The sequence below is a fragment of the Phalacrocorax aristotelis genome, chromosome 3, assembly GCF_949628215.1.
Source record: "Phalacrocorax aristotelis chromosome 3, bGulAri2.1, whole genome shotgun sequence".
NCBI classification, from domain to species: Eukaryota; Metazoa; Chordata; class Aves; order Suliformes; family Phalacrocoracidae; genus Phalacrocorax; species Phalacrocorax aristotelis.
In genome coordinates, this window is record NC_134278.1 from 103,609,795 (window position 1) to 103,898,152 (window position 288,358).

Sequence of the window (288,358 nt, forward strand, 5' to 3'; positions counted from 1 at the left end):
AGACATGCACCACTACTTTTCCTGCCTTTTATTTTCTTGAGAAAAGATATAAATTGTGGCCAAAGGGAAGACGAGCTCTTTTTTTGAGGCTCCCTGCTATAGTTTTCAACAGAACACAGATCCGCACAAAAATTTGCTCTGCTCCCCACCTTCCTCTTTTCTGACAGGTTCCTCTTCAGTTCCCTAAATAAAGGTGTAGATTATTTGGGAGCCAATAGTGCTATTTTGTATTTTGGAAAAAATCAACATAATCATTTTCTTTGACACACAAAAATACAGATTGTATCTGTCTTAGAGTCCATCACTGAGTAACAAATACAAGCAGGCTTCATTATCAGAAGGGTCATCACTAGGATCACAAGGATGAATAGATTATTTTCAGGTTCTAACTCCAGTTGATGACATAGAAACAACTTTTCACTTTCCGTAACGTTGTTCAGGGATACTTTTTAAAGTCAGCTCTGTCAAAAATAAAGAAGTGTAAGAATATCCAATTTTCCAAACACTTTGAGCAACCCATCTAAAGCTTGATGACAGAGACCTATAAAACATATACCTCCTACCTCTGACCTTCCAGGAGTGGTTCAAAGGAAGTGGTAGCAAACAGCTTCTGAATAGCCCCAGTAAACCAAGGGAGCTGGTTGGGATAGGCCCACAGCTGGGATCCTGTCCAGGGTTAACCCCCACTGCTCTTCTGAGTCACTTCTCAGCTGGCAATTTATTTCCCCCTTCAGCTTGGTGCCCCATCTCTGTCCCACTTCCAAAGCGGATGTACCTTCTGCACTAAGTTGCTTGGGAGCCACATATAATGCCAGGATCTTACATTGCTCTCTTCTGAATTAAACTATTGCACTGTCTCTTGCACAAGCTGTGTCTGGCAGATAGGTTTCTAATGCCTATTGAAATATGGGGCTATGCTATCTACACTGTTCTATGTATTTTAGAGCACAAATTTACTTCCATCTGTATTTTAGAGTACAAAATCATCTGTACAGAGGTTGAGAAGAACTGAAGAGATACGTATATGAAGCAACTAAGTAGTGAATGGTCCCCATAGTCCTATTTTGTCGGTGCACTGGTGTCCTCTGAATGACATTTCAGGCTATATCTTTTCATTTTGCTTTTCAGTTACTTGTAAGTGCTCTTAAAACCAGGCATGTTCAGATTTGGAGTAAGGCAAATAGTCTGAAAGCACTGTCATTTTCTACTCAGGAACCTGTTGGACATTACCAGGAGAACATTTCTGTGATTTTTAACCTGTCTTGCAAAGCCATTTTTTCTAGTTATAAAAATTTGACTACTTTTAAAGTCCTTTCACCCTTTTTAATTACTTTCTCTTGTCAGAGAAGATGACTCAGTTGCTTCTAGGATTATTCACTTACAAATACTGCGTAGAAAGTGCCAAGACCTATCCCGCTAGTCCTTGCTTCTAACTTCTAGATAGCAACAAAATACTTAATATTTTAATTGATTTGCTAATTCTGTGTGACAACCTGAGTAACAGATGTATCAGGTGAATGTGTTCTTGCTGTGAAGAGCCAGTTTGTCAACATATTTTGAGAAAACAGCATGTCCAGATTCCTTTTATCAGTGTAAAAACTGGGGCAGCCTACTAGTTTTCAAGCTCAGCAGAAGGTTAGTAGTGACTTGTTCAAGGTGAATCTTCTCTCACCTATCACTTTAGCCTTTGTGACCTGAGAATTACGTTACTGAGAAAACATTACCTATATTCTAAACTACAAGTAATCTGGAATTTATGACTAGTTTAGATCAAACTGATATTATTCAGATCAATCTATCTTTATGTACACATAATGAGGAGCAAACCTGAGTCTTTAAAATTGCAGTTGTTTATATGAGCTTTTCATATTTATAGAATTTGAGATTCCTCAGAAAGACGAACTCTCAAGAATCATTGGTGCAGACACTCATTTTCTTCCTAAATGGACATGAAAACACAGGCTGCAGGAGTTTGAGAAAAATATATGAAAAGCAAAATTATAACCCTTAGTAAACATTCACAAGACTGAAACACAAGTTTCGGTTTTTCTAATTTCTTAAATTGTCAGAATAACTTTTTTACAATTTTTTGTTAAGAAAATCAGCTTTGAAAAAACTACCCTGAGTTTCTTTTCCAATTCTTTATATGTTATTAAAAGAAGCTATGATGAAAGAACACACTTTTCCAGCTTGAACACCTTCTGCTAGAGCGGCTTTGAAAATGTTTTGCATCTGAACTCCTTTACAATTTTGTCTGTATCAGTCAGATGTGTGAAGTGTGGAAGCAAAGACCAGTGAGAGGTGAGCGTGTCCTATCAAGATCTACTGATATTTGGAGCAATCTTTATTGAAGAAAAGCCAGACAAGTGGAAGAATATGATAGGAGATAGAAACAAAGATAGCTGAAAGAGCCAGATTTTACACACATCCCTCTGGGGGATCCCAGAAGATAATGTTGAGGGAGAGGTTTGCAAAAATTTCAGTACTCTGTGAACTCAAATAAATTGTGAGTTTACAAACCCTCACACATGCCTGCCCCTACTCATAGCGTCTAAAAACCTGCCACAAAAAGGCTACATTTGCACAATATGTGCCTTGTTGCCTTCTTCAGGACGAATGAGTAAACCTGCCAGAAACCTTTGCAGCCAGTGGAGGTCCTCTCCCAGTCCAGATGCAGTGAACTACCAGGTTTTTACTGAGCAGCAAATCACCTAGCACGTGTTAGCCCTAACAAAGCTATGAATTTCTATGTGCATGAATGTGGAACTATTGTGGCACTGTGAAGTTCCCAGCTGGCCATTAATATATATTTTTTTTCTCTTTTATCCCGAAAGAGATATAAATGAGATAAATACTGATGCAGCAAAAGCACCTTGTCCTTTTAGCTACACTTATACTAGAGGAGGAATCACCCAGTCTTCTCTGTAAAAATATATTATAAAAGAAGACCTGCACTTGGAAATCTTTCAAGCATCTTAAAGATTGCTATTACACTTGTTATGACATAGGTGATTTCATCTCAATGCATAGTAGCTGTGAAGAATTAAGTAAGTAGATGGATATATTTTACAAGAAATTAAATACACAATCACCGTTTTCACATTACTAGAATATGTTGGTGATTACATGGAAATAAAAACTTCAGAGCAACAGGAGCAACTATTCTTGTTTTTTAATAAGTAACATATCCTGTTATTGTAAATGGTCAGATCTCACCATTTGATTATGCATTTGTAAAGTATAAAAAGTCATCAAAACCCTTTCCTGATTCTTGGTGTTCAGCAACAGCTGTGAGATATATGACCATGAATAGAAATGAATGAGAGCTAAATCATGTGTTAATCATTTCCAGAACTAGGTCAAACATAAGCTCTCTCTTGACGCTTACAGACCCAGCTGTCTGTCACGGTCATCCTCTTCAGCTGTCATTAGGCTACAAGTGATGAACTAACAAGTTGCAGGAGCTGAGGTACCAAGCGTCTATGTGAGACGTGGTCTCAGAATTCCTGCCTTCTAAGGGGCAACAGTGAATTTCCAGTTTATTCCTTACCACAGAGATGTGTCTTTGAGTCACCGCGCTGTAGGTTAAGAGCGATTGCTATTACCGGCTTGCATAAAGCAGGGAATGACTCATGCCCTTGCCCGGAATAGTTCTTTCTCTTCCTTTTTCCTGTTTGAAGCCTGGATAAAATGTTCCCACTACTTGCATTATATGTCACTGGCTAGATTTCATAAGGAAGATTGTTTCTGTGGTTCTTCCAGTCACTACTTGCTTTGCGTGTTTGCCCCGCTTCTTAAACTTGTTGTACGGCCTTTTCCCTTTTTAACTAACTTCTTTTTCCTTTATATATGTACAGCAGTAGCAGCACAGAAGGGTCTCTGCTCTGAATAGGGCAGATGAACCTTCTTGTGAAACCATAACAATATCTATCCTCAAAACAGCCCCCCTCCCTCCCCCTCTAAAAAAATTTGATGGGCAGAAAGCTGGACAAGTTTTTAGACATATGGGGTCTAGTGCTCTTCTGTATCTAGTTTAATACTGGAACAACTAAGTACTTCAGTTACTGATTGTATTGATTGTATATGACTTTGGAAACAGAGCCTAGCAATATGGATAGTTTAAGAAATCACCTGGACTAAGGAGGACTTAAGGATGAAATTTAAGTTTTAGAAAATACATCTATCATTAAATATATTGATATATTCTGAATAAGATTAAGATATGAACTATTCAGTCAGACCAACATTTGCAAACTGTTCATGTTTATGGCACTGTCATATGTGGGTTCAGGGGACTGGGAAGAAATCAGAAAGACCTTTCTGTGTCAAAGAAATGTTTAGGTGTTGTTTAAAAGCCACACTGACTGCTTCAGAATACTCCATTTGCTCTGTTGTCTAGAGCAAAAGATTGATGGCAAACCAGGTCTCGCTTCATCTGCAGATGGCAACACTTTGTGGTGGAGGAAACAAAGGATCTTAAGAGGGAAAGAAATCTTACAGGCATAAATTTCTTAAAGATTTGAGCTTTTTACTCCCAGTTGGTCTTTAACTAGTTTCTGTCAAGGTTTTTTTATGCCACGATTAGCATAAACTAGAGGTTTCCTATGTTGCAGGGGAAATGGAACAAGTGGGAGGAAAAAAGCAAAGATCAAGCACAGACACAAAACCAAGAGGGTGAATGATTCCTCGCAGGTACACAGGAATCTCACCTCTCTGGCACACAGCTTTGGAAAATAGGAAAAATGAAGCCAGCCAATGTCTTCTGCAATAACAAGAGCCCCATGTCAGAGGCTGTTTGGTCAGCGTCTGAAACACAGCTGACTACGCATTCTCATTCAAAGCTACTAGGCATGTGTGAGATGATTATTGCTTCAGAAACATACAGCATGGGCAGTCTGTTTCATATTGTTTACATACGATGCATATTTTCTCCTCTTGGCAGTGATTCACTGGCCCAGATTTTGGTCAAAATACCAGTGAGGAGAAACAAGAATAATCTTACTCAAGGAAGAGGAGTTACCTTACGGGCACACTAAAAGAAAGTTTAACACCTATTTTGCTTATGTATAAGTGATCACAAATCTACAGTTCTACTTCCTTTTCTTTTTCTTTCTTTCTTTCTTTCTTTCTTTCTTTCTTTCTTTCTTTCTTTCTTTCTTTCTTTCTTTCTTTCTTTCTTTCTTTCTTTCTTTCTTTCTTTCTTTCTTTCTTTCTTTCTTTCTTTCTTTCTTTCTTTCTTTCTTTCTTTCTTTCTTTCTTTCTTTCTTTCTTTGTTTTCTTTTCTTTCTTTGTTTTCTTCCTTTTCTCTTACCACTGAGTAGCTCAGACTTTTCTAAATCTGAAAAAGCGACAATAAACTGGAAGAACAATTGTCAGTAGTAAATGATATGGTGGAAGTAAATTAAGCATGTGGACGAGGAATCACCACAACACCATACTATGAACTTAAAATGAAAAAGTGAAAAGGTAACCAAACCTGGCCTCACCTTCTTCTCACAATAATACACAAGAAGCATGTATTTCTAATTTATAAGCACTGTCCCTCTTCAAAAACACTGTGAGGTAAGCCTGCACAGGCTGCAATTGTAGGTGCCCCTTATTTGTGCCATGAGCAGAGATACAGAATGTGGAAGGTCGGTTTTTTGACTCTGTTGAATATCTTAACCCAGATTAAAAACAAACTTAACATTCATTAGACAGCATAAAGTAATTAAGAGTGAGAAAGAGGAGTCAGTTTGGGATAATTCTAATCTAGTTTATATGTGTTATTAGCTGTTATAATAGTCTGAACTTGCATTTGAGGATGTGATCATGTCACACATACAATAGCACAAGTGAATGAATTGTTATATATATATATAAAACTGTTATACACGTGGAGTCTCAATGTTTTTTCCTGAAGTGCCTGAGTGATTTATCTCAACAGATTTCTGCACTTAGGAATTTCTTAACCAAAAGATTCTCAAAGGAAGCAGTTTAATGCAAACTCTCAATATGTCACATTTTGGCAGTGATTGCTTAATGCAGCAGTGCGCTAATGAATTGCTCCACTGCATCCTCTGATCATGAATATGAATCGGAGTACTATAAACTGAACTCAATGTACTGATAAGTGACTGTATCTGATTGTGCCAGCATCCAGATGATTTTCTCGTTAATGAGCTGAACTATTAAAAGGTGGAAGAATACGAAGCCAAGCCAGCTTTGCACTGTTTGAGCTTCTTTGCTGACATTTTTTCTAGGCCCACCAGAAACCTTTATCAACTAGTAAAAGGAAATTCACTTTAAAAAAAGGTTTTACAAATGCAGTTAAACCAAATAAAAGCTTCAAGGCTCACATTCCATTTCTGATTACATGGACATGACTCCTTTGTGGTTGTAGTGTTTCTGTTTTAATGTGGGGCCATCCAGATTTTAAAATTAAGGGATTATGCACACCTTCTGATTTTCAGTCTCTGCTACTCTGAGTATAGGAGCCTATGGCTGCCAATAAAAGATAGAGCTCCTCATCCTCCTAACAAAATCTGCTCTGAAGAACTAAATAGAGGCCTGCAGATTTATGAAAGGCATCTTGCAAACCCATCCTTTGGAATAACACAAAACTGTTAGAAATATTTAATTTCTATTCTTTCAGTGTCTTCTTCAATGTCACGCACTGGTATGTCAAACTCCATTATTGTTTACAAGCATCACCATCTTACTTTGAAGTTTATATATGGCCACATCTCAGCTGGACATAATGAGGCATCTAGATCAGTTGCAGGGCCCCTAAATGTTCTAGACCTCTCCTCCTATAGAAATGTGTAGCGTGGCTTATTTTGAAAAAAAAAAACCAAAAAAAGAGCTGTTTCCTGAAAGCTACAGCATCACATTTGGACCAGAAAAGTGTAGAGTAAATCGGTGGTCAACACTATTATGGCAATTCTGCCTCTAGAGGGCATTACAAGCTAAATGTTTTCTCTGGCAAGTGTTGAGAACATCTTGGATCAGCCCAGAAGACAGTTCTTAAATTACCTAAATTAAGATATTTTCTGTGTTTACAACATCAGCTATGTAGGAGTCAAACAAAATTATCGGGCAACAACAATGAAAAATCCTTAATCCCCTGAGAAACATCAGATAGTTTTGGTTAGAAAAGATGTCACCAGACATTTTCTAATATCCCTGAAACTCCTCATAATGTGAAATGTTGTGAACAACTTTCAGCACATTGCTGTTCCAATTTAATGACTCTGCCTGCATCCTTTTTATGAGTGCTGTGATCCCTAGTGGTGGTTAAACCTGGAGATCATTGGTCATTAGCATAGAGGCTTTGAATCCTCAGCACCTGGCATGTAGACCAGCCTCTTCAGCCACACAGTATGAAAAAGGCCAAGAGAAATTCTGTTCCTCTGTATATGTAGACCAAATTAGTCCTGATCACAAAGAATATTCATTTTTCTGTGGATGAAAAGCAGGGATTGTGCATGTCTTGCTGCATGCTGATGGCCATATTTTGTTATTGCAGAAAACAGCAACCAGGTCACTTTGGTACAGTTTGGCTATATATGTTTTACTATTCACATTTGTTCAACTACAATTGACTTAAAAACATTTGATGGGGCAATTAGAGTAATTGCGGTTGTTTTTCTGAAGTCTGATACACAGCTTCTTGTATTTTTCTATTTTTTTGGCATCACAGTGTTTCTTTTTGATTTTTAGATATTGCTGTGAGTAGTTCACTAAATGTCACAGTGAACTACAATTCTAAGAGGCTACACATCTTCCAGACTGATCAAGATCCGTGATTCCCTTTCAAATTTTCAGAGTGTTCCTTTCCCAGTGCCTCTATCTAGACCTGTTCTGCGTTGTTAAGACTTTGTACTGTAAGAATAGATTGTAACATCCCCTATAAACCAGAAAAACCTTCTTTAAAGTATTGGAATGTTATAAAACAACAAACTTATTAGTGAGGAAAATGTACAAGAAATAAAATATTAAAAATACATTACTGAAATATATTACAAGAAGTAATTTAATAATTAAAAGTGATATGGTAAATGTATCAATAAGAAAGATAAACAGGAGTAAAGTAAAATCACGCAATCACTTAATGTTTGCATTGATAGACTGGTTACATAATGATACTATCGAAATTCTTACTGTCTTGTTGACTATAATATTGCAGTGAATAAAAATATCAACATTTTATCTTTAACTGGCCCTACATAAAATCTCTAAGTTTCCTCTGTGCAAACATTTTGATTTTAAGAGAGCAAAACAAAACTTTCTTTGCCAGACAGGCACATTCACTCGCTCGCCACAGAGGGTTACCAAATGGGAGTGGTGGTCTATCCCAGACTCACAGCAAGTAGGTCCACCCCAAGGCTAAAATTTATCTTTTATCCCCATTGCTACATACTGCGGAGTTGCTAGCATTCACCTCCACAATATTTTTTGAATTGTTCATGATGTCCAATTCCTCTACATAATAAAAAACAAGGTGTCCTACTTGCTGAAGGTATCCCAAGACTGGGATTACCCAGTTTATTACTAGCTGTTCCTTTTAGCATTGGGGATTTTCTCTATCAATCAGTCTCATCCATATGTAGAAAAAATGTAGGGGCATGTTCTTTAGCCCATGCTTGCAAAGGTGCCTGGGCTGTGCAGCATCTGGATAGGAGTGTTTATATGCAGTTTAAGAGAGCAATAAAAATAAGAAGTCTCTACATAATGGAAGAATTGGTAAAGGTCTCACTATAATAATTATCAATGGTTTGTATAAATGTACTTCATGAGACATAAAAGGATTCTGGGATTATAGTTTGGCCACACAAAATAAGTCGGATGTTATATGCTGACAAATGTCATAAATTCTATGTGAACTCCAGTTAAAGGAAAGTATTGGTTTCTCTATGATATATAATTGGCCAAAGGACCCCGAAACTCAAACCTAGCAGGTAATATGGTTGCTAATTTATGAATTTTGTGGGTGTTAATTTATCTAATAAAATGAACAGACCTGGTTTTGTGTAAGAAGGTTTCTGGGAAGTAGTTAGATGCTTTAGAAATGAAAGGGGTTTTTTTCTTTTAAAAGGAGGAAAAGTGTGTATGTATCAAACAAAATTAAACATAGAAGTGTTAGTTTTAACCTCCATCTGTGTGCCAGAGCCTTGCCTATGGGCACTACCACCAGTGCGGGGCCAGTCTGCGTGGTAGGCTTTGCTTTGTTCTCGGGTCAGAGATACTGAAAGGAAGAAAGAGAAAGAAAGATTAATCTGATAAAGGCATTGCTGTTTCTAATCGGACTGATGGGAAATTGTGGTATGAAGTTAAAGAGGCACCACAGGGCGAATTACTGTGATGAACTACCTTAAAGCTGAAGCAATCAAATAGATAGCTCTCACATATAAAAATTACTGTGGCATCTTTATTCATCAACAGTTTTGCACAAGTGTCTCATGTTCAATCCCTTCCATGAACAACTAAAGCACTCTGATACATTTGATCAGATTAACTCTTATCAGGGAGACTCAGCCACTAAGGTGGCTGCTTCTCACTTCCCAGAGTTAATTTTTCATTGCCATGAAGAAGGATAAACTTTTCAAAGCTTGAAAATGACAAACTCCAAAAAGTAAGAACACTACAGCGTGGTGCCTGCACTCGTAATCTACTGTAATGGAATTGAAAGTGCTTTTATTCTTGTCTACGACAGCAGTAAAACTTCTTCACATAGGCTGACAGCTGAAAACCTGTAGAAGTGAAATTTGTGATGCTTAGTTCAGAAAGTATTCATACAAACAGACATCTTTTGGGGGTTGCCTCCACATTTGTAGAGGACAAAAGAATCACACAAGAAAATTCATTATTAAAAAGCCTACCATTGGGTAACTGGTTTCAATATTATAAATTGATATATTTGATTCAAATATAGTCAAATAATATGAAAAGCAAACATGGTATCCTAGAGAATTCAGCATAAAACTCCTGTAAAAATTCACTCACATAACTTTAAGAATTAATTTATGATTTGCTCTTAATAAATGCTGAAGTCTTCCCATGATGCTGATTTCTTTGAGCCTTTTGAAGTTAATACGCTCTGAAGACAATATTTTGCAGGACTGCATGCCAGTGAACACAGCAAACGAAGATCGGTTTTGTGTGATCAAATGTGTTGTTCTTTGCCAAGCATCACAGGATTATGTTCCACATACCAGTCTGCTTAACACAGGACTAGATGTAAATAACACATCTGTTGATAATGAAATTTCAGTGGATACAGAAAAACTGATCTAAAAATAAGGTGTATATGTTGTTAGAACTTTACTTTTCAACACTGATGTCATATCACCCACAGATTAGCTAAAAGGGTTTTAAGTAGTATCTTCCATGTAAATAGCCTATTCTGTCCTTCTGAAGAGATGGATCAGTATCCAAAAAGGATGTATGCTAACGCTGAACATGATAAACAGCAGTCATGAACCAGATACATTTATAGCTGTGAGAAAAAAACAACAGATGTAACTTTTAAACTTTTTTTTTCTTTGTTTAGTGTTAACCTCACTTATAAATATGTAATACATACAATGTGATTCCAAGTCATTTACTTGATTACTCTGGCTTTGTATCCTAATGGATTTACATTGAATAAAATATAGAATTTTCAGAAATCATTTTGCTAAGATACAACTTTTTTTTTTCAGCAAAACCACAAATTATTCTTTTTAATTAGTGTTGGAAACTGTATTGCTTAAAGATCAAGCAAAATCAGTTAACGCTACTTCAGACACAGTATACATCACTTTACAGCAAGAGTACTTTATGGGACACTCAGTCAACATACTGCTGCGTATTTGCTGAAGTACATTTATTGATTACTTATCAGGTGTCTTGCATTGTGTAGTTTACAGGACAATTACACTATTTGCCCAGTTCTGGAATAAGTTTTTCCGAACTTTTCGAAGAGAACAATCGATGGTAACACTGTTTGAAAGTCCTAAGGAAATAAGAGAGACAATAAAAGCGTTAAGTTTTACTTCCATGGTTTAATTTTTTTTTTAAAAGGTATTTTAGAGCTCTGTATATATTGCCTTCCAGTTAAATTTCATTATATTAATTAGAATGTAAATTATGCAGAATAACTTATATGAAACATGTATTATTATATGTACATTACTTTGAAGAAGAGCATAACAATTAAATTATGTCATTGCAAGCAAACATGTATTTCAAACCTGAAGTAACTATAGGCACTGCAAAAATTTCCTGGTACTAAACGTAGATTTTATAGTCTTCCGCAAATCATGGTATACAAAATTATATTCTCATCCTTGACAACCAAGTAAGTTAAAGACAGCAAGATATCCCTGCAATATTTTAACTTTTCTACTTTGTTTAACGTTAAAATATGGAAAATTGTAAAAAATTGAATATATATTAAATAAGTATTAGTGGCAACAAATTGATTAGGAGTTCTGGCATGAAAAAATACAAGAGGGGTGATTCTTGAAGACTTTTCCAGGAAAAGTTCTTGGTTATTACATTCAATTTTTTAAAATGGAAATGCTTAAAAAATTAAATTGAGCAAGAGAAATGTAAGTGAACCTGTGCCTTAAAAGTACAATGTTAATACAGCCAACAACAATAAAGTAAAATAAGCTAAGCATTCTAAACAGTATTTTGATTTAGATACTACTAACAAATGCTCATGGTAAATTACTAGCAAGTCCGTGGTGTTCAAGATCAAGGTCTTAAACCATTCTTAATAAAATTATTTTCTTTGGCCCTGAAATACTGGGAATAGTATCAGCAATACAAAATATTTGTTTTGCATTAAGATTGCTTCCCCTTTCTGAAAGTAACATGCCACAGATGAATTATCAGCTTTCCAGGATTTGATGGTCAATTTTTAAGAAAGAAGTTGGTCCGAACACTTCCTACTGTTTTCTATTGTCAACGTGATGCTCTGTGAAAGTGCACAGAAATGCAATGTCTTCATAAAATGTTGAGGCTGTGAGTGAATGAAAGCTAAATTTTTTACCTTTTAAATACATTTCACAACTTGAAAGGTTTGGTTTTCTCTGAAAAACAGAACAAAACCCTTTTTTTTTTTTTTTTGGAAAAAAAGACATGAAGCAGAATTTTCATTCCTTGGATAATTTAGATTTGACTACTTCACAGACCACAGTTCAGCTGAATCTCCGTATACAGAGAGAGCAACTATGACTTCTGGTAAGCTTCGTGCAAACACTGACATGACCCACCTGAGTTTCACCTGCACTGTGTGCAGTGCACTGTCAGACTGTGACCATATCATTTCTTACATCTCATACTTAAAGTTATTTGGTATGATTCCTCCAACATTCTGGTGCATAAATCTTAAAATAGCAAGGTAAACGTATACGTTCAAAATGAAACACTCCCTGTGTTGTGCCCAGGCAAGTGCTGCCCCGTTATTATCAGTTCACAAGATTTAGTTGTTAATGTTTCTCTGTGCCTTGTACCACCCAGTTTCTTACCCAACAGAAACAGCCTATTTGCATATTTTCATATTATATTTTAAGAATGGCAGAGTATCTTAATTTTTGTTGTGTCTTTGGCATCACAAGCACATTCTTACTGCAGGAAAAGTTGTCCTATATAATTATTATAATAAATACCATTATAACTCCAGCAAAACTGCAAATAGTTTCCTTCTAAAGTGAGGCTAGTTATTTTTAATTCAGTAAATTCACCAGGCTAATATTGTTCATGGGAATGAAAAAAAACCCTGCTTTTGTTGCCAAGAAAGCAAACAGATAATAGAGCTATAATTTAGGATTACGCAGTAATTCAGATCAGAATACAGTATCCTTTATTTTGAAAACTGGAAGTATATTTTTAATTTACATGCAGGACAGTTAGGTACAGTTTAACAAAAAAAGCAGTGAACTTGGGGTGAGACAGGGAAACCAGTAAAAGGTGTACACCCCCCACATCAGTAAAATCAGGAATGGTAAGTCTGAGCATTGAAGAAGTCTTCATTTGCTGGAGCAGACGGCTTTTGCTATTAGGATGCCTGGCCAAACAAAAACAATTGGCTGCCAAAATTAGCTCCTTGGGACGATTTAGGAGCCTTTGAAGTGAACAGTTTTTTGAGCTGGAACTAAGCCCAGGTCCAGCTTCAAACTCAAATCAAAATGACAAAGAGGAAATTTTCTGTGCCACACGCCCCCTCAGTGTAAGATTACTTTGGGTTGGCAGCTGTACTGTTTATCTTGTTATTTAAAGCTATTTCACTAGATACTCACAACTGAGCATTTAAACAACTGGCTCCGATTATGACGACAACAGTTATGTCTGACCACATTTAGGAAACATCACACAGTCCGATGGATAAATAGAAGTGTTGCTGGCTTTACAGATACACTAATTAAAGAAGTTTAGAATGTGTACTAGGTAAATGTTGCACAGTATGTGTATAAAATATAAATATCTTTTCAGGAAAACAACCCCAGCTATTTCTGTATTTGAAGATAAATGTTTTCATCAGGTTTCAACAGTGTGAGAACGTAAGGCCTGAAAATATCACTTGGCCTTGCAAGATCTGCCTCACAGCGCTGGAGAGGGTCTATCCCACTGCAGCATAAAGGGGAAGGAATTGGAAGCCATGTTCTCATATCTATCTAACTTGATGGTGAAATGTAGGTTCAAATCGTGCAGTGAAGCACTGCAATGCGCTGCTGGTTGATTCTGGTAGCCTGCCAGGATTATCTTGAATTTAAGCTGATTGGTACAAAGCACAGAAATTATGAAGTTACGCAGATAATCCCTCTGAATCTGCAAGAACAAAAGTTGCAAGTGGAGAAAAACAGGCTTCTTCAAAATTATTTTCACTGTCAGTCCCTCATTGTTGGTAGCTGGAATAAATTAGCTTACAAAGATGAATTCCCACATATTGGTGAGATTGACCTTACAGTTTTGCAGTCTCAGGATTGTAGGGGCATGGAGCTGAGCTTTATGGAGTTTTTCTGTAATACATTGTTAAATCATGCCATATAATTCTCAGCATGAGACCTGTAATTCTCAGGACTGAGACCTATTTTTAAATTCCCAAATGAAGTTAATATAACACTTCCTTTTTAAACTTGTCAAGCTTTGACTCCTCTCACTCTAGTAAATTGTAAGTGACTCAAGTTCAACTGACAGGGCTTAATAAGACCTATGGACCCTTTCAATATATTTGACTACTTGACTGTCATGTGCACTCATCAGTTCTAAACAATGGAGTCAAAAAAGGTGACATAAAGCCACCAAAGATTTGTCTCAATCAGCACACTGATGTAATAGATTAGACTTGCCAAATGCTCACATAGTTTATTTCTGGAATGGTATTATTAAAGCAAATTCTAAAGAGATTTTACATCTGAGTATACAGACATACATAAATATAGATCATGTACAAATAACATTGGCAAACCAACGAGACCTTGTAAACCTACATATCAGCTTGAAGTTTTTTGAAAATGTGTTCCCTCATATTCTATTGATAAATTTGCATTAACAGTGTTTCTTTCAAAATAATTTTGAGAGTACTGTACAATTTCCTGTAATATAAAAATGCACTTTGGAATGAGATAGGAATTACAATGAAGTATCTCCTTGGACATTTAATGAGATAGGAGTCGGTACCAAAGCAAGAATAGGCAAACAGCAGTAGCATATCTACTCCCAGATTTTAAGGCCAGAAAGTACCATTATGACCATTTATTCTCAGCTCCTGCATACACGCTTTGGGTAATTTCCTACAGCAAATCTATCAAGTCTGTTATAATTATGAAGCTGTTAAACACATGATAAACTTGGAACAATAAGCTTACGATAAACTTATGATACCTGATTTACAGCTTTGCATAGTCTGTCTCTGTAATTACAAAATTTCATTTTGTTGCGTAGAGATTTGGTTGCATAAATGGAGATCAAAGTTGCATTAGGTTGTATGAATGCAGGTTTCCTTCATACGTTAGAAGTAGCATGTGAAGATGTTTTGAAGATAAATTGTATAACCTCTCTAATGAAAAGCATTCTACCTATAGTGGTGATTCAGAGCACCAGGTCATCTTCTGAGCCAGTCTAACAATACTGAAGACACCGTATAATTGCATAGTGTCAACCAAGACACTATGTGCTATGCAAAAAGTAAACCAAGCCATGAAAGATTTGGATCTCAGAAAAACATTTTGGTAGTGCTGGAATTATATCTGTTGAGAAGAATCAATGGCAGAAGGAATAACTGAAAAGTGGGCACAGCTGCCTGAATCCTAATTCTATCTTCATATTCTTGAATAGTAAAAACAGGGAACAAAATTCACTTTTCTGTAGCTTGAAATCAACACAGACCCCAAGACTTTAGAGGATGCAATGAGAAATTCTGCATAAATGTCCATGCAGTAGTTACAACCTTAGCGTAAAGTAGGCCCGCTTAGCAATCTTGCTTTCCCCACAAGGCTGGGACACAGCTCATGTGCACACCTCATTTGAAAACCAGGCAGTACTGCCAAGTGCCAGTGTACGGCCATAGTCCACAGCCCCCTCTGTTTAATATTAAGTGGTCATATTTAAGTATTCCCTATGATCCTAATGCTTGTAATAGTAAAATCAGAGTTCTAAATGGAGCTGTCATAGTAAGTCTCCTGACCTATTAATAGCCACGGAGGTCTCTAACAGGGAAGCAAACCAGAAATGGCAAGCTGTTATACAAGTAAAATGTTGATCCAGCTAACTTTTATTCTTAGTAAATTTATCAATACTGGTTAACAATACTTCCAACTAGTACAGGGCCTTCTGACAAGACAAAATGAGTGTAACAACCCATTCTGTCAATACAACACAAATGTCATTTCAAGTGCTCAAAACCCACTAAGCTACCCTAAAAAAGATTGATTTATCTGCTCCAGTGTTTCTTTGGGGCAAACTTTTCTCACAACTGAAACCAATTAGTGGGCCTGGCACTTGTAGTGCAGAATGTAGGTCAGCATCAAGTAATAAAAAAGTATTGACTTTTCTCTGTCTGTAAGCAGCATGAAAGGGGTGCCATGGCCTTGTCGTATATGAAAAGAGCTCCATTAATTTCACTTATTTCAACCAGGGCTGTCAAATACTAATGCTTCTATTGCACTTTTCACACAAAGTACATTGACACCAATCCCGGCCCCAGTGAAACAAGTTTACAATATTTCAGTTAGTGGAAGGGGGAGGGACTATAATTTTTAATTCCCTGTTGTACATTTAGTCTCTTTAAGCAGCGCTGCTCATAAGACCTATGGAGAGATATGAGCTGGGACATTAATAATGGCTACACATGTCTTCCCATGGGCAACAGAACCTATTTCTTGGGCATAGCTTCAACAGCTAATTAGCCATAAAGTTCAGGACACAGTTGTTTGGCGTAACTCTGTTTTTGTGGCTGGTGGGCACAGACTGCCAATTTTGCTTTCCGCTGTGGAGAAATATCCAAAAATGAGGAATAGGTCTTTTGTGACTTAAGGCTATAAAATTGAAAAGCTAATGTGTTAAACAATTGGGTCAACTAGCCCCTTCAAATAAGAGATAATAACAAAAGCCTGGATCATGCCTTAGGGACTGGATCTTACTGTGTCAATGCAGAGGTATTGACTTCCAGGGAAAAGCATGCCTAATCGGAGTTCCCTGCGCTACAGTGGACAAGTGACCACTGTTTTGATGAAAAGGGTGGAATTACACCTCTCCCTATTCAGCTTGCCAGCGCAATGCAGAGGAGGAGAACTAGAAGCCATCATCTATCTCCTCCTTTGACTGCCTACTACTGCTGCCAATTCTAAACCCTCCAAATTTTGTTCTTTTGGGGTAAGTGCAATGAAAAAAACCCTGTGTTTCCATGAAGATTTTATGAGCTTTTCCATATTGTGAATCGACACAGCAGTGGTCAAACTGACCTAAAACATTATGATCCTGTTTCCTCTACTCTCTGCAATTTCCCTCCTGAACTGCCTGAATTTTTTTTATTTTTTTGCAAGTGAAGTTTATGGTTCTTTTTGACAAGCTTGAGGGCTCTGAGTGTGCTGCCTAACTCATTCCCTAATTACCTCCTGCAAATGCAAACACCATCAACAACAATAAAACTCTTTGATTTAAAAAGACTGGGTGACTATGGTAGAAAGCAATTTCCTACTTGCTTTAATGACTTCATAAGTGCAAGTCTTACCCTTTGAATCAACTTGCTATTAGATGTTAAAATAAAATTATATTGTATAGCCATCATAAAAGGCAACTTTATAACTTTCTGTGTTACGCTTACATCAGGCACGGTTTTTTCTCCTTGTTAGTTTTAGTCTTTTATTGACATTATCATAATGTGTTGTAAAAAAAAATCAGGAAATTATGTTCACAGTAGGAAATCTAACAGCACTATTTTAATCTCCTATCTTCCAAACAGAAAGAGAAAACATTAATTGCTATTTAATTTATGTAAAAAACATTTCATTATCATTACACTTAAATTTTCATGGAGATTTATAACTATCACTGACTCTTACACATTTCATCTTTTGGAATTATAAACGAGGAAGCCACACACAAACAGTGCTTGCTAGAAATGATGAAAGATTTCTAATCTGAAAAACCACTGATCTGATAATCACATAGGTTTGTATACTTCCTGCATGACATGTCCGGTACGGGCAGCCCAGCGGTCTGTGCTCCTCTATGGCATCCTAACATGGAAATTGTAACTCTTCCTCCCTTTCTCTAATATTCTGAGAAGGAAGTGTTCTGCTGCTAATCTGTGAAGTTTGTTTTCTTAGCTCAACAGCTAAATTGTGCTAATTTGTGCTTTGGAGATAACTGGAGATAACTGGCTAACACAAGCCAAGCTCTAAAACTTCTTGTCCTCATCTGTGCAAGGTGGGAGAGGATGTGTTCTAGCCTTGAAAAGAGCTTATTTTTGCTCCTGCATGGTTAGAAGCAGTTTGGACAAAGGAACAAAAGCGTATCCCACTGTACCCTTCCATAGCTGCACAAATTAAGCTATGACATGATAGAAAAGAATGATGTTTTTGCAAATGCAATGCAATAGTTTGAGCCATTGTACAAGGAAAGCACAAATATTTCTAAACGAATAAGATATTTTGCAATATGTGTGTTCATTAAGGATTACAAATGTTTCAACCCTTACAGTGCTTTTTAAGAGGCAAAGGCAAATTTCCTCTTGGATTTGATGGAAGTTTTGTGCAAGGAAGGACAAAGGAAAAAAAGGGAAGGATTTGGTCCAGTGAATTACTTTTTCTCATAAGTATTGCCTGGGACCTGAAACTAGCCTGTCCTTTTTGTCATGTGTAATATAACCAGAAATGAAGATTTGTGGTCCAAATTTGCATTTGTTACATTTACTTAGTACCCTGCAGTCATTTTGGTTGCCCAAGGGGAAGGAAGGGTGGAATTCCCAGCTGTACCCTCTGAGCTCATTTATTCCATTTGTTGATGATCTGCAAGCCAGACACTGTCTGGTCCTTCCTCCCAAACATATACTAGCTTTGCAATGCTTTAAAAGAAATACATTCTCTGTTATAAATAACTGTTCAGATATTTATGTCTATAAAGCTAATCTACAATAATCTGCTGAAGAAGAATAAAATCACCTATATGTAGACATTTTGACGTATTCAGAGCTAGTATCAATATTAAAGTATCGTTTGCCACACAGAAAGTTTCACTGCATGCTGTACCATACTTTAGTCAATGTTATGAAACAACATCACTCAAATTATGTTCCAAAAGTCTGTATTTGAACCAAAATTGCCAAAGATAATATTCTATTTTTTCAACTAATGTAGCTTTTTTTTAACGAGTAAATTAAATTAAGAATCCAATGCGAATTTCTCTGCGAGCTATTTCATACTTGGATACCCTTGAACTTTACTGAATCTGGGCTAGAAAACAAATGTGCAGTTGAAATAGTTCAGTAGGTATTCAGAATCCCAAGAGGTGTTTATTTGCTATCGTCATGCAAATGTCATTCTTGCAGGGTATTATAACAAAATATTTTTAAAGAGGGGACTAGATGTTCATCTTAATTTAAGATGTATAAATAACATTGTCAAGTATGAAAAGCATGAAAACTCTTTTATGAAGTTATTAAATCTGAGGTGGAACTATGCCTAACACTACATTCCTGTGTACAGAAAAATATAGAGTCTTAAAAACATCTGATGAAAAAGTAGAGGACATATTTTTGTTATAGTGCTTGTATTTTTAAACCAACCTGTTATCCTGTCCATCACACTCACTCTGCTAGCAACAGGACTGTATTAGAAAATAACGCACTTAGGAATAAGTATCTTGACTTATGTCATTTATAAGCTGCCCCTTTCATTGTCTAATCTGTTCAACCACAACATTCTCTTTCCAGCTGAAAATAAGCCAATGCCAAGTGTTGACTGCCAAGACAAACTCAGAACCACTTTTAACCTGCTGGACTAAAGCCAGAAAATGTTTAACCTGCCAAGATCAAGTTGCAACTATCTCTACCTTGCCAAAATCATGCCACTAGGATTTAAGGAGAAAAAATTCTGACTTGAAATCCTCAAGTGAAAATATTTTTTACCTTATCAGGTTAAGCTGTATCTGCTTGAAAAAATGTTCTATTTATTTAGAATCAATTAAAAAAAAAAAAGAGCATGGTGATTGCACTATATTTGGCATATGCAGCAAAAACTACTCCAGTTAGATTTCATTGGCTTTGACATTGTTCTGGATGATGCTTTCAAACCTGATGGCATTCTGTGATGAAATGACTAGACATGGTGCCTAGCTGAGCTTTAGCAAGGCTTTCAACACAATCTCCCAGAGAATCCTCTTAACCAAGTTGGTAAATTATAGTCTGGATGCACAGACTAATAGATGTAATAACTGTCTGGAGTATTGGGTTCAAAGGGTAGCAATGAATGGTTTATACTCTAACTGGAACCTGGGTACAAATGTATTTCCTCAGGTGCTATCTTGGGACCCATCTTGTTTAATATCTTCATCGGTGACCTGGAGGTGGAGGTGGAATGCACTCTCATCGAGTTCATGGACAACAGCAAACTAATGGGTGCCATTGATACACCTGAGGGCTATCATTCAGAGTGATGTAGACAGGTTAGAGGAATAGCCTGGCAGAACCTCACAAAACACATTATGGAGAAATGCACCGGGCACAGACTTATCTCAGGACCAAAGCAGGCTGGAGGCTGACAGGCTGGGTAGCAGCTCTGCAGAAGAGGACCTGGGGCTCCTGGTGGGCAACTAGCTAAACATGTCAGCGATGTGCCCTAGCAGTGATGGAAGCCGAAGAGAAAAACAGCATTCTGCTTTGTAAATCTAAGCTACCTTTAGCAGAGGTTGAAATGATCAAACAGGAAAAGGCCTTTCTTATTTTGCAGGCAGCTTACTTTGGAGATCAGCTAACACTAGAAAAACTACTCATTTCCTATCCAGTGTTCACAAATATTCACACTAATGAATAAAACTGGAACAATATCTCTTTTGCCAATACCTATTGTTATTTTTTTCTGTCTGCATTTATTAATATATGATAACATATCTTCTTTGTGTGTCATGTTTTTCTTCATTTTCCAATGGCCCTTTCTCCTGTGTAAACCCACTAGTTCTTTGATACAGTTCAGGAATAGCATAAGGAACGAGGATTATCCACTCAGGTGCCACAGATTTGTTTTGGCATTGACATGAAGCTAGTTCTGTCAAACTGCTGCTGATTAAGAAACTTCAGGGAGAGGAACAGCTGATATTTATAGCCAAACATTATTTCAGATTCAACAGTCTTCAGAAAAATGAATTGGATTACACATACACAGCACATATTTTAAAAATAGATTGTTGAACACTTCAAAAACTAAAATCATGCTGTCTTGGTTCTGATACGAATGCATGCTATATATACTAAATGTAACAAGTTGTGCAAACATATTCTGTGGTAGTACATAAGCAAAACTTTACTACATTTTTCAGCTGGACAACTTCCAAACTAAATTCTACACTCCGTTGTCCATGTTGAGGAAAGAATTTAGCCTCAAACTTTCTTTAACATCTGTTTAATGCTTATGCAGAACTTTCAATGTATAGCTGAGTACTATTATATCTCACAAATGAACAGGAACTAGGAATTTTTACAATGTTTTATATGCTAATTTATTCATTGACAGTGTAGTAGCAATATAAGCTATACTGTAAAGTTTCCCATACTTCTCAGAGGACTTTGGATTTGACCTGCAGTGTTGAAATTCTTTAAATAGCAACACATTTTGGTCTTCTTTCTGCCAAAGGCTTGGCATTTGCAAAAAACTACAAATCATGCCAAACGCTTTGAGTGATATATGTAGGACCACAATCCACTAGGAAATAAGCTAAGACCAACTCATTCATTTCATTTAGGTCCTTCAGTGGGATTTGAACCATCCAGCCCACAAACCATGTCTCATGAGATTGCAGTATACATCTAGCCCACAGTAATAATGATTCATATACATATATGTGTATATGCTTTATTACTACCTTTAGCTGGATTAAAAGCAATATATCAAATTTTATATTTCTGCTTCTTTTATTAGCTTTCTACCACTTGATCAGCTGATAGAGGCGATAATGAAATGTTTTTTTATAAACTGGAGTTTGTAAGTCCTATCCTGAGAATGTAATATTTCAAAAAATAGCCTAAGCTTTGGGGAAAAAACCAATTACAGAAACAGCATTAAAAATGCCAAGCAGTGGGCAGAAGCAATTCTGGATCAGTTTAAAAAAGTGATTGATGAAACTCTAATCTGAGCTGAAGGAACAGTTTCACGACAAGCTGTGACCATTCCACACACTTCATTAGCTGCCATAATTAGCCTGGTGTTTCAATTTGTTAGAACTGGTGGGGACAATTTTACTCAGAATGCAAACATCAAAAAACAGGGTGCCTCAGACTTCAGAAGAGGCTGATGAGAAGCTTTTCTAGTCTCTGTTAACTAAAAGATTAATTACAGCTGATGGGAGGCTGTACTCTGATTGTCACTCTGTCTATGTGCATTACTTTTAGCATTAGAAGAAAGACATGGTTGACACTACACTGCTCAATCAAGCAGCTTCGCATAAGAGTACAAAGTCTGTTAATATGCAATGTACTTATTGTTTCTCTCTTCCCCCCCCATAAGTTATACTTTAAAAGAGCAGGGTATTCAGTTGTTAATGATAAGCACTTACTACTTATGCCATCATTCCTTCATACAACTACGGTGAGAGATCCTAACACGTCTCAAAGGTACTGGCTGGGAATATTATTAGTTCCTATTATGACAGTCAAAATGTAAATTCCTACTCAAATAGTCTCATTATGGGAAACAAAATCAATGCAGTTGTGAAACAGATACTGTGGACATCACAGCCTTTGTATCTTATCCCCCTTCCTATTGATGAGACGTGCTCTGTACATCAACTCAAAGCTTGTAAGGTTATTTAAATGGAAGCGAAGTCTGAATCTGAAGTGCAAAGGTTATTCCTGAATAATTCCATGACTCTCATTCTAGAATATTAACAGAGCATAATACACCTACTCATAAATAACTCCTCATGTGGATGTGCCTTTCAGTTTCCCTACGTATTTTATGCTGAGATCAACAAAAACTATAAGAGAAGGAAGAATATAGTTTCTTATCTCTATCATGGTGGAACATCCTTTTAACATGAGTTTATAAATTGCATGTTGAAACCAGGTCTTCATCGCATTAAATGAATAAACTCTGAAATGTGTTCCAAAGTGAATATCATATCACTATTTAAAATGGAGCAAACAAGTTCAGAGTTGATTCACAATATAAATTTTAAAGCAAAAAGCAGTAGCTACTTATGTCAAACCATTAAGACAACAAGCAGTCTGTATTACTTACCATTTCTCATTCACTCCAACACAAAGTTACCTTTTACTGTGATTTTGCCTATTCAGGGAATGTAGGTTACTCTAAAATCCATTTTACTGCACTGAAGTCCTACTGCTCTAAGAATAATCTACTTTTGTTTTCTGGAGAGATCATCAAAACAACAGAAACCTGCAGCCTCTCTCAGCTTGGGCAGATACCTGGTATAACCTCTCAGAATCCATCCATAACTGCTACATGTATTAATAACACCACAAATAATATAACCTTTCAATTATAATGGGGCAGTGTGACAAAGTATGTCATTCAGGCATCATTTTAAGATGCAGTGTTCTGTAGTCCTAAGTGTATCTGCTGCACGAAGTCACCAGAACATGTGCTTCCAGTCTTAGACTTCAATTACAAACCCACTAGCAATGTGCATTTAAAGATAGAACATTCTTTCTAAATAGCATTTGTCTACATATTGATTTTATTCATTACGGGCCACAACCTTATCTGAAGCAAATTCGCCTAGCTCCATGGATATATCTCAATTATGCTAGGTGCTAAGGATCGGTTCTCATACCTGCAATCCTCAACATTTGGATGGACCATGTAATTCTTGGAGGATTGGTAAAGCCTTCTGTCACTTTCATGTCAACTCTATTTAACCAGCACAAAAAAGGTCTAGGTGAGAATTGTCAAATAGTAAGTAGCTTGCTTTTGCAGATATGTTCTATAAAGACTTTTAAGTTACTCCAAAATACAGCCTTTTTAATTCAATATTGTGACAAATTGAATTGAGTTGAAATACATTATGTTTGGCAGATATATAAACAAATCTACTTAATTCCAAGAATGCCGAACAGCCCATCCAAATCTGTCATCAAAAGGCAAGGCCAACCACTTCCCAGTTCAGTGTGAGGACTTTAAATTCCAACAAACAAAATAATGTCCAAATAATGAACACCTAAAACCAATATAAACGAACCAAATTAGGTGTAACTTCAAACTGTACTGTTCCCAGCTCAACTGATTTTTTACATTAAAAGCTCTGCCACAAGTTACTGTAACGTACTCTAAGCACATATCGAAGGAATTGGTCAAGGTACTCTATTTCTGAAGTGTTTCTGATTAAACTGTTTAAGCAATATTTACAATGGAAATTGTTTCGACAGTTAAAACAGACATGTATGTCCCTCAGAGAAATATTGGTTAAAGTTAGCTCTTACTAACAAACAAGACTTCCTTTTACACCACTAACGTACAAGTTACATTATTAAATGAGGAAGGTAGGCAAAGCAAGACATTTATCATCCAACAGACAAATGACACAGGATTGCTAGTTAGACAGTATAATAAGTACCATCTAATTTTCTCTTTCGAATCAATTTATTCTTCAAAGCCTTGGATCATCATCAAGGGACTGCATTTTCCCAATGAGAAATTACAGCACTGAAAATCAGGTTTTATAAAATATTCAACTAGTTGCCAACAAACCCTTACAAATAACCACTAGAATGGATATGATTAGAAGAGTGGTGACAGTATCTTTTCTTATGCAAATAAATGGTTTGACTCTTCTCAGGCACTGCTTTGTAGTATTCCCTCAAAATCAGACCCTGTAACTCATCAGTAACCTTCACCAGAAAGTTTTTTCCAGCCTTGCTTTTCAGCCTTCCAGTTACCCACAGATTCTTTTCTGCATTTAGTTAGAAAACGGTAGCCAGGAATGCATTTTGCATATTTTCATTTGCTTCACAGTATTTATCTTTCCTTCTAAGAAAATAATTTGAAAGATCACCAATAGTTAATAATCATTTGCATTACATATATCAAGACTAGCATTTTTCAAAAGCAGCCCCACAGTGGTGACCCTAAGCTTTTTCTCAAAAGAAACAATCTACAGTTCAAGAGATTTTCCAATGGAAGCCCTGAAAGTGATATTCGTAACAAAATGTATTGCTGTAAATATGACACAATCATTCAGTAAAGAACCTGACCTACTCTTGCTTTTTTAAATACGTTTACTTCTCAACAGCACATTATGACATTTACTACAAAATGCAAAGAATTCATAAGTAGGAGTTGCAAAAGTGACTTTAAGTCACTCTTTGTTACCCAGTTTCAGACATCACTTGCCTATTAAGCTGGTCTGTGATACTAAATTGGGCAACACCACTCTTTTTTTGTGCTACCTAACTAGGCTGCCGAATGCCTGAGCTGCAAGGAGTAATGGTGCTGTGGGAATCACCCTATGTGGAGGCAGGGAGTTACTCAAGTTGATTTTCACATGAGGATACAGCAGCGTTCTGACTCACAATGGTTGTTCTGAGAGCAGGAAATATGTGTTACAGGGTACAAAAGATAGACTTTTCATTAATAGCATCAATGTATTGTTGTAGGACCAGATCCTTGGGTTTAACTGATTTGGTTTGGTGCAGGACTCAGGACTGGAAGAAAAGTGACAGCAGCCTTATCTTGGAAACAGGCAGTTGATAACTCAAACTAAGGGTCCATTTGGAGCATCTGAATAGATACATCAAGTCATGCCAGCAGTAATAATCATACAGGAGCCATGCCATTGGCCAGGGACTACTGGAGTGCAACACACTTTGGCAACAACCCTTATTATCCCTGACATGGCTCATGAGGAAACCGGTAGTGTAACAAGCAAACTCTTCAGATCATCTAATAATTCCCCTACAATAGAGTCACTTCTGGCTGCCACATTATGTCAGCTCTGTGTTGCCTAGAAAAACACATTGTAGTTGAATTGGGGAAGTCGGAATCCAATATTCAAAATACGTGCTAGCTCTTCTCATTGTACATTAGTAACTCCTGTCACAAAGCGTACTAGTAAATATGGCCTTAAAAGTTTTAAAACATGCAATAAGACCAATAGTACAGATGCACATTCATTAGCCAATATCACACTGTATTAGAAAATATTCCTGTGTGATCTTTTTTCCTAATTAAAATGAAAAGAAAACAAGCAAATCCCTTTAAAAAAAAAATTGTCACAGTCACAATCTGAGGGAGAAAATGTTTAAAGCTTCACATATACATTACACCTACCTCCAGTCCAATCACTGCAGGGATAGGAAAAATGGAATTAACACGAAATTTAAATAAATTTCAGTATAGTCAGGGATGGAAAAGCATGAATAGTGTGTCAGACAATTCTGCCACATAATGACATCATCCACTAAACACAAGATTGTTGTATGTTGTTGGTCCCACAAGGGATGAAACTAATTTTCAAACAGAACAAATCACTCCCCCTCTCTCCCGCTCTATTTTTCCCTTGTAGTAACACTATACAGAGATAAATTTGCTGTGGAACCACAGGACACAGTGGTCTTAGAATAATGTGGAACAAAATGCGTTGGCTGTGCCAGGTAGAAGAGTCACACTCACTTTCTAAGGCACTGAGATTTTCAGACCATATTAGGTTCTCCCTGTAGACCTCTTCCACATATGTGGAAATCAGAGCCCTACCTGATAACATGATTCCACTTGGGCCTTAATGTGAGCAACAATGAAAACCGTGGAGGCTATTGAACTTTCAGAGGCAGCAGACTATATAAAATAGGATTAATTCCTTGGACACACAGGGGGTTCTCTTTTTCATCATAGAAAGGTCAAACTCGGTGAAGTCATATGAGAGCAATTATGCAGTTGAGACATTCATAGAGATTTGATCCTTACAATCTTCTTTTTGGTAGAAAGCAAGTCAAAGATCAAGAACTTCTTCCATAGTCTGTATCTCTGTTATGCCAGATAGGAAATTTCTGCCAGTTCTTGGACAAAGAGCCAAATTTACACCTGTAAATCAATGAAACTCTGTACTTTGCATTATACTTATGTCATAGCATTCTTTATATAAACTCTGACTTAAAATACATACACACACTGGTGTTTGTCTGTTAAGTATGTCATAATTTAATTAAATATTTCTGCAACTTCTTTCAAACTGCGCTGAAGGCGATCACTGTCCAACAGAATCTACTGAAGCTGTTGATTCTGCCTTTATCTACACTGGCTGAATTTGAGCCTGTAATTCTCTGCCTCTGGTGACAAAGGTGGAAGCAATATAAATTATATAAGGAACAACTATTTCCTCCTCTAATGGCTACACAATGCAGTGTGAAAGTGCCAGTAGTGTTGACTACAGCCCAATTTCTACTGCTCCACCAAAAATAGAATTGCGCTGGTAGTGAATTACAAGGGCTGTTTTTCCTAGCCTAGGCAAGGCCATGACAATCAGAAATATTTGAACTTGATATTTGATTAATGCTGTCAGTACTCCATAAGTGATTTCCACACAACAACATCAAATTATTTAATTATTTCTTGTTATTAATGAAATGAAACAATTCAAAACAAACCATGAGAATGACTGTTTTGCAGGAAGCTCATAATCATCAATTCATACATGTAGAAATCTTCCTAAAATTATATCAAGCTGGCCCGTTGAACTTGAAAGGCATATTTTATCCCAATCAATGCATAAAAGTAAAATTATCCATAACTAAGGCATGTTTCTCTGCTGTACAGTTCAGCTGTAATGATCCCCACACACTGCACTTGCACATCAATTATGATAATCATAATCACGGTCGTTAAGCTGAATGTTCATTATTATCAGGATGCTGGTGACAGCAGATTCAATCATCGGGTGCAATGGGCAGGCAGTCACAGTCCCACCCAAGTTTCTGCAGACAGCGTTGTGCCACATTAAATCTATGATGTGTTCCACATCCCACTCCATTCCAAAAGCTGTAGACGGTAAAGGTCAACTTTATGTTCTGTGCAATATGCTTAGGTTCTCTAAATTAATTCTTTGCAGTACTGGGTATTTTTATGCTTTGTAGATAATAAAATTCTGTTTAGGGCCAAAATGCCTGCGCAAATAATGAAACAGCGATGCAGTTGTACTGTAATTCACCTATAATAAGGCATCAGAGGAAAGAATCTATCAGGAAGGAACATCTTAAAATGTCACTTCCTGAATTTTGAAAATAAGAAAACATTAAATGCTGTCATTAAAGTCAGTTTTCTAAAATGCATATGCAAACTAATTCCAATACCGATTAAAGGCTGTAAGCTATCATTTCTGCCTCAGTAAATACGAACATATGTGAGTGTTTTGACAACTGAAAGATTATAGTTAGTGTATTTGTTCCCTTGACTGTCTAGCTGCATTGGAACCTATCATCGTAGATGAAATTCATAGTAACGGGTAAATATTTTATATTGATACTTCTTACATAAATTCTATTAAAGGCATTCCAAAGTATTAAGTTTAATATCGTACGTCTAAAAATATGCAAGCGTTTTTATAGTCATTTACAACTAAGTTAACTAGATTAATTTTCACTAGAGGTATAGCATTTCCATTTCTTGTTTATTTTTAATGAAGAATTAGAATACAACAGTTTCTCCATTAACTCAGAAACTTCTTTGAAATGTAAACAGAATGAGATAAAATTTTTCAGATTATAACTAGATGAAAAGAACTATTAACTTTTCCTCACATAGATATGGTAATTATTATGTTTAGAGGAAGTCTATGTTAATACCCTTTCATTTTCCAGAAGAAATACAACATGGTGTCCTGGTTTCAGCTGGGATAGAGTTAATTTCCTTTGTAGTAGCTAGTATGGGGCTATGTTTTGGATTTTTGCTGGAAACAGTGGTGATAATGTGGAGATGCTTTAGTTGTTGCTAAGTAGTGCTTACACTGGTCAAGGACTTTTTCAGCTCCCCGTGCTCTGCCGGGCGCACAAGAAGCTGGGAGGGGGCACAGCCAGGACAGCTGACCCAAACTGACCAATGGGATATTCCATACCATATGACGTCATGCTCAGTATATAAAGGTGGGGGAAGAAGAAGGAAGGGGGGGACATTTGGAGTGATGGTGTTTGTCTTCCCAAATAACCATTACACATGATGGAGCCCTGCTTTCCTGGAGATGGCTGAACACCTGCCTGCCCGTGGAAAGCAGTGAATAAATTCCTTGTTTTGTTTTGCTTCCAAAGTGCGCAGCTTTTGCTTTACCTATTAAACTGTCTTTATCTCAACCCAAGAGTTGCCTCACTTTTACTCTTCTGATTCTCTCCCCCATCCCACCAGGCGGGAGTGAGCAAGAGGCTGAGTGGTGCTTGGGTGCTGACTGGGGCTAAACCACGAGACACGGCAATATTTTTCATTGTTGTTCATTTTGCTTCTTAAGTAATTATATAATTTACGTACTAATCTTTTTGTGACTTGAATTAAAATGCATACTTACAAACACATGAAAACCTCAGGAAAATACAACTAGGATATGCTCATGAACATACACAGGGAAACTTTTTTATATGAGGTTAAAAAAAAAAAGCCAGCTAATATCAAATAATACCTCTGCAGCATCACTGATTCACTGACTGCTGAACTCCTTGGAAGATCTTACACAGTAGTTTGTCTTAATGGCAATGATAAGAGAAACTTCTCTAGTATAATACTATCAGAAGGTGAATATACATCATGGCTGGGTTATGTTCGGGTTGTAAAAGAAGTTGCATCCACAAAAATATCACCTTATGGGAAACTCAAAGGATGGTTGTATTTAGCAGGCAAAGTGTTAAGCAAAAAACTGATTTCTGTTTGGTAATATTTTGACACGTGCCCCTTAGTCTTGTGATTCATGAGAACAGGATAATTTTGTTCATAGCACTGATACATACAAAGTTTTAATACAGTTTAGAAATAAGAAAGTGAGAGAGAGTTCTTTCAAATTTAACAGTTATGAAAGTATGACCTCACACCCGCCTATAGGACCTTTTCCATTAAAATATGGTGAGGAGGTGGAGCTGGGGAGGTGTGTGGGGGAGTTGGGTTCTGATAATAATGACCCATTAAAGCAGCAGGTAGGTCATAAACAGCTCTTTTCTCCTTTTATCTCTGTGTTTGGGTAAGCAGCTCCTAACTGAAGCTTCATATTGATTTAGAATTGGGGTTGGAAGGCTGTATGACATGTTGGGTTAATGTATACAGCTATTCACCTCGAGAGATATAGGTTGAAATCTTTCCAAGATCACAAGTAAAGTGAGTTTAGTTGTTTCAGCTAAGCCCATAGTTTATATGATATTATATATGTGTGATATGATAAACAATGTAAATATCTTTACGTTGTTTGATATCATCATCTGAGCCTGATCAAGAACTGCAAAGGACTGGAAAGGAAGAGTCTTTACAGGACAAGATAAGTACCACCAGTAAGACTTTTAGATCTTTTTTATACGTTATAATTATGCTATGGGACTTCAGCCAGTCATATCCTCCACTCATTGCTTTTGAAAGACAAATTCAGATCTTTTTGTTTGAATGTTGATCTTTGTACCTTTATTTGCAATGAAATTTCATTAATGCATGTTAAAATACCAAGATTTTAGTGTAAGCTCATTTTTAAACCTCAAAGTTTTGAGAAAGAGTTATTTTTTAAAAATATTACTTCTCAAGCTAAGATTCCTTGAAACATGTTTTAAATTTACAAAGGTTATGTTGCTTTCAGGAAAATAAGTAATCATATCTTATAAACTCCCAGAATTGTTTAGGTTGGAAGACACCTCTTGAGATCATCTAGTCCAACCCACTACTCAGCTAGAGCAGGTTGCCCAGGACCATGTCTGGTTGGGTTTGTAATATCTCCAAGGATGCAGGCTCCACATCTCTTTGGGCAACCTGTGCCAGTGCTCTGTCACCTCTCATGTTCAGACTGAATTTCATGCATTTCAGTTTGTGTCCACTGCCTTTTGTCCTGTCACTGGACACTACCGAGTCTGAGAGGAGTCTGGCTCCCTCTTCTTCATTCCCTCCTCTCAGGTGCTTATACATATTCATAACATCTCCCCAGAGCCTTCTCTTCTCCAGACTGAAGAGTTCCAGCTCTCTCAGCCTCTCTCCTATAAAAGATGCTCCAGTCCTTAACTGTTTTTGTGGCTCTGTGCTGCACTCTCTACAAAGTCCATTATCTTTCTTGTACTGGGAAATTTTAATGTGATTATGATAGAAGTACACAAACTCTTGTTAGAACATGTTCTGAGGAAAATTATCTCTTGTAGCACTACAAAACCAGAAATTTGAGATGATCCTGGCAAAGCAGGCAGTTTAATGAGATTATCTTAAAATAAAAACAGCTATTCACTAATTTTTAGAATTTTCCAAAGAATGTAAGCAGTAAAATATTTTGGTTTTAAACAGGTTTTGCCTTAATTTTCTGAAGGTTTATCTTAATGTGCAAGAGTAAATATGCAACCTCTCTTAAATCAGAAAAGGCAATACAGATAGAACAAAACTCTGCAAAACTTATATAACCAAAGCTGTAAAGCTGTACTTAATCAGGCTTTAAAGTCCTTATCTTGTAGGTTGGACAGGTGTTGAATTTCCTCAAATTGAACTTACTGGAAAGACAGTTGAGGACCTGACATATCACATCAGCTCTAACAGTGTGATTTAATAACATGCTAGAAAGATTCACATTGGATTCCATGATCCCTAGATCTGGTCCAAATTCACTTAGTTCTAACACAATAACAGCCTAAAAAAGTAAACCATTCTTTAATTCTTGCAGTTACTTACCTTGTCTGCTACCCACTTCTTAGGCTGTACTTCTCGGAAGTGTTTAATTCCGTAAGTTTCTTGGCCATATTTGCCTGACCTATGAATTGATGGGTCATACTTCTCATTTTTGTGATATGAAGAAAATGGCAGAAATCTGAAATTCCAGAATATTTAAAAATCAGTTATGCTGTACTCTAAAAGCCACAGGATTGGTGTAAATCATAGATACCAACACAACAGGAGGTGACATGAACACATGTTCCTGCTATTTTCCCACACCTTCTTAATGTTCCCCCTCAGTATTGTGAGAAGATTACTGCAATTTCTCCTATAGCTGCTTTTAAATTAGGTTTGGAGCAAATAGATATAGTGTTTCAACAGGATAAAATGAAGACTTTCTGTATGAAGATATTACTTGGTTCACTTGCATTACTAGATTATTACTTTGGCTGGATCTGCGCTACCAACTGGTGTGATGTGAAGAATAAGCAGGGTTCAGTTTACTGGGATCTGCATGTTGACACCTCAGGTGTTAGCAGGCAGTGTAGCCTGTGCCAGCTGTCTGTGGCAGGCACGCACCATGCACAAGTATAGAGCTCACTTCTGAAGAACTTGGAGGCACTTTACAAGTCACATAGGCCCCCAACACATAACCTCAACCTGATCACTCCATCAGGATGGAAATATTTCAAGCATGCCAGCAATATAAGCATAAACCAAGGCAAACTTGCACCATAAAGAATCTTCCCTGTACCTTAAACTAGGTATGCATCCTTCGATATCCATTAATCAAAGCTAAATAAACCATATTCTCATTTCGCAGAATACAAAGTTATACAAATAGTACTCTTGACTTTCACGTATTGGCAGACCACAAAGCAAATAATTTATTTCTTCTGATTTTACGGATTGTGTGCTTTACTCTCAAGTTATAATTACATCCTCATTAGCAATCTTTTGCAGCCTGATTCTTTCACTTTTGGTCATACTGATGGTGGACTCCATGCTTACATACTCCCTCACACTGAACAGTGAAGCCCCAGCTGTCTGCTTTGGGCATGGAAGAGGTTTTCGGATGGATGTCCCTAACTCTCATGGACAGCTACAGGTTTTTTGGGTAGGTTCCACAGCAAACTGTATGGAGGAAGGTGAAAAATATCTTGTATAGAAAGGATCTGCAAGAGACTCTACAAAGATGTCTTAGTTTCATCTGTTTCAGTTTGCAAGGGAGACATGAGAGCAAACAAGTAGATTTAATATAAAGTAAAACCTTGTGAATTAAGCTTATCATTGCTGGTATTCTGAAAAGGCAACATGCATTTTTTTTATTCTACAAGTGCAATAAAGATTATTATACAGTAAAATTAGAAATATAAGCTTCAGAAGTTTAAAACATCACTTCAGCTACCATGAAAACAGGTGTGGTTAATTAAAACCTATTCCTAGATGAAAGCTTTTCAGAATCCAGAGCCCCTATAAGAGTTAGACAGTCAAACAAGTTTTTTTTTGTAAAGATGGGGATTAAAATACCTCTCTCTGTCTCTCAGCTGATATACAATGGGAAAATTATTTATTTGGACTAACTGAACTGATCCATCAGCAACTGTTTGAGTGTTTGTTTTCTTAAATTACATTTTTTTCCACTTCATAAAAAGAAACTATTTTAGAATCTTGCCAGCTATATCAATTTATCTATCAAGTACCACAAACAAATGTCATGTAAAGTTAGTGAAAGAAAAACACTGAGTTAGCAGACTTTTAAATTATACAAAGCTATAGTAGCATGTGTATACTCATGGGAAAGGACACTCTCACATAAGACAGATTATGGTACTTGTAATGCTAATTTGCACATGGGATGGACATCACACACACACAAAAATTAATGTGGCCCCAGTGTCCCAGAGAATACATTGAAGGTGCTGTGAGCCGGCTGCTCCACTTGCAGTTTTTATCACTTCTGAATTGCATTTTAATAGTACATTTTTCTTTTGTTCAGACATGAAAGAAAATTGGCTTTCTCAGGGGATTGGATAGCTGAGAAGACAAGGCTAGCAGTTTAGGGATTTGCCCATATATGCATAGAATTTAGTTGAGCCATAGCATTCATAATTTAATATGAATACTATGTCTGTAAAATTTATACACCAAAAGGCAAAAAAAATCTTGAGGAAAGTAGAAGATAAAGTAAATGATTATAGTTCTCCCTATAAAATTTCCTACATACAGGTTTTGATTTTACTGTGGATCAGCTCATCTTTGTCTTTTTGGCAAACAAATACTCAGAGTAATCTATGTCCTACCATGATTCCAAACAACAACAACAAAAAACAACGTATACTGTAACACTTTAAGACACAACTAACAGTATGTTCTACATGTAGTTTAGCACAAAGGTGGTCTTCTGCGTTCTGCTGCATAACTCCTATAAGAACATTAACTGGAGTATGTGCCATACAGCCTGCAATGTATGTCTATAGTTGAATAAAACAATATTAAAGTAACACTGAATTCTTGAGGAAGAACATTGAAAAATAAAAAATATTGAAATGAAAGAACATTAAAAATATGACAGGGTATAATGGTGTAAAGTAGAAACTTTCTTTTTTTCCTCTGTCTATAGTTCTGCCAGGTGGACAGATCCTTATTGAGATAATGATCTAACTACAAGAATCATATGCTTACAAATTCAATGTCTGTTTAAAGAAAGAATTTTCATTACTCTATGTGAATAAGTAATTAAAAAGAACATTAAAACAATTTTTTGTGTTAAGTAGGGTAACCAATTTAATGGGAGTCATACAAAAGCCATTATACCCCCACAACCAATAATCATAGTAAAAAGCAATAGCACTACAAAACACTGTAGTAATGGCATTGTGTTCTATAGCTTTCTATATACACCTGACACAGCTTTTCCCCAAATTAATGACAGTATGTGCTCTGAATGTGACAGAAGAGAGTGATGGAAGGAGAGGAAAATTAAATTCGGAGAATGGTATGATGCCATTCTCAACTGCACAAGTTTAGACCTCAATAGTTTTTTTCCACAAAAGCTGACTCACAGGATTCTAACATCTGTGTTTCAGCTTTTCCTTGTGATTTAAGTGTAAATTCAGAAATTCTTAAAGGTTTTCAGTAAATATGACATAGACAGAAGTAGTAGGATCAAGGAAGAATTAAATTCCATATTGATCTTATATTGTGCCATAAAACATACTTAGTATAAGATGAGCCTTTCCAAAAGTTGATGATTTAATGGGAGGTGAACTTTCCCTACAGAAATAAATTTAAAAATGAATTTTTTCGTTTCATTTCACCCACCACAAAAGACAGAATGAGAGATATGCCAAAGAATACATTCAAGACAGGGACAAAGAGTTGGAACAAAAAATCAGAAACTATCTCAGGTTCTACAAATAGCAGTATTACACATACACAACCTTAGGGAGTACTGGGACCAAAGCTGGCAGTGTCACTGGTAATGAAGGCCAGCTGCACTGTTGCCAGGACCGTGCTATGTTGAACCTAATTAGCGTAAAAAGACCTAGAAGCCTTGACTTCATAGCCAGTCCTGGACCTGACAGCTGCTAGTGGCATGTATTTGAATTTCAGGAGATACTCTAGATATTTGCTGTTAACAAAAATAAAAATTGCTTTCTCTTTTCCTTCAACTCATCCCGTCCTGTACCTCCCTGCTACTTAGTTTCATGTCTCTAATCCTTCTTTTACCCGCATTTTTACTCCCTCATGACCTTTCTTCCTGCATCTCCTCATCCACCATTTCTTCCTTCCATTCTCTCTTTTACTGTGAAATCTCTCACTGTTGTGACAGGAGAAGGAAGAAGCCTTTTAGATACTGAAGACTTTCCAGCTGGATCAACCAAGATGATAGAAGCAGCAGTAGGCACTGGTGTTTATGGCACTGTGAGAGGCTAGAGAAGCAGCACAAAACAAGAAGACTCATCAGGTCCATCATTTACTGCTGGGTGGCAGCATCCCAGTGCTTTATGGTACCTACTAACAGGACACAGTTCAGAGGCATTCACTTCTTCTTGAATTTAAATGGCAGCAAAAATCCAGAGTGGTCCTTTAGCATGTTCTCTGGATCTGCCCGAGAGACAAAATCCCAGTAGTCTAGCAGTGCAAGCATGTAATCCTGATACCAGAAATGCTTCAAACTTTACCCAGGCTTCTGAGAAAGAACTGGCAGTAGATCTACTGCCAGATTGCCGTATATGCTACACTACCAGACACATAAGAAATACTAAAACTAGAGAACTAAAAGGAATATTCTGCTTACATGTTTTTTCAGACTTTCATCATATTTCTATGTACTGTACATTTTTGAAATTTAGTAAAAATACTGCCAAAATCTTAACTCTAGATGTGTGATAGTGTTGTTCAATTTTTATCTAAAGTGGTTCTATGCAATAGCAATTCAATTCTTTGTTGTCTTGATCGAATTTAAATAAAACAATTTTATCTCACTTTGAAGAAAACCATGACCTATAAGTTCCAAACAAACTATGCTTCTCTGTCAGGAAGCTGTAAATCTTTAATGTTTTTTATTTTTCTTTAAATAAAACAGGAAATTAATTTTAAGCTTTCAAATTTGGGTTATACCTGAAGTAATTTCTTCATAAAATCCAAAAGTGTCTATCTTATCACTCAGGGAACAAAGGAAGAAGCACAGTGGTTTTCCATAGCAAAACAACTACAGCAGGGGAGCCATTATTTAGTTCATAATGAGTGCGTATTAAAACCAAAGTGTTATTTATAAAAATAAAGACAGACTGTTTTACCTAACATATCTAGTCAGATTACCTTTAGTGCAGTATTTTCATCCATAAGAAAGTTATTTCGGGTGCTTTATTACACATTGCCTACAGTAATATACTAAATACATACTTTTTCAATCAATTATCAATCACTTTTATCCTAACATTGGTAAATCTAAGAATCACCTGGCTGTTTTTGTTTAACCCCTGTCTGGGATAATGTAAAGTGGCAAAGAAAAGCATAGTCTAGTTCTTGTAGGAAATAAAAGAGATCTCTTCTGCAGCAAATTCCGGAACTTCTTAATTATACACAGACTTATTATCTGCATCCCCAGTGTTATAAAGTACCAGAACTTCATTAGAAAAATTAAGATGGAAAAATGAAGGCGCTACTTTGTAAATTTCCAGTGGAAATTAGCTGGAAGAAGCAGAGGAATACTGGATCAAAAGAGGGTAATCATGCTTAACTGTGCCCTAGAGCACCCGCATGTATAATACGATTTGCACAGTAACTACCTCTCCTATTACTGCTTGTTTGGAGTATTCTGTGTTAATGGGGTTAGCTAATTTAGTATTTTAACTTAAAAAGACTCTGCTGATTAATAAATGTTGCACACTGTGCTAGTAATTAAAATAAATGGAAGAGTTACAAATAGAAGTTGAATTGTTAAGAAAACATTATCTGAAAATATATGATAATCCCTGTTTATCATAATACAATAACAGTCCAGAAAATATGCAAATTGCTGAAGTTGCAAAGCATATGAACAACTAAGTATAATTTGAAAAAAGTTTTCAGATGTGTTTTATTTGTATGACACTGAATGTAGCAGCCATTTCCACTGCAGCTAAGTCAGAAATAGAAGAAAAGATCTTATAAATGTAGAATTTATAAGATTTTAAAAAAATATTAAATCTTATCAAAGTGACTTGCTTTTTAAATTTTATTACCATTAATACCAGGCAGCTCATAACACTGATGATCTCCAAGTATAGAGCTTATTTAGATCATTCACTTCTCTGTAAGTGTACCTTTCGTGGGCATCACTGTGTAGCATGGAAGCACCTAAGCTGGTTCTAAAGGAAAGCATTTTCTTGCTGAGAATAAGGCCACGAGGAGCTTGGTGCTGCAACGATCGCACAGCATGTCAGAGGCAGGGTGCTCAAACATTGCACTTTGCTGCACACGAGAGAACCAGTGCGTTCAGGACTAGCTTGGCTGCCTCCAGTACAGCACTGAGCACGGACGTAGCCAGAAGCTGAGGTGACTAGCCTGATGTCACACTAGAAGACTACAATAAATCAGGAAGCCTCAACCTTACACTACTGCTGGTATATCCCTATTCTATCACCACATTGCAACTCATTCTGATCTATGTTGATTTTATAAAGATGTTTAATAGTGTACTTTGAAGCATGAGGCCTATTACATGAGACAGATTTCAGTGAAGTTAATGAAAGTAATTTACATTTTTTCGCTGGAAAATTAGGCCGGCATGCAGCTGCATGCAACTGAGTAAAGAACTTTTCATGCTTAGTGATCTAAATCTGCTGGATCCAGCAGTTGGTGTCTCAAACTAGACACTAGTTTATTAAGTGGCCATCCCAAAGGAGTCCAATTGTCATTCCTATCCAAGTGGAGGGGAAAACACTTCATTTGTATGAAAAATAGCACAATAAGGCAATAACAGCTTCAGTTACACGAGAAAAAGGATTCCTTATTAGGCTATTACCCAGTTGCTCCTTCATTACAAAATAGGAAAATCCAGCAGTTTCTTTAAGTAAGCACATTCTCTCTGGCTTTCATTTGTACTGCTTCCACCCGCCTCAAACTCTCCCATAGCTTTTTCAATTATTTCTGCATTTTATAAGAAGCAAAAACTTTCTCAGAGCTTGAAACACTTAGAAAAAACGTATTACCACTTTAAAGAACCCTGATTATCAGAGGTGAGTGGGAATTCTGAGTGTTGTTGGAAATTGCAGGTATGCACCGACAATTTTTCTATCTTAAGAGATATCACACAATACTCACTCTGGAAATATACAGATCAAGGATTAAGTTTGCAGATTTATGCAAACACAAACTTTCTTAACAAATGCCACACACTTCCACTGTTCATTCCCTCCTTATTTTCTAAAACAGAAGAATAATCAGCATAGGAAGCACTACCAGGAAAAAATACAGTCCCACAGTACACAATTACATAGAAAGAGACAGAAATTTGTCAATTCATAATAGACAGTGCTGAGAAAAAACTACTGTAGAACCTAAGTAACCCTTTGCTGACTCCTCCCTGGAGACTGGCATCCCACACAGCAGCTGCAGCATTACTACTGAGCGTTAGTCCTGATGATGACCTGCAACTCTGTCATCACCTTTTTTTTCAAGGTTACAGATGTGACCCTTGCATGGTTGGTTGAATATGAAGCACAAACGGAATGATTACTGCCTGAAAATGTATAATACGCTATGCATTTAGCGTGCGTGAAGCTGAGAATCATTGGTGTTAGGACATTGCCTCTGTGCATTAAGGATGGCACTAAATGCTTCTTTACCCATAAGGTAAATAGAGAACCCTGATCAATTAATATCTGTCCAAGCTCGAGACTTCAAATTTAAACTATACAGACCAAAGCTTCACAATTCGCTCACTGAAGAGAGCCAGTGAAATATTTATTACCAGATCTGACCTTCTGAAACTGTTGACACAGTGATGCCTGGGGAAAAACCCCATCAAATAAAGACTGGGCAATATAGTCATGCTTATAATGAAAGATATCATCCATCCTCACCAGGAATGCATCCGTCAAAACTTATTCAGTAAAAAGAACACTTTAAATGAGAGGTAGAACATTAATCATGACCTAGTATTGTTTGGGGTTTTTTTTTTTTACATTTCACTGGAGGAAGCTAGAAATAAAAGTTAAAACCAAAACCAGGCCCAAAGTTAAGCTGAGGTGTGAAAGTTAAGCTGCTTCCTCCTTACCCCAATATATGAAAGAATACAGAGAGGAATAGAAAACTGAAGTTCGTTTTTACTTGTAACTTAACTCAGTTATGGTTTTGGTACAAAAGGAATGGAAAGTACTATATCTGATTTTGGGACCAAATATAAAAAACTAACATTGCCTAAAAGTGGAAAAGTAGCCAAACTAATAGATTCTTTTTTTTTCAAAACTGTTTTTGAGTAGAATTTCCATTTAAAGTCACTGCTAATATTAAATCAGGGAAAATGTGAGGAAAATGATCCAATAATAAAAACATAAAAGCCAAACCATGCAAATGTAATTGATTCTAGCATTCTTAAGCCCCAGTCCTGAAGCTGATAAGTGGCAACATGGAGCTGATAGAAGAGCTTGAAACAGATCAAAGATAGCAAAGGATTGTGTCCCAGTGAATCAGTGGATCACAGGCTGCTCATGAGGAAAAGTGATTCTTTTCTGTCCTGAATTCCGCTATTGAAGTGCCAAAGGATTGCCAAGAGCAGTGAATTCAGGGGATAAGTTGAGAAAACATCAGTTTTTTCTAGTTAACTACAAAGCCAGAGCAGGTGACTTAACAGGCTTTTATTATAATTGGACAAAAGAGTTCCATTATGATAAGAAAAGGTTTGGAAATATTTTGGCAATAGCCTTAAATCTTTTGGGACAGAAGCCTTAAATGTTTTGGGATGGATTATGTCTGTATTTGGGATTGTGTGGAAAAGAACTGGCCTGTCTGACACTACTACAGATGCTACGGCTTAGGAAACCAAACTGCTTCAAAGACGATTACACTTTTTGCATCATGTTCTAACAGGTGCAACATATGCTCCCTTCACTTCCAGGTGAGCTTTGGTAGTCTACTGGGAGAGAAAGCAAGTCTTATTGGCATGCAACACCATTTTTCCTCCCATAGTCTGTAAGCTCCCTGAATATGAAGACTGAAACTATTTTTTCTTTAGCAAGGTGCATGTGGCAAAACAGAATTTGCATTTGTTTTCTTATTTCCTGTTAAACCCCTCTGTTGCATCACATATTATTATTATTATTATTACAAGTTCTCCTACAGATTCATAGATATGGATGGCATGTGTCACACAATTACAAGATAGGTTCTCTGCCCTGAACAGTTTATAATCTAAGGACACAGAATTTAGAAGTATGTACATAGAATCTTTGCTAGTAAGCTGTCAGGTTTGACATTTCATTTTGTCAGGCATGAAAGGTTTCTGAAAGCAACGGAATAAAGAAAACATTCTCACAACAATACAAGAAAAAACAAAGAACTTACTCATTGTCATGTATACGGTTTCTCCATTCCTCCCTTTTCATTTCCTCTCTGGCCTTCTCTAGTGGTGAATTGATTGATGCTGCCACTCGCAAGGTTGGTTCCAAAGGCTTGTAGCGCTGCCGCAATACTTCAGCAGTATCGCGGAAAGGCCCCTGAAAGGTAGAGGATAATGTAAGTGTTTTATTGTGGAGTTACAGTTCTTTTCTTTCCTTCTTTTATTCATGACACATCACTGATGAAAGAGGACATAGAATGTCTGGGAAGTGTAGCAAGACTTTTCTTCCAAAATAATTAAAGCAGTTTATTTTGATAGAGAGTTACAGATAACACAAAGATTGGTAACACACTCTAAAGCTCCAAAGAGAGAATGAGAAATGTGCACGCAAGATTTATTTTACTAATAAATATTTATTATTTTAAAACAATACATTGTTAGAACTGATTAGGAAAACTTAGGTTTTCCTTAGAAAAAATATTGGTGAAATAAAACCTGATATGCAAGTATTAACTGTATCTAGATTCTGCTTAAGCAGAAAGCTTGTAATTTCCTTTTATAGGATAAATAATGTTTTACCTTAAAGAACAAGCTTTTTAAAATTTAACTGTAAAGTTATCTGGAAGGGAACTTAATAAATTACTTAAGATATAATTCTTCTAATACAATTCAAACTAATGACTTCATTTTTGCGTTTTTGAAAAGTCTAATTCTACATTAATTTATCGTTCTCAAAAAGAAAGCTCATCATTCTTTCACAAGTCTCTCTATATACATGTATAGATCTTTCTTCTAGAGTATATTCTTTAATAACTGATTATATCAGCATCTATTAGTTAACAATGCAAATAAATAACAGCAGGAGTCTGTGCAAACTGACATACTTTATGTCTTGCTTTTAGTACTAACCAGTAAAAACTTACCTGGAGTATAATTTGTGCCATATTACACTCAGGACAGCTTAGTGGCAAGTCTGGATTTAGAAGTGTTGCTAATTAATTTTTATTTTATTTTCATCATTGTTGATCCTGCAATGAACTAGTGAAACCTTCTGAAACCATGAACAGACAAAGAATCCTAATCACAGCCTTTATTCTTAAAGATATTCTTCTTTAAATAGGTTATCGCTAACAAGTCACAGCTGGAGTTACTGCAAGCACTGAGTGAAGACTGTGGGGCTAATAAAAAGAAATGATTCACGCCTCATTTATGTTCACTTATGTTTTACATTAATAGAAACCAATAATAGGAACCAGTTACCATAAAAGTCATGGACCGTAAATAACACAAATGGCAAATAAGTATCATCTAGTACTTTTCACAGCTGGACAGGAGGATTGCTATATTTGAAAGTAGTTAATGGATTTTTACTGGAACTTTACTTTTTAAAGGCACAGAACCATGATTTGGAGATCTTTTTAAAGGTCCTAGTAAGCAAGTGAGAGTAGTATTTACACTTCTTGCAGGTGTTTTGTTGCTTCTACTTTCTAAGTCTGCATAAATAAAATACATTCATTTAATATGACCTCAGTAAGTCTTTAAAAACAGAATGAAAAGTGTTAACACTTGTAAGAGAATAATCAATACTAGAAGAGGTCATTAGAATTAGTAAGCAATGGTCTAGTAATATACAATCAGGTGACCAAGTTATAAAAAAAGTTTAAAAGTCAATAAAAAATTAATACTCTGTATTGCAATATGTTTGCATGAAGTGGATATGGAGCAAAGAAGAAATGTACTACTGTCAAATAATATCAAGATAAATACATTTGCTTTTAGAAAATAGTCTTTCAGAATATTGTATTTTTTCTTCATTGTAAAATATTGACTCACATTCCATCAGTGTAAGAGTCAAATCAGGTATCCAACGGATTTTTTTCCATCTGTAATTTCCAAGACCTTCTAACTCTTTCTCAATCCATAGTTCAAATGAAATTAATAGAGACCAACTACTAATGGAAGGAGGGGAGAAAGACTGTAACTAAACAAAGGTTTCTCAAACAAGGCTGTGTCATCTGTCACTAATGAAAGTGGGATACGTATGTTAGAATGTTACGATAGTTCTAAACATTCCCTGCCGATTTTTCCATTCCTCTGAATCATGTATTTGAAGACACTTACCTAACAATAGGGACCTAAGGAATATATCTAAGATGATAAGACCTCTAAAAAATCCGTTTACCTATGCCCATTTTACAAGTTTAATTTTAACTTTTGTGGAATCTTGTGGTAGAATGGTGCTTACAAATGTTTTCAAATTGGCAGTGCCTGCAAGCATTTCAGGCATCCAGATTCAAAAAGGGGATCTTCCTGGGGAGGTCAGGCTAGGAAAGTAAGGGAGGGAGTCAACCAACCATTTTCACCCAGAATGCAACTCACAAAACTCTGTGTTCTATCTTCAGAATTTGTACTGAGTAGCACAAATCTCGCTACCGACTGGTCTGCCAGATAAAGGTTAGCATATCGGCGTTCTTAGTATTTTACCATAAAATCAGAAACTCATTTAAGAATTATGATCTACATTAAATCGCATGTTCTTCACCATGCCCATTCCAGGAAAGCTAACAGCATGCAAAAAAATCCCCTAAAAATGGCAACATGCTTTCTGTTATTAATGCCTTTTAATGAACAGATGACTAATTTTAGTATTATCTGTGTTTCCATCAAACTGCAATTCTAGTAAACTCAGTAATATAAATGATAGATCTGACTGATGTATAAGCATCATTAACACTTTTCTTTTAAATACACTATCTTATACACACAGAGCTTACCTATAAAATGCTAAATACCCATTTCCCTAAGCGAAAGCTGATAGATCAGCTGATTAATTAAAAATTAGCTGAGCTATTTTTTTTCTTTTAAACTTATTTAATTGACATTCTCATATAAAATATCCAACCCTATGGGCAATACAAATACAAATATGGGCAATACAAATTTCAGATACCTGAAAGAACAGTGAAGTAACAAGTGACTCACATGGGGCCTGATAGATGTTAGAAAAAAGAAGCTTGGTGCCAAAAAGTGTTGCCGCAGAGAACTAGGACACAAGTATATCTAGTAATTAAATTCCTTATTGTCACACCGGACAACTTTCAGGATGATGCGTTCTGATGGGTTTTCATTTCCTACTGTTTCATCAGCTCAAACCAGTGTCCTTTTCTTAGGCATACAACCCTAAATTGTCAAAGTGTTGTGCAGGGATTTAGCCGTGTGACTCCCATTAACATCAATAAGAGTCGCGCAGTTAAATCCACGCTCTGTGCTTTGAAAATTTACCCCACAGCGTACATCCCAGGGTGCTGAAAGGATTAAAGTATTATATAGTAAATTCCCTCTTTGAGGTGCAGAAAATAAACAGAACTCTTCTGGTTTGTTCCAAAAGGCTATCTGTGCACGACTGCTGTGCATGCGTCTGAACTTAGAAAGGTCTATAAAATACTAGAAATCCAAAGAGAAGCTTGTAAGATACTTTGTATTCAGTCAAGCAGTTTTGCAAGAGCAACTTAACAATGGAAAACCTCTGAGGTCCCTCTTTATTTAAAAGTATGACTCCTAAACCATGTCCCCCAGGCAAAATCTTCCCCTCTATCCTGAGAGACTGTGCATTTAGTCACATCACACTGAAGGACCATCATAGCCCCTTTGGGCCCAGAAGGTAAAGCTATAATGTCATGTTTATCTCAACTCCAAACTTCCTGATCACCCAAACTGTTTGTTGGCCCGCACTTTGTCTCAATTCTAATGAGTCAATGAGTTCATTCAATGAGGAAGCTCAAGCAGTCAAGGTAGGGAGAACAGAAGCAGTGAAGGACAAAGGTGGAGAATTGCCCTGAAGTTGGTGCTTACTGTTATAAGCAGCGTGGTTCTCTGTGTGGCTCACCTCTCCTTCTCCAGAGGTATTCTGGCAGGCCTGCATCTTCTCCTCATGCTCTAACCAAATTGCCTCTGCCTTCATGTCCCACCACTGATACAGACTCGTCCTGCTATGGACAAGTCAGTCATTACAGAAAGACGAGAAAAGCCTCTTCTGCGTGGGTTAGCCCATATGCCCACAGCTGGCCCTACTGAAGAGCAATGTGAATGCAATCAATAAACTACTGGTGAATTGTGGCAGATGGCATGCATACACATTGTTTGAACCCAGCAGTAGTTCAAACTTAAGACTGTTCAGATCTCCTCTACCAAGGGCTGTAATAATATAGTGAAAATAACCATATTGACTCAGAGGAGTAAAATACCAATAAAGATATATTATACTTTGTTTATTGCTCACTACTGTTATTTAATTTCTGTAGCTAAATGACAGCTTCAGTGACAGTTACTGGGAAGGACGCTTTAGAAGCATTTGCTTTCTAAGCAAACTACAGAAGAGAAAATTTAAATATAGGACAGAGTACAAAAGAAAAAAAAGCATAAGATGTTCTGAAGACGTGGTCATTCGAAATCAAGCCAGCACTGAAAGTGTATGTGTGAGGTCAGTAGAAGGCTCAGTAGATTGGGTGAACTGAAAAATTCTTCAGAATAGAGGGAAAGACAGAATACTTCTAACCCAAAAGTACCTGTATCAGGCATATACTGGCAAAAGCTACATGACATTGTACTGTCATCAAGTGAGGAACATAAAGGTCTCAAAAGTCTATCTGTGGTGTACCTTGGGCATATTCCCAGCAGGTTTTGATAATAAGGTGGCAAAGGCTGTTTTGCCATCTTGTGGGATGTTCATTCTGATGCATTAACTTAGAGATCTCCATTACCTTATAGAAGAGGAAAAAAAAGCTATCAGCAACATATGTTGATGTCAACTGAAATTAAAATTGAGACCATGACAGTTAAGAATGGGAGCTGGGTAACTTGGCCGTGATGCAGAACAAAATGTAGAAGTTTTTGTAATTAAAGCTGACACACAGCTAGTGGACACAAAAGAACAGGAACTATTCTATACTGAGGGGATGTATCTTGGCCTTCATATGGAAAACAATTGCAAAAAGAGGAAAAAGTTATCACAACTGGTTAATTTGTCCTATAACCTTTCATTTCTCCTATTCTTTTTACTGATTTAAAATTGGAAATTAAAAATTCTACCGCTAATGAATCATAATATTGATATTCAATTATGTCAGGCCTTCCCTTTCAAATACCAGAATTGACATTTTTTCTCCCAAAACCAAAAGTAAACACTTCTCTGTTTTTACATACCACCTAGGTTTCTTTTTCTCTGAGACAAATCTGTTCCAAAGACTTTATATCCTGAATGCAAGCACCAGATCTATATATAAAAAATAAATCCACTAAAGGGATTTTTGGACTTGATGATCCAACTCAACATAGTCTATGATGATCTATTATAAAAGATATGAACAAAAGCTGCCTCAGACACAGAAAAATGTTACCTGAGGCTTCTGTCTGCCAATAGGTGGCAGAGGCTGTTCTGTGGAGAAAGTCGGAGGCCTTGTACAAGTTGGCCAGTCATAGAGCTCACAGGCAAAGGGATTCTTAATTTGCTGCCGTCTGTGGCTCAATGGCTTTGACTTCTGTAGGAGCAGTTCCATTGGATCCGGGGATTTTCTGAATGGTGAATTGTAGATGCCTGCAATCTGAGCAGAAGATGAGGTTATCTTTGACTTTAACTAACTTAGAATTCATTCTTGTACTTATTCTATAAATCAAACGAATTTAAAAAACCTAGATAATAAACAGTTCTACACAAAGTTTCTGACAACTACTGACACGGGATAGATCTATAGTTTAAATACATCTCTGGGCATTGTATTACAGGTACAAAAGGGGCTAAATAAGACAATGTAATGTATAATCTGGGTTTCAGCCCTTCAGATGAGGGCAATTTTCATTTTATGGAAGGAAGAGCTTCCTGTATCTGAAACCCATGTTTTCTTTCAGTAACGTTCAATCTTTCAACTTCCACAGCAGTAGTCAAAGAAATGTGACAGTTTTCCCTTAAAAAATAATTAAAAGTGTACAAATTTGCATCTAGTTTTAAGGGCAAACTGTTATAGTTGTTTAGAAATTTAAAGTTTAATTTAAATTCCAATTTAAATTCCTATACTTGATAGGAACAGAAAGATATTATTCATTATTTCCAAACACATACTTAAAGAATAAAATAAATGCTTGTGCAAGGGATGACATAACTCTTGTCCCTTTAAACTCTGTGTTAGCTAACTTACAATGTGCAGTAAAACAGTGGCAACTGCAGCATCTTTAAAGGTAAAACTGAGTGATTAATTAAGGGGAAATAAAAAAAAAAAAATGGAATATGAAAAATACCAAAAAGCAGTAATGGCTTTTTTCCAACAAAATGTTCACAATAAATGCCTTTAGCTATTCAAATGTATTTAATATGTTTTAATATGAAAAACTAAAACAAAAAAAAAAACAGAATAAAAATTTCTGAACTGTAAATGAAACGGAAAGATTCATTCCTCACTGAATTTGAAACATGGTTTTTTCAGGATACATCATTAATTGCATCACTAGTGTGATCTAATGTAACAATTATTAATATAAAGCATACATTTCAAATTCTGAACTAGTTACCTATGTCATTAACAATCTCTGAATATCTGGCAGGTCTAAATTATGTGACAGACTGTTCCCAAATAATTCCTATATAGGGATTCTATCAGCTGTATATAAACATTTCTCAAATACACATATGTCAGTTTACCACATTAATTATGAGCCGTTAAACATTAGATTTCCCATACCATATTGCACAAAGCCATTAAATATCTTATAAAACAGATGATATATGCTTAAAATACACCTGGCAAAAATTAATTTAAAGATACTGTATTGCTTTAAGGTTGATTATATTTTTTACAACAGTATACTCAGAGTATTCTTAAGACTTTCAAAGTAGATTTGCTTAGTTAAAATATATTGTCTTTTGCTTTTATCATCATTTCAACTGGTAAGAAGTATTGAATAAAAATGGTAGGGTAAGAAATCAGTTTCATGATGTGGAAAAAGGTAAGGAAAAGGGTAAATGTTTAAAAACTTGCATTTCTCCTTTGTAACACTACTGAGAACCCATGAGAAAACTAAGTAGAGCATCAGCCTCCCCATAAAGTATTAATCTCTTGGGGCTGAGAGGATTGAATACTTCCCAATTAGCTCTAATGCATTTTTCATTAACAATCCCTACTGGGAAATTCCAATTTCTTGTGTCAAAACAGTTAAATAAAGCCAGTATAAAACTTACTGTTTAATTGACAAAAATATTCAGAGGTGGTAGCTTATTCAAAATATTTTGGGGCCATTCAAATTTTTATGGGCTATATTCTTCAACCCCGTAAGTGATCTGTCCCTAATGACAATTTATTTTGGCCCTCTGTTGTACGTTCCCCCCTTAGTGCAAACCCTATAAACTATTCCACTACACTACCAGTCTAAATGTGTAATGGCAAAGCAGACATGAATAGAGATAAGTGGTAGAAACATATGTATGCCAAACAACTACTGGTTTTTCCTTCAGCTCTTCAGGATGCCAAACTAAAATGGCAGGGATCCATGCTTCAAACAGCAGGCAAGCAGAATCACTGCAGTGAATAAGAAATCGCAGGTCCATCTGTATGATCCGTAAAATGCAGCTGCATCTAAAAAGTTCGGTTCTACAAGACTGGCTCTTACTCACGTAAACGTCTCATAAAGTTACAGATTCTCCTAAAACTGTTACTATTTTTGGAGCATTTCAGACATTGCCCTATTGCAATTTTCATATCAGCCCAGTACATTTTTCCTTGCAAACATTCAGTGACCTCTAAGTGCTACACGAACATAAGTTCCATATGTTGTCTCAGGCTTTATTGCACTGTTCCACAGTTACTGAATGCATTTACACTATATACTTGTTGCACAAGTTCTCTCAAATATAAAGTGCCACAGTCAAGGTCTTCCCTATAAATTACATTCCATTAGTCCTACCATGGCCATTGGACGTGCCTACCTTCTGATCAATTAATCCTTGCCTTCACTCTGCTGATAAAAGTAAAATACAAACATGGTTGCCTGTGACTACCTTCTTTTCACATTTCACTAAACTGCTCATTGTATTGTTACTTTATCCTTCCACCCATTCCTACACCATCTATGCTCAGCTGTTGTATCCTACCTAACATGGAGACTGTGCATTCTAGCCATGCCGTGTGTCTGCAGAGGTCCGTAGCTAGTGGAAGAGATACTGCTTTCTCACAGTACATCTATGAAGCACATATTTTATAGAAAACCATAATGTCACTGAAAATGTGAACGTTTTCCAGAAGAAAAGCATCTCCACAGGTGTCACCGAGAATCAGGGTGATCTGGAATGAACCGCTATGGCGTAGTAACGACTCTGAAGTTGGCAGGCATGGATGTGTTGATCAGCAGCAAATCTTGATCAAGGCTGCATCTGCCCAAAATTTACACCCCTTTTTAAGCCTTTTCTTAAAATAAGAAATTTTTTTTTAAAAAAAGCTGAAAAGCAAATTGTGTACAAAATTTTAAAAACAAGAAATTTAATCATTTCAATCTACATAGCACAGGTTTGGTTTTTTGGGGGGGGGTTTTGTTTCCTCAGAGTGGAAAAATAACCTTAAATAATCTTAAATAATTTAAACTTTTTACTTCTGAAGAATTAGAGGCCAAAATAGCTTCAAAATCATGAGCTGTCTGGGCTCTAAGAAATGGCGCTGCTTCTGTTAGTCATACTTACAGCAAGTAATAGCTCCATGAGTATAATGGCTTTCTGAAACTGCATTTTGCAATACTCACTGAGATACTATGTATATTCTACTCGACATTTCTTTGATTAAATGTTTGGCAGTAGTAAAACCTAGAGTTCATAAAGGGTTCAAACACTGTGAAATGCTGCTGAATATCTCAAGGTGCACAAATAGGATTGGCTGTTAGCCCTTTTAATGACACCAAAATTAGCCATAGTAGATGTGGGAATCCATTGGTTCAGTGTCTTTTGATGTATTATTGCGGAAAAGGTGTCTTAACAAAGAGAGATCTTTTGTTGTTCCTTTTTTACATACTATCAAGTTAAACACATACAGATAGTGTACCAACTATGAAAATGGATTTGGAGTTTTAGTGAAGTCAGTTCAACACTTCAAAAGTTGTTGTTTCTTCTACAGTAAAAACCATTTGATCTGGGTCAAAATTGATTATGAAATGCGTTTTTAAGTAATAACTTTTCAAGCAATCCTTGCTAATAACTTTACATTTTAATTATATATGTTCAAGTATTCAACCATACAGATAGCAAAGCATTCAGCAGAGTTACTATCTAGATAGATAAAATTAATACTGATTTACTCTAAATTTCCCCAAGGTTTGTGGTAAGGTTTTAGGCCTAGATTTAAAATGGGCAAAGTTTGGTGGGAGAGACAAGGGGACGAGTTTGATTCTACTTTCCAGTTGAGACCAATCGCTGGCAAAATTGCTTCTCTTCACTTTTAAATATCTCTGCAAATCAGAACCTTATTTTTGTAATTTTTTGCACATGTGCTGTGCACTGATGGATGCCCTATTCACTCTATCCTCTGCAGGGAGTTGGCAGCCTGCAGAAATCTAAGAATCTGGAAGATCAAAGCCTTTGGTACTTAATAAATTTGCATATCTTCCTGAGACCAGTACAATGTGTTAAAAGCATTACTTCATCTTCTCCCTCCTTTAATACTGTATTCTCGCAACTACAAAACCATTGTAGTTAATACTGCTTTTTCAGTCCTAGAAAAGCACCTGTCTTGAGATATTACCTTATACTTTGAATCCAATATTTCCACCACCTTTAGTCCAAAATAAAATATGCTACCCTGCAAAATATGATAGGTTACAAAAAGTACTTCTTGTCTGCAGGGGGAATGACGCATTCTTCTGTACCTGTGTTCTTCACGACTAAGAAGTGCCTCTGTCAAAGCCAGCTTTCTGGGACTTCATTTCCAGGAACAATTTTCTAAAGTGACAAACACTATGGGGAAATCTGTGCTAACTGTTAAAAAACCTACAACTGAGTTATTTGCAGTACTGTCATGCTAACTTTCACCTCAATAAGACCAAAGAAATCTCAGGAGAGGACTCTGCTAATAGCTTCTTACTGACCTCCTTGCATCAGGCCCTTCTGGTGAATGGTGGCCCAGTGGTGAATATGGCAAATGAGGTGTGAAAGCACAGATATTTTCTTTTTTAAGACTATGGTTCTGACTCGTCAGGGAAAATAAAAAAAAAAAAAAAAGAGAGAAATTAGTTATACAATAGATATATTTTTCCCCTAGAATTCTCTGCCTCAGACCTTCCATCATGGAAACCCAAGCATGACCTGGAATATTAATTGTGTCAGGTCAAGCATACTGGCAAATGTACCATTTGTTACCCAGTCATCCTTAGCATTACATTAATATTTTGAATCATTTTGCATTTCTAACACTCTATCATTTAGTTTCCTCCCAATCATTTTCTTATCTTTCTAATTAATGATGGCATATAAAAAGGAGAAAAATATAATAAGAAAACAAATATTAATTTAATGAACATTAGCAAAGAAAATATTTGCTGGTTTTCTTTATATTCTGTACTGCTTTCACTTCTAATTCTGTATTTAGTCTGTGCTGTAGAATATCCATTTTTGTCTTTTCCTGTTTATCATTTCTGTATGGAAAGAAAGACTTAACTGTTTTTTCCCAGAACACAACAAACAAATTATTAAGGACCTTCCCTTAAAAGCTGAACTATGAAGGAAGGGAGCAGCAAAAGAAATAGGAAGAAGGAAAAAAGAAAGGAAAGAAAAAGGTGCAGGTAGAAAGAGAAAGACAAGGCTGAGTTGGTTATGCTGGATAGTTCTTCAGAAAAGATCGGTGATCCCAAGTGGTATAATAAAATACGAACAGTTTTAGATGCTGCAATTTTTATTTATGAATGAATGGTTTTGTATTCTTCGTTCTTATTTCTTGGCTGAGCTTTTAAAATCTACATATAAAATTCCAAACAAAATATGCCCTAACAGATACAGTGTAGCTATTGCACTGCAAATAATTACACACAGGCAAAGTTAAAAATTGATGAAGTTGAGCTGAAGATAAAATATAAGGATGAAGTCAATAGAAAGTGCATCCTCACATCTATAAAATATTCTTACTGTAATTTAATTATAACAAAGGTGTGATCTGTTTTAATCACGTTACCATGTCAACTCTGAAGTCTGAAATAATCAATATATTGTAAATATAAATGTTTCTTTTAACAGTCATTTAATCTTTACAAAAATAGCTTTGAGGGAGGAAGCCTTTGCAAGTGATTGTCACAGTAAGAACCTAAATAAAGTCCTACTTTCTCACTCTGGTCCTTTAATAATGAGTTAAACAAGAAGGAAATGACTTCAACAAAATAGGGATTTAACTTGAAAATCCGTTTTTGCTCCGTTGTAATCTGTAAAAACTCTAAGCAAGCTGAGAGGAGAGGTAAGAGATCTTTAAAAGCCATAAAAGTAAAAGCATGAAGGAGAGCTGTGAATGAAATATTTGCTAGAGATGGGATTGCTGAATCAACACTGACCAGTGCACTTCATCATAATTATCAGGACATACTACTGCCAGGGGATTTATAAAAATCCCACTCAGCAAATAATTGCCCTGCTGTTAGGAGATAGTCGGAGTGTTAACACACTGTCACAGTCCAGCGTTTAGTAAGATATTCAACATTCAATTACTCTTGCTGAGAACTAAAAGGAAACATGATCGTTTCTCAGCTACTGCAGTTATGCTTCCACATGAATTCCAGTGAATAATCTTGTTAATCCCCAGATATACTTTCTCTAGGAGGTAAAAGAAATACCTTTCTTAAAACATTAATGACTCACAAGGAAAAAAATCCATGTTTGTATGATGCTACAACCATGTCTGTAAAATAAAAGGAATTTAAAACTTGTAAATAACTAGTTTATTGCAGCCTGTCAGAATATTCCGTATGTAGTGATAATAAAAGGACAGGATTTTTAATATGAAATTTACTGGGGAAAGAACCATCTATAAAAATTCTACAAATACTGCTCTAGCAACAAATATAATAAAACTATGTCCATGAACTCAAATTTAAAACATAAAAATATTTAAGCCACATTAGAATGCATTCTACTAGGAATAATCTGTTCTTTTTTTAACTAATATGAACATATTTTTATATTAACAATTAAGAAATTTGGTGTAAACTTTATTCAGATATTGGAAAAATACCATAGTGTGGTTCAACATTCCAATTTGAGATAAAATTTCCTTGCCATGGCTGACAGCAGGAAAAACGTCACCCAGTTTATAAATATAGGTTCAGTTTTCAGTGAGCTAATGCTACTCCTTAGGCCTGATACTGTAATCCTTATAAAAATATACTCTCAGGAGTTTAATCTAAATTAGAATTGGAGGACCTAGCCTGTTATTGTATCTAAGGTATTTTAGCTTTGTTTGAGATACTGCTTTTATGCAGAGACTGAAGAATTCATAAATGAGTGATGAGTAGCGTATATTCTTTCAAGTGGGATTAATTACCTGTCTTCTGCTTAATATATATTCTGTTTAAACAGAGTAATAGAAGCATTAATTATTGCTGTTCTGTCTTCAGATTTTAAAGCTTGTTTCAGTCCTTTTCATCTGTGAAATATTTGCTTGATATCAAAATAATAGTGTGATCATGTTTTAAATGTACATTTATGAGTAAAGCAGGTTGCAATTGTATGGACTATACAATGAGGTGTTAAGGAAATGTTCAAGTCCAGTATCCTGGCCACAGACCATAAAATCAACCTCTAAACCTGCACAGGTGCTAAGTTCAATTGCAGAAAAAAAAACTGTAGTTGAGTCTCCAAAGAGGTACGAACTGCTTGGGTATTTAGGCAACAAGAGAAAAGAGAAACAAACTCTTAGTTTAATGCATGGATGATTGTGGCACAATATCCAAAACAGAGCAACCCAGCAAATGCAGAGACAACCCAAAAATGTATCCACCTTTCATTGATTCTCTCTCTGAGGCTTACACTGTCAAATCTAATTCTTATGCAGGCTCTTGATGGCTTGACTAGATCAGGGATAATAACTTGAATGAGTGAGTGATGGCACGGGAAACAATACTTTTATGATAAAGTAACAAAACAGAGACAGAGCATTCAAAGTTCTCTTACTGACTTCTCATTTGACTCTAGCTGATTTCAAAACAAGCAGAAAAACACATTTTAACTTCCTTAATTACTTTGTGTTAAAAATAGGAATAGGAAATCCCATTACTGCTATCAATTTTTCTTTAAGAACTGCAGGGGTGAGTATGGGATCATGTAGAAATTCTAGGAAGCTCTGAAAATCAACCTGTTTCTATAACCACCCAGTATAAATGGGAATTGAAGAGCTTAGTCTGAAGAATAATCTCTGAAGGTGATTTTATTCTTCCATGTCTCAATAACTGCATGTGAAAATATAAATACTATTTCCTTACGTCACAGGGTTGTTTGGAGGCTAAAATTATTTATGTTTGTGAGAAGTTTTCAGAGCCTTAAAACATTTATTTAAATATGTGAGAATATTTACATATTTATAATTAAAATGTCATCTACTGTCAATGTCAAAATGGAAAATATTAGCTTTGTAAGAAAAAAATCAACTCAAAATTCACTCCTTTTCTCACTGGATTGAGAAAAATCCTTGTAATTATACCATTTAGTATCTCTGAATTTGTAACACAAGGAGGTACCTACAATAATATATCAGAAGACAGGAGAAGCTCTTCTTAACAGAAAAGACATGGAAACCATACAGAAACTTTCATTGTTAATCAAATAATTACTAAATACAGAATTCATTCACTTCTCCAAGTAAACATATATGCAGTTAAAAAATGTAACATTTCATTGCTTTTCATTGTTCCTTATGTCTGTTGCATTGTGCTTACATGTGAATCTTCCCTCGTGGGCATATATTCAGACAGATTTATTCAACAATTTGCTGTAGTAAAACTATAGGATTAGACAATGACTAAAAATTTGAGAAGTGGCAGTATGTTTAACAAAGCAGTCTTCAATGAGACCAAGAAAAAATTAGGGGAAGGTTTAATGAATGGTCATAGTATTGTATAGACGAAAGAATGAAGGAGAGGGAACAGAGCCATGTTAGTCAGATTAGTAAGGGTAGCCAGAAATCAGTAGAAAAGGATGATGTAATAAGAAGAAATAAAAAGATGAAGATTTTATTAAAAGATTATTGAAATAGAAACACTGGAAGCAAAGAAAACATGTAAAATAAAGGTAAAGAAAACAATAGATGGGGAAGATAAACAGTTTTCCTCATGTCCATTGCAGGACAGACACAATTCCCAAATTAACAGTATATATTAGATACTAAACAAAAGCATAGAATATTGAATGAACTGTGCAAGTTGATGAAAGAACTTTACCATTATAATATTCAGTTGCCTAAGAGCTGAAAAACAAAAGAAGTGGTGTGTACATCACTCATCTTGAAGACTCATTAAAGCAAGGATACCATCAGTGCCACTTCTTAATCAACAGGAGAGGTTTGCTGTTGAGAAATGTACAGCATTTTATCTTCATGAATTCTCCCATGCCATTTCTAACCTCCTTCTTCTTATGCACTTATCTCTTATTTAGCATGTACTTCTCCTGATATAATAGTTTCAAAACTTACTTGAGCAAGACCATACATCACATCAAACTTGTATAAACACCACATGGACTACTAGTCATCAACCAAATTTACCCCAGTAACAATTTCAGCAATGTCAGTGGAGTTCCACTCTCTGCAAGTGTGTGAATGTCGCTCTCTGTGTGAGCTATTTAGTTGATATTTGCACTACATTGTAATTTCCTTGCAACATAGATTCTTTCTTAAATGTGTGTACCACATCATACACAAAGCCAACATTCAATATATAACTCTTACCAGTTTTCTGACCCTGCAGCAATCCAACCCTTTTGCCACCCCAAATGACAGTAATACACAAAATGTGGTCATGTTTTTCTAAGATCTCAGCATGTACACTTTTGATAGATCACACAGCTTGTCCTTTAAACTCTGCCATTAATCCTACCCACAGGAGTTGAGAAGAATTTTGTTGTCTAGAAAAAACTCCACACAAATAGAGATTATGCAATTCAGATACCGAAAAAGATGGTTTAAGGACCAGGACCTTCTAGCTAGTGGATTTTTAAATGACTAATGCTAGATGCAGAGATGCTAAATGTTGTAATACATGGTAGATACAGAGATGCCACTGTGATATAATAACATATGTTTAGTATGTGTGACATGGCTGGTAACAAGCTATTTGGAAGAAGGTCTGAGAAATACTGCCATGTCTACATGGATATACCTTTAAACAACCGAGCTTGTAGAGGATCAATCACAAAACAGTACTCAAAATTTACATCCTGTTGTGTGTTAAGCTCTTTCTAATGACAGATGATTTTTCAGTGAAAACTCTTTCTCATTTCTTTGCACAGTTATCTGGTTATCAAACAAACTGAAATTATTTTATAAGCAGCCTTTAGGAAAAATAGAGTTTGCAATACTGTCACAGAACATGCTTTAAATTATTAAATTTGTTCTATATTTAAGTTCATTCACTCACTATCTTTAAAAAATAGGGTATGATATCTTGTTTTCTGGGAAGTGTGTCAAAGGGACAAATTGTTGATTTCTGTTGGAAGCGTTTTCACTTACCACTTGTGCTAGAATGAGACTTATAAGAAGAGTGAATGGGAGAGAAGTATTTTTGACTGACACTGGGGAGAAATACATCTGAAATGGTGCATAGCCATCTATTTCTTATAGGAGGTGGGTTATGGTGTCAGCAGATATCACTTCCCCATCCTCTTCACACTGCTCCCTAACCTACGGAGTTACCCTTTTCTGGGCATGAAGATCACCACGCTTGCCATTTTAGTTTTGGCTTTGATTGTACTCGACTTTTCTATGGAGACAACCACCCCTTCTTAGAGAAAAAGAAAGGCTGATTAAAAAGGATATAGGCAAAACTGGAAAATCTATGGAGGTTGTAAGCTTTGTAACTAAATGATTTTGGCAGAGTATGCACCAGATAGATTCTGGATGTATACGTGGACTTCCAGTACTTGTCACCTTTTTCATCACCATGATACTGTGTTACGTAGCAGAATGATAGTCCCGACTGTTCCCAAGATGAGTAATCTCAAAGGGTAAGAGCTGGACTCAAATTCTAAGAGAACTAAAGAATTTTGATTTTGTGTGTGTGCAAATCACTTAAAGGTCATTTTTGGAATTCAGACCTAGTGGAACTAACCTTCTAGACATAAACATTTTTATTTGTTCAAGTACAACATCTTCCTGAATCACAAATAACTCAGTTTCTGGCTGCTTTCGGTTTACTGTACTTTGTCCTTCTTTTTGACAGAAACATTAAGCAACATTAACTGAGATTCCTTTCAAGTGAACTGAGATTGTGTGTATAGTGCCCCATGAGGCACAAGAGTTGAATGATTTTCCTGTGAATAGACTGATACATCTGGCTTCCAATGTGGAAGTGAATACATGAAGAAGTCTTGCTGATCAAACGTACCAGTCACAAGTATTGTAGGAAGGATTTCATGTAAATTGAGAATCCTTTGGAAATAATATTTTATAAAAACAGTACACTGTAGCATGAAGTGCTTTATATACTAATGCTATTTAAATGTAGCTGCAAGCCTGCCTGAGAGCTAGGAAAGCTCATTGTCTCATCTTTAATTTAAATGGGATTTTTTATGGTACAAGCTTTGGAAAGTACTCAGAAATACCTGACTTCTTGGCAGAGAAGTGATGAGGGGATATTAAACACCCATGGATGGGTGGGGATGTTCAGTGATTGGGGCACCTATATTAAAAAAAAATAACCATTTTAGTTCATCTTCAGGAAGAATTAGTACTTATAATGAATGATAATTTCATCCCCTGAATGTTTTAGAGACAGGATAATAAAATTACAACAGTACAGAGGGAGGAAATAAAATGCAAAAGGTAAGAGCTAATTCATTCTTCATGCTAGCTCAGTCCTTGGCCTTTCCTGAACAGACACTGCCAATAGTAACAAATTACGTATAATCATTTTGTGATGTGGACTGTTCACTCGGGACTAAGCTCAAATGACCAAACTTGCAGCCTTGTCTCTTAAACTGTGGATCTGAAGATCAAAGGCCAAAGCTCTATCCACTGAGTCCTCACCTTTATAAGAATAAAACTGCCAGGTGTTCAGAGAGAGAGTGGGTGTCAAACAGTGTCATTTTAAACCAATTGTTTTTCAAGTTCTTACAGGACAGCACATTAGGTTAGGAGCATATTAATCAGTCGTGCCTTCTGAATATTCATTAGACTGCTCCAGGAAGGATTTTGGGGTTTTTTTTTTTCTTCCTCACTTCGAACATTTACGGCAGCTGTAAGTGGAGTAACTTCAATAGAATTAACTCCCGGTTTCCAGTAGTGTAAAAAGGAATCACACACAGTCAGTGTAATGTTCGTGAATTACCATCTCTGTTGACAGGAAAAATGTAATTAAAAAATACCTTAGCATTGAACAGAATTTGAATTTAAAATATTTTACTCTATGAACTGACAAACATGAAATAATGACTGATACAAAAGTGATATAAATTTAAGTTCTACAATAACTACAAAAAATCAAAATGAAACAGGTCTGAAAAACAGAAGCTGAAAAGTTACCTTGGGGCATGTTTTTGCTACCTTTATACACAAAATCCCTAATCCAGAGTCCACAGAAGTTTGCTAACTGCTCCCGTTACCCTAAAGTGGAATTGCTATTGGAGTATGGGTGTTACGCAGAGAGAGTAAGAACAGAAAACCTCTGTTCTCATTGCTGAAATTAGAACTTTTCACTGGTACTCACTTAATGCTAACATTTCCTTTCTCTGCACAGAACATTATTCTTACATTTGTGGGTTTTTAAAATTGTTTTCTATAGTGCCAAGCTATTAAAGAGTTATTGTCTCACATGTTTATGTCTCCCTAGCAAGGGTTATCTCAGTCAAGATGAGTTCCATGAAAAATACTTCCTTATGTTATAGCACCAGCTATCATATCCCCACAGTAATCCTTTCCAGTGCATTAGTTCAATGGGAGTAAATATGGGCAAATACCAGCCACATGTCTAAACACATTAGCCTTGACTCAACTGAGAGACAGTGACACACTCGAGCAGGCACTGAACACCGAATGAACTACTGCAATCTAAAAAGATAACTCGTGTCTTGTTACTGGCAGTTACTAAAAGAAATGTCATAAATTTTGTAACTTTTATAACAAAAGGGACCTACTACTACACATGGGTTTTGGACTTTTCTTGCAGCTCTAAATTACCTGGGAGCTTATGAGCATTATCTGTTCACAAACTGCCAAAGGATATCAAGAGAAATCACCACCCTACTAAAGAAGCCTGGAAAGTGACAGACTGTACTGTTGCTCAGAGTTGAGCAGGCAATCCGCAGAATGTCACCAAAATGTGAGGAAAGAATAAGGCACTTTGCGGTTGCATATTCTCCTGTCATGGAATGCCAGAGACAGCATACGCTGTGAAATGAGCATGCTGCAGAACAATGCTGCAAGAAGGAGAGAACTTGGTCTTCCAAGGAAGCAGAATTTGACAGCTAGTTACAGTTGTGGGCCTAGATCCCTTATCACACTCTCTCTGTTTAGGTTATTCCTTCTCTGAGTTATGAAGAGAGGCCAGAATTGGAGCAATACAGAGGCAAAAAGCGAGCACCTTAATAATCTAAAATGGAAAGCTCTACAACAAAATACTACAAGTTCTTCAACCAACAATTGATGGAAACTGGGAGAGTATTCTTGGCACGTTATTATATTGCCCCATTGCCCCATTTTATTGCTCTTCCCTAGGCACACGCTGTTGGCCACTGTCAAAGACAGGACGCTGGGCTAGAGGAGTCTTCAGCCTGACTCAGTTAGATCTGCTAATTGATCAGGGCCCAACAGAAAGAAGATTCTGCACATAAATCAAGAGCAGGCATACACACACTGCATGATTAATTTTTCTTAACGTCTCAGTCGTTAAAGTATTCAGATAGATAGAATGGAAGATCGCACAGAAACTGGGACCAGTATTAGCTCATCTAATCTAAGCATGAATTATAATAGAGCAGGAAGTCCAGGATTGGAAACAAGGCTGGGACTCAGTCTACCAGCCAGAGCAATGATAAGCTTAAGTGATGCATGTATAACATCACAGTCTCAATAATGTTAAAGTAAGTTTTGCAATGATGTGTTAAAGCTTTTGTAGACGTACCACAAGAACTTTGGAATCTCTTGCAATAATCAACCAGTAGGTGGAGCAAACGACACAACTTATCACATGGTAAGAAGGGCATGGACTTGACTGTTGGTGTTTTTTTCATAATTATAGGAATCATGTAGGAGAAATTTCCTTCAAACAAAAGAAGGTCATGTGTGTAAGATGTTACTTGACTAGTTATTGATACTACTGGCATAGTATCATAAATGTCATAACCATGATATTTTAAAGCTCATGCTTTATTTCTCCAGATATTATTTGGCAACTAACTTTATTTAAATCAAATAAAAATTAACTTTCTTTTTTCAAGCCCACTCTTATGCCTAGATATATGTTTACATTTGTGTTGTATGGATATTACTGGTACTACAGGAAAAAAATATGTAGCTGTTTTTTAGAAAAGCAAAAAACTTTTGAAGTTGTCAGGATGCATAACATTGTGCTTTCACAGAAAGATGGTGAATAATTATATTATTAATATAAATTATTAAAATATATTATTCATATCAGCAAATTATCAATACTTTTGGCAATTATGGATTATGCAAATATCTTAACGAGTTTAACTTTCTTTTCTTTAAACTTCTTTGTTAAATATTAACATTCTTTTATTCAAATGAACTGCTTAGTTCTTATGTGGATTAAAATGTTTGCGTAAATGCAATGTATTTCTACAAGTAGCAATGGGAAAGAGTCATATTTGGCAAGTTTCTATGGCAAAAAACAGTCAAGTGTTTCCAAAAAAAATATAGGAAAATTGTAAAGTATAGTATAATACTATACTTTTTTTATCATCCAGTGATTTCCCTGACCACCAGTTTCATAGCAATGGTACTCAATACACACACCTTCACCCCCAAAAGGTGGGGAACTGCAGACAGAACAACTTAAAAGTAGGTACCTATACTAAAAGTAGTATTGTGATCAATGGAGCAGAGTCTGGATGGAAGCCTGCCACTAGTGGTGTTACCCAGGAGTCTGTGCTGGGTCCAGTCCTCTTCAACATATTCGTCAATGACCTGGATGATGGGATAGAGTGTAACCTCAGCAAGTTCACTGATGATACCGACCTGGGAGGAGCGGCTGATACACCAGAAGGCTGTGCTGCCATTCGGTGAGACTTGGACAGGCTGGAGACCTGGGCCAAGGGGAACCTGATGAAATTCAACAAGAGCAAGTGCAAGGTCCTGCACCTGGGAAGGAACAACCCCACGCACCAGTACGAGCTGGGGGCTGAACTACTGGAAGGCGGCTCTGTTGAGAAGGACCTGGGAGTGCTGGTGGACAACAAGCTAACCATGAGCCAACAATGTGCCCTTGTGGCCAAGAAGGCCAACAGCATCCTGGGATGCATTAAAAGGAGTGTGGCCAGCAGATCAAGAGAGATTATCCTCCACCTCTACTCTGCCCTGGTGAGACCACATCTGGAGTACTGTGTCCAGTTTTGGGCCCCCCAGTTTAAGAAGGCTGTGGAACTGCTTGAGCAAGTCCAGCAGAGAGCTATCAAGATGATCAGGGGACAGGAGCATCTCCCTTATGAGGAAAGGCTGAAAGACCTGGGTTTGTTCAGCCTGGAGAAGAGAGGACTGAGGGGGCATTTCTCAATATGTATAAATATCTAAAGGGTGGGTGTCCGGATGATGGGACTAGGCTCTTTTCAATAGTGCCCAATGACAGGACAAGGGGCAATGGGCTCAAGCTGGAACACAGGAGGTTCCACCTCAATATGAGAAAAAACTTCTTTCCTGTGAGGGTGCCAGAGCAGTGGAACAGGCTGCCCAGGGAGGCTGTGGAGTCTCATTCCCTGGAGACATTCAAAACCCGCCTGGATGCGTCCCTGTGCCCCCTGCTCTAGGTGTCCCTGCTCAAGCAGGGGGGTTGGACAAGATGATTTCCGGAGGTCCCTTCCAACCTCTACCATTCTGTGATTCTGTGATTCTGTAAACCTATACAACATTTTGCAGACAGATCAAACTCCTTGTTCCTCATTTTAAAGCATGCACACACTTATTCTGCCCTTATTTTGAGCTGACCGGAAGCTGTGTAACTGCATTAATTCTTGAGCTAATATACTGTGGCTTTCAACAGGGCTAATCAGTTTGGGTTCAATCCCATGTTATAGCTCCAGATTGGCTTGGCAAGAAATCAAAGCAAGCTCACGTCTGTCTACATAAGACTATGTGTATATACCTGGTATGAGTAACAACAAATAATGCATACTAATGCAGAGTTTGATATCCATTTCTTTCACTTTTTTTTCTTTATAAAGGTAATGGTTTATGGAAGAAATAAATGCTTGAATAGCAAGTTTATTCATGAAGAAGACAAAACACGTTGACTTCATCATAGGCCATGCTATTATATACATACTAGGCACCTCTGTAGATTCATGACACCAGCATTCTTGAGTTTTAGATTTTGAAATGTAAAATAATGCTAGCAATTAGGAATGCACACAACCTTTCATATATATATATATATATATATATATATATGAAATCTGTAGAATAAGAAGTGCAAATTCTGCAACCAATAAAGGATTCATAGACTTCAAGACCAGAAAGGATCACTGTATCATCTGCTACATTGTGCAATGCTGGAATGTTTGATCATCTGCCTGTTTAACCTGTAACACGCTTCTGAGATGGGTTTCTAGGCTTCAGCTTGTAGGGAGTGGAAAATGGAAGTTGTCACGCATTTCTTTACTAAAATTGAGGAGCAGAAACTCCTTAATTCCTTTTGGTCAATAAGTAAACACCCTTTTCTCATTCTGTAGTAAAACAAAAAGATTCAGAACTATAGGATCTATTTGAAACAATTATTGCAAATACGGATTTTGTAATGCTGTCCAGATAACCTGCCTGAACATCTGCAGCCTTGATGCATGAAGTGGGTGAGCTCCGTCATTGCACCTTACTATGCATGGCAGCAAGGGGAGGATATTGTAGCAAACTTTAACAGATCATCTCTACAACTCATTGGGCTTTAGTTAATACATGACTCTACAGTAAGTCCAGCTCATCAACTTCCTGTTTTCATTTGCTATGTCCCCTGCTTACAAATTATGTTTTTTCCTTAACTCACTGAAAAGTGTTGACTTTTGCTGCTTGGTTCTACTGAGATGTGAATGGACCTTGCTCAGTAATCCAATTAACTATCCTTCGAAGACAGCAAGACGTAACTCTAGTCAGGTCAGAAGACCAGGCATATAGAGAATAAAATGTTAGGCACAGAGCATCAAACTAGTAAATTCTGCACTGAAATAAATTGCCCTGTATCTTAGCAAGATATCAAATTCTATAATTATATGCAATTGTGGAATCAAACTTTGATTGCAATAAGTAGTTTACTTCATATATATCTTTATTGGTTTTCAGGTTGTCTGCAGGTATTGCATTGATTTACACTCATTCACATTTCAAAATACTACACGCAAAAGAAGATGGTTCTTGGAGCACAGTTCTGTGATAAAAGGAAAAATTCTGTGAGCTCTGAGTACCAGTATTCACAAACCATCTCAGCAAGCAAAACCAAGCATATTTTTGTTCTGCAAAACACTGCTAGCTAAATTCTAATTCTGTAAAATTAGAAACCCAAATTCATCAGAAGATGATAGTTACTGCTGCCCTCTACCAGGTGGATGGCTGAAATAAGGCACTAGCCATTCCTTAAAAATGTGTTACAGTCTGCTAAGCCAGTATCAACAGAAGTGAACTAAGTTTACTAAAATCTTTTCAGACCACAGGTCACTCAATGTCTCTAACCAGACAATTTTTGTACTCCAGGTAAACATATTATTGTTTATGCATTTGTTCATATAAATTGTTCTGTTCAGAACAAGAATTCCCAATTTTCTACAGTTTACAACAATATAAAACCACTGTACAGATTATTCTTACTATTCTAGATCTACATCTGGACAAATCAATTATTGTGACCTAAATTCAGTTAACTAGTTCCCCACTCTAAAACCACTCAGAAAACTTTTAATGCTATTTTTTACTAATATTTTACCTTGCTATGTTTTGGCAAATAAAATTACTCAAATTTGATTTACAAATTGAGTTTTTGTAACTGATATACAGTAAACTAAACTCTATTTCTATTAATTGGATAGATCACAAATGATTCCCAAACGGACGGAAAGATTAAATATTCTGTCACTAAGTGTCATGCTATTTTTCCTGTGTCCTTTAGGATTAACAGTTCTTACACACAGATTATAATTAACAACCTATGAAAAGCAAGCACTTAGTTCATACTAGCATACCCTGATTGCATGTTAATTCCTTATTCATATGAAGAACAACCAGTCACCAAACACCTATGGACACAAAATCTTTTTTGGTTTTTGGGGGTATTTGTTTGTTCATTTGTTTTTTACAAAAGTTCACAAAAGGGGACTAAAAAAGGCAAACCCACAAGCTTTACCAACCATATGAATTTTGTATAAGATATATCTACTGCCATATTCACCTGTCTGTAAAGCAGCTTACATAAGAAAGCTTGAAAAAATATACCACTTTTATCAATACAAAACAAATTAATCAGTAAATATTTAAAATTTATGAGACATTTCTCTGTGAAAACAATCACACTAAATAAGCTGATTCAGGCAGTTCTAGGAAAAGCTTTAGCTGAAAACCTGCATTTACAATCTATCCTAAAAACAAGCAGAACACAGCACCAATCCAAGCATTAGCTCAATTAAAAAAAAAGGAAAAAAAATTAAATCTCTTCTCAGCTTAATAACTTGTTAGTTCTTGACAAGTGCAACAACACAACAATAAGCCAGTCAAAATGAGTTTTTAAAGCGAGGTTATGCCCTTCGTGTTGTGTTATCACAGTGGCAGATCAAACTGCTGACTTGGACTCTTTCTGCCAGCAGTGCTGATGCTGCCTCTATGAAGCTGCTGTCACAGAATAGTCATGGTACCTGCTCTTGCCTATAGAAAAGCACTAAATTGAACTCGAAGTAGTGTCTTTGTGATATCTTTTCAACAAGTCATGTCCCATTCAGCCTGCTAGTTTATCTCTGTCAGGCTGGGGGCCCAAGTGGTTTGCATGAGCTGTCAGGGACAGGTATACCAACCTGTTCAGTGCTAAGAAGGTAATGCATCTTTCGGGCTTGGTATTTCTTTTCCTTTTCTTTCTTTTCTAGGTATTTCTTTTTCTCTTCATTTTTCTTCATTTCTGCATACTCTTGGAGTTCCTTCCTGGAATAAAATGATTCTGCTAATTATATTACAACAATAAAAGACGTGCTCATGTTTTATTTTACTTTAACCCTTTTATAGCTTCAGAGTGTTCTGCTATTATGTATTAGCAGTACACTGACACCACTGGAATGCACAATTACAGTTCATTCAGTGCCACAGCAGCAGGATTCTACATGGTTATATCTGTGAAGAAATAGGACTCAAATGATAAAAGCTATGAACCGTATATTAGTTCATACTGCTTACTCCTTTGAAGATATGTCAACCTACATATTTTTATAGCTTGATAAAATAGCATTCATACATGTCTTTTTTTTTCTGTCTTTAAGAGTCATTTTAGTTTTAATTTCTCTAAGCAGAAGTTGTTATAATTTAGTGATTTTCCTTGAAATGGTTTCAAAGTAAAAGTTGTTCACTTATGTTTCAGCTAGTGCCTTGCAACACCTCCTTCTGATCTGCAAACAGGGGAGACCTCACAGAATATGAGACGATAGTAGGCACAGGAGAAGAGTTGACATTCACTCTCAGATCCTTGAGCCTTTTGTAAAGTTGAGAATGTAGGCATAGAGAAGAAATGGATGTAAACCTTTTATGTGTGCAATGTCCTTAGGAGGAGTTTCCATAGCATTAGGCTTCTTGCACAGGTCACTTTCTAGTCTGGTCTGATAGAAATGGTACAGGCCACCAAAAGAAACAGGGATGCAAGTGCCTCATGAGACACTGCATCACAGAGGTTTGCAAACACATCGTGTCATCTAAATGGGTGTGTCTCTATTCAATACATCATAGAAAATTCTTCCATTGTAGAAGAAATAAGGAACTGTATCTTACACAAGCTCTCAAAGAATGGAGAAAACTCATGGTTTTAACTGAACTTTTAGAGGAAAATTTTAACGAAAAATTGGGGTAGATTTCCCTCTCAATGGCTTTTTTCATAAAGCCAGGCTTGTCATAAATTATGCAAACAGTGGAGTGAATTAATGTTCTATAAGAAATGAAATTCTGTGCTATTGTGCACAGTGCACGTGTATGGAATTTTTTTGACCCAGTTAAAAAAGGTTAGTTTGATTAACATTTCTTATTTTTGTTACTAAGAAATGGGTAGTTCAAATTAACCTGTGTGCCAAAGACACCAAGCATATTCAGTCAAGCATTTAGATTGTTTAAAAGTTAATTAAGTGAGTAAATTCTAGTCTTTATTTTTTAAGCATGTATGTATATGATAAAATACAAAGCAAAAAAAAATATACTATTCACATCTCTGGATAATTCAAATATTCCAGCAAAACAAATTATTTAGAGAGATCCACATTAATAGTCTCAGTTGTTTCAATGAGTATGAAATAAGACACTCTAGGACAAGGGTCATATCCTGTCAAAATATGCACATGAATAAGTTTGCTGATATGAATAATCCCATGGGAAAGTCATATTGCTCCTGAAAGTGTTTTTAAGATTGTGACACAGACTTATTCTTAATATTTTAATTATCATGGTGTTAAATTAGTTCATCAAAATATGTGAACGAGCAATAATTTCTTTATAAATATGAACACTGTGAAATTACAATCTCAAATCCAAGTTGCAGTGTAGAACTTTTATTTGTTTCATGCTACCTTTCAAGTTTTTATCAACTAAAATAAGTAAAATACTAAGTAATTAAACAAGGTTTATTTCAAATGTAAAAGAAAAAAAATAGAATTAAAAAGAAATAAATTAAGTACCAGAAAAGATGTATAGGTCTCTTTCAATCTCTGGAAATATTTTTTGTTGCAGTTTACTGTTAAAGGCTGCTAATACAATATTTCATACAAGGTTACTTATGAAGCACACTGACGTTTAAAAATCACCATGCTATGCTTTTGCAGCAGTGTAATTTTTTTCCAACATAAGATTAAATTGCAAAATAAATGAATTACTTAGAGTGGCATGGCCCCCATTTTGCCACCCTTCTCTTGAAAATTGCTTATTAATATGAAAAAAGAAGTTGGAAAATAGCCTGTTTTACTTTATGTATAGCGTTTCGGGGCCTCAAAGCCTGCAGAGCCGGACTAGCTGCACATTTTAGATTGTGTTGGCAAACGGGGACGATGACCTTTCTGACCTGCATCTCAAGGCTATTATTAATCGCTAAGTAACCTGGTAAAGCCAAACAAATTTGTTTCCATTGAAAGGATCTCTATCTGTGTCTGAGAATTTGTGCTGTACCAAACAAACCTCATTAACTGTGTCCATTTTTGACAAAGAACTAGGAGTTGGAGAGATTGGCGACCTTTCTTTGTCCTTAAGGTAAAGATTTCAGAGTCACTGTATGTAGGTACATAAGCATTTTTACTTGGAAACTCTGTTCTGTATCATTCAATCATAAACAAATGAATAAATAGACAATGAATCAACTTTGTTCTTTTATTTTATGCCACTTTACCTTCAATATCAGACTGTATGATCCATGTTTTACATATTTAATACCATTTCTTGTTCCTTTTTGATTACAAAATCCTTTATTCAGCTTCAGTACTGCTATCAGTAACTAATGAAATGTCTGTCAACATATCACTACAGTTTATTCATGTTCTTATATACTCAAGTACTTCTTCCCGAGAGTGGATATGAAAGCTTTGTTATTTAGAACACAACTGGTGATGAAACCCCCCAAATAATGATAACAATATAAATTTGTATTACAGATATAATGATAATGGGATGCAAAATGTTTCCCATTGTCATTAATCTGAATTTAACAGATTATTTTGAATGAGTGATTAATAATCATTATTTGCTGAAATTAAATGAAGTCTAAAATACTTGTTGAAGTTCAATGGAATTCGTGATCTTTTTAGACAGTACTACCGTCCACATTATCATGATCCTTCGTGATTATCACATGCCCTCATTAATCCTGCACCATAATCCTTTTAAAAGTTTGAGGGTTTTTAAGAAGTTACAAATAATTTTCAACATACTTTTGCAGCCTGTACGTTTTGTCAGTTGTTCTAAAATATTTCTATCATGCATTATACTGCTCTGTACAGTTGTACAGAACATGGAGACAATTCTGTCTCAGGGATAATAGATGCCAAGATGATTCTCTCCTGAGAGGCAGTACAAAATAAGGGGTATGTAGTAGTGCAAACATTGCTTGACTGGAAAGCATAGATGTTTTGGCATAAATATAGATTTATTCTAAAGCTATTTGAACCTGAAACTTTCATCTCTTTTACCATACTTTCAAAAATTTGAATAGGAGCAACAAAAGCAGAGAATCTAAAAGTAGTTGGATATGAATATATTATTTCACACACAAGCAGATTAATACTAACATGTTATGCATTTTGCAGGGGGGTTGACTGTTAGCATACAGAAAAATGTGTATAAGCATAAGTGATACTAAAGACATAGACTTCCAAATAGAGTTAGGTTTCCAGATAGCTTACACATAAATGTGTTTATTGAAAAGTTTCATGATCATGACCTTCTACATGTACGCCTTCCCAGAGAAAATAAATGCAAATTCCATTAAAGTCAATTGAAAATTCATTGAAATTAAATGATCTTTGGATTAAACCCCTACACTTACTGTCAGCCTCTTCTTTGTTCACACAGATCTTAGGTTCCTTGAGCAACAGTAAGCAATCTTTTCTTGGGACTATATGATATTATGAATACTAGCTCTGATGCATGATACTCTGTGGGCTCTGGACCAAATTTGCTTAAGGATGAACTTTTCATGGTTCAGTGTGAAGTGGGAGAATTGAATGTGGGCAAATTGTTTGGTCTGCATTTTTAAAGCTTCACCAAATCTGGGGGGAGAAAGAGAGTCCTGTAAGTGCAAAACATGGTTAGGTTAATTAATAATCTTGTTCTATTTTTATAAATTATCTGTCTGTTGCATGCCTCATAGCTGGAATAGTACTGCTTATTAAGCTGTTATAACTGAAAAAACAGGTAATATTTTTAGCACATAATCTTATAATTATCTTAAAGCATATCTCAGTATATTAACAGCATCTCCTGTATCTTCCTGCAAACCTGGCTTCCCATATAAGTTTAGTCCAATCAGAGTTTCTCCCATACAGATTTTTATGAAATATCTTTGTAGAGGAAATACATGTAAGTTTTGACAACTGTGGTGTCTTATCATGATCTGAAAGTTGTTCAACAAATCAGAAGAATTATCAGTGTTTATTGGCAAAAGTCTAGGATGCATTCTTTTGTTAAAAAAATGAATATACTGGGTAACACAAAGTGTGTTTTCCTTGTCATAGGGAACATTTTGTGTAATTTAAAATAGTCATAGCATTATCAATGTATGTGCTCAAAGCCCACCATTAAAAATGATTTTGTGTAACAAATCGGTGAAGTAGCTATTGATTTGTTAATGATAAAATTATTTGGTTTATATAGTTTGAAAATAAAACATTTTAATTTGACAAGGTAACTTATTGTTATTCTGATACTTCATTATGCAGTAGGCAGTGGTGTTGGTTCCAGCTATGAGATGCAAATTCGGTTGACAGTGCTCCTGCTGTCTGTATAAAGGTTAAAAATACACATATAATATTGTTCCTGGCACTTTTGGAAAGGTCTTCAAGTGATGATTTCAGCAATATACAGATATTCATAATTCTGCATAGAACTGCATCATTTTACAAATTCACACTGACCTACATTTATTGAACTTTATCAAACTATTGCATTCTGTTTGCATTTTCCCTGGCATTCTGTGGTCCTTTGACCGGATAACCATAAAATTATAATATTAGCTAAAGTAAAGGGCATCTGAGAAAATCAATAATTAGTATAGCTGCCTAGAGTACCCAGAAAGAGTATGAAGTTATTGTGATTTTAAACAGTTCAGAACCCAAATCATAAAATTCCTGCAACATAGGCAGTAGGCAACCTTAGCATAAAAGGAGATAACCTAAATCGATTTTACCTTCCTGACTATATATCATCCTCCCTGCTCAAGTAGAGAATATGGAAGTGAAAATTAAATTAGCAGGACAATACTTTTGGTACACCACTGCATGCCACTTGATTTCACATTACATTGGTCTAGGTGAGAATGGAATATAACCTGCCATGATAATATCATTTGACTTAATCTATTGTATTTGGGAAAAAATGAAATATATGTATAGACTAGCCTAGGATGTAAAAATAGTTTAGAGAGCTCTGTACTTTAAAGGCAAAGTTTTGACAGAACACACATACTGCATACTTACGTTAGCTATTTACCATCAGGCAGCTTGATCATCCTCAACATTTTTCTGATTTTTTTAATTAACCTGATCAGATTTGCTGAGCAGAATAGAGCAACTCTGCAACCCCCTTTCTCCTCTCTACCGTGATGTATACACCTGTGTGTATCCTGACAGAATCCCTTGACCAAAATATTTGACCTCAAGTTGCAGTGAAACAGATGCTCAAAGAGGCAGTCAATTATTAGTGGGATGAGGTATCTCACTGCCTAGAAGACCTACCACAAATGGGTGTCCAAAATTCCTACTAATTTTAAATATGAACATTTACATCAATCTATTTGACAACTTGATCGTGACACTCTCTTCAAAATTTGGAGGAATGATACTGCTCTGTCATTGCAGTGCAGTGAACAGGAAGCTAATATGACTCCTTAGGATGAAAAAATTAAAATAAATAAAGCTAATATGAAGACACGCAAAAACATCCTATAGTTTCTATTATTATGAATTTTACACAAAGAAACCCAAAACACCTTAAAATCCCATTATAATTTGTGGATAGTATAACATGCTCTGCCCATCTTTCCTTAATCACATAGTGTACACTGCCAATGGAATTAAGTGACATACCAGCTCAACTGTCAAGGTCCACAATGTGATCAATATACTATGTAGGAAATGTGATGAGCATAGCGGTGAAGGGCATACAGTGAATGAATAGCTTGTGCAGATCAGGAGATCAGGACACAGCATGTACCAGACGATAGGAAAGAACAGAATGATGTATCCTTCTTATCCTTCCAATTTCCACTGCTGCACAGTTACTCAAGAGAGTGCAACAGCTTTTCAAAATACTGATTACAGAGCCAGTTTATAACTAAGAGGTGAGTATTTTCCCTTATCCATTATGCAGAATATCTAATTAATGTTTTCATAATGACTCATACAGAATTTTTCCTCACACCTTTTAAAACCTACTTTTGGTAATATATAATCTTTTCAAATTGTTCTGTTTTCTGCAAACTTATTGCTCCAAATGTTTTTCCGTTGTGTGTATAAATCCTTACATTGAATTTACTTCATACTCATTGGCAGCACAAAATGCTGTGAAGCAAACAAAAATTCTTGTAAAAGGTCTGATTTAAATGATGATGTTTTATTAGCTTAACTACTTTAATTTTAGTGTAAAACCCACCCATTATGGATAAGCGCAACTACAACACTGAAGCTTCTGTTGGCTGAGGAACTGGATCCAGGTATACTGGTTCAACTTTACATTCAGGTCTATAACAATAAAGCTAACCATAGCAGGAAAAATGTTTCCACTCTATGCCTGTTTGCTATTGACCCCTTCATGAAGAACCAGCCTGACTGATTAGCTTAAACAGTGAAATCAGTATTTGGGGGTAAAGAATGGATCTGACCCAGAATGGATAATGGAGCTCTAACACAAAAAATTCTGATAGCAGTTTAGCAGCAGTGGTCATTTCTAGCACAGTGTCAGAGCTAAGCTGCTAAGACAGCAGTCATGTTCTTGATTTTTCCAGCAACACAAAAAAAGAGGATGTCTAACCACAGCCAAAAACCATTGAAAGTCTTCTAGTGAATGTCATATGAAAGTATCTGTTATCTTTTGGTACTGCAATTCCCAGAAGACCATATATGCTACCATCTGCACAGTAATAACTAGAGGAAAACACACTGCTATGTTTTGCTACAGTTAAGCTGTTCCCAGGACTAGAATGAACTAATTTAAGCTAACTGTTATCTCTCTGCTGCAGTGCAGGACAATGTAGACATATCTGTATTCCTTTTACTTTAATATATGGTATTTGGCAACACTTACAATATTCAACATTGTGATTTAGAAAGCAAACATGACGTTGTAACTTCTAAAGGTCATCAGCTAAGTTGATTTTCCTTCTCAGGGTATTACGAAACAATTTGACCAAGGTCTATTGCCTGAGTCACATTTTTCATTTTAATGTCATATAAAAGTCTGCATATGTTTGCCCATGAAATGGTACATTTTGTTCACATTAAACAGCTTTTACACTGGCAAGGCAGAGAGAGCTTGTATGTATTGTCCCATTACGTATGGCAGAGCAGTAATGCCAAATCTCACGACTTCATAGTGATTTTCATAGTACCCAATGGTTTTCTCAAATTCCATATTCATGGAACAGTATTACCCCTTGAGCATCTATGATGTCATTTTTAATGAAGCATAAACCATTATGAAAGACATAGCAAATGAGTATATTTTTATAGAGCAAATGCAATTATTTTGGGAGAGATCTGACACATTTTTAAATACTGCAGTGCTGTTTGTAAGTATGTGATTTCACAGCAGTGGCTAATTACTGAATTGAAATTATCAGCTAGATCCCAGTTTTCATAACTGCTAGGAAACCTCACCTCTTATTGTCCTGAAAACATTGAAGTAATCAACACAGAAAAAAATCAGGCAATGTTTAGCATGGCATGCAAGAAATTACACTCAGAATTAAAGTCTATTTTCTGAAATCTGGGGTCTACAATATAAAGCAGACTACATTTAATTATATATTTAGGCATCCAATTATTCATGCCTAAAGACTATGCTGTCTCTACCTAAGCACATAATTTTCCGATCTGAGTACTAGATCCCTTCTTGAGTAGCTAAGCACAATGCTAGATGGTGGCAAGGCCTCCTACCACCAAGTACAAACAAGTAGGCTATGAGTGCTCCATCATTTTGGGCACCATGCAGCTGAAAGATCAAATTTGTTTGTCAGATGAGGCTGTAAACATTTTGCCATCAGCTTGTTAATTGGACAAGAAAAGAATAGCCTACTTGGAGAAAAGAGTTGGAAAATGTTGCTTTTTTGAAATACTTTGCTGTGTTGATTTGGTTTGAAGGCAGTAGGAACTGTGAAGTTCACGGTAAAACACTGGAATTTAGTTTCACTGTCAAGAATAAACAACTTAATGGATTTGTTTAATTATCCCTACAAGGTGAAGAGTCTGAAGAATTTGAAAGGGGGATAATAATAAGTAAAAGTTTCACACAGTTTAAAAAATATCATGCTCCCAGCATGAAGGAACTATGGCTTTTAAAGGGGGTATTCTGAGTAGCATTCATAGAGATGAAGAAGCTCTTTTACGATACTGTGATGAAAAAGTATATAAATCGATGCATAAGCTGACAATACATCAGAAGTAAAACAAAATTTTTTTATATCTTATGCACCATAACCAAGGTCTGATGCTGACAGTATTTTAAAGGATGTTTGAAAGCCTATCCAAAATGGTCACAAAAATTATTTTAAGCAGAGAGACAACATCTTGCAATGACCTCCATTTTTATGATTAGCACAAAGAATACTAAAAGGTGCCTATATTAATATATGGTTTCTGGATATTAATGGAGTTTTCAGTCTAGTAGAGGAGGGTATAACAAGAAGCAGTGATTCAAAGATAAAATGAAACTATTTCAATGAGGAAATATGGGACATACTTTGAACACCAAAGGTAATTAACTCCTGGAGCAGAATAAAAAGGGCATTTCCTATCTTTTGATGTTCTTAAATCAAGACTAGATTGTTCAGCCAAAGCTTAATGGGCTTTTTATAGATATTGGGTTTTTTTATAGATACTGTTACAAATTTGTTTTTTATAGATACTGTTATAAATTTGTTATTGATAGATACGACACTGGTGATCTGAAGTCAGACTAGACCATCTGATTCAGAATAACATTATTTTGAGCAACACTAGAACAAAAAAAACCACACTACTTTTTGTTATCCCTCATTACTTTTCTAGACTGTAAAAACAGAAAAGAATTAGGTTTTCCATTTTCTTTTCTGAGTAAGTACGTAAGAGAACTAACTCTTCTTAGGCAACAGAAGAATCTATACTGATCTAGACAATCCAAAAACAATTAACTGAGACTAATTTTTTAATATCCCTTTTTAATTTCAGACTTTTTTTATAAACAAATTAAAGAGTGATTATGAGAGACTGTGTACTGCTTTGCTTCTCATGCAATTCTATGATACTTCATGTGATATTACAGGATATACCAATATACCAAGGAAAGGACCATAATTTTCCACCATAAAAACCATCTGAAATATCGAAGAAAGATTAATAAGCCTTCATATCCTCAGTCAAAAATCAGATCACAGACTTGCAAAATGCGATTCATAGATATAACACTTCTAATAACAAAACACAACTGTGGTGTGGCTCTTTTTAAAGGTCATCACCAAGGTAGTCTCTATTTCTCCCAGGTAAATGGGAAATGAGAAAGGCAGTCTAGCCTCAGAAGCCTTCCATAGGGTAAGGTTGTGCTAAAGAAAAGCTTACTTAGTTTGATCTTCCTTAATATTCCTATTATCTCTGAGCATTTTGTTAAATTGTGAGGTATACTACTTATTTAATAAGGAGTTATGAAGTAAGTGAGCAGCCAATGGCAGTTTTCTAGTTGCACTCGGACACAGTATCTTACATAATGACAAAAAAACCTAATGGTGTTAAATCACATGGACTGTTGTGCATTAATTGCATCTTTTGATTTTCTTCTGTTTCTTTGGAGAACTCAAAAATAAGCTACATCCCAGCATGTACTGGAAATGCAGATGTACTCACCTATGAGCTGGAATATTTGGATAGCATAGAGCAAGGTTAGTTACAAAATCATTTGTATATAAACTGCTTTTGAAAACAAAAGAAATATCTAATTTTCTAATGCAAAACATAAATTCATGCATTTCAATTTTATGCTTCATTATTAAACTCAAAATTGCACACCAAAACTAAACATCACCTTGTTTTAATGAAAAAAGAAGTGCTTTAGGTGAGTTGAGTAAATGGCACATAAAATTTGTCATACTTCTAATGACCTAAACAGCTGAAATTACTAGTTCTCCTAAAGGCACATGAAAAATATTTATATCATTTTTCATGAGTCTTTAGTCTCCAAGTGGTAAAGCTCTTCCCTGATAACCTAGTATAGCCTGTATATAGATGGCCTGTCATGTCTCTACAATTAGATAAAACCAGAACTGCTATAATTTAATCAGTTACAACCTGAAAATTATATTTTGAAAATCAAGTTTATTAATATGTAATCTTTAGGTAATCATATTTATCCTCCTAATTTACACAATATTTATGATACTCTACATGTCCTTGAAATAGGGAACAGGGACACTACACTATGAAAAAGTGGCCTAGCTGCTGGAGTTCATAAATTTTGTTCAGCTTTGGATGAGTTCAAAGAATTGCCATGTAAGAAAAGCCTTACAGAGGGAATTTATCTGATTATGGCAGTAATAATTACCCAGCTGTTTACTGCAGATAGAGAAATAATTCATGTAGGCAATAGGCCGTGGTGGCAATGACACTCCGCATTTAGTAAATATGCAAACTGTTCACTTCTAATTAACCAAGCTAGAGGATGCCCTTATTAAATGTATAAACTAAAAGTGCCTTCCTGACAAGTGATGAATTGTTACATTGCACAAACTCTTGCCACAGAATTACTGGAGTGAACTTGGGGCTTAACTTCATTAAGAGATCTTGTGGGATAGTTAAATGAGGATGGACAGCATAACAAGACCTACCTGACAGTCAATGATATGTTAGAGCTTAATGAAACTGTACCTCTTCCCCTTTTCTACTTATTTTACAGTGAAGATCCTTATTCAGATAAAATATAAGACTGTGAATTCTGTCTATATAAGACAATACAAAATGCTAAGATTAGTGAGTCTTTGTCCACCAAAAATGTTTTATGAGCTGTCAGTAATTCCATCAGACCTATCTCAAAATAAAAAAATCTATCCAGACACTACAGTGCCTTCAAAGCTCGCAAGTATAAAACTATTGTTATTCTACAATACTATGTTGTCACAACTGTTTTATTCTACCTTCACCAAAAGTAATCAGCCACCCCACAGACTATTTGGTCAAATGAGTGAATGCAAGGATCTCAAATTTCTTTCTACACTCTCAGATTAAAAATTTTCCTTTGGATACAAGTGAAATAAAGGTGAATGTTTAATCTGTTAGTCCTAATGGTGTGCATAGTGCTATGCAAAACTATGTAAGAAAATATAGCCTTTATATTTTTACAGACTAGAATCTAACCTGTTACTTATGTTACTTATGTTGTTCATGTTTACCTGAAAAACTTGATATATATTACACAGGGCTAGCTAAAAACATGGTGAGACTGCTTTTACCACTTGCTCAAGAGAGACCTGAATAGAATCAGGCACGAGGTATGTCTAGCTGAACCTGCATTGGAAATTCACCATACTGTGTAATCATAATGGTTCCTACCTTAACCTTTCTGCATTCAGGAAATACTTTCCTATGGAGTTAAAATAGGGCATTGTCCACTCTATCTATAGCCTTAGCCAGTTCGTTTCAATTTCATGATCAAACTAAAAAGACAAAAAGTCCATCTAAAGTGTCTTGTTTTGCAAAATGCATTATTAAAAGCCTATAGCTATATAAGCATATATTCTGTTAAAAGCATATATGTAAATTAAACTGTGTTAATATGTATAAAGGTAGGCAAAGAGAAGACCTAAAAATAGACTGACTTGTCAAAGAGGAGTTTTAGGTTCTGAATACATGAAGAAAGCTGGATTTATGGACAACACGTTCAAGAAGGAATAACCATCACAAAATACATGACTGTAGAGAATATTTTAACTAGATGCGAGTCTCTTTAAAATTTATTATTTTAAAGCTTTTCTCTGGTCTATCTCCCACTGAAGTTAATATGAGCATCTTAATATTGTTTAGTGGAAACTAGGTCAAATCACAGAGAAGAATCCAATCACTTATTTTTTATATCTTACTCATCCTGACAACATCAGGTTTGTAGCTATGGAAGTACTCTGGGATCCTAAGTGATTACAGTTCTAAGTTTCCTACAACATGTAGCAGTTACACCGAAAATCCTCTGGAAAAGGCATAGATGTCTCAATTTATGTGCCCTATTACTCAAAATTAATATTTAAATAAAACAAAGTGTATTTGGCACTTGTCTCTATTTCTATGGCTCCCAAAGAAAGCTGACAAGATAAGTTCACATTCAGAAAATTCTAATTACAGGTAAATAAGTTAAGAAGCAGAATGTATTTCCCCTAGAAATCTTTGAAGGCAAGGAAATGAAGATGGGTTGAAGATAAATTAGTTAATTAAACATCAAGTAAAAGACAACATTACAAAAATGAGTTTTTTATTGTTGCAAGAATTCCAAGGAGCTGTCTGAAAGGCTTTGGCACTAATTGAAAATAGACTACAGAATCAATTGCTTCTGCAGTCAATGAGGAGGAACATTTTAATTGAATTATAAGACAATATATACATTCTTCAAAACACTTTGACACTTGAGAAAATGGCCGGCACCTGGACTTATCTTTATCAGAAAGGAACAGACAGATGGAGGCTGAGCAAGTTCTCCTCATGTTACTATGACAACAGATTATTTCTTTCAAGCCCTCTTCATGGAAAATAGCAATACCTCAAAAGTTTTAAGAAGCAAAGTGCTTGCCATGTGAAAAGTAAATAGACCTCAGTAATGGTCTAGTAATCAAAAATAAGCTAGGTACTCTTACTTTTTTCAGTACTAGATGTTCAGGCATATTTGCAGAAAAGTTAAACATTGGCTTAGATCACCAGCAACATGTACAAGTACTGTATTTCACTGTTCATTAAGATTACAAAAATTAGACTGCACAAAGGATTTGTGAATATACATATTCCAAGGAAATTATTTTTACCACTTTGCATTATCTATTTCCCTGACATTTCTTGAAGACCAAAAAGCTTTAATAATGACTGTGATACTAAATCTGCTGATAGAACAGCTAGTCAAACATGGATGAAAGTCACAGTCTTCAGGGCCACTCTCAAGGCTTTTTCACTACTGAAGCCAACAACAATGGAAAGGACAATTTGGTGTCAATCCAATAAAGTGTGTGAAATTCATGATTTATAATCATAACAATGTTTACATACACTATCATGCTTGCTAAAGCTAGACTCAGGTCTTAGTTTGCTGCCTTCAGGTCAGCGTTTATTCAATAGCCAAGAAAACTAAACTACCTGCCTTGATTGCACATGAACACCAACGCCAGTCCTTTGCCATTGTTCTGTTAGTTTTCTGATACTGCCATCTTACTGAGTCCTGTGCCTCGGGAAAAGTTTAAATCGTACCATTTATCAGTAAATGGAGCACTGCACCCCAAAATCTTATCTCCAGTTGCACACCTGACATACAGCAAAGTTGCTTTACTGTATTTTAAAGGCCAGCACATGGACAATCTTAGTCAAAGAACTGCAAGTTAATCATACGGTTGGGCAACTGACATCACCCATAAATTCTTCTGATATAATGGCACCAGCATGCTAATTTATGTGAAGTGATGTCCATTTACTTATCATGGACTGGAAACTTTCACATAAAACAAAATTCTAATGCATTATATGGAGTTATAGCCTATGCTAATTGCTTTTGGCATATTTCCCCTTCTAACCATTTTGCCAGCTCTTATAGATGTTAAACGCAGCTTTAGGAATGCTTCAAAACAAGGTATTTTCCCTTAAAATTGAATACATTAACGTAAGCGAGAAGTAATGGAATTTATTTTAATGCATGCATTTATATATGCAACTACCCAACTAATCCACATGTGCTGGTATTTATTTAAATACAAATGGATGCTATAGATGAAGATTTATTACTAAAATCTGAATAGCAAAATTTTGTAAAATAAATTTTTAAGAACATATTTCCTACTTGGTTGGTTTAGAACTTCCTAAATCTGGTAGGAAAAACAGAATTCAGGACTAATGAACCCATTTCACAGTCACACTGAAGCTTAACTCCACAAATGTAAAGAGAAATCCAAGTATGTCCTTATGTAGGCAGAGTTCGGGGTTCAAATTAATTCTTTTGCTATCTGTCAAGGAATTCTTCAAATCACTTCTCAATGTAACTACTAGGGACTCTACTGGGGACACCAGCAGCCATTACACCTATTGGTTCTGCAGCAGTAGGAAGTAATAGGAATGCTGGAGGAAAACCCACCCACTCTTCAGCCAGCCTGGGAGCTAAAGCTGGCAGTTATCTTCAGTTCATACAAAAACAGTGCCTTAAGTTAGGATAAGCAGTCTGTTAAGTGAGTGCAAACTCACACATAATATGACTATCATTATTTAATTATATTTTAGGTCAATTTCTGTTAAATCAATTTCTGTTAAACTTAATTACATCCCTCTATGGCTTTAAACTGGGGCAGCTTCTATTAAGTTTATTTTCTCCTGGGCTTTTCACAGTAAAGACAAATGATAAAGGTCTGGCTACTAAATGAGGGCTGCTATTAAATAAGGACGGCTTGTATTAAAGCTGAAAGGTAAAGATGTGGCTACTGGTTGAGAAAACCTCATAGTAAAGGAAGTGTCTTGTATTTTAAAAAAAAGAGGGTGAAGGAGGAGAGAGAAACAAACTTTGTTCAAGAACTTTTATACTCTTATATGAAAATAACAGAATGTCCAGTTTCATGGCAACTTCCTCTGAAGTTTGTCTTAGATACAAGTGAGGCATAATTTGATACAGGTTCCTCCTTAATGAAAGAGGAGAAAAACAAGTACAGTCCCTGGTTCTGGAGACCAAGAGGTAAAAACATATCTCAGAAGGACTTGTAATGTGATTTCAGATAGCCGTTGATAAATAAAAATTCTGTCAGTATTATTCTAGAAGACTGAGAACAATATATTTTGGTTCTGTTTAGAATTGCATCATAATTCCAGAAAGAATAGAGTTTAAACAAACTTTTGAAATTATAAACTTCTAGTGTGTACTTTGTTGGATTGTTTGTTGGGGGATTGGGGGGGGACAGGAGGAAGGGGGTTACACTGCTCTGTTCTACTGTGGTTCTGTCGCTATTTGTGGAGAACTTGGTTCTTTACTAGCACTGGCACAGCACTAATGCATATTTTCTGATTAACACTGACTATAGGTATAAGACAAATAAGAAAAAACGCATTACTTCATGTATCATGTTGTGTTGTTTTGTGGTGTTCTAGAGATGTGAAACACTCAAAGCCAGACTAATCTGAGTGCACAAGTGTGATAGTCGCTCTGTCCACCAACATGTAAATTTCCATAATACTGATGCTGGAATAAAACCCAGCCATTTCATAAATGTGCTCCTTCAATTTCAGACAATTCCTGGTGTTTTTTAAAATTAACAACTGCAAGAATTTTGTATACACAAAATGTTTATGAACAATGAGGTTATACCCTTCCACATGTGATGGGATGGCTGATGAAATATGCAGAGATTCTCGTCTCCACCTTGTTCAGTATTCCTCGTAAGAAACACAGTGGGCCACCTTGGGCCAAAGTAGTTGGCAGCAACTTAGCCCAATGACAGGAAAAATCTGTTTGGCTGAGGGCCTACACCTGATCTTCACTAAACATCTGTTAGATTTCATAAGAGAATGTTGGAGATAATATACATATTATTTTCCAAATGTAGCCCAGTAAAGAGATTACTGCAGTGATTCTTGATTGTACTTGAGAACTGATGAATTTTTACAACTGAAATGATAAGATCCATTTGACCAAATTTGCTCAAAAATTTATTTTTTAACTTTTTTTCATCTGAAAGATTAAATTTTTAACCTGAAAGACATACATTTCTGTGAACTCCAGAAGACAGAACTCAAATTAGCAGAATATCACTATATCAGTTGCCAGGTAAGAGCTCACACATACCAACTTTGATACATTTTGATGCTCCTGAAGTCATACTGCTCACCCTACTTGTTAAAGAAAAACAGCACAAAAGTATTTCTCGATTAAAATACCTCCCCAATGCATAGGCTTTATGGCTTTTAATGACCTGGAACAAATACTAGGGAATTTGATGAACATGCCAAGTACTGAGAGACAAATATTTTTGTAGTCCTCCAAACTTAGATGTACCCAGCAGAGACCTGCTGTGGGTGGGGGGAAATAAAATGCAAAGTTCCCATCAATCTGTGTTCAGTACAGCAAGAATACCACTTGCTATCTTGTTTTGTTCACACACATCAAAGGTCAATCTAACTGACATGTTATAAGCCTTGTTCCAGGTTTAGTGAGGGAATGGAGAGGAGTGATAGAACTATTCTGAACAGAGAATCAGGGCGTGTCTTTGCAGTTTATCCAGTCATACTAATTTCAGACCAGAAAAGTTACGCCTTCATTTACATTCCAAGATTTGGTCCAGTCTTCCTAGGACTCTACCTTTGCAAGAAGAGAACATATTTCAAGGATTTCAGAACAAGAAGGTACAGTTGAAGAGATGACATTTTTTAAGTCTGGTTTTGTTGACTTATGATCTAACTTTCTACATAGATTACATTTAAATGAATAGCAATGAGAGATTAGAGATAGGTGGTTATCAGTATGCTCTATTACAGGTAGCAATGTAATGCATGGGTTATAATGCTATGACAAAGAGGATGTAGCATCAGCTATAATTGTGGAAAAATAATATAAATTAACGAGCAGCATCCAAAAAAGTTGAATAATTCTTTTTTTCATACATAACTTGCATCTGCTGTTTTCTGTAACAGTCTTTTGGCTGATTTGTCTTTGCCATGTGACCTAGATGAGTCTCCCAGAAATACTTTTTCACTAGACTCCCTTATATTTCTGTGCTTCAGAAAGCAAAGATTTGTCTTAGGCTTTCTGGACAGCAAAAACTGGATGGATTTTGTCCAACATTGCTTCATTTACAATGAGAAAGTAACGATCATGGCCACACACTATTTTGCCTCTTTGTTTCTGCTGTTATCTGGAGATACAGTCATGGATCAGAACATCAAATGTGCTCGAGGGAAATAATTACCTCTGCTTTAGAGAGCTTTCAACTTGAGTACAGGGGAAGACAAGGGACAGATAGCAGAAATAGGGTAGGAACATATAGCAACAACAGTTCTAGCCAGAAACCTAATAGGTGAATTAATCTTTTCCGTAACTATGAAAGGTCTGTTTCACTATGTCACACCAATACCTTTCACAATTAATATTCATAGCATGGCTCATACATGTAACTTAGATCCAAATCCGCACTTTCAGTCATTGTCAATAATCACGTTTCAAAAAAATTATTAAAAGAAATTTTTTTTAGCTGGTATATACTGGGGGAAAAAAAATCTAGTTCAACAAACCATATTTAGGACACAATAATGTATGAGCATTGAGGATAGATGAAGAGCCAAATTTGGTTTTATTAAGCGGGTATAAACCCAGAGTACATCTAATTAATTCTGGATTCATAACAGTGTAAATGAGAACAGAATGTGGCACAACATGCACACGCTTAGGATAAAGGGAAGGACAACTGATATATATATATATATGTGTATATATAGATAGATATTTGATAATGGAGAGGTTCCTACACTCAGAGAAATAGTTTAATAAGTGCCATAAACTTTTTACAAATAAAAGAAGAGGAAATGAATGCTTTACCACATGGAATTTTTATCTTTACCTGACAATCTCATTATTTATGGAAATGGCTTCCAGATATTTCTTCAGTGCATAATAATTATGGATATATTTCCGAACATAATAGCCTCGCCATCTTTTCTGAATCTAGAGGAAATAAATATTTGCTTAGTATATTTCAAATCAAAAGTTTGTATGTATATCAAATATCTGTTGTGTTTCCAAAATAATATTGTTTCCTTAAAAGCGATATCAAGTAGAAGAGCTGGTATGTTTCAATGAAGAAAATTAGGGTGGGACACAACATTGTAGTTAAACGGTGATATGAATTGACTATTAAATGCCAACATTAAAAAAATAATATCAAGTTTTAAACCACTGTTTATATTGGGGTGTAGCATTGAAAAGAAGTGTCTGCTACTGCCAGTGGGATTGATCTATGTAAGAATGGTAAAAAACAGACAACAGAGCTGTGCCTTTTCTCAGGTACAACATGCATTCCCTACTGAGTCACCACCTCACCGATATCTTCTGCTACACTCTCACCTTTGTGCTCTGGGTATAATCTAAGCTGAATAGGAGCCCTCCCAGTAACTCATTGAATCAGGCCTTCTGGAAACATCATTTACAAATTGCAGTTCTTTCAACTCCAGTGTAAGATGATTCATGTCTATTTGTTGCACATTAATTATAATCTTCTCACAAAATCCTATTCCTCCTGCATAACAGGTAATGATTAAACTGGAAAAGGAAGACTATTTATCTGTAGCTAGTCCTAAAGATGTATTAAGAACAGAAATCAGGTAGCATCCTCCACCAGAAAGGATTCATATTTTGGCATATTTTTTAAAAAAGAGAGAAAATAAAAAGGCTTAGTCTAGCCTGACTTTCCTCAAGAAAGCAGTTTCAACAAAGCAGTTTAAACCTTCTCTGATACTTAAAAATTCTAATAATGATGTTTCTGAAATTATTACAGATTTACTGGCGATATGTTCTGTGGGAAGGGAAAGCAAGTATTAATTAGGTAAAAAATTATCAGTATTGCCATTTGGTTCACCATATTTATCCCTGTGCCATGACATGTACAGGCAGAAGATGTAACTTGCTCTGTTCAGTCATGCTGAAGGCTGCTATCACTCATTTTCTTTCCCAAAAGAGGTCAGTGTATTCTAGATCAATACACCTGAAAAATAGATTAAGGATCTTTTCCTCTGTTCTCAGTGTCTAGATCATCTTTCTTTACATTATTCCACCCCTGAACTTATCTTCCTTCCTTGCTTGTATTTTGTCTCCTTTTTTTCTCAATATATTTCTAAATTAATCTCCAAATTTCTACCTTCTAGACTGCATTATCTTCACTCCTGCTCCAGCTTCCATCTCTTTGACCTTTACAGCTTTGAAGTCTTAAGAGACATAACAGCTGAAAGGCAGAATCTATATTAAAAAAGCAAGAAGACTAAGGTTTTACAATCCAGAAGCAACTCTAAGGTAAGAAGCTACTCACCTTCACTCAGTGCAATTAAGAGAAAAACATTGTAGTTTGCCAAGAGCTCTCCTTTTCCTTTGGGTCTCTGGCTACCAGATTTTTCAAGAACTTAAATTCTTCAGTGTACCTACAGAGAAAGCTTTTCTTGTTTCCCTTTACCCCAGCATTTCTCTTTAAAGAACCAAGGTATGACTTGGTAAGTGGAGTGCAATCCATGTGTTTGTGTTGCTTTGTTGTTTTTTTCTTACCCTATCTCTTATTCCAAAGCAGCATGTAGAAAAAGGGAAAAAGTGTGTCATGTTTTGTTGTGTTTGATTCAGGAGGAAGGCAAGGGAAAAAAATCTGCCTGTTGCTCCCCACTGTCAATCAACCTCTGCATGCAGTGACTTCAGAGGCTGTACCATCAAGTCTTAGGAGTGCTCTTCAGTAACAGGAAAAATTCTCTCTATTCCATCCAGTTCCATTGCAGTCCAATTCTGTACCACTGTAACAACTGACAGAATTTATTGCAATTTTTCACCTCCTGCTGTTTCCTGAGCTGAAAACAGTAACACGCTGGAACCATTTATAAGCAGACTAACTAAGGCAGGTTGCATATTTTTATACTTTGTCTTTGGTACCACTTTGCAATCACAAAAGCCAAAACACTTTAAAGTTAAAACTTGCATTCACTCTCAACTGATGGCACCTTGTGGTACAGCTGTAATTATCTCTTTACGTGAGATTTAACAAGAGAATAAGGAAAGCTTTCAGTAATTCTTTGAGTGATGTGGCACCAAGAAAATAAAATGATGCACTAAAGCTGTTAGGAATAAGAGGATATTCACTTTTAGTGTTAGTATGCTCTTCTATTTCCCCTTAGAGCATCACCCTGTATTTTCCTCTCTTCTCAAGTAAGACTCGAACTAATTTAAAAAGTCAGTATTTTCTTTTACTAATGTGGTGTTGTTTGTTCAGGATTTTTTTTAATAAAAAGGGTTTGGACCTCTAGACATTACTATAATATGAATAAATAATAGTTATGTCAGCAGCTGAACACGGAAACAAGAAGGGTTAAGCACTAGGCGTGCTTCTTTGCACTAGATGATAGTAAATTTCATAGTCTTTGCAACTCCACTTTCTCATACACAAGCTTATTGGGTTAAAAGGGGATAGAGAAAGAGTAAAGAATGAGTATGCCTTCAGAGATCTGGGATTAAGCAAAACCCTTTGCATGTGAATAAGGATCTTAGCTTTGTTTTTCTGTTTGGCTTCAAAATTTCTCAACAAGAGCAATTTGGCTCCCATATAGCTGTGTGCTCATTAATGCAGGATTATGGTCCCTTTGAAACTCTTTCTGACAGTCTTCACCTCACAGTTATAAATGCAGAACTGGATATTTGTGGGTTAAAGGATCAAAACTCAAAATGGAAGACAAAAGACTCAAATTGTATAAAGCTATAATTGTCTCCAATAGCCTCAGTGTACCAATTAAATGCTGCATTCTACATTTATTTACACCACTTTGTTCAGAATGACCTCACTGATTTCAACTGAATGAAACATAAGTAAGAAAAACTGCATTATGCCTCAAATTATCTTATTCTAGATTTCTGTTTCCCTGACGTTGCATGTCAGAGATCACAAAACTGAAGACTAATCTTTTTGGAAAAGAACATTTTATACAATGCTTCTGATGATGTTCATATTTTCAGTGTGAAAGTTCTAAATGTTTGTTTTTGTAAGAAAGTACAACGTGTTACAACTATATTTCTTTTTAATTCCAAGGTGAATGTTCAAAAAATTCTTGGAAAAGAAGAGACAAGTGTATATGCCCTTCAAAGTAATTAGCAAGTTTCAACAGTGATTGGTACAAAACAATTATTGTCATTGATCAGCACTGAACAGATAATTTTAAACAAAGTCATTGTGTGCTCAGCAGATTACAGCTTGTTAACGGGCAAGTTCTAAATGACCTCTTAAGCTAGTCAAATCAATGATGCATATTCCTCATTAAGTAACATCAAAATGTAAGTGGTCTTATAAATAATGTTTATTTTAAGCACTAAAACAAATGGCAAAACCTTGATATATCAAAAGCCATCTGCTCATGGAAATATTTTTTTTTCATAGGACTACTTTTGTTGCTGAAAATTTATAGCAACCTTAAATCTTTTAAGAGAGGGAATCATATTCTGACCTAGTACTCAAAACTGAAATTGATTAAAACAAGTTCTCTGATTTAATTTTAAAAGGTGAAACTGATAATTCTCATTACAACTAAATGCAATCCAGGGAGACAGAGATGTAGATTGACTTCGAAACTATGAGCACGTGTACGCCCTCAATGGTACTTCAATTGCCAAAATCAAAAGTGCCTTTCTAATAAACTGAAATAAATATTTTAATATCACGAGGCAAAACTAAGTGGTTAAATAGAAAAACATACACAGTTATTGTCATATTTTCAGAACACTGAAGTATATTAATTATGAATCAAGCTCACAATGTGTGAATGCAAGGAACTGTTGGCTTAGGAAACCTAAAGTCTGACCACATATTTGTGCAGAAACTCTGTTGTCCTGGACCTTGGTTAGTTCTTCAAAAAACAGGTGGCAGCAAAAAACCCCAACATTTGGTGTTTCAGAATGGTAGCAATTGAAATCTGCTCTGCAGATATGGATGTGCAAGATTTAGACAGAGGAGAATTGGATTCTGACATTTGCAACTAAATAAAGACCTGTTCTATTGTTTCCTACTGATTCAAATTTCCATTAAAGAAAAGGACACGACTGAAAAGATAGTACTTTGAAGATTTATATCACCTAATGATTCAACATTATATTTCCATTACAAATGAATGGGAACACATTCAATTTCTTTTAAAAATGAAAGACCAAACGCAAAACTCCATTTCACTAGAATACATAATTACCTCTGAAATTTGGTCTTCAAAGGCCTTCTAAAAGCACACAGCCAACTTTTAAGAGCTGGCTTGCATCTTGTGTTTCCTCACTGATTTCAGCCACATGAGTACACAACATTAATCCACTATGGAATACTTTCAACCTAGCTAGCTAAGGAATAAACTAAAACAAACAAACAAACAAACAAACAAGTGCATTTCTGAGGAATTATGTTGCTGTTAAACACCTTCAGCTCTCTAGCACACACCAAATGTAAGATTCTATTTTGTGCCTTTCAGAGAACCAGCACCAAGTCAAAAACCTGATGGGAACACGTCTTGAGTCTGAGTTATTCTGGATCCAGAAAGGCCACAAAATTAAAATTGGGAATATTCCTACTTTACAGGAGTTTCCTTGGGTTGCTCTCCATCCCCAGCACATTCCTACATTTGGTAGAATTCAAAAGGTAAGATGTCTTGCCAAAAAAGATATAGACCTTTATTTAAAGTAAAGCAGATTTATTCCACGAAATAACAGAATTAAGTAAGATGAAAAGATTTTATCCCAAGAATTATCTCATGTCCTTCCTCTGTTTGTTTTACATATTTGTTCAAGTGCAGTTCCAAATTTCAGGAAAAAATGCTAATTTCTAGTTAAATATATTTTGCCATTTCCCCCATAACAAACTTCATTTGCTGTATATTTATTGAAGTTCAGAGGCTGTTTATACTCTCTTAATCTAGCAAAACTCACTCATAATATCATCAGTGAGATCAGTGCAGTTCCACCTCTATGTTTAGGCAATTAAATTGTCCTGTACTCTCTGAGTAACCCTTTTGAGATTCAATGTATAAAATGTCATGTACTAACAAAAAAAAAAAAAAAAAAAAAATAGCACAGCCACATCAACAAACATAAAAGTTCTACACTTTGTCAGAACTGGAAATATATGACTACATTTGTAGTACTACTTGCAGATAGAACGTTTGGGGTTTTATCAGTATTGTATATAGTAAGGTACAATGAACATTTAAATGGGGCAAGACACAAGCAGATGCCTTAAATTCAGCTACAGTTTTCAAATACAACCCAGACTACAGAGTGTAACTTTAATTTTTAACTATGTACTATTTCCTGCTGTTGCCATCAGCATATCAATCAAGTGTATATTATTCTGGTTTGCTCATTTTATCAAAAGCAAATTCGGAGCACAATTGACTTTTCATTTGTTTAACAAGTGAAGAAATATTTACCCTGACAGCCATTTCATTGTAGAAATTCATCTTCATAATAAAATATGCTGTCTGTGAATCAAGGAAAAAAAAGATGGCATATATTTCAGTTACACAAAGACAGTGCTCCTATTTTTACATATAAAAGATAAGAATCTTTATACATAATACATAATAAGAGTTCTAGACTTAGAGAGAATAAAATCAAACTTTGTATTGAAGAGATAGGCTTCCTAATACATAATGCAGGCTTAACCAGAAAAATCTATGGTAGTCAAACTAGGAGCTAATGGAGATATATGATCATAAAATGCTCTCCGCTGAGTTTGATAATCAATGGTGCTCTACTGAGAGTAGAATAACAAAGTAGAAATATTCACAAGTGCTGGTGACACGTAGTATTGTATGATTTATTCACTGGGGTTCTTTTAGCCAAAACTCACAGAAACATAAAAGGAATTCATATTTCAAGACGTCTGGTTTAATGAAAAATTCAAAGAAATGCTGTCTTCAGTCGAAATCGTTCAAGGATACGGACGCAGTGATGGAGCAAAATTGTGCCTTCCAACCATCTGTACTAAATGTTATGTACTTAGCTGCCTCCCGAGTAATCCTTGGGAATTTTGTTTCATTTAATATTCATTTTAACATCATAAAATCATAAATACAATGATACCATGTTACAGTGAATCCCCTGATATAGAAAACATTTCCTGAAGTCCTGGTTTCCTTCCAATAAAGTAGAATTCCTCTCATAGTGAACGAATCCCCTATTATACTAAGCAATCACTTGGCAGCATAGGTTATTTTAATGGATACATCACTTTAAACTAAGCTTTCACATCTGTTCCGCCCTCTAATTACAAATGCAAAATGAACATAATTCACAATTGTATCATAAAAAGTAAAATATAAGTACTTTGAATGCAAGAGTATGTCCTTTATTTAGCACAACATGCAGCTTTTATGTGTTTCTCATGTTTTAGACACAAATCAAAGGCAAAAGTGCTTTCCCCTGATATAGTGATTTTCTCCCCCATGGCAAACAGGAATTCACTATAAAAGGGTTTCACTGTAATTAGTGTTATTTGAATTGCCTAGTCTGATCCAAAGCAAATTGTCTGTGGAGAGCAGCAGGACTGGATTATTTATCAACAGTCTGGGCAATTAAGAAACAGTTGGCTGCAATATGTTATTTACAAATGAACACAATGATGCTACTTCATTTTAAATTCTCTTTCTTCATTACATTAAGCAAGGCATAATTCCTGCAGTTTAATTAAGGTGCATTTTAAATGCTCGCTTTAATATCATACCAATCTACTAATAATGGAAGCAGTAGAAAAGATATTTCTTACATGAAAGAAAAATACAGGACTGCTAAATTTCAAAAAGTTTCACGTATATGTGTGGATGTATACACACAAACGTATACATACATACATTTGAGGGAATCTCTGCCCAAAGGTATCAATTAGAATAGATAGGGGACTCTGCCTCCCCTTTTGTCTCCATAAATGTTTTCTGAGTGATAGTGAGTGAAGATAGCTAATATTGGAATGAAATAACCATTGCCAAGTCTAGAGTATATATGTAAACTGTTTGATTAAATTGATACAATTTCGTTTTGCAGTTCATCTTTTCTTTCTTTGGAAGGGAATCCAGGAGTTGCTGCACCACCAAATAGATAAGTACATTTTCAATGGAAATTCCTAAGCGTAAAAATGATCATCTGATTTCTGTCGTCAATGATTAAACTAAAGAAACCCACAACTTTTTGTTTATTCTTCTCATATTTGAAGGCTGCAAGCACTTAGGTCCGAATCCACCCTACTTCACTGAAGAACCTAAACAGGAGACCTAACTTTGTTATGCTCTTTATATCATCAATACCAAAAGACAGTGGGACCACTTTCCCTCTGAGCTCAGCAAAGTACTGAAGAGCTCTGCAACTGCATCTGTGTCTACTATTTACAGAGCCAGTCAATGGCAATTAGGGTCCTAACTCGCATACCTCACTTAGGTGTGATGAATCCAGGTCTTACCCTATCACTACTTAACAAGGTCACACGCAAATAAAAGGAAATTACACATTCCTGCTTTTACTCAACATTGTTCTAAATCCCAAGTCAGCCAAATGCAGAATTGCCTCATATACTGTCTTACAACCTTATCCTTGCACCAAAAGCCAAAGCCTGTGTCACCATCTAGGTGACATTTGCAAATGGATTTGCCCTCTGTTTTCTGATTCTGATTAGAGTAATATGTACTAGTTCCGCTATTACAAGCTATGAAGAATATGTTCATCCCTATTCACAAAAGCATAGCCATCATTTAGTGCTTCAACCCAAGTGTATATTTATGTGCCTTCCTAGTAAACAAAAGATTCTTTCCTGAACTGGGGGCTCCTTGTCCAGAATACTCCTTTCTTATGCTTAAGTGCAGTTTCCTGCATTTCAGCTTGTGCCCATTGCATTGCCCTTCATCCTTTCACTGGGTGCCAATTCAATGGTGGCACTGCAAGGTTGACTCTCCGGGAAAAATTATCTTGCCACCTCACTGACATGCACCACCTCCAGTTCCGGACCATGACATCTTTGTATCTGTCTCTGATGTTAATATACAGGTCTCCCTACTAGTTCACTTTAAGTCTATGATTCCAAAATATATCTGAAACCTGTTTTCTATAAACCATGCACTACTTTCTCCTTTTCTGTTTAAAAACATGTTTGGGGATCACCCACAAATGTGATTTGATCCTGATGGGTTTTTCTTTTTCTTTAATCATTTAACACAAACTGACAAATTCAAAGGAGAACCAGAAATTTGTCTGACAGTAGATTGAGAGAAGGAACCAACACATGGTCTGAGCTGGGAACAAGCACTTTTTTTTAATATAGCAAATAGGCACTTGGGTAATTCTGGTTAGACTGGGTCTATTTAAAACAGGTTACTGAGTTGAAGCTAAATATTTAGGGTGGTGTCAAACTACACCACATAAAATATTCACTTTTTTCAACTGCATCTCCTTCCAAAGTGAGCTGAAAATATGGCCATCATGCATGCTGACTTCATATAAAAATGAAGTGTTACAAGACCATTTGCCTTAACAAGTGATTTCTTGACTTTGAGAAATATTGTAAAAAGAAAAAGTGATGTACAGTTTGATTCATGTTCTCGTGTTTGCCTGGTTTTAAACTTCATCATTTCATGCAGATCATGCAAGACATTCAGAATCCAGTACGACCAATGTAACTAAGTTTTTAAGAAAACTATAGGGCCACAGTTCTTAATCTTAGCTTGAGATTAATATTAGGAAACAAAGCTTTATACCAAAGCACCTATATTTAGGATATTGAAAGGCACATAACTTTAGTCATGCGAACACCATCAATAGTTTTTTTTCTACTTAATGTATCAAAGGAAGAGGCACTAGAGGAGTAACAAATGAAACAGTAGTAGTGATGCACATATGGACAGCCAATCTGATGAGCCTCAGCCTTTGTTATTTTCCGCATCAGTACCACTCACATTTCACAATTTTGAATATAATCATTAAAATGATTTATTGTCAAGTAATCATGGGTATTTTCTGCATATGCTTTGCCTTGTTTGCTGGCAGCAGATACCAATCCGATCATTATCAGCAGACAAATTTTAAAGTGACCATTTTTTTTTAATATACTTAAGGAACTATCACGTCAAATGTATCATTGTGTTTCATAATCAGGAGTCATTATAACACTTATTAACAAGAGTTCAATGCAAACATTAACTCATCCTTTAAATTAAAATTTATGTTAAGCTGCTGAGAAAATTTTTGTTTCTTTGTAAAATATTCCTAATTCGGCCATTGATCGAGTAAAGATAGTATAACAATGAATGTAGGGAATGAATTTGAACTTTATACTCAAGTCCACCCCAAACATATAATATTGAATATAGCAGTCTAAAGGGAGAAGAAGGTTCCTTTTTATCTGCTACTTGCATGGCTTTCAGGTTGGCTTCCAATCAGGCTGTCCTATTTCGTCCTTTCCAATCAAAGAGACAGCAAGCACAAAATGAAGCATTTGAGGGAAAAAAATGGTTTTCTACGCTGATTGCTGTGCAATTCATAAGCTTGCTGATGAGATTCTGTTTCTCTGGAGCCCTGGCTAATATTGGATAAGTACTGGTATCCTGAATTCATGGTCTGATTTAGAATGTGTGTACTAAATGTGGGCTTGCACAATTTTTGTCCTACATTATTCCACAGGCTTCAGACTTGGCAAGGACTTGTCATTTATGCCTCCTTGAAGAACAACATATGAGCTAGGCTTTATTGGTTAAAACCTTTTTCTATTTTTACTTTTATTTTCAGAAATATATTTCAACAATGGAAAGCTGAGGGGGTTTTATGATGCTAGCTATCTCGGCTTGGTTGTTTCAGGAAATCTGTGCCAATTTTAAATACTTTATCTTTAAATGTAACTGTCAGTATTTTTTAAGAAAAGAGGGCAAAAGAAGAAAGAATTAATAAAGAGATGAGGTAAAAGACCTCCAATTTCATAGATGCATGGAACAATTGAGGTTGGCAGGGACCTCTGGAGCTCCAAACCATTGCTCAAAGCAGGATCAATTAGAGCAAACTGTGCTAGGGCCTTGATCAGTTGGGTTTTGAATACCACCAAGGATGAAGACTCCACAAGCACAGCTTGCATTCTCTGTGCAACCCATTCCAGCATTTGATCACCCTCACAGTAAAAAAGTTCTTTCATATCTTTGAGTGGAATTTCCTGTATTTAAGTCTGTGCCCGCTGCCTCTCATCCTGTCCCTGGGCACCAATTCCAAATGCTGTTGCAGGCTGGCTCTCTGGGATGGATTATCTTGCCATCTCACCTACAGGGCACCACTCAGATCAGTGCAATGGACAGTAGCCATGGTGGTGGTATGTTCATTTTGCATCTTATCTGGGCACCACTGTTTTTACAGCCTTTATTTACAAAAATCAGTCTCTGAAGTGACATAATTCTGTTTAAAATAGGAAACTGATCACTATCTACAAAGAAATTAGCATTTGGCCATGGGATCGCCAAAAGATTGCTCCTTACAATTTGGGGGAATTAAAAAATGTGTAAAATGGCCACCATCAGATGTTTGTCCTGCTTAAGGCCTCTTAAAGACCCAATGACCAGATACCAAAACCTGACATGGTTCTTATTCTCATCTTGAAATACACAGAAACACATAAATCACCTTGTTTCTGAAGTGAAATTCACTGCTCTACAATGTTCTAACTGTGAAAAAATGTAGAACTTGAGGGGACTTCATGAGATGACTTCACCTAAAACATTACCTAAAGCATATCTAAGCCATCCATGATAAACATCTGTCTAACCTGCTCTTAAAAACCTGCAGCAGAGTGAGTTCCTCAACATCTTTTGGCAGTTGTGTCAACATTTCACATGAAGTTGATTTATTCCTTCCCTTTTCCCAGTGGCTGCACAGATCCTTTCTTTTCATTAAAAAAAATGTAACATACATTAACATCACCATATTTCTCTTCTTCTACAGAAGCTTTTCTAGATCAAAAAAAAAGCTTCCCTAAACTCAGGGACAATATTCAGCTGAATTCCCGCATTTTTTTTAAAAGCAGAACCCAATCTAACCATGCATCTATGTGTCCTGTATTTAAAAATTAGTGTTTTAAAAGGTAGGCTGAAAACCGTAGCCTGAAAGGATGACTCATATTTTATTACTTAAGCCAGGTAAGCTGGAAGCGATAAAACCTATAATTAGATTACTGATAGAATTGGGGGAAAACAGTCAAGATTCTAGGCACACAAGCTCTTCTACTTGAAAACATAGTTTAGTAAGAGGTATGGACTTTAGCCTGTACTATATGACTTATTATGGTTCAGGATTTTTTTGCTTTTTCTTGACTTGTCTGTTTGGACTGAAACACAATTTAACAAAACGAATTAAGAATAAATGACTAACAAGTTTAAATCTTTTGCAAAGTATTAACATAAATTGATAAATTAGTGAAGTACACTAAATATTAAAAACTTGATTGCTTTATGTTAAAGGCAAATTAGTTTCTTCTTAATCACCTAAACCTGTTAAGAGAGGCTTTAGCTTGTGTACTATCATACATTTTTGCTATCTTCAAGTCCGTCAGGGGAATTAGATTGACTGTGATCTCCTGTGTGCCTTAAGGCAAAACCTCAAATACTTCAAGGTTCATTAAGTAAGAAATTTAAACCACTAAAACATAGAACAGCAATGTATAGACACATTGGCTTATTTTATTTTCATAATTAAAAGTTCTGCCAGGAAAAAAAGCATCTTGAAAAGCTCCAATCCTGCAATTAGCGTCGTGCGGCCAGGCTTCTGCATGAGCAGATCTCACTGCTGGTTTGGGGGCTAATACTCCAGAGCTGCAAACACTTAAATACTGACTTAACTTGACCATTATGAGTAGCCTTACTGAAATTAATGGTGCTTTTCACGATAGTCAAGTTAAGTATGCGTCTGTCTCTATAAAGGATCATGTTTCAGCTTTTTAATTTCAAGACGAGTGAATTAATTACCTCATATGTATTCTATAAATAACCAAACAAAATTTTTAAAACTTCTTTTTTACCTCCACCATTTTTCTGAAGCACCTTCGACTTTGATAACCTCTCCACCACTTCTGTATAAAAATCGCCGTTTTGTTCAGGTATCTGAAATGATAGATAAAAACAAACTAATGATTATTCTGAGACTTTACAATACTACTTTATTTGTACCTAATATTAAAATGACGTATAGTGTATTATCCATACTTATTCCAAACAGATGGCTACTGCAAGCATACTTTATACATATGTATGTATGCATACATACATGTGCACACACACACACACACACTTATAAACCAATATATACATACAAACATACTTTGCTTTTGGAAAAAATGGGTTACTGCAAACTTATCTATATACTACTTCAATTATCATTACAAAAGTTTAATGAAATAGCATTACAAATGTAGTCTGCATGAGAGATGATTGTATTTTCATGGGGGGTTTTAACCAGCATATCTGACCAGTTCAGAATTTTTTCAGGGACATGCAACATTTTCACAGCTTTGCAGTTTTTAAGTATTCGACAAAACCGACAGATATCTGGAATTTTTAGACTACTTTTTCACTCTTATAAAATTATGCCTAGCTTAACTATAAGTAAATTTTTATTCTGCCCTTATTATATATACTTTATTATTTTACTAAAAATTCTATAATCTCGCATAAATTTTGCAGAAAAAAAAGTAATCATTACTTTGGGACTGCCTACAAAAAGCTATATAGGGGAGCATTCATACCACCTAACTATGGACATCAAATTTAGAAGCCATGCAGTACAGCTAGACTCACTCAGTGGAGGCAGCCTTATTCAGCAGGTAATTCAAAGGACCTAAATATGAGGGTAATTCAGAACACTGGCTATACTGAGCCTGTGCTCCTAAGTCAGACACCACATCCATCTTTGGAAAGAGGACACTGAGCAGGATTACTCTGAACAGTTGCAGAGAAAATCCTCTTCACTTAGCTGATTTAGTTCTTACATGCTTGTTACAATAACATTGTTGTTCTTACATTGGTCATTACTAAATACAAAGGTACATTTGGAAGAATATTTTCCTCCAGAATAGATTGGCAAAGATGCTGGGGCATTCACTTTCTTCTGCAGCACGCTGTTGTCACTCATGTGCTGGAAACAGAGGGGCACTAACCAATCCTCTGTCTTTGTAGAGGCTTTTGATATTGATGGCATAGCTGATATTCCTTGGAGGGCTGAGATACCATTTTTGTTTGCCTGCCAAACACTTGCATGTGATGGCAGCATCCTCTGACAACACACTTGAACCAGCCCTGTTAAAAAGATTACCATTGCTTTTTTTAACAAGTGCACATAAAGGCTGTAGCCTATTTTTTTGTGAGGGAAATACTGGCTATTAAGTGATTAATGTTATTTAACCTAATAATTCTTCAGGTTTGATCCAGTATGTCTGCATGATACAAAATTACTGGCTACAGGCAAGAGGTCAAACTAGAAGATGTAACAATCCCTATCCGTCAGAGCCTTAATTTTTATGAAGATACAGAAATTCAAGCATATGAGTTTGACCAACTGGGCTTATGATCATAAAAATGGAGAACAGTCTCCTGGGAGAAGCAACCAACCATAGTGTTTCAAAAAAATTTATATCAATGTCGATATGGCATTTTACAGAACAAAGTAATTGTACATGATCTCTTCCTTTATAAATAGAGAAAAATTATGTAAAGAAAGACTTTTTTTTTAAATGACCTTGTCAAATCCAGCAATAGAACTTAATTTTCTAGAGTAAGACTCCAGTTACCATACACTCCCTAGGCAATTTTTCTGTAATGTTCACAATAACAGAGATAAGAAAAGTCTCTGCAAACAGCATATTTGAGGGACATCTCTTTTTTTCCAATCATTCCAAGATTTCTTAAACAATACTGTGTATCTGTTCTGAAGGTGGATTATTTCCATGGTACTTATTCATCATGCCATTTTATTTTTGTGTTGTTCTGAAAATCAAAAATTATTATTTCTTACAGTGGCACAGCATATATTTAATTCTATTTAAAAGCAGAATAATGGTTTGGTTTTTGATTGGTTTCTTTTTTTTTCCAAAAAGCTCCCATTTCATTAAAATCAAGTAATACCATGAGAAATCAAGAAATATCATGAAAAAATCAAGATTGAAATACAAATTAAAATAGGCTTAATATACTACCTCAGATGGGCTCGGACCCTGCATCCTCGAAACCAGCTCTGGATTATGACAGCAGCTTTGTACTCTATTTTTATGTCTTCATATACAGATCTGAAAATATGAAGAGTAGTAATACCTGTCAGCATGGTAATTTAATACCAAAGGAGAAAAATTATTCTAAATATGTCTTACTGTTGCAGTTTGTGATCTTTTTCACCAGGGTTTTCACTCTTTAAATCTACATAGTTCAATAATAGTGCAGAATAATATAATCTACATTAGTTGCATATTATGAAGATAACAAAGAGAGAGAGTATGACAGCTTGTAGGTTGTAGATTATAAGGTCTGGGAGGGTGTACTTCTTATTCCCATACAATTCTGAATAACCATGTCAGCATGTCACGGACTTCTTCCATTGTAGGTGAAATACATGGATAATGCTTTAATGATAATTAGGCCTGAACTATAACAAAAAGCCTTTAGCTATGTTTAAAATTTTATATCTGCATGAATATTAAATAAATCAACTGTGGTCAATATTATAGTGATAAATATCAATTGAATTAATAAGAAGCATATACTAAGGGTGAGGTCTAGTTCAAATACATTTTTTTGTGACCAATAAATAAAATATTTTGTATTACCTGAACAGTGATAGCATCAATAATGGTGACAGATACACTCTTTGAATATTAGCTGATTTTACATGGTGAAAGTAGAGGATTTAGACCTTTTAGTGAGTTTCTTAAGAAGGAATTTAAAGAAGAGAAATATGAAGAAGACGACGTGACTGAAGGAAAGTGAGACACAAATGTAAGTTAAAACTACTATGAGTTAGAACAATGAAAGCAGAGGAAAGAAACTAGATGTGGAAATTTCCAAATTTTAGAAGGCCTGGAATGTCAGGATACAAAATCTTAGTGTGGCTTAAAAGGAAGTTGGGAATTGGAAACAAATGGTGTTAGTAATTTGGATAGATTCCGAAGGGATGATCATGGGAATCTTTTACATGGAATTATAGTAGTCAGTGCAACAGCTTACTGAGTCTTGACAAAACTTTTCACAACAGGAATTCAAAGATATGGATTTTGGAGAAAATGTAGAAATGAAACTGGCAGCATATTGGCATGTGCTGCAGACAGGCAAGGAGGGGAAAAAAGGAAACAAAAGATTTAGAAAATATGCTACGGTTGCAGCATTGATTAATATAGATGCTAGAGGAACTAATGAAAAAGGGTGGATACAGAGAAAGACGAAGAATTTGCTTTTAAGTTACATGAGTAGAAAGAGATCCTGGTGAGGCAACTGAAGATGCAACATAGATGCAGGTGGAGAATTGAAACTTCAAGTTGATTTTCAAGAAATATTAGCTGGTAAAGCTTTGTGTCAAACGACTTAATACAAGGAAAAGGCATGTGCACAAGTGGGAAAGAAGCACAAGTAAAAGGACCCCATCAGAAAGTCAGAACATAATTCCAAAAGACAGTCCTTGCTTGCCCTCTTTCTCTGACTGTCTATTAGGGGAATGGTCTTTGTGACAAGGCTAAAAGTCATGTAAGGAAAACCATGAATCTAAAAGAGATTAAAGAAATACATGAATCTGGAAGAGACTTTTCAGAGAGTTCAGGAAGAAATCATTACTATGGTGAGTTTCAATCCTGAGGGGTAGAACCCAGTTATGAGATCACCTCTAGATTTTACTTTTTTGTTTGTTTCAAAACGTCAACAACTGTCAAGTCTTTGAACTTAAAATTATATTTTCATTTGCATGGATTTTTCACTATCCCATTTTTATTAGGAACATATTTACCAAATAGTTTAATTGGTCACATCTGCCACAACAGAACAGTTAGGTTACTATTAGTTAGTTGTCTTAACTACTCGATATTAGGTAGTTCTCCTAACAAAGTGTTGTGTCAATATTAATTGCCTCAGTAAACACCAACAAGATTAATCTGATAAATTAGGATTATCTTTCTTATATTTCCTGAAAAACGAAACACAGAGTTACTACCAGAGACCAAGCAGCCTTAGCTCCATTCATTTTATATCATCTGGTGCATAATGTGCTCTCAAATCACATTAAGTGGGCACAAATTTTCATTGTCATCTGACATGCATCAGACCTGTCCAGTACCTGGAAACTGTGTAAGTCACACTTTTTTTACCTAAGACCACAAAATAAGTCCAAAGCAAAGATGGCATTTATGCTAGAGAGCTTCCCAGTTCCTTTCTTGTGCAGCTTCCTAGACTTCATAGGAAGCAGACACCTCCAGAATACTTCTACCTAGAAGTAAATGATTTTGATTAGACACTCAAGCTCAGCATCTGACATATCGATGTTACAGTAAATAAAATTAGGTTCTAGAATAAGTGATAAAATTGTTTAACACTTGAAATAAAAGAATGCACTAACAGATCTTTTATATTCTAGTGATTAACCTGACAGGATATTTCTCAAGGTGCAGGATTATGGCATTTTTGCATTGTGCCATCATTGGGCAAGTCCCTCCCTAGAAAGGTGCTTTCCCTAAAAATACACAGTCTGTTTAGGAGACCTCATACCTCTGACATAAAGAGAGTTCTGCATAAAGCATGGCAGGAACTTTATTAAGATCAGGTAAACCTGTCTAACCACAAGCAACAGGCAAGATACTACAGTCATCAACCTGCCGTAATTTTTAATGAAACAGGTATAGAGCCCTAAAACAGCAAATGCATTTTGAAAGATAAAGAAAGTTTTCTAATTTGGAGGTTTACGTTAAGGCACTTCAATTACTGTGTTCTTCCTGCAGCAGTAATTGCTAGCAAGAGTACTGTATTGGGTTTGCGTGGCAAGGTTTTGCTAGCGGGGGGTGCTACAGGGGTGGTTTCTGTCAGAAGCTGCTAGAAGCTTCCCCCATGTCCGATAGAGCCAGTGCCAGCCGGCTCCAAGTCAGACCCAAGTAAAGACCATGGTGAGGCAGGCTGTCCCCCTGCAGCCCATGGAGGTCCACAGTGGAACAGATATCCACTTGCAGCCTGTGGAGGACCCCACACTGGAGCCAGTGGATGCCCAAAGGAGGCTGTGACACTGTGGGAAGCCTGGCAGGACTTATAGACCCATGGAGAGAGGAGCTCATGCTGGAGCAGGTTTGCTGGCAGGAATTGTGACCCCATAGGGACCTGCAGTGGAGCAGTTTGTTCCTAAAGGACTGCACCCCATGGAAAGGACCCATGCTGCACAGTTTGTGAACTACAGCCCATAGGAAGGACTCATGTTGAAGTTCATGGAGGACTGTCTCCCACAAGAGGGACCCCAGGCTGGAGCAGGGGAAGAGTGTGAGGAGTCCTCCCCCTGAGGAGGAAGGAGTAGCAGAGACAACATGTGATGAACTGATCGCAACTCCCATTCCCCATCCCCCTCGCTGCTGGAGGGCAGGAGGCAGGGAAAATCATGAGTGAAGTTGAGCCTAGGAAGATGGGATGGGTGGGGGAAAGATGTTTTAAGATTTAGTTTTTATTTCTCATTATCCTGCTCTGATTTGATTGGCAATAAATGAAATCAATTTCCCCAAGTCTGTTTTGCCCATGACAGTAATTGGTGAGGGATCTCTCCCTGTCTTTATCTTGACCCACGAGCTTTTTGTTATACTTTTTCTCCCTTGTCCAGTTGATGGGGGGGAGTGATAGAGCTGCTTTAATGGGTACCTGGTGTCCAGCCATGGTCAACCCATCACAAGTACTTAGTTTTCACCAGTGTTGCTTTAAGTCAAGCTGCTCTGGAGGGTCTGTGTGCTCTAGGTCCACAACAGAATTCTGCTTTTAGGTCTTGATAGATAGGTCGAGAAAGAAATATTTTTATTTTGTCTTAAAGGGTGTTTGACACACATAGAACTAAATCCTTCAAGTCTTACCCTTGGAGGTATTCACAAACAGGGCAACTTATAAAAAAAAAAAAGTAAATACTTGTTAATCTATACTCTTCTGCACCTTCTGATGCTTCAGATCAACTCAGATTTTCTGGGGAATCTGGTATTTCATTGCAGAATACTGACTTTATAGAGTAGGTTACTGCTTTTTTTACAGTATCATGTATTTTTATCTGAATGCCCTCAAATTATTCGTGGATGAGTGACTGCACAGATGACACTGACTCATGTGTTCATGGCATCACAGATTTGGCTCTGTTACATTATGTAGGTAAAGCATACTTCTGAAAGGGAAATTAAAGCTGTCGTCTGACTTCAAAATACAAATGCTTCAAAAATACTTCAAAGACCACTGCATATTTGACACACTTTGGCTCAAAACTTACTTGTTACTAATTTAAATAAGGATCTACCAAAACCTCAAACTAAGATATTCTGATTTGTTTAGGATTTTACTGACAGCTGTGTTGAAGTAGTCCAAGATTTTCACCCTAAAGAACAAAGATCAGATTACTGATCAGCCCTTCAGTTGCTGAGCTGGACTGTTTAAAGCCTCTCATTTAAATTCTCAGCTGAAAATCTGAATTTCAAGAAGCTGATGGATTATAGCTTATTCTTAAAAGGGAAACAATTCATTTTTTGAAAGCTCTGCCAAAAAAACAAATCCCCAAACATCAAGCATGCTGCCCTCCAATGGATTTCCACGTCTGGCTCAGCTTGCTCTTTCTAACCTGAAAGCTGTGAAATACAAGCATAGCCTTCTGTATCTGATGCTCATTTAGTGAACTGCTGTGTGTACAACCACAACAGTACAAGCTAAAGTTCAGGGAAAGAACAGGAAAACACAACTCTATATGCAGGCGGGACCTGAATTTGGTGCAGCTTTTCGTGATGTTCGGGAGCTTTATTATTCATGCTAATAATGTTGTAATTAGATTCTAAACTAAATGATTAATTAATTAGTATAAAAAAGCCCTATCACTATGCTAAATATGCTTTTTTTAAAAAAAAATGTTTGAGCATTAGGATTACACATACAGCAGCAGCGACAATACAGTTGAATAAAAGGGTTTACAGGACAAATCTATGCAATATTAAAATAGGTCTTAAAACATTTCATTTCCTAAAATCTGATCTGGTGAAAGTTGGCCACCACCATCTTAGCAGTCAGAAAACTGGGCAGCACAAACTGTCCCATCTGGCAAAGAGAAGGGTAACAGGTGATCTGATCGATCAGCCTGCTGCTCTCAGCGTGGGATGTGTGGATCTTCAAGAAAATAAACATCTCCTTAACTTAGTAGAAAAATACAATGTCCCAGGTAATGGAAACTCAAGCCGCATAATCAAATTTAGAAACGAAGGTAAGTTTTAAATATTGCGGGTAATAAATATCAACTAGCTCAGAAGCTTGGGGGTTCTCTGTCAGTTAACTAAAAGGAAAAAAAAAAAAAAAGGTACTTTTCAACAGGATAAACTAAACGTCCACTAAAAGTTACAGATTTGAGCCACGACAACAGGAGCTCACGGCTTGCGTGCCACTCCGTGGGGTCAGTATGAGCAAGCCTCTGGGGAGAGCGGCGCCGCCGGAGAGCGGGCGGGAGCGGGGGGGAGGCAGGCTCCTGGGGCGGGACGGGGAGAGGCAGGCTCCCGGGGCGGGACGGGGAGAGGCAGGCTCCCGGGGCGGGACGGGGAGAGGCAGGCTCCCGGGGCGGGACGGGGGAAGGCAGGCGCCCGGGGAGGGACGGGGAGAGGCAGGCGCCCGGGGAGGGACGGGGAGAGGCAGGCGCCCGGGGAGGGACGGGGAGAGGCAGGCGCCCGGGGAGGGATGGGGGACCGAGCTCGCGAGGCTCAGCGCCCATCGGGAGTTTCCAGAGACTCCTTTCCCCTCAAAATAAGCAGTGGGCGGGGGATGAGCGGGACACCGACTGTTTTTAGTGCATAAACGGAACCCTTGAAGAAGCTGAGCTGCTGCCATCGGGTCTTCCTAGATCACTCTGGCAATATCTGGGGGCAGGAGGGAAGGGGAAGAGGATGCTGTCGGAAAGGGATTTAACGCTAAACCTTTATCAGCGGGAGGGCCACCATCTCGTTGCGGGGGGAGACTGGGGGCTGCCTGCCCCGCCATCCCACCCCAGCATGAGAAGGTGCGTCCCGCCACACCACCCGCACGACGCGGTTACCTGTTCCTACGGAAATACTCCTCCCGCAGCCCCGAGAGCCTCGCCTGAAGCCGGGCCAGGGCAGCCATCCTCCCTCCCCGCTTCCCGCCCTCCCGACGCCGCCACCATGGCAACGGGGCCGTACCACTCCGCTCGGGTGCGGGGTGGCCTCCCCACAGCAGCCCTGCCGGCAGGCAACGGCGAGGCACCGGCGGCAGCAGCAGCCCCATGGAGCGGGACCGGAACAGAAGCAGGGACACGGCGGAGGGCGCGGAAGGGGACGCGGCGGCCCTGCGCAGCGACCCGAAGAGAGAGGGGAAGAGACAAGATGGTCGCGCCCAGCTTCCTCCCGGTGCCGCAGCTGCTTCCGGGCTCTCATCATGGGGGACTGAGGAGCCGCGCCGGCCGCCCGCGCCCTCCCCTCCCGCCCGCGCCCGCCAGCCCCCGCCAGCCCCCCGCACCGCCGCCCCTGCCCCGGCCCTCCTTGGCACAGTCTCTGCGAAGCGGCGCCAGCCTCCCCGGGGAGCGGCCGGGGGAGGCGCCGGGTTCATGTTCCGGGTCGCTGAGCCTACCCCGACCCGAGCTCAGGCGACGAGGAAGAGCTGGTAAGCCCGGGCCCAGCAGGCGCGGCGGGCCGGGGGGCGCCGGGGCGCCCGCCCGAGGGTGGGAGGGGACACACGGCTCCGCCGCCCCCTGCCCTCTCCCGGAGGCGGTGCCGGTCTTTGGGGGAGGGGATGGGAAACACCGTCTCCGCGCCGCGTCTTGGGGTCTTGGAAGCGCGGGGGTGAGCGCTGCCCCGCCCCGGCCTGCCCTCCCCTCTGCTGCCGGCTGGGTGCGGGGAGAGATGTCGGTGCTCTTCTCTCCGAGGGGCTGGAGGCCCGGCAGATGCCACCGGCACGTCTCAACGGCTCGCCGCCTTTGTAAGCGAGCGGGGGGCTGTGGGAAGAAACTTCTCCTTGTTGCTCGAAAAAGGACAGCAGGCAAACGATAAATCAGCACTTTTGTCACAAGCTCGTTCAGTGTTTTGGTGCGTTTTTGGGTTTTTCTAATTGTGGTAGATACTCTAAGGCCTAAACCCTTTGCAGTGTGTGCTGCAGAGATAACCAGTCGGTGTGGTTGCTGCTCTGAAGCTTTTTTTGTTGTTGTTGTTGCGAACCAAGAATCAACAAGTGCAGCTGGAGCCAGCGAGCGGGGAAAGTATGGGTAGTTCTACTGCAATGTAGTGCACAGACTTACGGTTTTATGTAATTCCATATAGTAGCATTAGTGACCCCAAGGGCCATATTGTTTTTATTGTAGAACTGTGAAGAGGGGAAACTGAGTAACAGAATAGAAATAGGGAAAAGTGATTTTTGTTAAGAGCCTGTCCTAACCAACCAGTTGGGAAGCCTTTCATTTCCTTCGTGAAGTGTTAGGTATCTTGTGGTATGTTAGGTGTCAACTGATGTGTATTCACTTCTTGTTCATTTCACTTTTATTAAAGGAAGTAGAGAAGAGGTGGTGGGGTTTTGTTTGTGTGTGGTTTTCTTTTTCTTGAATGTTGATAATTTGAGGCCTTGGGGCTATGTTACGTATACAGACACCTGCTGATACAGTTCCCAGATCTGAAATAGATTTTTGTGTTTTGTTTTTCTTTGTTTTTTTTTTTTTTCTGGGGATGAGGAAGACAAGGAAGAGAAGGGCTTAGCACTTAGTTTTCTTACATGGGAAACTTCATTGCTCCTCCGCTTCTGCGGATACCACCACTTTTTTGTTCCTGTAGGTATTTTCATGGCTTCTTTACATTTTTCTAAATGAGAAAGTCTCAAAGAGGGATTTTATTTGCCCAGAATATATATCTTTGCTAGAAGAAGTTTGCTGGTATTGCTAGTCATGTGAATTTCCCTGGTGTAAATGTAACTTGGTGTAATTCAGAACGTTTCAGTGAATGAGGTATGCTCTGGTGGCAGAAGTATTTTTATTTCAGTATTAATGCTGCATATAGTAGAAACGCTGCCTAAGACATTCCAAACTTGTATCTGTACTCTGGGAAAGTTTTCATTACATACTTAACCTGTCACTTGTCTTTACATCTTACTATTTTGTGTCCACATAAAGTAATTTAGTTCCAGAGGGTTTAAAAATAGAGTTCAGCAACACAGGCTGTGGGAATGTGGCATATTCTTATGTAATTGTCATCAGACAGTAATGATTTTGCTTGTGCAAATACACTACCCAGAGGAATTCAGTACAGAGAGAATTATTGAGATCTTATCTATAGGACTGTTAGTTTAGCAGTTCTGAAGGAAGATCTATTAAAAATTTGACTACTCGTCAGTGCCATGGTCCCTATCTTATCCTTGTAAGCTATTTTAGAAGCTCTCCATTAAAGGAAACCCATTTGAGTGAAATGCAGAAAAATATTTTATGTCATCTGCTTGATGTAGAAAATCAAGAACTTGTGCTTTCTAAAAATATTAAGACTCTAAAGAAGTGAATAGACTCTGAACAGCCACAGAGTAAGTGTGTTCACTTTGGGTGGTAAAGCTCTTCTGAAGCTTAATGTTTTTCATTTATATTGTGAATACATGTGAAAATTTAGGAATCGTTTGCATTTTGTGTACTGGACACTGATTCTTTTGATAATGACTTTGGTGCTATAACGTATTACCATTGTACGATAGCTTATGTGATTCTGTACCTTGACAATTAATTAATGAAGTCATGCTTCTGAAAAGGGCAAGCATATCAGTGAATGGCAGCAGTGGGATTGCAAGAATTGCTACCTCTCATGATAAATTTCTCCAAATCTTATTTCTGGCTGACAAATTCATTTGTGTTAGCACCTTATTAAATGCAGTTCATGTCAGCATCTTTCTGACTGTATACTATTGCTCTGTACTGAACACTTTCTCACTGTTAAATATGGGTAGAGTTGATAGCATTTGTTGTTGTGCCTTCTGAGATAAACAGCGGTTGTAGGAAAGTCAGATGTTCTTATTGCAAGTTTGGCCCTAATTTTTGGGGGGATCAGTGATGTAATCAGCTAAAATTCCATCATTCCTCAAATACTAATAACTTCTTCCTGTATGCGACAAGTGTTAGGGAATTCAAAAACTTATCTAAAGAAGTTTCTCAAATACAGAGTTGGGACCTAGAATTAATGTGTAGTACATGATTGGGGGAATAAAATGTTGCTAGTAATGGTATACAAATAAACGTATGGGAGCTGAAATTTGATATAAAAAAAGAATTCATAGATATTTACAGCAAGTGTAGTAACTATGTCTTTAATTGTAGAACAATGACTTCGATAAATTTTCATTTGTTTTTAAACTCTCCCTATACTTTTGTTGTTTTGTGAAACTGATTTATAGACACACATAACTGACTGCAAAAAAGGAGAGTTGGCATACCTTGAAGATGAGAAATAGCCTGGGATTTCAGGTTTGTTCTTCCGTTTTCAGATATAGATGTGCTCCAGCGTAGTATCCTGACTTGTCTCGAGTCCTCAATTCTTGTAGCTGTTCACACTATCTTATATGAAACTCAGAATAGTTATGTTTTCTGACATTTAATTTCTGTAAGTTTCTGTTCTGACACTGTTACATTTTTGAATTTTATAATATGACAATTACATTTGTATTAAGTTTCTTTGGTCTGCATGTCAGATATACTCTGAATGTGTTGCCTGTGTGTTGGCTCTTAGTCTTTACAGGAAGCACTGGGCAGGACCCTCTGAAGTGGAGGAGTACGGGGATTCTCTGTAGCTCGATAGGCAGCTGTTATACCCTGCAGCAATGGTTGGTATGGGGTAGAGTGCGTTTTCATTGTTGTGTAGTTTTCTGTACCTGGTGTCCAGCAGACAGTGCCTAAGGACATAAATGGGTGTGGACATGCAACTGGATGCTTTGTGTCCTCCTTTTGGTGATGGCCATTTGATGACAGCGAGTTTAAATAACCTAGGCACAACGTCTGTCTCTGATGTATACCATAAGCTTCTCCATAACACAGGTTTATCAGTTATCCCCTCATCTACTGTAGTATCCTGCTAGCTATTTAGTACTTTCAACTAAGTAGTGTTGCTCTGTTTTGCTTTCCCCTTTGTGTATCCCAAGAACCATGACAGTTCTCTTTTTGTGAATCTGTTAAATCCAAATTTCAGTCACTTTCATCGATAAAGGAGAGGTCTTCAACACTTATGTTTCTAAGGCTTTGTGAAAATAACTTCTGAGGTGGAGAAATGGCTTTCAAACTTACAGTGTGAGTACAGCTGTGTTACAAGACATCAGAGAACCTGTACGGGAAAAGGTTGTAGAAAGTCAGGTTTTATAATCCTGGTGTTCAAGGAACTACTTGATTTTTTTTTTTTTCCCCTTGTGCTCTTACAAGCACTCACAAGGCAGGTTGTGAAGGCAGCAAAAATCATGGTTCTTTCAGAATTGATGAGACACAGATGCAGTGTAACTTTAGCTGCAATAAACCCTATATATATTTAACAGGAGAAGGTATAGAATTAGAAAGTAAATGTAAATGGCTGTCAGTTTAGTAAAAGATATTGCCTTTCCTTACAAGTTGTGCAACAAAATGAGCTTTCCTGTCAGTGTGTGTTTGTTAAATATTTTGTGAACAGTCAAAGCTCTACAATGTTACATGCTTTAGCAGGGTAGTGAACAGAAATGATACTTGATTTTCACTGAAAAAGCAAGTGCCTATTATTTCTGTTAGGAGTTTCAGTATGAATATTAATGCTGAACACAAGCTGCGTGAACTGTTTTGGAGTAGGTGAAAGCAGTTACACTGTTTCCTGCAACAGTACTTTTATGTGCTGCTTTGGTAAGGGTTAGAGAGGAACTGGGTCAGCCTTTGGTGAACTATGCTAGAATTGCTTCAGATAAATGTAAAGGTCAGTGTAGGCAAACTAGATTTTCTTATAGTAAAGTAGAATCTTCTCCTAGTAAAGACATTACAGTTTATTGCTAGCTGTGGGCTGTTGCTGTAACAGCATTTTTATAGCCTTATGTGAGTCATACTAAGCTATGGCTCAACTTAATATTTTATGTACCTCAATATGTTATTCTACATTCCTTATTATAACCTTTGAAATTTCTCACCTTACTGAATGCAATTGATACTAACTGGTGATGTCTTTAATATTTCTTGTAGTTATTTTTCAACCTATCTCAAATGCACACATTTTTGTTACAGTAACATCTGCAGTGATAATTAAAATTGCTTCATAGGTTTGGAATACAAGCTTGACAGCTGGCTGTGAGCAATGGACAAAGTTGCAAAACTGAGATTGATAAAAAATGCTGTAATAGCATTAACTATACTTGTTCTATCTAGTTGTTGTTGCCATTTTTTTTCTTCAATTATAGTAAGAGAAATGAGAGCTCCAATAAAATTAATCAAAAGAGATGTCTTTGGTTTTCAGGAGAAGGAGTTTCAATGTGGAACACTGGCATGTTGAATGTGCAATGTGAATAAAAAGCTGCAGTAATGCGTGTATTGTATCCTCAGTCTATTACAGAGGAGTTTCCAGTGTCCCAAATAGATCAAGTAATTCTCATAATCATCCTGAGGAAACGTGTTGTAGTAATTATAATATTAATTTGTCTGATCTGTCCAAGAAGTAATGTGATTAGGATACAATTATATTATATATGAGATCATGGCTGTAATTTTTAGGGTAAACAAGGTTGGCACCCTGTACAGATCTTAGTTCAGGAGTTGCAAGAGACCTGATACTCAGTAGAGAAGATTAATTGCAGAAGTGCATAAGATTCAAAGTTGTAGTCTGATGGAAAGTAAGTACGTTACTGCTCAGGGCCTTTTAAGAATCATGTTATCCCTTTACTTCAAAAACATTTAAGTGTGTTCCCTCTTCTTGAGTTGCAGATGGTGCCAGATCAAAAGATAAATTGACAGTATTTTGGGGGAATTCAAGGCAAGTTTAGATCAGATGTATAAATCCAAGCTGGTTATATTGTGTTTGATCTTGAAGTATTTCACAGAACTAAGGCAACTTTACCACCATACTTATGCCATTATCTGGAGTAAATTGGTATGTCCACTTTAGGAGTGACATTGATTTTAGTGATATGGTTATCCATATGGATTAGGGGTACTGAATTGGATTGAAATTAATCCTGGACTGTGGTGTAAGACATTAGTGTCCCTGTCTTTTCTTTCCCTTTTACTTTGTGCTGCAGGGCGGGTAGCAGAATGGGCTGCAAGAGAGTATATATGCTAGTTCATATTCTGGCATGTTAGCAGAAGCCTGTTTGTTTTTAAAGCTGAATGTAGGTATAAGCCTACTAGTTCAGTTTTTGGTGCACCTCTACTTCTGCCAGTTTGCTATTAATGTGAAAGCCTGTGACAGAAGGGCTGGGCAGGCAGCTGGATGGGAGTTGATGTCTCAGATTAACACAAATAATGTACTGGAATTTGAGTCTTATAGCTCCTGTATATTAGTGCAGAAGCATTAGAAAGCCCCTTAAATCTCAAGGGCATCTCACTTCTGATATGCGCATCTGCGAGGATAGCTGTCTTCATGGGTGTTTAACAATAAGGCTAAAGGGGCTAGTGCCCTCCCCATTGTGCAGTTATAGCTACTAAGAAAAGTGGGTTAATATATCTGTTTAAGCATCATGCATAGAAACCTTGTACAAATATACCTGGCCTTGCCTCTACTGGTGTCTGAAATTCCTACTGCACAAACAAAAAAACAAGCAAAAATCAGGCAACCCCCCCGCCACACCCCTCCCCCCCCAAATCCCTCCACAGTAATTGAAACTTTGAAAACTGAAAGAATGTTTTAAATCATTTGGATGCTACACATCTCTTGAAGTAAATTCTAGGTTAATTGGCTTCCACTTTCCTCTTTCGCTCTGAATTTTCAAAAAATTGTTGCTTCATTTGAATGCTTTTCCTACTGTATTGCTTCTCTTGCTTCTGAGAACTATTTTTGTGTGATTTTTGGAGGTTTTTATTCTTGTGAACCAAATGGATAAAGAAGGGTAACATTCTTCCAGAGCTGTCTCACCCCTTAGAAGATATGACGATTCTGCTCTGCTAAGGACAAAAGTAAATGTTAAGAGGGAGTAATAGGACTAGAGATTACAGCAGGGTAGAAAAGAGGTATGATAAATAAATGCTAGTGACAGTAGTTTCAGGAATTCAAAATGAGCTTGTGTTTCTACCACACTCTGTGCGTTTGGTGGTCTTGCAACTGAAATGTTTAAGACTTCTGAAAATGGTTTAAAAGGAGAATATATAATTTCTTTAGGTAAGATATTTCATTACGAGCTTGGATTTCTTCATAAACATGCTGTTCAGTTCCCCCATTAATGCTTAAAATTTGTGTACTTAATGGTTGTGACTGTCCATTCAGCCATCACTAGTAAGTACCTTTAAGATTGGAGTTTATGGTAAATCGGAGGGGGAACCTGTGCTCTATGTGTGTAGATTTTCTGTGTTTTATGTGTCCACATCTACAACTCCGCCAGTATGGGTAGAAAATCATTTATTCATTCCTCCATCAATTTATACTGGAAAACAAAGTGAAGTGTCTTGCCTTTAAACATCCTCTACATAATTTACTGATTGTCTTCCATATTTATCAGTTGGTGTAATGTAGTAAAGAGCATGAACATTATTCTCTGTGTTACCTCAATGAAAGGGGTCGTCTGATGCTTTGATGTGAGAATGATTGCTGTGTTTACAGAGAGGGTTCACAGCCTTCAGAGAAGGGTTAGAGTTCAGCAGCAATCATTTAATGTTTTCTCTTTTTTGTAATTATGTTCATGTGAATATGGGTGAACTTACCGAAGCACACTGAGTTAAAAACATGCTAAATGCTAGTGAAACTTGAGGAGGAAGGAGCAAAACTTTTAAAAGGATAAGGCCTTAATCAGACACTGTGTATGTTTAGGGATATTTTTCCTTACATGTAAGTGTGTGATTCTATAAATGTGAGTGCCTACATGTGGTGGGAAACTGCATTTAATACTCTAGAATTACCTGTAGCAGGGTATTCTCTCAACTTAATATCACTCCACTGAACCAATATTTTAAAAAAATCAAACAGATATCAGCCATCTGGAAAGACAGAATTAGTCACTGTTTGATAATATATGACTTTTTTTCAAAGAACTACTGTCTTAACTGCATTTTGGCATTTAGGTACCATCAAGACATAATTATCCTTAAAAATATTTTATCCTAATGACAACTCTTAAACAGAACTCCGTAACGTACTGTCAAGGAGGAATACTATGTATTTCCTTTCCCGTTCATATATTTAAAATGCGCTCCCTAACTGCAGTTAGAGTGAATGGTCTTTGATGTTCTGGCCATGCGGAATCCCTGAAAAACAGAAGTGTGATGAGGTGAGTTAAAACCAAACAATAATAGCAAGGTCAAAAACAACTGGGGGAAAAAACCACAGACCACTTTTCTTTCCAAGACAGAAATTTGGGAAGATACTTTTTAAAAGGAACGTATGCTTATGTGTTACAAATTGCATAGGACTGGTTGGCAAGGCTTTCTCTCTCAGCAGAAATAAAATAATCTTTATAGGATGGACATTAAGACTACCCTGACTAAAGTGAGTAAAATTAATTTGGCAGGTAAAATTGTTATCGAGTTTATGCTTAACATTTCAGATTCATATGTTGTCTTCCTCTGTGTTGTGTTTTTTCTTGAAATATATAGGCATTTCAGTAGGACTATGGAGGAGCTGGTTCACGATCTAGTCTCAGCACTGGAAGAAAGTTCAGAGCAAGCCAGAGGAGGTTTTGCTGATACTGGAGATCATTCTCGAAGTGTGTCTTGTCTTCTAAAGCGACAGGCAAGGAAAAGGAGGGGACGAAAAAGACGTTCATTTACCACCCATCATCCCTGGGAGACTGGTCACTGCTTAAGTGAGGGTTCTGATTCCAGTTTAGAAGAATCAAGCAAAGACTACAGGGAGAATCATGCTAATAAGAAAGACCACAGTGACTCTGATGACCAGTTGTTGGTTGCTAAACGTAGGCCTTCCTCAAACTTGAATAACATTAGAGGCAAAAGACCTCTGTGGCATGAACCAGATTTGGCTGTTGACAGTTTGGGAAACAGAACTTTGCGCAGGAGAAGAAAGGTAAAACGGATGGCAATAGATCTGCCATCAGAAGTCTCTAATGCACTGACAATCACTCAACAGCAGGATAACAGCAGAGATCAAGAAATGGACAATGACAATAAATCATATCAACACCAAGAGTTTGCTAAGAGCAAAGTGAAAAAAAGAAAAGTAGCTGCAGCTCGACAAGGACCGGAAATCTTAGATGAAGGAGTAGTTATAGAAAATGAAGAACTGAACCAAGCAAATAAGGACAAAATGGAGTATGAGGAGCAAAAAGGCTCAGATGAGAACATGAGTGACAGGTTATTCTTTCTCTTCCTTTTTACAGAAACTTTGGATAATATTTGCTTTTATTACTGTTGCTGGTATTGGGAGTCTTTGGATTTTTCTTTAATTCCAGAGTTAAAATGCTAGCATCAATAGCATCTGTTTTAACAACTTAGTCTTAATCTTTTTTTTTAAAGTCTACTATTTTTAATATATATGAGTTCTTAGGTTAAGGAATTCAGCATTAAATAGAGAATCATGTAGCAGAGGAGTATCGGAGAAAAGTTTATTGAAATAATACATTCTAATTGTTTCAAGATTAAGAAATGCAGAATATACAAATTATATGTTTTTTTCCTGGGTATTTCAACTGGTGACAGTTCTGAGACAAAAATTAAGGTTTTCTTCCAATTTCTAGACATTGGTGTTTTGGTTGTTATCTCTATTCATCAGAAAGGTTGTCAGTGTTTAGAGTCACCATTTAGACAGTATGTTCTTATGTGTCATGGGCATAAAAAGTCTGCAGGTTGCCAAGGATATACATCACTTATGAAATGCAAAAACCAATTTACAGTTCAGAAACACCTGAGCTTACCATTAGAAAAATGGGGGAATGATGACCCTTTGGCAGTATACCTCATCCATCCATTCCAGACAGCAGTCATACTACAATGGTAATTGTTTCCAAAGTACTGTTTTGACAACACAGTAAGGTGTAAGTCATTTTTCCACTGTACTGCAGGGCCTGGTAAGCTTGATTATGTTTATCCCACGTGTCTGGTTCTGAATGCAGGACTGTCAACAAGAAAGACTCATATTAAAATACATAATTTTGGTCAGTTGCTTGTCAGCACTAGTGTCCCTGGGTTTTTTTTGTAGGCATTTTATCTATAAGCTGTTAAGACTCTTCCTTACTGGAGAGGTAGACTTTTGATGCAGAGAATACCCAGGGGTTTTGACCAGAGCAGACAGATTGGTTACTGTAATAACAGCAGTATTGGTAAGTAACTAATTCCAGTTACTAATGTCTTAACTACTAGAGCAGAAACAGTCCTCCAGGGCAGCTGGAGCTGGAGGACTGCCTCCAGGAGGCAGTCTGAAGTTTAACTTCAGACATCTCATTTCGGCATGCAAGACAGGAGTGTGTGTTGTCAGGAAGCCTTTAGAAATGACACTGGGACTCTGTTCCCCCAAGTTCGGTACCTAAAGAGAGAGAGTTAAAAATTTCCTTAGAGCTAGGAACCATTGCATATTTTATCATCTGCCATATTCTTGTCACTTTTTTATTTATAAAAGATTTTGTTACGCTACAAGGGTAACAGTTCTCCAACTCAAAAATTCTGTAGCTAATTTCTAGATGGAGAAAGTGTGATTAATACAATAATCCTCTTGTAGACTTCCCAAACTGTGCTACTTCCAGGTCAGTCTGAATATATTTTTATTTTTTCACCAAAGAAATGTTATTGATTTAAAAACTAATCTTCCTCTTCAAAATGGTTTGTTTTCTTACACCAAATGCTATCATTTTTCAAATCGTACTTCAAATCTGTGTCTTCGGCCCCAATAAATGGCCTTTAAAACCATTCTCGTCTTCATAGTGTTTTCTGCTCAGGCACGTGGTTGAGTGGTGGTCTGTCATTCTACCAAATTTCCTACAGTGGTCATCTATACCAAAAGGCTTGGAAACCACTGAATTGGAGAACTTGCATTCCGTAATGTAATTAGAAGTCCACCATATAAGCCTCTTGGGTGCATACAGTATCTGAATATTTTGTACATGAACAATTTTAACTGGTTTTAAACTAGCTTTACTTAACTGCAATAGTGCCTCTATTGTTTGGGATCATTTAGCCAGAAGAATCAGAAACAACTACCAAACTCTGTTCCAAAGAATATGTTCTCAAAGTAAAAGCTGAGATTTTAAACGGGAACATGAGTTTTGTGAGATTGCACAAGATATGGAGAGATAACAAAGCATCTTGAGTAAGACTCAGGCTTCAGCAACACTTGTTGGAAGAAGAAAAACAGAAAGTATACAAAGCTTCTCTAACTTTTACATTTTTGTGCACGCAGTTTATTCAAAAAGGATTTTTTTTAGAAGCTCAGTTTTTAAAAACAAAAGACAATAATGTTTAATGGGAGTCAAATTGCTTGGATCTAAAACTGGTGAGACGTTTTCAGTAGATACATGAAATTAAAATAATGTACATATTTAAAGTGCACATTAAAAATGCTAAGTGACACTTCTTTTGTAGTCTTTTATCTGCGTGTGTTCAAAAACCAAACACAACAATAACCCTTTAAGTGCAGTATTCAGCTCTAGTAGTAGGGGTCTTCAAGCTCTTAAAATGTCAGCTTCTAAATAATCCTGATGATGAATTCCTGTGAGGTTGATTTTGAGCATTACAAATGAGATGTTCATGATCAGAGCCTGCCATTTGTTCATTCTCCCTTATCCTCAATGCTTAGCTTCTTGGCCAGTTTCAGCCAAATTTGCCAGTGCATGGAGTTCTGGATGATATTTAATTCCTGCAAACTTTGGTGATTGTTTGCATTTTAAGTGACTAAAGATGAGAAATCTCAATTGCCCCTTTGAAAGAGAGCAGCGGTGAAATGAAGACATTTAATAACGCCAGAGATGCGACCCACCAGCCTGCCAGTCAGTGCAAGTCAGTGGCTGCTCAGTTCTTGGAGACAGGCTTTGTTAGTGAATGAAGTTCAAGAGTCTCATATGAAACCAAGGTATGAGATGGTTTACTAGTAATAGTAACTAATAATAAAACTTATTTCTTCTTTGTTTCCACAAATGTATAAATAAAGCTGTGAAAGCATTTTGGATGGCAGAGCCATTCCTTCCAAGTTTTTGCTTGCGTATCCTGTTCTATAGGACTAAAAAGAATCTGTGGCTTTTTTCTTTTTCATGGAAGTCTTGCTGGGAGCAGAATTCTCATTCCAAAGCAAAGGAATTAGCAATATACCGTGCAAAATTATATTAAAACTGGAAATAAATTCTATCATAACAACTTTCTTGTACTTGGGTATTATGGTATTAATTCCAGAGGTTTTGAATTTATTCAGTGAAGTGACTGCCATGTAGCAATTATCTCAGCTGTAATCCCTACCCTAGTTGACTGTGGTCTGAGGAGAATGAACACTGTGGCTGCCATGGATATACCAGTGTTATGGTCTGATTTTTTTTAAAACACAAACATTATTATGTGTAATTTCAAAAATTTCAAGTGGTTGTGTTTTCATGAACTGGCTAGTCCTTCAGCAAGATTTATTGCACAATTAAAATAACATTTGAAAAAAGGAAGGGTACTGTTCTCAAAATTGGATATTTTGGTGAGGAAAGTGGCTGAAGTACTAGGGTTGAAAGGATTTCCTAACTTTCATTTTTAAAAAGTACAATTAAATAATAAATGGATAGGAAGAATCTATGCAAAGGGCATGGTTTTTCTTTAATATGTGTGATGTAAAATTGTGCACAATGACATGTAAGACAGTAAAGCCATCTATGTTGTAAGTAACGTGAGGATGGGATGCTTGCTAAAAGGAGTTACTAGGATTTGCACTGCTAGGAAGTTCAAGTTTTGGTCTCCCTGATGAAAGAGGGTTCTATTCTCATTGCATGCCTGTCATCTTTCTTCTGCTTAGGGCAGTTGTGCAAGTGCTTAAGTCTGTTCTGATTATATTATGTATAAAAGATGGTATAAGTATTGCTTATACAGTAAAAATATGGATAAGCAGAAGTATTGGCAAAGGTTAAGAAAACTTAATCTTCAAACACAGAGATCTGTGTGTGTATATATTTCTTTAAAAAAAAATCACTGCTTTCTGTCCCTGATACCATATTGTGTTTCAAATCCTCCTGAAGGAAGATACAAAAACCAAATATATGCTTATAATTAAACACAAATTGGACTAATTTTATGTAACTCATATTACCAGCTTTAAAAAAATGGAGGCTTATTTTTGTGAAAGATTAACATTTAAAAGGAAATCATTTTCCAAAGATCACTAGTTATTTAGGAACAAAAGTAAAACTAATTTATTAGTAGAGAGTAACTAAAAATATTTGAAACCAATTATCCATTTAATATTAATAAGTATAGAAAGGTAAACAGATCTCAAGTTCTTATAGCTTGTATGGAACATTGAGAGTAGCTGTAGTATTTATAACCTGTACTTGAATTTGTGTGGTGAACTGAAGAGAGTTTTTCTTTTTAAATTGTTGTATGTCTCACTGTAAGGAAAATGTGATCAAATTTTGGTGAGAATATTACTTCCTTAGCAGAGCTACTCTATTGTCAAAAAATGAAATAAATGGCTTACAAAATCCTTTTCTATGAAACTCACCAAATTGTGATCTGTGTTATTAAAAGACAATTCTGTTTTACTACTTACAGATACGTGGAATATCGTTTTTAACAATGTGTATGCAGCAAAGAACAAAATAGTTTACCTATTAATGTCTTTCAATTTAGAGAGGTGTGTGTGCATGTTGTATACACACCTTCTAATTTTAAGGCCATGATGGAAGCCACAGAAAAGTAAACTCTACCTTCCTTTTTTTGTTGATGATGTGATCATTGATCATACTTACTTTCTTCAGGGTGACCTTTATTTTGATTTAATTGGCTGCCTTTGTTATAAACTTTTTTCTTTCTTCCCAAGTAGTATGTCGTGAAACCTTAAGCTGTGTCTTTTCCAGAACACTTGCAAATGATGTTTAGAAAGGTAATTTGATTTTCAGACTTTTATATTTCATGTGCTGAAGGAAGGCTTAGGCTGCTTTTGATTGAGACTTTTCCTATTTTATTGAGCAGTGGTGTTCCAGGATCAAGCTGAATTGCACAGCATAAGAAGGAAGCAGTGAGCATTTGATGGAAGCGGATAATAAAATGCATCAATTGTGTCAGCACCTCGTTGCAGTCACATCTGGCTTACTGTCAGGGTACCATTAGATTCCCGTGGTTTTATGTGCCAAAAATAATATGCTTTGTAGTTAATGGAACTAGGATATTTGCAGTTTGATTAAAAAAAAAATCATCCTATTTTCTTTCCGATATTTGTTGGGCTTAAGTTCAATTTGAGCACAGCCTTGTCTCCTTAAAATTTTACGACTGAAAGATCAATTGTTCTTTTGATGTGTTTCTTTCTTTCTCTTATTACAGTGAATCCAGCAGTCTGAGCAGCAGCGATGCTGGTTTGTTTACCAATGATGAGGGAAGACAAGGTATTGAAACAATCTTTCCCTTCTCCACCCCTCAAACCACATCAGTTGAAATTCTGTAAGCGTTACAAGTTATTCCGTAGGTTAATTACTATATTTCAGTTGCTATTAGTATTTTAATGAGTGGAAGTATAGCTTTCTTTATGGATTTTTTTTGAAATGTTACCAGAGGGTATCCTGAATCTGTGACTTAGTCAAAAGCTGTGTTGAGAAGCAGTCTCAGTATACATAATCTTTTGAAGATGCTCAAGTTGCAAGTTTATTATATTACAAAGTTTTAATTCTTCCACTGCTCCAATTTTCAGACAGGACACACTGATCATAGCACTGCTTCTCAAGCTATTTTTTGAGGTCCCATTTTTCTTTTCTTCCAAATTGATATGGCAGAATTTTATAGTTCTTTTTCATTCAGTAGTTTGTTTGAAAAGTAGTTTCAAAGAAATTACTTCTTCAGCAGTCTAAGATTGAGATTAGAGGATGTATGCTGTTTAAAATCTCTCCCCTCTGAAAATTTTTTTCTTTAATCTAAAATGCAATGAAGATTCCAAATTTTCCTTCAGTATGCATGATGCTCTCACGTGTTCTTATGTGATAAAACTATGGAGGATGGAAGTATAACTTTTCTTTTCCTTCAGCTTTAGTGTTTATTGCCATCTTTAAGTGCAACGCATTTACCTGTATTATGCTAGCATCTTAGTGCCCAGTTTATGGACTAGGAAATCACTGGGTTTGACAGTATACAAAAATGAGGCAAAATAGTCTCTCGGGTCATTAAGACTTGCTTTTCTGTTGGTGATTTTAAGTTAATGGTAGTGGAGGCTATTTTCTTATGCATTTTGCCACAGACTGCTTGAGTGTGTGCAAGAAAACTCCTGGCCCATTCCACAGATCTAAGTTAAAGGGATGTTCTCTCTTTTTTTTTCTCTCGTGTCTAATGGTTTCTTTCTCTAATTCAGCCTCTTCTGGTTTTGGTGTTTTTTAATCTTCCATTGTAGTGTTACAGTAAGGAGATGATTTTTCAGATTTAGAACAGCAGTGTTACCCTTCTTGCTCAACAGTAACTTGTGCTTGAAGTAACTTGAAGAATTTAGGCTCTCTGAAAGTTTAGATCAATCTTTTAACTTCCAGTGAAAAGTGTTTCAGTGAGACACGAAAAAAGATTTGCTATTACTCCTATAGGACTTCCTGTTTTGACTTGCAATTTTTAAAACTTTCGTCCTCTCTATTTGTAATGTGACCTACCACAATTCATAATTACATACATTTTTGAAGTATTCCTCCAATATATATATGTATCAATATTTTTATCCTTATAGCCTGAACTAAATTATTTAAATCTTGAACAATATGGTTGAAAAAGTCTCAGTTACTTTCTGTTTATCTTATCTATTTTGTGGGAGGAGAAAAGGGGAGGGATTGGTGAACAACAGTGTTCTTTCAGTGGTGTGGTGTTACCTTTTTTAGTGTTGGTTCTTTACTGTAGAACGGTAATTCTTATTTTTCTGTCTGATGTTTGAACCTTGATTGAGTTTGATTGTAATTTTCAAGCAGGAAGCGTTAGACCTGAGATAGTATTCTGAAATATAAATAAAAAGAACAACAGTTAAACTTGAGAGGGATATTGTCAGGACAAAAGATTATTTTTTTTCAATCCCTACTTTGAACTAGCTATTTTGTGGGCATGAACAGAAGGCCGTTAGCTTCACACTGCTTCTCAGACATTCTTAGATGTGCATTAAAGCTTTGGTTTTGTGAAGCCTCTTCCATGAAAGTATTACCAGAGATCCTACCGCAAAACAAAAATTGTTTATTTTCTAGCAATACTTATTCTCCCCCACAAAGAAAATGCAAGTAATTTTCATCTTTGTACTCCTCTTATAAAGTAAGATGAGGTTATTTTATCTCTGTAAATTACTTTATAGCTGAGCTGAGACACACATAAAATTAAAAAGAGTGAAGGAGGGAGAAAATAAATCTGATTAAAGGAAAAGCCTAGGTGAGAGAAACAAAGCTGGAAGAGGACAGGATGAAAATACGTTAAGGGAAGAACTGCCTGATCTTGTTGTCCGTTTTTAAAAGCTAAACTGATTCCTGTCTTCCCAGTGTTCCTCGTCCAGGATATATGTTCAGAATATCAGCATCTTGACCTCATTTGTAGTTCAAATTTTCTGCACTTCTGACTTCAGGTTTCCGCTAAGTCAAGTGGAGAACCAGAGATTGATTAATGCTGCCTGGTGAAATACTTGGTTTAAATGATGTGCCTGCCATCATTCAGAAGTTCGGGTAGCAGAGGACAAGAGGATCCTGTTCTCCAGGGCAAGATTTGTTCATTTTGTGTCTCTGAGATTAAGAACCGAATCTCATTTATTGCAGACAAATACTTTTTATAAAACCCTAATTAATTTCAAAAGCATAGTCATCCTATGAGACAGACATTCTAGAATAGAATGTGATCTAAAGCAACAATTTCTTTGAGCAGTTGGCCAGTCAGTTAAATAGTTGGGTGTTTATTTCTGAACTTTGGAGTGCCTGACCTTGCAACTTCTAATATTTTCCAAAATTGTTTCAGAAAGGAAACAGAAATAAATTCTACTACAGTAACTGTATTCTTATGTGCACAGGCCCTCAGAAAAGTTTCAACTTCTATAATTTGATTCAAGATGTACCGGGGTAGCTGTAATTGGGGGTAGTAGTGGGTTAATTGCTAATATATTTTAAATGCTATCAATTGCTATGATAAAAGAAAACTGCTGAGACTTGAAAATCCTGTGTTCAACTTCTAATATGTGGTGTGCCATCTAACACATTTTTAAAAACCTTTATACCGTTTTCCTTTCCAGCCTGCCTCTGTTCCAGTCTCATAGCTTTTTTGTTTTGTTTTGTTCCCATGAAGTCCTCATCTGAGCCTAGCCACGCTTGTCCTCCTTTTCTAAGTTATCCAGGTGCTTAATGTTAGGTCATGTGAGAGGGCAAAAGCAGCTTTCTTGCTGTGCTCTATTCCACAATCATATTACCTTCTGGCAGAAGTAATTGGTACTCAGTGTTTTGCAGTCCCAATGTGGCAAATGTTTTTCTTCTGTGAAACATTGCATACCCTGTACAGTTAGCCAGCAAAAGCTTAAAGGTCATGGAAAATGCTCAGTGCAGGTACAGTCAGTGATGAAGATAGCTGCTAACTATTAACTGCTAACTATTAATAAACCACAAGTGAATTCTTATGGCTTGTATTTTTTTCAGAGTTTTGTATATTAGTGAATTTTGGGGTCAGGTTTCATATAGTTAGCAAAAACCCAAAATCCTATGCAAGTATCAAGCCCTTGAGTATGGAGGTGGGAGAGCCTGCCAACAAAGTGAAATATCCAAGCAGTGGCTGGAGCTTATGTTCCAGAAATCCTTGTGACTTTCCTTTTTCGTCCTACTCTTTCCTGTGTTCCTAATAGCATTCTCATAAATGGCCCTTCTGCAATTATTAACAATTAATTAATTAATGCTAAGCAATGTTATGCCCAGCGTAGAAAACTTTTGCAAGAGGAGTTTCAAAACAAAAGGTCTAATCTTACATTGCAATATATAATACCACTCTATGATAAGCCTAGCTAGTAGGATCACCTGCAGTTTCAAGGCACTTTACAGGTGCGCTTTACAAAGGCACTTTATAAGTTAAAAGGCACTTTCTAAGTTAGGTTTCCAACACAATGTTAGCAAAATTGTGTCATTATTCAAACACTAATTATTGCTGTTTTGGGGGGGGAAAAAGTCAAATTGCAAGTATATTCTTTAATGAATTTTATAGTGTGGGTATGGCAAATAAAACATTATATTCTGCATTCCTGGTTCATCTGCACCTACTAGTACACTTGGGGGAATTCGAAGTTTGACTTAAGACCTCTTAAATCATGACGTGCAGCACTTGAAATGTCCTTTAAGATCTAAGCAAGTAGGAAGGAAAATTATATTAATAAAGTGTTAAACAGTTAAAATAGGAGAAGGTCAGGGAATGTCAGAGTTCCACTGTGGATGTGGCTAAGCTTTTAAAGATAGCTGTTCATTACTTTATGATTAAATATATTTTCATTACTGTGTCCTTTATGAAGATGACCCACTGCAGATTCAGTGTATGAGAATTCCATCCTTTTGTCTTCTCTAGCAAGATACTAATTTGGACCTTGTAAAGCGTCTCAGTAGCTGCAGGTGTTGGGGTGCCGTTCTCCATATATAAAAGAAATGGAATGTGCAATGCTAAGTGTAATCACACCAGTTTTGAACTGTTATGGCTCATTAGTTTATAGTCTTTACAGGTGAAAAAGAACTAATGTTAAGTTGTTCCTTATGACCCGAATAGTTGAAATCCTAAATATTGCATGCAGATCACAATGTTAGAGGTGAACATAAAGCTGAGATCACATGATATTCTTGGTCCCATTTTTTTTAACAGCACACCTGTACAGTCCTACTCAAGAGCAGGGTGTGATATTACATGGGATGGTGGGGGTGGGAGGAGGCCTTCATGTGAAGTTTTCAAGTGTGAATCAGAGTTAGCCGCTTAAATTGAATGGCGCCCTGCTATCCCTTTTGCCCAGGTGGCTCTGTAGAGCCCAAAGAGCAAGATGCACTGTGCCTCTGCGGATGGGTAACTTAAGCTTCTGCTGCCCTGAAATTCCTTGTATGTGTTATAGTTAATCTTCTGATGTCTCCAAATGATTATTAAAGCTGTTAGCAGTGGTTTTTTTACATAGAAAGAAGTATACTGGTCATAGAAATGAGACTAGCATTGCAGGGCATTTTACAGTCCACGTGCTATTGGTCTCTGTGTGCAAGTTGGTAGGTAACAGATCAGCACAGTACCAAGACGTGTTCCTTGAAGCATACCCACAAACAAGTTTGTTGTATTTTAAATATGTGGCTAGCAGAATGCATGGGTTCAGAGATTAGTTTTTGGAGATGTGGAGGTGGTTTTGGCATTCCTGTAGCTTGGAAGAATATGATAATTTGCTGTAGTCTTGTGCTGAATAGAGGTTCAGCAGCCCTAAGAGGAAATGATGGAGTAATGAATCTTTCAGACTATTTTGAAGACAAAAATGCTGCTTTGAATTTTTAATTCTCATAAGTTCATGTTTGCTATGGATACTGTGTTGCCGTTCAAGAGCTGCAAATTAAGTAGGTTAAAATGCGAGTATTTTGTTACCAAACTCTTGAGCTGGGTGGGGGCCTTTGTGTTATATTGTTTATACTTATGAGGTTGGGAATTGATTAAATGCAGTGGTTTTCCCTGCATTCCTTTTTCAAAATGGCATTCCTTTAGGGTGGAGCAACTGGAAAACAAAATGCCTGTGGGTGCTCTCAGCTGCATAAAAATAGTATGAATATGTTTATGCTTGCCTCAATGTGCTAATATGATTGAAAATAGTCAAAGGATTCAGACTTGCTTAGAGCGCACAGACAAGCAAGCTAAAAGCCAGGTATACCTAGATTCTCCTGTCATATGGGAAAAGCCTACAAGGCTCAGATCTTAAGTCCTTTATTCCACCTTTGGTGGTAAGCAACAGTACTTAGGGCAGCATAGAATAGCATAACAGGTAAGATGTCTTAATGGATAGATGCTTACCATAGTAATATTCTTATTGCACAGAAAGGAAAAGTCATTTTTGTATTTTTCCCCAAGGAACTGTTTTTGGGCATATAGCGAGGATACTAGTTTCCTTCTGTAGCCACTATTTGCCTTATCCTGCAGTCCACCAACCCAGTCTTAAATTCTAGGTCTTTTTCCAAGACTGCATTGCATACCTCATACAGACTTCTGTCCTTGAGCTGATGGTGAAACCCAGTTTCAGAATTTACTGCCTAATTTAATAGCTGAGTTATGTGGAACAAGACTACTTCTGAGTTCCTGATAGTATTTCTTATTAGTCAAGGTATCTAGAGCTCTCATTTTATGACAAAATATTCAGAAAAACTTATCCTCGTAAGAGTTTGGAAAATCTAAATAGGAGAGTTCAAACTTAATTCCGAAACACAGGTCAGTCTATTGAAAGGGTGTGATTCTCCCTCCACTACCACCACTGTTTCTGTTCAGTACTCTTAGACATCCTGCAAAGAAACCATACCTGTCTGTAACAAAATGAGGATAGAATTAATGGTGAAACCCTCTGTGAAATGTCATAGCTATGAATGAGGATTAGAATTAGCAGGGAGAGTCATCTGAAATGCACCAGGAATGTAAAGAAACTTAAATCTTATTTGGACATATGCATGTCCTTCCACCTCTATGTTCTCCTTCCTCCACCTAAACGTTTGTTCTCTAGCCTCTGCTGACTTTGCTGATAGTAGTGATTATCACATTTCACCTACAAGTGACCAGTGAGGGGCCTTAATTATTCTATGTTTTCTTGAATTACTTGATGAATGTTTACAGCCACTTTCACTTGTGCTTGGTCTTGAAGCATTCTTTTAATTGCAACAATTTATTTGGAGAAAGTGTGTTGAATTTTATTTTTCTTCAGATTTTGGCTTGGCTTTTTTGTTGTTTGTATTTTTCCCATTTGGAGCTTGAGTGACAATGAAATTTTACATGAATGTTTGTTGTTCTTGAAAATTGTGTCTTATAAATCTTGCATTTGTGTCTTTGTTAAAAATTGAAATGTCAGAAGTAGTGAGGCATGGTTTGGATAATTTGAAGTAGAATTACAATATAAAGCACATCCTTTTGAAATCTAACTTTTGGGAGTAACAAAGGAAACTTGCCATGTCTTATGAAGATATTTTCTGATCTTCTGTAAGCTACCTGGTTTGTATAAAAGAACATATTTTAAAACAAACATAGCAATTTATTTTCAGTTGCCAGTGTGTTTGAGCTAAGTTTAAGATTATAGTTTCAGTTTTGTCTTACTTTTGACTTTAAATCCAGATATTTTAATACTACGTCTATGAGTACTGTCAGTAAAAATGACCAGCTTTGTGGTATAATGCAGTATAATTCTCAATCACATGATACTGTCAGTTTTCATTTAAAATCAACTTTTTCAAAACTTATTTCTAAATGAACTTAATCAGATTAACTTAATTTAGTCACATCTGTTCATGATTGTTTCCCCTTTTACTAGCCATACAAATCATGAAATTAAGCTAATTATATACCATTATCAGCTGCAAAGAACTAGTTTCACAGTTTTATACCTTTTAATTCCCTGCAGGAGATTAAGGCTTGTTTTTTGTTAATATGTAAAGTGCAGTAACTTAAATGGATTTCCCTGCAGTTATTGCCAAAGGATTAACTAGTTTATTATTGTTTTTCACTATTGAAATTAAATTGGTTTTAAAACATTACATTTTATGTGGTTTCATTGATAGCAATGCTTGTCACGCTGTTGAGAAACATTTTTCCAAATAGAACTGCGATATACGAGTAATTGTTACACAGCTATAAAGCAAAAGAAATAATTGTCCTGTCAGAGTGTTTATTGATAGTAACATTAGATTTTTATCTTCTCTGCTCCTCCCTCTCTTTTGGGGGTTTGGGGGATACTGCCCTCATGCAGGTGATGATGAGCAGAGTGATTGGTTTCATGAAAATGAACCTGGTGGAGCATGTGGAATTACGGGGGTCATTCCATGGTGGGAACAAGAAGACTCTACAGAACTGGAGAGAGAATTGCCTGATCAAGTCTTTGAAAGTATCTTAACTGGTACTTTCCCTCTTATGTCCCATTCAGGGAGGAGAGGTAAGTAACAATCAAGCAAATGCAAACTGTGGAATCGCTTGGGTACAGTAGAAAGATCTCTGTGGATTATATAAAATGTTGACAAGATCTTGGAGTTGCCAGTTTGTTTCCTTGAGCTATTTCATTTTTTAAGATATTGTTAGAGAGAAATAATTAAAAGTCAGTTATTATAAAAGTCAGAAAGTATAAAACTTGGCTCATTTTGATAGCCTACTCTTTTATTTGTTGTCTCAAGGTTTGCATTGAGAATTATTAAGCGTTACTTAAAGGAAGTCTTTATATTCCATTTTGTTCATAGCTTCTGTGATAATGTTTAGATTTCTGTAGTTCATTAATTCAGAGGCTGGGAAGACCAGTGTGAACATCTGCTTTGCTTTCTTTATGGTCAGGCTGTACTGTCTGTGGAGAAGAGGGAAGGGTTCCTTTAGAGTGAGGATTGAGGTTATAATTTAGAAAATTCCTTTTTTCTTAAATAATTTAGACAACTGTGGATCCAGTGTATCCAGTTGTAAGTTGTACTAGTACAGCTAGGAACCCACTCTTGAGATCAAAGTTGTCAGACATCAGCTTGCTGCCAAAAATACTTGTTCTAGCTTCCCTCTGCCACAAGGATCTCCTTTCACATTCAAATACACATCTTTTATGTGAGCAGTGGTCAAATCACTTTTAAACTACTCTGCACACTGGATGCATTGAATTCTTTTGAGGCTTATTCTCCAGATGCTTGGAATTGTTTCTGAGGACTTGGTCTGTGCATATTCACCAGATTGTAACATTTTCTACTACTAATGAAGTTGTAAGCGATGCAAAAATTACTTTGCTACTGTAGTTCAGTATGCTCTGCTTATGCAGCCAACTGCATAGAACTAGGATGGCAGTAAGAATATCTGCAGTAATGTTCATTTTCATGACAACTTAGCCTTTCTCTCACTTTTCCCCTTCTGTGCTCTTTGTTTCTACCAGTACAATGTTTGACAATAGTAAGATGTTTTTGTTTAACTGAAGTCAGATTAATGGATTGGTATGTTATGGTGAATTTTGTTGGTTATATGGCATAGGAAATATTCTTAAATCAATTCGAACTCCTCTTTTGTAGGTTTCCAGGGTAGATTTAGTCATCTTCATGGAATGCCAGCAAGAAACATAAAAAAGGCTTCAGGGAACCAGAATGCATTGGTAGGTGCTTTTATTATTGCAACCTAATGTGCACTGTTCTTAGAAGTTTGGGGTTTTTTTAAAAAAAACACATTTCTCTCATGCTTGTTTCCTAATGTTGTCGATGGGTAATGGAATGGTAAGACTGCAGTGCCACTGTTGCCTGATATTGTTTGTTTGCTTTTTTTAATAGTTAGACTCTTCCCACTGCAATTCTATTGTAACAGGCTATTTGTGTGTACTTGAATGGCAGAAACAGTCTGAGACTCTTTCTCAGTACTGATTTTTGAACTGAGTGAAGGAAAAGGTTGGGGGGGCATTATTTAACTTTTTCAGCATGTATCTTGTGTATATGAAAACATGTTTCTCTCCTCTTACAATGAAAATCAAACGAGTTATTTAAAGTTTTTCTGATACTGAAAGCATTCTAGGATGGATTATGGTACAATTCTGATTTTGGGTGGTGTTTTTTTTTTACTCTCCCAAAAGTCTGCTTTGAAAAAATGTCTCCTTTATTCTGTTTTGCTTGGTTGAATTCTGTGCGGTCAGGGGAAAAAGTGTATACAAAAAATGAAAAACAAGTTAGTGATGCACCTGTCATCGACATCATGCATTCCTTTGCACTCAGTCTGTTCCAACAGCATATGAGATGTTTGAATCGTTTTTGTGCCTTCAGCTCTAGGAGTAACATTTATAAGTGAAGAAAAAAGATCCAACTGTACTTTCATTTTTGTACAATCTAATAATTGGATTTCCACATAGCTTTTTCCTAAAATAAGACTCTAATGAGTTTTTAAGAATTTGTTCTTTGGAGGAGAGCATGAAGAGAAAGACTTGACTTTTTAAGCTAAAATGTATTCACTGTAGTGCAGTCTATTCCTTTCTTATCAGAATAGTGTTTGGAAGAGGAGGAGGATGTGGAAGACACCTTAGCAGTGTGTAATAAACATATCCCAGCATGATAAATACTGCAACATCTATGTTGTTTATTATTTGAGAACATTAAATTAGGCAAACAAAAATTTGAAAAAAACAAAAAAGGTGCTTCTGAGAAAAGTAAGAGCTGTTATATGTGGAGAGAATAGAAAGGAACTGTTAGAAATTTAACTTGTTTTGAAGAGGGAAGGTTTTTATAATTGAAGTCCCTGCCCAATAATTGCCATTTGGAGCTGAATAAGACGCTTTAAAACCTTGGCCTGTGATCTCTGCTGTTAGTGGTCATGAATTAGATGAATGCTATCTAGTTCTCGGTTTCCTATCTACCTATTTTTATTTTTGGTTCAGTGCTTGCTTGAGCATATCTGGGATTTGTAGCCCATTTTCTAGGCTTATTGCAATTTCACTCTGGTATTTTATAGGAGCTATTATAACTGATAGGTTAGCTTCATGGTATTGATGATACATGGCTTAACTACCCTAAAAACTGCCTTTTCCTCTAAATTGTAAAAAGGTGATTAAATTTCAATTGATGAAGATATATTGTGAATGCGTACATATAATAAAAAATCCTAATGTTTATTTTCTGCTACGCTTTCTGGATTGTCCTTAGGAGCCCATTTTGTCTTCCAGTCATGATATCTCATAGTAGTTCCCTTTATAACAAAAATGCAAGCCAATCTTCTAAAGAGTGATAATTCAGTTACCTCCAGTTATTAAATATATCATTTACATAGTGTTGTGAAACAAGGTTGAATTGATCATACCTTCTCAGCCACTGTGTTTGGCCAGGAGTGCATATATAGAATGGATGTGCAGTTGGCTCTTCACATGCAGTTTCCTGACCTTCTTAATGACTATTTATGTTTGTGGGCACTTCTGCTGCATCTGTCTTTGCAAATGTAGCTACATAACCCAGAGCTCATGTGCTTCTTTTTGTCAGTGATTGCTTCTTGAAGAAAATCTTTTCTAGATACTCCAATTCAATGACAAAAAAAGTCATTTAATACCTGTGACATCTGATAACACAGAACAAGAAGTAATTACTGCTATTAGGTGGTAACGGTGAAGAAGAGCAAGAATGCTTTTAGAAAGATTAATAACCTGAGGAAAGAACACTGCAGACTCAACTTGTGAAACAGAGTTGTGGTGTGACTTAATTCTTTCTTTTCTAACAGCGAGGCATCTGTATCACTGCTTTTACAGACTTTAAAAGGAAACAAAGTAAAAAATGTAGTTTCCTACTGAGATATATATTACCTGAAAGGTGCACATAATATATTGTATTTAGTCTAAGGATATGTAGTTTGTAACTGAGCATACAGTTAGCCCTTTGCATACAGCCAATGTGTGTTTAAACTTTTTTGGAAAGGTTTAGTTGAAGGTTCACAATTATAACAGCTAGTAAAGCCTTGAAGAGATTACTGGTTTAGGGAAGGCAGAATGAATAGTTGTGATAATATCTTGATATATTGTCATCCTCCATCAAAAAGTGTTTAATGCCCAGCTGTTTGGGTGTGTTCTTGTAAGAGAAACATTAGGCTAAGAATGATTATTACTTGCTGTATACCAAGGAAGCTGCTAGCGTAAGTAATTTTCATACCACAGTTTCTAGAAGCAGTGGGAGCTGAGAATCAGAGGAAGAATGCTGCTCTTTATGGACCAGTTAGTGAATTCTAGTTTGAAGTAGCCACAGCTGGCACTCAGATTCTGTCCAGATGCTCTTCCTACATTTCATTGATGAGTTGCTTAATTTGAACAAACTCACAGGTCTGTCTTTCATCAAGCATACTGCCTTCGAGTCAAAATACTTTTCTGATGATTGTACAACAGTGGACAAGAAAGAGAGAAGTAAAAACCTAGCATGCAAATGCTGTGAAAGTCCTTGCTTAATCCAATGTGCAAGTTGAATGAGTTGTCATACAATAGATGGTAACTGAAAAAGCTGAGCAAGAACATGAAAAAAATATTAATCACAAGTGGCTTATATCCTTTGGATTGTCCAGTTTATTTAAGATAGGCACTTTTTAATGGAATCTGTAATTTAATGGTTTGTCAGGCATATATTCTGGCATACAATTATAATGCTGGCATTTCATTTCTTCATTGCTTTGTTTTCTGGCAGCATCATTTGTTGTAGAACTTTATTTGAGAAAAATATAAAAACGTGGCTTTTCTAATATACTGCAGTTTTGATCCCACCTATGTCAAGCTGCTGGTAGGAACTTTGTAATTCTAATCAGAAACATATGATATATGTACTTTCATACTATAGCAGTATTTAATGTACTCTTTCAGTAAGGCATATTGCATGAAATCTTACTGTGCTTGGCTGAATTCTGCAGTTATATGACCTGATCAACTATTCCCAACCCCCACATTCTTTTATGTTAGGCAAAAGTTCTACAACTTAGTGGTAGTGTTCAATGAATGAAATGCTGATTTCTTAGAAGGAACACTTTTTTTTTGTCTGGTCTTTTTTTCTGTATGTGTTCATAGACTTGCATGTCATTTTGTGTAGTACTATATCTCTGTCCTTTCCAGCAAATTAGACGTGAAACTTTGTTTAGCAGAATAAAATCAGAAACCTAACTTTAAATACATCGGAAATGTTGAAGGTTCATTTCTGTGATGTAGAATACTAGATAAACTCTACCTTCGATGATTAAGACCACCATCTTTCTCTCAGATAGATTCCTGGAGAGATCGCAGAAGCCCTAATTAAAGAAAACAAGAGTTAATAATTATAGTGAAAACAGAGCATGACTGCTTTTTAGTTTCTTTCAAAATGTTTTGCCCAACTTACTTAGTAACTGAAAATTTTTGATGTTATTCACAACTCTTCCTTACAAATAAGTGAAGGTTTTAAAAATCAGTGCTGCTGTCTTGGCTGTTCCTTTTGTGTTTCTAGATACCATTCCTTTCCCTGGGACAGGGAAAGACATTTGTTGGGTTTTGTTTCAGGACTTCTGCATTATCCCTTCCTGCCTGGATTCCCTGTCAGGTCTGGAAGGTGGGAAGTGATTTCAATGGGCTAAGTGCAGAAAACATGACCAATAAAAATGATGCTCTCTCTCAATTCTGCCATTTTTTCCACCCATCACCTTTATGTCATGGTCTTTGATTTCATGATATTAAAACCAGACTATTTTAAGTCTTGCACTCCTAGGATTGGTTTTTCTTTTTGCATAGCTATACTATTGAGCTTGACTATAAATAGCTGTAACTATTCAAAAAGTACATAAAGACTGAAAGCTACATTTGAGACACCTGTTCTCTGAAGGTTTCTGGGTGTGTCTATCAAGTCCTCTGACGCTTCCAAGATAGAAGAGGTTTTCTCAAAAAATTGTGGTCAGATAACTTGCTACTCTGTTGATGTGAGTAGAAAAGATATATTGAGCACTCCTGCTTTTTGTTAATTGCTTTCAAAATATAAAATCAAATAAAACTTCTCTGCTTCTAAGTTTTTTTCTAACTGAAGAAACAACCAGGTGTTTTCAAGAATTCTTTTCTTGTCAAAATATTTTGGCAACTGAGTGAAATGGTATTAGATAAGAAACCTTGTTACAGACTTGAGGAATGTCTCTTTAAAGATTAAGTTGGGTGGATTTTTGAGGTTTTTTGTTTGTTTTTTACAGTATTGGTCAGAAGCCTCTTTGTGGATGCTCTGCAACTTCTGGAAGCCAACAATTCTCAAGTTAAACTTGATTTGAGAATTCTTGAGTGATTGTGGTCTCTCCATCTGAGATGATGGAGAATTCTTTTACACTGGATGTGTTGCATACAGTCAGAACACAGTTCAGTTTCAGCTAGGTGTGTGAGATAACTTATCTGTGGGGTTTTAATTATTTTCTTCAGTTAATGACTTTTGGCATTTGGAGCAATAGTCTCTACGTCAAACTCTGGAAATGTGAGGAGTATCAGATGATGTCTGATAAGAAAACTAAACTCTTGTTGGATTCCAGACTTCCAGTCATTCAAGATCAGGGATATTAGGCATCTGTGTCTGATGAAGACATATCGAAACCTTACGCAACTAAAGCTGCAAATAAATTTTGTTTTAGGAGGGTAGGGGCTTTTGGTTTTTCTTGTAATGGGGGTTTTATTAAGATTTCCTGTCATCAAAAAGATTTTTCAGCTACTTAAAGCTGTGCTTTTCCTTTTATTTTCTTTAAAAATTTTTTTCCTTGTTTGTAATTGTCTTAAATTTATATCTGGTTATGTAAAATGTAGTGAATAACTCATGCTCTTTCAATCCTCACTTCAGTTAACTCAGTACCTTAGTTTTACAACATAAAGTAGAAGGAAAAACTTCCTCGAGGATTGGATGGTTTCCTGCACTGATGTGCTTCCTGCAGAGGTGGTTTTTCAGACAGAAAAATTCAGGTTATTAGCAGAGGAGGTGCTGCTGTGACAGCAGTTTACGTCCCACCTTTGATTCTTCCAGTCACTATTGGCAAAAATGCTACAATTTTCCCAAGGAATGAGTAAAATGGCACTCTTCTAGAATTCAGAATTTAGGTTAATATAGCTTTATTTTATGAGAGAACAAAAGGGGGGAAGCTTCTGTCAGACTTCAAAACCCCATTATAAACAATGTAGGCTTTAAAAATGTGATCTAAATATTGGAGTTGATGTTGATTTGTCTGATGTTCTTAATTTCATGTATCTAATTTTTTGGAGAATTTACTGTTCTTACACCTGCTATGTATTTTACATAGTAAGAGGTTCTTTTTTCTGCAAATCATTTTTCAAGTGCATTTTTGCTAAAGCTTTCACTTATACTGATGTGAGCTTAATATAATTTGTTCCACCTGCCATGGTAAGCACCTGATGGAAGAGTAAAAGCTGCTTAGTGACTTTAGTAATAGCTTAGCATACTTGCTCATGAAAAGAATCATAATTATACCAGTACCACATTTCATAGTAGGTCAGTATTTCCTGTCACTGGTGGTACCCATACTTAAGGCACAGTTAAATATTGTGTTTGTTCAAGGTAGAGTGGTAGAATTAGTAGATCAGTTTGGTCAGTATTGTTGTCGTTGTTACAAAGTATTTTGAATTCTACCTAACCTTTATGAGATCTGAGTAGTTTAATAAAGTCTGCCTTACTACATACGTTTGCTTTAACCGACAGTGATTTTTGTAACTGTCTTGTAACTGTCTAATGAAAATCTGTGATCATTTTGGTGTCATCAAACCAGTAAACAGGCAAAAATAATACCACAGCATTTCTGTCCCACTTGAAGCTGAGGTTCGATAGCCAAAAAGGAGTTAGAGGTAACTCAAGTACCAAATGTTTAGATTTCAACAAATCTCAGGTTCGTCAGTTTTGTTATTAGTTACATTACCTAAGTGTAAAACCCCTCTGCCATAATTAAAACAGAGAAATCTTCAGCTGGTTTGTAATTGTTGTATGGGCACTAACTGATGAAGGTGAGCATGTTTGTTTCATTCTATTCTTCTATATCACTTATAGTAAATTAAAGTGTGTAGTCTTGAATTGTGTCCTAGTTTCATTTTTATAAGATATATGCCTATCAAGAAAAAAAATAGTTTAACTGCATCAGGCAATTAATAGCTTGTAGAGGTAACAATTGTACTTTATCAACAAAATTAAGATCTCATAGGTATAACTACTGAAACATACTCTGCGCAACAGAGCTTACAATGGTTTTTTTTGGTGTGTTTCACCTGCTGTGATAATGAGAGGATACCTTTAAAATATCAAAGATTAACTTCTGTCTAGCTAAAGTGAATGTGGTGACTTAGTTTCCTTTCTTGGACTCTCACTTCAAGTATAGTGTCAAAACCAGCATCCTACTTCAGCGAAATAGTTGCCCTCCAGCATTAGTCTCAGAAATGCCAAACATGCTGCTTATTTTTTTTAAATGCATTTTGTGTTTTATTCATGGTGACAAGTGCTATGAACTGTTAGTCTGAGCAGTATTCCTTGTAATTCACCTTAACCCAACCACTCGAATGATAATCATCTACAATTACACCTAAGTTTACTTTTAAACCAGGGCAAATAGCATAATGATATCCCTTCTATTCTTTAGTTACTGCCTGTCTTGAAAACACATTTAATACAGTTTTACAGCACTCCTTACAGATAATAATGATTTTAAAAACCTCTGACTTCAAAATGTGAGGCAGCATAATTATTCCTCGTTTTCTGCTCCTTATCACAAAGAAATCCCCCTTTCTTGTGTCTGAATGCATGCAATGCTGATTTCGCAGACATTTGGAGTTCGCTTGTTTTGACTTCCTAGGTCCATATTGGTTCTTTTGATGTTTTATGTTTTAGTGCATTTCTGGAATTCCAAATGAAAAGAATTTGCCTTTAAATGTAACTTGTTTTACTATCTTTTCTGCAAAGAATTTCACTCGGTCATCTCTCCTACAAATTTCTTAAAGCCTCAATAGTGGTGTGTTGAAGAATTATAAAACAATGACAACTTGTATCCAGTGTCAGGTTAGGAGTTGTATTTCCTTGTATTCAACTTGAGGGGGGAATTGATCAATCTTATGTGTAATAGACAAGGAACACGTCCACTGATACCATGGCTTAGCTGATGAGCAACATCTCACTTATGCTGTAGTAACATCATAAATGTCAAGTAAATCATGACAGTAATTTCAGCTAACACACTGTTTAGCATTTTTTAACTGAAAGCACATACAAGATCAGGTACAACTCCTAAACGGCCGAAAGTTTCTTGCGAATTCAAACTGTAATAACTTACTCATGAGTAGGTTTTCCGCTCCATAGCAAACTTCGTCTCTTCGCCTAGAAGAGGTGGTGTGGGAGAATGAGGGCTACCAATAGACAGAACAAATTGAAAATAGTCCAGCTATTATTCTGGTTGCGTTTCATATGGGGGTCATCCATAGGGAAAACAACTTTCATAGCAGCAGTTTAGATATCTAATAGAAGAACTCTGCCTATCTGTAGAAGTGTAAATTAAGCCTATTAATAGTGGCCTTCTAGATTTGTACTGAGTTACACAATTTATATTCAGATGCACTTGTTTCTGTTCTCTAGCTCTGTTCTAGCTTTATGTAACGCACATGAAAAAAAATTCTTATCTGAAAAGTGATCAATACCATTTGCAGCTTATCTTTCAAATCATCAAGGCAAAGACTTGGAATTAAAATGTTATAATTTTGTTTCACTTATAACAAAAGTGAAAATAAAAACTGCAGCTCTTAAAATGTTGGGGTTTTTTTCTATATACAGTCTGAGTTCTTACAGCTTGTGCCCAGAGTAAAAGGCAGCTGTAAAAATAATGAATTAAACTGGATCTTTAGTGTCCTATCCAGCAATTTGTCATGGAGATGTATATATGAAGTAACTTCAAAATACAGCACAGAAAATAAGGTAGCAAACACATGATGCATTGTGTTGAAATTGAACAGCCCAAGAAAATTATCATGCTGCTTTTGTAATGTGAGATATAATACAGGAATGAAGAAGTACTCCTCTGCCACTGAGTTTGATTACTGTGGCGTTAGTCAGATGTAAAAAAAATGTTCTGTAACCTGTTAAAAATAACCAGAAAGAAACGGGTTGAACCACCATTGTTGTAGCCTAACTTGCTAGAACCTGACTGCAAAGTGACATGTTTGCTACCATTTTGTTTCTTGAAATAAGAAAATCAAATGTACATATTGAGAATGTAGTTTTGAGGGGGGAAGAAAGTACGCAAAATTTCTTAGGGACTGCCTCTTCTAATAGTTATCCTATGGTATTTACAAGTAAACGTGTGACTGAACGCAGAAAAGAGCCTTTTGTTTACAGAACTGTAGGCTTTAATGTGTTTCTGAGAGATCCTCGAATGAGTTGCAGAAGTGAATACTTCCTTAAATATCCAATATTAGAGACTGCAATGCTAACTTTAAATAAATGGTAATAAGCAATCCTAGAACGGAAAGGTTGTTTCCTGAAGGTAATCAGTAAATTAATAATGGTGTGGGTTTAGAGGTGAGTCACAGGAAAATTTGAAGCTGCTGTGTTTAGTGGTCTCTTGATGTTGTGGAAAACCCTACATATAATGTTAGGATGATCTCTTCAAAAGCATAGTAATCTTTTTTTGTGTGTACTTAAACCATTTGTCCCTTGTTTGACAGGTGATTTTAAAACCTGCATGCACAAGTATGACAAAAACTTTATTATTTTGCTGTTTCTCAGCCTTGCCTTAGCACTGCTGCAGATTATGGTTTTAAAGGTCAGTGGAGAAACTTCATCCTCAGTTCAGAGAACTGAAAATTGTCTATTTCCTTACTGCTACCTGATGGGCAAACTCTGCAACTGTCCTGCTACAATGTTTTTGGTTTTTTTAAACACTTGTAAAATTCACTCTGAAGAGCATTAGATAAAGTGTGCCCCATTTTCCCCTTCTCCCTGACACCCTGCAGTTGAGTTGCCTAATTCTAGAAGACTTGTTTTACAAAGACCTAAACAGATACATTTAGTAGGTTTACAGTAGACTGCATTTTTGTTCTCTAAACAATATAGTCAAAGTGCAGAAAAACCTTTTTCCTATTTTGTGTTATACTGTTATGCTTTGAAAAAGAAAGCATGCATATGGGGATTGAGATTTTGTTGCCATACAGCTTTCTCTCTTTTTTGTTCTTTTGAGTTTTTTAAAAATCTGGAATCTAATCATTGATGTAGATCTAAGGCGATTTAAGACCATTTGTAGTACCTAGAATAACTTTAAGAATATTGCCTGTTGGAAGTTACCATGCAGCAAAATATAGCACTTAAAAGATAGGAAGTGACTGCATAAAAATAAGGGGGGGTTTTGCATAAATAAAAGCGAGCATTTCAGTGTTAAGTTGACAATAATATTTTTTAAAATATATTGTTATCCTTTGTTCAGGAGAACAGAATAATTAACTATATTTGGTCAGATTATTGAGAATAAACTATGTATTAGTCACATCATATATAGTATTTAAGAACTCTGAAGGATTTATTAAAGTTTTTGTGCACAAACTGATATCTTTATAAAATTAATTCCCCTGTATCAGTGATGTATATGCATATTCTTTAGGGTTTAATGTTGTTTTTTTTGTTTCAGGAAAGCAACTTAATTTACTTAGGATGTTTTACTGAATCTTATATTAAATATTACTAGAATGTGGAAAATGTTTTTAAAATATTTGGGAGTTGATGGATTAGTATGCTTCAAAGGGAAACAAAACACTAAATATTTCTAATCCTGCATTATTTACCGCATGGGTGGTTAAATGCTACTTTAAGCCCCATAAAATTAAAAGGGAGAAATCTGCCAACTGTAGCAGGAATTGGATTTAGGAAGAGTGGTACAGAGCCAAAATATTGCTACAGAATTAAATGTCAAAAATCTTCTTTAATAGTAGATATATAGTTCACAGTGCCTGGTTATGATTAATACATTTAATCTAAATCACTGAAAGTTGCTCTCTCCTTTTCCATAAAATACAATAGGACACAAATCAGTTTTACTGTAGGTGGATAACAATTGGAAAATAATGCATCTTCCCGCCCAATAAATTGTCAGTTATACCTTTTAACTAAAATCGATTCATCTTTCCAAAATTTATTACAATTTCTAATAATAAATCTTTTCAAATGTTTATTCATTTGCTTTTTGATACATTTGTGCCACTTTTGCTATGGTCTAATGTTTTTTCTTTTGATTCATTGTAAATTAGAAAATCTATTTTGAGTCAATTTTCTAGTTAAGAAGTTAAAATCTATAACCTAGCCATTTTTTTTCATAGTCTCCTCTGCACATTTTAATACCCTTGAACTTAGATACAATCCAGTAAATTCTGATCAGAAGGTGATTAAAAGATTTTTCACTGTAACTTCTTGACTGAGGGCCAGATTCATAAAACAAGTACTTATGAGATTGTTAGCTGGTTTCTTCCTGCGCATCTCACTGATTCAAAGAGGAAGATTGAAACAGTTATAGCAAATGAGCAGATACATAGGTTTTGGCCAAAGATTTTTAGTACGGACGATCAGAATTGCCCTTTTGAATTAGAATCCAGCTGTGACCATACAGGGTATGATAGAAGCCTCCTTTTGTTGTCCCTTTATAGCAGCAAGACAATGATAGTACTGGAGATCACTAAAGCATGCTGTATGTTTCCCATTATTTGTGGTGTCTGTAATTACGCAATGCTAACCTCTTTAAGTTTGGTCATCTGCTATTTCACATGCTTAAAAGTAACACTTTTTTAAGAAGAAGAGATTGTAGAAGAAATTTTTCATCATTTTCTCTGATTGATCTGCTAATCTGCATTGTGAAATTGTGTTCACTGTTCAGCAGTTTCCTGCTCTGTATATAATAAAATGTGTCAGAGAGGGATAGTCTTAATTTTTTAAAAATCTACCAATAAGCATATTTCCTGTTCTGATCCAGTTAAATAATGTGATCTTTTAGTCAATTTTCTGACAAGAATTATGTATGAGAAACTTAATCCTGTGTGTAGCTGTATCAAATTTCTTAATGCGGAAATCTGTTTTGTTTATACTATAAATGTCAATGTTGGCAGAATAGAGAGAGGGTTAGAAAATGTTTCAAACATAACTATGAAGAAAATTACATTCATAATTTGAACCTGATCTAGAGTATCGCTTTACTGGTAAATTTGTGTAGCTAAAAGCATCTTGGGCTTTAAAGTGATTGATTTCAGAGTTAAAAAAATCATTTGTGTGGATGGATTGGAATTCATTAATTTTACTAATTACACAGTGAAGAAAACAGATGTTTTCTTAGGCAAAGATCAGGCTTTAATTGCAGGTCTTACCTGCTCATCTAAAAATAGTGTCAATATGTTCATGTCTCTCAAATTTCTTGTTTTTATATGGAAGTATGATTATTACACGTTTGTTAAGCCTTACTCTGTGTACAAATACAAGTCTAATACTCAAGAGTACTTAAGGAGTACATAGGTCATAATGCATGTATTAGGAAAATTCTTCAAAAGTAAGTCGGGTAAAGATTGCCTCTTTAAAATGCCCAAACCAATACTATCCAGTACTACTCTATTTTCAGTTATAACAGTGTGTTAGAAAAATAGTCAGAAAAATTTGCAACAAAGCTGTGTCCAGCAATTGTATGAATCTGTCCAGAGTGCCCTTAAGACTCTTATTCTGAGGTACGTACTCTGTCTGACTACAGCCTACATGAGAAAGGCAGAGCAAGTTACTGTAGAATTAGAGGAAGAACCGAACAGAGGTATCGTGTATGTTCATTTTGTCCTTCAGCAAATTGTTATAAATCTGTCTGTTTTGATTTCTTTAGATATGTATTTGTCACTGCCATGGGGCAGTGGAGACCACCTAACTGGTACTAATAATTGGCAAGATCCAGAAATTTCCTTTTGAAAGGAGCATTTACAACCAACAGCCTGAGGAGGCAAGATCCGTAGAAAAAGTAACTCTATTTTTACCACATTCTTCCATGCTTGGAAGAAGTGCGTAAGAGGAAAGAAGATAGCAAAGCATCAGTAAGCATGGTTGGTATAATGAGTATTTAGTGGACCAAACTGATGCAAGGCTGTAAATGAGCTCAGAAAAGTAACAATTGTCACATTTGAAAAAAACTTGATTAGTTTAACTTAACATTTGTTTTAACAAATCTTTCTGACTTCAAAATATAAGTTTCTGTTGTACTACCCTTCCTCAGACTTTACCGTTTGCCGTGATGATTTATTAATTTCAGAAAGTGCATGTGTTGCATGGAAGAGAATTCTCATGTCTCTTCAGTCCAAATGTGTCCAAAAGTAGAAAACTGTCCTATAGGGCGCATGTTGAGAGGTGCGAACAGTGAAGCAACACAAAATGAAAAAACATAAGCAAAGTCAATACAACCTGTTAGTAGCAAACTGTAGTGGTTGTCCAGATGTTCCATTACAGTATTCTCTTTCTTTTAGATGTTATGGGGCAGGGAAAGGTACTTTATAAAAAAGCAATATGCTTGGTTATTTTTTCCAGGGTTTTGGTCAGGGAGATTATTTTGCTTTTTTCCTTTTTTCCTGTGGAGGGAGATTTGTACATGCTTGGCTTATTTCACGGGAGTTACTGCTGTGGGTGGTATGGTCAGAGCTGTTGAGCAGTCTTAGAGCGCAGCAGACCTGAAACGCCTCATGAACATGGAAACCTTCAATAAGACTGCCTGCTTTTAGTTGTGATGATGTGTTGAGAGTTTGTGGGACCTTGGAGAAGTAGCTCCTTAATCATTTAGTAGTGTTTTAATGCTACATTAATAATATGAAACTGCTATTTTGTTAGATAGCATCCATTATAGCTGTAGTCTGCCAGTTTACCATGTAGTGATAATGAGAGTAGAAGATACTTTAATTTCAAAGAGAGCTGCTACCAAAATTATCCAAGATTATTGCAGACTCTTGATGTACTGTTTGTTACTGGTTCTTTGAGAGGAAATGGTGACCTTTCAGTTAATGTTGGGGTTTATGCCCATAAATTCTGGATTTCTTTTGGATGTGTTTCCTCTACAGTTCTTCCGTTAAATTAGTAAGGCAAAGAGACTTAAAATAATTGAACTGGGAACATTGCGCTGTGAAGAATGTGTTTGAATCAGTAGCTCTCTGTACTTATTGTGGCTAACTATTTTGATAGGATACTAACTATTATAATGATACCATTCAATTTTCAGTTATGCCTTTGTTGCTATGAAGATCAACTGTAGAAGTGTTATTCATGAAAGGAGATTGTCTTGCCTCCTTTGCATAGAGATGTTTAGGGAACAGGTGAAGGTTTAGACACTTTGCTTTGGAAGATAAGTAATACCCTTGAGGTATTGTCCACTATGCTGTCTGTGGCTTTCAAAGCGTGTTTCCAAGCACAGCTATTTCTTACACCTTCAGAAGAAAACAAACAGGCTGTCTTGTCTACCTTAACCTAAAGGGAGACAGAAGACTGCCTGGAGATTCAGGTACATCTGGTGTCCCCTTTATTTTGCGGTCTTGCTGGAGGAGCTGCAAGTGGCCAGCCATGCTGTCAGTGTACACATAGCCCAGAGGTCTCAAATGGCCTTGACTTGCGCAAAATAGATCGTTCCAGTAGGGTGTCAGAGCTGCTGGGCTGTTAAGAGAGCTAATCAAAGCAGACACAAACTCAAGTATAATACTGGTTATTAGAAACTCTGCTGGCATCAGACTAATTAAATGTAAACACCTAAAGCATTCATTTATTTCTTTATCAAAATTATCAAACTGGTGAAGTGCCCACAGCTGGGGAGAGGTGGGACTTTTTGACCTCACTTAACCTTTCTAGTATAACTAAGAGGATTTGTCTTGGCAGCCCCCTCTCCGAGGGGAGATCATTGAAACCATTAATGATCTATCCTTTGGCAAAATGCCTGGCACAAATTCTCTGAGCAGACTTTTTAAAGCTTTGTGTGCTTTCCTTAACCCACATCTTCTGACTCTGAGTGTTCTGAGGAAGCTGGTTGTTCTTGTCTGGGTTTGCACATTATTCTTAAAGTTTGTGAGGCTGTGTGCTTTGTATAGATCAGTCCTTTAGATCTGCATGTCCAATGTTGTTTAGTATCATCTAGACATTGTGTGGCCTGACAAAAAGTATTGCTTATTATTTTGAGCAGCAGCACCTATACACTTAAGAACTTGTCTGTGAAGAGCAGTTTGGAGAAGGCTGGCAAAACCCCAGGCACTTTAAGTCTTCTCTTGCAAGAATGATAATCCAGAACTGGAATTTCATTAATTCCCTCAGTGCCAATTGCACCTGGCCAAGGATCTCCTGAGAGTTTGGTAGGACCTCACCTACTGTGCAGCAATGGCTGGTTTGAAAGCTGTCAAACAAATGAGGTTAGATAGGCAGTTTTCTTTTGGCAGGTGTTACCATGAGTTTTTGTCACATGTAGCAGGACGGTAGGTTGTGGAGGGTTCAGATTGTGGAGAACCCTGTTGAGATTGTCCCAGTGTTTTGCCAGGTGCTTAGTTTTAATTTATTTAACCACTTCCAAGTGAAGCAGGTTGACCTAAGAACTATGAATTATACCTGTGTGTGTTTCCTCTTGCCAAGGGATGTTCTGGCCAGGTATTAATCAACTGGTGTGCTTTCCTGGCTGTGGACACCTCTGGATTCCATATGTATTTTTGTTTATGTTGGCAAGCACTGACTTGGTTTTGTGGACTGGAAAAATTCATGCTACTTCTAAGACTTCTAGATACCAAAGTGCATATGTTTACTGTATTAGATTTCACACAGTAGACTGAACATCCATTTTCAACAGGATGAAGGTTTAAAAAAAAATGCCTGTTTGCATGTTGACAATATATAAAATGCAGTTAGCAAATAAAATTCTTCTTGACCATCACAAAGAACTCTAGTGTCTTAAGGATTTATTTCTACTGCCACTTTACAAAATCCCTCAGTCACAGTAACCTTAGCTCCCCCTTGCCTTTTTTCTTACTCCAGTCTTTTCTTTGTTCCCAATGATACCCACAGTTCCCTTTTCATATCTCTTTAAACCTGCATACGTGCACACAATCCTCATAACTCATAACTGCCAATTTTAAAAGGGGCAGTATATGATGTGAATTGTTCCAGGCTCCATGCATGAGCTGGCTGAATTCGTGCTGATTTCTCCCCGGAGTGAGGGTGCTGATTTGGGTGTCTCTGCCCGTTCAGTGTCACAAATGCAAACTTATTTTTAGACACCTCTCCTTTTAAAGCCAGCTGAAATTTGCTAATGGGCTTAAAAGCTAGTGAGGGAGTGGTAGGAGGTCAAAAGTTGCAGATGATTATGCAGGTCTCCTTTTTCTCAGAAAACCAAGCTAAAAAATTATTTTGTGGAAGCACAAGTAGAACAATTACTTTTATGGAAAAAACAATACAATAGTAAACTTTCTTTACAGGAAGAAAGCTCTGGATTAGCATAAAGGAAATAGTTCTAAGTATATGTGTATATTTACTGAGTACTACAGTCCCAGGATAAACTTACCTATCGGTTTTTAAGGCTGGCTGCTTTCCTGCTTAGGGGTGTGGCATGGGCCAAAACACAGGTTCAAGTCAGGGAATGTTGATCAGTTAATTTATTGCCATTTAACAACATTTTGCTTACTGACCCTGGTGTTGAAAAATACAGACAATAAAATACTTAGACAAGCCTACTTCACCTTCCCTCCAGACACCTCTCTTCCCCATTTCTTGGTCTCCAGTCCCCTCGCTGCACATTACGCTCAGCCCTTTCAGTGGGATGATGGGAGGCACAGGAGATGGGAGTCAGTGTGTTGCACTTCTTGTTCTTTCGGTGCTCCTTTTTTCTCACCAAGTTGCTCTGGCACGGGTTGCCCCACCACGTGCAGTCCCTTTGGAGTCATACCTTCTCCTCAGTTTTGTCTCCAGTCCTTGCTCTGGTGGCTCATTTGCTTCGGCAGTTCTCCTGCTGTACTGTCTGCCCTGCCAGTCTGTCTTGTTTCTCACTTATGGCTATTCATGCATCTCTCTTGTCCCATTATCAGCTTTTGCATCTCCTCTGTTTAGCATTCATCCTCCTCTGGCATCTTCCTTCTCCATCTTCCTGTGTGTGTCTCCTGGTATTTGCATCCCATAAATATTCTTTTGCATAGGTGCCAGGGACTCCCCTGGTTCCATTTTGGTGCCTGGTGATTCTGTTTTGTTCATCACAGAGCCAGCTGGTACCAATACTGGCACAGAGCAGTCCCTGATCTCCTACACAGGTCATTCCTGCAGCCCCCATCCAGCTGCTAAAACCCTGCCAGCTCTGCCCAGTATGGGGTAGGTAGCCTTCGTTTGCTTTGGTGTATGTAGATGTTTACAGCAGTACAAAGAGAAACTTGAGAAAATTGAAAGGGGGAAAAGTTATGTTCAAAAGTGGGTTGGGGGGAGGTTATTAATCTGTCGCTAAGGTTACTTACACAAACTGTTTGCTTCAGTGAAATGCCTTGGAGAAGCTAAAATTAAAACTGAAAACCATGTATGTAACTGGTACAAAATCTCATGTGCCTGGATAACACCAATATGTAATATACATATACTAATACTAATCATACTTTAAAAAGGCAATGCAAATTACTTCTATGGTACCAGTTTGCTTCCTAAAAAGGAGAAAGCAAATAAATATCCAAGTGTAGTGGTTAGCTTTTCAAAAAGCTATGATTTCTCTTCAGTGTAGAAAGCTCTATAGTTTCAGTAAATATGCTCACTATACCTCGTGTGATTGTACATTATATAATTTTCCAGCAGTGGCTATATTGATACAAACTCATTCTTTACAGAGGAAAGAGTAAGTTTCTTTTGAGACTGTAATCCAAATTCACAGAGGCTAAGTTTCATCCAGTCAGAGCTTCATATTCTCTATTAGTTAGGTATCTCTGAACAATTAAAGCTAATAAAATATAAAGAACAGAGACTTGAGTAGAGTTTACACTCTGTAAATCTGGATTCACATGTCTGTGGGTTTTCTTATCCTTCTGTCTAACTGCTAATAATACCCTCCCTTCCATTTGCTCAGAATGCAGAAGAAAATACATGGCAAGTTGTAAAGAATGTGTGTAGGGTATGGATTATGAGCATGGAATCATGTAACTTTTTTATTAATTTTAACTGTATTCTTGTTAACTTCTATTATTATACTCTAGGACCAGCTTCCCAGTAATGTTTGAATGGACAGCAGTAAGCGCTAGTGAAGTTGTTTATGCAATACATCTGCTTTTAAGCTATTGATTTGTGGTGGTTTGAATTTACTGAAAATTACTCAGGTAGCATCTTGGAGAGAAGAGTGATACTGGAATACTGTCAGAAGAACCTTGAAATTGAGTTACAACTTTAATATTCAAACTAGGGCATGTATTGTTATTTGTAGTATATGTAAAATTACTTTATAGATTAAATTTAAAATCGGTGACGCAGAATAGGGTTTATAGTGCATGGGCTTTGAGAAGAGCAAGGGAAGATCTTTGATGTAGAGCATGTAGCAGAAAGATGCATATTTATTAAATAAAGGCATTTTAAAACGGGTGTATAGTAAAAGGAAAGGTTGTTCTTGCTGATGTGTCACTCAGATGATAGAGTCTGTGTTGCCAAAAACAAATGCAAAGTGTTTCTCTGTGCTTATTTTATTCAATTAGTGTTAATTTAGATTTCTTAAAACCAATTAAAATAATGAAATATTTCTCTTGTAAAGCAGTGGAGAACAGCCATGTCAAATCTTAGTGTTGAGGCTTTCATTTCTAGGAGTCTGATACTTTGTGCTGTGGTGTCAGTATCGCCTGTGTTTCTAGCGAGGTGCTGTGCTTTCTTCCTGTCCCTGGCATTCTGTCTGAATTGTCAGACTTGGTCAGTTAAGCCTCTCTCTACCTGATTTCCAAGTATGAATTCCAGAAACCACAGAGAATCTGGGTAGTGTTCCTTTGGGCTCAGTGAACATATGCATGTTAGCAGAGGCAAATGTTTGGAGAGGCACTGCCTAAAGTACCATCTTGCTGGCAGCAGCCTCCATCATGCTCTATTTCCTATCATGTAACCCATTGCAAGTAGGCGTACATTATGTGACCCCAGACCACTAAGCTCCGTATATCTGGTAAGAATGTTGAGTTCTGTGTTGTCCAAATATGAGCTAAAAATATGTTGCTTAATTGTGTTGTTTAAGACCAAAAAAAAAAGTCAAAGACAGAAACCCCTTCTGTGTTGCGTCAGTCCTACGTTGGACTACAACTTAGTATCACTGCAGAGTCAGGTCTGGAAGAAGAAACAGAGGAAAGGCCACCTGCCATACTGTTGTATATATTATTTCCTGGACTCTTATTTCCCACAAACATTTCATGGCATTTTCTCTTGGTGTCTTTTTTTTCTTCAACATTTTCATGGTGTTGGTTTTCTGGGTCTTTTTGTCAATATTCTTTACAATTGTAATTTGCTTCCTTCCCAGTATTGTTTGTACTGGTTTTGGTAGTAATTTCATTAAACCTATTTGCATTAGGCTTGCTGTGATAAAGCTGAGTACAGATTGCCATTAAAAAGTAGTAATAGCAGAGAGTGAAAAGCAACAACAGACATTGCTTGGCAATGCATCAGTCTGCACCCACCGAACACGACGTCATAGCTGCTTAGGAGCATTATGCGATCTGGGCTTCCAGATACCTATTTGACAGTCATCCCAGCAGCAGGAATTTATCTGGATTGCAAGGGATGGAGTATTGTAACCAGCAACCCTCTTCTGTTCAGAGAGGAAAATTCTTAAGATTTTGATTAAAAATCCTTGGCATCTTACCAGGAAAGGTCGGGTTTTTTCCACTACGCAAAGTACAGCAAAAACTTTGTTAGGAGATGGGCGTGTAGGCTGAGAGAAAGCTGGTTTTGAGGACAGAACCCAAATAATCAGGGAGGCGGTGCAGTTGCTTTCAACATACTTCTGATATTTTTCACTTCTAATGGCAAGAATATAAATGTTCTTTCCTAATTATTTAATCCTCTGTGACCTAAGATGTCACATAAGCAACCTTTTTAAAGAACAATTGTGATATGTTAAATACACTTCTTGCTGTCATGTTAAAGGATACCAGGTCAGCTTGCCGGGCAGTTACGGCAGTCTGAAATGCTAACACTTGATAACTATAATAGTATATTTTGGGGTTTGCATATTCCCATGGAGTTTAGAGGTGATTCTTAAAAACACCTTTTTATTTTATTATCCATAAACATTTTTCAGGAGCCATTTATGATTTTATATATTTTGGTTTTAGCTTCAGATAGGCGTTAGCTCTTAGAAATGAGCACATTACTGGTCAGCATTTACAGGAAATGGAGAGAAAGAGAAAAGAATGTTTTCTCACTCTGTGTAAGATACCAATTGCTGAAATCCATTTTGAATTATTTAGTATTGACTCTGGGTTTTCATGTTCTCTTACTGCATTTACAAGTAAAATAATAAGTCTTGTAGCATTCATCACAAATCTAGCGTAGCATCATGGTGAATGAACAGTTGGCCTTATTAGCACTAACTTGTTATGATCAAAGTTGTAGTCTAATTTCAAATTATTACAAACTTGATGAAATCATTTGCAGAAACAGCAGAAATTTTGGTTATATGCTAGGGTATAGCAAATAGGGCAAACACTAAGAAAAGCAGTAGCGCTGCCAAGAAAACTTTTAGTCTATACAAGTGGTATGTAATGAAGGCGACGACATTTTTTCTAAAATAAGCAGTTATAACTTTGTAAATGTAAAACTAATAATTTCATTGCTGAAATAATCTCTACAGTTTTTTCTTTAAGAATGGTTTATCTCCCTTTATCACAATTACCCTTTAGTGATGAAGAACACAAAGTGAGACTCATAAATAATTTTTATGGAATATATTAATTAACACTTCTTTAACTTCAGACCCTTTTAAGACTGTCCCAGCTTGCCGGCTGCTCCTCCTCAAATAATTACTATTTCAATACATAGCTAATAGATTCCTCCCTCATCCACTTTTATTAATGATTTCCTACCAAGCTTTTATTTCTGGATTTGCTAAGAGTATATTTTGCTGACTTAAAAAGAGAATTTAATTTTACCATAGTAGGTTTTTTCAATTAAAAAACCCTTTTTTTCTCTGTATGGCATACTTTAGTCCATGTTAAAATATGAAATTGAGATAACAGATTTTAGGTTTGTGTGTTTTTACTGGAAGGTTCTTAAAGTTACTACTTCTAAGACTGAAACTAGGAAAGGTGGCAAGGTAGTTTTAAAGTAGCACGGGGAGAATGTGTGGGGGCAGTATTATACCATAAAAAAGAAATGAGTCTTTACTTTTGAGACTTTTAGAGCTGCTTTTTAACTCTCTTTTCTCCTTCTGACATTTGTTGTACTGAAAACTGCCTGGGTCTGAACTTCGTAACAGTAGCAAGTAGGTGGAGGAGATTGCAAAACAGAAAAACACTGAGAGTTTTGATAATTTTTCCATATTGTCCTTTCTTCGACTTCGTTAGGTAAATTCAAGCCAATGGTAATAGGATTCATTTCAACATGTTCCAATTTTTAGCTAGTATATTTTTCAAAAAGGTTATTTTTTGTTGTTACTTGCATCTGAGCTCTGCATACCATCTTGTCTTATCTCATCAAAAATACCCAACAAGCACACCCCTGTGATTTGTATGTGCTAAGTGCATAGACTTACTGCTGCAGTTTGAACATTTTTAAATTAAAATATATCGCTTGTTCCAAATGTATTGATTTATACATCTCTTTGTCAATATTAAGTAGAGCAATTTTTCCAATAAGTTAAAAAAGATCTGGCAAGGCAGGTTACATTTAGTGGCTTGGTTTAAGTTTATATTTCTGCATGTCTCTTGTTTGTGTGTTCTTGCTCTTTTGCCCTTTATTCTGAATCACTGTTATAGGTATTTTTAATGACCCCTAAGTGAGAAAAGATGTAGCTAGTTGCACTGTGAATTCATACGAAGTTGCAGTCATTCAAATGTGACCTTTCTTAAGTTTTCTTTAAGTTTTTAATTCCTAACAAGTGCTTAAATATGAAAATCCTACCTAAGGTTTGGGGGTTTTTTTAATACCTAAAAAGTCTTAAAACGGGCTTCAGAGCTCTTAGATTAATAGTAGTGTAATACTAATGAATTCTCAGAATGACTGCATTTACTGTAAGTGCTCTTGAGTAAAATGGTACAGTTCTATCCTGGTTTTTTTGAGATAGCAATATAATTCCCTTTTGTCCACTTCTTGTTATCAGCCAGCTGCTTGTGCAATGGTCACTTGTTTTTACAATATGTGTACAAGAGTTACCGATGCAAATAGTCTTATGGTTTCTCTGTCTTTTCTGTTCTCTTGCACCTGAAGCTTAAACTACTTCATCTGTCGTAAGTAAGCAAATTAACAAGTGTGTAGTAGTTCATGGACTACAGGGGCATCCTGTAACTTACTTTGTTAAAACTTCTTTGTCCATATCTCTATCTGCTCAACCTATTCTGCTGATTGCTGATCTGAAGAGCAGCTGAGATAAAACTGGGCATAACATTTGCTAGTGGAACATCAGCCTGGCACAGATCAAGAAAATATTGTGGATTTGAGCCTTTTTTGTCTGTAAATATAGACTTAAATCATGCTTATTAAGTTCATATGAATCCTTCCAAATTCCAGGTAGCTCTACCTGGGGACTGACCAGTTACCTAAAAGCTGTGGTGGTGTTTTTAAATGCTGCCATTCCAGTTGCTTAAACTCTAGACAGTCACAAAGAGATTCTCTTTGGTAGTGATGGATACAGGTAAGGTGTTTGCCCTGCTGAAAAAGAAACTGGCAGTCATCTTCACTCTTAAGTTCAAAATTCCCTACTAATGTGGTCTGGCTAGTGTGTAACTATTGGTATTAAGCGTGCATGTTACTTAGATTTAAAAACAAATATGTATTTGAACACACTACTAATTTTTAATCTGAATACTTGCAGCAAGTTGAAAGAACAGGTTGTGGTAGCAGCTACTTTGTTTAAATGGAAATAGTGTTTTATCAGAGGGAATAAAAGGAAAAATTGTAGAAACATTTTCATTGACCATTGAAAATCTTCATTTGAGTGATGTTTGTCAGCAGAGTTGTGGAGAAACTTCTGGAAATTGTGTATGTAGTCTCTGTTCAGGGATAAGTTGTTAATGGTTGCCAGAGCCTCATAGCACTAGAAGATCTAAGCATGCTGTGAGGTCTGTGGAATTTGCTCTGTACACAGGCAAGAAAAATTACTTATATCAGAACTGCTTCATATCTGTAGAGACAATGTAACTTTGAAAAAAAAAGTCAACAGCTTTCTTCGTCTCTCCACAACACTTTAATTGAACTTCTAGTTATCTTCTCTTAGACTTCTTTTACGATAATGAATTGAAATACGTAACTAGAATTGTATAACCTCTTTCGTAAAGGTATATACTGTGGTGTTGGTACATCTATATTTTCCAGTATAATAAATCTGTTTTGTTAGGGAGAAAGGGGCGGGGGGGGGGTGTCTGTTATCCGTTGTCATTCCCTGGTGGAAAGCCAATTTCATCTTGCTTTTTTTTAAAACTGGGTTTTCTGTGGAAGTGAACTATCATAATTTTTCCGTTCTTTCCTGCTTCATTCCAATATCTTCAGAAATTCCTAGTTAATTTGACAGTCTGCTGAAATCTGATGGTCATTCAGATGTAAATGATTAGTAAATATCTTAAGTTTCTTAAAAAGAAGTAGCCAGGCTGAGATGACAAACCTAAATTTATTAACTCTATTGAGGAAAGGCTTGCAACATAAACTCAGAGAAACCCATGTGGGAGTAATCTTGTAAATGCTTCAACATTTGATCAGAGTTTGTGCCTTCATTAGACCTCAAAGTCAGTGAAGTGTCATGTGCAAAACCATAAGAAGCCAGGTGGAGTTGCTTGTTTTGTTTCCAGTTTCCTTTATCTCTGTCCAGAATGCATGATGAACAGGTAGAGATAGTTAGAATAGAAACTTCAGAAATACTGATTTTATTGATTTGCTGGCCAGTTCAGTTACATTTAGTAATTAGTATCCTCTGTTATCCTTAATTATTTTAGACAATGTTATTTATATTTCAGTTCATTATACCTGAAGCTTTTTTACTAATAGAAGCCATACTGGGTTTTTTGTTATGCGGCTAGATCTATGGCTGCAGTGACCTCTAATTTTAACTTTTGTCTAAATATTCTAAAAACATGTTGTGTTTTCCTATTTTATTAGTGTCTAAGGTTAAATTTCCCAAAGGCACTGATAAAAGATAATGCCAAGAATTTTCTTGGCAAATTTTCAAGAAGGCCAGGTCCCTTGAGTTCCAAGAATGATGGGTCAAGGAGGAAGCAGACATGTGCATTCTGGTAGCCCAGAATAAGAATTGGATCTCTGCTAGGTTTAGTCAAGTGAAGCATGGAACAGTAAAGGTAGTATACTAGTTCTTTGAATTTGGACTGTATGCGAAGTACACTTATATCTATCAGCACTAATAAGAATTAAATAAAAAGAAATAATTATTGCACATTCATGTTCTTACTGTCTTTTTTTATCCCTCACTTGGAATTCTCATTTCTGGAAATTCAGCAGTTTCATTCCTTCTAATTTCCTCTTACATGGTATTATGTCACCTGCTATCCTTAATGTTTGTTTGGACCAAAGAAGCAAACTGAATAGTACAGTTCTACCAAGTTGCTTGAATATGATAAGTTTCTTCCTTTGATTTGCATAGAGACAGAGTTCATGGTTCAGTACTGCTGGTCTTGGAAGAAAACCCCGTGTTATAGCTGTGTATTTCTGCAGGAATTTAATAATTTTGCTGGAAACAGATTATTTTTCTTATTTAAAAATGGTATTGAGGAGATCATAAGTGTATGATTCAAAACAGAATTTGACACAATCTGTCCAGCAGATCTGCCATATTTGTCAGTAGTATTAGCATCCTTGGTAAGAAGTACAAACAAATTTATATTACTTCATCACAGCTTCATTATTAGCTTCATCTACTCTGATTCACTTATGACCCTTATCTTATACAAAGGAAGTTGTATGCCTATGAATCTAGACTACGGGAGGAAATCATTTGCTACGTTTTTGTATGTTATTGTTCCATGTGGAAATAAACTCTTTACATGTTGAGTCTATGTTTAAAAAGAAATTAATGACGATTGTAGCTGATTGTAAAGCCAGGTTGCAGCCTGATAACTGTATCAGTCAAAATTATCAGTAAGAATTCCAGGTCTGCCCTTTTTCAATTTACCTGTAGTATTTAAAAAGGCTTACCAATAGGCTATGAAGCTAACTTAAATGTCAACAGTCCACTGACTTTGTGAGGACTGCTACATTTAACAGAAATTTTTATGGCTTTATTTATTACATAAAAATAGTTCTCAAGAACTAAGAAAAATACCTCAAACGTAATTTAATTGCATTACTTCCTGGCATTCAGATAACTGAGGCTGAAGTGAGTTGTCAAGTTAATGTCGTATACTCTTGCCATAGTTGGGCTCCACTTCAATGCTCTCTAGTTTTTGGCCTGGTTTTGTAATTGGCTGGAAGACTAATGTATATAACTGCTACTTCAGGACACGATCAGTTATAACACTGTATTCTGTATAGTATATTCTTTTCCCATCTGAGTTTTTTTCAGGCTTCCTTTAGGGGAAAAAAAAAACAGAACAGCAATGCTAGCTGTATACTCTGTCATCTGCTTAATCCTTATCCCCTTCGCATTGTCAATACCCATCTAATTCCACTTTAACAACAGTAATTGGCTGATGGAGTAGCAGATATAGATTTGTTTTCCTGATGACTCCTTGACTTTTTTCCTCTGGTAATACTAATAGAATTCCAAATCCTTACTGGTGTGATCATGTCATGAGCAGGTCAACAGTCATGTCAAGGTCCTATTGGAAACTTCATAGCCAACATCTTAATTTAGACTTAGCTATCTTTTTCTTTTGTATGTGCAATGTTCAAGTATCACACTCATTCCATTATAATGCAATTCGTTTGATGCAAAGGGAGGCAGTTCTGCATGTGAATTGTAGTTGGTTGCATACAAATTCAGTAAGCCTCTTGCCAGGTGTGATGCATTATCTGAGTTATATCTACAGCTTGAAAGAAACAGAATATTGCTTGTTTGCTAAGATTTTCAAAGTTACTTCAGTTTTTTCAATTAATGAGAATTGAGATGGTTATTTTGGGTTTCTAATATTTAAGGAAAACATGTCTGAAAACATGATATGTAAGGTCTCTGGGGCAGTGCAGTTGACCCAGTAGTTTCCTGCCATCAAAAGGAAAACACTTGCCTCATTGTTTCTTGCTTTCTTTAACTCTATTCTAGCTCTTAACCCCATCTCCCACTTGCTCCAGGCCATGTGGTTCCTCCCCTACATCTTGCCACAGCTCTGAGTTATAAGACCCATTTCTGAGCTGCCTCAGTTCACCAAAATAGGGGAAAAAAAACCCAGAGTTTTCTCTTGAGGTTGGCTTCCTGATCTTTTTAGTGAAGTGGAAGTGATCTAGAGAAGGTCAGAAACATCAGCTCTGACAGGAATGTGAAGCTGACAGCAGGATGGAAAGGGGGATGCTGGGTAGCCCCTTTTAGCAGTAGTGAGTCACTTAAGACTCTTTCCAGGTGGGATTTTACCTTTAGTTTTTTTGTTGTATAAAGTTAAAATTGAGGGGAAAAGGCTGTAGTTGTAAGAAGTCTGCCTACATTTCATAGGCTAATGATAGTCTTGCTCATCCCCATACAACTTTATTTTTTTCTATTATCTGAAGCTTCGTATTTGTTTTTGGCACCAGTGTGTATCCAGTCCAGAAAAGAGGAGTATGTCTTGTTGCATTTCATGGACTTGAAGCAACATTGCCTAAGTTTTTGGTATTGACTTCTGTAAGAACAGAGCAGACTACATATGCTCAAGCTGTCAGAAAAACCCGTAACAACTGATTAAACACCTTTTGTCTCTTAAAGCATGTCAGATTTAATTGAGTGGTTAAGAACTAGTTTTGGCAGAGACTTAATCTCACTTAGTCTTTTGGCTAACTGAATAGTACTCAATATTGAAAGGGTGCATGCAGTCTCTTGATAGAGATTTATGCACTTGACCAAGTGCTTAAATTTTACAGGGAAACATTTAAATTCAAGTGCTTTGGTAGTCCTACATCAGAAGCAATGCCTATCTTGGGAATTACCACTGTTAAATCAGCAAGGAATGTTAACCAGCCAGAGTCTACAACCTGGCTGACTGCCTTATCAAAGCTCCCTCTTTTTATTCTCTGTCCAAAACCTTCACTTCGTGAAGCTGTTGACCCATTAACACTGCTCTGTCTAATGTATTAGCTTGTCGTCTTAATGTTTCTGAATGAATGATAGATAGAAAGCAGAAAGAGGGAGGAATGAGAAGAAAACCAGCAAAACAGAGCATTTGCTGTTTAGCAGGGAAGTTATCATCAATGTTAGTTTTCTTACTGCCAAGCCATGTCAGTCTTTGACTTCCACTTTAAAGTATGGGTAGGTCCCAAAATTATTATGCTTTCTGAGCATCTAGCCTCTAAACTAACAAGAAAAGTAATAATATCATGTTATGCTAAATTCATATGTTGAAATATTTTAATTTGATAATGTTGTATGTGCAATAACAATACTTAATGTATAAACAAGTGGAACTTTAAATTTTTTTGTCTTTGCAGTAGAAGATATAATCTTGGCCCAGCAACATAATTCTTGTAAGCAGTATAAGTTTAGCTTTAATAGACCATTGCTGCCTCAAGGAAACATGCTGCCTTCCTAGTGTAGACATGCATAAACACAGTATAATAATAGAGTGTTATTACATGCATCATTTTATGTGTACAGTGAGTATATTATCTACTGGTTTAGAGGGAGTGGCTGAACTCAGTTACTCTGTTTAAGGAAGAATTTGAAATATTTTAGTTGAAATATTTCATTTTTCATAAACTTTCATGTATTTTTCAATGTTGCTGTTTCTGCATTAATAATGTATTACAATCTTGCTATTGATCAGATTGGATATGAATATGGCAACTAATGAGTAACAAAAATACCTTGAAATTACTTTTGCTATTAACCTGAAACTCAAAGCTGTCTTATCTAAAGAACCAAAATCTGGATGCGACTGTGGTACAGTTTTAATTGAAAAATGTTTTACTGACTGCTCTTGCCATCAGCATGCCAATCTCGTTTCAGTGTCCTATTTTGCCTGTCATTAATCATTTTATCTGGAAGACTGAAATACATTGTGGTTATCTAACTAGCTGAGAATTCAGATTTGAGGCACTGTCTTATTTCACTTCACCATGAGGACAGCTGAGCAATGGAAGAGGTTACACAGAAGGGTGTGCAGTCTCCATCTTTGGCAGTTTTCAAGCCCCAGCTGAATAACGTCTTGAGTAACCTGGTTTAACCTGAGATCTGAGGAGCAGGGCATTGGACTAGAGGTGTCCTGATGTGTCTTCCCATCTGAATTACTAATTTTTTCCAGCCAATGATCCCATCCTATAATCCTTTCATATTGTGAAGTACCACATCACAGCTCTCTAGTTAGGTTTTCTTTAATATACATTCAACTCCCTTGTTATATTAATTTTATCCAGCCAGTTGTCAGATGGACAAGAGAATGTAACTGGGTGTCCAAGGAAGTGACCAAAACAATTTTTAATACATATATATGTATTTCCTCATTAAAAGCAAGTCAATAAATTAATAAACATTTTTAAAGATTAGCCTTTGTTTTATTATAAAATGAACATCTTTCTGTCACTGTATTCTATGAAATATTTTTAATAGGCATGAGGTCCTTTAAAAAGTTATTATGAAATATTGTTTGAAATTATAAAATTAGTGAAAAAGCTTTTGACTTAATGTCAATAGTATAAAAATTTTAGAACTTTCCCTATGATAATTCATCTGAATTTATTTCCTAATGTTATTCTTTAAAGAAATGTATGCTTGGGTTTTTTCCTAATCTATATTAGATTTTATTGTGGTTGAGCTTGTAGGCTTTTGGATTCTATTTCCACCTTTCTTGTTCAAGGCAGAATAGGTTAATGCAGCAGTATCGCCTTTGTTTCGGTAAAGAACTTGAAACAATCTTCTATTGTAATCTTCCCTGACCAACACCCTGAAGGTTACCAATTTATTCAGTGTCTTGAGGAGAAGCTAAACAGAGCAGCTGAACTGGCTTAACAGTTTGCAGTCCGTAAAGGAGGAGAGGGTAAGATGATGCACATTCTGGGTTGATCCACCTAGTGGAATAGTTCAGTATTTCACTGAAACTACTCAACTTGAATTTGTCCACTTGCTTGCACCCTCTCAGCATTTCACATTTCAGTGGGTTGAATCAGCTCACTAAATCCAATAAATGTCACAGCTGGTGGAAGGTGCCAAGCGAACTAAAAGGAACATAGGAAAGGATGGGTTGTTAACACCATTTCCCCTCTCCAGTTGCAATATGCTGTTGTGTTCGCTTGAGCTGTTCTGCTACAAAAAATAAAAAAATTAAATTCCAGAGAAAGGCTTAGACCTAGCCTAGTCTAGAAAAGATAAAATCTTGAAAGAAAGGAAGCAAAAATATTGGCAGGTTTACTATTTTAATTGGAGGAGTTCATCAGTCACTTCTAACACTTTTGGAACTTGGGATTTTTGTTACTTGTGAATTAGCGTCACATACTTGTACTTGTTTTTTGTTGTTCTCACAAAGTAATAGGCACCTTCCAAATGTAAAAGACACTGTCCCTGCCACAAGGAGGTGAAAATATACGTGCAGAGGAGATTGAGGGAATTTGACTGTTGGCTGGTAAATAAGAATAAGCTGATTTTTTTTAATTAACTTGTCAGTATAAATCAGCTGGGTTTCCCATGGGCAGCATGGCAGATGAGGGTCTTCCAAAGGAAATTAGCTGGAGGAATGGTGAAAGCTGTACAGATGACTTCATGAAAAATGTTCTGCGCACAAGAGACAAGAAGTCAAAGAACTGCTAATGCTAGGAGCATTTAAAAAAAAAAATCAAACTATTGCAAAATCTGGTCTCTGTGACAAGGGAGAAGGAGATAGCATGAAACAAAATGGGAAAATGTGTGGGTGGCATAAAAATTGATGGAAAGCTTGAATTAGATTTTGTGATATTGGTGGTGGAATTCAAATAATCCTGTAATCTTTGATTCTGAAACCTGAACTTTTGCCTAAGGTGAGAATATCAGTCAAGGAGGAAGACTGGGACATCAGTATCACTGCCAGTCACAGTTTTGTAGGGTTATTAAAATAGGAACAAGGAAGAGGTGGTTTGGGTGTTTGTTGCTGTTTGGTTTGGGGTTTTTTGGTGTGGTGTTTTTTTTTTTTTTAGAACTATATTAGTATTAAACTGACCCTGAGACATCTGGGTGAGGTTTCAGGAAAGGAGTTGAGATCTGGGTTAGATGAAAGCGAACAAATTGAAGATAGGCACATTTGTGAACCATCAGCACAGATGTTATGAGCTGCAGAATCTCAGCTACCTCTCAGTTTTTCAGGTTGCAGAGCTAAATGTTCTAGAGTGTGGACCTAGCTTGCTGTAAAACCAGCACATGCCTTGAGTAGGTGCTGAAGGAGGACCCCCTCCATTTAATTCTGCTGCAACAGAAATCAGCTGAAAAACTGTTTAGAGAGAATTGGATGTCATTGAAATTATTACCCATTTCAGTCAGCCAGGGCCCAGGACCAATATGCTGAACACACACGAAGACTTATTTCTCCAAGGATTTCTGTGTAGGAAAAAGTTCCAGGCGAATGGGTGTTTAGAGTTCTCTGTCATAGTGAAAATTATTGTATGATGTGCACAGCCATGCTTTATTCATTGCATTGGAGATGGTGACAAAAAGCAGTGAAGGAGCTGGTTCTGGGAAAGTTGTTTCATAGGGTCTAACACTTAGGAATTTACTTTTGGAGCCTCCACTCTTAACTTAAGCACTTGTACAGACAGTGGGACTTCTAAGAGTGATCCAGAGCACTAATGTTAGTTGTACGTTTCAGGAATTTTCTTTCCCTTCTCCTACCGCCAATCTACCCCTAACAGATTTATCTATATTGGTAGAGGTTCCGCATTCTGTAAACATCTTGAGAAATGATATAAAATATAACGCTTGCGTATGTAAAACAGTACCATTGGTTTTACATATTAAGATACCAGCATGACTAAACCACTTTAATTTTGAATGTACTTTTTTAAGTTATTGTATTAAAAGGAACCTAAGTTTCTGTGAAGTTGAGTCTTTTATAGAGTGTGAGCTCACTTACTGGATTGCTTGAGCCTAAATTCTGTATTTCCGTCAAATTTCTTTCTGTGCTTTCATACTGTCACAACATTATTCTATTTTCAGACCTGATTTTTATGGTGGTACAATTAACAGACAGAGTATGCTGATACAAAGAGAGACATCTACTGGTTTTGACGCTAAGAATTAATTATGAAGTAAGACAGATTTGTGCTCAGGCTAGAATTAGCCTAGCAGTTCAAAATACAAGCAGTCACCTTGGAATCATGTAACAAAAAGTGACTCCCTTTCTCTTACTATAGGCTAAATACATCTTGTGAACTTTAGTTAGATAAATCATATGTGCATCAGTTCTACCTGTTATTCTATTTAATTAATTTGGAAAATAGTTGCTGCTTTCCTTTGACAAGCAGAGTTCATGTTTGTTAAATACTTCAAAAAAACTGGTTATGCTTTTTGAAGTGGTTTAGATTATCAGAGAGGTGGTTCATTCTTATAGAAAAGGGTGACATTCAGCACATCACTGGTAGACAATTTTAAATGAAGCAAACTTTCAAAAGAGTATCTATAATACGGTTTTTCAAACCCTTTAATTAGTTTTTGCATGGAATACCTTACACAAAGTGCTGGCATCATATTTTGCTCTTGTTCCTTGCAAGTGAACACCGTTTGAATGCCCTTAATACAACTTCCCTTATTTTATGGCAACAAAGACTCCTCCAAATATCTCACGCTAGTTAATACACAAAAACATTGTGTTAGCGTGTTAATCTTGAGCGCACAAAGAACTACTGGAGGGTAAGAGGAGGGCATCTGTTGGATAAGCTTTCAATATGATGGGAATGATAACAGACCTACAACTGATGCAAAAACCAGCTAATCTTTTACAGTATGTGAATAAAAGCAATGTATATCTTCTTTTCAAAATTTGTGTATTGATGCAAAGGGGGGTAGCCCTATATTTCCTAAGTAGACAAAGAGGGAACTTACTTTTGAGAATCCTGGCTGTTCTAAGCTGCTGCAATTTGTACTAGCTGCAGTGACCATTTTAAGTTTTTGGCCTACATGTTCTGGGTGGGTTATTTTTGTGATGGATTGTCACTGTGATGGACGATCCCTTACTACCTCCTCTATGTATTTGTCAGTACAGTAGTAGTCGTAGTAGTTTTTAGGTTTTTATAGCAGGAATTCTTGGGAAGATCAAGAAGTTATAAATCATCTTGGAGCTTTGCATAACTCATGAAAAAGCATATTTTCTTATGATGGAGTGGTTATGAGGAAAAAAAATGAAGATGCTGAGAAATCAGCTTTGGAAATCGGTAATTAATTTCTTCAATTCCTGCTGAATAGCATAGGACAGACAGTCCTCGTGCATTTTCTAGTTCCAGTGTAATTAAAATTCTGGTGCAGATCAGACCTTGCTTTAGAAGACAGGGATTTTTAAAGATTTAGAAAAGACTTCAAACTATTGATGTTGCTTTCAGAAGAGGGCTTAGAAATTGTGTACATTATAAAGATGACTAGGAATTAAAATATTTACAAAACAATGTAATAGTACACAAACACTTTCCTAGGCCATAAAGTATGATAATTTTCAGACATTTATGCTACCTTCTGCTTAGTCGGTAGTGAAACCACCAGCAGGTGCCTGTTGATTGTTCTTCAAACATACAAAAACTACATGTAGAGCTAGCTGATTACTGCCAGGAGGGGTATTCTCAGGTTTTGTACATGAATGTTTAGTACGTGCACTAAGGAGCTCTTCAGAGCTCTACTCAAACATTAACTATTCCTATAAGCTGGCAAGCAATAAGGTAGGACTAGAAGTTTCAAGTTAGCAGACACCCAAGTTTGTGGGAAGTTAGTTCTGGCCCCCAGTCCCTTGCTTACTATCTATTAAAAAGTTGCCTGCATTAAAAAAAAAAGAGAATAAAAAATCCTGTGTGTGCATGTTTTCTGAACATTGAAAAAGGCAGACATGACAAAAGTCTTTGGGTCTCAGTTTTATGCACAAACTGGTTCTATTTAATAACACTTCCGTTAAGCAATGTGTCTCATTTTAGTTACCAGTGCTCCTGAAGTTTCATTTGGACTTTAAGATACATGTATATTCATATTTTTTTCGTAAAAAGAAGGAAATTGGGGCTTTTGGTGTAAACTACAGGAATTAAATGAATGTGGAATGGAATCAGTTCCTTGCTCATTAAATCCAAAAGTACCTGCTGTATTATTATTTGGCTGTAAACCAAAAAAGAATGGTTTAGTTAAAACTGGGGGGAGGGAGGAAATCATTTAATCAAATTTATACAGCTTTCTGAAAGTTACTGGAACTAAAGTCGCTGGTGATGTAATGTATGAAGTCAAAGAGTATTTTGCTGTGCTGGGGAAAACTAATGGAAACATTCACTTGGGGTAAGACAAATGGTATTAAATGAGAAAACACACCATGAATTGCAAATGGAGCTGAGTTAATTTGTTGCTACAGTAGTGTTGCCCTACTGTTAAATGAAGGCTGTGTAATTATCTTGCTGGCAGAGATAATGTCAAAACCTCATTTCTCCTTACATGCCTCATTTTTACATGAGGGCTAATTGAGCTGCAAGGTGACAACTGATTATATATGGCTATCATCAGGTCCTTTTGCTCAATTTGCAAATAATGTTATCTTTTTTAAGTGATGATTTTTATCACATGTCAAATTAAGGCATTAAAAAAACTTTTTAAAGCTATTTTAGTAATTTGTAGCATTGCATTTCTGTCACCATTTTATTTATATTTTTCAGCATCAATTAATTCTTCCTCTAAGATTCCTGACATCCATTTACTTGCCATCCCTTTATTTAAAGCACAGACACATGTACTAGTCAGTATTTTGTGCCTCTTGATCATTGTGAATGAAAGGGCACTTTATCAACCCAAATATATTAAGTTTTCTTTAACTTTTCTGTTGGGTTTCTTGTTTATTGCAAACGCTGCTGAATAACTTTTGTTAATAAATACCTGATTTAACAAATACCTAGGTTTAAATCTTTTCCTTAGGCCCAAAGAATCCCAAGGATGCTGTGTCAAATAAAAGCACCATTACCGCTCTTTACCTGTTGGCTTCATGAATGCCAAGGGGCCACTTCACTTTGTCAGTGCAGAACTAAAGGCTCTGTTTGGCCTGATGCTTTTTCTTGGTCTGCTCGGTCTCTGCTTTACCCATGGATGCAGTGCAGTCTCTTTCCAAGATCTCTAAGGTTTTTTGACACTAGCAACATTCACAAAAACTAAAATATGAACAGTTCATTCTGCATTCCACTAATGTAAAGGAGCAACCTGGATTTCCATGTTCCTGCCCAAAAGCACTGAGCTACAGAAGAAATATGTGAGATGAGCCTTAAGAACATGTTTGGGAAAAGAGAACTGTCAAAATGTCTGGCACTAATCCTGAAAAAAAACCCCAGTTTTCACAGGTCGTCTTAAATTTCTTACCTTATTTGGGAATACTGTTCATAAAGTATATGCAATATATATATGACAAAGAATGTACTCTGAAATGATCTTAGTATATTGACTACACTTTCCCCTTGCAGATATACATTGTACTTACATGGAACCTGGAAAATTTGATAATCCTGTAATGACTGTCTTGTGTTTCAGAGTACTCAGACTCTTACCAGGGGGCTGATTGTAGTCTAAATGGTATTTCGTAACAAATTTAAAATACGAAAACATTTTAAATTGTAAAATGAAAAAATGGACAACTTGTGTTGCATTAAATACATTTCAAAAGTAAAACATCGTAACTTAAAACTGATTGAAGTTTAATAACGTGAGACCATCTTGTTTGCTAAACTGATACTTATTCAGGATTCAAAGCAAATACTTTCATTCTCAGGACTTTTATTAAACGTAAATATGTATTTTTACATTTTTTAAGTAGACTTACTACTACATCAGACATGATGTTCAGCCCTGACCTGGCTTTTAAACAAGAGAAATAATTGATGCAAGACTGTCTAAATAAACAGTTTCCAATTTTACTTTATGCTAGGCAATAACAGAAAAAAGCTTTGCTTTGAGATGAAAAACCTGAAAGGTGCTTTAGTATTTTCTTACACTGACACGCTTTTCCAGGCTATTTGTATCTTGTAGCACAGGAAGGATACTCGTCTTTATTGGAAACCTCATGACTGAGACCTTAAATCATTTTACTTTATTAGATAGTTCTGCATTTGGAAATTAAATTATGCTGCTTAAAAAAAGAAATTACTCCAAGACAATTCTCTGTCTCTGGCTTGTCTGACATCAGGGGAAGGGAAGAAATAAAAGAAAAAGAGAGATTCTCCTGGATGAAGGGAGTTACTTGAAAGTGAAATGTGCAAATCCATCAATGATATTTTAATAATGCTCGGTCACATGGAGTTCTGAATAATTTAATCATTTGGTATATGTTTGCACTTCGTATGAGACTTTGTTGGAAAATACCTTTTTAATGACTGACTTGAATCCTGAACTGTTTTTTTAATAACTTCAAAGTTCATGTGATAGTTCTATAAATCTGAGAGTGCGTAGTAAGTTTATGCTTATTAAATTCTTCATAAACATAACACAGTTCTCCCTCATGATATATAGCTAACATAAGAACTGAAGGGATACTGCAGGTCTAACAGTAGCAGAAAACTTCACCTTTTTTTATTGGGATTAGGCAGCATATGTAATGGTTAACCAGATCAGACTTACAGTTTATTTTTCAAAAGCTGCACCTTTTGAATGACTTCTAGGTAGAAGTATTTCTCCTGTGTTTAGTTACTACTTACTGTGAGGTCCTAGTTAACCCTCTTTACTGATGACCTTTGGCCCAGCTCACTTAATTTTTTTTCCTTCATCAAGCCACTTGACTCAAAGCTTGACTTGTTCCCTCCTGCCTTAAGCGACTGCCTGTAATGAACAGCAGAAACATTACTATTGGTTTCCATATATTGAGTTTTAGAGGTTTTAGAATATTGTGGACATTAGAGAAATTAGCCGGTTTTCTTAATAGTGTATCCTCTCTGATAATAGAAGATAAATCCATGCTTCACAAGATTTTCACTTTAGATAACAGTAATTGTTCTAATAGTGAAAAAAAAGTATTGAGAGTATTATAATAAACCAGAAAAAAATTTCAGTGAATGGAGGAGCTGATGAGGAACCAGTGTTGGTGTCTCAAGACAGCATTTATCTACTTGAATATTTACCAATAGTGAGGAAAATTTCAGCAGTGAGTAACCAGTTTCCACTTATTTTAAAATATTTTGCAGTAAGAAACCCATGGTAAAAGTGTATGATTCTTTGCCTGGAATTATTTTCTTAAGCCACTTTATTTTTGATTTGTTTAACATTAGCACATGGCGCATCATGTTTTGTAGTCTTAAGAAAGCCTGTCTGAAAAATACGCTCCCATTGTACTTAAGATAACGTTAATTCTTTAAAGATACATCAAATAAATATTAGATTACAAATACAGAAGTTACGACACCAACTCATTGGATTCTGAAGCAGGTATAAATTTTTATTATGTTGGTAAAGGATTAGAACTTCGGGGATGCTCTGAAGCATGTGTATACCATAACTACAAACAAAATCTGTCATTCCAAAATGTCTGAGATAATGGTTCTAAACATACCAGGAGTAACATCGGTAGTATTCGCTGCGGGTGCTCGTGGGGACTTGCGGAGCTTTGTGGATGTTGGGCTGCCCTAGATGGTGACCTCATAATTTCCAGAAGCAGGTGGAGGTGGCAATTATAGCTACGGCCACTATTTTGAACCTTCTGTAGTAGGTGATGAATTGTAAATGGCTAGACCCGGTGCACAACAATAAACTCAAATAAATCTTCAATGTGTAATAATGACAAGACTGAAAGACTGGCAGTTATAACAAGGCTGCTGTTGTCACCCACTTTACTGTAGCCTTGATATCCATCATTATCAGCTGGAGCTAGCTCAAGAGTCGGACAAGAAGGTCCGAAGAAGGATGAGTTGTTTGCGCTGAAGCGTCCAGTAGGTCCCATCTGGCAGAGAGTAAATGGGATTTTTTTTTGCCTGCTCACTGGCCAGAGCTGTCCATCATTTTGGGCAGATATCTGATCACTTCATGCTGTGGGACAATATGGCTTTGTGCTGTTTGGTACAGCCATGGCAATTAAAATAACTAAATTTTTCATTTATTTCAAGCTTCTGTTTTACCTTAGCCAAAGATGATTCTAAGAAGTGATCTTTACATTAACAGAACTTTTTATTTCTTTGAGTCAGGAAGTCAAGTTAGACCAGTCAATGCCATGTTACAGAAAACTTTAAGGTGGTACTGCAGAAAGATTTAGAAATACGTACACAGTGTAGTTTTTTTGTCTGTGTCTTCCCAGTAGCATGCATTAGAAAACCTGAAAATATCAAAACAACACAGAAATTGGCAAAAATGCAAGAACATCATAAATGCTACTATAGAAGTAGTAGGGTTGCTTAGCCCCTGGCAAGTCTCTTGTAATTACTATAAATCCTAATTGTCCTAATGTATCTTAAATTGATACTTTTCTTTGCTAAGTACAACTCTGCTGGGTTTACATCACATGTGTAGCTTTCAAATGTATTTATCAGACAAGCATGAAGGATTATTCCAAAAAATGTTGTACACCAGAAATAAAATGTGAAAACTAATTGCTGCTTAGTTTAAAATGGCAGCTTATCTAATATTCATTTGATCTTTAGACTGTTCAATGAGATCATAGGATTAATCAACATAACATGTTAATCAGCGAATCCCAGATTGCTTCCCCTCCCCCTTAGAGGTATAGGACTTCTTCAGCGGAACACAATTGAGTTTATTGGATATTAATTTATGAAGTCAATATAATTGCACTTTGTAAATTTGTTTTGTACTCGTGTTTTAAGATACTCAGTTGCAAGAAAAAAAATACACCAGATGTCATAATTTTAAAATGAAGGTGATTTTATTAGAGGTCAGCATTTTATATTGTCTAGATTGCAAGCTGCTTAGCAGCAGTTTCTTCTGAAAGCTGTTTTCTTTTACATTCAGAGTAGGTTCCTACAAAGCTTAATCCCAGCTTTAAAAGATTCAAAGTTGTGAAGTGATGCATTAGAGAGATGTAGAGCCAGGTGCTCTTTTAATTTTAAGAGTATTAAGTGCAATGGGAGAATATTTTTCTAGGTTGTATGTTCTTTTGTTCATATTTCAAAAGTGTTACATTTTATACATGCCTGAGCTGTATGGTGATAGTTGTTCTACAAACATTTTAATGTCTATGATGATTAAAAGTCTTCTGAGATTTCCCTCCTTCCATAATGCAGGTTCAATAGCTAATGTCCAGGCCACCTGATGTACCATCATTCATTTTTTCTTTATTTCATAATAAATCTTGAAGCCTGGAGGCATCAGACCCATGCAGATTTCTCTGCATTTTAGTGTCTTGATGGAATAACGACTTCCAAATTTAAAGTAGTGGCATATTGTATTTCATCTCTATAGACTTAACTCGAAACAGCAGTAGCCACATGAAAATATATGTCAAGAACACTGTTTTCTCATATTGGAATTTAGGCAATTTGTTTTCAGTCAGAGGGCTGTTTCTAACCTATTTTTGGAGCCCCTCTGTGGCCTGACCATACGTTCTAACATAATTTATGGTGGCACTGTAACATATGGACTTTTCATCATTGTCCAGCTGAAATCCTCTGTTGGACATGGATGCTACCCCCATAAACAAGCTCCCAAGGCAGGTATTTTAGAGTACGATTTAGTTTTGTGTAAGCTGAATTCATGAGTGTGTCTAGCATGGTGTCAGGGCTGTTCTGTGCTTTTTCTATTTAACAGTAGTAACGTATTTCTTGTGTGTTTTTATCTGCAAATTGTCAGATAAATTTGAAATTTTTTAACAAATAAACTGATTATCAGTGAGCAAGAGCATCATGAGACCCCAAAGCTTCAAGTTCTCATTGGGCTGGGCAATACAGAAATAGAAAGTAAAAGTAACCCTAGACCCAGAGAGCTTTACAGTTTTAAATACCTAGAACAGTAGAAGCAGGAAGCAGAAAGACCATCTCATAAGTAGTGATACTATGTGACTGAATATATATTGTGTTTGTAATGGGTATGTTTTACTTCTATTGCTTTTTGGTAGGATTGGGTTGGGTTTTGGATGTGAGAGCATGAATTGAAGGAGGAGGGAAGACAGCAAGGTACTAGTGTGGGAAAAACAAAGGACAGTAAAATAGAATGGGAAGAATTTGGAGACAAGTCACCGAATATAACTAAATTGAAAGAAATAAGAGAGAAAATTTTTTAAAGTGCTTTTGATTTTCTTCCCTGTAAGAACTGATATAGCGAATGGTGGGCAGCTGATACTGAGAATTTTGTAACAGTGACTGGGAACTGTGAGGTGATATAAATACTAATAGTTAAATAGTATTTATTACTGTCATCTAATATTCACCTTAAGAAAACTGTTTTTAAAAAAATATCTTTCCTGTGCTTCTTAAAGTCTGCGTCTGACCAAATTAAAGCACTGAGAGATACTAAATATAAGTTACACTTGAAGAAAGATAATAGTCTTCATTCCCTTTTTTTCTATTTAGTGTCTTTGTTTTCTATACGCTACTAAATCTTAATTGCACTATTTAGAAGATGAAGTATGGGGGGTTTTTTTATTAGCAGTATGTCTCCAAATAGTGGCTTATTTTCCTATTGACTAATGACTGACTCATTTACTACTAAGAGAACAGCAAGACTCAAAAGATGTAAATGCCTATAAACTACACTTCATTAAATATTTTGTTGGAAAAATAGAAATTTTTTTTTAAAAAAATGACTTGTTCCATTTCCTAGTGTCATATTCAGTGCATGTGTGGGTCATTGGGTGTTTCAGTTTCAGGCCAAAAAAGTCATACACACAAATGCACAGAATTAGCAAGTGCAGACATATGACTGAAACCCAGTTTTCCTTGCAGATCTTTGGCATTTGAGGTAGGATTGTAGGCAAGTTCCTTTCCTGACACAAAATTTAGATTTCAGAGCCTTCTCATGAGAAAGGTACCTAAAGCTGCATAGGCATCCTGGGAAACAATGCTGGTTGTGACAGCAGAAGCATCGTCTCGTCCTTCTACCAATTCGTAGTACCGAACAGGGTAAGTGCAAGCTCTAGGTTCATTGCCCATCTCTGCCAGCAAAGCTCTTTAACCCACATCCTGTCTCTCTCCCAACAGGCTCTGTAATGACTAGCTTATAGTGCTGTGTGCTGGCACTGTTCTCTTGCTGTTGATGTTGTGTCACTGAGCAGAATGGAAAGTAGGACTTGTGGGCAAGAAGGGAAGCAAGCAAGAACGAGACTGGGATTTCTCCAATAATGTGTCTGTTATAATGTGTGAATCTACACATAGGACTGTTCATACTTTATCCTTCATTAAAAAAATATTTTTTTCATAAATATTGCAGTTTTGCACACTATTTCAGGAGTTAGAAAGTGACTGTGTAGCTGCAAAAGAGCTGGCTTAGGGTCATGGAGGTGTGATACTTTGTGACGGGAAGAAATTCCCAAGTTCTTTTCCAACTAAACTTTGAGCATACTTCATATCTAATTTGAGAAAGAAAAGTAGTCTGAAGTAATACCTTTAAAGGAGTTTCAAGCTTTCCTATAGCTAGTGCTCTGATAACCCTGCACATTGTTCAGTTTGGTTATCTGGCTAGGTTTTCTCTTTTAAAAAACAAATGAAACAAACAAAAAAAACCCACAAATAAAAGAAGCTCCAGTAATACTCTATAATTAATTTTACATCAGAAATCTGAACTACAGTACTGTTTATTAATTGAATCAGTGAATGCACTTAGTTTGTGGTTTGTGATGAAGTTTTCTTGTTAATGCGGTGGAGTCAAGGTACTGCAGTGATGGGTTCTGAAAACCTGCGTGCAGAGCATCAGTATTAGCACAGTCAGCCCAGTACCAGTTGTACTAGCAAGTTTATCGCCTTTTGTACTGCAATTATGTTTCTCTCTTCTACAGATACAGTTCCCTGTTTTTTTTACAGAGCAGATCTTTTAGTGTGTAAAGAATTAGTACAAGAAAACCACATGAATTCATATTTTTTTTCATAGAAACCTATTGTTTAACAGAAATTGTGCTGGAAGCAGTTTCTGGCACGAGTCTGTTCTCAGCAGTACAAAATACATTTTAATCCAGTACCTTAAACACTCTCGCACTTCTGCTTGCAACAGTTATTTCCATTTTTTTCAAGAGTTCCCTGGTTGATCCTAATAACATAAAAAAAATTGTGCAGGGTTTTGAAACGTGATAACCATCACGCCAATCCAAGAATCTTCAAACAGATGTGCTCCGGCTTTATAAGTTTGTTTTGTTCCCATCGTGTTTATATTTAAAAAGCAAATAATTCTAACCAGAGAATAGACGGAATTGTTATGGTAGTACCTTGTTTGGCCCATTTTGTACAGATGTATTGCAGCTCAACTTAGTTTTTTCTTTAATATGGTAGAGCAAAAGTTCCTTTTATAATATGAGTGTCTCTACACCAGGAACTGTCTTGAAAATCTAAACTAGTTTCATTATAAAGCTCAGATTCTTAACTCAGATATCATTACTGATATTTTTAACTACATCACTGGTCTGTCATTTCTATTGTTTGTGTTTACAAACAGTTTGTTCTAGAGGAAAAACATTGCATCATTTAAATCTGATGTGAACTGGTTATTTGGATGTAATCCACAAGAAAAATTGTGAAAGACTCTGGAATCTCTTAAAATGGTCTTTCATCATGTCAAGCAAAGTTTTTAGAAAGCCTGTGTAATTACACATGATAATTGTATAATTGCACATTTTAATTATTATATTTCTTACTTAGCAAGTTATATGTATTTGCACTAATTATACTACCAAAACATTTCATTACTAAATTACAGTTGCATATTGGAGGGGAGGGGGCTTTAACCTGACAGCTGAAACCAACTTTGTAGCTGGCATTCTACATAGTGTTGTTTAAAATAAATGTATTTAACATAAAAATGGTGGTAGAATATTGTGGTGGTCTCAGCTAGAACAGAAATGACAAAATGGTTGTCTGACAGAAATAGTCATGATGATATAGCTGAAGACAAGATAGGGGTATACCAGCAGATGGAGTAGGAGAAAGAATTTAGTATTAATTGTTATAGCAAAGCACAGATAAAACCAGTTTTCATAGCAAGAAATTGTCCATAAGTAGTCTTTATCTCCACCTCACACAGTCCTTCATTCTCACCTCTAATATTGCAGTATGCCATCTGGGTTATCCTTTTTTTTTTTTGCTTTTTTAATATATGTGGCACTCCCTTATTTAATCACTGTGGAGAATGCTCCCAGCCTTTGTCATATCAGTCAATAGTGTGTGTCAGCTTTGACTTAGCTTTCGTTCTAAATCGTGTTATTTGGCTGTTTTGCTAAGAAACAGCCTTTCTTCTTCTGTCTTTTTACACAGTTTTAATCTTTTGCTCAGGCTCTCATCTTTCTGTATTTTCAGTTAGTTTCTTGTCTAGCCTTGACAAAATCATTCTTGCCTGTTTATATCCATTTAGAATGTGGTTACAAAGATTGTTTTGTTAGGGGTCTTTGCAGTATCATCCTCCTACTGCCTTCCCTGTCCCCATTTTTTTTTTTCAAACTTAAGGTGCTTCTCTTTTTCTTAAGATCCTTCTGAATTTGTTTTCGTAGCCAACAACCCAGTACAGCAAGGTATATTAGTTTAAAATGTGGTTGAAGATTCACACCTTGCTTTTGGGGAATGTGTATTTGGTGTGTCGTGGGATTTTTTGGTGAATTTTTTGGGGGTTTGCTTTTGGTTTTGTTTTTTTTTGTGTGTGTGTGCCATGTAGCTCTGCGTACAAGGTACTAAGATTACAATTTCAACTTGCTGCCTTTTGTTTCTTCAAGTACCCCAAATATTAATGCAGTCAAACTGTCACCTTAACACCAAAAGCAAAAGCAATTCCTCCAATATGATGATGTGGTCTTCAGTCATTCTTACTTGCTTATATTGTTACTTACCTTGTTTCAAAACCAGAAAGTCAGTACTTGGGTGTTTTTCTATAAAGCTCAAGGATCTCCATCGTTCAGGCCTCCCTATGCATTTTGCTCCAGTGTTCCATGATACTATCCCAGAAAAGTTGGGGTTTTTCTCTTCTTTAATCTAAATCTACCTTCTTGAAATCTTGAGTTTATTACCCTAATCGTAGATGACAATTTATGTTTTTCTTTATAGTAACTTTCTGTCTTTGAAGCCCTGTAGGTCATGCTTTCCCTCCAGCTTCTTCACTCAAAGCCAACAGTATGGTGTGTAAGTTAAGATGTGAGGAACCAAATTCCTATCACTACTGTTCAGTTGGTGTATCCCCAGAACCTGTCCTCTTCATGAGGTTATTGGTTGTTCTGTAGCAAGCAGCTTCTTCTGCTTTTCATAAGAAACAGCAGTGAAAGACTGGAGAAAGCCCTCACTGACAGCTTTACAAATGTCAGTCAATCCCCTTGAACAGAGTTTTGATAAACAAGATCAAGTTCTGAGGAGGGGAGATGAGAGGTTAACAAAATAATTCGGAATCACCAAAAACCAGCAGCCTCTTTCAAAAGCACAGCTTGAGAGCTGCGAAAACTGATCTGGCTATACCTGCCACAATAGCAACTTTTACATTGCCTGCATGCTAGCTGCTGTGCCTTACTGTTTGGTTGGGTTTTTTCCAGTTTTGCATTCTTAGCTTTTTGCTGTTTAGTATCTTTCTCAGACTCCTGTGGAGTGCTGCTAGGAATATGTCTATTGGAAGAAGATTCCCTGTATATAATTATTTCTGAAGATGATCAACTGTGATTTTAACTCATTATATATATACTAGGTGGTGTATTGATTTTTGACTAATGATAGATTTTAATAGACCTGTCATGCAGTATCAAGTCAGATTCTTTAGAGAATTCTTTAGGCTTAGAGGTACTTCATAAACCCTATATGATGCATTGCGTGTATTCCCCTGAAAACAGTGGCGGTATCTCTCTTGATGAGACTTAAGACGTTCTTCCAAGCATGCCAAGAGGATCACTGTCACGTACTCCATTTATTACAGAAGAGATGGTGTCTTGCACAAAAACCAAGCAATAAGCCTTACTTATTTTTCACAAACACCATTCAATATCAGTAATCAAATGCTTCTGTGTGATGGTGTGTTTACTTAGTTTATATAATTAACACCTAAGTGAATTTCAGTAAGGTAGAGTTTTGTTTAGTTGAAGAAATGTGTATGTGTTCTGTGAGAACAGGAGTTCTGTGAGACTTCGGAAAGTAAACAAATAATCAATTTTATTTATCTTGCAACTTCACTGAATAGATGCAGACAACTGATCTGCCCTGATGGTGGGATTCTCAGTTGCTATGTCCATGGATGAACTCTTCGTCTTTCCTGGGCAGTCATCGCTGACAGTTGCTTAGTCTTAGTTTTCATCAAGAAGTATTATTTCTGCAGTTCTTAAACTGTAGCCTGTATTTCCTGTACTTACATAATTGTATGTTTATGGAAGGTGTTCCCTGACACCAGTTCTTAAATGTCTCATTTTGTGAATATTGGAAAAGGAAGATGTTCTTACAGCTTTTAGTGCTTGGCTAGTTGTCTGATTATTGTCAAGGAAACTTTAAAATCAAGGAATTATTTTTTTAAAAATCAGTTGTTCAGTTGTTACCCTTTTGATCTTAAAAATTTCCTCATATGACTGCTGACATTTTAGTCTACTTCTAGGACTGTATTTTCCAGTTTTCAATTGGGATACCTTTTGTCTAGTGATCAGATTTTTTGTTCATAAGAGATGTGATATATTGTACTTCTAAATACATGCTTTCAGAAAAAGGAGTCTTCCTTTTTAAAAAAAGACACCAAGACACATGTACATGCTTTGTGCACAAACATTTTCATTTCTTCTTTTCTTTACAGTCGTATGAAGTAACGTACTAGTATGTGAAACAATAAAATTCTCAATATGAGATCTGTGTAAAATCACACGTTTTTATCAAGGCCCATGTTTTGTGGAGGACACAAATCCAAAGTAGAATATTAGAAAAACATGGGGAGACTCTTCAGAAACATTATACATTATAAATTAAAGCACAATCTATACATACTGTATAAACTATATAAAGAATCAAGCAATCATGTCTTTCAGTGTTATCTATTGCCATCATTCCCCATGCATTGAGGCTCTCACTATAGCTATTACTATAAAACGTTCCCTAAGTACATAAAGGCTCTAATCGTTAAGATTTTTATTACCAGCCACACATACAGAGCTGCAAATTGCCTTGTTTCAGATTTATTATGTATTACTCTAGAAATTCTATAAAGATCAAAAGAACTGATTACAATGTTGACCTTTGCATTAACTCATCTGAATTTAAATTCAAGTGTTTGATTTGGGAAAATAAGTCCATTTATCATAGGTCTGCTACTATGGGGATTGTGCAGCCCTGATTGGGAGTGCTGAGACCAAATTTATTTATTGAGCGTGGGCTTGAAAATTGTTTGTAGGACAAGAGGAACAAAAGTTTGACCTGCCATTGTGTTGCACCCAGGGAACAATGTGGCAGCTCCCCTTTTTGAATATCTAGCTGTTCTTGCTGAAGAACCAAAAGATATTCATAGTTTAAATATATGTAAGTACTTTGAAAATGGAAGCCAATGAGCCTTTTCTCACTATGAGATAATTAACTGTTAAATACAAATGTTACAGTCTAGCAGTATGGAAGAGGACATGCGGTGTTCGGGATCTTAACATTTCCTTTTTCAACTCTATTTGAAGTTTACTGTCCTGGAAACATAAATATTTTAGTGTACATTTTAGAACTGGCTCCTCAGCTAGTACAAGGATGGTAGCTTTATCAATTAATTAACTGTAGCTCATTTAATGCCCGTATTTATGCCAGCTGAAAACCTAGTCCCTTCAGAAAAGTAAATAAGGGTAAAAGAAATTGGAGCTACTAGAGCTGGAAGTAATGTATCCATACAGAGTCTTTATAGTAGTATTCACTTTGTTGTGAAATGCTGAAGGTGGGGGTTTTGTCAAATAAGTGCAACTGACACTTTAAAATGTCAGAATTGGCAGTTTCATGGGCTTAGGCTGATGTTTCAATGTGAGGGGGGCATAATTTTCTACTCAAGATATTTTCAGTCTGTTTTGGAATAAGTATGTTATTTAGTGTAAACTTAAGGTAATTAAATTCAGATAGAAAGCTAGCCTTTATCTGTTTGACACGTAGTGATAGCAGGTCTACAAATAGTGCACTGCAATACATAAAGCTGTATGTAAAACAAGACATTTGTCGTTTACATGCATCCATTCTTACTCTTAGCTTGGTAAATGCAGAAAAGCTACAGTGATGACGCACCCAGTACACTTTTTAATGCTTTGTTTGATTTTTAGTTTCGTCTTAAGGAAAATATCTATTATACTGAATTATTTCATCAGAAAATGGTTTGGTTGAAACTTGGCTATATTTGGAATGTGTTGATTTCACAACTATATTCCCAAATTATTCAATGAAAAGAAAAGTGGAGGTGAAATACCATTTCTGGTATGAAAGGCAGCTTGTCTCAACATATGGGTTGCAACATTTAGGACTAAAGGCACTCCATACAGCCAGCGGGAAGGGCAGCTTTTAGAACTGGCTGACAGGCCACACCCAAAGGGTGGTGGTAAATAGCTCTTTCTCAAACTGGCAACCTGTCACTAGTGGAGTCCCCCACGGATCGGTATTGGGCCCAGTGTTATTCAATATCTTTATAAGTGATCTGGATAACAGCATCAAGTGTAGCCTGATGAAGTTTGCTGACAACACCAAGTTGAGTGGGAAAGTAGACACTCCAGAAGGGAGAGCTGCTCTGCAGGGAGATCTGGATAGGCTGGAGGAGTGGGCCAGCCAGAGCCTTATGAAGTTCAACAAGAAGTGTAAGGTCTTGCACCTGGGAAAACATAATGCGGGAGTGCAGCACAGACTGGGATCCACCTCGCTGGAGAGCAGCTCTGTGGAAAGGGACCTGGGGCTCCTGGTGGACAGAAAGCTCAACATGAGCAAACAGTGTGCTGCAGCGGCCAAGAAGGCCAGCAGGATGCTGAGTTGCATCAAAAAGGGCATCGCCAGCAGAGAGAAAGAAGTCATCATCCCACTCTACTCAGCGCTTGTCAGGCCACACCTGGAGCACTGTGTACAGTTCTGGTCCCTGCTATACAAAAAGAATGTGGCCAGGCTGGAAGGAGTCCAGAGAAGGGGTCACCAGGATGATCAAAGGATTGGGAAGCCTGCCGTATGAGGATAGGCTGGGAGAACTGCATTTGTTCAGTCTTGAGAAAAGGAGGCTTAGAGGGGATCTCATCACCATGTACCAGTACTTAAGGGGTAGCTACAAAGAAGATGGAGACTCCCTTTTTACACAGTGTCACATGGAGAGGACAAGGGGGAATGGACACAAGTTGCTCTTGGGGAGATTCCAATTGGACACCAGAGGGAAATTTTTCACATTGAGGACAGTCAACCATTGGAATAATCTCCCCAGGGAAGTGGTTGACTCAGCCATGTTGGACGCCTTTAAGAGTCGTCTGGACTGGGTGCTGGGCCATCTTGTCTAGACTGTGCTCTTCCTAGAAAGGTTGGACTAGATAATCCCTGAGGTCCCTTCCAACCTGTGATTCTGTGAAAATAAAGTTAATATTTGCTCCACCCCTAAGGGACTACATACAGATATGTTTAGGACATGAAACAAGGTTTGATTTGGGAGCTTACTGTTCAATGGAGACATTTTAGTTTATGTCTCTGAGGCATGTGGCTATGAAATTAAATACTCTGTGGGAATGCAGTGGGTTGTTTTTTTTTTTGTATATTAAGAAAAATCCAGCTTCTAAGATGCTTCTATCATGCGTCAAGTGAAAATGACATTTAGAGTTCCTGGGACTGTCCACCTTCAAACATTTTAAAGATTACCCATCCTGTTGTTCTGCTATGTGTGGCATCTTTAAAACTTCTATGAGATGAATGTGAGTGATGATTCAGCAATAGATGTGGACTGTTTTAATGCATGAAAAGGGTGGCAGGTACATCCTGTCCTAATCAGCCTAAAGTTTTATGGGTTCTGAAGTCAGCAAACTTTCAAAACAATTGTGAAGGGTATTGTCTTCTCTCTGGTGTTTATTTCTTTTTTAGGTATCTAGTGAGAACCAAAGTGCTCCATGGCTGCAGCTTTAAGGAAATTAGTGGGTTTTTTTAATTTGGTTTTGCTAGGTCTTTTTAGTCTACCACACATTCTGTTACCTGCAGCACTATCTGCAGGTTCATGTTTTTGCTATGTGTGGAAATGTATTCCAAACTTGGGAGGAAAGAGCTCCATTTTATTAGGGGTAAGATTTTCAGCTCAGAAGTTGTGTAGTCATTTACTTAATGAGGACTCCTGATGAACTGTGAAAACTTAAACTTTGAGGGACTGCTTTTCCAGAATTGTATTAAACTGGGGGGTGATGGGGAACTAACTCCGACCCTAAATCTCCAGTTTCTTTACTGAGGTCCCATATTTGTAATATTTTAATTCGTTTCATCAGTAGTCATTTTGGAACCCTGCCATAGATCTCTCACAGTATTGTACCTGGTTTAAAAAATAAATATCTTTTAATAGAAACCCAAAGCATAAATAGTCTTTTGTGAGGATGCAAAAAAAAGGTGATTACTTTTGTGTAGATCAGAATGCTAAAGCACATTGGGAAGAGAATATTATTCGTACAGAGAAGATGTAGTGTCTTAGCTTTTGGTATGAAGGCATTCATTGGTTGACTCTGACATCCAGTATTGGACAGATGACCTCTGATTTAATAGTAAGCTGAACTGTTCCTTTTGAATGTGAACTGCTTCGATAACTTCCCAGAATTTTCTGTAAGTTTTCTTTGTTCAGCTGATTATTTTCCTCAGCACATGGTTATATGCAGGAAGAACTTGAAAATGTTCCCAAATATTTCATGGCATTTATGGCACCTTTTTAGTGAAAATCGATATCCTGCCAACAAAATTCCTCCTAATTAATATATCACTATATATTTATGAGGTTAGAAATAACAAAAAAAAAACAAACCTCAATATATATTTTGGTTTTTGCTACTTAAATATCTGTGGGCTGTAATGCCAATGGTTGTTTTCATATATTTTTCTTCTTGGCCACCCGCACAACTCAGTGTTATCAGGGGTATGGTATGTGCAAAAGCACTTTCTGCCAATATATAAAATTTCTTGAATGTTGCTATCGAATACAATTTCTTAAGAGACTCAGCCAAAGTTACAGGTGTGCTTGTTTGTATTTTGGTTTTCCATGACTTGAGCTGTTTATTTACTATAACCCTTCTTAAACTCACAGTTTCCAGTTAACTTTGGAATGCAATATTTACCTGTTGGTGTCCGGTTAATAACTAAATAGATGAGCTTTCTCTTGACAAGCGATTTTCATTTTTTCTAGAAGAAATCTGAGCATCTTATCAATAGTTGGGACCCTACCATGCTTTCTAGTGTTAAACCTGCCTGCAAACCAAACCAGGCCTAATAACGTGCTGAGTGCCCTCAATTCAGCCTCCATTCTGGTACCCTGTAAAGTCTTTAGGTATTTGGTAGTAAATGGAATGTTCCATCAGCATAGTAATGCTTCAGTAGCTAAATAAAAGGTACTGATCCTGAAAGTTGCATTTAGTAAACAAAACATCATAGATATGCATTGGCAGGAAAATAAATGCAAATTTAACAACTCACTTTGTAGACTGTGCCCAGGATCATACCACAACCAACTTGAATGGCAAGTAGTGGGTTCAGCAAGGCTTTGTGTTGGTGGCATTTACTCAGCCATCTTGGGGATGTGAGAGAAGATGAATTGGGTTGTATTAACCTGATGTCTTCAAGCCTTGAACAAAGCAGAATGATTCAAAGAATTCCCCAAGCACCATTTTTTAAAGGGATAGTCACTGTTATGTTTCAACGGCTTCCTAGTTTTAATCTTACTGTAGATTTCTGTGAAGGTGTGCTTTTCCAAATACTCTTTTTTTAGGGTAATCTTTACACACAGTACCTTCTGCTTACATTCTGGCTCATTTTCCTGTTCCTTCATTCCCAAACTAAAATCAAATATGTATTCCAGCATCCCATAGGAGAACACTTACTTTTTGTACTGGTAGCGAAAATACTTCCTTGACTGAACGTGAAGTTTGTATCTTGGCGACCAGCAGAGTGTACCACAAATAGTTTCTGAAACCTTGTGGACATGAAGAAATTTTAGTACCAAGGATGTCACTCGTAAATAGCTGGATGCAGTGTACTTCCGTGTCAGTACTCTCCTCCTTCCATCTCCTTGTCTTAGACGTTGTCTTAGTGAGTCATGTCATGCTCTTATACAAGGTGTAAGCTTTTAGTGCAATTTGTCTTTATTAGGAGCTAACTTAGCTCTAGGTGTTTCCAGAATAACATACCCATATACATGGAAAATGTCAGTATTTGATTCAAGTCAGGACCCAACAAACCAGTTACTCCTCCTGTCCTTATTTCTAGAGCAGTGCTTAGTAAGTAGAGGATAAGCTTTTGGTAGCCAAACGTTGCCTGTATATGGGTTTATCAGGAATTTCAGAAGTCCAAGGCAGCTGATGTTTTGCATAGGGACCAAAACCTATTTTCATGGGTCTGGCCAGAAAAGTAAAATTGATGCCACAAGAGACATTAGGGTAAAGTGAACTGTCTTTTCCCCATCTTAATCCCAGGAACAGAAGAGCCTGTAAATGAGAACGGTACCCTGATTTTAGTCTTGCAACAGAGGCAGCCATTGAGTCAGACACCTTTCCCTGCCTTCAGTCACACACAAACTTGTGTAGCCATTGGTTAAACTCTTTCCTGTATATAGTCTTAAACGTAAAGAGAGCAAAAGTTCTTCACGTGCTAAACACAACTTTCTGACAGAAACGCTGTTTGTAAAAGTAAGTTTAACTTGACAGCATAATTCCAGAAACTTCTAACTGTTCTAACAAGAGAGCATAAAACTTCCAAGTAAATATATGTTGTGTGCCATAGCAATGGTATTTTATCTTGCAGAGGAGTGGATAAGCAGACATAAGCAGCATTCTGCTCCTAAAAGCCAGGCTTTACCTTCCTTTATGAATTTGTGTTTGGGATAGCTATCATTTTAATGCTCTGCAAGTTTAAATTACTGTAAGGAACTATAGGCTCTCCCTTAAGAGTGTACTGTGATGTTTTCTATTATGGAGGGCTTGACATCATACAAAGAGAACCTTGGAGCACTCTTACTGATAAGGAGGGATTTGAGAGTAAGATAATACAGTTTACTCTTCAAATTGAAGTTAATGGTGACTTTGCGCAATCCATTCATGAGCTTTTCATGGATACATCTTTGGTATCTGCATTATGTTAGAAATTCTGAAATGCAATGCTACCTTATCCAAGTGTTGAAATCCCAGTGTGGGACTGCTATTAAGCCTAACAAGCTTGACAGTCTCTTCTAAAATGTATGAGTGGAATTCCCACTTTTGATTTTTTTTTTTCCTATTAGAACCTACTTGTTTCCATTTCTTCTGTAATAGAAGTCATGAATTATTTACATTTGATATTTGAGGACAAGATGATGGAAAAGCCTGAGAATGTCTTGCTAAGAAAAATTATATTTATTGTAATATATTTTAAAACATTTTTGATTTCTATGTCATTTTTCTTAGAGAAAAAAATAAAAAAGATACCTTAAGCCTCAATTTAGCTTGACCTTAAAAGTCTCTAATGAAAAGTTGATTTCTGAGCTTCCTGTTTGCTTCCCCTGGCATTTCCAATTTGAAACAATGGTTAGAGTTACACATTAGAAGTTCAGATGGCAGAGAAAGTGGCAGAAACAGGATTTCTAAAAACTACCAGTCATGTAAGCTTGCAGGGTAAAATATTTATGTACACGCAAGCTCAAAATAATTAAAAGTGTCATCCATGTACAATCCTGTCAGCAGTGAAACTGGCCAAGTTTATACCTGAAACTCCCCTGAAGCCTTTTTCCTGCTGTTTCACCACTCCTGTGAGTCCTTCAGGTGGGAATTTCACTTGAAATAAAGAAAAATTTTTTTGTGGGCACTAATTATTTAACTGTATCTAACCTAAAGGGCAAAAGGTCATGCTTTTATTTTAGCAGCCTAGCTGTGTAAATTTCATAAGGTATGTTATTGATCAAACCATATACATTTTGAAAGGTATTTTCTTCCAAATCTTACCAAACTGTAACCTTTTAAACCAGAATTTTGTGATAGCTGAATTATTTTCTTCATGGGGGAAACTCTGAGGGATGCTGCTGTCAGCATTTTCTTGTGCTCAGTCTTCCTATCGGCTCATTCTCCTGAAAATAGCTAAGGGTACTGTCCGGGTTTTGTTGTCCAGGCTGTAATAGAGCTCATTTGGTTCCCCTTTTGAGAACAAAAGGTGACAAGGTTTTCATGGAAATTAAGTTGACTGGTGCAAGATTTTAAGACCATGCAGAACCGTAGGTTCTAGATAGGAAGCCATTCTGCGGCTGACAGGGAGAGGAGAGTTATCTGAGCAGATCGGTTCTGCCCACCTCTGTTGGGGGTTGCTAATCCTAACTGCTTTCCCAGTCACTGGAAGTGCAGGGTATGGAAAAGATGGGACAGAAGAATGAGACCTCACTGTACTCCTGTCTGCTACAAGCCTTTTGTCAGTGAGATAAGACTGGGCTTTGGTGCAATGCAGGCAACGGGGCATGCTGTTTATTTGCAGTGGCTGGCCATTTGTTTTTCATTTAGTAATTTATTAAACGAAAATCCCTTTCCCTTTTGAAAATAAAAAGGTATTACTTGCAGTCTGTGTTCTAGTCAGTGTTTTTAATCTGTTTTCTGATAATAGTCAAAATCTAACTTTAACGTGTCTAAATATGTTTATGGCTGTATAGATTAATGGAACTGATGTTAGCATGTTTAAAATTAGTTTTAACATATAAGTAAAATGAAAAGACTAAAACAAATTATTTGCCTCAAAGTTCCATTTATATGGTGTATGTTTCAAGCTAATAAACATGGCTTACTGTGGGTCAGCATGTCATATCCCAGTGGTGTCTAGTGAGATGGAGGGTTATCTTATATGTCAGCTAGATAACCCTGTGAACAATTTTGAGCAGTGGAGATAATGGGACTGAATTCTGAAATGAGGTAGAACTCTGAAATGGGGCAGAATTCAGAACAGGAGCTGGAAATATCTGAGAGTACAGTGTCGTGTGTGAGCACCATACAGCTGCTTATGAAGGCAATTGCCTTTTGGCATCAGTCGTCGCTTATGTTTGACAATAATCCTTCTTCATAGGGTGCAATTAAACTGTGGGAGAATGGCTAATCAGGTACATATTCCTATAGAAAAGAAAGGTGAAGTGAAAAAAATACTTGCTAGTGGTGCTATCCTTTTTTATCTAAGGATTTTTTTTATTATAGATATTGCATGATAATCTAATAAGCATTTTTTGCCATGTTTTGGACAACATGGCAACTCTTCAAGTTGTGCTGTCCACAATTACTGTGTTGTTTAAACAGCAAGTAATTTTTCTAATGTTTCTCTCTTTTTCTTAATAAATATAAATTTTATGTACTTTGAGGAAATTGTAGATTATCGTTGTGGCAATAGATGCACTTTCATACTTCATTTTTTTATTATTCTATATTTAACTGGTTTTAATTTTATAAATAAGGAAAAGGTCAAATTTGCACATTTCTGAAAAGAACAGTTATGCAGTTTCATATCTTCTCAGATGACACAACAGGCTTTCTAACTGTGCATTGAAATCAGACCATCGATATCATAATTGAAGTAATTCAGTCTTCGTCCAAAATATATAACTGATACAAGCAATTATAAACTACTTGAGTTTTGGGTTTGTTTCCAGCATTAGAGCTGGCACAATATATCCTGCTGAATTCCATTATCACCTTTTGGAAAATGGACTTTTGCATGTATATATTTACAGCCTATATTTTGCCAAATCTTAGGAGCGCTGGTGTTAAAGGTATTTTCTTCCCCACATCTATTGTATCACTCGTCTTGTGCTTGCCTTTTATTTTTAGCCATAGCATAAGTGAATTATCCAGTACTGACAAGCATATTCTATTAGCATTTCTTCATACACTTGATAATCACAGTTGTAACTCATAGCAAAAGCTTAGTGACTTCTGTAGCCTTTGGTCAGCCAGTAGAGGCCACTCATAGCTTGCTACTGAAGCTGGGCAGTGATTTGAAAATGGGGATTTTGTTGTGTGCATGGGTTTTCAGTACCCTCTGAGTAAGTTTACGCTGCCATGAACTGTCATAGTATGACTTGTACCTGCAAAGGGTTCTGAGTAATTCTGGTTAGAGATGTAAATGCATTTAATATTGATGTTTTTCTGTTTCCTATAAGTCCTGTGGCAGTAGGAATAAAAATCACTTTCAGTAGTACACTTAAAGCAGTCTTAAAGCAAATGCTTTAATGACATCCTTTGTTGTTGGTACAATCTTTACTGTCATATTCCAGTACTTTAATGAAGTAAGGAAAAACTATTACAGATTACTTTGTTGAGGGGGAACGGGAGAGGGGGGTCTTGTTTGTATATTTTTCTTGTTTTTCCAAGTGAGGAACTGAGCTGCAGACAACTTATCAAAGGTCAAAACAGCAAGCCTTGTAGCAAAGCAAGGAATTGAAGCTGCATCTCCAGATCAAGGCTAATATCCTAATCGCTGCTCTGCTCCTTCCCCCTGTCTACATCACCATGTGGGTATCTTTACTTATCGATTATAATTTTACAAGTAAAACCATGATCTCAGCATTTTAGATCATTAATAAGGATAAAGTCCCAGTATTACTGAAGTCAAAATCCTGTTGACTTAGTGAAGCTAAGATTTCATCCTAGAATAAGTTTTATATCTAAATGGACAGCTAAAATATAATAATAAAGATTTTTTTAATATGCAGCATATTATTGCAGCATTTAATTAGTAGCTCTTTGTACAAAGGTAAATTAGGGTTTCATTTAAAGAAAATTTGTTAAGTATTAGCTATTTACAGAGTAATGAAGTAGCAAAATTTTGGCCATTGTTCTGTTGGCATTTCTAATGCAATTCAGACAGCTGCCCTGAAGATTTTACCTTTCCTAACACCAAAAAAAAATTGAAATAGTGGTTCTGTGTGGTGTGTTTATGCAGTCCTGATGATCTTACATTTGCTTTTGTACAAGGAGTTGGTTTAATTTTAAAAAACACCTCGTTTATAGTTTCTTTTTGAGACTTATAAATCGGTCCATTTTTTGCAGCGCTGTGAACTGCTGTTGGAGCAACAGTACCACATAGTACTACTTCATATTTAATATTAGGAAACTCGAAAGAAACTCTCCTACTGGCCCCTTGCAGATAGGACACTTGTACTTTTCACTTTACCTGATACTTTCTCCATTGACCAAATAATTTTTTTACATTATACACTAGTACTTATTTTCTCTGCTTTAATAGCTCCTCCAGTGTTACCATATCACATACCTAAAGGCAACATGTATGCTCTAATGTACACTGCGTCATTAAACTTATTCTGTTGCCTATTCTATAGTATATAAAAGCTTGTCTGTTTGACAAAGATTTAGGACAAAACATGGTCTGTGATACTTTCTGCTAGTGTTACCATTTAAAACAAATCAATAAAAAAACCTTACACCTAGGCCAGTCTCTTTTCAAAAATCTTTTTTGTTTTAAATTTATACTTACTTAATTTGAAATCCAGGTTTTATCTTAAAAGCAACAGAGAAAAACTGTGTAATAGAAAAGATTTACAGAAAAATTCCCTGTTCTGCTATTATAAATGAGATTTAAATTTTCCAACTTTCTCTGAAGGAGCTATGTTCAATAGTGGACTTTTCTTCTTTTAATCTCCAGTGCAATAGTTTTTCTTTTCCATCTGTTAATCATTCAATTGAAAACCATATATGAAAAGATAGAGATATTTTGATCAGTTTTGTGAAAAGAAATGTAGAGAAAACTCTTAACAGTGTGTGAAATCACTGGAGAGATATTTTAAATCCAAGAAACGTACTGATTCTCACTTTATCCAGGGTGCATAGCTTGCTCTTTCTTTTTTCTTTTTCTTTTTTTTTTTTTTAAGAGAAAGCAATAAAACAAGTACAGGGAGATGCGTGCTTGCTGTAGGACTAAAGTCCATGTCTTTTGACCTATTTTTCGTGAGGTATTTTTCCTTCTTTGTCACTTGCATCTATTTTGCAAGCAGAATGGCAATGATCCATTGATTTTTGCAACACTATGTTAGTAAGAGGTCAATTTGAAAGAATTATAACTAGACTAGCAAGAAACTGGCCTAGAACTATTCTTGCCAGTGAACCATATCTTCATGAAGACTTTGTAGAGTTTGACTAAGCATCACTTAAAGGTAATTTGTACATTAAAGAGGTGCTTCTCTGGAATGGTCAGTTTGGGCCCTTGAGCAAGAGCGTGCTTGTAGAGGGAATAAAAATGTAATGGTAATGTCAAGCTGGGCTTATGGCAGTGATTCAGTAATGCATACTGTGAAAGCTGGTTGTGTTTTTCTTAGTTTTCTATATTTCTCCAAGTCAGAGAATTTGTATCTAAATTGTTTTTTAAATGTATCTCATCCAGAGCTTTGTTTATTGTAGGTGCTTTCCAATGCTTCTAATGAAGAAGGGGTTGAAAATGAGTGATAATAAATTGATGCTGAAAATAATAAGAAATTGCTCTCAATTAGCGCAATAAAATATAAAGGATAGATTTTCTCTATTTTTTCCCTTGATATAGTTTGATTTAATTCCCTATGAATTGGCAATTACAGATCCGTGACCTATGGAAGTGCCATTGTGATGCTGTAATTTGCACTGCAAAATCCTGTTCTCCAGGTGTTGTGGTTCAGCCTCAGTCAGCAACTAAACACCCCGCAGCCGCTCACTCACTCCCCCACCCCTCTGGGATGGGGGAGAGATCGGAAGAGCAAAGGCATAAAAAAAAAAAAATTTGGGGGGGGTTGAGATAAGAACAGTTTAATAATTAAAATAAGATAATATAATAAAAAGGAAAAGGGAAAAAGGGGGAAAAAAAACCCAGAAACACAAATAATACAACCGCTCACGCTCACCACCCGCCAACCAACGCTGCTGGTCCCGAGCTGTGATTGCTGCTTCCCTTCCCCGGCCAGCTCCTCCCAGTTAACGTACTGGGCATGATGTTGACGTTGTATGATATGGAATATCCCTTTGGCCCGTTTGAATCCGCTCTCTTAGCTGTGCCCCCTCCCCTCACGGCTTCTTGTGCACCCGGCAGAGCACGGGAAGCTGGAAAAGTCCTTGACTAGTACAAGTGCTACCCAGCAGCAACCAAAACATTGGTGTGTTATCAACATTATTTTCATACAAAGTCCAAAGCAGAGCACTATGCCAGCTACAGTGAAGAAAATTAACTCTATCCCAGCTAAAACCATGACACTAGGATTTGATTTTAGTTGCATTTCGTTTTGGACAGCAACTTGTTTTGCAGAAACTCCTGCCTGAGAAAATTGGATTTGCTACTGAACTTTTCAAATCGTATTCATCAATACAGTGTTTTTAGAGAAAGATACTATACATATGTGAACCCAGAAAAAAAGTATCTTTTCTTCTGGAATTTAAAAGATTTTGCTAATATAATTAATTTTTACATGTATTAATCTGTAGTTGATCATAGCAGTCGATTTAAAGGGTGGAAAAAGGGACCTATTCTTTCATTTAGAAAAGTGAAAAGCTCATTTGTGTAACTAGTATTCAGCAAACTTTTGCTGAAGTTTTACTGGTTTTGCATACTATGAATGTGACACACTTTGGATAAGTTAAGCATTCAAATAATTCCATAAGTACTTAAATGGATTTTTCAAACACATCATAGAATCATTTAGATTGGAAAAGACCTGTAAGATAATCAAGTCCAACCATAAGCCTAACACTGCCAAGTCCACCAAATTATAGCAAGGGAATAATATCCTGTGAAAAACAAGCTCAGTAATGGCTTTTCACTGCACGGGCTATGGATTTTATTTGGCATAAAATCCAATTTAAAATAAAAAGATCACTTTCAGTATTTAAGAATTACTTAATTTTTAAGAAATTTTAATTTTTTTTTTAATGATGGAAAATGTATCTGAGGTTCAGTTATGAATAGGACATGGATATGTTATGAATACCTGGTATGACCAGCTGGTCAGAAGAGGGGATTATCCCACTGTATTCAGTGTTGGTGTGGCCACACCTGGAGTACTGTGTGCAGTCTTGGGCCCCACAGTTTAAGAAGGATGTGCATCCAAAAGAAGGCAACAAGCTGGTGAAAGGGCGAGAAGGAATGTCCTTTGCAGAGTGGCGAAGGACCCTGCATTTTTCTAGTTGGGAAAGAAAAGGAGGCTGAGGGGTGACCTCCTTGCTCTCAACAGCTTCCTGAGGAGGGGAAGCGGAGAGGGAGGGGCTGATTTCTTCTCCCTGGTATCCAGTGATAGGATGTGTGGGAATGTTTCAAAGCTGCACCCGGGGAGGTTTAGACTGGACATTAGGAAGCATTTCTTCATCGAGAGGGTTGTCAAACACTGGAACAGACTTCCTAGAGAGGTTGTCGATGCCCCAAGCCTGTCAGTGTTTGAGGCATTTGAACGATGTCCTTAATAACATGCTTTAACTTTTGGTCAGCTCTGAATTGGTCAGGCAGTTGGACTAAGATGATCATTGTAGGACCCTTCTAGCTGAAATTATTCTATTCTATATTCTTAGCATTTAAAAATAACAGTTTCTGTGCTCAACGTTATTTGTGCAGAGTGAAATCCTGTACCTTTCTTGTCCTTCTTTTTCTATTTAATCCCACCATCATTCCATGTATCACTTCTGAAGTTTGTCATATGTAATATGTCAGGTAGCAGTGTACATTGTTGTGTATTTTGAGGCAAAACCCCTTAGTCTTGAATACTTTTCCATTTTACTCTGTCCATCAGTGTAGGTCATAATTTCTCAGCCTAAGCAATCTTTAAAAAACAAGAGTACTTTTTATCCAAGCTGGGGTTCCTGTGTTTCAGGGACTCTGAAAACAATAGGCAGCAACCACCTTGCCATCTTACTCGAGCAATGGTAAAAGGACTTGTAGCCAGGAGAAACTGAGAGTTCCAAAGATTACCCTAAACTTCATTCATAGTAAAATAGTTATATCAAGCATAGTAATCTCTTGTGCAGTGTGTTGCTGGAGAGACTTTGCACAGAAGGAAAATTAAAAGCAAGGAGGCTCAAAGGTTTCCCTAGTTTCCCTTTACGTTCCTACTTATTTTGCTGCTTTATGCAACTAAGCCACAGTACAGATTGCAACACAGTTGAGCTGTGTGAAGAACCATGACACTTCTTTTCTACTTTTTGAAGGTCAGTATTGTTCCTCATCCTGTAGGACATCATTCCTAGTCTTTTGCTACAGCTAGTATGTTTTTTAAAAGCTGCTATTCTTAATTAGAGGAAATAGTTAGAAATACTTCCACTTTTTATATTAGTTGTAGTTACCTAAGTTTTAGCATGAGTGTGATTATGTTTGGTTATGGGGTAGTGCGACTTCTAGAAACACAGACTATTAAGTATACTTCCTTGAAAGAGGTTATTGGGCATTTCCTAGTCTTTTTAGTGTTTCATAGGAAAGAATTTTGGAGGCCAGAATTCTGCTCATTTTGTGTGTGAACTTGAAAGTGTGCCATGGCATTTTTTTCCAAAAGTTTATCCATCAAAAGATTTGAAAAAAGTATTACTACTTTTATATTATTAGAAAAAAAAAATCTGCTGCATTTCTTCCTGTAAAGCACGTGACAAAAGTAGTCTACAGCAATTGTTGGATATTATTTAAATGCCCTTTTTCAGATTGCACTTAACTTGCCCAGGTCTCAGGTGTTTGTTAAAAAAATAGAGAAAGCACTCCCTCACTCACTTTTTCGGAGGGAACAGTAACATAAAGACATCAGACATAAGGAAGGAGAATTTGATGAGAAGCACGACAAGCACGCTTTAGTTCCAACATCTTTTCTCAGATGGCTCAGTCCTGGTCACCTCGACCCCTGTGGCTAAGAACTGTCAAGGACCATAGCCATCAGTGCTAAATATACAGCATCAGCTCTGTGATATTGTGTACTCACAGCAAATTTACCATACAAGTGTTAAAAGCTAACACTCTTCTGTATACAAAGAGGATGTTTAATAGCATGTAAGAATTTACCATTACCAAGAAGTGTGTTCTTAATGAATGAAAATGAACTTAGTTTAAAGATTAAAACAGTCCTGATCTGTCAGTCTTCTAAACACTCCTATTACAGTAATTCTGATTCCCTGATACACATGTATGAGTGCATGCACACTCACATCCATTCTATTTAAAAAAAAAAAAAAAATTTAGTTGTGCAAACTTTCAGAGTTGCTTATTCTTAGCATGCCAAGAGAAAGCTAGTACTTACTTTAACCCCTGATTTCTTTTTGTGCACTGGGACTTCATCACCTAAACCAATTCTAGATAACTATGCGTAATTTTTTTATTAATAAAGAATCTGAACAGTTGACGGGTTTTTTTGATATTTTATTTTAATGCCCTGCAATCTGCTGCCACTTTCTGGGGCATTTGGCACTCACTTCTGTGGAGATTCATCAGAACTTTGCAGTAGGTTTTTCTAATAGTGAATTAGCAATGAAGATGGGCAACAGGTTTTATTGACAGATAACTTTATAGATAACAGTTCTTTCAAATATTAATTCATTTGCATTAACGTATTGTGAATCTTACAATAATAAACATTCAGTTTTATGTAAAGTTCTATATGTGTGCATTATGAGTTTAGGTTTATAAATATTCTGTGGCTGCTTGGTAACTGAAGCTATCTAAGGTATGCAAGAGAAACCTTAGCAGTGTACTTTGTGATCAGCTGTAACTGTATTCCAAGCAAGTTCAAATTCTCATACAAATTAGTGGAAAAACGTACTTCTGTTGTTTATAATATTATTTTAAAACTAGCAATTTATCAAGTGGTTTTTCTTGACATTTCCATGCTTATTAAATTTCAGATTATGTATTTTGAGTGAGCTGGAAACATAAACTTGTCTCCATAAGTATGGCTGCAGGTAAACAACCAATTTTAGTCCAGAAAATAGCTTCTGCTTCTGTCAACATGTTGTTTATTTTCTCCCTGAGATAAAAAGTTCAGTTTTCTGATATTTGTACCAAGATAAAGTCTGTAAACAAGATTAATATAGTGTGGAAAAGGTTGTCAGCAGCCCTGGCAAAGGAAATAAGTTGCCTGTACACAGAACATACTGTAAACTGAATAAAAGTGTCAGGTCCACCATGAGATAATGTGATCATGAACCTCTAACAAAGCATGACATAGGCACAGTTGGCTTTTCTTATAGCCACAGTGTAGAAAATGGATTACTATATTCCAGGGATACCCACTGGAATAGCATGAAAACCTGATTTTGAGATTAATGCAGGATGTAACTCTCAAGAGCTGAGCTACATATTTACCTATAGCATTAAAGTAATGGTTTAGTTATTAATCTTAAAATTTGGAAATTACATATTAAAATACTTGTTCATATTTCTAACTCTGTCTTTCTGAACTGGTGTTTCTTGCTCTTATTATTAGGTGAACTATGACGTTGCAAAAGTAACATTTGGTGACCTTTTTTTTTTTTAATATTATCGTGTGGCTATATAAGGCCTCAATAAGTCTAGTAAACCACTAAATTCTAAATGTGGGTAAAGCAGTAGGTGCTGTTCTCCCATGCAGCTGCCATGAGTGGCTCTACTAGGGATTTGGATGCTTGCATAGACTTTTCTGCAGTAAGGTACTACCAATTCTTTTCAGTCACCACCAGCTAGAAAGTGACAATGCTTTAGGGTTTCTCAGTTCGGCCCCAAGTGACGACATTCTACAGGTCAAAGAAACAGATTTTGGTCAAATATTTTAACTGCATGGAGCTGTCAAATTATTCAGTGAGTGTTCTTTTAAAGTTCTCCAGACTTGGAGCATCAACTGCCCTAGCTTTTTTCCAGCATGAGACCAGCTGAATAGGGATATTTTTCTTAAAAGTTGAGTACGTTGTTCTTTCAGTAAAGAGTAGGCTGCTTTTATCTGTGAATCTTCTGCTTATGTACTTCTGGCAAGCCTGAGCCATGTAAAAGTATTATCACTGAATTTTTGTGGTCTCCTTTCAAAACTGGCAGAACACCTGATTTTATTCCCACCTCTGGTCATCTACTGACTATCAAACTATCTCCAAGGAACTGAAAATTTGTTCCTGCATTCTCTCCAACAGGAATAGTTTGCCTTCTGCTCTGGGTTTTCAAGCAGGAGTTTCTTCAGGTGGTCTCTTATTCTTCTGCTTTTACCTATCAACAACTGCAAACAAATTAAGCAGATTCTAAAAATAAAAATAAAGCTGCTTGAATGCATTCTTGAGCAATGCCAGAATATCATCATCTGCAAAAGTCTGCATGTGCTATCATGCATTCTTAAGACCATTCTTAAATTGAGCATATTATGCATTTTTCACATGGGACAAGAAGTACAGTGTAGTGTGGTAAAAATTGTTTTATCTTTTTTTTCTATCCCACATCAACTTGAATTTCAAAAGCTTTGTACTGGGATACAAAGGTTGGGAGTAATTTTTAATAAATTTATTGTTGTATTATCCATAAATAAGGATAGTATGTTGAATATGATTTACAAAATATTTAACTTTCATTTTTCGGAGATTAAGTACTCCGTGGACTTCTCGAAAGTAACTTAGGCTTCTGACATCTGTAAGTGCCTGACGTCTAACATCCAATCAGAATGACACACGCAGGAATTTGGCAAATCTTGTATAGCGCTTTCTGCACTCAGACTTTACTTAAAAATTGCAGATATTGCTAATTGCATTTACTTTATCTAGTGTATTGTCTCTATTTTGTATTTAGTATTTGTGATATATTTTCTTAATAAAATAATAACTGTGCGTGTATGCTGTTCCATTATTCAAAGGCTTTTTTTCCCTACTTCTTTCCATTAGGTAACTCCAGGGCCAGGCGGTAGCAGGAAAACGGTTCACTTGTCCCAGGATTCTCTTCACCATGAGTGAGTATCAGTGATGGGAGTTTATTACTGTTTGCTTTACAGTAGTACCTCTGTCTCAAAGCCACATTTTACAACTGTACAAATGTGATAAGAGAACCTCAGCTCAGTTACATAATGATCTTTATTTAATAATATTTATAATCCGCTGTAATTCATTTTGTTTCTTAATGAAACGTGACATTCAGTGCTTTGTAAATGTGTTGCTATTAACTTGATAAGTATATGCTTTTCTAAAAACGCAACACTCTCTAAGGCTACATACCAAATACATGTTGTTGAAAAAGACCTGCTTTATTTTTCTCCAAAGGGAAATTCAGAAATGCCAAGCTTAAATATATGAAAATAAACAAGCGTCACATCTTTGAGTCTTAAAAATGATGTATCATGTGAGGAAGAAAGTTATCATAAATTCCACAAAAAGACAGTGAATTAATTGTTTGGACACATGTAAATAGGGAATGTCATTCAGTTTGTTTAGTTACTCCAGTGTGCCATTACTGTAAACTCTTATTCTGTTCAGCTGACAACATTAGCAGCATTATTTCTTGGTTATCTCTTCTGAATAGTGACATTAAGAAGTTTAAATTTTCCTGTATTTTCCAAATCAGAAATCTAAAACACAGACAGACACAGTTAGGAAATAATATATTTGGGGATACATTTATGTGTTCTAACTGCTACGAGATACAGCATTCACAGTTTAAAACAAAACTTGCCTAAGCATATATACTGCAAACATCAGATCTGCAGTACCAACTGTTTTATGCTACTAATCCACTTCTTTGCACTTGCTAATGTGTGTGGTAACTCAAGAGGTTGTGATTTCATAACTTATTTCTGGCCAAAATTAATTCAACTGATACTTTATGGTTTTTTACTTCTGTTTATTTTATTAAAACAAACAAGCAAACAAATAATACTGTAATTAAGTGAATGGACAAAATTATGAAAGTGGTGTGAATACCATATTCTCATTGCAAGAGGTCTTATTTACTATGAGGAGTCAATTTTTTTGATGTCTGAATATGAGATGCATTCAAATTGCTTGGATACATTTTCTCAATACAGATACATTTTACTAATAATGTAGCATGTAATCCACTGATTTGCCACAAACTAGCAGAGTTTATGTGGAGGAAAATACCCCAGTTTGCTGCTCCTCCTTGAGCATTTGCTGTTGACACTGGTCAGAGACAAGGCACTGATCTATGTGGAATATAGACCCTAGCCCATTATATTTCTTATCTTCATCAGCTTCTGGATGTTTGCGACCTTATTTGTTGGGTCACTTGCAAATGTGATCGTTTTTCTTCTCATCCACTGCCAACGTCAAAGTTGTGTGTGCTTGAAATCTCCCTGTTTTCCTCAGATTTCAAACTATTCAGCTTAGTTGGTGTACATTTCATGTCCAAAATATATAAACGTCTTCTAATTTTTAACTCAAAGTATACTTTAACTTTATTGCTGTCATTCTTTTGTCATTTCCAACTTCTTTTCCTTAATCACCTTAAAAGGTAAAAAAGGAGTTCACAGTATGCATGTTTCACTGACAGCTGATCTTGTATACAAGAATGAGAGGGTTGGCTGCTCATTAGCAAACTCACAAAAAGTGAGCGACAAAAAGCCACAAAAATTTCAGCTTTGTGACTTAGATGGAGTAGTCTAGACCAGACAGTTCTATGGAATCTGCTTCTTATTTATTTATTTATATATAAATATATTTATAAATATAGTAAATACATATTTATAATATATATTTTATATATATAAATATATACTATAAAAATAATATATATTTATAAATATGTAATATGTAATTTCAGATCCTCCATGTGTTAATTGTTTTTTCCTCCTTCTTGTTGTTTTGCAAGTGTCAAGATTTGCCCCAGGCTTGTATAGCACGCACTTACAGCTACATTCAGATGTTAATTCAGTTCTGGGTGATCAGTGTGTATGTGAACCGGTATTAAAATGCTTTTACTGCTATTGAAGGAAAAGTCACCATTGGGAGTTCTTGCCCCTGCACATCAACATCTTAGTCCAAATTTTCGCCTCTATGAAATACGGCTGCCAATAGTCAAAATTGTGCAATTGTATGGAGATACAAAGCCACTGAATTTACAGACTCTGAATTTCACTTTCGATTCAAACTTGGACCTCAGTCTGTGAAATAATACATTACAACTACCAGGTAGTCTGCAGTACTTAAAGATCTTTTCAGCTATAATCATTAATTAGTGAGACTACAGTACTAAATATGGAATTGCTTTTATTTATAGCACATGCATTGTAGTGTATTAAAATACTACCATTTATATATTATTTTAGCTTGTTTGACAAAATATAATTACCTATAAAGCGAATAGCTACTCAGGAGTGAAATTTGTGGTGCATTCTTTCAAAACTGTTACAGGCTTAGAGAGTTCAATAAAAATATCCCATTAAAACAAAGCATAGCCAAAGGCTGTGTTTTCCTGGTAGACAATAAAATACCCAAAAGCACGCACAGACTGGTCATATGACAGCATGTGCTTTGTTAGTTATATTGTTCAACCTGTCTTTTCTTTTTCTCCCACAGCCACTGGTTTAGCCCTGGGGCTAGGAAGGAACATAGCCAGGTAAGAACTGCTTTGATGAAGAACAGTTTACTTGTGGTGTATAAAGGAATTTAACTGCCTCTACTCCAGAGGTAGTTGGCTAATATTTTAAGAAATTATAAACAGAGCAGGTATGATTTCTTATTTTCTTGTAAGGAAACATATTAACAGCAGTGCATTTCAAAAGTCCCTTAATTAAAAATCTTTAATTAGTCACTTAATTTCAGTTAAGTGTCTTTGAGTTTTAGTAGGTTAAATGAAAAGTCTGATTTTTTTATTTAATAATTTTGTTAATCGTTGTATCTCCAAATGTTGTGTTTCTCAAAATGCTGGAATGCAAAACGTTTGACTTGCAAAATCAAGAAATACAGAACAGTGGCAAGAGTGGGCAGGCTTCTAAGGAAGATTTTCAGTTCCATTGTTTTGCATTTCATTGGTTAAAATGCCCACAGCAGTAAAAAAGGAACTGTTAAATCTCCATCATGGTGCAGATACTGGTGAAAATATCTCACTAGTCTGTCTACTGAGCCCCTACAGTGTAGTCCCTAGGAGGTCCAAGCCTAGAGATGTGGTTGAGGGAATGTGAAGATACGTTTAATATTTCGTTAGCAACGTAGCCCTTATTCCTTTAGCTTGCCTTCAGACATGAAGGAATACCTTTCTTTATGGATGGTAGTAAGGTCTAAACAGAACATACTGTCAAAGAACTTTATAATGTGAAAATAATACATTCATTTTCCATGAAAGTTCTTTCTTGGAAAGAAATTACTTTTTTCATTTCATAAATGTATAGTTAACTTGAACTATTCAGTAAAAGTTGCTGAATATATCAGTTATGCATTGAAATTTAAGACTAAAGTTCCCTAGTAAATTTTTTAAGTTGGTAAAAATTGATATAACACAGTTGATTTCATTCGATCTGTGCCAGTTTGCTAGTACATCTACAAATTTGAATAGATTTGAAATTTCAAAAGGAAATAATATCTGTAGAATCTTTGGAGGGTTCATCTTAGGACGATCCATCATGAGCACTTGTAGCTCCAGTAAGTCATAGTTTAAATCCGTATATACTGTTTCCTGTCCCCTTTCCCTTCTTTTGAACTCCAGAGCACGCTGGATCTCTAAAAGTTATATTACTTGCCCAAAACGGCCAGAATGCATGAAACAAAGTTCAGTTATAGCTGTAAATTGAGAACTTCTAACATGTTGCAGTAAGTTGTCTGACACTTAACATCTGAACAGATGGCTTTATATGATTTGCATTTAACTCTCATTATTTTGTAAGATATTTCTTAGTAGAAGAAACACATTAAAAATTGGATTTTAAATATGAGCATGCTTTGTCTTAATTAGTCATGATAAAAAGTTCTCTTGGGTTAACCTTTATGCTATTCCTGAATTCTTGATGCTATAAGTAGTCAAATTTGCTAGATTAGAATGAGTTTGAGTGATTTTTTTTAATTGGATTTTTTAATATATTGATTGTCTCACATAACAGAGTAGTTAACTGAAGATGTACAGTTTACGTCTTTCACAGATTCTAAGCTTAAAACGGTACAGAAATTTCCATGCTGAGAAATGCATTGACCTACATCATACATACTGGCAATATCCATTCAGCAGAGAGTGTGAAACATGTCTCCTTATCTGGTATACAATGAAAAATGAATTAATCTTTTCTCAGATAATAGTAGGTTTGAAGTAATTTTAAATGTTATGTGTTTATTTCAAAGTTCCTAGGAGCTGTGTTTTCAGAGCTTATCTGGAGTTCACTGTATTCAAAACTTACAGATTACTAATGAATTGTGAAGCTCATGTGATCAAATAATATAGGTGCTACTAGCACATAATGGGTTATTTTTTTTAGACAAGTAAAAGGAATTAGAATGATGATACGATGTATTTATCACAATTTTGGCAGCCTATAAAATTCTTACTAAATTTGTGAAATACAGTATGTAACTGTTGGTTGCATGGGTATAGTACCTTCTCTTTTAGTTTCTGGAGTTGAGGTTGTTATGTTAGAACACAAGTAATTAACTAGCCAAATTGAAAGTCTGGCAGGTGATCTGTGTTTGTACATGCTATAACTACAATTTACTTATCAGCCAGAGAATGTTGATAACAGTAATGTTCTCCTTAGCTTGATCATTAAATAGGTACACATTGTATGAATGTCATACTGGTAAAATTGTGGCTACATTTAAATATGAATTGTAAGTGCTCTGACTTGTTGTCAGTAAGAAAATGAAAAACTTATTTTATCAGAATAAGGTGCCTTATCTTTATTTATCCTTCAGATTACCTTTTAAAACCAGACTGCACTAATTTTATTGCATCTGAGAACTAGACAGTCGCGACGATGAGGAGCATTCCTTTAAACAAGAAGCAAACTATAGAGAGTTGGGGAAAAATTAATCAAGTGGGATTTTTCAGATAGGTGTCCTTTTTTTGGAGTCCATGCTCATGTACAACATTAAGGTGTGGTTGACCAAGTCATAAAGTTCATAATTTCCTGATTTCCAGTGAACTTTTAGGAGGGTTTACTGTGCATATTAGATCCATTCACCTGCAGTTTGTTCCAAAACAGTCTTTCATTCAATACTTTCTTCAATGTATTAGTTTCAAGAAACACTTGTATTTTTAATACTGTCTGGTTTTAATTTCTTTAGTGTAATTTTTTGACAGTCATTCTTTCCTGTTACTGCCACTTTATTCATCCTGACAAATATCATAATGTTGGAAATAGACTTCTGAGTCTGAATGAAAAGTCTTCCTTTATTTGTCTAAAAATAACTAGAGTAAATCGGAGCTTGTTCCAGAAGCTGAGTCACCATTTCAGTTAAATGAATCCTTCATTATTCCTGCTTCCCCACTATTATGGGAAGCTTTAATACCATGTTTTTGTTGATTCTGCAGCTTTCAAATTACAAAAGCTCCTGGGGCTTAGAAGAGTTTATAACTGTTTCATAACTGCTCAGGTACAAGTGCCAACCTGAACAGTGTTTTCTAATTTAAGTGTTCTCCAAAACTTTTCATTTTACAATATTGAGAAATTAATTTGAAATTGTGAAAATTGTAAAATTTTACAGATAAGTTAATTGTGAATTGCATGGCTTTCTAATATGCTTCAAGAATGCTTTAATTTTTACATTTTCAATTATTTAGGAATTTTGAATTGGTGGATGTCTTGAAATATTAGCTATTATTGTAAAATTCTATTAGTGTCCTCCTCTTAGAGTCTTGAGTGAATACTATTGAAAGATGACGCAAGATGGGAAAGAATGGCATTGTCAGGATAACATATCTAAAAAGTAAGTAAAGGCATTGCTCGTGACACTGTTCTGAACATATATTTTTTTAATAGCTTCAGCTCTTGCGAGACAACCGATCAGAGAGAGGACACAAGAAGAACAGCTCTGTAAAAACAGCTAGCCGGTAAGTTAATACAGCAGCTGTCATTAATACTGTTTATTAATTTGTTGATTTCTTAACTCTCAAATGTTTATATAAGAAATGATGCCATTCTTTTGGGGTATTTTCAGAGGTCTTCCAGGGGTTTTTGTGATTTACTTTCAAGATTTTCTTCTCTATGGTGTGATCTTTGCCTAAAATATGCATATTAGACTTTATTGGTGACTATATCCAGCTACACTTTCTAAGCTTAATCTCTTTAGTAAACATCAGAATTAAGTGGATGCCAAAGCAAGGTTTGTGTTTCTGGCATGTAAGTGCTGAAAATGTATAAAATTACCTTTTTGCATACATGCTTTTGAAATCAAGACAATAACTCAAATACTGTAACACTTAAATTGTTCTTATATCATATTTTGACAATAAAAATTTCATTGTGAAGACTTACTGAAAACAAATCTGGTTCCATCCTCCAGCTTCTGTCATCCCCCTCAAAAGATATAAAATCCAACACTGAACTGATAGGCACTGGTCTAGGAGCCTGCTCCTAGCAGGTTTTTTATGTACATGTTACCTGCTGAATCTATTCTGTCAAATAATTATTTTAATTCTAGTATTTTTAAAAATGAGAATCTACAGAAATGTTTCCCATTATGCACAACACCTTACACAATTTTCATGTTGTTCTGTAAAGATGACAATGTGCTATCAAATCACTTTTTGAAAAAAGTTATAATAGATGTATATCACCATGTAATGCTATGGTTTTGAGTGGGACAGCTGTCTTTCAGGCACTTGTCTTTTAGTATATATGTGCTCAACATGAAATAAGTTTTTAATATTGTTAAATACTTGTTTTGATGAGTACCTGGAAAGGGAGACCAATACTTCTTTCAAAAAGCTGCATATTAATCTATTTCATTATATAAAAGTTTTGGTTATGTGCTCTAAAACAATGGCCATGCAAGTGTTGGTCATTCATCTTCAGCAACTGTGGTTATCTTGGTCTAGTAAACCTTTTATATTAAGCAAAAAAATTTTTTTTTAAATTCTGCATACGTTTTTCTGGCAAGCACACTTGTTAAATCATATTTTTGCTCAGAATTTTAGAATGATTTCACTTTAGATATGGATTTTCACCATAAATGCACTCTTAATATCAGGCTGCTTACATGAAACTGGGAGTATAAACCAGATGTAAAGCAAGCAGTAAGAAACAGATTGTATTTAAAATCATTTTAGGGTCTTTTTTATCCTGTAGCAATGTAAAACAATGTCTGAGAAATTCAGAATCATAACTTAGTTTCTTGTTATTCTAACTGGTGAAGCTCTTGTGAAATGATTGGTACCTAGACAAGCAGTTGGAATATAGATTTTTAAAAGGGCATTACATACCTGAAGTGATCTTCAACTACTCTTCATGTCCAACCAGCAGTATGTTAGCAGACTGTTATCATAATAGACAACTGGCAGGGTCGTGTAGAAGCAATAGGTGGCAAATCCAAGACTGAAGACTGGCATTTTCCATAAAATATCTGTAATATTAAAGTAAGACTTATGTAAACCATTATTATGACATACATAAAGCCACAGTATATTATCATACTGTAAAACCTTTAAGAACAGCAAGGTCACCTGTTAACATCTCCTGGTACCATCATCTCTGTTTTCAAAGTTTTTTCCTCAAAATAATTATTTGTATTTTTCAAAAAAACACCATTTTCTCTGCCTACCATGGAAACTTTACTGTTAGTTCTTTAAAGTGACTTGAAGAGAAGTTCTCAAACTTCTATGATAATGATATTTTAACAGGCCATCTGCTGTCTTAGAGTGTCAAGTCATATATGTCTTTTTTACAAGAAGTACATTGAAGAAATTTTAACATTCTTGATGCAGCTTAGCTGCTGAAAATAAGAATTTAATTTGCACTATGTGCAAACATATTTTTTTTTATTTCAGGCCAATAATACGTCTGGTGACTACTTTCTTCCTATAGTTTGTGTTGTATAACCTAGTATTTTGCTTTTTCTCAAAAGCTGTTATAACCAAAATAGAGACTGAGTTTCAGATATATAGGAACAACACACAACGAATACATAGTTCATCTCCTCATTCCTCTGGTATTTTGTTTCTTACAGATGAAATTAATGGTGTGTGGTGACATATGTCAGATTTATCTGTGGTTAATATTGAAGGCTGATTTTACTATGACTTAATTTTAAATTATCACTTCTACCAAAAGGGTTAATCTTAGTTTCACCAGACAATACAGAGAAGGAAAGTGTTTCTGCTTAACAAGGTACCTATAGAAATTATTGGTTTAGTAGCAAATATTGTTCACAGAGTCAATAAAATGGTGAATATCACCTTAGTTGCAAATGTGCATTTTCACTGCTGTGTATGAAATCTTAGAATGGAAATCTGTCACTTAGATTTTTTTGCATGTGCCCAAATACTTTAAAAACTGCTAAACTACAATGATACCAATCAAATTTCACAAGGTTAAGTTACAGAATTAACTGACATTGTAGTAAATCTTACATTATTTCAGTGTACTACATACATATGCAGTTAAATCTTCTGTTGAATGCAAGTGTTTACTCACACTTGAAACTCTGAAGCTTTCTAAAATTGATTCTAAATTAGTTCTTCCTGTGTTAAACTATTATTGTTGATGTGTCAAGGTAATTCAGATGAGTAACCTCCTTACAAAGAGGCATACAAAAAGTAATCGCTGTAACCTTTTATTGTCTTACTGCTTGTTGCTAAATGCAGTGATAGAACAGCAGTGGGTAAGTATTGGAAATTCTATAAAATTATTGTGCTTTCCCAGAATACAGTTTAATCTGCTTTTACTGCAAGGCTGGATTTCTCTGGGTCTTCTTTGTATGGTTTTCACACAACCGTATTTCTTGTGTGGGACTGTATCTTTTTTGCTTGCTGTTCTGGAAGACCTTTTTTTCTGGTTTTCGTATGTATACAAGATATGTATATACACACACATTTTGCCATGCTTGCCTTGACTTTTCTTACCCCTTTTGGATGGCTGAACACAGTTCTTGTCTCAGCATGTAGACAATATGTAAATACCCATATTATATTAGATCAGTGACTTGTGGAATAATTCACTCTGTAAATACATCAGAAAGGTGTGGAGCTCTAAGCACAGCAGTGGTCTGCAGCTGTCTCTTCGTGGTAGAATAATACTGATACTTTCTGGGTGAGCTTTACTATACTGGGTTGCTTGTATTAGGTTTCTTCTGTCAGAATTAATAATAATGAGCCAATCTTATATAAACTAGCACCAACTTTTACTGATGGCAAGATAATTAAATTGTTGAGAACTGTTGATATGGCTACAGATGAACCAAATGTTAAGGAGGGGCACAGTCCTGCACCACAAAACTAAGAACCTGGATAGATTATATTTTGCTGATATAGTTTGACACATGTCATCTTCTGTACTTGACACATTTAAGTGTGTATATATATGCACACATATATACTTAAATATAAAGGTATACTTATATATACCTTTACAGATAAGCTTTAATCTACAAATATGTCGTTTTCCCATTAATTACTTACATTACATAAACAGTACTAAATAATTCTGGTTTAGAGGCTGCACTTATTTCTCCAGTATAGCCTTGAAAAAGTTCTCTGTTTACATTATATCTCTGCATTCAGACAGTTACAGTCCCCTCTCCAAACCAGCTACAATGCTTGAAGGCGTTAATTCTTCCATCTGCTTGTTTTCGTTGTCTACTCTTTTGCCAGTAAAGAAATCTTTTTGTCTGCATTTATTATTATGCTTTGGGTAAAACCAGCCTGGTTAGCTCAACTCACCTATTTAATTTAAATTGGCTAGTTTTGAACAAACTATATTAGGGAGGGCTCGCATGATTTCTTCCTCCGGCAGAGCTGTGGAGATGATAATCTCCAGCAGATGTGTGATAACAAATAGCTTGAGATAGTAATGTCTTCATCTGGCGCAGTTGTTAGCAGACCAAATGTCTGTCTGTAGCCCAAGGCTGTGGGCAAACAATTCAACATGATTGAGTTATGGCAAGTTAACAAGTTGCTGCTTGGCAGCTGAACTGCCATAGCTGATCATGTGCTCATTGTTTGCCTGCTCCTGTCATGAGGTAAAACACATTTTCTTAAGTCACCTTTGTAAAACATATTAAGAATGAGTTCTACCTAAAGAAGATTCCCCAGGACTAAGAGATTCATTTGGTCACTACGGAGACAGCATTCAACGGTATTTTGCTGAACTGCTATAGCGTGATTTTGAACATGTGATTATATTGTTAAATATATGAGGGACCTCCATCACACAGCTCTCTGCCTGTCTCTTAATATTTAATGTATTTATCCTCCCAATACATGTATGGAGTTAAAAAGTACTTTTATCCTCATTTGACAGAATAACCAGAATACTTAAATAACTTAATACTCTGCCTTTGGTCATACAGTCGATGCCATAACGAGTTAATTTATGCCATAATCGATTAACAACAGAATTTCAGATTGGAAAAACAGCAGACTACTGAATAGGTTAAACTTTTATAATTATTTATTTCCTTTACTATGCATAATGCTCTTGTGTCATATTTCTTTTATAGTGTGCTTCTGTTAAGTACCATTATTTTATCTACGTATATAGTTTTTCTTATTGTACTGTAAGTAGAATTTGTCATGTGTATGAATTGAGGAACTGAAAAGAAAATAGTGCCAGAAATTTTGCCACTTACCCTTTTTTTTTTCTCATATCTTGATAATTCTATGGTGGCTCAAATGTTCCTGCAGGGATCTTTAAAAGGGAAAAAAAAAAGCTGTTTGTAGTTCTTAGGCAGCTCAGTCCTGGCTTGAAAGCAAGCTAAGTGATATTCACAAAAGTGATTTCAAGATGGAGTAGAATTATATAAGTTAAGTTTAAACTAGCTAACTGATGCTGAGTTAACAATCTAGTCAGTGTAGCAGCAGCTTAGTATGAAGTAGTTAGCCACTTCTTGTGGCTGCAGAGTAGCCCATATCTTGAGGTAGAGATGGTCCCTTGATATTTCTTCAGCAAGAGCCACCTACTCGGTGATTGCTACAATGTGAAAGAAGGACTGTCTGCCAGTTGGCCAGGGATCACCTGTTGCTGCTCTGTTTTGAGCTGCCAAGAAGTCTTTGACTGCCGTGGTGAGCAGCACAGACTGAAATACAGGTCTTTGCACACGTGAAGGATAACTTCAGGGAAGCACACCCTGGAACTAGTATAGGAAATGTTACATAAAGGGAGCATGTCACAGAATCACAGGTTGGAAGGGACCTCAGGAATCATCTAGTCCAACCTTTCTAGGAAGAGCACAGTCTAGACAAGATGGCCCAGCACCCTCCTGTCCAGCCAAATCTTGAAGGTGTCCAACATGGCCGAGTCAACCACTTCCCTGGGGAGATTATACCAATGGTTGACTGTCCTCAATGTGAAAAATTTCCCTCTCGTGTCCAATCGGAATCTCCCCAAAGGCAACTTGTGTCCATTCCCCCTTGTCCTCTCCATGTGACACTGTGTAAAAAGGGAGTCTCCATCTTCTTTGTAGCTACCCCTTATCATAATGTCTCAATAAAACCCCAGAACATAAGGCATAACTTCCCCGTGTTTTCTGCCACTACCTCTTTCCCTCCTTGCCCAAGTAGTTCTCAATCCAGTTTAAATATGTTCCGTGTGTTGGTAAAAGAGAATGTCTCTCAAGTATTTTTATTTTCTATAACTAACAGTATTCTTTACAAATTAGTATTTAAAGAAAGATCCTAAGAGAAAAATGACACCAAACCTGATGAGATCTTTTTAAAAGTATATTATTGCTTTGGTTACAAATATATCTTTCTGACTTTCCCAGTTTGGAGGGGAAACTCCCATTTCTGCATTTGTACAGCGCTTACTTATTTTCATCTGATGATACATATCATGGTACTTTTTTACACAGATGTGAGAAATAGCATTACAGCTGCTCTTTGTTTGATCTTCTAAAGAGACAAAGATGTGCAAGGATTCTGCCTGCTTTCTCTTTCCCACAGTGTCATCTGTTGTTTGGGAAAGAGTCCTAATTTGCAGCAGATACAAAACTATTTGTCGAGTTGCAGGTTTGCCAAAAATAAATGAAACCATTAATTACTACATTTTTTGAGCAGCTGTTAATGGATTGGGATAAGAAAACTGTACATTAGACTACTGGTTAATTACAAGAACTGTAATTGTTTAATGTGGCTTTTGCGGAATGAAATTACGATACCAGAGGAGGTAAATTCAGCCGGTTTTTGAAAGTTATACATGAAAAACATGCACATACGTACACTGCAATAAAGCTAAGGAATCCATAGGTGTTTTCCTAGGCGATTCACTTCTGCCATCACACGAACACATATTTCCAACAAAAATACTTTAAAAGAAATTAATATTTAAACACGCCTTTTCATTCAAGTGTAAAATCATTAAAGGTAGTAAGTTAATATCTTGTAACACCAGAGCTAATAATGCAGGAGATTCAGATATAATATTAAAATCCAAATGTGTTTACATCATTAGAAATTAACAACTAAGCAGTTTTATCTCCTCTTTGGAGTGCCATGAAGCAGTAACTGTACCATTATGATTGGTGCTTAATAATATTTGCAGTTCCAGATTAAATTATGTGAGTGTTTGAGGACACACTGCTTTCCTCCCTTGCCATCACCCTCAGGGACAACATTATTCCATCAGTTTGGTATTCTTCTCTGGGAAGAATAAAAGACGGTACCATTTTGGAAGAGGGCAATTTCTGATTGACTTTTCTATACTATAGCCTTATTTTTAAAATGCCAAAAAGATTTTCATTTTGGAGGAGGGAGGCGGGGCAATGACAGTTAGATTGTTATTTCAAAATGTAGCCAGTGTGTGATGCTTCAGTTGTAAGGAAATCTTCAAGCCTCAGTATTGGTTCGTGGATAGATTTAAAGTATCCATTGGTTAAATGAATGTTAGTCACTAAGTATCTTAAAAGTATAATATTTTAACTCAACTTCCATGAGAAAATTTGCAGAAGTAGCAGAAATTTTGAAGAGACCGTGTTCTGTTTTGAAAAAATATTTTTCCCTATGAGCAGTTTCATTGCATCTTGAATGCAAAATTTAGTAAGTACAAAACGACAAGCCAAATTTCGTTGTTATTGCACTAAAATCTACTTTACAATATTGTACATAAATAAGCTGCTAAGTGATACTGAAAATTTGTCATTTAAAATTGAATTCCAGGTACACAAGTGTGTTAAGGACGTCAATTAGTCCTGATTTTAAAATATATATATATACAGTAAAAAAAACAGGTAACCTCTGGAAATTATGTACTTCTGGATCCTCCTGATGGATTGAATTTTCCCCTGAATTAATTGATAACAAATTTCTCATTTTCAAGTACCTGAATTTGAGCACATGGTGTGCTAGTTTCTCACACTCAGCTGTATCAGACTGACTCTCTCTTTTTTTCGCTCGAGCTTGTGCTCCAAAGCTCAAGCTTTGCTTGCCTCAGCTTACCTGTTAAAATGCTGATGGCATAAGGATAAAGTTAATTTGAGCTTCGGAGATATGAAGACCATTCCTGCTGTTTTAAGGTCTGAGCAGGAGGTATGCACAGTAACTTGCACTGTAGTTTCACAAACTGTTTAACCTGTTGCTAAGCAACATTGCAATCAAGAGGTCATTTTTTTTGCATTTTGTTTTTTCTGTTCTTGTTGTAAATTAAGCTGTTTGTGCAATCTTTACATTGAGTTCCTACTAGGTTTAGAGGGATCCCTGCATCTCATATACACAAAACAGCATCCACTGACTCATATTCACTAAAATTCTGAGTCATAGGCACACTGACTTCTATCGAGACTGTGGTTTTGTGTAAGGAAAGGAAGAGTTTAGAAGAAAATTTGAGTAGTTTGTTTAAATCATGTAGAATTTTCATGTTTACTTCCTTTGTTGATATTTTGAATTTGTGATCATTTATTATAATACATTTCAGCCTATCTGGAAACTAATGTTCAGTGACTGTCCTAGCCAAAAGGAAGAAAAGGACACTGTTCAGCCTCCTTATTTTTGGATTTGGGAATTTGTTTTGCCAAGGCTCCTGTTACTTTATAGATATATTGTTAGAAGTTTTAATATCACTAATAATATAGAGCAGGAGGACATAAGTGAAGTTTTTGCTATTAAAGAATTTTGAAACTAAAAAGGACAAAAGAAAAGTCAATATTTCTTTAACTTTCTCTTACCTGCTCTCTTTTTGTTTTAGAAAGTCAAATTTTGCATTCAGTCCTAGCCATGCAGACCCCTTATACTCAGTGGAGTTGCATGACAGTTACTGAGGGGAATGGGTGCAAAGTGTTAGGAAGCATAACCTGCTTAAGGTTCAGTTAGCTTTAGTGATCCCCCCACCCCCAATCAAATCTTGCACATAATTATATCTTTATCAGATTATTGACTCCATTATAACTGTACTATCTTGGCCAGGCAACTAGATTGTTGGAAGTGTTCTTTCTCGAGCATTAATATTAAAAAAAGGGAAGCAGAAGAGACTAAGGAGGAGAATGATGCTGGGGTCCAGCTGCAGAGCTGTTGTTTTCTTGGAACTGGTCGGAAGGCAGTAGGTTAAGGACTGACCGTAGTGTTCGTAATATGACAAAAAGCTTCTGCATCACTGGTCCAGATCTAGGTCTGAGTGACTGATTAAAAATCATTGCATTTACCTACATTACCTACACTGTGTATTTACCTACATTAATCAAATTATTGGTTTCTTATAGTGGTCCAAATTCATTCCAGTTGGTCATGCTTGCTCACCTTCGCAGCACAAAGGTAAAGAAACTGATACGCAGGTTGAGTGCATCCAACCTGATAAGATATTTTCTTTGTTCCATTTCTAAGCTACTATATTAGATATTTGTGGATTTTTCTAGTGTTGCTTCTTCCTCTGTACCTGTTCTAAAAGTAAAGGATTTTGAACATGCATGGTGCTAAGGTTTGAAGTAATTTAATCTAATTCTGTAGTAGTGTAATCTGGAACTGTATAGGTAGGATGTGTTATTCAAAGTCTTTTCAACAAAATAAGTTTATCCTGCACTGACTTTATTTAGCGAATATCATACTTAGTAAACAAATATGCGTCCAGAAATACCTAGAAGAAATAGTGTAGCTGAGCAAGCTATCGAGTCCTTCTGTGGAAGTGACTGTTCAAGCCCATGGTTGTTGCTCAAGGCATAAAGATATTTTTCCAGATCACTTCCACGTGGTATCAGGGCCCATATATTTTGGATATCACAATGTTGTTGCCAGATAAAGAAGAAAGAAAAGAATGTTTGCTTTAGAATTTTTGAAATTCTATTGTCCTGTAACAAGATGGTATTCCATTACTGCAACTTACTTTTTAACTACATTTCACCATTACACATATATCAGCTTTATTGATTTATATCAGGTGTTGCTTGACATTAAAAAAATGGAACTTGCTGTCAAAACTATTTAGAAATATTCTGAATTAATATTAAATTTATATTCTGAATTAGTATAAATATTTTCTTTCTTGAAAATGTGAAATCATGTTATTTGTTGAAGAAAAATGGATGTTTTAGCTATTTAATTTTTTACAGAAGTGGATTTTTTGGTGTTATTCTCCCAGTGTTCCTTGGTGACTTGTTTGTACACCAGGATATTAGTTTGGATTTGCCTTTGTGTAATTCATATACTTTTGATCAATTCCAACTCATGCCCAATTATATTACACTAAATTAACATAATTCAACAGATGTTGATATTTAAATGTTTTCTGGCATTCACATCTTGGACAGCTGTCTTAGAGCTTGGGGAAAAGGCAAACATTTAGAGTTAAATGCTGAACATATGCTTAAATTACTAATTAGAAACAAGAAAAAACAATGCATTATCCTTTCTGAGGGCAGTAGGCCTCTACTACGGAATTATTTTTTTTTTTAGAGATTCGATTCACAAATAAAGTACATAAGTGACTTGAGATTGGGTGTCAAAACATATGTAGTGATGTAAGTTTTGATTTTCCATTGTTTGTTAAAGTTATGCCAGAGTGGAGTGTGTAGATTTGTAGAGTTCAGGCAAATTTTGGGCTACATCTGTGTCTGAATGACTCTTAAAAGTGCTGAAAAAGATAACAAAAAGGAACATATTAGGATATAGTATTAGGTGATGAGATAATCTGATGGGGCCAGGGGAAGACTGTATTCTTCTCATAACAGGATTGCACTAGGACTTTCAATAATACAGGTATGTCACCCTTATGTTTAAAGCTATGTTGTGAACAGATTGGCGAAGTATGAAAGGAGTTTGATAGAATTGCATGGTTTAATTACATCTGTTTAAGATTTAATAAAAGGAAAATAAAGTGCGTAGCACTTGTGGTTAATATAATGGTTTTTGTACTTGTGGAGGCAGATGAAGCAATGTGAAGTTGTATAGATGATGTCATTCTTTAGACAAGTCTGAAGAAAAGCCTTACTCTTTGTAAAGGATGTGGAGGAATCAAGGGTGGCCCTGATTTCACCTGAATGGTATCTGAGAAAAGTGATACCAAGAAGAAATTATATTCATTTTCATAAGCATTAAAAATTAATATATATGCTGCATATGCATTGTATTTCATTATTATATTGCTGGTTCTTCAGCACCAAATGAAAACTTTCTGTAAATACTTTTAATGTATTCTGTAGACAAGACTAATTTGCAGCAGGACTGGTCTACGATGCCTAGCGAAGAGAGAAATCCTCTCAACACTTGTCAGCACCCTGGTGTTGGAGGGATGGAGGTTATTCTCCCTACAACCTCCAGAAAGTTAGCATGAGGAAATATGTATGAATTTGTGAATTATTTCACACATTAAAAACAAAATCAAGCAAACTAAACCAAGATATTTTTTTTTAAGTTTCTGATTTCCAGGAATCTGTCTGCTGATACTGCATATCATCAGTGCTGCTTTTGCGGGTTCTATAAAAGCCATGAAATCTTCTAATTCACTGAGAGGGTTTGATGGAAGTAGAGGTAGACCTTATGTACAACCTGAGCATACAATGTCAGTGTCCCATTATCAAAAGTATTTTTTTCTGGAAAAAAGGCTTAGGTGAGGAAATGTCCACCAGGAATGCAGCTGTCTCGGTAGCTTTGGTCTAGGCTGTGATGAGTGTTGGGGCATTTAGCACACCGACTTACCTAGATTGCCACCAGGCACACATGCATGTGACGTGTTTCTGTGACAAAATAGATTTCAGACGTTGATTTGACCTGAAGTCAGGTAAATTTGTACTGAGTAAGGTTTATCTCAAATGTTCTTAATAAAACATTACTGGGTTGTTTTTCGAGGTTGCCCTATACTATAATGCTGAGATGTGGAATCCAAATCTTCACTGTTAAAGCACCTGCCTTGTTCACTGTCACCTGTCGTCTTTACTTCCAGAAATATTGACCTCAAAGTAGTGTCCTGTGCATCTACTGGAAGTGCACGTGCACTATGCATATTTTAGGGAGTGAAAGAATGTAGCTACCTTCTTCAGATTGGACAAGGAGCCGTCCCTCTCTAATTGTCCACAGGGCGCCTAAGTTACTACGTGTGTTACTCTTCTCTGGGCATTCAGATGGAGAGGCCGTGTCCATGTTTTGGCCAAGCTGTGTGCTACAAGAGAAAGAGGAAATCTTTCCATATAAAATTTCTTAGCCATTGGTTTTCATGTATTATTTTCTCAAAAATAAACGTGCCTTGCATATTTCAGTGTAATACTATGAAATCATAATGTATCTTTTCTGTGGTTATATTGATATACATGCCAGAGGCAAAGTTTAGAAGTATTGATTATACCTAGATAATACAGAATAGTCTTCCCAAATTTACAGCACCAATCACCTGGTACATGTATTTGACATGATACCTTTTGATTAAGACTGTGCTTCTATGGAAGCATAGAATTTTGTGTTCATCCTATGTAATTAGCCAATAGTGTCATTGGACATTCAGAAATATGTATATAACAGGTTTTTAATGGACTTTACCTATAAACTGATCATAAACTGTTCCACAGACTTGAATCCCCTTGAAGCCATTGTCTGCCATTTGTGGAGATTTAGGAAGCTACAGTAAGAATTAAGGTTCATCCAGGCATTCTTATTTAAGCAGTGCTAACGGATGCGCTTCCGTTGGCCAGCAGATACAGCAGTGTCTAAATTTTAGCTATGTAAGAAATGAGATAATCTGTACTACAGGCCCATTCTGTCTAAGGATATGAGAGCCATTTCTGTAATGTTTCTTTTGTGTAAAAGGTACTTAAATAATGGGAGGCTTGCTCAGGTTATTCTTTGGTTTTATAAAGTTGAGTGGTTCCACACATCCCATTTTTTTAATCATTTTATTGGCTTGCTTCTCTGTTACACAAGTGAGAATTCTGGGGTTTTTTCATTTTTAACTGCTGCTGCAAACATTGCTTCACACACTCCCTACTCAATTTCAGTTTATAAGAAATTGTCCGGTCATTTCAAACATTTCAAGTGAGTCGTGGTCCTCACTGCATTCTCTCTTCAATCATATCCATATTCATGTCTATTTTGTATCTGTATTTTAAGACCGAGGCCTGACAGTGTCAATTAGATTTCCCCTTCAGAATAATTCTCTCAAGTCCCTTCTAAAATGCAAACCAGTCAACTCTTACCTTATTGTAATCCATTGTGAAAGAAGTTCACTTACAAACTTTTATCAAGCCTCTACGTTAGCTGAAGCATTCAGTGGTGATAAACTTGCAGAGTTCTACAGCCATCTGCAGGAATGCGTTGATACTGTGGCAGAACAGTGTGTCACTATTTACTGTGGATTTGTTCCTCAGGTGAGAGAGATGTTAACTGGAATATAATGGGTAGTCAAGTGTTGATCATTTCTGATTAATCTAGTTGTGAGATAGAAATCAGGTTTCTTGAAAGTGTTATTGCATCATAATAGCATGCAGCATAGGATTTTTCCAAGTCAGAGTACAGATATTTAATAAATACTATTAAACAAAAACCACACACTCTTCCACATCTGCCTGTGTTAGTAATCAGTACTTCTATGCATTTTTGACACAAGCAGAACGTAAAACCAACAAGTAATCTTAGCAATGTCATAGTGTTGTCTGGTAAATGGTTTGACAGTAAATATACTAAGGGACAAAATTAAGTTTGCTTTCAATGATGTTGCAACTGTCGGCCCAATTATAGTCCACCAACAAAAGCAACTGCGCTGATATCAAATAAAGCATTGCAGCTGCAAGGAAAGTGACAGCTGCTAACAGCAGACAGAGTAAAGTGATCAGCAGACATGTTACAATGAGACATACAAAATAAACATGCAAATGTTTTGTATTTAATAAACTAGTGCCCAGAATTCCCCCACATGAGGTGACAATTTTGCTAGTTTTGGCCATTGTACTAATGCACGTGAAGTTACCTTCTATATAACACTGTCCTCATGGTGTCTTTCTGAACAGGCTGTGGAACACGTACTGAAATTGAATAGGGTTTTTTAATTTTGGGGAGAGGGCTTGTCTTGCAGTTCAGTTGGGGGGGTGGTTTGGGGTTTTTTGTTTCTGGGGTGGTTTTTTTTGCACATGGGATGATAGGGATTACAGAATCATGTAACAAACCAGAGAGATGGAACTCGTGTTCAGGAGTATCTGCTGTGTATATTGTATTATCCTTCTTGGTGACTTGGTCCAATGAACTTCTAACATCGATAGCAGCGAAGGTGGTAACTACTAGCGAACGAGTTACGAACCACTTCGTGTGCTCAGTTGCTCAGAAGGTGGTTTACAGTTAAAGCAGTGCAGCTGCAGGTTCCCCCACAGAACAGACGTTTATCTGGGGAATGTAACCAATGGGCCATTGTCTGCAAAGGTCAGAGTAGATAAAAATCTGACATAGCCTATTACAAATGTCTTGGAGAGGTGAATGTGTGTAAACGTAGAAAAGGCACTTATAAAAAATATTTGCTTATTGAGCTATGAAAATCACAGAAAAAGAGGTTGTGTTGTGTAAGCATGGATAGGAATGTTTGGAGAGTTGAAAGGGTCAATTCTAGGCATATAACCATAGTAAGGATAATTACGTTGAAGAAAGAAATGGTAGGGAGACTGCAGTTATTTAAGGAGATAACAAAATTTCTGTCTGAGTGAATGTCACAAGAATGCATAGATGCTTGTGAATCGCGTCTATAAAAGTATTTGCTTATCAAAACTACTGATTGTGTTTATTATTTATTATTTCAATAGCTTTGTTAGTGTTACTGCCTTTCACAGTCTGTCTTCATTTTTGAGGCTCTTGTTTACCACATAGAACAGAGAATCTAAACAGTGAGCAAGATGAAAAATGAATAAAAATTGACAGTGGCTTTTCCAGGGTTTTTGTTTAATACATTGAGGCATGACACAACAACAACAAAAATTCTTGGCATGCCAGTGTAAGTTCACACCAGCCTGGCTTTTGCAGCCCTCTTATTTCCCTCTGCCACAACTTTGCCGCTGCTATGACACTTGCAGGCCTGCTCGGCCATGGTGCAGCTGATGCCCTGTCCATGCTCATATTTTTCTTATTGACAGTGAGTGTTCTTGCCAAACGCCAGGGACCATAGTCACATCTGTTTGTCTCCCAAGCTTGTCTGAGGCTGCTTGGGAACACTTTTTATCCAGAGGGCAGCTTTAACTAGGCCTAATACTCTGAAAAGCCTCTATTTGTAAATGCATACAATGAGGCGACAAGTTCCTGTTGTCTTTCCTTAAAAATTATTCCATTTGACACTGCTTGCTCCAGTCCCTGTCACCAGCACGTCAAAAGCCAAGTTTTCAGGCAAGGTGGTCTTAACAAGTTTTATTTTTTCCCTAACAAAATGCCTAGCTTCCCTCCAGAGCACTATTTATAAATGATAGCTGGAAGCAAGCTAGGGGTAAGTAGAGAGAAGTCAGGCAAATAGCTTTCTTCCCTTCTGTAATCCACAGTCTTCTGATTTAATGCTAAGAAACATAATGCTGAACTTAGCCTGATTGAGGGTCAGAGTTCTCCCTACTTTATAATACCCCCATTACAAGCATTTCAAAATGTACTGTGCAGCTTCAGAATAATTCTTCATTTTGTCTAACCTGCCAGTTCCAGAGCGGTGGTAGTTCTTGTCTGTTCCTCTTAACAAACAAAAAAAAAATATTAAAAAAAGCTTTCTGTTTTGCTGTGATCTACATTGACAGTGCATATCAAATGTTAAGACCTGGCAAAAGCAAATCCCGCTTTAGAATCACAAGTTAGCTTAAAGTTTGATGTTAGTGGCCATAAAACCGGGTTTGACAAAGCTTAATTGGTGCTCTAGCCTATTGTTATTTATTTGTGGCGTACTGAATTTTCAACGACAACAAAGAAATACCCACTCTCACCTTGGCTGGTGATCGGGTTGTTGTGCTCGGCAAAGGCGAATGATTCATTTATGCTGAAGGAACAAGGCTGCCTTTCAGACGTTCATTGATTTTAAATTAAAAAGTAACTGCTATGTTCTACATGAAGGGTGACAACAATAACAAAGTAGTCCTTACTTAGTGTTATTTGTTGCAACTCCATTCGGTGTGCCTGGAGGAAAAGTGGGGAGACCCCAGTACCATAATCTTACAGATCAATAATCTAGATATCTCAATGTAGTGTAACAGATAATCAATTCTGGGTAAAATAACTCAAACACTGCTAGCTGTTACTGCTGTGGCTCAGGTCTTCAGGTTCAATTGCCTGACTTTATTAATTTTTATCTTTTATCCTACTTGTATTCATGGCGACTTTTTCCCTTTTTTATTCAGAAGAGAAGAAGGAGAGTTGCACACGGTTTAACATAAAATTTACCACACAACTTATTCTGCATGTTTAATATCAGTGTAATATATGTCTCTTAAATTTTTTTTCTCTAAAAATTGTTTCTCTGTATTGTATTTAAATATTAATTTCCTTTATTGTACAATCAATTATGAAAGGATTACACTTCTTGATGTCTTTTTAAATTTAGAACAGAAATTTAATATACTAATTAAATTGCATTTGCTTTCTGGAAGTAAAAATAGGACAGAATTTCAAGTTAGAAGAATTGCATGGAAGAAGTCTGTTTTAAAACAGAATTAAATAAGTGTTAAAATTAAATGTTGAAATAGGGGTTCACTGGGTAAAGCTAGAGTGCACTTCCCTGTGAAACTTAAATTTCTTGGAATATTTTGCTACTTAAATAAAAGCACTGTAGAACTTGTTAATTTACTGTATCTTTAAAAGAAGTATGTAGAGGATTATACATGGTCATCTTTTTCATCAAGGCATTGTTGTCACTCTCTTACATTATTGAGCAGATCTGAGGTCTCTCAACATTACATGACCATTTGTTATTCATTTAGAAGCAGTACAGTTTTACAAAGTTTATAAATGCACTAAAGAATGTCATATATCCACACTGAAACCAGATCCTGTGAGTGATAGCGTTAGCTACTCTACAGTAGACTATCAGATGCAATTCTCAGCTTGTAATTTTAGCAAAATTCACTGCACTACTGTCGTAAGAATCACAGTTCTCGGTAACATTTATGGAGGTATATTAAAATCGTGGAGTTTAGAAATTACTGCTTTTTTCCCCCCTTCTGTTCTACTTCTTTCAAAAAAAAAAAAAAAAGCCGGCTACACATATTCCATTCTACAAGCACTGTACGTTACTTTAAGAAAAATAATAACTATAATTGTCCTTTAAGATTATATTCCAAAATTCAATATTTGGAAATTCCCAATTTAGCCTTTTTTGTGGTATCTGACTTCTAATAGCTGTCTTTAATGCAATAAGATTTTGTTGTTTGCCATCCTCTGCAGCTCTACCAGTTTTCCACTCTCCAAGTGTAAGATCATAATTGTTTGAGTATGCCAGATACTATGCCTCTGTGTTACCGTTCTCACAACTTGCCAGTGAATTAGAAGAGGACAAATTGGTGTGCTACAAGTTTATTTCATGTACCTTTGAAGAGTTTACTGTTTCATGTTCTCTCATTCATTTTTCATCTTACCTTAAAAAAATTGATAATACTTTTCATGTAATAAATGTTCTTCTGAGAGTCAGGCATTACTAGCCAATTGATAACCTACCAACAATACTGTGATCTCTTTAGATAATTAATCTTAGCAATTTTCCTGTCAGGATCAACAGTGTTTTTGTTTTATGTTGAGCTAGAAACATTGCCAGTTTTGAAAATTAAAAAGCATTCCCTTTATATTATTCATTCCAGTAACAATTTATGATGCTGCATTTAGATACTGAGCGCTTGTCAACAAACATAATTATGCTTCGATATAAACAAGATTGGTGGCTTGACTGTGCAGCTTCATCTTGGTTGAGAATGCTTTGATATAGGTTCAGATTATACAAGCTGTGTATTTATGTGGCGGTTTTCTTCCTTTTTTAATAGTTTTCTCCTATAATTACTTGCAGGCAAACCAGTGTACATTTAGGATCATTGTGCATGGGAGACATCAAACGGAGAAGGAAAGCTGCTCCCCTGCCAGGACCCACAGGTAACCAATTTCGCTGGGACAGAACACAAAACACAAGATGTTAAGTCTCTAAATACAAAGCAGTAGGTCAGTGACCTGGGGAAATGCTTGATAAATTCAGTAACTTTCTATATAACTTCAGATATATGCTATCCTTATTTATTAACAGAGATTAAGAAATAAATAGGCTCTCTTAATTCTCCCTCAAACATTTCCGATTTCTAGTCCTTTGTAGCATGGCACTTCTTTGGAGAGAATAAATCTTTTTTCATATACTGAGGATCATAGACAGTAAAGATTACTGCTTATGTCTGTTCAAGCATTACAAGGTAAAAGACATGAGGTATCCATTCTCTGTGAGGAATGCATATGAATACTAGAAATATCCTGCAAAATAAAGATAGGATGTGAATTCTTGGGCAAACAATTGAAAATGTGGAGATAAGGCTGTGAAACACAGCTTTAAAATTAGTGCTGTAGATTAAATAGGAAGCATTTGCAAGCACATTTCGGAAGGATTTTTACAGATGCGAGGTCACAACCATTGGATGCATTTTGCTGATGTCACAGCTGTGAAATGACTTTTTCAATACTTAGCAGTGATTTACAGGACTCTCATCAGTTTGTTGTATTAATTATATATGTGCATACTGGAAGGATTAGATTGTTTGTGTTGCTTGTGTGAGGCTTTTTATATATTGCTGATATGGAAATCTCTATTGCATGTCCTAGTCATATATCAATTACTATAGCAACATATGCAACACATACAGTTCTTCAAATATATTCTAAATAGATTACTTTAGAGAAGCCTAATATTTGTATTCCAGCTGAATTCCCCCTCCTGAAACTTCTTTGTTTCAAACCTCAGTGGCAGAAACAGACCAAGAATAATATTAAAAATGTTGTTAAAGCACCTTAGTGGCAGCAAGATGGAAAAAGAAAATGTATGGGACAGCTTCTAAGACTCTGAACATATGTGAAGTGAGAAAGAAAAATATTTAATGGCTGAAGAGAGAATAGTATAATTATTTCTACAAGGTGATTTTCACTTCACAACTTTCAAGTACTAGAGGATGTCATTTTGTACTGAGAGGGTATGAAGTATCATTAAATTTATTTTATTATTCATTTTACCTTGGGCTTTCAGCATTCAGTATTTTATTTTACAAGCTGGCTCCTCTGCGTAACTTTGCAAAGCCAATATTTTGATAGTAAGGCAAATACATTATGTGACCATTTAATGTTATGTTTCTGTATATTCAGAATTTTAGAGATTGTTTTGCCCCCAAAATTTGCCTTTACATGGAGAGCGACAGAGAGCAATGGTGGATAAAGGTATCATATGAGGTACCTTGTAACTAATGTGTGGGCTTTTTCTCTTCAAGTTCAAGGTAATCTTTCCAGTTTTGTTCTGGGCGGAAGGATTGAGAATTTTTCCTGTGATCTTATAAAATATTTTTTTTCCTGCATTTCATCTTTGTAAATTCGTAAGCAAAGAGAAGTTTTGGTAATCTTCAAGTAAACTTGTACATATGTGTGATGTGTATAACATCTTATAAACTACTACGGTTTTCTCAAAGGCTAGCCTTCCCACAGCTAAACTATTGTTTATACAATCACCGGCCTTGTTTGTTTGTCTTTGTCAGTATTTCCTACCATTTTATGAAAGAAATAGGGTTTCCTTTTAGAATGGAAATACGTTTGGAAATTTGGATTGAAATGGAAGATCACTATTTGATTATTCTCCTTTCAGTAGTTCTAGTTAGCTAAGATAGAGAAACAGAAGACTAGATTTTATGTAGAAGAATTTGTAAATGGTTTTCTTGAATGAAAGGACAAAGTTGTGTATTTACATGAACAAAAGTTGGAAATGAAAAGAAGCGTTTTGCTAATAGTTTTCCAGATTTAAGATGACAGTGAAACCTGAAAGGCTGTTTGTAAATGAGTCATTAACTACAAACATTTTCTTGAGCTGTATGTGCTGCAAATTATCAGTGTTTCACCTAATATGAGCCAATCCATTGAAAAAAGTATTTTCAAAATCCTCATCTACATTTTTTTAATAAATTACATAGGTGAATTAATTCTTGTAGCACTCTGCATAGTGTTGAAAGCGGTCATTTATATGTTTAGGTTCAGTAGTACTGAAGAGAATGACTGGCGATCCTAATGTATCAAAATATGTTCTCTGGTTTTGAGTCTCACAAGGGTAGCACCTGCTACTTTCAGGCACCTTACAAAGCCATAGACTTCTGTAGCAAGCAGTGTTATTGGTTAAACATTTATTAATTGTGACAAGAACACCCAATTTATTTCAGTACTCCAGCTTATTTACTGCTCTTTCACCTTTGTATTTTGTATTGAAAAAGTAAAATGAATATTGATAGAGTTAGATATTGATTTCTAAATTTATAGCCTGTTCTCAGCCTGGAGTCAAAGTCACATACCAATGGGTTTGTGTATATTAGTAACAAAGGATGTAGATTTACTTGTACAGCAATGAGAAACTATTGAAGCAAGAAAGTTTGAGCAGCACAGAGCTTTTTATAGTTCCAAAAATGTCATTTGTAAAGGTGAAGAAAAGCTGTGTTGAAAAGCAATGAAGAAAATGGGAGATAATATAGGTATGGATTGTTAGGAGCTGACAGTACTGAGACAGGAGTGCCCTATTCTGCCTTTTTTACTAAGACAAATTTTCTGGTTTGTGGATGCTTGATGTAGCCCCATCTGTGTGTTACTGAACCTAGATAGTTAATTAGTTTATCAACAAAAAAAAAAAAAAGACACTAGTAAAAATTATTTACTTCCTATTATTTCTTTTAAGAATTAGGTGTTGTACATTATAAATATCTACTTTTTTGTACAGCTTCTTCCATGAAACCAAGATTATTTCAGTGATTTTAGTCAGATGTGGGGCCAGGTCATTTTCAATGACTTTATGCCCTCCCTGAGTACCTGAGCGGTAGAGCTATTTCATATGACACCCTGACATATTTCATTGCAGCAATACCGTGCCCTCAAGTTTGTATAAAAACCTCTTAGACAAACTAATACATTATTATGGAAATAGCCCTACCAAAACTGGGTCCGGCATTAATGAGAATAATAACAAAACAACAGAAGAAAAAAAAAAAAAAAGGAAAAACTAATTTGTATGCAAGAGAAAGGACGTTCTCTGCAAGGTATTGTTACTACTTGAAACACATGCATTGGGAATGTTTACAGTAATTTCAGTCTTAGATTACCTATTTTAAGTCCCATATCAAACCAGCAGATGCTACAGATTTTTAGACGCCATGTTCATATACTGAATACGCATTTAACCCAATGCCTTTCCTATTGACTCAGTCTTCTCCTGTACAAGCTTTTTTTCACAATCAACTCCTGTTAAATCCCTAAGACCTTTTAGATTCTCGTTCCTTTTTTTAATAGGAAACCTATAAATCTGTCATGTTGGAAAACACCAGATTCTGCTTCACATCTGCAGGATGTTAATAACTTAATTTACAGAACATTGAAAGTTTTCAGAACAAAAAATGTTTTACTTATGCACCTTGTAAATAGCCATTTATTTTTACTTGGAAACAATCTTTTTGCTCTGATATTTACATACCATGGTTTACAGTCTGGAGCAGTGGTGAAAACCTGCAAAAACTAATCCTAAAAAGAGAAACCTATTTTGTAGTTAAAGTACAGAGAATGTGCATTATAAAATATATAAATTATTGTGCGTGTTATGGGCACTTTAGTACTTATATTTTGCAAAAGCAAATTTCAGATGTCATTTTCTAGTTGGCACGTTGCATGCTACACTTTGGGCTGGTACTGATTGAAATGACCAAGTTAAAAGTCTCATTTTAAAGAATGTGTTTTAATGAAAAATATGACAGATTCTTAATTACAGCAGAAATACTGAGCACTGCTATAATGCCATCATGACTCACTTTAACAAGGTAATCAAAAGGGTACATGTTTTCATTCCTTTTTAAAAATTGCCAATGGAACAGCTAAGCAAACTATTTTGCTGATGCTTAATATGTCAGTGATTAAAAATCAGACCTGAATATCTGAGGTACCAAAATGATGATCTGAAAAAGATTGTGATTACACTGTGATAACAGAGGTGGCTGAGGCTAAGTTTGTGGTGAAGGTCAACTTAGTGAGATAGTTGCAGAGAAAGGGTAGACTTGTGTACTAGGATGAACTAGCAATAAATTTCCAAAACTCTATACAAACTATTATATGCCTACTTTCTTTTTAGCCTGATTCACTGCTTTCCTATCTACTAAATGTACAACTCCATAGACAGAAACCCCTTTTCACAGGACAGTACAACACAACATTGGCACATGTTGTGAACACTTTCGCTAATTGCGTTGTGCCATTTCTTATCCTTAGCCTATGCGAACACAGCATATCTGCTTGATTGTCCAGCCTATGGCTACTCTTTGGTTGGTTTCTGCAGCAGATTAAATTTTAGGGACTCCTTTCTTTTTCTTGTTTTTTTCTGCTATGATATTGTCTCACTAAATCAGTTCAAAAATTAAAAGATCGCAGAGTGCTCTCCAGTATTGGAAACTCATGTCCCTTCAGAGCGAAAGACTTTTCATGATGAGCTTGAGGTCATTGATTCAGGTGCAGCCCCTTACATATAAACACCAGAGTAACGAGAGTTTAGTAACAAACTTCAGAAGAAAAGATCCACAATGCAACAAGAACTAAGCTTATACTGAGGATTGGCTCTTGGATTTCTTGTGATCTAGAGAGAAGACTGTCCTCTATATCTAGAGGTATAGAGGTATTCTATAAAATCATAGAGGTATTCTATGATTTTATGGATTTTTTTGACTTTTTTCAAGAATCATAAACCAGCTTAACCGAGAATATCACCAATGAGTGCATCCTTAACATAAGAAATTTCTGCTCAAAAAAAGGCTAAAACAGTTTGGTTTGGGTTTGGGTTTGTTTTTTTCAAGTTCCAAAGGTATGTTTCATTAGGCAGTTGTATGCTTGAGGAATAGAGTTCCATGAAACTGAGAGGTCTCAGTAGGGAGACTCATCCTCCATGTCAGTTAGGTGCTCTGCAAGTTCTGCTTGTTTTCCACCAGGTACCATAATAAAGTGGTTCCCCACGGAGAGGAGCCCCTTTCATTTTAGGCATAGTTTGTTAAAACCATCACCTTTTTCCAATGGCCTGATGTACATCATGCAGTTTTCCTATGGCTCAACCAATAGAAGCAGTACCTGATATTTCTGTCAGTCTGCTTTAGGTCAGTAATACGAAGGACTTCCGTTAACCAGAGAAGGTTTGGGAGTTAAAATGTGCAAGGAGGAAATCCGTGTAGTTTTTCCCCAGTCAATATAATTTCTTGTCCCAGCTCTCCACAACAACCTCTCAGTTGATGGTGACCAGTTTTTCTTTCTCCTGAGAGGATAGGGAACACTGCTGCAAATAGGCCCTGCTATAGATTATGCAAAAATCACTTTTCTTAAAGGTTTGTTAGCATTTAATTTAGTTTTTGAATAAGGAAGGAGGCTCGTGCATAAACCTGATAGCTTTATGCAGAAGGTTTTTGCCACTTCAGAGGACTAAAAATAATTGTTTAAGGTATGAGGAAGTATTTTCATAATGTGAGAATACGAAATTCATTGATCGGGTTTCTAGTGCAGGCAAGTTTGGATTTATGTTTCCTCTCTATAAAATCTTTGTGTTTGGTGGAAAATTTTCTGATAAAAGGTGTCGTAGATACCTGTTTTACTCTGGCTATCATAAAGAAAATTTTTACTTTCAATTTCCACTACAATGAGAGGAAATTTTTACTTTTTTGATTTTAAGTGAAGTTCATCTTTCCACCTATATATTGACGCTGCCAATGCTAGTGTAACAACTAAGATTTACATTTTGATGCCTTCATTACTGATAGAGGGATTGCAGTGAGCATTGTTTGCGTAAATAGATACGCAAATGGTTATTTAGCTTGTAGTAAATAACATGCAAATGTATTTGCCTAGCTTTAATGAATTAATCATCATTTTTAAATTAAAATAATTTGACAGGAGATAATACTCCAACCACATAGGCACAGAATAGGCAATAGAAGTGGAACTTCACCTCCAGTAAACTGGCAGTCCATCCCAACTTGGGTTAGGGTCAGACAGAGCTACAGTAAGGTGCATAGTCCTAATATCAGTTCAATTCTCAATCTTCCTGCTGAAATTAACAATAACCACGCTGTCCATTTGGAGAGTATTACTGTGATTTAAATCCTTTCCCTGTGGGTTTCAGTGTAAGGTTACGAGTCTTTTTGTAAAAGGCAGGAAATGCTTATCAGAAGGGAGAAATTTTGCTGAGTTTTGACAGGTTTGAGCAGAACTGTGGAATGGTCCCCAGTGAGAACGCTTCTTCCAAAATGCCGTCCAGTGACAGTCTTCCTGTCAGCGTAGACAAGGCATAAAAAATATGCCACTTTGGACCCAAGTGAAAAGACAGTCTTGGGTATTCAAGAGACTCCCCTTACAGAGGGATAAATGGGAATCTAATAATCCCCACTCTTCCCAACCAATTTTAGTAGTAATAAAGACTGAATGGTTGAGAAATTACACTTTGCACACAGCATAGTCCAGTATAGCATAGAAGAAGAGCACTTGCAAATCCAGTTCCATGTGACCTGTGATACTAGATGGCCAGTTGAACCTAAAGTTCAGCATCTCAGTTTTCGTCAGTGTGTGGATATACATTTACATATTCAGGAGAGTTGAAAAGGGATTTAAATCTAGGGCATGTGCTGCAAGAAACAATGCATTTACCCATGCCGCAAATATGTGACAATTCCTTGAATAGCCCTTGTGTTGGGGCAGTAGGAATGAAACTGTGGCTGTGCTGACATTAACAAAACTGGTGTGAATGCTGGGTAAATATGGAAGTTTCCAACACCTACTGAAGTTATGGCTCTGTCCTCTCTGCTATTTTTATATCTCTGCTAGCTAGAATAAAATACAGTGCAAGCAGACTCACCTGAACTATAATCATTCTAAGGTTATGCTTTAGACGCAGTCTGAGAGAGCTTAGTGTGAGGGATATATAGAAGTCTGGTGTGAAAGTGCACTCTCAAATATTTAGCTAAATAGTATGGTGTTTTCATAGCTAGGGCACTTTGGGTGTTTGGTTTGGTTTTTTAGATACACAGTTTTAGTACACTGAATTTTGAAAACTACTGCAGGTACTGATTTTAAAAATCACAGTATGTCTGTTGGCTATGCTCATGCTGCTGACTGCGCAGTTATGCAAAATCGTTTTAAGAATACAAACATCTAGGCAGTCTGATTCCCATTTTACTCATTAGAGAGAGCTGGCATAAAAAGATACACTACAGCAATGTATTATTCTGATTACATTCCTTCTAAAATTGTCTTGCGTATCAGGATCAGTCCCTGCTGTTCTGAGCTCATCTGTCTAGTGAGAAGTCAGAAAAGAAAAAGAATAGATGGAATATTAAATGCCTTCAGAAAATGAGGGGGAAAGTGCACTAGCTTTTAAAGTGAAGCAGCATGTATCATTTCTCCTTCCATTGGCTGTTTATCCAATATCAATACAACACTTTAGGAGCCAAATTACTAAACAAGCTGCCAATTAGGCTTGCAGTCAGCTGGATAGATTAGTGGCTAAGAGAGGCAGATACAAGATTTTCATCTCTTGAGCCAATTACGCAAGTGAATTACCATCCACAATGCTTCATGGAAGATTTGAGGTAGAAAGACTGACTCTGCTGGGATAGACATAAGTGAGATCCAGGGTAGGGGGTAAGGGTTAGCAGTCCATGTATTGCAAAAATTACCCAAGCAAAAAGAGATCCTTCTAGGAAAGGATTTAAAGGATTTAAGGCTGCTGGGAGCGATAGAAGAGGAAATAATAGTTGTGGTATGCTCTGCAAAGGCATTGCTGTTCTGCTCATAGGTCTTAATCATATAAAAGAAAGATGAAAGGCCAAGACTGTATTTACGTACAGTGTCGTTTTCTCAGAATTGTTTAAAAAAACCCTTTCCTTAACATCAAAAATAGTTCAGTGGCCAGAGATCAAATTACTTCAATATGCCTTCATTTGTTTCTTACAACTGGGAGGGGGGCAACATTTCCTTAAATAAGGATTATTTAAGAGACTGAACCTAGCAGTATTTTGATTTTGTTCACCCCAATATAAACCAAACACGCTTGATACTAGTCTTATCCAGCAATTGGACCATACAAGTAAATATTGTCACAGTAGTGGTTTTATGGGGTCATAGTTCCTTTATTATTCTATAATAAATGATAACTTAATTGGTGAGCTTTTAAATTTTTTAGAACCATTTTGCGAATAAAATGGATCTGTCAGATCAAAACTGTGCATAGGCTCATTTGTTTTCTGCTGAAGATGTTGTACACTGGTGTAACATTGTTTCTTAAATACGAAGCAAATCTAAAACCTGAACTTTTGCAAGCTGTTGTATCCAAAAATGATTAAACAGATGTGGAGCCTGCAGCAGCATTAGACCTCTGATCTGATTTTAGCTTACAGATGGAATTAAATTAATTCATGGCAATCACTGTAAAATCAAGGGTATGGCACTGAATGTTAGTGTACCGTTTAACCAGGATGTACCTGTCCCAACAGCTGTTAAGACAAAATTACGTACCTTTATTTTTCATTGAAACCCGCCTTTAATGCCATCATAAATATCATACCAAAATCAAACAAATGGTGTGAGTTTTTTGCTTTCCCCTTCCCAGTTTTGCCTCTTTCTACTCCTACGGTCCATATTCTGTGTATGGAAGGTCATCTGCATAATACGTGTAGACCGTGGAGTGTATCTATTCATTTACACAAAGGTTCGAGGATTGGCCTATTTTTAATTTTTTTTTTTTAGTTGGCAGTATTGCAAAGAGAAGGAACATAAGTGAAGGTATTTTACAGTGCTGTCTTTTCAAGCAAGTTACCGTTCCTCAGTGTTTGCTCCTCACTTGTGTAATCGCAGCCACTTCTACTGGCAGACTACTCATTTGGTAGATCGGGAACCCAGTTGTTACGGTTGCTAAAAACATTTTCAGTCTGTCGAACGGAAAGGCTATGCACAAAGATTCCTACAAATTATTAGTACAGAGACTCCCTTGTAACTCCTGGAACCCCACTAAACTTCATACAGCAATGAACTTAGAAAAATGTATCCCCGCTTTTTTTTTTCCTTAATCTGATTTTGCATTGTTATTTTTTGTGGGATGGCGCAACGGGCTGCTTTTGTTCTTGCTCCTGGGTGGGTCGAGACTGAACACGTCCCAGAGGTAGCGCAGCCGTTTTCAAGGCCAACACGCTTGGACCATTCTCTCTAACAGGCCCTACTGGCTAGTCCAAGAAGTGCCATAGGCGCAAATTAAAAACTGAACTTGAAGATGAATATTGCAAGGACAACTATTGCTTTTAATTAGAAAATAAAAGCCCAAAGCACAGAAATGGGGTCAAGGGAATAGCACACAGTGTAGCATGATTTGTAAGAGCTCTCTCCTGTCATGCAGTCAATCAGCAATGCAAATTTTTTTTATTTCCACTTGCTGATTGGTCATGGAATGGAGGAAGAGGGCAATAACACTATCCATATTCTTCTGATTCGAGTAAAATATGTTGTATTACAGATAAATTTTTCAAATGAGAGGTGAAAAGTCCAGGAATATTAAAGACATATAGATAGTATTTATATAAAAACTGACTATACTGCAAAAGAATGGTCTGCGTATATTAAATATTTTTCACAATTAAAATAAAAGTTATCCATACTCATTTCATTTGCAAAAAGGAGTAATTAGTCAATTAGTAATACGGGCAGGTTGGGTGGGGTTGTGATTTTGCCTTATTCTTGCTGCAATAGAAAGCCTCCAAACACATTATACTTCGGACAGCATATGTTGTTTGATTGTTTGCCCAAAAGTGGGTTGTGAAGCGAAGTTTATGGTGGTTTCTGCTCTTTTTCTGGGTTTTTTTTGTGTTGTTTTTTTTTTTTACTCTGGTAATGTGTAAGAATAAAACAAATCTTCAGAGGAGGTTTCAGTCTTCTAACAGGAGATAGAAAAGTATGTACAACGGAGGGAAAAACAGTTACAGTATATATTCTAGAAGTATTTATATGTCTTTAAAAACAAGACGTATTCCAGTTATCCTGTTAGTCACAGGAAAAAAAAAACATCGAGCTACTTCAAAAAATACTAAAAATAGAAACATCAGTTTATTAAGCAACATGTCAGGGTACAGACTGTTCTTTCATATGTCTTTTTTGTGAGGTTACTCTGGCTGTCTAGAGAATTGAAATTCATATAGAAAGGTACATCTGTTACAGGAAAAGGTCTGTGGTTTTTTTCCCCTAAATAGACTAACAAAAAAGCTGTTTACATCGTCTCAGGCTATGCCTTGCATACCATTCCAGCAGCACTGCTGTCTTTGCCTACGCAGCATTATGAACAGTTTAATATTTCCAGTTCTTAGACGTCATAAAATACACTCTTACCCTCGCTCTTTCCTGCTTGGTGAATCTGTTGTGTCTGTCTTCCCCTTTAATCAGTTTTCCCCTTAATTGTTCCACCAGACATTCACTGGAATGATGCTTCATTTCTTACCACCACTTGTTGTGAAAAGTGGACCAAAACACATTTCCAGGATTTTACCTGCAAGGTTTACTGGAACCTTTGTTGAACAGTAGCCTTTCTTCTTCCCCTTTTTTTGAGCCAGAAAGTATAACTAAGAAGGTTGCAAAGCCTGTGTTGTGTATGCCAGGCAGTGTCAGGGACTCGTCTGTATGAAAATTGCCTCTGCCTGTGGGGGCCTGAAATGAAAGGAAGTCTTGGACATTGAATTTTGTGCTGGTCAGTTCAAGAGGAAACCTCTCGGGGACTGGAGACTGCTCACTTAAAAGCCTTTATTTTAAGCCTAGCATTAAGCATAGCTTCAAACCAGTATTAAAGGATGCCTTCTCTCAATGCGTTTCCCTTTTTCTTTGACTCAGGAACTGAGATACTAGGAAACTGTCTACCTTTTATGTAGCCAGCATTTTACTGAATATGAACAGATCTATAGTGGATAATGCTGGAGTACTGTAAATTCATCATCACAATCACCGTGAGGTTTTTAATGTGCACCTCTTGTTTTGAACTTCTGTGTATGTTGTTTCCAGTGTAGGGCTTTGCCTTGTGTGTGTGTGTTAAATGAGGCTTTTCAGAAGTGCATGTTCAACTTTTCTTGTGTTCTTATTTAGTAAGTTAATATAATGATGAGCCAGCTGCTTATCCATGGTAAATTCTTGATTGAAGACATTCTAGTCTCCAAAAATACAAAAGCATAGTCTCCTTCTACAGTATTTTTCAAAAAGTAGCAGGCCAGAATAAATAGGTGGAGAGTTAAACCGATAATATTTGAAACAGGGCACATAGCAGGGGGGTTGTTTTGTGCTGTTGTCAGGGGGAAGGGAGATGTTGAACGGCGCTGAAAACAAAATCCAGCTGCCTACTGAACTGCTTGTGTTAGTTCAAGATCTTCAGCCATTTTTAAGATTTTTGTATGATGTAACTTGATAAGTTTTACTGCAGATTCTTGAAATAAATATCATTTGTATCCCTCATGCAAAACAGTTATATATGGGAAGGCTTATCCATACATCATCTCTAAACTCTAGCTTGAGGAGTTTGCTTGATGAGGGGAAAAAACAGCTTTGTTGGAAAAAACTTGGCATTCTTTTTTTTATGGTGCATCCATGGAAAAAGACGAACCTGTTCATAAAAAAAAAAATTTAATCTTTTATATTAACACTTGCAATCCTGATGATCTTTTCTGCAGTTTGTGTGCAGCTTTTCTCAGAGATCTCGACGGCATGGAGAGAAAAGTGCAAACAACACTTAATGCATTGAAAATACCAAAAGTAAACTTCGATGTATCAAATCTCTCTTGCAATGTTCAATAAAAGAGAAACTGAGTACAGACAGAGCTGAGTTTCAGAATAGTAGACCACTTGTCTGTACTGTTTCTGTAGCAGCTCTAGGTGTTTAATCAGAAATGATTTGTTGTGTTTTGTTGAAAGAGATCTTGAGCACTGATAAATATTGCTAAGAATGGATAGATGGTCATGATACTATGATGTGACTTGGCTTAGTAACTGTGTAGGACAAGAAATTAAGGTAAAATTGCCAATGTATTGGTAGACTTGCGCAGGTGATGCATGTTCTTTGAGACTGATGTAAAATCCACTGTACTGGGATATAAAAGAGCTGTGACAATATTTGTCATACTTAAAAACTAAGTGAGTCTTTAAAAACATAAAAAAATAAAGCAAAGCAAAAGAATGTATTATTTAGAATCATATGCAGTCAGGAGGTCAACATGTGCAAAGGCAGCCTGTTCTAGCAACCTATTAGATGAATTAGGAGAATAAGAAGGTTTAAAGCTTTAAGGGCGATTATCCCGCTCTTCTCCACATGGCAGGCAGTGCTGATTAATGCTGTGTGTTTCTTTAATCTCAGGGTTTGTAGGTGAAAACACCCAACCAATCCCAGAAAACAACATTGGAAACAGAATGCTTCAGAGTATGGGCTGGACCCCTGGCACGGGCCTTGGACCAGACGGCAAAGGCATAGCAGAGCCGATACGAGCCATCCAGAGACCAAAAGGACTCGGACTTGGATTTAGCTGACAGAAAGGCGCTCTGGCTGCCTGATAAAAATAAAGCTCAAAATTAATTTTAAAAGACAAAAAAAAAAGAAGAAGAAAATGGCAAACTTGTATTATTTGTTGTAATCGGCAAATCCAGTTATTCTTCTCTCAAAGATCACTGAAGTCAATGTGCTTCACATTAGCTACACCAGCTGCAAGGTACAGCCACAGTGACAGAACCGGCATTCAAGTCTAACTTTATAATGGTGCTAAAATGTACAAAAAATTCTACTTTTTTATTTTCTGTGGTCTTAAAGTTTGTATTAAGCATAAAATTCAATATATTCACTTTTTTTCATAAAAGCTTCTGAAACCGCAGGTTTTAGTGTATAATCAAATTTTTTTTTTTTTTTTTTTTTGCAAGTATAATTTCATCTCAAGAGCCTTGATAAGACTTGTCAAGGAAAATGGAACTTTTTTACAGCTGTTGTGGTTTTCCCCCTTTTCAGGCAAAGTTTTCAAACCTGGTATTTCTAGTGTTTAACAATATTTGAGGATAAGCTGTCATTTTGCCCGTAAGATATACACGTTTCCCACTGGAAGGTGATATGATATTCAGTCTTGTATAAGAGCGTAAAAAATGGCTTTGTTGTGATAGGAATGCCATTCCAACACCATTATCACTGTCTTCCACATTCAAGCTCAAAAGTAAAGCTTTTATACTTGTTTTTACATTTATAGGATTATCTTTTTTTCAGCAAACGCACTAAAAAGTTAAAGTTTATTCTGACTTTGGATTTCCCTTTATATTAATAATCCTCAGTGTTTCCACATTTAAGACTAGTTTGAGCTTTGAACCAGGAAATTGTATTTTAAAGATGACCATCTTTTAGTGTTTATATTCTGGGCTTTGGCATATTTTGATCAATGCAGTGTTCAACATTGTGTTATCGTTTGGTTTGTAATCATGCTGGTGCCAATGAGCCACAACCTTTAAGGATCATGAACAGAAAAAGGGCAAGCAGAAGCAGGATTAGGGTGGAGGAAAGGAAAGAAAAAGATACTTTGATGGCATCTCACAAATCTAAGTTAGCAATTTAAAATCAAGAGGAATCATTAAGTGTTTTAATCAGTATCTAATGTCAGCAGAAGCAATTTCATTAAGGACCAACCAATCAAGCTCCTAGGGTACTTATTGGTCTGCAGTATAAAACAAATTCCACTTTAAAATTAAATGATAGGGCTGAAGGAAACTGTTGTTCAGATGGACTAAGGAGAAAATCCTGCCCCGCCCCCACCCCAATCCCTGTAGTGGCTGACAATATTTACCCTGACTCCAGAGGGAACAGGATTTGATTCTCTAGTCTTTCTTTCTTCAAAAGGAGGATCTCTCCCTTCCTCTGTGCCCAAATTGCAGAGAAAAATACTTACTTCAATATCCTTGCAGAAATATTTCCTTAGAATTAAAAGAGCACAGCTTCCTTCACGTGACTGTGAAATAGAGTGATGAATTTTAAGAAGTGTTTTTACTACATTTCTTTTTCTCTCAACTTCACCCATTTTTCCAGAAAAATAATATTAGGAAAAGAAGTAGCAGCAGCATTACAGTATTGAATTTGCTTAAAAGAAATGTTCATGCTTTCCACTGTGAGTACTGTCAGTTTGGGAACGTTGTTTCACCAGACGCATAGCGTAGAGTAAAAGGTTAGTACCTGATATTGTTTTTAATGATAGCTGAATGCACATGTTCTCCGAGTTTCAGGAGAATTATTTATTGCTGTTTAAATACTTGATATGATTGTGTGGTTTTTGCTTTTTGAAATTATAAGAAATTTTAAACAGACTTGGGATTTATAATCAACACATACTTTTTTTTGGAAGGTTTTGGATCATAGTATAATGTGAGTTAGCCACTTCAAATATCTCTTGCACAACTAAACTGAATTAAATACATTCCATATCCGAAGAATTTCAGGGCCACATAATTGCAAAGGGCTGGGAGCCTGGAATTCTGCAGATAGCAGGGGCACCAACTTGTATAAGTGTTACTTACAATAATTAATTTATGTGGCATGCTTTTTCAGTGCAATGTGCTACTGAGACCAAGTGAAGTCTGAAGACCTCTTTGTATTGTACACCACAATCAAAAATTCCTTAAAATACTTTTCAACGTGTGAATTGTGAAAGTCAATCTTTAAGCTCTGGCTGTTCTAGCTCTTTTTGCAGAACTGTAAAGGAATATTCATTCTCTGTTAAAAATACCGTTGTTGTGCTTTGGTTACAACACCCACATATCTTGGGCTGGAAACTCTTAAGTATGACATACATAACCCTTGTTTGAAGTATTTCTGTGCAATTTACCGTGGCAGTACTTCCTCAAGAAATCAGTCTGCAGCTCCAAAAGTACTTGAAAATGTTTCCTGTTTTAAAGAAGTAAGAGGGAAATACTGGATACTTGTTGAGAGAAAACAACTTTAGCCCATTCAACTCTTTATTCATTCATTCATATATATACAATGAAGCAGCCAACCTAGTAAATAACCATAACAGAAGAACTATTTAGTCTGACTGGAAATCTTACAACTTTTTGTTTTAAATCAGTCTATTACTGAAAAACTGTTAAACATTAAGACTAGTCAAATTGTTTTTATATAGAGATAGATATACCTTGTCTGTTTTCCAGCAGGTATTCTCATAGATGCCACAGCTGACAGTCAACTTTACCTGTTAGAAGCTGTAGAACAAAGTGATTTATTAAAATATTTTAATGTAGTGTTTTGAGATATTTTTATGTTGCAGTAAAATTCCCATTCTGATTTACACTATCGTTTCATTTTTGTTTTTCCACATCTCACAGGAGTGGTTTTAAAGACACTCGAGTAGTGTGATTTTGCACAGTTAAATCTAGTGTTAAGAGACAAAACAAAAATGCATTCTATTTTTTTTTTATTATTTTTTAAGCCTTTGCAATGTTAGTTGGCTTTGAAACAAGTCAGAGTACTTGGATTTTTTTTTCTTTCTTCAGGCCTTTCCCATGCCTAACTTGCAATCGTACTATGATACCTGCTATAAAGCTGGCTTACATTATTTTAAAATACATATGCAAGTATTTTCAGATAATAATTCCTACTGCCTGTGACACCGAAGGTTTTTTGCCTACATAAATAAAAATGGGATCATCTCGTATCTAAAAGTTCCCTTCCATCACTCACCATATTCTTTCCTTTTAGGTGTTTGATTAATGAGTAGCTCAGCTGTTACCATAATATTCTGCCTATGCAGAATGTTTAGTGAAGAGACATTACGTATTATCAGCATTGCATTTTGCTATATGTTCCATGGTGTCCCAAAGTTCTGTGAAATGAGCCCTTAACTGTTAATAAAAGAAACCCGTGAGCAGTATCTTATTTTTAAATAAATATTTGTCAAAGTCAAAGAAGCATTATCAATATGTTCGTTTTAACAAGTTTGTCCCTGCATTTGTCTTTCTGCAATTAGGTCAATAATGGGTGTAGAATGGCAGTAAATAGCTAAATAATATGTATAGAATGCTTTGCTTTAATAACACAAATGCAAGCTGAAATAAAATAAATAGACTCCGTCCTTCATGGGGTTTGTATGTTCTTTTCTTTAAACTGCCCTTTTCAATAGCGTTATTACACGGGTGAGTACAAAAACATGCTATTTCTGAAAATATTATTGAGGTTGCTAATATCTTGTAGCAAGCAGATGCATATTACGCTAAAGCTGTTATACTACATAAAGTATTATTTGTACCTTTTTACCAGTACTTCTTTTCTAGGTTGTTATTATCAGCTGAAAAGGTTACACCATGACATTGGGAAATGCCTTGTTTAAGATGTTTGCAGTACTTCTGTTATTGTATTCTTCTAAGATGTTTAAATACAAGTTCTCTTCTCTCTTTAAGCATGTGTATGCTTTGATAACTGTGACAGGACTTTGTGCTTTCTCTTCAAACAGTTCTCCAAAACTGTTCCTCTAAGGAGAGCTCGCACAACCGTTGTTTTACCTTCCCTCTCCCCACGCTCTCAGGGAAGTTTCAGTAAAAGCTTCCCAGAAATGAGGATCCCTTCTTTCTTACTCTAAAGTCAAGAGGCTTTTTAATTAGACTTTCATCCCTAGCAGAGCTTTCAGGAGCAGTGGCATAGTTAGCACACGGCAATTGCATAACCAAGTTACCCACAACAGAGTCCCATCCTAAGGGCAATGTGTGTGTGTTCAGTCTGAAAACACAGTCAGAATTATTTCTTTATTGACCTGTAGTTCCAGCTGTAAAGCTAATGAAAAACGTTAGAGAAAATGGCATTTTTAAAGATTGTTATATGGTTTTACTTTGAATTCTTCTGGAAAAGGTTTTGTTTTGGTCAAGTGGGGGTTTTTTGCAGGTACTGTATTCAAGATTGGGAAATTTTTTGTGTGTGACCTCTCTATACCAGCAAAAGTCTTGGAGGATTTCAGCATGGATGTTCTGCTTGTCTCAAGTGGGAGTTTTTGCTAAGAAAGCTATGTAATAACTTTACCAGGATAGATTGATATAAGCTGTATCTACTAAGCTATAAGAGAGTTTGTCCAGTAAAACTGTCAGCAAACTTTTCAGTGTAAGTATGGTTTAAGTTATTGTAGAAAACTTTACAAAAGCAACGGAATTTTCATGATTGACTGATAGTAGATAACTCTAGAGGAAATGTTTGGGCTTCTTATGATTCTTTTCTCCTGTCCTGCAACAAAACAAATATTGGAGATATTTCAAACATGGTGGTATATTGCTTGTAGTTGAATATTCAATCTTTAAGTAAAAGGTTGAAAATCACTGAGATTCTGTAACCTTCATCTCCTGCATTTATGAGAACTGTGGTTATTAACAGCTGTGAGAAGTGGTTGAATTAATATGAGGTATTCCATCTATAGAAAGTTATGGTTTTAGCCTGACTGCTTATAGCATTGATATGATGAATTTAAGTACTGGGGAGTCTTACTTCTGAAACTGTGAATATAAGTCGTTAGTCTCTGAGGAATATATGTTTTATTGTAATATATTTACACTGATTAAATATGTGAGCTTATTAAAATGATATTATCTTTCTGAATATTTGATCATAGATATGCTCAGTTTAATTGTGCCTTGTCCTTAGTGTTGTCTTTTGTCTTTAATATTTGTCCGTTTTTCTGAAAAAGTGTAACCCTGTATATCTTTTAAGTGATTATATGCAATGTTTTCTCTCTTAAAGTGTAATCTCATGTATGTGCTAAGTGATGCCACTCAAGATTTTGTATCGTTGCTACTAGTCTAGTGGAGCTGTTTTTCAGTACCTCCTTAGGCCAGTTTTCTGAATGGCCTGCTGTTGTCTTCATCAGTTTTATTAGGAGATTTTCACACTGAAAACTTGAAATTTTTTTAGCCTGGGCAGGCTGTTGTGTTGGCCCCTCTCTTTCCCGTGGCCCCAAGCTGATGAAGACTGGAAGATACGTAATGCTTTCTGCACATAAATATCTCCAGTGACCTCAAGATGTGAAGTACTACATACGTCTAAAAATAAGCATGCATGCAAGTGTTTGCAGACTGGGGGCCTCAACTTCCTTCCCCATAAAAGATGCGGGTCCTAAACTTCCCATGGCATGACAGTTCCCGCAGATCCCTGGAGTCAGCTGCCCCTTTGCTGGATCGTGCTGGCCCATCTTCAGCACTGAGTTTCTTTAGAGCACCTGTTTGGCTGCTCTAATGTACAGGTTGGCTTGTGGTTAATGTCGGTCTATCTATCCCTTCAGTACCAACCACGGTACCTCCCAGCATTGCAGGCAGTCAGGGTGCCATTTCAACCTGGAATATCTTCATTTTGCACAGCTTGAAATAGCACACAAAGAACCACTCTGGGACACAGTCAGCGCCGTCAGGCAGGCAGTCTAGTACTGGGTACTTGATTCTGTATGTGCTATGTAGTCTTTCATTCCAGCAAAGTAGCAATGAAAGGGGGAAGAAAAAATTAAAAAAAAAAATGTTTTCAGTTCAAAAAGGATATAGCAGAAAAGTGAGAACTGTAGATAATGAAAGGGATCAAAATCACTTCTGAGGCTGTGATGCAACAGGAAAACTGAAATACTCTTAAATTTGGAGGCAGGTGAGCAAGGGACAATATGCATCAGAAGTGTGCAGAGGGGTGTAAATGTAAATGTCCTGAGTAATATTTTCTCTTATTTAAAAAGAAAAAAAAGTTTCATACAAGTCAAGAACAACAAGTAATAAGTCATTTTCATTTTCTTTTAAACTACTATTATGAGCAACTAAGACACATGATCCAGGAAACTCAGTGCCACAGGATATCGAGTTAAAGTGTTTGGCAAAACAAACTCAATGTTTTGACCCACATTTGAAGGATGCTGGCAGGTTTAGTACCTGATGTAAGTGAATCTCCAGTATCTGCCACTTTGAATCCTTCAAACTTTCTCAGTGAGTCAGCTTAGTCAGTTTATTCTACACTTGTCCACCTTCAAGCTTCCTCCATCTTCTCAAGCATCTTGTATTGTTGATGCTGGACCTCAGATTGCTCCCTGATTGTCCATTTCCGTTGCTTTTGTTTTCTGCTTTAATAAGCTGTGATTTTTTTCATTTAACGTCCTTGGAAATGGCCTATAACATGGTTTCAACATATTATCGCATAAGGTAGATTTAAGTGGTACAAGGAGGTTCTTTGAAGAGTCAGGACTAATGGTTTTTTATTTTTTTCCTCCTATAAAATGTTTCTGCATTTAGATTCTTGATTTCTTTGAAGACCCTTACTGCTGTTCACCGTACTCCTGTTGGTTTCTCCCATGCACAAACTTGGCTGTTTTCTTACAGAATATTGTGGTGGAGGGCACAAGAATTTTTCCAGTTGCATTTGCAAGTATGCAGATTTTCAATTTTGGGCTTTTGTTTTTAAATATTAAGATTTAAGTTTGAATTCCACGTGTTGCCTTTTTTTTTTTTTTCAAAATGTTCCAGGTTACCTCCAGCATCTAGATGTTCTGCCATTTGTGAAGAAAGTAGAGTATTTATCTAAAACTTTCTAAATGCCAAAATCTCGGTATATGAAATGCTGACCCCTCTCATTTCTGGTAGTAACAGATATGATCTGCAATATAAACCATACATAAGTAAGTGTAGCTAATACAAGATGTAAAAATTTCTTGAACCTGAGTACCGGTGATATTCAGTATATTAATTTGGTTTAAACTCCAGTAGTTCCACTATCCAAGAGAACGCTTCAATAATCTGTTACAGATTTCTTTTTTGTATGTCATGGTATGTCTTATTACTGAAATAAGACATTTTGAGAGTGAACCAATAATAATTTTAAGTGTTTTCTTAATGAGATGTAAATAAGTAACACAATTACCAGGTTGCCTTTATACTCATTGTAGTGTGTAAGTTGATTTATTTTCATCTTCTTTTTGTCAGTGACCATATGAATGCTAGTGAATTACAGTTTTATTAACAGAATTTAGGCAATTTCTATCTACTAGCCACAAAGATAGGTCTGCTGCTGAATGGTAGCTCTTGGCCAGGAATTTGGTAGAACAAGAATTCCTAGGCAGGAATGCTGTCTCTTGCAAAAGTGTTGGAACAGGGAAGAATTTACCATCTAGAGAATCCTCTCACCTTTCAGTTTCTACATTGTGCCTATCTGCAGTTTTCACAGTAGGCATGGGGTTTTCCATTATGAAAGTTCATGGAGAAATGGTGCAAGGGTTCAGAGCTGCAAATTGTAGTCTCAGCACTTGATGTTTGCCTGTTACACTTGTTTATTGTTAATGCTGAGAAGTATTCCTCCCATAGCCAGGTTCCCTTTTGAACATCCAGGGCCATGAATGCTACTCAGGGCTTCTGGAGAGCAGTTAATAGAGGCACTTTGCACTGGGTAGGCTGCTTCTGATTGCGACTATCCCTAACCAGCTTAGATTTAATAGAATAAAATCTGAATTTGCACTATGGTGTGCCAAATTCATGTCTTCAGAGGAAAAAAATCCACTCCGTAGAATCAAGCTACTCATATGCAATATAGTCCCAATATGCATCCAAAAAGTGAGAATTTTTGTGTCAAGAGAATGTTTATACAGCAAAATCTAATGTTTTGTGGAGTTGTGCCTTTTCTAATAAACTGTGGCCAACACAGTGTATTCCATGGGTGATTCAGAGACCAGATTACCACAGTCTTCAGCTCTGGCTTTACTAGGCCTTCTCCATAGGCCAGCTACTTAGAGTCAGGCTCCCTGCTGGAAGATCAAAGAGCAGGAAAGCCTTCACAATTTGTAGCCCCTGAAACCTCTGGCTTTGGGTGCCACAGTGAGGAGGTCTCACAAAGTCTCCCAAACTTGCGTGTTCCCCATTACAGAGCAAAAAACTGGAAAACCTGAAATCACCTGGTGGCTTCTGTAGTTCTGGTGTAGCTCAATCATTGGAGGCTGCTCTGGCAGCAGTTTCCATTCTTCCAGTTCAGGAGCACCTCCGTCAGGAGGCTGAGGCGGCAGGACTGCCCAAGCTTCCTGGCGGGCAGCTGCAGCATGGGCAGGTCTGGAGACTCCAGGTATGAGCACCAGCTCAACAAAAGAATTTTTGAAAAACACATTCCTGCTCCAAAACTTCTTTTGGAATTGTTGAAATGTCCTGTGAAACACAGCGTCTAAGGCAACTTCTGCTGTTCCCAGTAGTAACCGTGTTACCTGTTACTGCAAGTTAAAAATCTCAGCTGTCTTTGCCATGAGAAGTTTGGGTTGTGGTTGTTCTCGATCACCAGTGCCCTGGCAGTGGCTGTTTTGCAGCATGGTCTGTGACCACTCACCCCACAGACCGTTGGCACGTTGACTCCTGTGGGCTAATCTCTTCGGGGATAAAGGTGAGCATCAGGAAGGGCCAGCCCCACTTTCTGAGACATGTTACTAATAGCATCCTAGCAAGTACAGGCTCGGACTTCCCAGAGGGGTCAAAAATGCTGACCATGGAGTTTGATAGCCACTAACATAGGTTTTTGTTCCTGGCACAGGCTGCCAATTTACTATGGAACAGAGAATGTGGTGCATCAGTGAGGCTCATAGATTGGCATGCGGGATCAGTTACAGATTTTTAGGCAGTGGTTTGAGATGGGGATAGTTCCAAATGAACAAGACTAATTCTACTGGACCACGACGAAAAAGGTTAAAATTTCATGCCAAGAGGAATATCCTGTGGTGTTTTTTTGTCGCTGTCCAGGATAGTGGCTGTTTGAAGAATTTTGGCTAGAATCACATTCCTGCTCTGCCTTTGCACCTGCCAAATGAAAAAGGCAAAACAAACAAAAAAAAACCAACCCAAAACCTGTGTTTTACTTTGTAGTTGAGAAAATAAAGTTCTTCACTTGTGTGTGTCTATACAAGCAAACACACATAAAGCTGTTTATACATATAACATGCATATAGATGTAGATCTCTACAGAGAAAAGCATAATACATAAAATTATGAAAACAATAGTTACATGTTAGGCCATTTGTTAAATTGTCACCCTACATACTTCACAGAAGTGTGACAAAGCCTTTGGTTCTGCTAAGCCCACGTTACTTAAAAGGGGTGAGTTGCTTCTATGGAAGTCAATAAATCTGCGATGTATTGTTTCATATTCTGTCTTTATGTAAACCTAGCCGGATTTTTTTAGTTGTCTTCTTCCTAATCAGTGGTAAAGTGCATTTAATAGCTCACTTAAGGTGTCAGCCATTACTATGAGTTACTGTTAGAACTAATTAATAGAGCTGAAATTATTTCGTAATGAGAAATTGAAGTATTGCAGTGTTAAAAAAAAAATTACCATTCATAGCTAATTAACGTTTAACAATGCAAATAAGCTGATAATTATTTTTCAAGCCATAGAAAAATTCTGTGACACTTTATATACTACCTTTGTGATCCTAATTGTTTCTGAAAAATACCTTTAGAGAGAAATAGTCTGAAGACATTTCCCTGGATAAAAGGCAGTTTCTGAAACACAATGAATGAGAGCTCTCCTTTTGTTCATGTGGGACTGCATTCAGCAGCTATTTCTCATGGTTAATACTGATGAAGAGAAGGAAAAAGTAAGGGTCACGAAGGTAGGTGGAAAGGGAAATTATATGGGATCTTGGCCAAAATTTCCTGGCTCCTCCAAGTCAGCCATTCTTCTCTCCAGTTACTGTAGTTGTTATAAATGCGGCCCCAGCAGGCTGAGATCGCTTGGATCCTTCACGGAAGAAGACGCTAACAGCAAGTGAACACAAAGTTCACAAAATATATATTTAGGTCATAGACATGGTAAATGAATGTGATTAAACCACCCAGAAAAAGGAAAACTGAAAGTCTGACCTTGTGTGGCAGTGTGAGGCATGGGAGGTCACAGCCCCCCAGAAATCAAGACGTTGGTTTTTCTTTCCAGATTTCGTCACTTTGGAAGTTACTTGAAGCAGGAGTTTTCAGAGGAAGCATTAAATTGGCAGTGTCCTTCTGAGGGCCCAGCCTGATGCCACAGGTGTTGCCTGCTGATCAGGCAGGAGTTGCTGTAGGCGCAGGTAGAAGTTTTGTTCCTTTCTGTGGCATTTTTCACCCATTTCACAACCAGTCCAAGTAAATATTAAAATCTGTTCTGCAGTGACGCAGCTGTCACTCTCTCGTCACTGTTAACTTCGGTAAATGAAATACGCTCTTACTTTGGTTTGATTTTTAACCTAACTTCATCATCTTTATTGTATTTTAAGATGTCAGTTTAAAGTGACAAACACTTTATTTTTATCAAAAGTTTTCCTGAAAGCGTTCAGGATTTATTTTTTTTTTTTTTTAGTCAACTGGTAATAAATACCATTTTATTTAGCAGGTTTATGATAATGTGTAATCAACTGGCAAGTGAATCACAGAGGCTCCTGCTGGTATCCTACTAAGCACAGACACATGAGGTTATACACCTGTTGTTTTAAGTAGATCCTGGTTTCTCTCCAGCAAGACAGTGCCACTAGCTGCCAAGGGTATGATCTACTCTTGCCACTTTTGTTTTTATCTGTACATTAGAGTTGTCTTCTGCCTTCGAGTTGTCAGACAGCATAAATCATCCTCCGGTTCGCAGACACCACCCGCTGTGCTGCAGAAGACAGTTCCTCGATGGTTCTTAAATTTTCCTGAAGAACGTGGGGTATTTGTTGTTGTCCCGCTCTTGGCTGCCCGTTCTCCTCCACTATGGACCTTTCCTCCAGGACTGTCCACGCTGCTTTTTTACTGTTGAAGTGGTGGAGTGGTGGTCTGCAAACTGGTATCAACCCCGCTTCCTTAGAAATGGATTTTAATTTTTTTGTTTGTTTCAACCTCAGATGAGGCCTTGTGATCATGTCCTATATAATCCTCTGGAAGTCCCCCGTAATACCATATGTGTTGCTGAAAGCCACCGCTTCTGTTCGTTACCTGGAAAACATCACCCATTTGTGTCCGACGTGCCAGAGGAAAGGAAAAAGAACCACAAAGGTAGTATTTGATTGTCTTAATTCATTTAATTATTGTAAATTGAAATTATTAATTGATGAAAGAGGAGTTCCGAGCCAAGTCTTCCGAAAGTTTGGTGTTGGCATAACTGGGCCTGGAACCAGGTGTGTGCTTCGGTCGGCACGAGTCACGTAACCTTTTAAACCAAGGGGGAAAAAAGCTTGTAGACCAGCAGCAGGTTACTGTGCCAAGGTTTTCCTGCTGTCAGGAAGGTTTGGAAGAGCACTTGCTGATGTTTTCATCATTCTGTATGCTGATGTAATAATTAAAATATTAAACCCATTCCATAGGTCAGCCTGTCTTTGGCCAGTATTTTATACAAATTTACACTAAATATTTAATAACCAGTGTGGCTATCATGGTTGCAGGTTGTGATATTTATGGATTCCTTTGCCAGCTTTGAATATTATTATGAGGCCCTACCTGGGTAGGTTTCATACCCATTGAGTGCTCCCGTGCTGCTCCCCGTGCTCTCCGGGACCGAGCACAAGCTGGCTGGCAGCCCCTGCTTCGGACCTGGCAATCATTTTCCCTGCTTGGCTCAGAACAATCATTAATGATAGTTTGAGCACCTTGTGGGCTAAAATTTGTGGCTGTTTTACAGTTAAGCATTTTTTCTTGTTAATTTTAATAGATATTTAAGAAACATAGCATGAAAAATAATGCTTTCAGCAGGTTTATTCTCATCTGTCTTGCGTGTTGTGTTTATCATTGCGATGATGGTGTCTGAAAATCTTACCCATGTGTATTACAGAGCAATGCAACAATTTAGAGAGGCAGATTTTCAGGGCAGTTAGTAGTTGAAGTACACAAATTTTTGCAACTTGCACCTCTAGGATAGCTTTAGAATATCAAATGACTTAAGGTATGGGTTTAATTGTAGCAATTCAGTCTGCAGGCCACGGAACGTGGATGTATTCAAATGTTTTAATTTCTAAACACAACTTTACAAAAGGAGGGAGAAGGCTGAGAAGCCTTCTTGTCGTGGCTCTCACGCTCTCGTGTCTCTCCATTACACCCGTTAACAACTACGCTAGAAACAAGCAGCAGATTTTTTTTTCCACTCAGTGAGTAATTGTCTGCACAGCAGTGACAGATGTGCAATATAGCAGCTTCTTCAGGAAAAAATTAACAGTTTGTCCAGCATGTCAGCTCGCTCTTTTTAGTGCTTCGGAGGTCTTGGCCCCATTATGGATGATTTAGAAATTGAGGCAAGCTAAGACCAGCTGCCTGGGTTGAAAGCCTTAGTTAGTAGCCCTCATCTGCATTCCAGTATTCGCTTACATCTAGAAATTGGTAGGGCCCCTCTGGCCACAAGATGAGTATGGGCTGACAATGCCTTGATTTGTTGAGAGAGAGAATAAATGGGTTTTTCAGAAGATGAGGAAATATCACCATTACTGGCCAATTTACAGCATTTTATCTGTTCTTCAAACATGTCACTTTTGTTATTGTTGCATGGTAATTACATAGTGAAACGGAAAGAAAACAAATTCTGGTTACATATTCAGATGGATTGCAAAATCATATAATCCTGATAAATGCCCATTTATGATACACACGGATGAAAGGTTCATTTTAATTTTGAATAGCTAGCCCAGCCATAAATAGGATATAGGATTAGATCCCACAGAATCCGATTACCTAAAAGCAAATAGTATTTTTCTTCACTTTTTTCATAACCAGGAAATTCAGTGTGTGCAGGGTATTTAAATAAGCAGGTTTTGCATAAAAATATATGAAGTAAATATAGTTCAATAATTTCTATATTTTAAGTATAATCATTTAGGACTATCTAGCTAAGCCTTTTCTGAAGTACTCATTTGTAAAAAGACATCAACCCGTCAATATTGCTGAGAAAGATATCTCACAGCTATACCCCATTGTACGCTATACATTTCTGATAAATAGAAGAAGCTTTGCTCATTGGAAATCTAGTGCAACAAAGCAAAAGATAGCCAGTATTGCGCACATGCTGTGAATTACAACTGTTACACCTTCTTAACAGTTTTAAAGAAAGTTTTAGGGCAAATGAATTTAGGAAGCAAGTTCTGACAACACCCCAGGTAGGTGCAGTTTTGGCAATAGCTTTCATGGCTGAATCATTGCCTAAAATACAGGAAATTCCATTTTCCTCAATGGGAAGGCGCAAGGAAAGAAGTGGTGTGAGAATACAAGCATATGTGAGCAGAAAGCAGTGCAATTGGTTCCTGATCATCACAGAGGTGAAAAGCTGTCTGCTTCACAAACCCTCGGTGTCCAAATTATTTTCACGAGATGTTGCCCTCTCAACTTTGGGGAAGGTTTGCCATTGCTTCAAGAAGAGTGGGGGTGGCAGAGAAGGGAGCACCCGGGAAGTTTTCACTGAGTCCCCTCTCGCCCCCTTCCCTGTGAGCAGATGTCCATGTCCCTGAAGGGAGCCAAACTCACAGACCCCTGCCGGACATGGCACAGGCTGTCTGGAAAGCATTAAACAAGCCTGGTTGCAGAAATGGCCACATGTTTCCAAGGGGAGAAAGATTTGAAAGCTTCAGAGGCAAAAGCTTTGGGTATGTCTAAGTATGGTGCCACATGGTGCTAGGTCAGCCTTCGTCTTAGACACGACATTCTGCAGCAGAGAGTCAGTGAAGATGGTTAATCTAAATTCTCTCACAAAAGAATACAATTAGGGTCCTTCACCTGTGGCAAAGTCTAGTTTAGTTTTTTTTCAGCTGTTTTTATTCAAATGCATCATAAATGTGAGTAGGTAACAGCAATCTGAGCAACTAGACCTCAGTTGGATCTGGTCTCAAATTATTAAGTTGCGTCTGCCAGCACTTGTCCACCATGTAATCATTTCAAGTTTTACAGTTTAGGGTCCGTTATTATAGTTCAGTTTATGGCTCTGATAAGCCTGATGTTATTGCAGGTAAATATTGCATAAATAACTGGTGTACTGTTCTCTTCAACCCTACACTGTATGTATATAATTTAATCTTTCTCCGTCTTTGGCAAATCCTGGATCTATATATGGCTATCAGCAAGACTGGTACCAACAAAAGACTTCAAAAGGCAACTTCATTGTGGGTCAAACTTTCTGGTAGTGGGAGAGGGAATATGTAAAAAGGCCGATCTCTGGGAGGCAGTGATAGATGCTCTGTTACTTCAAACTTTTGAAGATGGTCTTCCAGTTTGCTAGCAATCCCTGGATGGAAGTGGCCAGTGGGTTGTGCTCCAAGTGTGGTGATGTATGGAGGAGCTGCTGTTCAAGATTTCAGAGGAAACTGGATGGCATGCTCTGAATTGTATTCTTCTGTGGTTTTACAGCAGGTGTATTGGAAAGAGCCTAAAATACCCTTTCCATGTTATTGTCGTGACGTCACTTTCAGAATTCTCTGACCTTAGCTGAGTCTTGTTATCACTTTAGCGTTGAGTAACTTTTCTCCTAAAAGGTTTTTTTCATGTGCTTCAGGGTAAAGTAGCGCCAAATATGCAAAACGACTACGAGAAGCATATCTTGGGAGACTTACCTGTAAGATAAATTGCTGCAGTTGGCTGAAGACGTTCAGATACAGTAAGTGCATTTGCTACAGTTTTGAACATTCAGTTCAATCTCAGAGCATTAAGTATATGCTATTTTTTGTTAATTTACCTTCTAAATCCCTTCTGAAGGTACGTAGCAGGATTTGGAAATGGCAGTGCCTGTTGCCTGATGTTTCGCAGGGTGAAGAATATGTCTGCAGCTTGCATGATGGCATGTTTATCCACCACCACCCTCTCCTTTGCACACTCACTCGTGTCCACATCTGTGACTACAGCAACATCTGCTCTTCAGGAAGTGACCCATCCTCTCATGATCATTGTGGTGGGGCTGCTGTGTCCCTCCCTAACAGGCTTTCCAATGTGACTCAGCAACCAAACTGTTGTCCCAGTTGTCTTGAAATGATGTGGAGGGTGTTCCAAAACTGGACTTGCTATATTTTCTGTGTTGTGCATGTGCACATGCTGAAAAAGCAGCATTTTAACCTGAATGCCATTTTGAGGAGTTTTTCATTTCAGCCTTCAGCAGTAACTCAGTATGATGATACATGCACACTCAGAAGAACAACAGTATACAACAAAGAGAAGATTTCAGCTTTGGTGAATCACTGCCTTGTTTTTCTCCCCTCCCATTCTGACTGAAGATTTCCTGCTGCTTTACACACACTAAGCAGAGTGTTAGATGTAGCTTACATGCTGCTGGAACCTGACTCTAAAAAAGCATCCAAAGTCACTGTTGAAATCTGAATAATACTGGGTCATCACCTTTAAAAAGACCATAGTTTTGCAATGAGTGAAATTATGAAGAAGTCCTTCTTTAATTATTATTATTATCATCCCAAATTTCTTAGTGACACTGAACCTTCCATAATATGCAGCCATCTGGTACGATTGCTTCCAAATACAGCCCCACATTTGATTGTAGGGTCTGCAATATCAGCCTGCAGGAATGTGCTGGTAAAGCATCTTCCCTTACTGTCTGATGCTAAACAAACGTAGGATGTTGCGGTTTACCCAAAAGCCCTAATTTTTTATATTTTAGGCATATCCATAATAGGTGGGATTGTGTAGGCAGTACCCCAAGAAGGCAAGGAGAAAGCCACAGCAAATTCCAATAAAGCTGAAAGCATAGCAAGGTTGTGGATGTACTTCATATATAATTAGGATGAAGTGCAGTTATCTCAAGGGTTCTTAAAATCACTTGTTGATTAAAAAAAAAATGCTCTTGTACTGGGAGCTGCTATAAGGTCACTAAAACAGAGCTCAACAACAGGAATTAAAACCGTGCCATTTTCATGTTAGTAATAGAATAGGTAGTAGTCAGCTTCCCTACTTGTGCCAGCTCCAGCAGAGAGAGGTCTGGGGCAGTCAGACAGAAATACAGGGCTGGCACAGTCCCCAGAGCTGGGAAGCGCTGACGCTGCTGCTCCTTAGCCTCTACAGTGGGACAGGGCTGCCAGTATGCCCTCCAGCCCCTTTCCTGCAGCAGCATGCTTGGAGCACATCAACGACAGGTTGGTATGCATGTACAGGTAAATGGCACTTAGGTGCAGAATAGCTTCTCATTTCTTAACACCCAAGGAGTAGCCAAGTTCGCAGTATATAAGGGTTTTCATTCCTATTCTCAAAGCCACCACATTTTCGCATGGATAGCATGGCATTTAAGTGACTGCTTTGGAGATTTAGTTAGAGGTGACACCAGGCTTTCACTGGGACCTCAGTGAAGTCATTTACACTGCGCTCCCAGAGAAAATCCAGATTATTCCTACATGTTGTCTGCACATCCCTTTGTGTCACATTTTTTGGGACAGCTGCAAGGTGTAACATTAATTCAGCCCAAACACAAGAGCAGTCAATGCGTTTAGGTCAATCCTGATTACCATCCTACCCTTAATATTTTTCTTTACATTTGTTGACATCCAGATGCTTAGGCAAAGATGTAACAGGTATCTTTATGAAAGGCAAGGCGTACAGGAGCATGGTGGCCTAAAGTGATTGGCTACACTGACCATAACAAATAGTTCAACCAGTTAAATGGTGGATGGCTACTCTGGAAGTTGCTGCTCATTTTGTTTGGAACTTGTGTATTCAACCTGCCGATTCACTCTTCATTTCCTCTGATATTTTATTTATGCGGCTAGTCAATATGGCAGAGTTATTAAGGCAAAGCCATTTTCATAAATTATGTGGTTAATCCAGAATGTAATATATAAAATGTGTAAATTCAAAACGGACCAGAGAAATAGGAATGCGGTTAAAACACGCAGATCAAAGTGCTGCCTAGTTCCCAAGCCCTACTTACCTTGTACCAACATGCAGACACCTGAAAAGTACCATCTTCAGCTTTGAATAGAGAGGAGGTGGCTCTTTTTTTCTCCCCTCACGTATGGACTTCACATCCATAACCTGGATTAATTTGCTAAACCCAACTGCAATTAATTTTAATTTGCTAAACCGATTTGCATCCGACTCTTGTTTCTTACGTGGCACCTTTTGGTTAATAGGGTAACCTACTCTTTGGTATGAGATCCAGTACCCTTCAGTGACAGAAGGCAAAGATAAAACAAGCCTTCAGAGATCCCAGTACTTGCCAATTGATCTCACTGGCATGCGTTCATGACAAAATAACATAGAGCGCTCCTGGGGTCCATATGCACTCACGGATCTGTTGCAGGTTGCAGATTTTTATCTCCGCTGCCGTGCAGGCGGAGGGATGTCCTCCTGGGAAGCACTGGCAGAGCTCAGGGTGAGAGTCCCAGGGCAAAGGGAAACAGGGTGCTGCTGGTGGGGGGCGTCCTGACAGCCCACCCAGCCATGTGAGTGAGCGCTCACTGATGGAGGCTGGATGGGGAAAACAGCCCGGTCTGGTGCATTGTTCAGCACCATCACCGACTCTAAAGAATAAATGCCGCAGGCTCAGGTTTAAGAGACTGGGTACCTGCTGGCTGGAAGGACCTGGTTCTCCTTCTGTAACAGCGGTCATCACTGCCTGTGACAGATCACAACAAAACTGAATAAAAGCAACAGCCATTTTTCACACTGTCCTCTTCCATTCCCTTCCATAAATAGCAGGGGTTTGTATGTTAATGTTTCTATTGTTTTAATATTCTTGTTTTCCTCATTCATATTCGAAGGTATTATTGTTAGTGCCAACTCATTTGATTTATTATTTAGAGAAATCACTTGTTCAAAAAGTCGGTGCTGGATATTAAATGATGATTGCTTGCAATGAATTTCTTCTTAACATCTGCAAAGACAATTTTGCCTTTTCTTCTTCCACTTAACTCTAAATGAGAGATCTTAAGCATAGTTAAATAGGATTCATAATAACATGCTGACTGAAAATCATCTTGAAATGGGGAATATGGAGGCAAAAATAGTTATCACATACAAAGCCCTCTTCCCCTCGAATTTAAAAAAGAGGTAAGAGGAGAATGTTTTCTCTGGGTGTACAGTGCTATTCCTGATTACACAGGTAGTGAAGAGAGAGGAAACTCCAGGCTCGGAGCCACAGGTTTACTGGAGGTACAGATCTGACCCACTGACTTCCTCTCTCTTTCCCCAGATCTTAGGCTGTTGAAATTAATACTTCAGTGTGTGATTAGCAATCGGAAAACAAAAATACATAAAGTAATTCAAGTATTTTTTGTATTCTTAACTATGTGCTACCTAAAAATACAGCCAAAGCCCATTGGGTTCAAGAGAAATTTTCCACTGATTTGTGCAAATGTTGTACGAGATTCATATTTACTCAAAAATTTCTGACATTATTATTTTTTCACCAAGCGAGTAACTTTTTCATTAGCATCAGCTAATGATAGAGAAGTAAGATAATGCCTCCATATTAATTGTCAAATTAATTGTCATTTTACACAGCTGCTTTAAAAATTCTTGTGCAAGCAGAGCTGCTGAAGGCACTTCATTATCCTTGAGAAACAAACATAGAAGTAGCTGTAAATAAAGGTGCCATTTAGAAGTTCACTGCCACTAGCCAGGTTACAAAGATGGACAAAATGAGAAAAGGAGAATTAAATTACAGATTTTATTAAAGATAGTCATCAAGAAGGCTGGTAAAACAAACAAGTATATTATTTTATAAATGTCCTAACACGAAGTGTACAAAGAGACCGAACTTTTTAGCAGTGCTTTAGTGATTCTTTTTTTGTAATACACCTTTTTTCCCACAAATGGGAAAATACTACTGGGTAGCAAGTGAGTACATTGATGTCCTACTTCTCCATGGGGAAAAAAAATAAAGCAGCTTTGGTTTAAAATAGTTGGCTCCTTTAAAAAGGACAGACATAGCAAAACACTGAAGCAGAAAATAGTTTCTGGCATAGAATGCAGTAGTGTATTTCTGAATATATTATTATGAAGCTAATTGTCACAGAATTATGTTTAAATTCTATGACACATCCAAACAACAGTGACACGAGATGCAGAGCAGGCATTTCTTAAATAAATGTTTTGCCCCCTTTCCCTTCTGGATTGTGGCAAACAGTAAAAATTACTTCAGCTACAGTGCACTTGGACACTACAAATTAATTGTGCTCTCACTTTAAACCTTGTAGTTTGAGTACCTTACCTTTAAGCTTAATCTTACACATCTGCTAGAGAAAGGAGAAACATAATACAAACTGATTGGATACTTGGTAATTATAAGGGAATTGGAGAAGGGCACAATAATAGAATATGAGCTTAATTTTTTCTCCTTTTATTCATAAGATGTACTTGTTTCATTAGCTATCAGCATGCTTGATGGTGTGATGTGACCTAAAGTTTCTTTCAGCATTCATTAGACATGGTTTTCTTACTAAGAGGAGAATTCAGACTTAAACCTGCCAACTATGTCTTTTTTTCCTGAACCATTATGTATTCCATGTAGGCCACACAGGTTGAAAATATTATTCTGCAAGCAAATTATTCTGTTGCAGTGGCTTTTTTTACATGTCTCTTCATCCTCCACTTTGCTTTATTTTCTAAAGGCCATACTGTGGGTTTCAAAGGAGATAAATTGATAACTAATGTATTTTAGAAGTCTGTATGATTACTTTGGAATGGGTAATTTTCAAGAATACATATAAATGTGTACATGCATATAATGCTTCTTTTTTTTAGAGAAATTTTTAAGTGGAGATAGCCTGTCATTGGGAAAGGCGGTAACAAGTGTATGTTTAAATCTCAGTGACTTCAGGTGAAATGTATGCTTATAAATATTGTTCTGAACAGGGATACTTACCTACCTAGGATCAGGTGGAAAAGATGCTTAAGAAGATACAGGCACATAAAGAACCTTATACGTTTATGCAGCTGCATACTTAGGACTTGAGTGTTATTTATTGGCCCAAGGTAAGCAGCCTCTAAACGGTGGTGGGAAGGTGCAGCTGGCTCCCCGTGGTGCAGGAAACAACCGATGAAATTGCAGCCTGAGGGCGAAGCAGTGGTTGGAAGGGCTGGGCAAGCTCCCAGCCAAGAAGAGGATCAAAACATGAGGCTCGGTAAAACCTCCTTGACTGCACATTGACCTAGGACCTAGGATAAGGGTACCCAGTGACACCACAGGGAAGCTTCACTTTTGCAGGGGACGTGAATGAGACTATGACAATTATTGATCCAGTAGACTAATGGGTTTTGCAGCCTGTATATGTCTGATGTATAGATCTGTATGTAGGCACTCTTAAATATACCTCATGAGTGACTTGACAGACCGAAACTGTTTCAAAAGAGATGTTGCAGTTGGTGGTGTAAATCTTCCTCAGTTCTCGGGTAACTGAGGATCCCCTCAAAGGCTGCCTCACGTGCACAGTGCACCCAAAAGCTGAAAACATTATTCTTAATGCTAGGTTTTGTGATTTCCTTAGTTCGTTTCATTATCATCACAGTTTTTAAACCTCTCTTTTGTATGGTTAACCAATAAGAACCAAATTAAAGAACCAAAACCAGCTGGAGACTTTTTGTCACAGGAAAAAAAAACCCAAACCTCCTGAAACTAGCTGGTTTTTTGTGGGTTTTTGTGTTTTGTAACTTAGTGTTGCTGTATACATTAGCGGAGTCTTTTTCTTTCCTGTTTTTCCCTTCCCCTTCCCCAAAGTGCTTCTGGATTGCATCTTTGCATATGAAATTTCAGCCAAGAGCTAATTCTTACTGTTGGTGAATTATAAACTGCTTAAAGATAGGGTTATAAAGGAAATTCTGGCACATTCTTGAGTACAGCAGCACACACTTGCTTCCCCAATACCAGAATAAACTGTATTTTCCTCCTTAAATAAGTTCTATTAAGTCATACACAGCTTTCAAATCCTCATGCATTTCTTTCATGATTTCCCTGTGGAGTTATCCTTGTTGTTTTGAAAAGGATAGTCTCGAGTCTGAGCCTGTACTTCCAAGTCCTGCTCTTTGTTGCCTAAGGAGTATACAAAGGTTTAGATTGCATCTTTTCAATGCATTATGGCACTGCAGCCTAAAGCCAATACTTGTTTTTTAACTGGCAACCTGCCTGTACGAATGGAGGAAGCAGATTGCCTCTTTGCTGAACACTTAGACAAGGTACTGATTTAACAACAGTGGACAAGCAGCTGGGAGCTGGGCTGTCAGCCTGTCACACACTGACAAATCTGTTGTTCATATTCAGGCAGGATGTTCCAGTTAGATTGCCATCAGTATCATCCATCTACCACAGGCACGCGAGGCGTACCGGCGTCTCCTGCATACCCATAGACGAAATGCTGGTGATACAGCTTCCCGGGGGATTCTCAAGAAAATAGCTAATTTGCAGTTTTTTGGGGTTTGGGTGGGTTTTTTTTGCTTGGTGTTTTTGTTTTGTTGTTATTTTTGTTTGTGGGTTTTTGGTGTTTGATTTTTCTTTTCAGTGGTCTCCTGCAATAAGACTAGGGAGGCAGCAGATTCAGTTTTTGTCTCTCTTTGTTTCCTCATTTGGTATGCTGGAATTATGCGTGCAAATTGTTGGTTACTCCAATTTCATGTCTCAGGCATGAAAGGAAACCTCTGAATGGAGCCTTACCACTTTTGATAAAGCCATGAAAGCTTTTTCAAAAGCCAATTCAGTAAAATGCAGTCTAACTAAAATAGAACTAATAAAATAAAAAATTATTATTAATAAAGATATACTGAAATTACATTGTTCTGGCTTGCAAAATAATTTTGAATATATTTTCATACAGCTGCTGGATTTGTAACACTAAAATAATACACTCCAGAACTGTTTCATTCGTATAGTGAAGCTCAGTCTGTGGATGAACTCTCGGCTAAAACCTGCTTGTCTATATTCACGTTAATCAGCTGGATTCAATCTATATTGGGTTTGTATGTAAGAGTGGGTGTGGGGAGGGGGTGTATATCAAAGCTGTGGAACGTGTGCTGTAATTATTTTATCACAGACATATACTTGCCTATTTCTTTTTTAATTTGGAAAAGCTGCTTTTGATTACTCTGATTATATATTCAACAGCTTATAGTGTTATATTATCTGTCCTTATGGCAAAGTTATCCAATTTGCGGCCCCATGTGCCCTTTATCTTCTCCTGTTCCAGCTCCAGGTCTATAATCCCAAAGCCCACAAAAAGAGCTCCTGAATTTAGCTGGGGGTGGAGGGGAAATGGTACATCTGTACAATTTCATCTGGATTTGTCATCCGATTTTGGCGCTGCCTGTTCATCACCTCTGAGTGACAGAAATAACCCACAGCTTTCTCAAGGAGGTGGCGGGGGAAGGAGTCCAGTTAACTTGTTAACTTACTACTTATTCTCACAGTGGTATATACTGTTTTACAGTTTTAGACTGACACCAGTGTAATTTAGAAGAGTAATGGCACTGAAAAGTGGTAAGCTAGTCAAATTCTTAGTATTAATCTATCTCTTTTTACATGTTACCTTAATACAGTAAAAATCATAACGCAACATACATTTATGTAGTGTATAATTTAATCAGCTCATATCTTCAAGCCCTCTTCTCGACCTCTTCAATATAATACCTTTTCTGGTCAAGAAAGCCATTTACCTTCACTATATTTTTCACAGTAAGGTTCAAGAACTTCTGGAAGACACCAATGTAGATTAGTTAAGTTACCTATCAGAAAGGAAAAGAGGAATCTTGCAATTTTCTGCCCTTTTTGTTTTGGTTGGGGTTGTGAGGGTGTTTTTTGTTTTGTTTTTGTTTTGGTGGGGTTTTTTGTTGGGGTTGGTTGGTTGTGGTTTTTTTGAGGTATATCCATCGATAAGAAAGCTCATAAATAGAAAATGGTGCAGTACAAATTGCAGTAAGTTTCCACACAATGCTGGGAACAATATAAAAGTCAGTAAAAACATGTATAAAGAAGGCAGGCAGATTATAGTCTATGTTTCTTACGTAATATGCTGCTGATTCTTTATTTTTAGAAATAGTTAATTTGATGTAATCTTTCTTCCCTCCCTAAAAGGAATCTTAGTTATCTATCTTTCCACACATAAGGAAGGGATAAGAACAGAAATCCTTTTATAATTGTTTATAGGGTTGGTTTTTCATAAGAATTGTGTTCCCAAATATGAACACTTGAAAAAATGTCCAGGTGAAGATGCTTTTAAATTCACAAAATAGTATTATCTCACTTTGGGTCATATTGAGATGAGTGAACTACATAGCATATTTCCCAAATGGTGACCTACAGCAGTTTTTTCTTTGTTGAGGTCTAGTGCTTGGTCTTTTAAAATAGTCCTACAAGTTCATCAGACAGTAAACATGAGCTGTAGATATATAGAAGGTAAAGGGATTTCTAGATTCTTGTTAAAAATATATATAAAATCTGAGGGAATCGCACTGCTTTTGTAGTTGAACGTGAATAAAAAACATGCTTTAAAGTCTTTGGTACATGTTGAGGCGAAGCTCCTACTTTTTGTACACAGAGGTAACATTATCAGTTCCTTATCGTTATAAAATCTCTGGGTGTTCTTTGCTCAGAAACCTCTGTGATTTTTGATTGACAGAAAGATTACCTAATAAACCTTCACCACAAACTAATTAATCACTGTGAATACAACACTAAATTGGCAAGCATAAAAAGCAAATGAGATGGGTGTTGAAGACCGTTTTCAAATGACCTTAGTTAAAAGCCAAGTACAGAGTGTTGAAAGCATCAATAATATTGTACGGCTAGTAAACTTCTTTACTAGAGCCGCCTGCTTGCAGGAAGCTTGTGAGGGTGAGATATTAAGTCACACCGTTTATGACTACACAAACCCTAACACGTGTTGGTCGGTGGGACTGCAATAAGAGCAGGGCATCACCTCTTCTGAAAGCACTCAGGACATGGGCAGGACCGGGATCTGGTTTACAGTTCCTCTGCTCTCCTTTTGCAGTTATTAACTGGAAATATTTTTCTCAAAGGAAACACATTAGTGCATTTGTTATCCTGATGTAGGAATTTCATTGCATCCATAAGCCAAAGTTTTATTTTACTGCAAGAGGGTGGCGTTGTGGCAATGCAGCGAGTGGGTTTCCTCTGGTCACAGCGGCCCCTGAAAGCTGTGAGAATACCTCTTCCCCATGCACAAGTTTAACAGAGATAAAGTCACCACAAAGTGATATTCCTGACAAGTTTATCTAAGTCTGAGGCTTAGGTCAATATAAGATCTTAGTTCTCCACTTTCTTTTTTCTTTTCTGATGATTGAATACCACTACAGTCTTATTTATGGCTCAGGTATAGGGTATACCAGCATCACTGCAGGAAATACACTTGTCAATTTTTTAAGCCTTGAAATTAAAGACAGGAGAAAGCTCTGATGGTTTTTATCCTACTCAGATTGTTCCCTCCATTCAGGGAGGCTAATATCAGGGATTTTGTTCGGGCAGTCCCTGCCAAGGTTGAGATACACAACCCCCCCCAGGAATACATCGACTTTGGTAGAACAACTGCCTCTGCTGCTAATTCACTTTCCCGTGCAGAGCTGTGGAGGGGGTGGCTTGGCTCACAGGGGCAGAGGGGACCGTGGTTCCAGCGGTGGGTAGGAAGAAGACAGACTGCAGGAAGGGATTGTGAAGCCCCTCGGCCTCTTCAATGTGTGGAGGAACAGAGTAAAAAGAAAAAAAAAAAAAAATCAAAAGTAAATTAAAAAATACTGCAGCAGTGAACCAAAGCAGTGGGAAGGGTACTGCGTTTTTTTTGGCAGATGAGATAAGCAAGAGTCATGTTTCCATCTATAATTACAGACTGTTAAAGTCTGTTTCTGTATCCTTTCAGCTATGTTCTGTCGTGTACTCCAGCTTAACGTTAGTGTTGTGTTTCATTAATGTGCTGGCTTACCCATTCATCTTAAGAGAGGGCGAAATGGGCTTTCTTTCCTGCGGTTCTCAAATGGGCATCGGCATAGCATCTCAGTGGCTTGCGAGCTTTGTGTTTCTGATCTTTTGTGTCTTCAACAATTCCTACACAAACCGATGGAGGTTGTTTCTATGTGCCATGTATTTGTGAGCAGACAAGCACAGTGACTGACTTAAATCCAGCTGGTACCTCTGCATTTCCCATTCATCCACTTAACTGGAATTCTGCTTGTTTTGGGTTTGTTTGGTTGTTTTTTTTCTTGCTAAGGCTTTGCTTCATGATCTGACTGACTTGTAAAATTTTTGTTCTGTAAATTAAGCTAAATTTACAAATTACAAGGCTGGGGATCAGGGAATAGATAATCATGAGCTCTTTCATCCCATGGCACTTGAATGTACACAAGCATCTTCAGCCTTCCAATACCTTGTTTGTTCAGAAAGGTAGCGTCTGTGTGGCTGGCCCTGTACAATGCTCCATCTCAGTAGCTAAAGAACAAAGCAAACCTCTGACGTTGCAAATATCCTGTTCAACTTGGTAGGACTACAAACGAGCATAAAAGGGGTGCTGTGCAAGGGGTAGTTGCAAGGTTGAAGCCAAGGAGAAATTTTAAACAGGGTCCAAAGAAGCCTCAGCCCGAGCTGGGCTGCTGGTTTTCATCACAGCATTTTCATCTTTTGTCCTCTCCCATCTATCCGTGATGCCTTCATGCGAGCATAGGTGTAATTTGTGCCCCCTCTCGCCCCGGCGGCAGGTCTGCTGGGGCTGTCTCGGAGGAGGTCGGTTGCGTGCTGCTGGGTTGAGGCAGGTACAAGCTGTCTGCTCGACGCCAAACCTGCCTGCGGAGCTCCAGACCCAGGCACTGCCTTTCACCACGAGCAGCAGCAGCAGCCACCGCCGCTGCTTCCAGGGTTTTTAATGAATTGGCCGCTGTTCTCCAACCCATTTATTTGCCTCCTGCAGCCCCCTCCCCTCTGCCGGTCTCTTCCCCTCCCCACTCCCATCCTGGCTGCTCCCAGGCACCGGGGAGAGGGAGAGAGGAATTATTTATTGTGTGCCTGTTGAAAATGAAAGGCTTTTACATTTTAATGAGCACTAAATAGGAGCGAGGAAATATTGTTCATTAGCTGTAATCTGTGGAATTGCTTGAGTGAACTTCCTTTGGAGGCCACTTTAAACGGTTCACTCAAGTAAAGCAGTTTGTATGGTAATTAAGGGAGCATTTTTCTGTCAACATCTGTGCTGCTATTTATAACACTGAAGGTATCTTATTACTCCACCAGAGAAACATTAAAGAGGGTGGGCAGAGGAGAGGTGGTATTTTTATTTATTTTTATATATATATTTATTATTACTGTCTTCTCTCTTCATAACCTTTTCCTTTTCCTTGTTTCCTTTTTGTTTTCTTATTCTCTTCTCCCTCTTCCCACCACCAATTTGCCAAGGAAGAAAATCCTGTCCACTATTTCGTGATAGTAAGGATTATCATTCTGACATCTTTTCATTAATCATACCCTTTGCTCAGCAGCCAGGCAGGGAGACTCAAGCTGCTTGGCAAAAATGAGAGGCCTGTGAATTTGGAAACCAATCCTTCTCCTGCTTCTTTCCATAGTAAAATAGATGCCTTTTGGCTGGACTGTCACAGTGTCCCTGGAGGGGTGATGCAGCACCACCTCTGTCCTCCCCGCACCCCTCTGGTAGCACTGCGGCACAGAAGCCAGCCCGGGCTCCCAGTGGTCTGCAACGAGGAGACTGAGGGGGCAGGGGGTGATGGGGAGAAATACCTTTAGCATATTAGGTGTCATTATATTATTTAAAATTTGAAGTTGGTATTTTGACTTTGCTGCACTAGGGAAAAGTGTTTGGGTGTAATGAATGGACCTGGGTTTTACATATAAAAATAGAAATATTTTTGTGTGCTTTCATTTGACGACACCCATCGGTTTAACCCCCACCAGCTGTACTACACTAGGGCATCACAAGGTATAGTTTTACCCTTACGTTTTCTCTTTTTGCTTTTCCCTGTGCTCATGATGTTGAGGTTCGCATCCTGAATGCATCTCATTACTTAGGAATATGGGAAATAACGTCCTTAAAAGTTGGAATTGCTGAGGCAGAGATTCGCATTACCCAATACTTCTCAGCAACGCCTCCCAGCCTGCTTGCCTCTAGCTGATTTTCTAAGAGCTGCAAGCCATCACCCATCGTGGATATGTGCAATTCCCACTTTCCCAAATCTAAATGTTTTCCTCCGTCCCTTTCTCATGTTCTGAATGTTTTATTTATGCTTCCACTGCTTTAGTTCTCCCTTTAAACCTCTGACATAATTTTCTCCCTCCCTTAAACTAAATCCGAATCTGGGGTGTTTAGATGGGTTTTTCCTTTGTGTTTTGCATACATGCTAAGAAGACTTCATAGAAGAGAAGACAATATTCATTTAGTGCTGTGGAGATTTTACCATTTTTACTGAAGAGAACCTCACAAAGTATGTGGAAAAATGCATGAGGAAAAGCAAGAAGTAGAGTTAAAGCTTGCTAGAGTGCACCGAAAGCATCGCTCTATAGAAATTAAATACGTTGTGCCAGAGCCAATAACTTTTATAGATTTTTCTCTACCTGTAATGAAGGAAAAACATAAATGACTATCATAAAAAGTAAACATTAGAGATAGAAAATCCCTTTTATAGCATTCAGTCCATCTTTCTGCCAATAACAAGTTGTTCCCTGTAGTATATTTTTCTAGTGATTCCTCCAGTCTAGTGTTAAACATTTCAAGTGATGGGCCTTTCTGTTCCCCTGAGAGATGGGCTGAAAGCTCAGTGTGTTTCAATGTCAGGAAGTTTTTCTTGGCAACTTTAATTTTCTCTATCTGTATTTCTTCCTATTGGTCTTGGGATATCCCTATAATTACTTATGTTCCTTTGAATTTTCTTATCAGTGCTGTTTTGTAGGTATCTGTATCCTGATTCTGTATCACCATTTCATAACTGTGCAGCAAGAATCCCAACTACACATTTCCTTTTCATTCTTGGCTTCCAGCTTAATTTATAGGTAAAGTTCCCTTAATGTTTGCATCCTATTTACAGGAAGAGAGCTTATCATATCACCAGACTTAGTATCACTGTTCTTTTATTTTAATGGGTAACCATATCATGCGACCCTGACATCTGCTGTTTTTGGTAAGGGGCCAGTGCTGGTTTCAGAAACAGGAAAGTGCTTCCAAAGAGAAAAATTACAATCAGGCAGGAAAAAAAAATAATGAAGAGCAAAACTGTCCAACAAGCAAGAGAGGTCTAAAAACAAAAGGGAGAGGTTTTCCAGAAGAAAGTAAATGAATGACGGCTTCTAATACAGAAATGTGCAATTCACCTGAAGATCAAGAGCATTTTATAGTCAAGGAGAAATGGAAATTTGTCTGAATCAGCAGCACAAATCCGCGTACCCATTCTGAAAGAGCTATATCACACCTAGCATGCACCCACCCACAGAGGAGAGCAGAGACGCTACCAGCGCTCCTGAACTTCAGCTAATGGATGTTCAGGTGTACACCTACTTACAAATTGGGATCACAACAAAGAGCTGAGGGCTGTTTCGTGGGGCTGAGGAATTTGCTTGTGAGTTGGAGCCTTTCCATGAAACCACTGGCAGAAAAGGTAGAGGCTTTTTGCCATGGTCCTTGTGAATATAGACCTGCATCTCCTGGGCATGGTGAATAGGGAAATGCAGTCCAGAGTGTGACATACCAGAGTGCCTGAAAAATCAAAATTCTGTCAGGATTTCAGTATGTCTAATTAACTGTGTGATAAATGCTAGAACATGGATCCTGGAAATTTTGCCTGCCTTGTTTTCGTTAACATTTGGAGTCCAGGTGAAATGGGTATTTGCCGGCTATTAATTGTGCTTGGAAAATCATCTCCCCCAGAGCATCTGAAACCCCAACAGACATACCGATTTTCCAGGTAGCACTGAGAAGAGACATATTTTCTGTATAGGTTTTACATGAAATGTTTCAGGGTCCAGCCTGCTGAATATCTGAACACAGACTGGGCTCCTCCTCATCTGTTGGGCGACTCAAACACTAGAAAAGGTGGCAGGCAGACATCTATCAAACAGCATGAGCATAGGTAGTAGCAAAACACCAGAGCTCGTGCCTTTGCTGAACTGGAAGAAAAAGATATTGCTTACTAATCGGGAAGTCAGTTCATTGCCAGGAGGCAGTATTAGACCTTCTGTGTATCACACAACTTCATATTACCCCTGCATCTCTGTGGTGAGCTCAATTTGAGTAAAGCACAACTTCCCAAAGTTAGCCAATCTTGATTTGTCTCATTTTCTTTAATATTTAAGCCTTTCAGGTACTTTTCTGCCAAATACACAGAACTGGAGTAGGATGACTTTTTTTTTGAATAGGATTTTTTGAGTAGGGTTTCCGGAAGAAATGTAAAGACCTCCACTTGGTGGCAATTCACTGTAATGCTGGAATTATATCACATCTGCCAGTAAAGGACCAAAAAAGAAGTCTGCCTGGTAAGTAGTTACTCATATCTCTTACAAGGTATATTTTATCTATTTTTAATAAGCAATTAATTTGATCCAGTTGTTTAATACCTCTTATTTAAGAGGCTTCTCAGTGAAATAAAATACCATAGTCACAAAAGGCAGGAGGGGAGGAACATAAATCCGTACAGTAATTGTTCATTTTCCCCTCAATTATATTATTAGTTGTCAAAATAAGACGAGACGCCAAACGAAGAAATAACTTCTAAGCATATGAAATACTCCTATCTTTTGCTCCTATTAAGGTTAGTAAAGTATATTTTAACAACCTCTTCCTTCCTTATTCATGATCAAATTGTTTTTCCCAGTGCTTTAATGTGTAGCATTATGTGGTGTCATGTAAAGGGCAGCTTTCCAGACAGCTCTGGCTCTGCATCGTCAGTGCATCTCCTTCCAGCAAAGAGCTCACACTTATGCTTATCTTTAGGCACGCGTATCTTCTACTTGAGTTCAATGGAATTTAAGCTCATGGAGAAACTTTAATGCTTTGCTGAGTGGAAATACATTTTAGTATATGCTCAAGTATTTTTCTCGAGAGGCTTACCTGTGCATAAGCCTTCTTGAAAGACCCTTCTGAGTTAAAAATACCTGAAGTTCTTTCTAATGAGGATCTATAGCATTCTGCTCAAGGTAATCAAGACTCGTGACATCTCATATTTTAAAATCCTTATTATGAAGGAATAAAAAATCATTACATTAGATAAAATAAGCACAGGTTAGAGTGAAAGATAAAAATGGGGAAGGAAAATAGTAGAGCAGAAATACGTAGGCATCTCTTACTGAACTTCTTCATTTATAACCTTTCTTAGGCTATACCATATTGACTGATAAGCTCTTTAAGGCAAGTGTTCATCATTCTGCCTGTATACAAGAGGCCTAATGCGTTTAAGGGTGCATTTTAATATTTGATAACAGATCATTTTCTATGGGTGTTAGAGTTTATTGCTTTAATACTGTTTCGGTATTTATTGAATATCTGAACAATACCACAGACAGGCAATTACACATAATATTTTCCAAAGACCAGAAACATTCTTCTGGTTTTTTGGAAGTTACTTCTGAGGCTTCCCAGGTAGTGCACCGTGGTAACATAATGCTAACACATGGCAGGGCATGTTTCAGAGGTCCATTACTACATGCTGTAGATGTGCAGCCTCATGCATTCAGCCACCTGAGGTGTGTATTAATGGACCATTAAAACATGCCCAGGAGTGTCTTAATGCTATTACAGTATGGCTCTGCAAATTTTAATTCAACTTTTGTATAAAACAATTCTTTTCAAAAGCACTATTTTTACTATACTGTGAAATCTCTCCTGCTCAGAAAAGATGGGGCTTCTGTGACATAAGAATAAGAAGAGAGCAGGACATGGATATAAATACCATTTTTGCTGCCATTTAATACATTTTCTTTTGATTTTATATTGTTTTATAAATAGTATATTTCTAAGGCCTAATTTTCATTTTTGCTGACCTACCTTTCCACTGCTCAGGAAGTGTAAAGGAGTCTTAAAGTGCCATAAATGTAAATCACGCCCCAGACTACTTAGCTTGGTTGCTAATTTCAGTAGACATTTCTAGGTTTCTAGGTGAGTAGGACTTTTAAGCAGCTTTGGACTTTTGTTGAAGAAGCAAAACTAGAAATTGAAGCCGTTTACCAAATAAGTTTTGCGGTAGAAAGCTAAAACTAGGGAAGGAAAAACTGGGTCTATCACAGGTGGTCAGACTATTCATACAGTAAAACATTGTCACTGACCACATCAGTTTCACAGCTAAATCTCAATTTAATTAAGTCTGTAAACTAATGTTATCATTTGGTACTGTTATATTATTACTGTTGTATGCCAATCATACAGAAGTTGTCATTTTTATTATGCTAGTACAGCAAACAGTTATCCATGATTTCATACTAAATCCTGTGCAAGCACATACTGCAAGCTGTGGAACAAACCTTATCCTGCCATGTCACCCTCTTGTTTAAAAGTCAGGAGCAGCATGAAGAGCTTGGAAGTACCTGAGCCTGGCTAGAGGATATTTCTTCAATGATAGTGCTTTGAAAGAAGGCCACCCTTCAAAAAGTTTCCCGTCTGCCTCCAAATAGAAAATTGTCTCGGGTCAATTTAAAAATCGCATTTGGATTTTGCCTTTATTTATTTATCTATTTATTGCTGCATGCCATTGCATGTAGCTGAGCTAGCAGTCATTTTGAAATGGACCATTGCATCACATTGTTCAGAAGAGGTTGTAATCCAGTATGAAAGCATTGTTTTTTCCACGTTTCTTTCTAAAAAACGTTTAAGAAAGTTCTTCGCCTCTTTCTGAATTAGTTTTCTGCAGAAAAAGTTGCAGTGGAGCTTAACATTTAGACTAGCATCGCTTTGGGCTGTGTATTAATCATCATTATCATCATAATAGCATTACACTATTATTACATATTACTCCACCTCTGAAGTGTATAAGTACAGTGAGCTGTAATTTGTAAATACCGGCGCTGCTTGAGCTGCGCTTTTCGTTTGCAGTGCTGGAGGAAGAGCACCAGGATAATGCCAGGTGTAACTGCAGCATCACCACCTCAGAGCATCAGCTCATCAGCCACAAATCCTCGGTGCCGATCAGCATGTGGACAGAAGGTCCAGACAGATCCATGGCTGAATTGCTGGTGGGACACAGTGTGGATCTGGGACTCTTCTTTTCCTGATGTGTTTGTATGAGAGCTACAGTCCTTATCAGCCTTGCAGTGGGAAAACCTGACTGATCAGAATAGCATGATAATCTAAAGCATTATAACGACTGCTTGGATTTGAGAGCTTTTTTCTTGTTCTTCCTTCCCCACGCTGATTTCAACTGTAGGGATTTTTTTAAGAAGCTTTTCTGAAAGGAGGAAGAAGGGATTAGGGAGCATTTGGCTTTGGTTTTGGCGGGGGTAGAGGGATTTGACTGGATACAGTGCTAAGTTCCTATGTCTGTACGTACAAAGAAAGGAAGTTATTACTAATAACCCTACTCACAAATATAGCCTGTAAATTCAAAACCCAGTGATGATGATTTAGGTCTTATCGAGGCTGATAGTGTCAGTGCTATCTTGTAGTGTTGTTCAGTAGATATGGCAGTGTTGTTGACTATTGCCTTCCAGGATGAGCCCATAGCCTTCCTTGTAATTAGATTTTCCAGTTGTAAACAAATCCCTCAAAATTACACATGTGCTGAAATGAACCTTGTCACATATTTTCTTTGAGGTTGAAATTAGATATACAAAGAATCTCCAAATGGCTTAAAATAATTTAATCCAATTAGAGGGAAATATATTATTTGGACCAGGAACTAGAGACAGTGCTAGTTAAACACTGCAGTGTTTAACTTTTAAGCCTGTGGCTGCCAGGATTTAATCTAATTCAGCTTTAAACATCGCATCTTCCTCTACAGTTTAGGTAAAAGGTCATATGTTCCAAAAGTGTTATTCAAAAAGTGAAAGCATGGAGTGGGAAATCCAGTAGATCTAATCAGTAAGCAAAGAGATATCTCTGAATTTATGACACATTTGCTTCGGGGCTCTTCAGGGGCGTGAAGGAAAAACTAGGATGCAACGCTGGACCTGATTATGTGAGGAGAATGGGACTGAGAGAAGGAATCAAAAGCAGGGAAGAGCAAGATAGGGAAAAGGGCTGTCTGTAGGGGAAGAGGCTGACACAGCCAAGCTTGGGGCAAACATATATTAGTATAGGTCCATTACTGCATGCTTTCCTCCTCTGTCCATAGGGGCCTGGATTTTTACCTTTTATTTTATATTTTATATGTTTTATATGTGTTTGATACATTATATATTATATATTTACTGTATATTGGATTGTATATTTATTGGTTTTTTTAATATTCTATTATTATTTCTGTCTCATGCATTACTGAAAAGAGGGCCATTATTATTTATAGTCAGGACTCCCAGATCCATGTTTGATTTATAGCTTATACAACCATAATTCAGTCCTTACAGCATGAAAAGTAGATACAGCAGGGTTTTACCATAACTAGCACTGTTATGAAGGTTCCGATATATATGCAAGTGAGATTTAGCCTCAGCCCTAGGCAGTCTAGATGGTCATAATTGTGAGCTAGAGAACTGTCTCTCCCTGCCCAGGCCATGCTGTGATGGAGCAGTGCAAGAAGAGAAACGACACATCTGAAGTGGTCTGTCTGGTGGGGAGGGTGGCCAAAGGCTGGGTGACTTAGGACCTAGGGAGACTGCCATTCCCTTTCTGAAAGGCAGCTCATGGGAGTGTTGGCTCTTAATATATTCGGAGTTATACATAAAATAAATTATAATAATGTTGTGCATGTATTGATCATTAAAGTCAGGTCATAATTATTACAATCAGAAAGTAATGGAATTAACAAATATTTCTACAGCACTTTGGAATAAGACAAGAAGCATGAAAGTGCTCTGCACAGCTAAGTACCGGTTTTAGTATTGTGATAAATGATGCAGGTATGACATCCCTCAGCAAGTGCCAATTATCTCTAGAGCTGTTTCAGAATTACTTTTGTAGGGTTTTTTAAGCATGTCAGGAAAAAGAGACCTACTATATCTACCATATAGTACAATACAGAAGATATCACCACCCTTATTGACACTGTGCCACCAATTCAGCGGTATTTGACCTACAAGCTGTACAGCTTCCTCTGAGAAGGTCCTAGACTAGTCGCACCTCAGTTTTGAGACTGAGGGAAGTATTCCAATAATGTATTTTTGACAGAAATAGTAAGATTTAAAATGTGTTATTGTTCAAAATCATGCTTTGTTATGCAAGTGCAATTCAGAAATAGCAGAATTCAGATTCCTACCCAGAGCTGGCACTGAGCAAACAAGTAATTGTCATCTGAATTTCAGTTTTCCAAAAGCAAATTTCCAGCCAGAATGGCTTGGTCCCAGGTTCTGTTTCAATTAAAGCAAGAACGTTAGAAGTTAATTAGCCAGCACTGGTCCTTTTCAAAAATTCTGCGGCTTTTCCAGGTACCCAGATGAAGGAGGTGGAAATTTCCAAAAGGGTTGTATTTAAAATGGCTTTTTCTACCCAGTTTCGTGTCAGCTTCTGTAATGATAGGGGAAGACAGGGAAAAACATGCATTCAAATTCTGATTCCAAAGAGCCACATTAAAAAGTTTCTAAAATACTGCCCCATGACGTGCTCTGAGATCGATGCGTAATAAGGATGCATAGAACAGCCCCTAACTTCTTCCTTCAAAGGCTCTGCAATTCCCTCTTACAAGGAAAACTGTCATTGATACAACTTGGAGTCTCTCCTGGCAAGTAGTAGTAGCAGCCAGTTCAGACATGGGCACGACAGATGGAAAAGTGATCCACACGTCAAACAAGATTGCCATGGACATCACTTCGTCACAAAGTTTCAAAATAAATTATTTCACATTGCTTCAAATAGCATCATAAAGCAAGTATATTGCAGTAATAGTCATGAAGAAATCATTAGTTTACTCATTTGCTGAAAGGACACGCTATCACATTTTAAATAAGAAGACAATAACAAAAATTATCTCCCTTGAAAATGTGTCTCTAGAAGAGATGTGTGGGAGGAAGTATAAAACCAGGCTGGGGAATATTTAATAAATTGTCTTGAATATAGCACTGTTGTTGCTGGAACAGCATTAAAAACTTGCAAGGTGTTCCTAGGAAACTCCTTCACTGGCATGGCTTTAACCTACATTAAATGATCTCCCGACGGACACTGCCACTTAAGCAGCAAATACTAGCGGAGACTAGATGGGACGTGAGAAGAGAAAATCAGAGTATCGATGCACAAATGCTGACTACCATCTGGCACAGATGTCATTTACTGCTGTTCATGAATCAGGAACCAGTTAAATTTAACGTATTTAGCAGTCTATTTATCCTTGTGCAATGTTAGGCAATACAATGATTATTCCGCAAAGTTACAAACTATACGATTCATTCTTTTGTGAAATTCTGGATATATTTTTTTTAATTTACATAGTTTTTAGGTTTAGGGTAATATTCTAAATACATGACTTACAGAATCTAATAGCAACAGAGAACATTTAATAATAGTAAACTTTCAGCTCTAGACTATGTGTGCATTTCAAGCCTGCTTTTTGAAAGAGAGCTAGAAGGATTGCTAGCTGAAAGGTTAACTGCTGAATGGTGGGTTTTTTTCATTCACTGGAATAAAAGGGGAAGTTTTCAGCTTAATTTTTTATAAAAGCGCATGTAAAATAATTTTTTCTAAGAGATGCGGTGGTTTTGCTATCTGTGAATAAAGCTTCATATATGGCATTATATAGCCATACACATATGTTTTAAGATCTACGATATTATATAGCATTAAAAAATCCATAGCAGCATTGCAAATACTCCACTGTGCTTGCATTTTAAGTTTTGGAGTAATATTTACATGTTTACAACATTCAGTGATTAAGTTAAAGGCCCTCTGTCCAGCATTCCCTTATAAAAGCAAAGCTCTGAACACATGAGCTGCAAATGAATATATCAAGGTATTGTCCTTAATAATGGCAGACAGTTTATTTTGGTTATATGTTAGGTCATGAAAAACATCCTATATGGGTGATAGAATATATTAACTTTATTAAAGCTTTATCAATTTCTGACTTCAACCCCTTGGACTCTTGAAATCTGTTGTAACTAGATTTTTTTCCTTGGACAATAAAAAGTGTTTTCAGAAGTTTGCTTTGGCAGTCTGGGCCAAGAAACAAAATTACAATGTTTTATTCTAAACAGAAGACAAAATGCTGTTTAAACGTGAATTCTGGCCTGCAGGTGAGATAATGACAAAAAAGCAGAGAAGTGGGGAAGGAGTGAAAGCAAAGGGAAGCACAGCCACCACGCCGGTTATAAAGCCTTTTTAAAACATGGTTGCTTCTAGAATTATACTGTTAGCATTAACTACTCTGCTAAATGTAATTTCAGAGCAGCTTGGCTATGCTGGGACCAATAATGTTTCAGCAGATGTTAACAGTGAGGGAATTTAAAGATTACAGAGTTTCATGGGTGTAGTAAAGCTGCAGTGGGAACAGAAATATTACCGTAGCTGTTATGTTCTGAGTGCACCACATTTACTGACAAGTAATACATGAGTGATAGTGAGGACCAGGGGAACAGAACTTTATACTTACTGGTCAGCAGCCTATAAATTCCATAAATTAAACAAAGTTTTATGTATTTTTCATTTCTTTTCAGAATGATCCTCTCTAAGGGCCCCTGCTTCATGTTAATTCCATCGACAAAGCATAGCTCTGTCTTTCAGCATTTTTTCAGAAGGGTATTTCCTCACATATATGTTTCCTTTTCCTCCTCCCACTGCCCTCCGCTTGGAAGGTTTTCACAGGCAGTGCTTTCTCTCCAGTGATCCTCCATGGGTCAAGCCTTGACAGTCAACTGAAGAGCCGTAGATATCAGCTTCTGTTGGAGGAAGGCCCTTCACAGAAAGGCCTTTTTTCCAAAATGGGGCCAGCCATTTTGTGCACAAGTTCTGCCCACAGTCTACAGGCAAGGAAATAGTCATCATGACTTACTGAGACCAGTAGAGGTTTACAAATTCATGGAGAAGTTGATGCCCTTTAATTGGCCTTCCTAAAACATTAGAGTTGCGAACCTGAGGTGAATGAGGCAAACTAGAAGGATACAGCTACTGCCACCATGTAACAATGTCCAATACATTGCTAACAGTAAAAGGAGTATGGGGGTAAATAAATCGTCCAAACGTTATATATAGCTGTCAGTTGCGAGGTGCATGTCCGCTTGCAGATCTAGCTACAGAGGCAGAGCATGAGCCAAGTGTATATGGCAGAGACCAAGGCTAAACTTGCAGAAAGCATGAACTGCTGCATCTGAGCTCGGTTACTTAAGTATGGATAAAGTGTTCAGTTGAATGAATTTAAAACTTTATGTTTAGTTGATATTTACCTGGTATTCAGCTTTTGGTGATCATGCCTGTCAGCAACAGCATCACTCACCAGCCAAAGAAGTAACTAGGCTTTTCAGAGAAAGGAAGAACAGAAATAAAATTTATGGTATTCTCTATCAAAGAATCAAACAGATCACAGTTTAGAGTGAATGTATCCTGCACTGTTACAGAAGGGAGACTGGCAGAAGGTATTTAATGTAGCCACATTTCAAAGGCAAGCTCTCATAGACTATGCAGAGCTTACTGACTTCTTTTCTACTTTCAGGTTGGGCCTTAGGAGGGAAACAGATGACCTTTTGTCAACTTTTTCCATCCCAAAGTTCAGTACAAGGTGCCACCAATGTAAAAGCTCCCTTCCCATGATGCTGACTGTGCAGAGCCCACTGCCAGTGTTGGTCCTGCCCCAGACCTTTCCCTTAGTGAGTCAAAGGTCCTTATGAAAGAATACAGGACAGTACCACTATGATGCCTGTTAGAATAGAAGATCACAATACAGCAGACTACACAGTGAAAGCCTTTTTATTTTGATGGCAGTCTTTCACTGTCTATCATAAACTTAGTGAAGCAGGCTTTCTCTATCCAGCTCTCCTTTTATTGGGCACAAATCACTGCTGACAGGAAGTTTTATGCCTAAATCCGTTTACTGTCCTTGTTGGTAGTCTTTAAATTAATATTTATAAGCTGAGAGAGGCCTAAAAGGATGCAGCAGTAAAATATCTAAATGCCTCAGTTTGGCTTGAGCTGAATTTTCTCCTTCTTGACCACTGACATTCCTTAATTACTAGTGACCCAAGCATGTATTGTCTCTGCTGCTCCAAGCCTACAAATCACTGCCTTCCACAGTAGTGTGGCTGACAGAAGGGGAGGTTCAAAGCAGACCAGTTTGTATGATATATTGGATTAATAAATGTGGGTACAGGCTGAAGAGAAAAAAAAATAAATACCTTCATAGAAATGCCTTAAAAGAAGTAACTTAAAGCTGAAACAAATTACTTGGATATAAGAAAAAACAAAAAATGTTTGAATTGGCAAAAGTAACAGATTTAGTTGCTATAATTTTAAAAATAGTTGGAAACAAACCAGAGGGCATACTGAGCTCAAAAAAACTCAGTTGGGCATATTCAAATTTTGACTGGATGATATATACGCACACCCTCAGCAAAATGACCATTTTCATTAAATCAATATGAAGGACACTTCTTTTGCATATCAAAAACTGTTGGGCAAGCTGAAATTAGAACAAAGCTGTTTAAAAGTAAAATTTTGTTGCATTCAATCTTTTCCTCCTTTTTGTTACTATTTTGGGGTTTTTTTTCCTTGACGTCTTACTTCTGTCAAAGTAGGTGAAGGGTGTGCAACAGAAGAAAAGCAAATGTAAAGAAAAAACCAGATCAGCTGTCACCACCTTAGCACATAAGCACATAAAAATAATGAGGCTGGCTAGACTGGAAAAAAGTAGAGATAACAAATGGTGGAGTCCTCTCAAAATGTCATTCTAGGAAAAAAATATTGTAAAAGAGAGGAGGGACAGAGGATTCTAACCTGCATGTGGTGAATCTGCGCCCTGGTCCTGAGGCAGATTAAGTTTTGGCACATTAATTATTTTATGATTACAAGGGAGGATCCCTAAACAAAAGGCAGCAGATAGCCGTCCATGCAAGATGCAATAGACCCAAATCACCATTGTCTGTAAGGAATGAATGAACTTTTATGTTCTCCAGGAAACAGAGAAACAGCTGAATAGTTTGTAATAGAACCACTGAAAGACAAAAATAAAGACCTTTCTAATCTACTACTCATGTCTTTGTACTCGCTAGATCTCTGCCTATAAGGAACATCTAAAAGGTGGGTTGGTGCATATCCGTTTCATTTTTGGAATTCATCACCCTATTTTATTTACTCTGCAAAGACTAATTTGGGGACATAAATGGTATTTTTTTGCTTAAACCCTCTCATGACTATTTCATATATTTGCAGCTTTGATTTATTACGCTTGACCAAACTTTCTTCTACATCCCTGGCTGCTTTACCTCTGAACCAGTGCGCTGGTAAGTCTTCATTGCTTCTCTTCCCAGGAAAGCTATACTTCATACATGCTACATTCACACACTACAATAGGATACATTTCATATGTGGGAAGGAGACTGGGAAATAAACCATTAATTCTTTAGTACCTCAAAACTGCTGTTCTTTTGTGTTCAAAAGGCTGAGCTGCCTCAGGTAGTCTTCAAACTTCTTTATAAACAGTGCTCCTGCCAGCTGAGATAGATAGCTAATGAATATAACAAGCCTACTCTCACAATTATAAAACAGGCACGATTATGTGTTCTATTAGAATGACTCAAACTCCCCCTAAATCCTATTCTTCCCAAGCAAGATAAAATTATAAGACTTGTAGAATAAGCCGATCATCTGCTGAGGGCAACTAATTCCTATATAAGTGTCTCTGCTCTTGGGTAATCAAGCATCTAAAGTGATTCATTCTAGAGCTTAAAAGGAGATGGCATTTTGACACCTGGGCCGCTACCCTGAATCTCCAGACACAAAGACACCTGTGAAATTTGAGGCAGGACATATGTGATGGGATGTGTGTGATACTAGAAAGCAAGACATAAAATGCAGGATGATGCAGGACAACAAGTGTAAACTTAACGAGGGCTAAATCAGCCAATTAGCTCACTATTTTTTGACCTCACTCCTTTTTGCAACGACATAAATAAGCAGTGATAGATAAGGTTGAAAAGGCAAAACGTAACAACATTTCCCTTCACCTCTTTTGTTGAGTTTTACTTTTGACCCATTCAAATACGTTAATTATGTCACAGGTACAGGGGTACCCTTTCTCTATGCCAGTGATTGTCTATGCCTGCAATAAATTATTCAGCCTTCCTTGAAATGATGCCTCCATTCAAGTGAACCATAGTGAACAGTAATCAGGGCTGCATTTTTTCTTGGGCCTTTCAAAAAATTATAGCTTTAGCCTCCTTCTGTTTAGATGTTCATTCCTAAGGCAGACCGTGGCACTGTCCAAATTAAAACAAGATAGTGATGTATTCTGTGCTTTTCAACTTCTTTACCACCATTTGGGTGCCTGTTTTTGTTCTTGCTTTTTCTTAAAGAGAAAAGCATAACTGGAGTAGTAAAGCAGTTTATAAAGGCTTGGAGAAAAAAGATCTAAATGCCTTCATTTTGCTCTAGCTGTTCCGCAATTGAGAGAATACTGTTAATGTACTGTGTTTCATTTTTTCCATCATCAAGACTGAAGGCACTGTAGTTCTCAACAGCGTGTTCAGAAAGGCTGACCTACCAGCCATAAAATAGCACAGCAGTTACCAATAGCTCTTCCTCATTCTGAACCTTTTTTCCTACCAGAAGATGCCTGTGTGGAGCTTTTCCATTCAAATATCAGTGGAAAAGTTCTCACCTTTCTTTAGTGCTTTTCCTACAAGTTGGATGAAGATTACATGCACACACAACTGGGCATTTGTTGAAGGAATTTGTGCCTATGGCTGGGGAATGCTTGCTAAGCTAAAGCTGTCATGCTTTCTAAATGCTCTTTCCCTAGTGCCCTGACCTAAAACAAAGCCCCATGGCAATAATTTTCCATAGCTGAGAGACCTTTAAATTGAAATGTTTGGAAGTTGCCTTTCCATTGGCTCCAACCCATTGTTTCAATAGCCCATTTATTGTAACTTCCAGCTGTCCTAATTGGGACAGAATAGTCAGTTCCCTCTTCCGTGCTGTGCGATCAAATGCCTCCCTGTGTCCTGGTGTGCAACCTTTGCTCCTTTTGGGGAAAATCCTTTAGACATCAGATATTTCTGATTTGCACACCAGCATGCTGAATATCTTAGCCAGGATGCAAATTTTCTATTAAGTTATTTCAGCTCGGAGGGTAAACATCTGTGACTGGGTTTTGCATTGGGATTCCTGGATGGTGACCCTGATGTTGTGGGAAGTTCCTGAAAGGCTTTTTTCTTTTAATTTACTGTTCCTCTCTGCCTCTGCAGGTGGCTTGTCGTTATCTTGCCTTGGTTCTCTTCATTTCCCATTGCTCTTCTGCTTTTCCACTCACTATCTGGAACTGAATAGAAACATCTTTTTAGACTGAATAAAGTCCGTTGTCCATTTCTTTCTCCTGTCCACACATATCTTTCCTCATTCTTTTTGCCTCAAAGCCTTAATGCGTTCTACTCACCACCAATTCCCATTTCCCTAGTGATGTGGTTGGGGTTTTTTTGAGGGGGGTGGGGTAGGGGGTGGGGGTGGGGGGAGAAGAAGGGCATTGGAACAGGACAGAGGAATTACTTATTTTTATGACCTGAACTAAGACGTTAGGAGTGTTTCATGTGTCCTGCCTGAAGTACACAGTATTTCCTTCAGGGCACAGAGTTCTTTAGAGAGGGGATGGGATTTAGATACTTAGATGCCTTGAAGTGTGATCCTCTGGCTCTTCTTCCCCTGGGCTGAAAAGATGAAGTCTTGTGGCACTTCACATAGCAAGGTCTCGGTACTAAGACTGATGCTGTCTTCAGAGTCTGAGGGAATTACAACCATCTGTGTTTGGCCAGAGTTATGAAGGGCTGGATAGTAAAGAAGTTAGAAATAAAAAGGAAAAGGAAGAATTCTTCAGGCTGCAAGAAGGCTTTGGATGTCCACATCCAATCCATTCTCTAACCAACCTCCTCTGAGGGCTTAAATCGTAAATAAGGAGCTCTGAGCTGCAGCGCACGACTTCAGTGTTGCCACATCAACAGCTGTAAATCTGCTCTTGAGCTCTTCTTGCTTACCCTGTAGGGGAAGCACAATTCTGCCTGGATGAGGCAGTAGCATTTGGCAGCAGCACTCTGGCAAACAGACTTCCAGATGTTTGATGAGAATGACAGCCTCAGAGTGGGAGTGCTTGAGTGTGTGCATGCATGCCACTCTTTAAAATTCAAGGCTAGCTTGCAGCATTATCAGGGAGTGAAAATGTCAAAAAGAAGACAGTGTTCATAGCAGGCATCACATTTCAGGCCTTAGGAGAAAAAAACGAGGGAAGACAGCACTGAAGCAATTTAAAAAATAAAGAAGGAGGGGTGGGCGGTAGTTAGAACAAGTCTGGGAAATGTGGAACAGACTGTTACCCCCAGCCCAAACCTGTGTGCCAGCACTCGTCTGGCCTCGTTGAGGGATATTTCAGATCTCTGTGCCCCGTCACATCTCTTCTGTACCCCCACCCACTTGCCAGGCCCTGTTTTCATCTGCCCTGGATTCAGGAAAATGGGCTCTGCATTTTTCCCCTTGATGTCTGGCTCTTGCCTCTGACCTTCTCCTGACTTCTGTCACAGATGTCCTTCACTGCCATGCTGTTCCTGCAGTCCCCCCTCACGCTTCTGCATTTTTTGTTTTCCACATATCTCAGTTTTCCTCTGTCCCTGAGGTTGCGTGTCTTCCTTCTACCCATCACCTACAAAGTCAATGCCATTTGCCTGCCGTTGCACAACACGTGGCTTACGCCATATCCTTTTCTCACTATTTGTTTATATGGCCTACATAGGTTGCATGTATAACAACAATATGTTAACTTGATTATTTTTTTTCTTTTTCCCATTACCTGGAATGTTGCATCAGACTTTCCTGATTTATTGCATATCTGAGTAGAGGAAAATATATAGATAAGTGCATCTACTAAATGGCATTATAATTTTCCAACACTTTTTTTTCACGTTTGAGAGATAATCATGTTCTCAAGTATCTCAGCTGTTATCATTTCCATACTGTTTTGTTTCCTTCTGATGAAAGCTTTTTATGAAAATTGTATATTGAGGGCACAAGTATTTATTGGTACAAATGTAGAAATAATTCTGCATTCCCATTTGGAGATGCTCCCTTCTGCATAGAATTCCTGCTTTCCAAAATACCTCATGCATATTTTTCATTGTACTGGTGATCTTTACAAATGTATGTATTTTAAATTTAAGCTTTGCTGTCCCTACAGGCAGGCAAACCTTTCACTTCACACATAAATATATTACAATCTTTTTTTTTTTCCACTTGAATGTAAATCTCCTGTAATATGACCCTGAAATCCCTTAGCAAAGAGAAAAATCTTGGTTTGGTTTTGTTTGGAAAGAGATTTCAGGTGGATCCGGCAGTGTTGGGCAAGGCATCTCAGGGTCACTGTGGCTGAGTGCACTAATTGCACCTTCCTGCCTCTGTGAGCCATGCTGAAACACAGGTTTTGACAAAGTACTTACACATGATTCTGATAACCACTGCCCTTCTTGTAAAGTATCCGTACTGCTCTGCTGAGGGTAAGAAAGCTTATGGCTCAGTGCACTGCTCTTATTCCAAAGCCTCTGTCATCTTCCCTAAATAAACACCAGGGGCCGATGCTTTCCCTGGTGTAATACCACTGACCTCTCTGAAATTAAACCGGGGATGAATTTGATCAGATTTGTCGTCAAATTCATTTTGTACCAGCAGGAGCACAGACAAACGAGGCGAGCCATCCCGCAAGTCCCATCCAGGGCTTTTCAGTTGCCCCCACTATTACCCCAGGCTCCTTCCTCACCTTAGGCTGAAGGGAATGATAAGGTCCAACTTGTCAGGACTTATTACTTATTCACAAAACTATCACACCTTTGACACATCTGTCAGTTTTTATACAAAAAACGAATGAGCAAGGATGCTGAAGTTTCCTTTCAGCACACTGGAGGGCAGTCCTTTTTACCACACCCTTAAGGCTTTCATGTCAGGTCTTAGTTGCAATGACAGAGCAGTGTGAGAGCGCTATCATTTGTCTGGCCATACTATGCTTTCCTCTGGACAGATTATACTTGCCCCTGGTATTTAAGAGAATTAAGCTTTCATCCGTTACAGAAAATATATACAAATAAATAAATGCGGGACATAATTGTTATAAATATATAACATCAAACATCCAATCTACCTTAGAGTTATAGATTAGATGAAGGTATTTCCTTTTTTTCAACACTTTCTAAAATAAATTTGGTACGTTGCCACATCATAGAGATCAGTCTTTTGCAAGAGCAAACTGCAAATTTTTTTGTAAAAATCTGAAATCAAGAAAGGCAAAGCACAGAATAAAGCAGTACATTTTCTAATGAGTTTGTGGTCAGATCTGTAATTTTAACTTGACAGTAAGATCACAAAATTCAGATTAATACTGAAGCCACTGGGGATCTTACAAAACATTATGTTCAATAGAGTGTATGGCTAATGGTTACAAAGTACAAAGGATATGTACAAGCATGGCTGATTTATGAAAATTTTGTCTCTATACCGACCGTATTTATTCCAGCATTTGAGCTTTGGTTGCATTTAAAATTAAAAGAAAGGCTGCTTATTAATTTTACATGAGCTTTTTTGGCTATCTCATTCGGGGCCAAGTTCCAAGCAATTTGCTGCATCCTTCTCTACACACAGTCATTACACAGCCTGAACTACAAAACTGGTTCTAAGTTTCCAATGCTTCAATAATCCTGTTTTCACAGTCCCTGTTTTCTAAAAATCACCATAACTAGGAACAACACATTATAATGCTTTAAATCATTCATATCCCTGTGGATGAGAAAGAAAAGGACACATATATGACAGAGTTCTTCAGCACTACTATATACACCACTGTGGTCTGAGCTTTACTTCAGAATCCATAACGCGTTCAAAACCTGAGCTTCACAGACTAAACTTCCACGATATACTCCCACACTTTGTCAGCCCTTTGTGAGCACATTTGGCTTATCTATACTGCAGTTCTCAGGAGTTTTGGTGACTTCTTTTTTATAACTAGCTGCCTAAAAAGGGCAAGGTATTAAAAAGTAGTATTTTCCCTTTGCTTTTTAAATGGTCTGAAAAGAAATGCTTACAGGTATTGTATACATTTTGGAGCCACCTTTCATAAAGGTGTAAGGGTTATTCAGTCACGCAGCTTGCATGTTTGTGTATATGCATGTGTGTATTTTAACCTAATTAGGTTTTAATCTGTTTGATGATTTCAGACAAATTTGACAGAACAGAAATCTTTATGATTTAAAAAAATCCTCTACATTTTGTGGAAGGAAGGAAGGAAGGAAGGATGGATGGATGGATGGATGGATGGATGGATGGATGGATGGATGGATGGATGGAGGAGGATGGTGAAGAAGAGACACCCAATAAAGGCCTTGCCTAACAACAAGACTGCAGAGTGAGTTCATGCATTATTAACCATAAAGAATACACACAGTATATATATCTATATGTTTCTCAGAGAGTGTGAGAGATGGACCATATGTGGCCCACCCATGGGAAAAGCTTCAACTGTAGCTCATAATTAATTATGAGACACAAAGCAGTAGGAAACAGGGCTTCATTAGTTCTGTTCCTGCAAAACTACTTATTTATGTTTTTGTTTTCCTTCCACAGCACTTCCAAATGTAGATAATGTGACACTTGAATGTACCTCAGGAATTCTTTATAGAGTTATTTTGCTACTACTTTTCAATCTGTGGTAAAAAAGAATGAGCACGTAAGTTAAATGATATAAATCGAGTAGATTTATTCTTCCTTGTTCACCTATTACTCTCCTAGTCCATATCATCTCTTTAGTAGTAGTAGTAGTAGTAATAATAATACTACTTTAAAAACCCATACACTCTCTTACACATGTAAGAGGAAGTCAAGTTGTTCCAAATATTACAGCTAGCAAAACCTGATTCAGTGGACAAGATAAAGTGGACTGAGTGCCCAGACAACTTTTCTCAATGTCTATCTGTGTATTATCACTTAAACATGATTCTCATCGTCATCATTAACATTAATGAACTTGAACTGCCTTCCTGACTCTCACTCGGGTGTGTCTGTATATGGAGAGGGGAAGCGGCAGTAACTGCAACAGGAACATCTTCAAATGAGCCAGAAATGGTGTGTGAAACCTCTTTTCCCTTCTTGGTATTCTACCTTCATTTCCAGCTTATTAGAAAGATGAATGAAGGCAGTATACAGACAGAATAACAAAATGGCCATAAAACAATTACATCATCAAAACTAATGTCATATTCTATGTCCTAATTACTTAAAATATGGTAGTGCAGAAATGATGCTTTAGTTCCTTCATCAAAGTATCCTGACTGCAGCTGAAGTCGGATCAATTTTAAAACAGCTAAAGCCTTATTACTGTGCTTTTGTTGCAGAAAAATCTCCCCGCTGCACTGGCTTTCCCACTCTTACACAACTCAGTTCATGTATTACTGCAACAGATTCAGAGTGCAGTATCGACCGAGAGCCCAACCTGGCTCCCACTGAGGACAGTGGCAGGACTCCCCGTGACTTTGAGACTAGATGGATCTGAAGTGGAATGTGAATGAGCAGATACATCCTGGATGTTTAAGAAATTGATTAACTCTCAGGTATCAGTTTTGCCCAAAGCAGAATGAAATTAAACAATCATGGAATAATTATCTTTATTTTGAAAAGAACACAGTGATGGGGGAGGTTGTCATGGTTTAACCCCAGCCAGCAACTCAGCCCCACATGGCCGTTCACTCACTCCCCCCAGTGGGATGGGGGAGAGAATCAGAAGAGTAAAAGTGAGAAAACTCATGGGTTGAGATAGAGACAGTTTAACAGGTAAAGCAAAAGCTGCGCACACAAGCAAAGCAAAACAAGGAATTCATTCACCACTTCCCATCAGCAGGCAGGTGCTCAGCCGTCTCCAGGAAAGCAGAAAACCATCAATGCATAACAGTTATTTGAGAAGACAAATGCCGTAACTCCAAACATGTGTCCCCCCCTTCCCTCTTCTTCCCCCAGCTTTATATGCTGAGCATGATGTCATATGGTATGGAATATCTCTTTGGTCAGTTGGGGTCAGCTGTCCTGGCTGTGTCCACTCCTAACTTCTTGTGCACCCCCAGCCTACACGCTGGTGGGGTGCTGTGAGAAGCAGAAAAGGCCTTAGCGGTCTGTAAGCTCTGCTCAGCGATAACAAAAACATCCCTGTATTATCAACATGGTTTCCAGCATAAATCCAAAACATAGCCTCATACTAGCTACTACAAAGAAAATTAACTCTATCCCAGTCAAAACCAGCACAGAGGTAAAAGAGGAGCACTCTTCCTAATTATATTACAGACATAACAGGTTGCAGAAGTGTGTGATGAGGCCCCACTACAACAAAGCGTCTAAGCACAGGCTTAAAATTAAGCATTTATTTAAGGGTTTTGCTGAATAAGGATGAGATCATTCATATACTTAAAGTTAAATGCATGCTTAAGTGCTTTGCTGAATCTGGGCCCAGATACATAAACCATTAACCAGTCACTTTAAGAAAACGGTGGAAAGCTGTTATACAATTTCTAGACCTTCTAAGTCATATCTCCTACATTTCCCACTATCTATTTCTTATTAGCTTAAGGAAGAGGTTTTTAAAGCTCCAGTTCACCAAAAATGTTAATGTTCATTGCTACCCAATTGTAATTCAAATTGCTCCATGCAGCCCCAAGCATGTGTTCAAACATATAATCAAGCAAACAGGAGACTTCAGTCTTGCCAGTTGGAATACTGTCGGTTGCAAATGCTACACTTTTTTTTTTAGCATATATGAAGAGGGGTAGAGAGGTTGATAAAAGCTGGCCTTTGCTGTCCATTTTTGGTGCTCTGTTGCTGCGGTTTGGGTTATTTGAGTACATGTTGCTTTGTTTCTGTGAGGGATCTTTTTTTTTCCTCTCTCTCTTTCTCCCCTGGTCAGAGAAGCAGTACTCATCACCTGGAGTGAAGGCTGACAGGAATGAACATAGGCAGGAAGCAGCGTGACACACACATTGTCATGCATGACTGACCAGCAGCCATCAACAGCAATTAAACATTGAGAGCACTGGATCCTTTTGGACAGGTTCAAGTTTCCTGGCACTGCTGTGATTAGATGTTTTGCACTGTTTCCCTGTAGTCAGTATGTGACACGTTCCCTTTCGCTTGCTCTTTTCTGATATTTATTTTTGCATTGTCCTGGTGTTAGCATCTTCTCATGGAAAATTAATCACTTAAAAAGGGATCATTTTGAAGGAGATCTGTGAGGCAGGTTAAAGAGCTAATGGATATAAAAAATTAGCCTCTTTTTTGTTTAAAGCACAAAATTCCCCCCTTTCAGTCGAGCATTATAGTGTTTAAGCATTTTTTTATAACCACAGGTGTGTATGAGATTCAATGAGAGAAAACTCTGTGAATGGTAGAAGCCAGCGAAGAACAACATGGGCCTTTGGGTTTACCCAGCCGACTGCAGTTTTATTGTAATTTAAGACGACAAAACAAAATGCCCTTAAAGGCAAGACTGAAGTGAAGAGCGGCTGCAGTTGTGCTGGGCTGTCACTTCCTTGCCCTCGTTTCAGGGCTGAGATCCAGAACAGCCTAACTGCCCGGCGTTTAACGAAGGCCCAGACTTCCAGGCCAAGGTCTGTGGCTTGGCACAAAGTGCTGCACGGAGCAACGCCGAGCTACAGCACCGGAGGCTGCAGGGAAAGGTCTTTTGGTCTCATGCCTAATTGAATACTCACAGGGTTTGAGGCCAGAAAGGTTCATCGAGGCTCGATTCTGACCTCGTGGATTGTTGTCCCCTCCATTCCCCCAGATTGATTCCAGCAGCTTGCGTGTGATTAATTAATCGCTCCTGTTAATCTGCGGTCTCCTAGCCTCTGCAAGGACCTTCGAGTCCGCTAATAAGCTGCAAGAAGCTGCTGGACTTCTGTGTAGGAAATTTTCATGCCTAAGTCCTTTCCATCTTTCACTTTCCATGTGCAAGACATGGTTCGAAACATGGTTTCAACCAGGGGAAGCAATGAAGTAATCAAAACTAACAGGATTTCAGCATTCTGCAAGTAACGTGAGAGGGCAGTGTAATTTTAAATGGGCTGTGCTCTGCTGTGCAACAACCAGCCCAGCCACGGGAGCAGTGAATACATTAGGCTTTCTCCCTAACTATTAATTCCCTCTTGTGCAGTTAATGAGGGTTGCTCCAACCGTGCATCTGTTTCACCTTTATGTTCTTGCAATAGCATTTAGAGGCCAGAGCAACCCTGGGGCTTTGATACTACTGCCTTTCACTGATAATACAACTCTCTAAGAGCTTTTTCTATCAGATAGATGGCTGGGATGATGGGGGCAGAAATAAGAACTGCCATAAGGACTGGTTCTGTATTTGTTATTCTCAATGGTCATCCTAGATTGCCATATTTTTTATAATAATTCCACTATTTTGTGAAGCATAGTGTATTGATAACACTAAACAAGCCTCAGAAGAACTGTGTGAGGCAGAATGTAATTATTATTTCTGTAATGTAGATACAGAAACAAAGGCAGAAAAAGGATGAGTGACTTGCCCAAGGTCATACACTAAATCAGAAATGTAAATATGTCAGAATCCTAGCCACATCTCATTTCTGCATGGTGTGGGTGTACTCAGGAGCAAATAGCTTCTATGTTTTTGCAGTTTTTCAAAGAAAAACTTACTTTCTCCTTGTAGTCTTCCAGGATGTCCTCACACATCATCATAGGCACTTCTACAGACATTAAGGAAAGAGTATCAGATGGTAAGATGCTTGAATTTCTGTTACCAGAGTAGATGATGATTAAACAGACTGGGCATCTAAGCCTGAAATGTGTTCTTTACCTGTGAATCAGATTTTGGACCTTCTGCTGATGACTTGATAAAATAACTGTTGCATGAACAATGAGACTTTGGGTTTCCAGCCTAGGGGAGATTTTGGACAGCTTCACTGACAGCCATCCCAAAGTAAATGAAGATGAGCATGAAAAATTGAACATGCACTGGAGAGGCAGCACTTACGTCATTAACTAACTTCAGCACTAATTTCTTTAACACTACTAGTAAACCTATTATGTCACAGCTGAGATGCATCAGAAGATTTTGCTCTAAGGATTGAAGCAAAGCTATAAAAGAACACAGCAAACCAGCAGATTAAAAAGTCAACTGCTAGTTGCTGACATCAATAAAATATTGTCCTTTATTATAGTCATTAGGAAACCTTTTAACAACGATTAAAATTTCTTAATAATGTAGTAAAATTTTTAGCTGTTGTCTGGAAAAAATAAGGTACTCTGACCTATATGGAGTGCAAATATTTCAACCAAAAACTGTCATATGATGGGGGTATTGAAAAGTAGTTCTGAGTCAGAGTTAATGGTCTGGTTTTGGAACCCACTCAGGAAAATAAAATAATATCTATATGTATATATATATTTAATACAAAAACATTGAGATATTCTGGCAACTGAATAGGGATAAGTGACTTAAGCTTTTTACACACAGAGCTGAAACCTAATTAATTATGAAGTTCTGATATGTGCTGACTGGGCTTCAGTGTTTACTTCACCTCCTAAATGGTGTCTTCCTTTTTTCTTCTGTGTTCTTTTTGCAGAATGTGAAACCATGAAATTAAACTGAACAGTTTTACCAGCTATAGAAAATGTATGGTGAGAGCACTAAACAGAGTAATAGTATAGGAGCATAGTTATTGATCAGAAATGTCTTGGCAAAGCAGTGTTTCAGGTGGATAGAAGGATTTTTGTTAATTAATTTTTGTAAACAGAAGAATCTGATATTCAGTGCTACCCATACAATGTTTGCACTTGAAAAGCAGGTTCTCCAATTGCAGGAAAAGCCAAAGATTTTACTTTAAAAACTGTAACAGCACCAGTGTCTCTCTACTTTGACAGAAGTGCAGTTCATATGAGCTTGGCGCATGATCTGTGAGACTATCCATATGACTCCTGTGATGCAAAAAGACAGGAAGCTTAGAAGAGCTTCCTGTCTCCTCGGTGTGCAGCAAACTGTACACTGTTACAATAAAACCGGGTCATATTCTGATGTATTTGAAATTACGACTGGTTTGAGAAGGAAAGGGGAAGCACACCACATCTAACTGCACCAGCAAGGAGGATTAAGGCAAACAGAGCATAAAGTTCTTACGCAGCATGTTGGCTGGGGAGAGTAATGACTTGAGCCTGGTAACATCCTCTGAGGCCTTTAACAGCCTTAAGTATTCCGGGTGCACATCATGGGAAAAAAAGCACTTTTGGAGCTGTGGTACCCCACAGACCTCTCTGAGAGGACTGACAAGAAGAAAGGCTGACTGGCAGCTGCAGAGTTGCCAGCAGGTAATTTCTTACCCACAAGTACAGAGAACCTTTGTTCATTGCTCACAGAGCAGTATACAGCTTTGGTTCCAGACAGATCTCATTCAGACACTCTCAGTCTTGGAGTACCTGTTTAAACATCAACAACAGGCCAATTTCTGATCTTACTTTTAACCTTATCTGGAACCCAGTGAATCTAAAGCAGTCAAAAAGATATCACATACATTCCCTCTCTCATATAAAACCATTTTTATTGAAATGCACAATCCACAAAATTTCCCAGTTCTGAAAAACTTTGTGCTAGTCAGATCTGAAGTAAAAATGGGGTTCTGAATCATTTGAGGAAGGAATTCTCACGGCATCTTCAGAGGTAGTTCACACCGAAGAATTATTATTTCTTTTCTCTTTGCAATGAATGTTGAAGTTCAGCGATGGACCAAATCCTCAACTGACATACCCAGTTTCTATAGCTCTTATCCAGTACCTAATCTTCATTGACTTTCTGGAGCAGCAGAATTTTCAGAATTCAAGGTCCAGGTGGTACCTGCAACACAGCTGGATGCAAGGTGGCCCAAGAGAGGGACCATTTGGGTATGCGCAGGAAGACTGGTGCTCTACTGCGGAGCAGGGCATTGAACAGGGACTTACTGATGTTGAAGTAAACATATGGCTTAAGAAAGTACTATATCCAACTAGACTCCAGTATCGGCACTGTCCTGGGAGTTCATCTTGCCCTTGACAGCACTCTGGAATGAGTGTAATAGCAGAATGGCAACAGGATTTTCAGAGGAAAATTCCAGATTCAACCTCGCAGTTATGACCACCTTGTAGCTGTGATTTTCTTGAGTAACAAGGACAATCACTGTGAAAAGTTTCAGGAAAGAAATGTTTTAAACCCTTCCAGTATATCAGTTGCAAAATTTAAGAAAAGCAAACAGACTTGAAGTATGTGTTGGCCTATTTTGTGCATTTTTAATTGTCTTTATCCTCATGCCTTATTTCACCTTGGAAAATACTCAACCAACTTGACAACATGCAACATCACAGGATGCAGTGCAGAAATGAGGAAAAATAAAATTGCTAGCCATGGGCAGGGGAAAACAGAAATTTTATTTAGGTCAGGATTAGTGACCACCAGATTAATTCCGCTCTCCAGTACCCTCTGTTTGCTACCTGTTGCCACCAGTTGATGCTTGCCCTGTCCATCCTTCTGCCATCATCAGGTACGTTATAGACTGTTACAAATCTCAGGAATATGGATAACATTCTTTTGCTTCGCTCCTTGCACAATGCACATAACTGAGCATGGCAGTGGGGGTGGGGTGGTGGGGACTAGGATCTCTTTTAGCTCCAAGGGCCGCCTTTCCAGTGTGTCTACTGTTACTACCTAGTTTAATTAACATCTGTGCCAATCAGAGCAGCTGCCTATAACATAGAGAAGGTTAGCTGAGCATTCAAGAAGATAAATGAGACAAGGGGTTGCCAAGGGGATGGTATGTCAGACACGTGCTGTGGCTGCAGCATACATACTCATTCCCATTAGCTGTACTGCTCTGAAGTCTGGGGGCAGAGTTAAGGCTTTAAGGCAGGGATGATACGTACTTTAAGTTCACATTTTTTATCTTTAAAAATGTAAATACAGATATATTGGGTATTCTGAAAGGGTATGTGACCCCATCAGTCAACTTTAACCCTATATGAATAGAGCATTAAAACAGCTAATAGAAATGATTAAACATTTGACATCTGAGAACGATGTCAAGAATACATATGATATTCCCTCCAGGAGCTCTAGAAATAGTAGAGCTACCTAAGTTTAAATGACAAAACCTCTCAAAAATGGGAGACACAGAATATCTCACAAATCAGGATACTCCAACTGTATGTATCACATCCTACAGTCTCAGGAACTGTAGTGGGTGACAGCGCAGTGGAACCGGCTGCCCAGGGAGGTTGTGGAGTCTCCTTCCCTGAAGGCATTCGAAACCCGCCTGAGCGCGGCCCTGTGCCCCCTGCTCTAGGTGTACATCCTCAAGCAGGGGTGTTGGATGAGATGATCTTGAGACGTCCCTTCCAACCCCTACCATTCTGTGATTCTGTGATTCTGTGAACCAGCTGGTACTATAATAATACCGAAGAGTCTAAGTTATGCACTTTACTAAAATGGAATGCTCTTCTCAAACCTTAACAAACTTCAATATTGTCTTTGGATTTTCAGTTCTCTTTATCCTTTTCTTTCTTCAAATTTATTGGGGAAACAAGCTACATTGATATCATCCTATTTGGACATATTAGCTTCAGAATGATGGCAGTAAAATCTTTACGCCCAAGCACCCTAACAGCATTGTAATGCAATAGTCATAGGGTCTAGACATACAGTGGAATAGTTTTGCCATCACAATCTTGCATCCAAATGGCCTCATAAGACAATCCCTGTAGACATGCAATGAAATCCTTTCCTCCTGGTGACAGCATCACAAACTCTAATTGTTAGGCATTATTCTTTCTTTGACATTGACAGGAAATCTGTACTACAAAATGCAGATATCATGCAAGTTTGCATTGCATTAGCACACTCTTTGGAATTAGTATTTACCTACATACTAATTATTTTTCAGTTATACTGAAGCTATACAAATGTCTTAGCTTTTCAACATTTTACTTGCCTGAGTGCATTACAATGGTTTTGTAGGGAAGAAAGCTTGTTCGTCTAGATTTGAATGGGGAAAAGTTAGTGGTCTTTAAAGCATTCAAGCAAGTGGTTTACTGTACTACAATTGAAAATAGAGAGTTTATCCTCTTTTTTTTCAGAAACCTAAAGTGTTAAGAAGGCAAGTAATCTCAGATTTATTTACAGCAGTATTTGCATTCTATTTTTCTCCATACCCTTTCAAAAAATAATTCCCTTGCAAGGTACTGGTCAACAGTAAGACAAAAGCTTCAGTAAGCTCCTCTAAAGTTTGTTCTGAATCGATGAAGGAAATTAACTCCCACTTTCACTTCTTATGTACAGCAAAGTTACATTGACAATAAGTTATGAAGATGTTTTTAAAAAATATATTTCTAATTTCCTCTTGGCATTTATTGGAGAGCAGAAGATGATTGGTTTTGGAAGCTGAAGCACAGAAGAAGGTATTACCATGTTTTGCTCTACTACTGATTTTCAGTATAGCCAGTTTGCTTCAGCAAAGGCTGAGCACCTCTTCAGTGAGCAAGCCACGCCTCTGAGGAGACAGGCGATATATATTGAGGTGCTCATATAGAGATGAACAAAGAAAGACATTTGTTCTTTTACAGCAAATGTGCAGTCTGAGGGAATGCTGTTTCTAAGGATGAAAGCTGAGGGAGAGAGCCGTTGCAGCCCTGAACAAAGCAAGAGACAAGGGCCTGCCTTCTTTGCTCCTCTTGTCTCCTTTTCTGTGTGCTGTCATCCAAAAGGGGAGCAAATTTGGGAACCACCCCACTTACACAGGGCAACCGGTAGATGATCCAAAAAAAAGCTTTATTGACATCTGGTCTAGCTTTCATTGGGCCATGTCATCAAAACTTGTGTCACCAGCTAATCTAGGTTTAAAACACCTAGTTTTCCCTCATAGTGAGAGGGTTTACAGTGATGAAAAATCAAGACAAAACACAAACCTGTTTTTAACTCCCAAGAGAGTGTGGATATTCCACAAAATCCACTACATACCATTGTTGATTTGACTTGCAAGGCGCCACTCCAGCAGCGATGATTAAGCAGTACAAACCCTCTAATAAAATGTCCTAATAAAGAAAAGCCCCAGTGATTGGCAGGCACTTACGCTGAAACGGGAGTATTGGTCACATGGGTGTATACGGTTGGAACAGAGGTGTTGGCAGATGAAGATAAAAGAGACCCTGCCACCACTTTCATGGTGAAAGTGGCATGGTTTTTTCTTAGCATAAACCCATGCCAAAGGTTTTGCATTTGCATATTTTTACCTACATAGGGAAGAAAAAGGTCTTTTCACTAGAGTTCCAATGTCTTTTAAAAATGCTTTGGTGCCTTACTCTAAATTTAATGATGCGAGTACATTTGCAGTGGACTCATTTGGGGTGTATGCATGCATACTTTGTGGATAATAAAGTCATCAGCAGTTGCTTGGCATTACTGGATAACTAAATAGCTACTACAGCATTGTTGTGAAAAAGTTAAAACAGCCTGGGGCGGCCTTATTTTATGCATCTGAGTTTTCCCGAACTAATTCTGCATTCATGAACTGTTGCTATTTCTATCTGGAAAGATTAAGTTTCTAATTTTTTTTTTTACTCTTTTCTCAGCCTCTTTGGAAAATTTCCCCATTCCCCTGTTCATATGGAGCTACTCTCCATATGAAGAGGCAGGGAGGGGATGCTCTACACATGAACACAAAAAGTCTCTCAAAGGGCAGGTCACTTTTCAATCTGTCTTATGGTATAAGAACTTTTCAGATGAATCATTATTAAAATACAGTATCTCCTGTATCAGAGTAACTCAGTTGTTTAATTCACTAATGTATCCACTTGATGTCACTGTCACTGCCCAGTAGAATTGTTAATGTCAAAGGGCTTTCTGGTCACAAAGACTTTGCACCAATAAATGACTGAGCTGCACAGAGTCAGTTGCCTTTTGGATCCTTCAAGGTAGCTTTATCCCTGTGGTGGTCCATGCTGTTGGCGTGGATGGACACTCCCACTCCCCAATTCTCTTTATTCACGTTTTCCATCTTGCAGAGAGACAGACACTCATTTTTCAAGGTTCCGTTTTCCTGCACAGAAATATTCTATCATTTTATTTTTCGTCTAAGTAGAGAAAAACCTTGTAGCATTACCTTAATTATTTGTTATTACTCATGTCTTCTTAAGGAAAATGCCAGTTTCTGAGAAGTCAGTGAATGACATTTATTTATTGAAATGTTGAATGATCTCTTGGTACTCCTTTTATTGTTAGACATATCAATTTTAGGATGAAAGATCTACATTTTTCAGTTTCCCCCTCTTCCTCATTCCAGCATGCATTTTTCTCCTCCCACTCTCTCCCAAAGTTCTGTTCAAACTTTAAGGAAGCAAAGAGGTGATGTTCATCCATTTCCCCATATATTTCATTTCATAAGGAGAAACCTTTAAAAGAAACAGATTAAACCTAATTTTCGGTTATTTTTGTATCCCTGTCTCCTAGACTTATCAGCCTGAGATATCGTTGTGTGTGGAGGAGGAGTGGAGCACTTAACTACTTTAAGCTAGGATTTAGGCAGTCCTCCACAGCAAAACACAGCTATCGCATGTGAACTGTTCTTTGCCAAAGCCCATTGGCCAGGATCGCGTCCTCTGGGGACAGCTCTATCTGCTTTAACAGCCCTTGATCCTTTCACTGTTGTCTTCTTGCTGTCTGCGTAATAAACACTTTCTGTCAGTCTGTAGTTCTTGCTTCAGTGCCAGAGCAAAGATCCAGCCTGACAAAGTGGTGCAATGCTCTCCTGTGCTCCTTGCTCTGGGTGTCAGCATCTTTGCTCCCCTCCTGCCCCCTTTCTAATGCCGTGTTGCTGGAGCCCTTTGAACGACTGGAAAGCTGAAGAACTGGCATGTGGCTCTGCATATTTGTACACAGGACTTTATTATTTGTGTGCACAGAGGTATTATTGTGGGGCCTGGAAAAGAAGATTGTAAGCGTTTCATGGAAACACACACTCAGAGCCAAATCCTCATTAAAAATTGCCTTAGCATCCAGGCCAGGAGAGAACTGCAGGCCCAAAGATTATTTGTGTATACTGCACTTTCAGAGGGTTACTGAGATTCATGTTCCTTTCTACAGCATCTCAGACAGTCAAGCTTTGCTCTAAGAGGAATAGCCAAGATTTTCCCCTGTGGAGCTACAGCAGCTTTATACTGCCCCAAAAGACCAAAGCGACCTTACAACTGGTACATCAGGAAACAAGAGGATTATATTATTTCAAAAGACAACTTAGAGGTGGCATTCTCAAAATCAACACCTTTCCTTGCTGCCAAAATAGGACTTATGGCAGTGGTACCGCTTGCCCCACTTCACTCTTAGCTCTTGCCCTCCTGCCCTCTGGGTTGTTGGGAGCTGGTGTTATTTAGAGCTGTCCTTACGCTTGGACTGCAGAGGTCTTGCCTGACATGCAGCCATCCTGGGCTCTGAAGATATCAGAGGCCAATGTTTCTGCCCTGAGCTGTGAGCTCTAGGCCATAGCAAATGATCAAGATCAAAGGTTTTGCCTTTTTTTCTTTACAAAGCTTTGGGGTTAAATTCTTTCCTGCACAAGGGTTCCCTTCAATATATTCTTAGGAGCTATTTTAAAGGCTTTTCACTCCCTCCTGTGGATAACAGTAATCACCAAGTTGTGCTAAACTGTAATTTTGAAATAGGTCATTAGTGGATGGTTGTAGTAGTACACCACCATTCCCAAAATTTACCCTTCATAGCATAATATGAATAAGAGAAGGAGCGACATGAAGGGAACTCAAGTCTGGAGTTCTAAGGTGAGTTTTGATTTTTTTTTCCCCTCCAAAATGTTAATTCTTTATGAGGTACTTGTGGAGTAATGAGCATCCCTTTGCACTATATGAGCAGCACAAGGAAGCTGGAACTATTGAGAGAGTCTGGTTCATTGCCATAAACAGGCAAGCAGATGTACCACTGTCTTCATAGCAATCTGCCTTACTGCCATGTCAGCTAGTAGCAGCTGCAAAGATGGAAATTTTCCATGTTTCACCCTATTCCTCACGGAGGTGTGAACTTGCACGTCCAGCTAGTGCTATTTAAATGTTGGTGAGGATAGGGGTGGGTTTTATATCATAGCACACACAAAAAGACTTTAATAGAAATAACTATTCTGAATAAGACTAAAAGTTTACAACAGTCAACATCTCAGTCGTAGTAAGACATTCAAAGAATTCAAGGTTAGCACTGATTTGTCCTTTGCATTTTATGTTTTTAGTGAATATTTGTGATCCTTACAACGTTTATGCAGATACATATGTAATTTCATTCTCTTCACTGGCATATGTTACGCATCCTGAAAGCCTAGTGCCCACAGACTTGTTTGTAGGACTGAGGGTGAAATAGGAGGTGAAGTCTGAAATGAGGAAAACTTGTTCATGAACATTACGGGGAAGGATGGGAGAATGAATCATTTTAAAAATTTTATTCATGTCAATTGTAAAATTGCAGGAGAATGAAACTTCTTAACACAGAACAAATCAAAAGCCAGTTGTATGCAAAATTCTGTAAAACATCTTTTAAGTCTAGTTCATCCATTACAGATTTCTGCATGACCTGGCTCGCTATGCTTGGCAATATAAAGGATTTGACTTAGAAGTCTGACAAATCTTTCTGCATGGAAAGTGAATTCTTCAGGGCTTCACCTGCACTGCAAGGCTTGGCCCAAATATTAAGGAATAATAGACAGGTTTTCAAAGGTCTGCTTAAAGAGGTGCATCTTACAATGATGTCTAAATGCCATCAACTAATTTTAAGGGTTTGTTGGGTGTTTCCCCCCCCCCCCCCATTAACAGAATTTCAGAAGAAGCTGCTAAGAATGCCTCTGCCTACCCCAAGGTCTGCTTATAGCAATATAACTCCCAGCCTGATCTCTGAGAGAGAAGAAGGAGTTTAAAGTGTTACAAGAAAAATGGTTTTTATACATATTTGGATAGAAAAGATTAAACTGGATGTTAACACATCTTAACAACACATCATCCCTGCTGACCCCAGCAGAGTGAATGGCAGCTATTAAAAGCTGACCATAAAGATGGAATATGTTCTTCTACACCTGTAAGAAAAATTTCCTCACTGAAAGGTTTATCAAGCACTGGAACAGGCTGCCCAGGGAAGTGGTTGAGTCACCAACCCTGGAGGTATTTAAATGATGCGTAGGTGTGGTACTTTGGGACATGGTTTAGTGGTGGACTTGGCAGCGATAGGTTTGCAGTTGGACATGATACTCTTAAAGGTCTTTTCAAACCCAAATGATTCTGTGATTCTCTTCAGCTGACACTGGGCAGCCACATCCACAAATAATGCTAGCTAGTCTTGTCTCCTGGAAGTTTATCTCAGACTTCCTTGATCCTGTGTAACCACCAAAGATTTAACGTGGTCTCAAACACTTCCAGGACACTCATAAAATCACCTTTCAAAATCTGAAGGGAGAGTAGCTAGAATGATTTTGTTTTGTTTTTTCCCCTCATGCTTTTGTGTGAAAATTGAGCTGAAAGGAACAGTTGGGAGCAGGCACAAACATGCGCATGAGAAAGCGATCAGACCTCTTCTTTTCTGAGTTGTACAGAAGTTGTGCTTAACTTATTGACCAGCCTTTCACCAGTCCAGCTCTAATTCCAGATCCTACACTGGTCAGTGTGTTTATGAAAGCAGCAACTGAGACACTGCTGTCTTTCATCTAAGAGCAGTAAGTCTTCCCAGTTCACAGCCACTTCCATGATTCCCATAAAAACAAATAAAACTGAATCAGTTTCTTATTCTGTGGGACAGCAAAGGTTTGTGTGCTCACTTATGCTCCCTGTCATGCCTTCAGCACTAGTCATACCGTGAGGAGAAGACAAATTTCTGCTGTGAAGGAGCAGTGGGAAACCAATACCTCTGATTATTGACACTTGAGCCAGGCCAGAGAGTTGTCACTCACATATCGAGGTTAAACAAATTCTCACAGAACCTGCAGCCTCTGGGACCAAAGGGTGCACCAACATAATGCACCACAAAGGGACTGCAACTTTTTAAGAGCTGCTTCAGCCGTACAAGGAAAACAGTCCTTGAGCACTGGACAGTGCTGTACAAACCACAGCTCCGCTCACAAGCACTCTCCTGCAAACAAGGCAAAATGAGAGCATGGGGGGAGCTAGCTCATACCCTACCTCCTACCAGGTGCAAGTAGGAAGTACATTGTATCATATGGGTCTGAAGTAGTTTATTTACGCCCCACCTGAACCAGAAGAGGAGGCATTTCTCAGAGAACATGTGCCTGGTAGACAGTGCCTTCCTGGATTACTACATAGCTGCTCCAGGAAGAGCCTAACGACCTACCCTGACTGCCTAGGACTGGCTAGTGCCTATAAGCTCGCTCTCACACAGCACTGCCCTTCTGCAGGAGCATTTTTCCAGCATGCCTGCCTGGGACCAGCTCTTCACATTTGGCAGAGCCAAGCAGCTGCACCTTCAGCGAGCTACTTCCTGACCACCTGCTGCATGTTTTGGTGGTCCAGCTGGTGAGCATTCCAATGCTTTCACCCAGTCTGACTCTCCTTACCCCGGGGTGATGATATGTTCTCAGAGGGGGCCTCAGTATCATGGCTAATGAAGCAAATTGTGCTTGGAACTATTTCCTGAATATTGGCAGCCTTATTACTTCACATCTTAAAAACAAACCCAGATTCTTAATATGGAGCATGGAGGTTGTAAACTCAGGACAGCTATTGCATGTCAAAGATAATGGTGCTATTACTACATGCCACAGTGAGCTTTCCCTAAGTCCCCGCCGTATACCACAGTCCCCCAGTTTGTTTTAAAACCTCTCCCTTTTTATCTCAATGTCCTTAACAGAGTACACAAACAGTGGCTAAGACCTTTCCAAGCTAATTCTTTTCCCTAGCCAGTTCTCAGAAGGCAGGCGTGGAGACCTCCCACCCTGCAGCCATTATCCCCATAACAACCAGCATAACCCTGCAGCAGAGCTCACTGCTCTGCTCCCAGCCCACTCCTTGCAGGGGGAGGGAGCTCACCCTTAAGGTTACTCTCTGCTCATACATTAAATGCAGGCCCTGGCATCTATATTTTTAGCATATGGTGTGTGTGCCAGCTAACTTGTCTGGCTGTCAGGTGGCTCTAAATTAGGCTTGTGCCAAAGAAATCACTTGAGATTCTTCAACACTGATTGGGAGATAAACATATGAAGACTTCGATCTGCTTGTCTTTTTCCTGATCAGGTGCTGCCCATTAGATGTCAGTTTGTGCTGTTTAACATGTGAGGAAAGCTCTTCTGATCAAATTGAGACATCCAGGTTAGAGCTGCCATACTGTAAGCAGGTAAATTTCTAACCTTCTAGTCTCTTCAGTGAGCCATCACACCAAAGATAACCCCTTGTTCCTAGGCCATCTTAAAGGAGTTTTGACAAGACGTTACTTGGACAAGGTTATTAAGGTAAGTAGAATGGTTGGAGATTTTTTTCTCTTTATCTTGTAGTCAAATTTGAGCAAAATTTTTAAAAAATCCTGGTTGTCTTCTTTGCTCCCCTGCTCATGGGAGAAACATGCATCCCCTTTGGGGTGTGTTGTGAGGCGATGGTTATTTTGCTTTGGTTTTAATATGGAAAAATCTGTGGTTGGAAAACCCTCTTCTCAGCTCCAGAAATCTTGGCTGAT

The 288,358-nt window shown here is 37.1% G+C and overlaps 2 protein-coding genes across 6 annotated transcripts; one reads left to right on the plus strand and one right to left on the minus strand.

Annotated features, from left to right (window-relative positions):
- Positions 1-8,167: 8,167 nt before the first annotated feature.
- On the minus strand, positions 8,168-103,966 carry SPATA17 (spermatogenesis associated 17). 2 transcript variants are annotated; one of them, XM_075088860.1, is made up of 10 exons: positions 103,841-103,966; positions 97,219-97,308; positions 95,050-95,131; positions 88,445-88,495; positions 82,864-82,967; positions 64,976-65,099; positions 45,942-46,145; positions 40,551-40,702; positions 31,515-31,650; positions 8,168-10,975 (listed from the first exon to the last, which is right to left on the minus strand). In XM_075088860.1, the coding sequence occupies exons 3-10, from the start codon at positions 95,056-95,058 to the stop codon at positions 10,895-10,897; spliced, it is 861 nt and encodes a 286-aa protein (XP_074944961.1). In that variant the 5' UTR covers positions 95,059-95,131; positions 97,219-97,308; positions 103,841-103,966; the 3' UTR covers positions 8,168-10,894. The 2 variants fall into 2 exon arrangements, with proteins under 2 accessions (XP_074944961.1, XP_074944960.1); XM_075088859.1 differs by lacking the exon at positions 103,841-103,966 and adding an exon at positions 103,290-103,413 and having other exon boundaries at positions 8,170-10,975.
- On the plus strand, positions 103,135-229,902 carry GPATCH2 (G-patch domain containing 2). Of its 4 annotated transcripts, none has more exons than XM_075088856.1 (11): positions 103,140-103,873; positions 111,966-112,679; positions 117,822-117,883; positions 125,416-125,598; positions 126,695-126,774; positions 189,637-189,701; positions 192,280-192,319; positions 195,666-195,736; positions 204,529-204,580; positions 213,249-213,331; positions 225,846-229,902. In XM_075088856.1, the coding sequence occupies exons 1-11, from the start codon at positions 103,497-103,499 to the stop codon at positions 225,856-225,858; spliced, it is 1,740 nt and encodes a 579-aa protein (XP_074944957.1). In that variant the 5' UTR covers positions 103,140-103,496; the 3' UTR covers positions 225,859-229,902. The 4 variants fall into 4 exon arrangements, with proteins under 4 accessions (XP_074944958.1, XP_074944957.1, XP_074944955.1 ...); XM_075088858.1 differs by lacking the exons at positions 103,140-103,873; positions 204,529-204,580 and adding exons at positions 104,467-105,026; positions 106,625-106,694; XM_075088854.1 differs by lacking the exon at positions 204,529-204,580 and having other exon boundaries at positions 103,145-103,873.
- The last annotated feature ends 58,456 nt before the right edge of the window (positions 229,903-288,358 follow it).

Bases quoted from the DNA above. Each gene is read 5' to 3' on its own strand.
- GPATCH2 (XM_075088854.1), top strand. From the start codon at position 103,497: ATGGAGCGGGACCGGAACAGAAGCAGGGACACGGCGGAGGGCGCGGAA. The intron at 117,884-125,415 runs GTATTGAAACAA...GCCCTCATGCAG, and splicing joins CAATGATGAGGGAAGACAAG to GTGATGATGAGCAGAGTGAT. The intron at 125,599-126,694 runs GTAAGTAACAAT...CCTCTTTTGTAG, and splicing joins GTCCCATTCAGGGAGGAGAG to GTTTCCAGGGTAGATTTAGT.
- SPATA17 (XM_075088859.1), bottom strand. From the start codon at position 103,357: ATGGCTGCCCTGGCCCGGCTTCAGGCGAGGCTCTCGGGGCTGCGGGAG. The intron at 88,496-95,049 runs GTAAAAAAGAAG...CTTGATTCACAG, and splicing joins GCTTCAGAAAAATGGTGGAG to ACAGCATATTTTATTATGAA. The intron at 65,100-82,863 runs GTAAAGATAAAA...ATTTTATTCCAG, and splicing joins ATAAATAATGAGATTGTCAG to GAAGGAACTCCAAGAGTATG.